Source organism: Tenrec ecaudatus, chromosome 12 (assembly GCF_050624435.1).
Source record: "Tenrec ecaudatus isolate mTenEca1 chromosome 12, mTenEca1.hap1, whole genome shotgun sequence".
Taxonomy (NCBI): domain Eukaryota; kingdom Metazoa; phylum Chordata; class Mammalia; order Afrosoricida; family Tenrecidae; genus Tenrec; species Tenrec ecaudatus.
In genome coordinates this window covers 67,094,834-67,381,884 of record NC_134541.1, presented here as the reverse complement: position 1 = coordinate 67,381,884, position 287,051 = coordinate 67,094,834, and the positions used below count along the sequence as shown (strand labels likewise).

At 45.4% G+C, this 287,051-nt stretch overlaps 7 protein-coding genes, 1 non-coding gene and 3 pseudogenes across 16 annotated transcripts; 5 read left to right on the top strand and 6 right to left on the bottom strand.

Annotated features, from left to right (window-relative positions):
• Positions 1-40,762: 40,762 nt before the first annotated feature.
• LOC142422526 (histone H1.0) lies at positions 40,763-41,347 on the bottom strand. The gene has a single exon (XM_075527893.1). It carries the CDS (start codon positions 41,345-41,347, stop codon positions 40,763-40,765), a length of 585 nt encoding a protein of 194 aa, XP_075384008.1.
• Positions 41,348-86,374: 45,027 nt separating this feature from the next.
• LOC142423693 (U1 spliceosomal RNA) lies at positions 86,375-86,537 on the bottom strand. Its single transcript, XR_012779296.1, has one exon. It is a non-coding gene; the product is annotated as a U1 spliceosomal RNA (small nuclear RNA).
• Positions 86,538-100,054: 13,517 nt separating this feature from the next.
• LOC142422700 (PSME3-interacting protein-like) lies at positions 100,055-101,741 on the bottom strand (annotated as a pseudogene).
• Positions 101,742-107,018: 5,277 nt separating this feature from the next.
• RPUSD4 (RNA pseudouridine synthase D4) lies at positions 107,019-114,926 on the bottom strand. 2 transcript variants are annotated; one of them, XM_075564112.1, is made up of 7 exons: positions 114,742-114,926; positions 114,167-114,332; positions 112,040-112,241; positions 110,672-110,765; positions 110,455-110,599; positions 108,929-109,026; positions 107,019-108,438 (listed from the first exon to the last, which is right to left on the bottom strand). In XM_075564112.1, the coding sequence occupies exons 1-7, from the start codon at positions 114,919-114,921 to the stop codon at positions 108,232-108,234; spliced, it is 1,092 nt and encodes a 363-aa protein (XP_075420227.1). In that variant the 5' UTR covers positions 114,922-114,926; the 3' UTR covers positions 107,019-108,231. The 2 variants fall into 2 exon arrangements, with proteins under 2 accessions (XP_075420227.1, XP_075420228.1); XM_075564113.1 differs by having other exon boundaries at positions 110,455-110,560.
• Positions 114,927-115,065: 139 nt separating this feature from the next.
• On the top strand, positions 115,066-177,729 carry FAM118B (family with sequence similarity 118 member B). Of its 2 annotated transcripts, XM_075564110.1 has the most exons (9): positions 115,070-115,133; positions 127,620-127,826; positions 147,410-147,502; positions 149,040-149,292; positions 164,194-164,421; positions 169,378-169,506; positions 174,329-174,614; positions 176,201-176,257; positions 176,457-177,729. In XM_075564110.1, the coding sequence occupies exons 3-9, from the start codon at positions 147,417-147,419 to the stop codon at positions 176,468-176,470; spliced, it is 1,053 nt and encodes a 350-aa protein (XP_075420225.1). In that variant the 5' UTR covers positions 115,070-115,133; positions 127,620-127,826; positions 147,410-147,416; the 3' UTR covers positions 176,471-177,729. The 2 variants fall into 2 exon arrangements, with proteins under 2 accessions (XP_075420226.1, XP_075420225.1); XM_075564111.1 differs by lacking the exon at positions 127,620-127,826 and having other exon boundaries at positions 115,066-115,133.
• Positions 177,203-182,879, bottom strand: SRPRA (SRP receptor subunit alpha). Its single transcript, XM_075564108.1, has 14 exons — positions 182,659-182,879; positions 181,965-182,048; positions 181,579-181,742; positions 181,254-181,414; positions 180,949-181,111; positions 180,681-180,834; positions 180,217-180,305; positions 180,006-180,124; positions 179,827-179,913; positions 179,429-179,601; positions 179,108-179,321; positions 178,571-178,734; positions 178,385-178,483; positions 177,203-178,248 (listed from the first exon to the last, which is right to left on the bottom strand). Exons 1-14 carry the CDS (start codon positions 182,773-182,775, stop codon positions 178,120-178,122), a joined length of 1,917 nt encoding a protein of 638 aa, XP_075420223.1. The 5' UTR covers positions 182,776-182,879; the 3' UTR covers positions 177,203-178,119.
• A 234-nt stretch (positions 182,880-183,113) lies between these two features.
• FOXRED1 (FAD dependent oxidoreductase domain containing 1) lies at positions 183,114-194,017 on the top strand. Of its 4 annotated transcripts, none has more exons than XM_075564106.1 (12): positions 183,114-183,290; positions 186,070-186,290; positions 188,947-189,057; positions 189,212-189,330; positions 191,251-191,345; positions 191,628-191,729; positions 192,057-192,133; positions 192,303-192,463; positions 192,605-192,734; positions 192,943-193,047; positions 193,247-193,505; positions 193,677-194,017. In XM_075564106.1, the coding sequence occupies exons 1-11, from the start codon at positions 183,206-183,208 to the stop codon at positions 193,499-193,501; spliced, it is 1,461 nt and encodes a 486-aa protein (XP_075420221.1). In that variant the 5' UTR covers positions 183,114-183,205; the 3' UTR covers positions 193,502-193,505; positions 193,677-194,017. The 4 variants fall into 4 exon arrangements, with proteins under 4 accessions (XP_075420221.1, XP_075420220.1, XP_075420219.1 ...); XM_075564105.1 differs by having other exon boundaries at positions 193,613-194,017; XM_075564104.1 differs by having other exon boundaries at positions 193,247-194,017.
• Positions 194,018-197,116: 3,099 nt separating this feature from the next.
• On the top strand, positions 197,117-213,229 carry TIRAP (TIR domain containing adaptor protein). 4 transcript variants are annotated; one of them, XM_075564101.1, is made up of 7 exons: positions 197,117-197,430; positions 197,744-198,131; positions 199,900-200,011; positions 205,577-205,635; positions 206,135-206,293; positions 208,078-208,668; positions 211,066-213,229. In XM_075564101.1, exons 5-7 carry the CDS (start codon positions 206,227-206,229, stop codon positions 211,083-211,085), a joined length of 678 nt encoding a protein of 225 aa, XP_075420216.1. In that variant the 5' UTR covers positions 197,117-197,430; positions 197,744-198,131; positions 199,900-200,011; positions 205,577-205,635; positions 206,135-206,226; the 3' UTR covers positions 211,086-213,229. The 4 variants fall into 4 exon arrangements, with proteins under 4 accessions (XP_075420216.1, XP_075420218.1, XP_075420215.1 ...); XM_075564103.1 differs by lacking the exon at positions 197,744-198,131; XM_075564100.1 differs by lacking the exon at positions 197,117-197,430 and having other exon boundaries at positions 197,437-197,867.
• Positions 200,357-203,450, top strand: LOC142462335 (ferritin heavy chain pseudogene; annotated as a pseudogene).
• A 760-nt stretch (positions 213,230-213,989) lies between the features above and the next one.
• On the top strand, positions 213,990-286,838 carry DCPS (decapping enzyme, scavenger). Its single transcript, XM_075564099.1, has 6 exons — positions 213,990-214,208; positions 218,670-218,844; positions 271,829-271,974; positions 277,662-277,775; positions 283,410-283,520; positions 286,427-286,838. Exons 1-6 carry the CDS (start codon positions 214,008-214,010, stop codon positions 286,691-286,693), a joined length of 1,014 nt encoding a protein of 337 aa, XP_075420214.1. The 5' UTR covers positions 213,990-214,007; the 3' UTR covers positions 286,694-286,838.
• LOC142422229 (bromodomain-containing protein 7-like) lies at positions 256,980-259,255 on the bottom strand (annotated as a pseudogene).
• Positions 286,839-287,051: the final 213 nt, after the last annotated feature.

The window sequence follows — 287,051 nt, the reverse complement described above, 5'->3', positions numbered from 1 at the left end:
TGGGCCCCTTCCCATGGAATCCACTGGTCGTATCGTGTCCTCATCATCCTGAAGCTGCTGGCTTGATAGAACGATGGAATGGGCTCCTAAAGACACAATTACTGTGCTTGGTGGCAACAACTTGCGGGGCTTCCTGATCTCCAGGAAGCTGTATATGCTCTAAACCAGCGGCCAATATATGGTGCTGTGTCTCCAAGAGCCAAAATTCATGGGTCCAGGAACCAAGGGGTGGAAGCTGGAGTGGCACCACTCACTATTACTCCTAGTGATCCCCTTGAAGCATGTTTGCTTCCTGTCCCAGCAACCCTGTGTTCCTCAGGCCTGGAGGTCCTGGTCCTGAAGAAAGGAACTCTCCCACCTGGAAACACAGCACGGATTCCACTGAACTGGCAGCTGAGAATGCCCCCTGGCCACTTTGGGCTTCTCATGCCTTTTGATCAACATGTCAGGAAGGGTGTCACTGTACTGAGTGGTGTGATTGATACTGATTACCAAGGAGAAATTGGACTGGTGTTACATAATGGAGGTAAAGAAGAGTATGTCTGGAATCCAGGAGATCCCATAGGCCGACTCTTAGTACTACCATGCCCTGTGATTAAAGTAAATGGTAAGGTACAGCAACCCAATCCTCACAGGATTTATAATGACCCAGACCCCTCAGGAATGAAGGTCTGGGTCACCCCACTAGGCAGAAAACCACAGCCAGCTGAGGTACTTGCTGAGGGCAAAGGTAATACAGAATGGGTAGTAGAAGAAGGTAGTTCTACCTATCAGTTACAAAAGTGAGGTTTGTAATTGGCAATGCATTTTCTTTTTATGTGCTTATTTCATATCTTTCCTTTGTTCAGGTATGATATATCAGATACAATTGAACTCTGTGTTTTCATTTATATATATGATAGATGATTGATCATAAGTATAAGTGTGATTTCATCAATGTCTGGATATTTTTAAGTATATATGGTTAAAGAATTGTGTACAGGTGCTAGGTTGGCAAGGGGTGGATTGAGACAGTTTATTGTGCCAGCCTGGCCGATAAACACTTGTGGGATTAATTGAAGGGCAGAGAGATAAATGACTTGGTGAGCCTCGCCTTTCTTGTCTCTCGCTATTTGATCATTGGACCAGTGTGTGGCTACCTTGCTTGTTCTGTGCCTCAATTTGCAAGCTACACTACCTGTGGGACACCTAACCTGTCGACTGTGTAACTGTAATTTGAGGTCCCTTTAAGACCTGCTTTGCCACACAATTGGAATTTACATCTTTTGAGCTGGGGACTGACTGTTGGTGACCTGCCTTGCTGTTTGCTGCCTGTACTGGGATAGCCTGAATCTCTCTACAGAGGACTACCTGGGGCCCTCAAGACTTGAGGGACTGCCAGTGTCTCACAACTCTCTCTCAGCAGTGAGCTGCACTGAACCATTTGTACTACTTTATAATTTAACTGTTCATTCTTGTATTATATACCCATATATCAGTATATAATTTAACTGTTCATTTCTTGTGTTATATATCTATCTCTATAAATATATATATTTATAGATATATACAGATATATATATATACATATAATTATTAGCAATCTGGTTTTGTCTCTCTAGAGTACCCTGTCTAACATAGTTACATTACCCTTCATCACGCTCTACCAGGCCTTCTACACCCTCTTCACCACCAATTTGGATCACTTGTTCCCTTATCCCTGAGTTTGTTCACACCACTTAACACCACTTCCTTTCCCCCACCTCCCCTTCTCCCACATTCCCCCCTCCCCACTGTCCAGATTGTTTATCCCACCTATCTTATCTAGATAGACTTGCCGAGATAATAATATGCACAAAAAACAAGACAGAGCAAAACAAAGCAACTACAACATCAAAAGAAAAAAACACACAAAACCAGCAACAGAAAAAGAAAAGCCTGTAAATAGTTCAAGGTCTGTTTGTTAACCTTTAAGAGTGCTTTCTGGTCAAGTCTGACAGGGTGCCACACCCTGGCCCCAACATCTATTTTTGGTATGCCCTCGGGACTTCATTGCTGTGTTCCCCTTGCTGTTCTCTTGCACACCCGTAGTGTTTCCCCTCAGAGTGGTGGGTTCAGATTGGGTACAATTCCCGCCCTGTTTCTCCAGAGTTGCTGCTCATAGGGTTATGGGGCAGTGAGGGATGTCAAGCCTCTTAGTGGGGCCGGTCATATGGTCCTCTCTGTGCTTTGAGTGAGAATATTGTCCTCAAGGCTTGGTGGGCCAGGAGTGTTCCTCTCTCTCTTCCTCTCCCTTCATTTGCTCTTGTGTGCTCTGATCAGACATGTCACTCTCCCTGAGCTGTAGCTTCAGTGTTGTCCTCTGAAGTGAATTCTTCTGCGGGGAGGGCGTGCTTTCTACACAGTTGAGATTGGAGCCAGCCCCTCAGACATCTCTATTGGTTCCCTGCTTCATGCCAGTATGTTGCAGTCACATCTTGGAGCACCGGGTTGAAGTCTGGTCCTTCTTTCCCTGGGGAGATATAAACAATACCCTCTCCTTGGGTGGATTAGTGCCCTGTTCCCTGATACCCATGTCTTTTTTTTCCTCTGCCCCCACCCCCCTCCTTTTTAATTGGCTGCCATTTGTATCCTTGGATTTGGTCTGGCCCCTGTCATATTACCTGGACCTTACCCCAAGAATGTTTGTATACAATACCTTTTGCCCTATGCCCCTTTTTCATTTTTAAACTTACCTCAGTGGATTCAGGTTATACTTGTACTTTTGTGCTTGGCTTACTTCACTTAGCATACTTTCCTCCAGTTCTTCCCATGTGGTGATGTGCTTCATACATCCATTATTGCTTTTTAGGAATGCATAGTACTCCATTATATGTATGTATCACCGTTTTTTAATCCATTCATCTGTTGATGGAAATTTGGGTTATTCCTAACTCCTTGCAATTGTGAATTGTGTCGCGATGAACATTGGAGCACAGATGTCTAGCTGTGGTTTGTTTCTTGCCTCATCTGGGTATATGCCCAGTAGGGGGATGCTGGGTCATATGGTAACTCAATTTCCATCTGTTTAGATATTGCCAAATTGATTTCCATAGTGGCTGTACATACCTGCATGTCTACCAGCAGTGAATGAGAGTTCCTATCTCACCACAGCCCCTCCAGCATTTGTTGCTTTCTGATTTTTTGAATTGGGTTAACTTTGAGGGTGTTAGGCGGTATTTCATTGTTGTCTTAATTTGCATTTCTCTTATGGCTAATGCTCCGGAACATTTTCTCATATGTTCATTAGACATTCGGATTTCTGCCCTTATGAAACCTATTATGGTCCTTTGCCCACTTCCTCAGTGGGAAAATTAGATTTTTTCATTTGGAAGATAGCAGAGGATTGTAGATTTTAGTGATAAAGCCTTTGTTTGATGTGTCATTGCTAAAGATATTATCCCAGCCCAGGGACTCTCTTATTACTCTCTTGGTGAATTCTTTCAATGTACACAGGTGTTTTATCTTCAGTATATCCCACTTGTCAATTTGTGACTCCTCTGTATTTGTGTCCTTCCCTATTTCTGATAGCCTATGTATTCCCTGCGCCAAAGTTCTCAAGTTTGTCCCAATTCCCTCATTGATGACCCTAATAGTTTGAGATTTTACCTCGAGGTCTCTGATCCACCTTGAGTTTATTCTTTTGCATAGAGTGAGGTAAGGGTCTTGCTTCATTTTTCTGCAGGTAGATATCCATTGTTTTCCAGCACCACTTGTTGAAGAGGGCATCTGATTCTCATTTGATACTTTTGGAGCTCTTATCAAAGATCAGCTGTCAACATACTGATGATTTTATTTCTGGGTTTTCACTCTTTTCCATTGGTTTGAGTATCTGTCATTATACCAATACCACACTGTTTTGACCTATGTGCTAAAGCAAACCCTCCCACTCTATCCTTCTTTTTGAGGAGTTCTCTGCTAGTTTGGGACTTCTTCCCAAAGTTGGTAATCAGGTTTTCCAATTCTTTGAAGAAAGAAGAGAGTAATTGAATAGGGATTGCATTAAACCAATGTAGTGCCTTGGATAGAACTGACATCTTTACTATATAGACTCTTCCAATCCATGAGTATGGGATATTCTTCCATTTGTTGAGGTCACTCTTGGTTTCTTCTAATAGTGTTCTGTAGTTTTCCTCATACAAATCTTTTGGTTTTTTAGTCGGGTATATCCCTAGATTCTTCAATTAGTGCTTGGCTATTGTGGAGGGTACTACCTCTTTGATCTCCTCTTCTGGGGTCTTGTCCAATGTGTATAGCACTCTGATAGACTTCTGGTTTTTTTATCTTGAATCCTGCCACTCTGCCATATTCCTCTGTTGCTTCCAGTACTCCCCTTGTGGAGCTTTTGGGATTTTCCATATATAAAATCATATGATCTGTGAATAACGATAGTTTCATCTCTTCCTTCCCAGACACATACTTTGATGTCTTTTCTTTGCCTTATGCTGTTAGCTAAGACCTCCAGTACAAGGTTAAATAAGAATGGGCAAAGGGGGCATCCTTGCCTGGTCCCCTTTTTCAGTGGGATGATGTTCTTCTTTTCTCCATTGACTACCCCATTAACTGTTGTTTTTTCATATATAGCTTGTATTATCTTGAGGAATTTTTCTTCCATTTCTATCTTCTTGAGTATCTTAAACAGGAATTGGATTTGCATGTTGTTGATTGCCTTTTCTGCATCTATCGATATTATCATGTGGTTCTTATAGTTTTTCATGTCAATGTGGCAAACCTACTAATTGTCTTTCATATATTGAACATTGCTACATCCCTGGTATGGAATCTCACTTGTACATGGTGAATTATTTGTTTTATATATTTTGTATTCTATTGGCCAGTAGTTTGTTAATGATTTTTGAATCGATGTTCATTAGGGATATTAGTCTGTACTTCTTGATTCTTGTGGGATACTTGCCCAGTGTCAGTATCGTACTTATACTAGCATCATGGAAGGAATTCAGGAGTTTTCCCTCTATTTCTATGTTGAGTGAGAGTTTGTGTAGGATTGGTGTCAGTTCTTCCCTGAATTTTTGGTAGAATTCTTCTGTGAAGCCATCTGGTCCAAGGGATTTTTTTGGTTGGTAATCCCTTGATAACCTTGCCTATATCTTCTGTTGCTATGGGTTTGTTGAGATTTTTGTTGTCCATCAGGGATAGTCTAGGGAGGGATTGTTTTTCCAAGAATTTGTCCATGTCTTCCAAGTTGTTGAATTCATTGACATACAGTCCTTTGTAGTACTGTGTAATTATCCTTTTGATTTATTAAGGTCTATTGTGGTGTCCCCTCTCTCATGACTCATCCTTGCTATTCAAATTTGTTCCCTCCTTTCTTTGGTTAGGTTTGCTAGCAGTCTGTCAATTTGTTAATCTTCTCAAAGAACCAACTTTTAGCAGCAGTAATTTTTTCCAGTTTTCTTATTTCCCTCTCCTGAATCTCAACCCTGGTTTTATTATTTCTTTTCTTTTGCTATTAGTAGGATTGTCCTGTTGACTCTGCTCTAGTTGCTGTACATTTTGTGCCAGCATATCAATTATAAGTCTCTCTTCCTTTTTCGTGTGTAAATGTATTGCTATCAAACTTCCTCTGATAACGGCCTTTGCTGTGTCCCATAAGTTTTGGTACGTCATGTTCTCATTCTCATTGACTTCTAGAAATTTCCTAATTTCATATCTGATCTGGGCCAGGACACACTTCTTTTTCAATAGATCCTCCAATTGTTTGCCCTGATTTTCTTCATCTTCCTATTGTTGATTTCCAGTTTTATGGCACAGTGTTCAGAGAGAGAGGTCTGTATGGTATCATTTATGCTGATTTGACTTATGACCCAGCGTGTGGCCTATCTTTGAGTATGTACCATTTGAAATTGAAAATAATGAGAATGTATTTGTATTTGGATGAAGAGCTCTGTAAATATCTATCAGGTCAAATTGTCTGATTGTAGTGTTTAGATCTCTAGTCTCCGTGTTGAGTTTCTTTCCCTGTTATCTATCTTTCTCAGACAACGGTGTATTGAAGTCACCTACTATAATTGTTGAGACTGTGATTTCCTTTTTCATCTTTTGGTTGATGTATTCAGCAGATCTCTTGTTCGGAGAATAACTGTTAAAATGCTTAGTAGTTTTTTGTCTACCATTCCCTTAAGCATCATATAGTGTCCCTCCTTATCGCTTTTTCTGGTTTGCATTTTGAGGTCAATTTTATCTGAGATTAGGATTGCAACTCCTGCTTTTTTTGAATTGCTGTTTGCTTGGTATGTTTTTCTCCTGCCTTTGATTCTCAGTCTATTTTTGTTTGTAGCCTTGAGATGTGCCTCCTGTAGGCAGCAGATTGATGGGTTGTGTTTTCTAAGCCAGTCTGCTAGCCTCAGTCTTTTAATGCCTGAGTTGAGTCCATTGATATTCAGGGTTATCACATCCATCTGTGGACTCTAGAATGTTATCTTATACCTTTTGTGCTGGGTGTTGTGTGTGTGTGTGTGTGTGTGTGTGTGTGTGTGTATGTTTCATTCTTGACTTCTTTCCACCATTGACCCAGTGCTATCTTGGGGCCTGTTTCTGTTTTGTTGACCTTTGGGTAGAGTTGTTTTATGTGGTGGTCTCTTATTTGTGCTCAGTGAGTGTTGTTCTTCTGCCCATACTGGGTCCACAAGGATCCTTTGTAGGGCTGGGTTTCTTTCAATGTATTCTTTGAGTTTTTCCTGGTCTGGGAAAACTCTTATTTCTCTATCTAGCTGGATAAAATATTCTTGGGTTTGTGTTATTTTCCATCAATTTTTGGAAAATGTTACTCCACTCTCCCCTCTTCTTCATAGTGTCCACTGATAGGTCTGAGCATATTCTTATTTGCAAATCTTTATATGTGATTGCTTGCTTTTCTCTAGCTACTCTCATGATTTTCTCCTTTTTTTCAAAGTTGGATAGTTTAACTATTATGTGCCTTGGTGACTTCTTCTTGGGATTCAGTCTAGCTGTGTTCTTTCAGCCTCCTGAATGGTTGCCTGGCTTTCATTCATTAAGCTGGGAAGTTTTCCTCAAAGAATTCTCTCACAATTGTTGCAGATGACTTCTTTGCTGTGTCTTCCTCCGGTAATCCAATAATTCTGATGTTGTTCCTCTTCATAGCATCAGATATAGCCCTTAGATTTTCTTCAGCTTTTCTGATGATCTTATTAGATATTTTTGTGTGTTTGTTAAAGTCTGCTTGGCTGTCCTCTAGGTCACATGTGCAACTCTCTGCCTCCTCCAGTTGGTTGGCGAAGTCCATAAGCCTACTACTGGTTTTTGCTATCTTGTCTCTAAGCTCTTGTATTTCCCTTTGGTGTATGGCCTTTAACTCCTCTATCATTTCATCCTTTTCCTGTATTTTTTCCTTCACATCCTAAATGACTCCAAGCAACATTATGAAAATTTGTTTCTGTGGCAGTTCAATGTCTGCTTCTTCTATTCATCTCATTAGGTTCAGAACATCTTCTGACATTTCCTTTGTTTCTCTTTTTTTGTTGTTGAGGTCATTGGGGCTAGTTGCTGTTTGTGTTGCATTTTTTAGGGGAGCCAGGTGTCATTTTCTAGAGAGTCGAAGAGCACTGGATTCTTTCTGGGAGACTCGTAGGAATGCTTCTTCGAGCTGCCTACAGCTAATTGTACTATGAAATTGGCCTACCGCTTTATCATCCTGTGCCTTCATTCTTTCCCTAGTCAATCAGTATTCTGTTATTTGGAGGGCAAGTTGGATGGTCCTCTCAAGGAATGCTGGGTTGGTGGTTGTGGACCAACGAGGATGGTGTTTCCCTGGGTGGTCTCCCAAGGAACCATAATGGTGTGGCCCATAGCAGCATGGGGTGCCACAGAGGGTGTGCAGGTGTGCCTACTGCAATGTGAGTGCCCCAGAAGGCAGGAAGAAGGTTGACGGATTTCTGCAGCCATGTGTTAAGCGCTGCAGAGGGCAGGTGGGCTGAAATTCTCACGGAGGAAGGTAAGCAGGCTTTCCCCAGGATGAAGGTGGGCAGGATTTCCCGGGGCGGGGTGGGGGGTTGTGTGCTTTCCCTGACCTCAGGTTATGCTGCAAGGGTGGAGCGCTCCCAGCTGGATGGAGGACAGGTATAAATAACCTAAGCTAAGAGGAGTTGCCTGGAAACTGGCAGTGGCATATGATATAAAAGGGAAGATAAAAAGAAAAACACAGCCCAATGAAACTGTGGGGGGACAGGGAAAAGTAACAATATAGCTGAACCCCAATCCCTGACTGTGGGGCTGGGAGGGTTTAAACCCTTACCTGAGGCAGCAAGAAGTGGCTGTTTTGAGATAAAGCCCTTGGGCTGGCTTCAAATGATCCCAGCTCTGGCCGAGACAGTGGCGGTAGACCCTACCCTGCCTCCACTGTGGTTTTAAGTCAAAAGCCCCATCAACTCAAAGCCTAGTGGATCTGTGCCTACTTATCTTTATGATGCTCCTCTTGTGACCCAGCAGTGTGGAATCTTTTAGTAACTGTCCTGCGCCAATTTCAGCAGAGTCCCTCTGGTATGTGTTACTCAAATGCCATCTTGCTGGAAGTCCCCTGCATTTGTTATTTTCTGCTTTGGACTTTGCTATCAATGATAATGTGAAATTTTCAAAGGGCAGCTCAAGAAGACAAGGTAAAATATAATGGAATGTGCAAAGACTTAGAGTTAGAAACCCCAAAGGAGAAAAAACACTTAGCATACATTAAACTGAAAGAATTAAAGAAAAAATGCAAGTCCCAGTTGAAATATTGAAAGATTCTATGGGCCAAATGCTGGATTATGCAGAAAGCATAAAAAGAAGATGGAAGGAGTACAGGGGGCCACTGTACCAAAAAATTTGACCTTCAAACTTTTCAAGAGTTTGCATACAATCAAGAAACAATGATGCTAAATGAAGAAACTCAAACTACAATGAAAGCATTAGCCAAAATCGAGGCTCCAGGAATTAATGAAACATGCATAGAAATGTTTCAATAAGCTGATGAAGTATTGGAAGCACTCGTTCATCTATACCATGAGATTTTCACACAATTGATGGAATAGATCTATATATGTACTCATCCCAAAAAGGTGACCCAACAAAATGCTCAAATTATAGAACAATATATAAGAGCTGTAAGACCCCACCAATAAAATGATTTTTAAGTACAGATATTTCAGAATATCATCACAATTATATGTTCAAAAAATTATAGAACAATATCATTAATATCACATGCAGGTAAAATTTGACTGAAGATCATCCAACAAAAGTTCCAGCAGCATATTGGGTAGGAAATGCCAAAAGGTCAGGCTGAATTCAGAGGAGTATGTGAAACAAGGGATATTATTGCTGCAGTCAGATTAATCTTGTCTAGCAGCAGAGAATACCAGAAAGATGTTTACTTATGTTTTATTTACTTTGCTTAAATATTCGACTGTGTGGGTCTTAACAAACTAGGAATAGCCTTGAGAAGAATGAGAACCCCAGAACACTGCATTCTGAACAAATAATTAGAGAAGCTGGATTATATGAAGCAGCATAGGGCATCAGGACTGGTGGAAGCCTTATTAACAACCTGTGATATGCAAATGACATAACCTTGCTTGCTGAAAATGAGAAGGACTTGAAGCCCTGGCTGACGAATATCAAGAATTGCAGCCTTCAATATGGATTATGACTCAATATAAAGAAGACCAAAATCCTTACAATTGGACCAATTGGCAACACCAAGGTAAACAGAGAAAGGATGGAGGCTGTCAAGGATTTTGTTTTCCTTGGATCCAAATCAATGGTCCTGGAAGCATCAGTCAAGAGATCAAATGATGTATTGCATTGGGTCAATCTCTGCACAAGATCTATTTAACATGTTCGCAAGCAAGGATGTTACTTTGAGGACTGAGTTGGGCCTGACCTGAACCATGACGTTTTCAATAGGCTCATATGCATGTGAAAGTTGGACACTGAGGAGTGCTGGTGGCTAGAGGGTTATGTGTTAGGCTGCCAGTCACAAGGTCAGCAGTTTGAAACCACCAGCAGCATCTCCTTGGGAGAAAGACAAGACTTTCTACTGCCATGAAGAGTTCTGAAAGAAAAAGAAAAAAATGAAGGAAGGAAGGAAGGGAGGGGGGAGAGAGGGAGGGAGAAAAAGACGGAAGGAAGGAAATTGGACATTCAATAAGGAAGACTGAACAATTGATGCATTTGAATTATGGTGCTGGCAAAGAATATTAAAAAGCCAATGAACTGCCAAAAGAACAAACAAACTTGTCTTGGAAAAAGAACAGATAGAATGCTCTTTAGAGGCAATGATGACAATATTTGGTCTTTAGTATTTTGGACACTGGGTTAGTCCAGGTAGACTAGAGAAACAAATCCATAGACACTCGTATGGATATAAGAAAGAGGTTTCTATACAAGAGCAATTGAATATTGAGAAAATATCCCAGCCCAGTCCAGATCCAATATTAACCCATATGTTGGATACCAATCTATAAAGTCCTCTTCAGACTCATGAAATATAGGCAATGATGCCTAATGCAGGAGGATCATAGGCCAGTGGGTTGGAAGTCTTGTGGGTCCAGCAGTGTTGTAAGCATCTCAGCACTGGCAGGGGTCTCTACATGGCTTCTCCGGCTCCAGAGGTCTGGTTGCATCAGGGTAGGTCCATGTGGCTTCTCCATCTCCCAGGGAATAGTGCCATGAGTTTTGTCAGTGGAGTATCTCTCAGAGAGTGAGCAGAGAAGAAGTGTCTCCCGCCTCCAAAGAGGAAATACAGGTGTTCCCATAATTATCAGGAGAAGGCATGCCCACACAGAGGCCTCATTGGTTATATCTTGATTGACCGGCCAGACTCCACCCCATTCACTCTAATCCTCTCATATTGACACCAGATTATATAACTACCACAGACATATTATCAGGAGAGACTAGTCCCTGGAGAAGGATATCATGCTTGGTAAAGTGTAGGGGCAGCAAAAAGGAGGAAAACTTTTGACAAGATGGATTGGCACAGTTGGTTGCAACAATGAGTTTAAATATAGGAACAATTGTGAAGATAATGCAGAACCAAGCAGTATTGCATTCTGTATATGGGATCACATGGGTTGGAACTGACTTGGTGCCACCTAACAATATCACAAGCATTTCTTTGTGTTTCTTGGGCATCTGGATGTCTTTTTGGTGAATTGTTCATTTCCTCAGCCCATTTTTAAATTTTATTATTTATCTTTTTATTGTTGAAGTATTGAAATTTTCTATAAAATATAGAGAATAGTCCCTTGTCCAAAAAAACATTATCAAAAAATTTTCCCGGTCTGTGGGTGTTTTTTTTAAACTCTTTTAATGAGGTTTTTGATGCACATAAGTCCTTTATTTTTATGAAGTCCCAGCCATCTAGTTTATCTCCTTCTATATGTATGTTTTTCATTATGTCTAATAGCATGCTTATGCCATGTATTATTACCCTTAAGACTGTCCTTATTTTCACATTGATGTTCTTTATATTTCAAGGGTTTATATTTGGGTCTTTAATTTGTGTTGAGTTTGTTTTTTTATATGGAGTGAGGTGTGGGTCCTATTTTATTGTTCTGCAAATGGAAATCCAATTTCTTTTCTGCACCATTTATTAATAAGACTATCTCTTCCCCATTTAATGTATTTCAACCTATTACCAAACATTGTCTATAGGTGGATGGATTTACTTCTGGGTTTTCTATTCTGTTCCATTGGTCTCCAACTATATTGCTATACCAGTATCTGGCTGTTTTGACTACTGTGGTAGTCACATAATCTCCTGTCACCCTGAGTGAAGGGGTGAAGTCTAGCCTATCTATCAGGTCACAGCTAATGAGGCCTCTGTGTGGGCATGGCCTTCTCCTGAGGATTTTGGGAACTCCTGTCTTCCTACCTGGAGCTGGGACACATACTCTCTCTATGCTACACATTCCTATTGACAAGCCACATGGAGATATGCTGATGGCGCCAGAGGCCTGGAGCTGGAGGACCCACGTGGAGACCCACGCCAGTGCTGAGATGCTCCCACTGCAACTGGATCTACAAGACTTTCCATCCACTGGCCTGTGATCTTCCTGTATTTGGCATCATTGCATGTACTGTGTGAGTCTGAAGAGGAATTTATAGACTGGTATCAGACATATGGGCTAATATTGGACTCATGGACTTCATTTGGACTGGGCTGGGATATTCCTTATTATATAATTGCTCTTTGATATAAAGCTCTTTCTTATAAATATATGAGTGTCTCTGGATTTGTTTCTCTAATCAACCCAGATTAACACAACTACCATGGCTGTGTAATAGGTCTTGGGGCCAAGATGAGAGAGCACCTACTTTGTTCTTCTTCTTAAATAGTGCTTCATTTATCCTGTGTCTCTTTCCTATTTAAAGCTGGTGATTTATTTTCCCATTCCTTTGAAGAATAATTCTGGGATCTGGGTTTGAATTTAATTATATTTATAGATTGGTTTGGGTTGTAGTGACATTTTTACAATGTTAAGTCTTCCTATCCATAAACATAGGACATTCTTCCATTTATGTAGGTCTCTTTTGGTTCCTTACAGTAGATTTTTGTAGTTCCCTTTGAACAAGTCTTTTATTTCACTGGCTATGCTTATCAAGAAATATTTTAACTTTTAGATGACTATTGTAAATGGTATTGTTTTCTTGATTTCCTTTTCAGAACTTTCTGTGCTAGTATACAGAAATCCAATGACTTTTGTATGTTAATCTTGTACCCCGCCATGATAGCAAGTCTTTCCATCATTTCCAACAATTTTCTTGTTGAATCTTTGTAGAATCATATCATCTGCAAATAGAGAGAGTTATACTTCTCTGCTAATTTGCATGCCTTGGATTTCTTTATTTTATGTTATAACTCTGATGAAGACTTCCAGAACATTGAGTAAGAGTGGTAATAAAGTGCATCTTTGTTTAGTTCGAACTCACAAAAGGAATCCTTTCAATTTCTCCCCATTTAGCAAGATGCTAGCTTTTGGTTTTGCATATACTACCTTTATTCTGTTGATGAAATTCCCTTCTATTTCTAATTTTGCTGGGTTTTTTCCTCAGAAATGGGTGTTGGATTTTATCAAATACCTTTTCTTCATTGATTGATATGATCATGTATTTCTCTTTTTTTTTAAGCAAAAGGGAAGAAATTGATTGGAGCCCACACGGGAAACCCTAGAGGAACCTAGCATACCCTACTGTGTAGGCATGCCCAGCAAAGAGTCACACCATTCACTGTACCCCCATATCCCAGAGGGACTTCTCTCGATCTGAGCCCCAAAGCCCCAGGACTGACTGGGGGTGGAGGATCATGTATTTCTTATCCTTTGTTTTACTTATACAGTGGGTTACATTGATTGCTTTTCTAATGTTGAACCATCCTTGCATACCTCGTTCATTTGATCATGATATATATTTTTTTAATATTTTGTTGGATTCTATTGCCTAAGATTTTGTTCAGAATTTTTGAATCTATATTTGTAAGAGACATAGTGTACAATTTTCCATTCTGTTATTATCTTTGTCACTTTTGGCATCAGGGTATACTCACTTCATAAAATGTGCCTGGGAATTTGCCCTCCTTTCCTATATTCTGAAATAGCTTGTGTAGAGTTTGTGCCAAATTTTCTCTGAATGCTGGGTAGAATCCTCGGTGATGCAAGCTGGTTCTGGACTTGTTTTTGTTGTTAGAAGTTTTTTTATAAACTGATTGATTTCTTCTTTTGTTATTATGGGTTTGTTGAGGTTAATTTAGGTAGACACTGTGTTTCTAGTAAATTGTCCATTTCTTCTAGGTTTTCAAATTTGAGTACAGTCCTTCATAATGTTACTTTTGTTTTATTTTATTAAATCATTTTATTGGGGGCTCGTATAACTCTTATCATAATCCACACATACATCCATTGTGTTAATCACATTTGTACATTTGTTTCCCTCGTTATTACTCCCCAAACATTTGCTTTCTACTTGAGCCCCTGGTATCCGCTCCTCATTTTTCCCCTCCCTCCCCACTCCCCCATGAACCCTCAATAATTTATAAATTATTATTATTTTGTCATATCTTACACTGTCAGACATCCCCCCTCACCCACTTCTCCACTGTCCGTCCCCAAGGGAGGAGGCCATATGTAAATCCCTGTAATGTTACCCTTTTCTCCCCCCACCTCCCCTCCTCCCTCCGGGCATCGCGACTCTCACCACTGGTCCTGTGGGGTTCGTCTGTCCTGGATTCCCTGTGTTTCCAGTTTTTATATCAATTAGTTCTGTTATGATATTATCCTTTTAATTTCTTACTCGTGATATTTGCTGCTTCTTTTTTTTAAATTTTGCCAGGGGCTTGTCAATTTTGTTAATCCTTTCAAAGAACCAACTTCCTAGCTTGTTGATTTGTCTATTGTTTTTCTATATTTTGGTTCATTTATTTTTGTTCTAATCCTTATTGTTTATTTTCTTCTGGTGGCTGAAGGTTTATTTTGCTGCCCTCGTTCTAAATATTGAAGTTGTTAAGTTAAAGTGTAGATTTTTTATGTGTGTATTTGTTGCTATAAATTGTCCTCTGAGTACTTTTTATACTGTGCCCCAAAAGTTTTGGTACATTGTATTTTCATTGTCAACTGCTCCAAATGATCTTATAATTTAATTCCTGTTTCTTCAATGAATTAGTAATTTTAAAGCAAAGTGCTGTTTTATTTCCATGTATTTGATTTCCCCCCTCAATCTTCCTATTATTGGTTTCTAATTTTATAGTACTGTGATCTGAGAAAATAGTTTGTAATACCGCAATGTTTTTAGGATTATTAAGGTTTGCTTTGTGAACTATGAACTAGAATATGATCTATATTCTAGTTATATATATATATTTATATATATATATCTGTTGGCTAGAGCAACCTGTCTATGTCTAAGTGGTCCAGCTGATTAATTTTGTTATTTAGTTATTCTATATCTTTATTTAATTTCTTTCCAGTTGTTCTGTCCTTCTTGAGAGTAATATATTGAAATCTCCTACTATTGTAGTATTGTAGTATTCTCTCTTTAACTCTAAAATACATGAGGAAATGCACCAGGTAACTAGCCATATGGGAAATTCAAGTCAAAACAACCACGAGATACCATCTAACACCCATAATTGTAGCCAAAAGAAACTGAGAACAACAAATGCTGGAGAGGGTATGGTGAGATTGGAACTGTTATCCACTTGTAAATACCTACAGCCACTGTGGAAGACGATATGGGGATTCCTAAAATAGATGCAACTGAAATATCATACATATGACTCAGCAACACCATTACTGAGCATATACCCAAAAGAAATAAGAAACAGATCATGAACAGATGTATGATCCCCCATGTTCATTGCAACACAGTTCACAATATGCAACACAGTTCACAATAGTAAGGAGATGGAAACAGCCTAAATTCCCATCAGTAGAAGAGTGAATTAAAAAAAACTATTGTATGTACACATAGAACACTACGCATCCATAAAAAACAGCCATGAAATTATGTAACACCTCACGACTTGTTCTAAGGGAGCTGAAAGACATTTTGCTGAGTGACGTTAGTCAATCACGAGAGCAGATGAAGGGGCAGGAGGAGAGAGTGGAGCACAGCCTGGCCCACCATGTCGTGAGGATGATGTTCCTGAGAAGAGCAGCCAGTCCACAGAGAGAACAACATGGCTGGCCCCACTATGAGAAATGATGCCAATCAGTGACTAAGGGCGATACAGGGGACAGCACCGGAGACACAGTGTGGGAATTGCACCTGACCTGATCCCACCACACCGAGGCAAATCACTGGGGGAGTGCAGCAGAACAGCAAGGGAATGGAGTGGCAAGGTCCCCAGGGAATGCTGAAAGTGAACTTTGGGGCCAGGGCGTGGTGCCCCAACAGACTGGACTGGAAAACACTCCTAAGGGCCAGCAAATGATCCCTGAACTAACTACAAGCTTTTCTCTTGTGAACTGTTTTGTTCTGTTCTTTGTCAGTGGTTTGTTTTTGTTGTTTTGTTGTCTGGTTGTATACTGTTGCTTTGTTTTCCTCTGTCTTGTTTTCGTGCATGTTAGTGTCTCCACAGGTCTGTCTGAATAGGACAGGCTGGATGAACTATCTGGAGGAAAAACAATGGGACCGACAGTTCTGGGGGGACTTGGGGTGGGGGGTAGGAGGGGTAAGGAAGTGGTGTTAACAAACACAGGGACAAGGGAACAACATGGGACCCCAAATGGTAGAGAGTGGGGAGTGGCAGGCCTTGTGGGAATTGATCAAGGGTAAGGTTGCATAGAGAATAGGTATACTCTAGCCCAGGTGGCGACGAAGCATGGTAGTAAGGCAGGAGGAAAGTCAAGGGAGATGGAGGAAAGAGCTAGGAGTCAAAGGGCATTTATGGAGGTCTAGACAAAGACATGTACATGCAAATATATATAGGAGGATGGGGAAATAGATCTATGTGTCTATATTTATAGGTTAAGTATTAAGGTGGCGGAAGGACCTTGGGCCTCTACTCAAACACTCCCTCAATGCATGAATACTTTATTTTATCAAATTGGAACTCTATGATGTTCACTCTCCTGACACAACTGCTGGAGCAAAAGTGGGTGAACAAGTAAATGTGGTGAAGAAAGCTGATGGTGCCTGGCTATCAAAAGAGATAGTGACTGGGGTCTTAAAGGCTTGAAGATAAACAAGCGGCCATCTAGCTCAAAAGCAACAAAGTCCACATGGAAGAACACACCAGCCTGTGTGATCGAGTGGTCCCAAAGGGATCAGTTACCAGGCATCAAAGAACAAAAAAATCATATCATTGACTGCACACCTCCATGATAGGATCGCTGAAGACAAATGGGTGCATAAGCAAATGTGGTGAAGAAAGCTGATGGTGCCGGCTATCAAAAGAGATAGTGTCTGAGGTCTTAAAGGCTTGAAGGTGAACAAGCGGCTATCTAGCTCAGAAGCAAAAAAGCCCACATGGAAGAAGCACACCGGCCAGTGCGATCACGAGGTGCCAAGGGACCAGGTATAAGGCATCATGCAAAAAAAAAATGTTATATGTGTGTGTGTATGTATGTGTATATGTGTGGATATGTATATATGTGTGTGTGTGTATATATATATATATATATATATATACCATATTAAATGAAGGGGGATGAGCAGAGTGGAGACCCAAGGCCCAAGTGTCGGCCAATGGAGATCCCCTCATAGAGGGGTTTAGGAGAGGAGATGGGTTAATTAGGGTGCGAGGTAGTACCAATGAAGAACACAGCTTTCCCCCAGATCCTGGATGCTTCCTCCCCCCAACTACCATGATCCGAATTCTACCTTGCAGGGCTGGATAGGGCAGAGGTTGTACACTGATACACATGAGGGCTGGAGGCACAGGGAATCCAGGGTGGATGATACCTTCAGGACCAAGGGTGTGAGGGGCGATGCTGGGAGAGTGGAGGGTGAGTGGGTTGGAAAGGGGGAACTGATTACAAGGATCCACATGTGACCTCTTCCCTGGGAGAGGGACAGCAGAGAAGGGGGGAAGGGAGACTCCGGATAGGGCAAGATATGACAAAATAACAATGTATAAATTACCAAGGGCACATGAGGGAGGGGGGAGAAGGGAGGGAGGGGAAAAAAAAGAGGACCTGATGCAAAGGGCTTAAGTGGAGAGCAAATGCTTTGAGAATGATTGGGGCAGGGAATGTATGGATGTGCTTTATACAATTGATGTATGTATATGTATGAACTGTGGTAAGAGTTGTATGAGCCCCTAATAAATTGTTTAAAAAAACTGTTGTATGTACACATAGAACACTACGCATCCATAAAAAACAGCCATGAAATTATGTAACACCTCACGACTTGTTCTAAGGGAGCTGAAAGACATTATGCTGAGTGACGTTAGTCAATCACAAAAGGACAAATATGGCCTGAGTCCACTGCTGTAGGAATGAGCAGCAGAATGGACAAGAGCTCAGGCTTGTAGGGCATCCAGTCTGCTGGCCAGGAGGGCCAGGGAGCCTGACTGATGCCAACGATCCATACACATCTGCTCTTGGTAAGTATTTTGAAGGTCAATTTGCCAGAGAGCACCTCATTAGCTGGGTCAAGGGAGGGAAAGGGGATGCTGTCTACTAAATGGCTGTCATTTACATCTATGATGAGGTTTCCCCCAGACAGGTACACAGCCCTATCAGAGAGATGAGGGACACCAATGGGAAAAACAAGTCAAGAGGAAAGGGAGCAAATACGTCTGGGGGAACACAAATGCAGGTGTGTTGGTAGGTGAAGAGGGAGGACTGACCTCCAGCTGCGGGGGGTGGGGGAGGAATTAATGACTGAAAATGCTTTGGGGGATTGTAGGGGGGAGTGTCTTTGGTGGTTTGCACCAACTGGGCCACATTCATCCAGGCTTCTGAGTGCAGCCTGGGGACCCAGGCTGGGTGCTGTGGAATGCTCAGACACTGAATCCTGGATCTGCAAGGTGCACAGCATGCTCCAGAGGCTGCATCAGTGAGATTGATGAGGAAACTCCTCTGGGTGAACTGGATTGTACTTCAGACACATTTGTTACCTGAGGACTTTAAGCTAGAATATACATGGTGTCTGAAAAAGCAGAAGACAGCTGTACCAAGAGTTTTGAATTGTTGGTAAGCGGATAAACATGGTCTTGCTACACCAATGCCCAATATGTTGTATTAAGATATAGGTAAACAAGCGGCCATCTAGCTGAGAAGCAACAAAACCCACATGGAAGAAGCACACCAGCCTCTGTGATCACGAGGTTTCTAAGGGATCAGGTATCAGGCATCAAAGAACAAAAAGTCATATCATTGTGAATTAGGGGAGTGCGGAGTAGGGACCCAAAGCCCATCTGTAGGCAACTGGGCATCCCCTTATGGAAGGGTCATGGGGAAGAGACGAGCCAGTCAGGGTGCAGTGTAGCAACAATGAAGCATACAACTTCCCTCTTAGTGGAAAGGGGGAACTGATTACAGGGATCTACGAAAACCTCCTCCCTGGGGGACGGACAACAGAGAAATGGGTGAAAGGAGACAACAGACAAAATAATGATTTATAAATTATCAAGGGTTCATGAGGGAAGGGGGAGCATGGAGGGAGGGGGGAAATGAGGAGGTGATACCAGGAGCTTAAGTGGAGAGCAAATGTTTTGAGAATGATGAGGGTAACAAATGTACGAATGTGCTTTACACAATTGATGTATGTATGGACTGTGATAAGAGTTGTATGAGCCCCCAATAAAATTTTTTTTAAAGATATGTACTATTCCAGCAAACCTGTGGCCGACATTCTCAGTTATTATTATTATAAATTTCCCTAACAACTGGTCCCTTAGTTTGTACAAATAGCATCCAGCCATGAAAGGATTGATTCTGAATAAGGTGAGTAATTCAGGTATTGTGTTATGCAGCTAACCTACATTGGCCCAATATCCCTCTCTCAACAGGGCTTTTTAACTAGTACCAGGGGCTATTCAAAGACAATATTAAAGGAAGATTGTTATGCCCCAGGGGGATAATCAATAAGACTCTGTCTAAATTAACAGGGAAGTTTTGAAAGGGAGCCAAAGGCTGATAAAACAAACACACAAACATAAATCCAGGAATGGGTCTGGGGCTCACACTAAATCCTAGCACCAATTTAAGAACAATTAGTTTTTACATCGTGGACTTGCTCAGGACTTGCCTTCAGGAAGGGAACACCATCCTCAGTCACTGTAGGGCTGTAAATCATGTGATCTGACATCGAAGGTTGGATTAGTATCAGAGCCTAAATTGGGAGAATCCAGTTTGCAGAAGGCTATGGATGACAGTGAGATCCCAAGATACATTTGTGGGGACTACATAGGAAATAAACTTCCAGTGAGCTCCCTCTATCCATAATTGAGGAATGGTACAAAAGTGGTTACTAAACAGAGTGCATTGGAGAGATAAGTATAGCTCAAAGGGATAAACCTGATTTGAACAATTAAAACGTTGTCAGTTGATCCCCCTTCTGATGCATGCTGGACTTGATCTAGATTTCAATATTTTCTGTACTTTCGATTGTTCATATTAGGATTTGTCTCAGAGGTGTTATGTGATTGGGAGTCACCCTCTTGAAGTTGTGTTATATGTCTTTCTGTCTTTCAGTACATGTAACCAAGGACAGAAGAAACTATAGGGGCATGGGTAGGTGGAATACAGTATGTGTGAGGGGGTGGATAAAAGGGAGATGATGTCAATGAGTCCAGGAAGAAAAGGAATGTTTGGAAACTGATTGTGATAGCAATTGTTCAAAACTGCTTGACGTGATTGAACTATGGAATGATATATGTATTAACTCCCAATTAATAATAAATTAAAATGAAAATATTTTAAAGTTTAATGTATTTTGAAGGTCTTTCACTGGCTGCATGGATATGTGTTATGATTATGTCTTCTTGTTCAATTGTCCCTTTAATAACTCTGTATTGCCTTTCTTTATTTTGCATGGTGGATTTTGCTTTGAAGTCTGAATTACCCAGGATCCCTGGTGCCATAGTGGGCTGTGCTGGGAGCTGCTAACCATCAGGTCATTAGTTCAAACTTATCAGTCACTCCACAGGAGAACGATAGGACCATCTACTCCCATAAAGGTGAATCAGAATTGACTCAATGGCTGTAAGAATAGTATCATTACTGGGTTTTTTAATTTGTTTTTTGTACTAATATTAACTCAATGTCATTTCTTCCATCCTTTGATTTTAGTCTATTTTTATCTTTATGTCTAAGATATGTTTGTTGTAAGCAAAAGATTGATAGTCCTGATATATTATCCATTCTATTACTCGATGCCTCTTTTTTATCTTTAATTTTAATTTTTAATCATTTTATTGGGAGCTCTTACAGATATCATAACAATTCATAGTTCAATCACATCAAGAAGTATGTACAATTGCTACCACAATCAGTTTCAAAACATTTTATTTCTTCTTGAACTCCTTGATATCAGCTCCCCTATATCTCCTCCCTTCCCCACCCTACCCCCCAGGAACCCTGATTTTTTTGGACATATCTTACACAATCCAGTATATCCATTCACATACAATTCTGCTGTTTGATCCCATCAAGTGGGGTTATACAGTTATCAATGCTATCAGCTCGGTATTACCCACTTCCCACCCCCCTTCCCACACGCTCAGGGAACCATTACTCCTGTTACTGTTTTCTGAAGGGTTATGCATCTTGACTTTCATGTACTGAACAATCTTAAATACACAAATGAACATACACAAATCTAACATGATAATGAGGTAAAACAAATAAAAACTTTAAAAGTAAGGGGAAGAAATATTAAAGAGGATAGTTATGTCGTTCATCAGTGCTATACTGCACTCTGCATTTATCATCCCTTCTGTGTGGCCCTTCTGAGAGGGACTGGCCAATTATCTTACAGGTAGGTTTTAGGTCTCCACTACATCCATGCCCCTTAACATCGATTTGGTTACTTGTTTTTGAACTTCTGATACCTCTTCCTGTTGACATTTCATGATTACACAGGCTGGTGTGTTTCTTCCATGTGGACTTTGTTGCTTCCCTACAAGATGGCCACTTGTTTAACTACAAGCCTTTAAGACCCCAGACACTATATCTTTTAATAGCCAAGCTTTCTTCACAACAGTTGCACATGCACCCGTTTTGTCTTCAGCGATCTTGTCAGGAAGTTGAGTATCATACAATGCCACATTATGGGAATAAACTGTTCTTGTACTGTACTCTCTGCCACTTGACGCGTGCATGTTAATCCATTTACACTCAGTCCTGTTATTGATAGATATTAATTTATTACTGTCATTGTGCTGTGTGTTGTTGGTTTCTTTGCTCCTCATAATATTATAGGCTGAGTTCTTTTGGTTTGTGGTTTTCTTGTCATTTTTTCCTTTGATGTTATTTTATTATTTACTGTTTGTGTTTTTCTTTCTTATTTTATGAAGTTTTCAGATTTTCTGTGAGCTTAATTTGTTATTTATTATATTCTTCCCAAGTGTATGACAGTCTGCTCTCTCTTGTGTACCACTTGACTTCCTCTCCCTGATTTTGTACCAACACTATCCCTGTATTACTTTATATGTCCTCATAATCTTCACAGCAGAATAGCTCTGGTTCCCATTTTCAGTGTTGCAAATTTGTTTGACTTTGAGTATTGCATTACATTGATTGATTTTTTTGGTGGTGGTATCTTGTATGTGGGTCTCAGGTTGATGATGCTGTTGTTGATTATCTGTCTAAAGAACTCCTTTTAGTAAGTTTTGTCTTGTTTTTACAAAGTTCTTTATTTTCTCTTTATATGAAAATATTCTTATTTCTACTCCATATTGGAGGGGTAATTTTTTTATCATTTTATTAGGGGCTCATACAACTCATCACAATCCATACATACATCAATTGTGTAAAGCACATTTGTACATTCATTGCCCTCATCATTCTCAAAACATTTACTCTCCACCTAAGCCCCTGGCATCAGGTCCTCATTTTTCCCTCCCTCCCCGTTCCCCCCTCATTCATGAACCCTTGATAATTTATAAATTATTATTTTGTCATATCTTGCCATGTCCAACATCTCCCTACACCCACTTTTCTGTTATCCATCCCCCAGGGAGGAGGTCACATGTAGATCCTTGTAATTGGTTCCCCCTTTCCAACACATCCTCCCCCCACCCTCCCAGTATCGCCACTCACACCACTGGTCCTGAAGGGATCATCTGTCCTGGATTCCCTGTGTTTCCAGTTTCTATCTGTACCAGTGTAAATCCTCTGGTCTATCCACATTTGTAAGGTAGAATTGGGATCATGATAGTGGGGGAGGAGGAAGCATTTAGGAACTAGAGGAAAGTTGTATGTTTCATCGTTGCTACATCGTACCCTGACTGGCTCGTCTCCTCCCTGAGACCGTTCTGTAAGTGGGTCCAGTGGCCTACAAATGGGCTTTGGGTCTCCACTCCGAACTCCCCTCCTCATTCACTATGATATGAATTTTTGTTCTGATGATACCTGATCCCTTCAGCATCTCGTGATCGCACAGGCTGATGTGCTTCTTCCATGTGGACTTTGTTGCTTCTGAGCTAGATGGCCACTTATTTATTTACCTTCAATCCTTTAAGACCCCAGATGCTATATCTTTTGATAGCCGGGCACCAGACCTTGAAATTAAACCCCAAACAATTAGGGCCATCTATGAGGGAATTGGGACCAACTTGAGAACTTTGGTGCAGGGAATACACAGGCTATCAGAAATAGGGAAGGACACAAACACAGAGGAGGTACAAATTGACAAATGGGATATACTGAAGATAAAACACCTGTGTACATCGAAAGAATTCACCAAGAGAGTAATAAGAGAGTCCACGGACTGGGAAAACAGCTTTAGCAATGACACATCAGACAAAGGCCTCATTACTAAAATCTAAAATATTCTGCTAGCTTCCAAAAAGGAAAAAACCAATTGTCCCCTGAGGAGGTGGGCAAAGAACCTGAACAGAAATTTCACAGAGGCAGAAATCTGAATGGCCAACAAACATATGAGAAAATGTTCCTGATCTTTAGCCATAAGAGAAATGCAAATGAAAACAACAATGAGGTACCACCTGACACCCTCAAAGATATCCCAATTCAAAAAGTTAGAAAGCAACAAGTGTTGGAGGGGCTGTGGAGAGACAGGCACTCTCATCCACTGCTGGTGGGTCTGTAAGTATGTGCAGCCACTATGGAAATCAATCTGGCGTTACCTAAATAGAAATAGAGTTACCATATGACCCAGCAATCCCCCTACTGGGCATATATCCAGAAGAGGCAAGAAACAAACCAAGGCCAGCTATTTGTGCTCCAATGTTCATTGCAGCCCAGCTCACAATTGCAAGGAGTTGGAAACAACCCAAATTTCCATCAACTGATGAGTGGATTAAAAAGCTGTGGTACATACATACAATGGAGGGATAATTTTGCTGGTTATAAGATTCTTGATCAGAAATTTTTCATTTCATAGTTTTATATATGTCATTGCACTGCCTTCTTGCCAGCATGCTTTCTGCTGAAAATACAAACATTCTTTTTGATTCCTTTTTCTAGGTAACTTTTCTTTTTCCTGAGCTGCCTTCCGGGAAGTTGTCCTTTTCAGAATCTATCCTGTTTGGGGTTCTTTCAGCTTCTTGAATAGGTACTTCTCCTCTTCGTGGTATCAGGGAAGTTTCCTCCCAGCACTTCTTGGACTATTATCCATGTGCATTGTTTGTATGTTCCCATTCTAGGGTGCCTATTATGTGTCCCACATAATTCTTTGACTTCTTGGTGTTTGTTTGTTTGTTTCTCTTTTTATTGATTGTTCTCCTTGCAGAATGGTATTGAGGCTTGTTTTGAAACTCACTAATTTGGCCTTCCATTGCTTCAATTCTATATCTTTGTTCTTTCAAAGTGTCATTTAATTCTATTATCAGTATTAATCTCCTGAGTCTATTTCTTTAATTTTTTTCCATTTATTTTACCAAAGTGTTCTTGTAGTGTTTCCCTGCTCATCTTTTTTTTCCCTTCAGCTCCTACAGTCTGTTGAATGTACCTGAGAATAATTCTTCTGGATCACTTTCCCAATAATTCCGATGCTTTTTGTTCTTCAGAAGAGGCTTTTGGCCTTGTGCATTGGTCCCTCATGTGTACTGTTCTATCTTGCTTCTTCATATGAACAGAAATTGGCTATCATCTCTGAGGCATTGCATTACTGTACTTTTTCTATGTATGATAAAGTGGAAATGAATTGGGTAATGGCCACTAGTTTTAGTTGTTGAAGGTAAAGGGGGCTACATAGTTTCAAAAAGGAGCCTCGGTGGCATAGTGGATTACAGGTTAGGCTGATAGCCGTAAGGTCAGCGGTTCAAACGTACCAGCCACTTCATGGGAGAAAGACATTACTTTCGCCTCCCATAAAGAGTTACAGTCTTGGAAACTCAGGGACAGTTCTACTATATGGTTGCTGTGAGGCAGCACTGATTGATGACATCTTTGTTTGTTTCTTTTCTTTTGGCTAGTTTCAGGACTCTGCAGCTGGAGTGAACAAGAAATGTTAAATAAAAACAAAATCACAAAGGCACACAATAATAATGTGACTGAGCTAATAATCACAACACACAAACACACACCCTGAACCAACAGATGAACAGCTGCTTTCTCTTTCTCAGTCTCTGGCATGTACTTGTCGAAGACTTGCCCAGCACGCACACAGTAGGAGTGCAGTCTCAGATGCACACATGCAGATGTTGGTGATCTCCCTGGTCAATAGAGGATCGTGGGGAGTTAGAGATCATGCACTCCTAGTGTGGCACCAGAGATGGTTCTATGCCTCAGTGTCTGCTTATCTGTTTATCAAGCCAACATTCAAAGGAGTAGGCACACATACAAGAAAAATCTAGAAGAAGGTGGTGGATAGTGACTTTAGCCCCAGACTACTGCCATAAGTCAGAGCCTTCACTGGAAATATGTAGCAAATCTAGAGCCAAGTAGTCGCCTATATCTCTATTCATCTAAGTACAAACTTATAGGCCTGTGTCTCCTTTGGGCTCCAGGGCACTGTGGGAAATGCCCACTAATTCAGCCTCCCTTTTGTTAGGCTCTCATATTATGTGCTGATCCTGTCAGTTCTGCCCTACCTTGAGAGGGTACACACTGTTGCAAGGGCATGGAGGAAGGGGTGCAACTATCCTCTCAGTGAACCAATTTGGATCCCTGGTATTCCTCTGTTAATCTGGCTGGTATAGGGTGTAAGGGGTTAGCCCACCTCTCATGATTGGGTGGGAGGGGCTGTCTAGCCATCTGAGAATTCACAGATTCTCATTCATTTTATGTGAAGCTTCACCCTCAAATTTTCTCTTAGTATTCAGTTTACTTATTTTACATTCCTCAGATACTCTGGTCTCCAGGTTGTTCCTCTGTATATGTCTTTTCCACATCTTCATTAAAAATGGTCATGTAGTATATCTAAGATGTCATCTTTTACTGGAAGTACCTATATATTTTGCCAGGTGTAATATTTTCTTTGCTTTCAATTTCCTGATTCCTCATATATGAGCATCTTGCAGCCAAAGTATGTATCATCCAATTCCCTATATTCCAACCTGCATAATACCTTTCACTTAGTGTTATTGTTGTTAACTGCTTATGTAGTTGACTTTAATTCGTGGTGATTCCAGTCCAGTGTCATCCTCACAATCGCCAGCATGTTTGAGTGTGTTGTTGCTGCTACTTTGGTAATTCATCTCACAAAGGGGCTCTCTCACTGTCCCCGGCCCTTTGCTTCACCAAGTACAATATCCTTTCCTAGCAATTGATCCTTCTTGATACCATTTCCAAAACAAGTGAATTGGATACGTTTCTTTTTATTGATGATATCCTGAGAGTATTGTATTACTGCAAATTGTGACTATTTCCATTCCACTGAGAATCTATGAAAAAAACTAAAAATAATTAGGATGTGAACCCTTGAATCAAGACATGGGTACCTAGTGAGGCAATATTATCTTCTTCCTTGAAATGTTTCAGACAGAAAAGTTTCTCATCTTCTAGGATAATATAGATCTGATCCTCGCTAAGAACAAGAGAATGGACTAAAAGACCTGGCTTCAAGGACTCTCTTGTGTTCAGAGGGGCCCAACAAAAGACAAGAAATCAATTCTGTCAATGATCGATGCTCAGTGAAATCCCTGAGGGCAAGGTCGCCTGCCACTCTTTGGACTGGCTGGGATAGTAGTAGCAAGCACGGTCTGCCTGAGAGTAAACCTTTTTAGCTTGCTGGCCAAGAATTCAATAGGAATCCAATTACATGGAGACTCAAACTGGATTAGAGGTTCCTACTATAAACCATAGCCTTTGCAAACCCAGGGCTCTGAATTTAAGCTCTAATATAGTTCTCTGGTAACATTTTATTTGTATCTCTGTTGTAACCCTTGCCGTGCGGTATTGTAAACTTATAAAGGCGCTGTTTTGATTACATGAGAAAATGTGATCTGAACTTCAAATACAGCTCTCAACGCCTGAAAAAAAATCATGTACTCACACAGAGGCTCTGGTATTTAATAAAGCATCAGCAACGCTATTTTCTTCTGGAAATATGAAGTCCTTTGGTGGCCACTCTTGGAATTCTCCACTAACATGTCCCATTATTCCCTCTCTCAGGACCTCCTCTTTTCCACCCTGACAGGCAATGGATGACACCAAATTCTATCCACTGAAGTCCAAAGGTATTTCTCAAAGGTGACTACTTTTCTCTGTCTCAACTGCCATTGATTCAACTGTCCTCAACCCTGGTGCATGTTGGAAGCACCTGACTCTAGAGGTATGGATTGGTTTTCCTCTGCTTCTGGGTAACAGACCATATTCCTTTCCTTAGTGCCAAGGCTCTCAGGTCTGGCCGTGGTGATAGCCCCTTCATCCTCACCTCTGGCCCTTCTCCTGTGTGCTTTATGGTAATCCTCTGTTCCTCCTATGTACTCTGCCTTTCCTTTTGGGAGGCCTTCTTACTTGCAATTTGCTCTGCCCAAAGGGTGCTTCCCCTTTTCTCTGCCTCAGCAACACTGGTCGTGGTAGTTACATAATTTCATGTCAACTTGATAAATAAGCGTAGGGGTGGAGTCTAACCTGTCAATGGGGTCACAGTCTGATGATGCCTCCTTGTGGGCAAAACCTTTGCATGAGGAGTCTGAGAACTGCCTCTCTCTCTCTGCCTTCGTCTTCTTGTCAACAAGATGGTGAAGCAGTGAGAGAGGCTCTCTGAAGAGAGATTTATGGATTAGTATCCGACTTATGGGCTAACATTAGACTTATGGATTTGATCTAGACTAGGTTGGGATGTTTGCTTGATATACAATTACGCTTTGATGTAAAGCTCTTTCTTATATGAGTGTCTGAATTGTCTCTGTAGTCAACCTGGTCTAACACACTAGTCTATGCAAAAAATCTGGAAGACAGTTACCTAGCCAACCAACTAGAAGAGATCCATATTTGTCTATTCCCAAGAAAGCTGACTCAACAGAATATGTAAATTATAAACCAATAGCATCGATGTCACATTCCAGTAAAATTTGTTGAAGATAATTAAAACACAAGTGCAGCAGCACATTGACAGGCAGCTACCAGAAGTTCCACAAGAACAAACAAATCTGTCTCGGAAGAAGTACAACCAGATCGCTCCTTGGAAGTGAGGATGACAAGATTTCTGCTCAAGTACTGTGGATACATTATCAGGAGAGAACAGTTCCTGGAAATAGGCATCATGCTTGGCAAAGTAGAGGGTCAGTGAAAAAGAGCAAGACATTTGATGAGATGAATTGACATAGCGGCTGTAGCAATGAACTCCAACTTCGCAACAGTTCTGAGGAAGATACACCATCAGGAAATTGTACATAAGGTTGCTATGAATCATTTAACAACAACAAAAGGTAGCAAGTTCTTCTATTTCCAAGCAGACGAAGGAGCTTAAGAACATGAGCCCTAGAGAAAAGCAGAGTACATGCAAATTCCAGGTGCAGGTCTCTGTGAACCAGATTCTTCATCCTAGTGTTGCTGTTTAAGATTGCAAATTCAGAAGCTCTGCAGTCGGGGAATCACCGAAAGGTGATTATTACAGTAATGTATTTTAAATGTCCACCTCCCCTACTTTTTGCTACTACTTATAGAAAAAGAACCATGCCTTATTTACCTGGCATCTGTTGCCTGGCATTTTGTTGAATGGGATTTATCTGCCTGGATCTTTCCCTAATCTTTAAGTATTGGGGGCAATGAATCCACCTCCAGCTTTCCCAAAACAGGACAATTTGTAACTAGGAAAACATGACTTCCTTTCTCTATTCCCCACTGTGTGAGGGGGGGGGGGAGCAGAAAACAAGTTTGGACTTCAAAAGTCTCTTTAAAACCAACAATTTGATGACTTAAGGGTAAATGAATGAAAAACATAAGGCTTACATTTCCTTGACGACACACAAGGGCTCTTTCTGGACTCACTTCCTATGGCTGCCTAACTAACAATGACAGTGAAAGTTGCCCATTTCTCACACCATCAGCAGATGACTCCCCACATTTGGGAATTTTCCATGTGGATGGGAAAGAAACTTCCAGTTCTCCGAGTGAGCTATGTGTACAGAGGCTCCTCTGCTTGCTTCAATGTCTTGTGTCATTCGAAAGGGAAATTCCACTCCTGGGGCCCTGGGGACCCAGGGAGCGCCTTTCTGGGTCCAGCAGAGGGATGTAACAAAACAGCACTGGACCTTCCAAAGATTAGAGTCCAAGATGCTAATCTGAGACTTACATTAGAACAGTCACATAACATCCCTGAACTTTAGTTTTCTCCTTTGGAAAATGAGAATTATCTTATGGTGCCTTTTCTACCTGATTTTACTGAAATTGTAATAGTAGAGGAAATGATATATAATACATTATGTGCTACATAGCAAATGTTCTTTTCTCTTTCTTCTTAGTCTGTCTTTGTCTTGTTTTAGTGGGAAATTTTCCACCAACTTGTAGTAGTGAAGAAGAGACATTTTATTCTGAGTCAGCAGCAAAGAGAAAATAGCAGTGAGAAACAGATAGGCACACCATCAGAATAATACCTGCGCTGAGAAGTAGATTTTTCTGGAGCTATACTAGGTACTATTGATTGTTTTTCAAAAGATCATTTCTACAAATGTGCAATACCAATAGTTTTTATTGGTCTAACTACATAGGAAAGGGAAGGAGATAAAAGTGATAAATGTTCTTCATCTAAATAACTTTGTTCTGGAAAGGACAACCTAAGTCAACTTCTCTAGTCCTTTGGGTGAGCACTAATGAGTCTATCCTTCCTGGGGCTCCACGTTCCTGGATTCATCATGGTAACTGCCTCTCCTGGTTCCCCAGAATTGGCAGAGTCACGTTGGCAGTGCAGTGATGAAAAATGTGCAAAACACTCAAGATGGAGGCTGGACTGATATCAAGCCTCAAGGCAGAGTTAGGTCTCTGGTTGTAGGCCCCAGCCTCTCACAGATCATTTTTTTTAGGTTCTCAGTCTCTGACACCATCTGGAAGTGCCGCTGAAACCTACTCAACATCCTGTGAGTCTCCACTGAGAGACGGATGGTGACTGTGTAGGAGGTGCATTGGCTAGAAATCAAGCCCAGGCCTCCTGAAGGGAAGGCAAAAATTCTACCACTCAACTACCAATGCCCACACATAACAAATAATCAATATTGATTGACTCTGAAAACAAGGTCACCAGGAGTCCTGACATTCTGGTGTATAAATCAGTAATTGGCCTTTGTCCCCTTCTTAGTTAGGGAATTGTAACTGGCTGCTTCAGTGAATGGTTTTATTGTGGTGATTCTAGTGGGGGAGGAATAAATGCTCCCTAATTTATTAGCTCTTGTAACTGTAGGCAAATTAATTAACTTCTCTCCTCTTCAGTTTCTTCATCTGTAAAAGGGGGCTAATAAAACTGTCTGCCTCAGAGATTGTTATCACAACTAAGGGAAGGAAAACCCCATGAAAAGTGATTATATTGCTACAGCAAAAGTCAGCTATGTTGGAGAGAGAGTCGGAAAACAGGAGCCTAAGAACAGTCACAAACTCCTAAGTGAGAAACGCATATCCCTACATCCAAGTCGGACCTCTGGACTAGGTCAGTCAATAGAAAATAAGAACTGATTGCCTCGATGGCAGTGAGTGAGTAAATGAGAATGCAAAGTCCTATATTTAAATTTCACATGCACGCGCACGCACAATTATACCCACAGTGTTATAAGGGTGGGATGAGAAAACCAAAAGAAAATATTTGGAGAGGAAAATGGGTTTTCCTAAATCATGGACACCGCAAACAGTCACCACTCATCTGTCAGCGGAGGCTTGTGTGTCGCTATGGTGATTAACAGATTTCAGCCGAGCTTCCAGACGAAGATAAACTAGGAAGAAAGTTCTGAAAATCTACTTCTGAAATAAGTTGATGGAAATCCTACAGATCACACTGGGATGACTCCGTTGTTTATGGGTGTAACAGCTAACAATAACAACAAAGAACATTAGGAACCCGAGTTTTCTACATCTGCTAAGAATAACAGCAACCTATGATCTCAATATTGATAGACAAGCATTCTTTTGACAAAAGAATGTGATTATGTAGTACCAGTTTAGGAGTCAAACCACCCTGGAGGAGTACAGTGTGCGTGCCACACGGTACAAGGGTAACACACTAGTAAGCAAAAGCTAGGATGGTGTGAGGATGGAAAATCTTATGGAATGACTGAGCGATCTGGCTTCCTAAATCCAGAGAAAAAGAGGTCCCAAATGCTATCTTTCTTTATTCATTCAACTGTTCATCTACTATCTATTAAGTGTCAGGCAGCATGACATGTGTTATATAGAAATTAGAACATCTGTCTTCAAGGTCTTTGGGATGGACAATATGGGGCTCCACCCAGATCCCCTCTTCAAGGCTAACAAACCACTCCCAAATGCTAGGAGTGTAGGTTGCCTGTGGTCACCCCCTGTGCATCACTGGGAATGTTTATCCAAGGATTCACTTCATCTCAGTGGCAGTCCTGATACAGGGAAAGAACACCTGGCCTTCTTACCTCCATATGTAATGACTCTGAAGGATTATCCTAGCTCTAGACATCCTCATTGCACCAGAAAAAGCCTCCATTATAACCACATTGGAGATCAACCTCTCCATTGGTTCCTTCCCACCATTCTTTTTTCTTAAAGCTAAGACTCTCCATCAGAGTGTATCCAGAGGAGAGATTAAAAACAAACAAGCAACACCTAATTACACTGCAATTGATAAATTCTCAGTTTGGAAGATGGGTTCCGGGGTAGTCCAAGAAGTTTTCACGCCACAACTAACCTGAAAGTTGGTTGGTTGAACCTGCCCAGGAGTACCATGAAAGCAAGACTTGGAGATCTGCTTCCATAAAGATCCAAGAAACCCAGTGGAGAAATTCTACTCTGTTACACATGGGCTCACCTTGAGTTGGAATTGACTCGATGGCAGCAGGTTTGGGTTTTACAAATGAAGACAGCAGAGTGCAATGGGAATACAGAACAGAGATGCCTAATCCAGACTTGAGGAGGCTCCCAGGTGAAAATGATGTTTAACTTTCGGCTAGCTCTAAATAGAAAGAAGCTCCAAGCTTTCTTCTGAGCCCAAACACAGTTGACTAGTGGACCAGCGGCTATTTGCGGAGTAACCCTACTCCGTACTGCCCCTCCTAGTTTCTTAGGTCATTGCTTAGAACCTGGATGGAGCAGCGCCTTTGTTTTCAACTGCTAGGTGCAATGAGAGAAGTGGCTCTACATTCGGGGATTCCATTTTCCCACCAGCTCCACACCCCAACCGAAGTGAGATTAAGCCCAGGGATTAAAAACCCATTCCCCTTCAGCAAGCGAAGAACTGGCCAGCGAGCATACAGGAACAAGGTGCCTCCTGTCACTGACAAATTTACAGCTCTTAGTGCCTCCAGGGGAGGTAGAAAGATGGGCCTCTGTCCTAGGCACGCCCATATTTCTTCTCAGCTGGGCCACCCTTCCCCCTTCCCCAGGGTATGGAACTATGGGAAGTCCTGGCTTTGTGGCATCTGCTGCCTTTGAAGGAGCCGAGGTGTGGCGGTGATACAGGAAAGCAATGGGTTCTAGCTCAGCTTTGGAAACCAACTCGCTATGTGAACTTGAGAATATCTGCTTGGCTCTAGAGGTTTTGTTTTCCTGACTTTTAATGTAGGCAATGAAATTGTGGCTTCTGGAATTTGTGTTGGAGTGAAATTATGAGCACTTGGTTTGTGGAAGTTTGCAGTTTACAATGGAACCTTAATTCCACATGGATTCATCTTCTATTGAGTTTTTTATGGCCAGTCAGCAGCAAAGTGAAAAGCTTGGATCTTCAGGCAGTGTGTTTAACAGTGGATGACTACCACTTCCCAAGCCAGCCCACTGAGAGGCAGCTCCACCCTCAGGAATTTGCCTAGGTATGGAAATCTGGTACTAGGGCCACATAGTCATGAGTCATACCCAGGCTCCCTTGCTCAGAGAGCTCTAAACCAAATTTGTAAACTTTTCTAATCTGCATTGGTGCACAGATCCCAATATTGGTGCACAGATCCCAATATTGGTGCACAGATCCCAATGCTGGTCCCATTCCTATTTCTCAAGTCCTCCCTGCACCTGTTGTTACCGCTAATAAGGGTTTTACCCTGGAGAAGGAGAGCCAATTTACTCAAGCCACAGGGAGAAAGAAAAGGTTTATTAGACAGTGACACCAGTGAGAGACTGACAGCCACCTGATTGCCTTAGTCATGTCCTATTTGGGACCAGAATTCATGGAGAACATATACCTTATATTTAGGATTTACACTTTGGAGAGTCACATGTGCATTACATTAACTCAGGTTTCAGGGTTACCATGGGAAACAATTGACTGTGAGCAGCAATCAACAGAACAGTAAGGTTCTCAGGATGTCTTTATTGACTAACTACATAGGAGGTTCTAGCTTTTAATCAGTGACCCTTGGTGGGGTAGTGAGTTATGCATTGAGCTGCAATTGGAAAGGTCAGTAGCTCAAAATCACCAGCCGCTCCATATGGTGTGATTCCAGACAGGGCTTTCCACTCCTGTAAATAATTCAGTCTCTGAAACTCACAGGGTCAGTTCTACCCTGTCCTATAAGTCAACATCAGCTGGCTAGCAGTGAGTGAACTTTTAATCACCGACAGTCAGGTAAATAAGATGACTCTCGAAGGACAGAATGCCAGCAGCAGGAATGTGGGCATGCCCCAACAAAGAGAGCAATCTGAAAACCAGACTTGGGTTACTCTTGAACTAGATTAGATTACTCAAAAGACCCCTCCCCCAAGCCTGGCCTATAAAATGCCCATTGGCTTGTTGCTCAGGGAAGCCAATTTTGATGCACAAGGTCCGCTCTATCCCCCTTGGGTACTCAAACTCAAAACTCACTGACATCCAGTCTGTGCCGACTCATAGTGACCGTATCGGACAAGGTAGAACTGCCCCCTGTGAGTTTCTGAGCGTGTAACTTTTCACAGAAGTAAAATACTCTCGCTCTCCCTTTCAGCCATTCCTGTGAATTGTCTTCCTCGAGAAAAGCCACCCACCCAAATCACCCGCATTGTGTGATCAAACCCTAGCGGCTGGGGTGTCTAATCTGTTGGTCTATGCCTGCTGCCCTTCTTTCAGGTTTGGGGGGGTCCTGGGGGAATCAGTAGAACCTCTTCAAATCATTCTAGGATTTCCCTTGGGCCTTCAGGTCCAAGGTTAATTAAAGCTTTAGACTGAGCAGGTGCATTTTTTCTTTACAGGTTTGGATGCCAATTTGAGTCATCTCCCACCATAGTTCTCTTGCCCGTACTTCTCTCAGCAGCAGGAGCCCTTGTCAAAAATCCAAGATTGCCTCCACCCTTTTGACAGATGACCTGTCCTAAAATTTAGGTCAGAGATGCCCTTGATGCAGGCTAGTACTCCTCCATCAGCCCCACTTCTTCAGGAAAAATGGGATCAACTGGACCAGCAAGCATTTATTGAGTAACTATTGCATTCACGCTTACATTGTGAGCACTGTTTGCAGATGACTATGGACAACAGTAGAAACCCAGAATCCCCTTGCACAGTCCTCTCAAAGATTACGCCTCACCCACCAAGGACGTAGAGAGCCTTGCCCTCAGGCAGAGTGTATTGGAAAGTGGATTACCTCACCCCTCTCCAGCCAGCTCAGCGAGAGGCAGTCTCTCTTAGGGGCTTGCCTAGGTGTGTCCTTGATGGACAGTATTGGGGGGGGGGGCGGTGTTTCATAGTCATGTCCTAACAGCATGGCCCTGATTACCTTGATTGGAAGGCCCTGGACTAATCTTGTAAGTTCTTCTATCATCTAATGTACATGTCCCAACCATAGCCTTTCCACACTGCTGTCGGGAAAGCCCCACCTGTGTCTCTGATATATTGATCCACCACCAATCATGAATTTGTGACACTTTCTTTTGTCCCATGCCTTATGTAACAGCATGCTGACTGAATCCTGGGGCATCACTATGACTGATGCCCATGGCCTCCTTCAGCCAAACGACTGTCTGTGTCTTTGTCCATTTGAAGACTTATTCAATGTTCTCCGTAAGTTATATTGGAGACAGGATCTCTTGTACCCTAACACAAGCGTTATATTAGAACACAGGATTCCAAAGGTGTCTTTCCTGATGAGATCTCTGGAGGGTCTAGGAAACTTGGTGCCAGAGAAAAAGGTCCTTTTCTTTCACATTTTCATGGACCCTCAAACTCTGCAAAGATATGCATTCTTGGAATTATGAACCCATGTCTCAGGGCTTTCAGAAACTTTATTAAGTCTGATTAAGTCTTAGCATGTTTTCTCAGCTGTGAATTGTTTGTTTGTTCTCTCCATTTTACCTTTAGTGCCTAATTTGTTTGCTTTTTAAAATCATTTTATTGAGGGCTCTTACATCTCTTATCACATCCATTGTGTCAAGCACATTTGTGTGTGTGTTGCCATCACCATTTTCAAATCATTTTCTTTCTTCTTGAGTCTTTTTTCCCTCCCTCTCTCATGAACCCTTGATAATTTATAATTTTTTTTCATGTCTTGCACTAGTTTTACACCCAATTTTTTGTTGTTCGTCCCCCTGGGGAGGAGTTATATATCGGTCACTGTGATTGGTTCCCCTTTTGTCCGCCCACCTTCCCCCTACCCTCCTAGTATCGCTATTCATCTGTCCTGGATTTCCTGTGTTTCCAGCTCTTATCTGTACCCATGCACATGCTCTGGTCTAGGTTTTACATGACTCGGGATCTTCTGAAAATTGACACTCTGCTTCGACTATTGACCCAGAAGTAATTCCTAATTTTAGGTTGAAGTGAGGGCAGCGCTGACATCCTGTTGCTTTGTTTTGGGTACATTTGGTGAGAGTGCAAACGAGATCATCTCTATAATATTTATAGGTGGTATAGTGGCTTCTTTTGGTGACTGAGTATAAACCTGGAAAAAATTGCACTTTGTCACTGCTGTTCCCAGGATTTGTGCTCGTGTTTGGGGTGGTTTCACTCAAGAGCAGTGGGAGTGGGGGATAGGATAAGAATTCTCCTCTCTCGACACATGTTACTCCTCGCTAAGCTAGAATGTCTTTTCTCTACCTGTGCAGTGGAAACTGGCATTGTGTTCCGAAGGACCCGATAGACCCAATAGTGGTCACCTTAAAGAACATTTTCAGCAATTAAAAATTGGATTAACCTAACTGAAATAGTTTTAAATTATGTAGCTAGTTTTGAATGTCTGGAGAATGTTGTGCAGTTACTAAGCTTCATAGCAGGAAATGTCAGAAGGGAAAACTCAGGCAGTGGGTGTTAGAAGTTGGGCCTTGTTTGACCTTCACACAAAATGGTGCTTGCCTTGAATGAAAACTTTGCCTCCTGGCTGGGCTAGAAATGGTGATGGGACGCTCTCAACCTTAAGAGCCATCTATATTGACTGTCTTTTTTTGTTTGTCTTCCCTTTCATTAACAAATGGTTTTTTGTAATTTGTGACTAAGCACCCCCTTTTTAAAAAGTACACTATAAAAATTCTATCATGTTTTTTATTGATATAGCATGGCCTTCTAAAGGAAGAAGATGGTGGTGACTATACAATTCCCCTTGATGTGATTGAACAACTGAACAGTTCAATTGAATTATATGAGAATTATGTGCTAATAAAACTGTTGGGGGGGGAAGGAAGATGATTATTTAAAAATATATATAATTTTCACCTCCAGAATTTATAATATAAATTAAGAAAAAAAAGTGTATATTTTCCTTTTTTATGAGCACAAAGGAGCAAATGAAGAGAGATGAAGAGAGAGTGGAACACATCCTGGACCACCAATCCCTGAGGACAATATTACCACTCAGAGTAGCCAAAGCACAGAGAGGGCCATAGGGCTGGCCCCACCACAAGACACGACATTCTTTGCTGACCCATAGTACTACAGGGAACACCACTGGAGACACAGTGCTGGAATTGTGCCCGATCTGACCACACTAAGGAGAAACAATAAGGGTATGCGACAGAACAGCAAGGGAAACTGAACAATGAAGTCCCTGGGGAATACCAAAAATGGACTGTGGCCCAGGGTGTGTTATCCCATCAGACTTGACCAGAAAACACTCCTAAAGGTCAACAAACAGACCTGGAACTATTTACAGGTTGTTGTTGTTGTTTTGTTTGTCATTGCTTTGTTGTTGTTTTGTTTTATTTTGTTGCTTTGTTTTGCTCTGTCATGTTTTTTGTGCATATTATTAACTCTGCAGGTCTATCTAGAAAAGATAGGTGGGATAAACAATCTGGAGGAATGGAGAAAATGACAGTTCCAGGACGACATGGGAGAGGGGAGGCAGGGAAAAGGAAGTGGGTGTTAACAAACCCAGGAACAAGGGAACAACAAGTAATCCAAAATCGATGGCAAGAAGGGTGTATGAGGCCTGATAGGGCTTGATCAAGGGTAATGTAACCAAGAGGAATTACTGAAACCCAAATGAAGGTTGAAAATGATAGTGGGACAAGAGTAAAGTAAAAGGAAATCGAGGAAAGAACTAAAATGCAAAGGGCATTTATTGAGGGCTAAATACAGGCATGTGCATATGTAAACATATTTAAATATGATGATAGGGAAATAGTTCTATGTGTATATATTTACAGGTCTAGTATTAGGTAGCAGATGGCCACTGGGCCTCTACTCAAGTACTTCCTCAATGCAAGAACACTTTGTTCTATTAAACTGGCATTCCATGATACTCACCTTCCCAACATGATCACTGAAGACAAAGCAGGTGCATAAGCTGATGGTGCCCGGCTATCAGAACATAAAGCATCTGAGGTCTTAATGTCTTGAAGATAAACAAGCAGGCATCTAACTGAGAAGCAACAACGCTCACATGGCAGAAGCACAAGAGCTGTGTGATCATGAGGTGTCAAAGGGATCAGGTATCAGGCATCAAAGAACAAAATATTGTATCATTGTAAATGAGTTGGAGTGTGGAGTGGAGACCCAAAGCCTATCTGTAGGCAACTGGACATCCCCTTACAGAAGGGTCATGGGGAGGAGACAAGCTAGTCAGGGTGCAGTATAGCATCAACGAAACATACAACTTTCCTCTAGTTCTTTAATGCTTACATCACCACCCCACCACCCCCACTTTCATAATCCCAATTCTACCTTATAAATACGGCTAGACCAGAGGATGTACACTGGTACAGATAAGAGCTGAAAACACAGGGAATCCAGGCAGATAAACCCCTCAGGACCAATAATGAGAGTAGCGATACCAGGAGGGGAAAGGGAAGATGGCAGAGAAAGGGGAAACCGATCACAAGGATCTACATATAACTCCCTCCCTGGGGGACGGACAACAGAAAAGTGGGTGAAGGGAGACACTGGACAGTGTATGAGATGAAAAAATAATGATGATTTATAAATTATCAAGAGTTTGTGAGGGAGGAAGGGTGGGAGAGGGAGGAGGAAAAAATGAGGAGTTGATACCAAGGGCTCAGGTAGAAAGCACATGTTTTGAGAATGATGATGGCAACAAGTGTACAAATGTGCTTGACACAATGGATGGATGGATGGGTTGTGATAAAAGTTGTAGGAACACCCAATAAAATGATTTTTTTCAAAGATTGTTGTGATTAGAAGTTCATAAGCTTTTCTTAGAAAAAAGTGTATCTATATTCATGTCTGCTAAACGATATGTTCATTCATCCTTTATTTTATTCATTTTTTCTAATTTTAAATGGTTATCATAAGAGATATATAAGAATAATACTAAAGAGCCCATTAAGGATGAATTTATTTGATACAACCAAACTTTATTCATCTAACTGAAAGTTTGATTAGGGTTTTTATTTGGGGGGTTGTATTAATATTAAACAATATTAACAAGTCATTGAGTTTCTTGACATTGGGGGATTTTTTTTAAATCTAGTTTGAAAATATTCATTCTTTGAATAGTTTGCTTCCAGGCAAAAGGTAGATTGAATTTACCAAACTACAGATTGTCAAACAATGGCTGATATTCCAACATTTCCCATATCATTCCTGACAAGTCAAAATTTCTTAGGAAGCCATGTAACCTACATTTACTTCATATTTTATAGTTAGCCTAACTGCCTGCCGTATTTGCTTTGTCCTTTACCCCAGCATTCCTGGGATTTTTTTTCTCCCATGACTTTTACATTGCTGTAGGACAGATATGGTGTCTGGATAATTTGGTCTGGAAGTCCATTTAAGAGACTTCTATTCATAAGGCCATTAAGACATCCAAGAAGATTATTAAATCTTCATAAATGTTACTCCGATTGTCTTATCTGATTGCTACAGTAGATACCTACAACTTGTGATTATCTGATGCCTTTTGAAATTAGTATATGCCTTCCTTAATTTAAAATGTGTGTGTCATATTCAATTAGTAAAAGAGCGTTTTGGCATGGCAAAACCACATTAAAAAACTATTTTCTAGGTACTCTGGTGGTAATGTAGTGGTTCCGTGTTGGGCTGAGATTCACAAGATTAGCAGTGCAAAACTACCAGCAGCTCCTTGTGGGGAAAGACCGGACTTTCTACTCCTGTAAACAGTGAGAGTATTGGATACCCACATATGGCCACTATGAGTCAATGGCAGCAAGAGATGAAAATAACCTTTAAAACTGAGTTAAAAGTTTTAACATGGACTGAAAAATTAGAATGAAGGCAGAATGCCTGACAGTTTCTGTATTACAATATTATTGGAATTTTTTTAACGCAGGTATGAAAGCAGTTTTGTCTTAAAGCAGAACATCTAGTTGTGCCACTTTTTAAAACCACTTTCTAAAAGCTAGTAAAGGCAAACTTGAGGGTGGGTGGAAAGTTGTAGAAGGCTTGAGGGGAAGTGAACTTTGCTTAGTGTAGACAACAGGATACAGTGAAATGTTTTTTCTTAAGCTTTTATGATTTTAGATCGAATTTGGTAATTTATTCTTAAAATGGGTAAAGGCTAGTGAATCACCACAAAATGTTATGTTAATAAGGTAGCAATGGGTTCATAGTTTTTTTATAAGGGTAAAGTCCTATATCAGGGCTAATTTACCCACCAAAAAAAACCAAAAACCAGAATTGTGCTGGGTGGAGCTTTTGGGCATATTACACATTTTTCCCATTAGGCGAGCATCCAGAAACTCTCTCTGCATTAGTGCACCCAGTGGTGTCACCTGGGAATGTTCTCTGTGATCACAGTGAATTTTTTCATAACAGCAGTTTCGCTCAAACCCTGGTTTTTGTGATGCCTACTTAAAAGAACAGCGTGGGGCTGTGAAATTTTTCCTGTTCTAGAAAAATGCCTCAGAAACTGTTGTGATGTTGAACACAGCTTACAAGGAGAGCACTATGGGAAAAACTCAAGTGTGCAAGTGGTTTTCTCGTTTCAAAAAAGGTGAAATGTCAATTTTTTTTTAAGTACACTCTCATCAAGAGAGATGAGATGTATTGTTGCTGGCCTTGCATGATTGGTTCCAGAAAGAAATCAATTTGTCCTCATTTCTGAGGAGTTCGAGCTCTGTCTCTTATCAAGTCAGATAGAACAGGGCAAAGGCTTATAGATGAGAGGGCGAGAGGGTAGTTAGTATTTACAGAGGAAAGAGGTGGGAATTAGTGTCCACAGAAAAAGGCCTCATTGTCACTTCTTCTTGCCGGACCTCTTCACACTGGACTTGGCTTTGGGCTTCCCAGATTTGGCCTTCTTGTGCTTGGATGCCTTCACTGGGTTGGCCTTGACAGTCTTGGGCTTCTTGGCTTTCTTGGGTGTGGCAACCGGCGTCTTCTTGGCCTTCTTGGCCAGAGTGGCTCTGGGTTTCTTACTGGGGGCTTTGGAAGCAGCCTTCTTCGGTTTCGCTGCTTTCTTGGGGGTGGCCACCTTCCTCACTTCCTTTTTGGTCTTCTTGAAGGCCACTAGTCTCTTAGGCTCATTGCTCTTGGCCAGCCGAAAGGAGCCCGAGGCCCCCACCCCTTTGGTCTGCTTAAGGACCCCGGTGGTGACCAGGCGCTTGATGGACAGCTTGATCTGGGAGTCTGAATTCTCACCCACCTTGTAGTGGCTCTTCATGTACTTCTGGATGGACTGGCGCGAGGAGCCGGCTCTGTTCTTCTCTGCCTGGATGGCAGCCACGATCATGTCTGAATACTTGGGGTGGTCTGTGGACTTCTTGGAGGCCTTGGCCTTCTTGGGCTTGGCTGCAGGGGCCAACGTAGAGTTCTCCATCATGGTCGACCACCTGATCCTGCTACTGAAGAAGCGGGGCGGGCTGAAATGGCACAGCTGTCGGCTGAGGCTGAGATGTCAAGTCTGGACTGTCTCAGTCCCTGACCACCAGGTCTGCCTGGAGCCCGCCTCCACGGGACACACTGGCCGAGCGGCTCCTCCGGGGCTCCACGGCTCGCAGGAAGGCTGCTGGGCTGGGTCTGCGTGGCCCAGCGCGGGTGCTCCTTCGCTCGTTCCCAGTGCCTGGCTCTGCCTCCTCCGCTTCCTTTTTTTCCAGCGCCGCGTCTGAAATGTCAATTGATGATAAATCTCCATCTGGAGTCTGTCAACTTCCCAAATAGATGAAAATGTCAACTCATAGTGCGTTTGGAGTTTGTTCCACGAGGTCAGACTGTTAATCAAACTTTGTATTTAGAGGTTCTGAAAAGATTGCATAACAGTGTGTGACAAAAAGACCTGAATTTTTTGGCAGACAGAAGACTGGTTTTGCCACCACAACAATGCACATGCCTCACATAGCCATCTCAGTGCACCAGTTTTGGGCAACAACAAAAAAACCCACCAAAAAACAGCATGTTTCTCTTGGCCCACACACCTTACTCACCTTACCTTGCTCCGTTTGACTTCTTTTTGTTTCCCCAAATGAAGAGGGACATGAAAGGACAGTGATTTGATAGAGGAGGTGAAGAAAAAATGAGGGAGGTGCTGTCTGCCATCCAAAGAGATGAGTTTGAAAAATGTTTCTAAGAATGGAATCACAGATTTGACAAATGTATTAAATATAATGGTGGACTTTTTTTTTAACAATTTATTGGGGCTGATACAATTCTTTTCACAGTTCATACATATACATACATCAATTGTATAAAGCACACCTGTACAGTCTTTGCCCTAATCATTTTTTTCTCTTTTCTTCTTTTACATTTTATTAGGGACTCAAACAACTCTTACCACAATCCATACATATACATACATCAATTGTATAAAGCACATCCATACATTCCCTGCCCCAATCATTCTCAAGGCATTTGCTCTCCACTTAAGCCCCTTGCATCAGGTCCTCTTCCCCCCCCCTCCCTCCCCATTCCCCCCTCCCTCATATGCCCTTGGTAATTTATACATCGTTATTTTGTCATATCTTGCCCTATCCGGAGTCTCCCTTCCCCCCTTCTCTGCTGTCCCTCTCCCAGGGAAGAGGTCACATGTGGATCCTTGTAATCAGTTCCCCCTTTCCAACCCACTCACCCTCCACTCTCCCAGCATCGTCCCTCACACCCTTGGTCCTGAAGGTATCATCCACCCTGGATTCCCTGTACCTCCAACCCTCATATGTACCAGTGTACAGCCTCTGTCCTATCCAGCCCTGCAAGGTAGAATTCGGATCATGGTAGTTGGGGGGAGGAAGCATCCAGGATCTGGGGGAAAGCTGTGTTCTTCATCGATACTACCTCACACCCTAATTAACCCATCTCCTCTCCTAAACCCGTCTATGAGGGGATCTCCATTGGCCGACACTTGGGCCTTGGGTCTCCACTCTGCACTTCCCCCTTCATTTAATATGATATATATATATACATATACACACATACATATATACATATACACATACATACACACACTTATCTTTTTTTTTTTTGCATGATGCCTTATACCTGGTCCCTTGGGCACCTCGTGATCGCACTGGCTGGTGTGCTTCTTCCATGTGGGCTTATTTGCTTCTGAGCTAGATGGCCGCTTGTTCACCTTCAAGCCTTTAAGACCCCAGACACTATCTCTTTTGATAGCCGGGCACCATCAGCTTTCTTCACCACATTTGCTTATGCACCCATTTGTCTTCAGCGATCCTATCATGGAGGTGTGCAGTCAATGATATGATTTTTTGTTCTTTGATGCCTGGTAACTGATCCCTTTGGGACCACTCGATCACACAGGCTGGTGTGTTCTTCCATGTGGACTTTGTTGCTTCTGAGCTAGATGGCCGCTTGTTTATCTTCAAGCCTTTAAGACCCAGGTCACTATCTCTTTTGATAGCCGGGCACCATCAGCTTTCTTCACCACATTTACTTGTTCACACACTTTGGCTCCAGCCGTTGTGTCGGGAGAGTGAGCATCATAGAGTTCCAATTTAATAAAAGAAGGTATTCATGCATTGAGGGAGTGTTTGAGTAGAGGCCCAAGGTCCTTCCGCCAATGGTGGACTTTTTTTTTAAGTACATAGCTTTGAAAAAAAATTCATTTGGGGGGTACCCCTTCATATAAAAATCATCCGCTGAAGGAAACATCATATTATTAGGTACATTTGGCCAGTGGAAGTTAAGTTGAGAAAAGATTCCAAAATAGATTATTACAACAATCTCTCACTTATGCAACTGAGAAATGACAGAAGGTTTAGTAACAGTTTTGACATTTTATTACTACAATCCATACATACATCCACTGTGTCAGGCACATTTGTACGTATGTAGCCGTCATCATTTTCAAAACATTTTTTCTACTTGAGCCTGTGGTATCAGTTCCTCTTTTTTTTTTTGCTCCCTCCCTCATGAACCCTTGATAATTTATAAATTATTATAATTTTTTCATCTCTTACACTGACCAATGTCTTCCTTCACCCAATTTTCTGTTGTCCGTCCCTCTGGGAGGGGGTTATATGTAGATCCTTGTGATCAGTTCCTCCTTTCTCCCCCCACCTTCCCCTTCCCCTCCTGGTATCACTACTTTCAGTACTGGTCCTGAGGGGTTTATCTGTCCTGAATTACCTGTTTCCAGCTATGATCTGTACCAGTGTACATCCTCTGGTCTAGCTGGATTTGTAAGGTAGAATTGTGGTCATGATAGTGGGGATGGAGGGGGCTAAGCATTAAAGAACTAGAGGAAGGTTGTATGATTCACTGGTGCTATACTGCACCCTGACTGGCTTGTCTCTTCCTTGTGACCCTTCTATAAGGGGGTGTTCAATTGTCTAAAGATTGATTTGGGGTCTCTACTCCACACTCCCCTCATTCACATTGGTATGATTTTTTGTTTTGGGTTTTTGATATTTGATACCTGATCCCATCGACAACGCATGATCACACAGGCAGGTGTGATTCTTCCATGGGGGCTTTGTTTCTTCTCAGCTAAATGGCCGCTTGTTTATCTTCAAGCCTTTAAGACCCCAGACACTATACCTTTTTATAGCCTGGCACCATCAGCTTTCTTCACCATATTTGTTATGCACTCACTTTGTCTTCAGTGATTGTGATGGGGAAGGTGAGAATCAGTGAATGCCAAGTTATTAGAACAAAACGTTCTTGCATTGAGGCAGTACTTGAGTTGAGGTCCCATATCCATCTGCTACCTCAGTACCTAACATATAAATATATGTACATAGAACTATTTCCCTATCATTATATATAAACATATTTACTTATGTACATGCCTTTAGACCTCTATAAATATCATTTGCCTCCTAGTTTTTCCTCTATTTCTTTTTACTTTCTTCTTGTCACACTATCATGTTTGGCCTTCATATGGGTTTCAGTAATTCATCTCGGCTACATTGCCCTTGATCAAGCCCCACCAGGAATCCTATTCCCTCCTTGCCATTAATTTTTAGATCACTTCTTGTTCCCTTGTCCCTGGGTTGGTTTGAGACCCCCCCTACTTTTCCCCAACTTCCCCCTTTCTGGTGTCCCCCCAGAACCGTTGGTCTCGTTGTTTTCTCCTCCATATTGTTTATCCTGCCTAACTTATCTACATAGGCATGCAGAGACAATATTAAGCACAAAAACAAGACAGAGCAAAACAAAACAACAAAACAAAACAAGTCCAAAACAACAATAATGACAAAAGAAAAACCTATAAGTAGTTCCAGGTCTGTTCATTGACTTTTAGGAGTGTTTTCTGGTCAAGTTTGATGGGGTGCCATGCCCTAGCCCCAATGTCTATTTTTGGTATTCCCTAGGGACTTTTTTACTTTGCTCCCCTTGCTGCTCTGTTGCAAGCCCGTAGCGTTTCACCCTGGTATAATGGAGTCACATTGGGCACAATTCCTGCATTGTCTCCAGTGTTGTCCCCCATAGCACTATGGGTCCATGAAGGATGTCTTGTCTCATGGTAGGGCTGGCGCTATGGTCCTCTCTGTGTATTGGCTGCTCTGATCAGAAATATCATCCTTGGTTTGCTCCTGTGTGCTCTGATCAGATGCACCTCTCTCTCTGAGATGTAGCTTCAGTGCTGTCCTCTGAAGTGAATTATTCGATGTGGGGGATTTGGGATTGGGGTTGGCCCCTCAGACCTCTCTATTGGTTCCCTGTTTCATGCTTTATGTTGCATTCACATCTTGGTGCACCAGGTTGAAGCCTGATCCCTCTGGGTGAGTTAGTGCCCTGTTCCCCCACTACCCATGTCGTTTTTTTCTTTTCTTTCTTTCTTTCCCCCTCCTTTTTAGTTGACTGCTATATATATTCCTGGATTGGGTCTGGCCCCTGCCATAGTACCTGGACCTCACCCCAGGAATATACGTATACAGTAGCTTTTCTCCTATGCCCGTTTTGCATTTTTAAGCTTACCTCACTGGACTCATGTTGTACTTGTCCTTTTGTGCTTGACTTAATTCGCTAAGCATTATTTCCTCCAATTCTTCCCATGTGCAATGTGCTTCATGTGTTCATCGCTGCCTTTTAGGGATGCATAGTACTCCGTTGTATGTATGTACCACAGTTTTTTAATCCATTCCTCTATTAATGGAAATTTGGGTTGTTTCCAACTCCTTGCGATTGTGAACTGTGGCACGATGAACACTGGAACACAGATGTCTGGTCGTGGTTTGTTTCTTGCCTCTTCTGGGTATATGCCCAGTAGGGGGATTGTTAGGTCATATAGTAGCTCAATTTCCATCTCTTTGAGAAATCGTCAAACCGGTTTCCATAGTGGCAGTGCATACCTACAGGCCCACCAGCAGTGAATGAGAGATCCTATCTCCCCACAGCCCCTCCAACACTTGTTACTTTCTGACTTTTTTAATTGGGCTATCTTTGAGGGTGTTAAGTGGTATCTCAGTTGTTTTAATTTGCATTTTTCTTACAGCTAATGATCAGGAACATTTTCTCAGATGTTTATTGGCCATTCAGATTTCTGCCCTTATGAAACTTCTGTTCAGGTCCTTTGCCTACCTCCTCAGAGGGAAATTCTTTTTTTTTTTTTCTTTTTGTAAGATAGCAAAATACTGTAGATTTTAGTAGAAAGGCCTTTGTGTGATGTATCGTTGCTAAAGATGTTTTCTCAGTCCAGGGGCTGTCTTATTACTCTCTTGGTGAATTCTCTCAATGTACATAGGTGTTTTATCTTTAGTATATCCCACTTGTTAATTTGTGCCTCATCTGTATTTGTGTCCTTCTCTATTTCTGATAGCCTATGTAATCCCTGCACCACAGTTCTCAGGTTTGTCCCAATTCCCTCATAGATGGCCCTAATAATGTGGGGCTATGCCTCAAGGCCTGTGATTCACTTGTGCATGGAGTGAGGTAAGTATCTTGCTTCATTTTTTTGCACATAGATATCCATTTTTCTAGCACCACTTGTTGAAGAGGGCATCCACTTCCCATTTGATATTTTGGGAGGGCTTATCAAAGATCAATTGTCTGTTTGTTGATGGTTTTATTTCTGAGTTTTCAGTTCTTTTACATTAGTGTGAGTAACTGTCATTATACCAATACCACACTGTTTTGAACACTGTGGCTGTATAATAGGTGCTAAAGTCAGGTAAAGTAAGTCCTCCCACTCTGTCCTTCGTGAGGAGATCTCTGCTAATTCTGGGCTTCTTCCCTCTCGATATGAAGTTTGTAATCAGTTTTATCAATTCTTTCAAGGAAGATGATGGTATTTGTATTGGGATAGCATTAAACATATAGTGCTTTGGGCAAAATGGACATCTTTACTATATTGAGTTTTCCAATCCATGAGCATGGGATATTCTTCCATTTGTTGAGGTCACTCAGGTTTCTTATAATAGTGTTTTGCAGTTTTCCTCATAAAAAACTTTTTTTAAAAAACTCAGGTGTATCCCTAGATATTTCAATTTGTGCTTGGCTATTGTGAAGGGTACTATCTTTTTGATCCCCTCTTCCGTGGTTTTATCAGATGTATAGAGCAGTATCATAGACTTCTGTTTGTTGATCTTGTATCCTGCCACTGCCATATTCTTTTATCACTTCCAGTACTCCCCTTGTGGAGCTTTTGGGATTTTCCATATGTAAAATCATATTTTATATGATTTACAGAATAATGATAGTTTCCCGAGGTGAATGCTTTTTATGTCTTTTCTTTGCCTTATCTTAGCTAGGACCTCCAGTACAATATTAAATAAGAGTGGGGACAAGGGGCATGCTGTCTGGTCCCCTTTTTCAGTGGGATTGTTTTCGTCTTTTCTCCATTGACTACCCCATTGGTTGTTGGTTTTTCATATATAGCTTGTATTAGGTTGAGGAATGTTCCTTTCATTCCTGTCTTCTGGAGTGTCTTAAACAGGAATTGGTGTTGGATATTATAAAATACTTTTTCTGCATCTATTGATAATATCATGGAGTTCTTATCACTTTGGTGTGTCAATGTGACAAATAATACTTATTGTCTTTCGTATGTAGAATCATCCTGAATCCCTGGTATGAATCCCACTTGGTCATGGTGAATTATTAGTTTTATATATGTTTGTATTCTATTGGCCAGTATTTTGTTTAAGAATTTTGCATTGATGTTCATTAGGGATATCAGTCTGTAGTTCTCAATTCTTGTGGGATCCTTGCCCGGTTTAGGGATCAAAATTATTCTACCTTCATAGAAAGAGTTCAGGAGTTTTCCCTCTTTGTCTATGTTCAAGAAGAGTTTGTGTAGGATTGGTATCAGTTCTTCCCTGAATGCTTGGTAGAATTCGCTTTTGAAGCCATCTGGTCCAGGGGATTTTTTATGTTGGTAATCCCTTGATAACTTTGTCTATTTCTTCTATTGCTCTGGGTCTGTTGAGATTCTTGACATCCATTTGGGATAGTCCAGGGAGTGATTGTTTCCCAAGTTGTTGAATTCATTGGAGTATAGGCCTTCATAGTACTGTGTAATTATCCTTAGGATGAACTCCATTGTAACGTCCCCTGTTTCATCCCTCATCCTTGCTATTGAAATTTATTCCATCCTTTCTTTGTTTAGGTTTGCCAGCGATCTGTTGATTCTATTAATCATTTCAAAGGACCACCTTTTAGCTACATTTTTTCCATAGTTTTCTCTCTCATAAATTCCCTCACTATTTTGCAATTGTCTTCTTCATCGTGTCTTGTTCAGGTAGTCCAATTGTTCTAATATTGTTCCTCTTCATAGTATCAGACATGGCTCTCAGGTTTTCTTCAGCTTCTCTGATTATCTTATTTGACTGTCTTTCCGGTGTATTGGAGTCTGCCTAGCTACCCTCTAGGTCACTGGTGTGATTCTCTGCCTCCTCAAGTCTGTTGGCAACGTCTGTGGATTTGCTACTGGCTTTTGTTATTTTGTCCCATAGGTCTTGTATTTCCCATTGGTGCATGACCTTTATCTCTTCTATCATTTCTTCCTTCTTCTCATATCCTGTATGACTCCAAGCAGCATTCTGAAGATTGCTTTCTGTGGCAGATCAATGCCTGCTTCTTCTATGCACTTCATTAAGTTCAGGATTTCTCCTGACATTGCCATTTTTTCCTCCTGTTTTTTTTTTTTCATTGAGGTTGTTGGGGGCTGATTGCTTTTGTGTTGTGTTGTTTTACAGGAGCCCAGTGCCATTTTCCAGACAGTCAAAGAGCACTAGGCTCTCTCTTTGGGAGACTCATAGGAATGCTTCTTTGAACTGCCTGCAGCTAATTTCACTGTGGGGTCGGGCAACTGCTTTATCTTCTTGTGGTTTCACTCTTTCCCTAGCCAATAAGTATTCTGTTCTTTGGAAGGCAAGTTGAATGGTCTTCTCAGGGACACTGGTTGGGTTGTTTTTGACCCACAAGATGGCACTTCACTGGATGATCTCGCAGGAAGATGTGGTGGTATGGCCCATGTTAGCTTGGAGCACCTCAGAGGACATGTGGGGGTGTCTGCTACAATGGGAGTCCCTCAAAGGGCAGATCGGTGCCTGCCCACTTTGGTATAGAGCCCTGTGGATGATGGTGGAATGGTCACTATCTAAAACTTTTAAGCATTGTATTTTGATATATTTGCTTTTGGCCTAGCATTCCTATTGATTTTTAACTAATCTTGTTTGAATTTTCATTGTTTCATAAATTTTTCATTCTAGTGTGTCATGCATATACGTGTATACATATATGTATAAGGTTTGTATATACATATGTGATTTATATGTGTGTGCATTTAGGTTTGTATATGTACATATGGGTATGTATATGAATATATGTGTATATATATTTTTATTGATTAGCCGTGGCCATATTAAATTTCATAATCTACCTTTTGTTTTGTTGATCTAAAAAGACATTACATTTGACAAACCATTTCCAATAAGAAATGGACTATAATTGACTTATAATAAAGAACTAATCTCCTGAGTTGGAGCCCACCAGTCTAAATCAAGATTTCCAGAGCTTGATTATTATGGGGTTCATGAATTACAACTGATTCAAAAATCATCAAGAACCTAGATTCACCAATAAAAGAAGAAACATTTCTATCACTTCTCTATGTGAGACTACTGTGGACATTTAAGGGCATCTTATCCATATAAATAACTATTTTTCTCATTTCTCCCAAATTGTTTATCTTATGGGTTTAAAACATGACTCTCAAATTGAAAGCATTTATTATCAAATTTAACAAATTCATAAAAATCATGATTAGAGCTATATGCTACAAAATAAAAGAACAAGAAGATTTCCTACTAAATTCCAAGGAAGCAGTTTTGTGTCTTAATAGATGAATGTTTCATTGTCAATATCTATTTTATGTTTTTGTTTATACATGAATTGAGGTTTTTACAGAATAGAGCCACTACTGGCAGTATTTAGATATAAACCAATACCTCGATATTTATTTACTTATTCTTATATTATTTTTTAAATGTAGCCTAATATTGTTAAACTTTATGTTCTGCCTCTGGGTTTTGTGAAAGTTGGGATAACTTACGTGTGAACCATATGTCCCTAGATGCTCTTTTTTTCTTTAATTTGGGCCTTAAAAACAGATCCAAACAAAGAATTGGTGCCTAAAGTCCTTTTTTAATTTTAATGATGGTCCAGAAAGACCAGTAGACCATTTTGCTATAAGCATTGTGTACTAATGAATAGTTCAGTCTGTTTAAAGAAACTCTGAAAAAAAAAAAAGAGGAAAAAAATCAGCTTCCATAGTGACCCTCCTCTTTGTGTTTCTGAGACTATAAGTGTTTAAGGGAGTAAAAAACCCAATCTCTCTAACTGTTGACCATGTGGATCCCAGGCCACCACAGAACCACTATACCAGCACCTTCACAAGTTGACAGAAGATTATGTAACTGCCACACTACTAATATAGGCCTCCCAACTTTAAAACTCCACCTTGAATAATGTTGCTAATTATGCATCTTTGACTAAGTTTGTTTTCTGTCTTTGTTGCTCCTGGATTTTAGATTTTGTCTTTGTGAGGCATACAGCACCCTTCATTGGTCTCATTAGAAGAGTATGATTTGGAAACCCAACTAAGTGAACTGGACTTTACCTTAAACACAGCTAGTACAGGTCTCTGCTCCATTCATGGGATAGGCAACCGCATCTTCTTGTGTAATCCCAGACCTATTCCTAACACATTAGAGTGAAGGTCTGAGTAAATGTATTGGCCAGCAGGTCACCAGGCTGCTTTCAGCAATAAAAAGTGGACATTATTGCTATTAACGAACCCTTCATTGACCTGAAACACATGGTCTACATGTTCCCATATGAGTCCACGTGGGACAAGTTCAATGGGTTGAACGTGCTAAGAACAGGAAGCTTGTAATCAGTGGGAAATCCATCTCTATTTTCCAGGACCAAGATCCCACCGACATCAAGTTGAATGAAGTTTATGCCAAATATGTCTTGGTGTCACCATAACCATAGAGAAGACTCAGGCCCACTTGAAGGGTGGTACCAAAAGAATGATCATCTCTGCCCTTTCTGCCAATGAAGTGATGGGTGTGGACCATGAGGAGTAGGATGATTCCCTTGAGTTTTTTAGCAATGTCTCCTATACACAAACTAGTTGTCATCTATGACAACTTTGGCATTGAGAAGTCCACAACATCACTGCCACCCAGAAGACTGTGGATGGCCCCTCTGGGAAACTGGACTGATAGCCACAACATCATCCATGACAAAGTCTGGTCCCAGGCTTGTCTTAATGCCTGCGCCCCACATTTAGAGGAGAGGCTTGGACAACTGGTGCCCTCGTGTTCAGTTGTGGTAGGTGCCTCTGCTGGGTTACAAGACTCGTGTAAGAGCCTGCTGTATGGGACGTCATGAAGTACACAGACACAGCCTTCGATGTACACACACAGGCACACATACACAGGGTTTTCAGGCAAGGCTTTGACACAGGTTAGATGAAGGGGTTGGGGTTTGTGTTTTTCCCAAGGTAGGTGCTTAGATGCAAATATAGATGACTGCCTGAGGGTCAGAGGTCAAAGGAGGGCTTTGAAAAATTCCAGTGGACATTTATCAGCAGGGGCGGGGTGGTGGTGGGAATCGAAGGCCTAATTTTCCAGGGAGTCCACACTTTAGGAAAACATTGCATGGACTACTGAAATTCTCCGACCAGGGAGTTCAGAGCGGGAAGTCCTGGGAAAAAAAAGAAAGAAGTACCTGAGCATGGTAGCCTGCAATGGTTAAGAGATGCCAGGCTGTCTGGGGCCAAATCCCAGTTCTTCCGATGGCCAGGTTTAGGGCTTTGAGCCTTATCTGGAGCAGTGGCCACAACACGGCCCACCTTGTAGGGCTGTTCTGTGGTTTAACTGAGTGTGTTCCCTTTAATGTATTGAAGGCAGTGCCAGAGAGAGAGCCCCTTCGGAATAGACGCTGCCTGCAGATGCCTGGATGCGCTCCTGGAGGCCCTGTGGAGCGCAGGCGCAGAGCGGGCCCTGGGCTGCCCTAGAGGCCGTCTGCTGGCTAGCACCTGCACATAGCCAGGACTTCAGCGTCGCGAGTGGAGGCCGAGGCCAGAGAGAGGGGTTGGAGGGGACTTGGGATAGCCATTGTGCGACCCCAGAGACTTTTCTCTTACGGTGAATGCCGCTGAGAGGCTGACCATGACCTTGGCAACCGGGAGGCAGCATTACAAAACTGGCCCACGCAAGGGGCTCCCAAGTTCGCCACGAGCCAGGCGTGGTCACACGTGGGGCCGATAGAAGAGCCTCGTGGCAGCTCGTTGACAGGCCACATCCAGAATGTTGCTCCTTTTTTTCAGGGAGATTCTGGGAGAGGGGTTGTATCAGCCTCCCTTTCCACCCGCCACCAATGTGGCTTCACCCAGGCAGGCAACACCTGACTGAGCGGCAGCCCCTGCTGTCACGTTCCACCCCAGCCCTCAGCCTTCTCTGCCGCCACTTCTGCCGGCTCAGCCTGGAGGTGCAGGGAGGTCTGCTCCCCGCCCCCCCACCCAGGGTAGCCTTCACGCTTGGGGGTTGGGGCCGTCTCCCAGGGGGGACGGTGCTAAGGGGCACTTTGCACCGCTCTCCCGAGCTTTGCCATGGGTTGGGCCCAGCTTGCCCACAGCATACACGAGGCTCTACCAGCCACTTGTTGGGTTGGCTCCCCTACCCCGCTGCACCCTTTTCCTGATTTCCCCTCCTCTGTGTCTTCTTCTCCTTCTCCTTCCTCCTCCTTTCAAAAAACTCACTGCCAATTCTGACTCCCGGCGACCCTATAGCACAGGGTAAAAAGTGCCCCTTGTGGGTTTCTGAGACTGTCGCTCTGTAAGGGAGCAGAAAGCCATAGTAAGTGGCGGGGGCACTCTTGAAAGGACAAACGTAACTCTGCAGAAGGGCACCCTGTGAGACGCAAGATTCACTGCTTTCCTTCTCATCGAAGCCCGTCCAGGAGGTCAGGGTGAGCTCGGATAAGTGAAACTGTTTGAGGTCACCTTTAATAGCGGCAGGAGGTAAACCAGGAGGATTATCTCTTCCTTTATATTCATGAGTCTCCTGGAGGTAACTTTGAACCTCAGATGAGTGAAAATGCTTGAAGCCCCACTGAACTGATGTAAAAGGGTTTCCTGGTGGAAAAGGTGTGGGGAAACACCTGACCTCTCTCGTTAAAGTGTTTTACCGGAAGTCAATTATCCTCTCCTGTCAATCTTGTGGATAGAGTAAAATGTGGAGCTCAAGGCAGTAGAAATGACTAAAGGCATGACTGAAGGGGGGTTCCGCACAGCTATGTGAGTGTGTTCATCTGAAAACTTTAGGCGAACAAATCCACAGAAACTCGTGTATAAAAGAGTTGTAATTAAATGTGAAGTGTACATCAAGAAAGCTTCCCTACCCAGAGCTGCTCAATTTCATAAGTCCAACATTATCCCATATGCCCCCCCACCCCCAATCCACAAAGTCCTCCACCATCTCACAAAAGAGATAGAATGAGTCTGACTCTCAGGAAAAGCCAATTCAGTGAAAGGGAAATAATCTCAGATTTGGCCGGTGTCTCCACACGGCTGTCAAGCACCCAAGGCTGTCTCACGGTCAGGCCTTGTGACTTCTGCTCAGAGATGTCTTGGAGGAAGTGAGCCTTGGAAGCAATAGCAGTTAACTGGCTAAGGCATCTTCACCTGGGACTGACTTTCACAAAGCAAGAGACCCAAGAACCTGAAAAGCTAGGCTGACCAATTCTATTAACGCCCTTCAATTAACACCACCTGTGCTTATTGGACAGTTTGGGATGATAACCTAACAATCTCAGTGAGCATAACTTATTGTGAAAAACAGGAAGATACATAAAGCTCCATTGTTTAATGTAATTAGTATGCAGGGGAACCAGCAGGATACAGCCTACTGTATCCTACATAGCCTACTGATTATGGGAAATGATAATGCTTGTTGACCACAGAAAAAACAATTGCTGGGGGCATTCTAGAAGTGACAAACGTAACTCTGGGTGAGGCAACACAGAAGGGTCGCCGGGGAAAGACAGGATTCACTGTTTTCTTTCACATCCAAGCAAGCTGAGGAGGTAAGGTTTGAGCTGAAAGGAGTGAAACTGTTTGAGGCCACGTTTACTAGAGACAGTTTTCCTTCACATCCAAGCAAGTCGATAATCTAAGGGTTGAGCTGAGAGAAGTATTCATATTCATGAATCTCCTTGAGAAAAATTTGGAGCTGAGATATGTGAAACTGCTTGAAGCACCATTTAAAGGAAATAAAAAGCAATTTCTCATGGGAAAGTTGTTTGGAAACTCTTACCTTTCCCGGTAGTGTTTTAATGCGAGTCAAGTATCCTCACCTGGCAATATTGTGGCTAGAGAAAAATGTGAACCTCAAGGAAGCAATTTGCCTACAGATAGGACTTTAATGCTTCCTCCCTGAGCCTACTCCCACCCCACCCCCCACTGTCATGACCCCAGTTCCACCTTACAAATCTGGCTAGACCGGAGCACGTACACTGGTACAAATAAGAGCTCTCAACACTCAGAATCTAGGACAGATAAATGCTCAGGAACAGTAATGTGAGTAGCAATACCATGAGGGTAGGGGAAGGTGGGGGGAGAATGGGGAGACAGGGGGAACCGATCGCAATGAGAGATGTAGAACAACCCCTTCCCAGGGGTAAGAACAACAGAAACATGGTTGAAGGGAGACAGCAAATACTGTACAATGTGAAAATAAGAAAAACAAAGAATTTATCAAGGGTTCACCAGGTGGGAGGATGGGGAGGGAGGGGAAAAATAGGAGTTGATACCAAATTCTTAAGTAGAAAGAAAATGTTTTGAAAATGATGCTGGCAGGGAACCAGTGGAGAGGTCTGTGGGGCTGGCCCCAGTACCAAATACTAAGTGGACACCTGCCCCTCCCCCCAGAAGAATTTATTTCAAAGGACGGCACTGAATCTGAAACTCCAGGAGAGGGACATATCTGATCTGCCATGGCTGTGGGTAAGGTTATCCCAGAGCTGAGTGGGAAACTCACTGGCATGGCCTTCTGTGTACCCACCTCCAGTGTCTTCAGAAAGCTGCCAAGTACAATGATGTCAAAAAGGTGGTGAAACAGACACAGGATGGACCCTTAATGTGCATCCTGAGCTACACTGAAGACCAGGTTGTCTTCTGTGACTTCAACAGTGATACCTGATACACTTCCACCTTTGATGCTGGGGCTGGAATTGCTCTCAGTTACCATTCTGTCATGCACATTTCACAGGACAATGAATCTGGTTACAACAACAGAATGGTAGACATCCTGACCCACATGGCCTCCCAGGAATAAGAGCTCCCAGGACCACCACCACCACCACCCCCAGCAACTGCACTCAAGGAAGAGAAAGGCCCCAATTTGCTGAGAGTCTTTGCCCCATCTTAATCCCCAAAATACACTGGTAATATCCCACCATAGAATTTCCATCCAGACCTGTAGAAGAAGGGGAGGGGCTTAGAGAACCCAGCCTTGTTATGTACCATCAATAAGCTACATTGTAACTAGCAAACCCCTCCCCACCCAAAAAAGAAAGAAACATCTGTTGCAGATTAAAGGAATTGAAATACTCCTTTAGACTTAAAGCTGAATGCCCTACCTAGTTTGAGAAGAAGCAGAAGACTACTGTCCCAGGGTAGGTCATCATTGGACTTTGGTTCAAATATATATTTCTTTGAGGTTTCCTAATAATTGGTAACCTGAGATTACCATACATTTGCTATTTTCAAAGCTTTTATCCTCTGTTTTTTTTTTACATTTTATTAGGGGCTCATACAACTCATCACAATCCATACATATACATACATCAATTGTATAAAGCACATCCATACATTCCCTGCCCCAATCATTCTCAAAGCATTTGCTCTCTACTTAAGCCCTTTGCATCAGGTCCTCTTTTTTCCCCTCTCTCCCTGCTCCCCCCTCCCTCATGAGCCCTTGATAATTTATAAGATTGTTATTTTGTCATATCTGGCCCTATCTGGAATCTCCCTTCCCACCCTTCTCTGACGTCCGTATCCCAGGGAGGAGGTTACATGTGGATCCTTGTAATCAGTTCCCCCTTTCCAACCCACTCACCCTCTACTCTCCCAGTATCGCCCCTCACACCCCTGGTCCTGAAGATATCATCCACCCTGGATTCCCTGTGCCTCCAGCTCCCATATGCACCAGTGTACAACCTCTGCCCTATCCAGTCCTGCAAGGTAGAATTCGGATCATGGTAGTTGGGGGGAGGAAGCATCCAGGATCTGAGGGAAAGCTGTGTTCTTCATCGGTACTACCTCGCACCCTGACTGACCCATCTCCTCTCTTAAACCCCTCTGTGAGGGAATCTCCAGTGGCCGAAAAATGGGCTTTGGGTCTCCACTCTGCACTTCCCCCTTCATTCACTATGGTATGTATGTATATATATATATATATATATATATATATATATATATATATATATATATATAGAGAGAGAGAGAGAGAGAGAGAGAGAGAGAGAGAGAGAGAGAGAGATCTTCCTGAATTCTACATCATTTCATGTAGATACATGTATCTGAAGAGGTATTAAAGATTAGTATCTGACTTATGGACTTAATCTGGTCTGGGATGTTTTCCTGATATATAACTACTTCTTGATATAAAGCTCTCTCTTACACATATATGAGTGCCTCTGGATTTGTTTTTCTAGCCAATCTGACCAAACACAATATATCCTATATACGAGTCCCGGTGGCATGAAACTCTCTGCCATCAAGTCGATGTAGATGCATATCAACCCTATAGGACAGGATAGAACTCCCCTTGTGAGTAAGTTTCCAATAGTGCAACCCTTTATGAGAACAGAAAGCCTTACACACACCTTTCCTGATTTAAAACCATGCAGAATTCCCTGGTTCTGTTTGTACAACTGGCTCTTGATCCATTTGGAAGTTCCACATGAGAACAACCAAGGAGTTCTGGTGGAATTCCCATTCCTCTTGTGTTATTCCCAGCATAGTAAATCATGATTTCCTGATTCAAAATGACCAATACCAGTCCATTTCAGCTCGCTAATGCCCAAGATATTGATTTTTATGTTACATTTCATTTTTTATGACTTCTGATTTTCCTAGATACATACTTTGCACATTCAAAGTTCTCATCATTAGCAGATTTTTACAAGCATATGTGTAAGAATTAGCTCTGGTCAGAAGTAGAGACACTGGGAGAAAGGTTTATGAGGGGAAGCCAAGGAAGATCATGGCCTAAGGCTAGTAAGGTCAGGAGGACGCTTCACAAAGTACATGGGTTTGCTTGGGGGATATTTAACTTTCCACATGGCCTCCGGGATTCTGGGAATTTCTGTCTGAGCGTGCCCTGTTTGCACGAGATGTCACTGAGTGCAAGGGATTCTGGGAAATGTATCATTCACAGTTAATCTGATGAGGGAATTATATTCACCTCTGCTTCAGGTCAAGCAACCTTCATTTGTGTTCACCTGCCCTATCTCAAAGGAAAATATTTAGTCACGCTTCAAAGCACAGAAAGGAGGCTATTAAGTCTTTTTCCCAGGCAAAACCCATCCTGTCACCGCCCCCTAACAAGAATCAGCCTCACCTGTATCTGCTAGCTACCACGTATCTGTCTGTTATCCTACTACAGTGGATATGCTGCCAACATTTCTAATATTAGCAGTCATCACTGTGGGCAGGTTTCAGCAGAGTTTCCAGGTTAGACAGGAGATGAAGAAAGACCTGGAGATCTACTTCCAAAAACTAACCAAGGAAAATCTTACAGAGTATAACAAAACATTGTCTGAAACTCTTGCTTTAGATACATTATTAGGAGGGAATCCACTGGAGGAGGACATCATGTTTGTTGAAGTGGAGGGTCAATGAGGGCAAGGGAGCTGTTGCTGAGAAGGATTGACACAGTAGCTGCAACGATGGACTCAAACATGCCAGCAATTGCGAAGATGACACAGGATTCACTGGCATGTCTGAACCCCCAGTTCTTTCCATTCACTCTTGAGTGCTTTGATTTCGGCACCATGTGGACTTCTCTCTAAACTACAATATCATGTAGGTGTCTGTACGAAAGAAAAAAAATCAGATAATACAGTGTTGGTGAGAATGTGGACATTCGGTGCTGATGGGACTGTAAAATGGTGTACCTACTTTGGAAAACCATTGGAAGTTCTTCTAAGGCAAAACTGGAACCCTACAATCCATTATATTGTATAAGGGTTTAGCTCAGTCAGTTTTAACTTGATGGCAGCTATCTATATCTGCTGGAATTTTGAGATATAAAACTATCCTGAAGGAGGTATAGGCTAGTGGTGGGGCACTGTGGCCATAATTGGCCTTCTTTCCTCCCCAAATTCACTGTGCACTTTCAATATTCTTCGCCAGCACCATAATTCAAATGCATTGGTTGATTCTTCTTCGATCTTCTTTATTCAATGTCCAACTTTCACATGCATATGAGGCAATGGAAAAAATCCTGACTTGGTAAACAAGCGGCTATCTAGCTCAGAAACAACAAATCCCACATGGAAGAAGCACACCAGCCTCTGTGATCACAAGGTGTTAAGGGATCAGGTATCAGACATCATCAGAACAAAAAATCATACCATTGTGAATGAGGGGGAGTGTGGAGTGGAGACCCAAAGCCCATCTGTAGGCAACTGGACTTCTCCTTACAGAAGGGTCACAGGGAAGAGATGATTCAGTCAGGGTACAGAGTAGCAACAATGAAACATACTACTTTCCTCTTGTTCTTAAATGCTTCCTCTCCCCCCCACCCCCCACACAAAAACACTATCATGATCCCAATTATACCTTACAAATATGGATAGGCCAGAGAATGTACACTGGTACAGATAGGAACTGGAAACACAGGGAACCCAGTGGTGTGAGTGGTGATACTGGGAGGGTGGAGGGAGGATGGGTTGGAAAGGGGGAACCAATTACAAGGATCTACATATGACCTCCTTCCTGGGGGATGGATAACAGGAAAGTGGGTGAAGGGAGATGTTGGACAGAGCAAGATATGACAAAATAATAATTTATAAATTATCAAGGGTTCATGAAGGAGGAGGGAGAAAATGAGGAGCTGATACCAGGGGCTTAGGTGGAGAGCAAATATTTTGAGAAAGATGAGGGCAATGAATGTACAAACGTGCTTTACACAATTGATGTATGGATAGATTGTGACAATAGTTGTATGAGCCCCCAATAAAATTATTTTAAAAAGAAGAATACCCTGGGTTGGGTCAGGCACACCTTAATCCTCAAGGTAACATCCTTGCCTCTCAACACAAAAGGTCTTGTGCAGCAGATTTGCCCAGGGCATCGTGTCTCTGCTGTTTTCCTGAGCACTGAATGCAGACCCAAACAAGAGGAAATCCTTGACCACGCCCATCTGGTCTCCATTTACTATGGGGAAATCCATTGGTCCGGCTGTGCAGGTTTGGGTCTTCTTCACATGGAGTTGTAATCCCTATCGAAGTTTGCAACCCTTGATCTTCAGCAGCAAGAGTTTCAAGTCCATTGTGACTGAAAGCAACCCTCTAGGACAGGGTAGAACTGCCCGTGTGGTTTTCTAAGACTATACATCTTCCTCCTGCAGCAAAGCTGGTGTGTTTGAACCCCAAGTTCTTTCTGTTCACTCTTGAGTGCTTTAACTGCTGCACCATGTGGACTTCTTTCACATCCTCCAAGGTGGCTGTACTAAAAAAAATCAGATCATGCAATGTTGGTGAGAATGTGGAGAAATCAGAGCCTTCATGCAGGGCTGGTGGGAATGTAAAATGGTGCAGCTGTTTCAGGAAACAGTTGGAAGTTCTTCAAAGGCAAACCAGGAGCCATATAATCCAGTCATTTGATTCCTAGATGTGAAGTGAAAGCCTAATATAATAGCAGCATTATTCATCATAGACGAAAAGTAAGAACCTCTACAATGCCCATTCTTTTATGAATGCATGAATAGTTGTCATGTGCAACGAAGAATTCAGCCATAATAAGAGAAGGGAATCTGAGTGAAATAAGTCAGTCACAAAGAACTACATGTTTCATAACTCCATGGATATGAAGTGGACAGAACAGAAAGTAAATTAGTGGTTGCCTAAGGGTGGAGGGTGAGAGGAAGATGAGGCTTTCAACTCCTGAAAAGAGTTAGTTCAGAAACACACAGTCTTATAGGGTTAGTAGGAGGCAGCATCGACTCCACGGCTGTGAGGTTGTTGGGGCTTTATTTTATTTTTCATTTATTTACTTTTTGGAAGGCTGGAGGAGGTGAACTTGGGGGTGGGTAAGGAGTGAGGTGTTGAGACGTCTTTTGGGGGTGATGAAAAATGTTCTCAAATTGATTGTGGTGATGATTGCATAAGTATGTGAATATATGTAAACCCACTAACGGGCAGATTTCAAATGGGCGAATTGTATGTGAGGTGAATTGTAGCCCAGTAAGACTGTGTAAGAGAGAAAGGGATAACCTCATTTTCTAGCATAGACGTTCTGAAGCAGAGTTGCAACTGATACTGCAGATAGTATGGGGGAGGAGATTTATCAGATGCCAAAGGTCCAAAGACAAAAAAAAGAAAAAGGGACCTCTTGCTGTCAGGCTGACTTGAATGTTGGGAAAGACTCCCCAGGAAAGCCCCTTTGACATTTAAAGGCAGCTCCTCCTCCCTCTGCTCCGTGGTGGGATTCCACTTTCAATTCTGTTTATTTAGGGTTTGCTCAGCTGTGGGGAGCTGGGTTAACCACAGCTCACCCAGCAGCCACAGATATTCTGGCCGGTGGCCTGTACCTCCCCACCCACCCACCCTGGTGCCAAGCGCATCAGTCCCTTCCTCTCCCCAAGTGCCTTCGTTTGCTGTCTGCAGCGGCAGAAATAAAGAAGGGACCCCCTGAGACCTTGCATTCATTACTCATTTGATGCCTATTACAGGCCTGTAATAGGCATGAGGTATAATCCAGAACCAGACCGGGGTATCTCTCTGTGCCCACTGAAGTTGGCCCCAGCACTACCCCTAGAATGAGAAGAGGCACTGATTACCTGAGTCCCATACCACCAGCGGTCGTCAAGAGAAAGATGAGACTTTCTGCACCATAAAGATTTACAGCAGTTGAGAGATCATTGCCTTAGGTGAGGCTGCTGCACAAGACCTCTTTAAAGTATTGAAAAGCAAGGATGTTACTTTGAGGGCTAAGGAATACCTGACCCAAGCCATAGTATTTTCCATTGTCTCATATGCATCTGGAAGTAGGATACTGAATAAGGAAGACCAAAGAAGAATTGATGTTTGAATTATGGTCCTGGCAAAGAATATTGAAAGTACCATGGATTGCCGAAAGAACAAACAAATCTGTCGTGGAAGAAGTACAGCCAGAATGTTCCATAGAGGGAAGGACATGTTACATACATCTACGTACATCCTTTGAACATGTCCGGAGAGAGCAGTCCCTGGAGAAGGACCTCATGCCTGGCAAAGGGGAAGTGAATCGAGAAAAAGGAAGGCCCCTGGCGAGATAGATTGACACAGGGGCAGCAACAATGGGCTCAGACAGGACCGGGCACTGTTGCACTCTGTTGTGCACAGGGTCACTATGAGTAGGAACAGGCTCAACGGTGTGTAACCTAAAAGATTTACAGTGTCCCAAAAGCCACGGGGGAGTTCTGCTCTGCTTTAAAGGGCTGCTGTGAGTTGGAATCCCCTTGACAACAGTTTCATTTGGGTTTGTACTCTAGGGAGCACCCTGGGTAGTCAGTGGTGGCATTCTCACCGTCCACGTGGTAGATCAGGTTTGATTCCTAGTCAGTGCATCTTATGCCTAGCCACCTGTCAGGGGAGACTTGTCTGTAGCTCTGATGCTAAACAAGGAGCCCCCAGTGGCATGACCAGTTAAGTGCTTAGCATCTAACCCAAGGGTTGGTGAATAGAACTCACTGAGCCACATCACCACACCGCCACACCAGGCGAAAGTCCTGGTGGCCTGCTGCATAAAGGTCACAGCTAAAAGAACCCTATGGCATAACTCCTCTCTGTCACAAGGGGTCACTACAAGTCAAAATCAGCTCCGGGACACCCAACAACAGTGATGCTGATCAGGTTTCAACTGAAGCTAAAATGGACTAGGAAGAAAGGCCTTGGTGTCAGTGAGATCAGGTACCAGGCATCCAAGAACAAAAAATCATATCATTGTGAATGAGGAGGAGTGTGGAGTGGGGACCCAAAGCCCATTTGTAGGCACCTGGACATCCCCTGGTTGCATGGAGGAGATGAGCCAGTCAGGGTGCAGGGTAGCAACAATGAAACATACAACTTTCCACTAGTTCTTTAATGTTCCCACCGCTCCCTCTATCATGACCCCAATGCTACCTTACAAATCTGGCTAGACCAGAGCATGTACACGGGTACAGATAAGATCTAGGGGAAAAGGGAATCCGGAACAGATGAACCCCTCAGGACCAGTCGTAAGAGTGGCGATATCGAGATGGTGATGGGAAGGTGGGATAGAAAGGGGAAACCCATTACAAGGATCTACATATAACCCCCTCCTGGCAAGACAAACAACAGAAAAGTGAGTGAAAGGAGACATTGGATGACAAAATAATAACAATTTATAAATTATGAAGGGTTCATGAGGAAGGGGGGCAGGGAGAGAGGGGAAAAAATGAGGAACTGAGACCAAGAGCTCAAGTAGAAGGCAAATGTTTTGAGAATGATGATGGCAACAAATGTACAAATATGCTGACACAATGGATGTATGGATGGATTGTGAGAAGCATTGTATGAGCCCCCAATAAAATGATTTTAAAAAGGAAAGAAAGGGCTGGTGATCTACTTCCTAAAATCAGCCGTTGAAACCCTTTGGATCGCAATGGTCAAATCCTCAACTGATCACGAGGTTGACCCAGCATTTCCTTTCATTGTGCACGTGTCGTGGCAGACTCGGTGGAAGTTAGCTATTTTCAAAGCATAGGTAGCGTCATCCACCTTGCAGGTTTGCTTGGAGGGCCCAATGAGAAGCGTCTGGAACACACTTAGCCTGGTGTTTGGCGCTTGAGGACACCTGAGACTGGAGCTGATGCTCACTGAGAGCTGCACTTTCCCACCCCAGGGAACAGCGGACTTCCGTTGTTGGGTGACATTACCTTGTGCTCCAAGACAGTGCTGCTAAACTTGACTTTTTACAAATTCAAATACTCAAGCCTCCACTCAAACCTACCGAACTAGAAACTCCGAGGATGGGGACTGGGAATTTCTATTTTCCATGACCCCAGGTTTACAGTCCATGACTCGAAGTGATACCTTCCAAGTGCCACCCTTTTGTTCCAGAGACCAGGGATGTGTGGGGCTGCTTTCTATACCCTGACACCCTCTCCCTGGCCCTCTGTCTTCTCAGTGCAGCAGAGCATCGCCTGCCCCTCCCTGCTCCAGGTCTGCAGTGGGTTCCTCTGCGTGAAGGAGGCAACTCCTCGTTTAAAGCCAATGAAAGGTAAGGCAGACTGGGGAGGTTAGAATTCACACAAACTGTCCGCCCTCTGTGTCATTTAGAAGAGATGTTTCACCTCATTAAACCCGGTTCCCCCAGTGCCCTCCCTGCATGCCCACGCCCATGCCAGCACTTGGTCAGCTTGGAGTCAATGGCAGAGAGAAAGATGGGCAGCATCCTGAAGACCCTCTCACATGCCTTCTTGGATGAGTACATCCCCCAAAATACCTTCAGGCGTGAGGTAGGTAATGTGCTCAACAACGCTGGTTAAACCTCGGTGTTTATAAATCCCAGGCCGACCCCAACAGCCACACCCCAGCATGCACATGGAAATCAGTATCAGCACAGCAAGCCCCGCCCCGAGCAGGCAGGGGGACCAGAGAAGGAAGCGCATGTTTCAGAGGGAACACCTAGGTTCTAGCAATGCCAGAGAGGTGCCAGGCTGCTTGATCCCCTCTCCAGTCCGGCTTTGCCTTCTCTGACAGAAAGAATGTGGTAGAGGGGACAAAATGGTGTAACAGTTATCAGCTACCTTCACATCAACCACGACTCCTGGCCACCCTGGGTGTGTCAGAGGAGACTCGGGCACCACAGGGTTTCCAGTAGCTGACTTTTCAGAAGGAGATTGTGGTAGTTACAGAATCTGGTGTCAATTTGAGAGGATTCTGAGTGAAGGGGTGGAGTCTAGCCTGTCAATCAAGATATAACCAATGAGGACTCCGTGCGAGTGTGGCCTTCTTCTGAGAATTCTGGGAACTACTTTATTCCTTCTTGGAGGCAGGAGACATTATCTCCTTCTGTACAATGTCTCCCTGGGAGACATTGCTTGCAGCTGACAAGACACATGGCACTACGTTAGTGCCCATGGCTGGCGAAGCCACATGGATCTACCCTTATGCAACCAGACCTCTGAAGCTGGAGAATCCGCATAGAGACGCCTGCCAGCGCTGAGGTGCTAACAATGCCACTGGATCCAAAGACTTTCTACCCACTGGCCTGTGATCTTCCTGCATTCAGCGCCATGGCATGTGTTTCGTGAGTCTGAAGAGGATTTATAGATTGGTATCAGACATATGGGCTAATATCGGACTTATGGACTTAGACTGGACTGGGTTGGGATGCTTCCTTAATGTACAATTGCCCTTAATATAAAACTCTCTCATACACATATGCGTGTTTATGGATTTGTTTTTCTGGTCTACCCGGACTAACACAGAGATCACCAGATCTTTCTTCCAAGTTACCATTTGTTTTTGTTTTTTAAGTTGTTTTATTAGGGGCTCATACAACTCTTATCAGAATCCATACATACATCAATAGTGTAAAGCGCATTTGTACATTCATTGCCCTCATCATTCTCAAAACATTTGCTGTCCACATAAGCTCGTGGCATCAGCTCCTCATTTTTCCTCTACCTCCCCGCTCCCCACTCCCTCATGATCCCCTGATAATTTGTAAATTATTATTTTGTCATATCTTGCCCTATCCAACGTCTCCCTTCCCCCACTTTTGTGTTCTCCATCCCCCAGGGAGGAGGTCACATGTAGATCCTTGTAATTGGTTCCCCCTTTCCAACCCACCCCTCCTCTACCCTCCCAGTATTGCCACTCACACCACTGGACCTGAAGGGATCATCCGCCCTGGATTTCCTGTGTTTCCAGTTCCTATCTGTACCAATGTACATCCTCTGGTCTACCCAGATTTGTAAAGTAGAATTGGGATCATGATGGTGGGGGAGGAGGAAGCATTTAGTAACTAGAGGAAAGTTGTATGTTTCATCATTGCTACATCACACCCTGACTGGCTCATCTCCTCCCCAAGACCCTTCTGTAACGGGATGTCCAGTGGTCTACAAATGGGTTTTGGGTCTCCACTTCGCACTCCCCACCCCATTCACTATGAGATGTTTTTTTGTTCTGATGATGCCTGATACCTGATCCCTTTGACACCTCCTGGTCACACAGGCTGGTGTGCTTCTTCCATGTGGGCTTTGTTGCTTCTGGGCTGGATAGACACTTGTTTACCTTCAAGCCTTTAAGACCCCAGATGCTATATCTTTTGATAGCCAGGCACCATCAGCATTCTTCACCACATTTGCTTGTTCACCTGCTTTGTCTTCAGTGGTTGTGTCAGCAAGGTGAGCACCATAGAATGCCAATTTAATGGAATAAATTATTCTTGTATTGAGGGAGTACTTGAGTGGAGGCCCAATGTCCTTCTGCTACCTTAATACTACACCTATAAATATATGCACATAGATCTATTTCCCCATCCTCATATATAAATATATTTACATATGTACATGCCTTTATTTAGACCTCTATAAATTCCCTTTGCTTCCCAGCTCTTTCCTCTATTTCCTTTGACTTTCCTCTTGGCCCACCATAATGCTCAGTCTTCATTTGGGTTTCAGTAATTCCTCTTGGTTACATTACTCTTGATCATACCCTACCAGGCCTCCTACACCCTCCTCACCAATGATTTGGATCACTTGTTGTTCCCTTGTCCATGGGTTTGTTAACACCACTACCTTTCCCCCACCTCTCCCTCTCCCATGCCCCCCAGAACTGTCAGTCCCGGTGTTTTCTCCTATGAGGCACAACATCCCTCACTGACCCATAGCCCTATAGGGGACAACACCAGAGACACAGTGTGGGAATTGTACCCGATCTGAACCTGCCACAGTGAGGCAAAACATAGGTTGTTCATACAGCCTATCTTATTTAGGTAGACCTGCGGAGATAATAACATGCACAAAAACAAGACAGAGCAAAAGCAAGCAACAATATACAACAAAATAACAACAACAGCAACAGTAAAACACAACAAGAAAGAAAAACTTATAGTTAGTTCAAGGACTATTTGTTGACCTTTAGGAGTGTTTTCCAGTGCAGTCTGTTGGGGCACCACACCCTGGCCCCCAAGTCCACCTTCAGCATTCCCTGGGGACCTCGCCGCTCCATTCCCTTGCTGTTCTGTTGTATACCCCCTTAGTGTCTTGCCTCAGTGTGGCAGGATCAGATAGGGCGTAATTCCCACACTGTGTCTCCGGTATTGTCTCCTGAAGAGCTATGAGTCAGTGAGGGACATCGTGTCTCATAGTGGGACTGACCAAGTGGTCCTGTCTGTGGACTGGCTGCTCTATTTGGGAACATCGTCCTCAAGGCCTGGTGGGTCAGGATGTGCTCCACTCTCTCCTCCTCCCCCTTCATCTTCTCCTGTGTGCTCCCATCAGATATGTCCCTCTCCCAGAGCTACAGATTCAGTGCCGTCCTTTGAAATAAATTCTTCTGGGGGGGAGGGGCAGGTGTCCATGTAGCAGCTGGCCCCTCAGATCTCTCCACTGGTTCCCCACTCCATGCCGGCATGTTGTATTCACATCTTTGAGTACTGGATTGAAGTCTGGTCCCTCTTTCCCTGTGGAGATAGAAATAACACCCTCCCCCAAAGTGCCTTTTGATGGACTCCAAACTCCAACCTTTTGGTTAAAAGCCACAGGTGTTAGCCATGTGCACCATCCAGGGACCCTTTCCAATGGCATAGCCTCTGTAAGCCAACTTAGTGATGGATATATTCAGGAAATGGGCCCTGACCGACTCCAGGGAGGACACAAGTGGGAGACACAAACACACCAAGTTCACTTCAGTAATGACACCAGCAGGAGAGCAAGTTCTGGGCCACTAGGCCACACCAAGGAGGGTAAAGCCTGAAGTCATCCAGAGGGATTAGCGGTGGTTCTCTGAGAGGACCTGAGGCCTGAATGAAGGGGGCGTTGGCCAAGCACAGACCAACAGTGGTGCCAAGAACAAGTCAAATAGGGACAGGGGTGTAGAGAGGCCATGGGTGGATGTAGTCGTTTCCTATGGTGGCTTATAAGAACAGAAATGTATGGCCCCAGGAAGTGAGGCTAGAAGGATGAATTTACAGGGTCAGTGGGGTCGTATTGCCTCTGAAAGCTTGAATGGCAGATCCTTTCATGTCTCTCCTAGCTTCTGGCAGTCCCGGGAGCTTCTTGGTTCATAAATGCATGACTGCCTTCCTTCTATGTGTCTCTGAGTCTCATCTCTTCTTTTATAAAGATGCCAAGCAGATGGAATTTGGATCGCACTTCTCCATATGGGAGTTGATGGATGATGCCAATGGGGAAGTGCTTGACTACCAACTGAATGGCTGTCATTTCAAACACACCCCGAGGTGCCTCAGAAGAGAGGCCTGGTGATCTGCTTCCAAAGGGACACCCCCTGAGAGCCCTATGCAGTTGTTCTATTCTGCAATACCTGGTCTCCTTGAGTCAACTGGTTTGATTTGGGTTCGGTTCTCCAGTATACTCACATTAAGTGATCACACCTTCAAAGACCCTCTTTCTGAAAAAGGTCATATTCTTGGATACCAGCAGCTTAAGACTTGAACAAATGCTTTTGGAGAACATAATTCACAACTTCTTCATTGCAAATACCCCTTCCCAAAAATGCCAGTAGCGACTGTACATGTAGACTTGTCTGGATGGAATACACAGTAATCAAACTGACTGCATCGGCGGGGAGAAGTGATGGGGAAGCTCAGTGTCGGCAGCTAAACTGAGGTCAGGAGCTCACTGTACACTGTGGCCACGGGGTGTGAACATGCTAAACGTCCATCAACACCTGAAGGAATAAGCAAAATAAGCATCCAGAGGAATATTACTCAGCCACCATGATGATGTAGTCCTGATGCTTGCCTCAACAAGGATGGGTCTTGTAAGCATTACTCCGAGAGGAATAGGGCACAAGTGGATAAATATCATATTGTCCCATTTACATGACATCGGCAAGTGTAGAGAGGCCATAGTGCTGCATGGTTACCAAGGGTGGACGGGAGAGGGTCAGGGGCATTCCTTAGAGCGGGCACTGAGTTTCTGTCAATGGGGTGGAATCACTTGGGGAAGGGCTAATGGTAATGACTGCCACACAGCATGGTGAACATCATGTCATTGACTTCTACATGTAAAAACTATTGAATTGATTAATATTTTGTAAGACGTGTGTATTTTTATACCTGTTACCACTGAAGGAGCCATGCTGGCACTGTTGAATAAGTATTGTCCTGCTAACCTCAAAGCTACCAGCGGCTCAACAGGAGAAAGGAGAGGCCATCTGCTCGTGTAGTGATTGACAGCTTCAGAAACACCCTAGACAGGGTCGACATGTGTTGGACTCCACTTGGTGACAGGGGGTGGTAACCATCGAAAAAGAAATGTGCAGAACACAGACAGTTTGTACTTAGATGATATGTTTATTTGGTGGAGATCGAGAGAGGCTAACACTACCTTTCAGCCTGTAGAGCTCTTAGCTGCGTGTAGAGTGTGTCAAGTAGGGACCCTCCAGGGGAGTGGGGTTCCCTGGGGTTAGGACTAGGGGGAGGCAAGTCAGGCCCCTCGCTTGTCCCACTCAAGTCCCAGCCCTGGTGTTTCCACCACGGTGATCTGTGGTGTCCTGCCACATAAGAGCCTCCCTCCCTCTCCTTGACTCTGCCTAACCTCTGCCACCTCATAAGTTTTGTGGGGCTCCAGGGGGTGCACTAACACCTCTCTCCTTCTCTCACATGAAGGGAGCAGGAGGAGGTGGGACAGTGTGCACCTGTCCTCTGACCACCCCTCCCTGGCACGCCTGCATCTTGGAGGGTGCTGCTGAGCCTCGCCTAAGATGGGTGTTCTACCCATTGAAGCTTGACAAAGGGGCGACTAGAGGAAGGTGGGGTGGCAGCGCCGCCCAGAGGAGCGAGAAGAAGCTAACACCAAGGGAAGACACCCAGAGATGGCTGCCCAAAGAGACAGAGAATGAGGGAAGGGAGGCAGAGACAGACACACGGGGAAGCACTAGAGAGATATTGATTGACTTGTGTCTCTCAAAGTATGTGTTGAAGTCTTTTAATGCCTGTGACCTGTAAATATCATCCAGTTTTAAAATACGGAGTTTCTTTTGTTGTGTTTGTGAAGGATCCTAAACCTAATGGTTTCTGCGTTATGAGAGCAGAGGAGGAGGAGATGCCTGCAGAGGAAACAGGGAAGCAGACAAGCGTTCACCAACACCAAGGATTGTTGGCAGCTACTAGAAGCAGAAGTGGACCAGATGACCCTTCCCTCAGAACCATGCCTTGAATTCAAACATCTGGCCTCCTCAACTGTAAGAAAGTACATTTCTACTATGGTACTTTGGCTATGGGATCACTTAGCCAGGCAATGATATTTTGGAGCTTGATCCCCGTCATGTGGATTCTTGACCTGAGTTCTGAAATCAGGGCCTAGGAAACCCGTCGCTCAGTGCTTTTTTCTCAAAGGTTTCCAACTAGAGCTCAAGAGGAAGCAGCAAGATACATCATCCTCTGTGAGATTCTGGCTGCAGCCAAAGACTCCACAGGGCAGTCTATGAGTGGTCTGCCCAGACCAAGCCTTTGAGGGGAGCTGTCCTGTGAGGTACAAAGAGTAAATATCACCTGGGAAGCCCAAGAATCACCCACCGGCCAGTAGACCCTCACAGGCTCTGTTTGGGCGAAGCATGGCCAAAGATAGGGGCTTTGGGGGGTGTTTTAACATTGTGGGAGACGGCTTGCCTGCTGCTGCTGAGTCTAAACGATGAAACAGTAATCCCATGGGCTTGTCCTTTAGACACCAGCTGAGAATATAGTCAAGGACACTCAAGCTTCCTGGTCTCGTCTCCCACAGTTCTCAGCCCGATATAGATTGAATTGTGCCTCCATCCCCGCTGCCCCATCCCTCCCCATCAACACACACATAGTATGTATTTAAAGCCATCCCCCTGTTCCTGTGTACACAGTCCCATTTGAGACTAACTTGTGTTGAGCCTATATTAGTGTGGAGAGCGTCTTAATCCCATCGGCGATGAGATCAAGAAGTGCACAGGAAGAAGAGAAGGAAGCAAGCGTGGATTCAGGAGGTCGATGCCCAGCGGAGATCTCCAAGAAAGCCAAGGAGACGCCGAGGAAAAGATGGGTCCACTGAGTGACCAGAGAGAGCCTTCCCTTTTAGAGAAAATGGGTGCCTGTCTACACTGTGAGAAGATAGACATCCATTTCTTTTCCTTAAATGCACTCACCCCTGGTATTGCTGTTGAAGTAGCACTGAGAAGCCACAGGCTCAGGGCAGGGTTTCACTCTGTTGCTGGCTCAGAACGAACTCCATGGCACCTGGCATCAACAAGAAGAAACCACTTCCAGGTGATGCCCTTTCTCCACTCCTCCCACCCTCACTTGGCCCTTACTTCTACCCTTATGCACCCTTTCCCGAAGGTCTGGGTCCAAGCTCCTCCACCTAGTTCCCAAGGCCCTTACTACCTCTCCAGTGGTGACCCTTCCTGCCGAGACTGCATGCTCCAGTAAGTAATACCAAATTATCTGCAGACCCACCTAAAAACCACTCCATTCTTTCTTCTAGAATGATCTTCCTTTCTCCCTACCTAGTGAACTCTTATGCCATCTAAGACCACCTCTTCCCCCACTGTGTTAGGTTGGCTTCTCTGGAGAAGGAAAGCCAGTGACGCTTGCGTGTGTGAGTATATAGAAAGAGGTTGCTATTATATAGAGCCATGGCTTACACAGTTGTAGAAGCACATGAATCCAATTTGATTCAAGTCAGGCTTCTCCTGACTCCTGTAGCTGTGGAAGCTGATAAAGAGGACGCTGGATGTAGAAGCAGTGGGAGGGTGAGAGGGCCCACAGGCTGGTGGATGCAGAGGTAAATGAATCCCGAGCTCAGTACGATGAATCCCCTGTCAGTAGTCCACTGATGGTTCAGGAGATCAGCAGGCCACACAACAGGAAATCAGTGAACAAGACACAGACTCCAGCCCCAGCAGAAGGCAAAGGGCCAAAGGAAAATCAGCTCTACTCAGTCTTTCTCTTATTTAAGAAGCCACAACCCCTAGGAAGTATCACCAGGCTTCGACTTGATTGATAGCTTAGGTTCCACCCTTACTCTTAGCCAGCAGTGCCCAGTTGACGTAATCCCTAACCACCATACCCACCCAAACCAAATCTGCATTTTCTGCGTGGTCTTCTAGCACCTTGTTCGCCATCTCCTACAAACTTCTTCTCACCTTGTGAGCCTGTGCATCTGAAAACAAGGATCCTTTGCAAAGTGCTCAAGGGACATCTTCATGTTTGTATCCCCACTGCCCATGGTGATGCCTGGGTCCAGTGAGTGCTAGAGGACTGGATGATGGGCGAATGAATCCGATAGGTTGTTGTTATTGTCAGGTGTCATCAAGTCGGTTGCAACCCGTAATGACCCCATGCACAGCAGAACGAGACACTGCCAGTTCCGGGCCAGCCTCGCAGCTGTCCCTGTGCTGGAGCCCATTGTTGCAGCCAGTGTGGGTCAGTCCTTCTCGTTAGGAGTCTTCTGATTTACACTACCCCTCTACGCTACCAATCAGATAGATTCACGATGAAAGGCCACATTTCATCACCGACTCCGGTTGCTTCCCGATCCCATTTTTGTCTTTCCAAATAGACTGCAAATTCCTTAGGTGCAGGAACTGGGTTGCTGCCTCCAAGTGCCTATCTCCAGTTTCAGACAACATCAATAGACAATTGATTGATCAGAAGATGTGCTGGAGTATTGTCCTGTCCCAAGGGACTCACCAGAAGTCTCCAAGGCATCCCCCAGGCCCTGAGATACTGGTGTCAAGGAAGGCACCAGGTCCGCATTAGGCTCTAACAAACACAGAGTCAGAGAAACACCTCCCTCTTCCTAGCACCCCCAACCCTGGCCTGTTGCCCATTCCGGCTGATCTCAGGACAGGTCGGAGGGAGGGGCTGGCTAGAGAAATAGCAATAAGGGCCTTCACTCAGGAAACTAATGAGGCAACCCGAGGAGGCCGAGAGCAGTTCCAGACACGCTGCTTTTCTGCTGAGATAATGCCCTGCGCTGCTCTTAAATGAGCACTCTCGGGAGAGAGTCTGTGTGCAGCTGCTGCAGCTGTCCCCCACCCTGCCTGGCCTCACCAACTGGCCACAGTTACCTGCCTCATGGTCTTGGTATGCGTTGGGCTGGGTCCAGGGCCTAGAAGCTCAGGCCCCCAGAACTTCTGCGCCAGCACAAACTCCATCCAAGGATGGGCCAGACCGGAGGAGGGCTGTCAGACCATGGCACTGAGAGGACCATGGGAGGTGGGGAGAAGGTCTGGGCTCAGGGGTTTTCTGCAGCATTCTGGTTAAGGGCCCAGCTCCTACAAAGGCTAGGATTCTCCCAAGATAAGCAGGCAACCCGTGGGTTCTGGGAGTCACCCAGATGTCCTGTTCACAAGAGTGTGCCCCACCAGCCTCACACACTTGCCAACATGTGCCCTGGATGGGCGGCCATCCAGCAGGAGGCAGAGACAGATGACCAGTGCCAGGCTACCTGCCTCATCACGACTGTCGTGCCTGTCTGCATGGCCAATGATCAGTCCACCACTGGAAGAAACCCCAGGAATCCCCGCCAGGCCTGGCAGAGAGGCTCTCTTCAGGGCCTGGCCTGGGCCTGGGGTGGCCCAGTGCATGGGAAGCCCCCATGTCTAAGTACGGGGAGGCCAAACAGGCTGTGGGTCCCTCTGAGATCTGTCTGCCAGCAGCGCTGGGTGGAAGTGCACACAAAGGTGCCACTGTTCCACTTACCCCTCCCCCCCCACACCCCGAAATCCCTGGATCTCACTCATCCTCAGGTGTCCTGAGCTGCCTGGCCTCTTCAGGAACTGTGCACTGACAGCTCTTGTCACAGAAGTGCCCCGCCCCACCCCCAGGGTTATTACTATTGGGAGTGGGGGGTGAGGACAGCTTAATTCCCTGTCGCAGACACAGGCTGCCTATCAGGGTAAATGGTCAATGCTCTTCCCATCCTAAAAGGCAGCACTGGGGAATGGAGTCCCCGGTTTCCCTGTGCCCCACAGCTCTCCCTCAACTCCTTGCCCAGCTCTGAGCACTCCTGCCTCCTGAATGGCACAGAGATGAAGGAGTGATGGATTCTGGGTGCTGAGAGAGCTTGCTATGGAGAAAGGGAGGGAAAGGAAGCTTGCAGCAGAGCAAAACTCCCCTCTCATCTAGCACAGGGAGAAGAATTGAGGTCAGATCTGGGGACTCCCTTAGCCAAAGTACCTTGAGTTTCTGGATCTTAAAACAGAACCCCCCCAAAAAAACAGAACCCCAAAGCCCTGTGGCTCCATGCCACTTGCCTTCAAACCACCGCACACCCTTCCAGGGGCCCAGATCCCCACACTCCGTAAGGGGATATGCCCTGAGCAGCTTCTGTCCATGCGGTCCTCCCAGCCACCTGCCTGTTTCCAGGCCCTGTTCCAGACCGGCATCACTGCAGGGTGTTAGTCACCATCCTCCCCCAGACTCCTGACTCAGAAGCTTCATTTGTGGTGAACACCTTTCAGGAAACACCTGCCTTCCCCACCCCTCGCGCCCACTCAGCGTAGACCTGTGAGATAGCTTGGGGGATTCATCATCACATGAATTCCTAAAGTCAACTGTCAGGGAAGCAGCAGTCAGGAGATCAAATTATGTTTTGCATTGGGCAAATTTGCCACACAAGACCTCTTTAAAGTGTTGAAGTGTAAAGATGCCACTTGGAGGCCATGGCATTTTGAATGGCCTCGGGCACGCGAACGCTGGGCGGTGACTAAGGAGGACAGCAGGACAATGGATGCATTTGGATTACGGTGTTAGCAAAGTTAGAAAGAATAAATCAATCTGTCTCAGAAAGCGCCTGAGAAATGTGATTAATACAGTCTCATGTCATGTACTTTGGACATGTCATCAGGAGAGACCAGACCCCATGGAAAGACATTATTCTTAATAAAGTAGAGGGTCAGCAAACAAAGAAGACCTTGTGTGGAATGGATTGACACAGTGGGTGCACCAATGGGCTCAAATCTAACTATTATGAGAATGGACAGCGTTTCATTCTGCTGTCCACAAACCAGAAAGCAAACTCACTGCCATCAAGTCAATTCCATTCATAGATGCTCTGGGGGTGTACTGACGATGCACCAGGCAGCTAACTGCAAGGCCACCAGTTTAAACCTAATAGCAGCCATGGGAGAAATACGAGGCTCCAGTTCCCGTAAAGGTTTACAGTCATGGAAGACCACAGAGGCAGTTCCACTCTGACCTTTGAGACTGCTGAACAGAACTGACTCCATGATACCTAATTTCTCCCCCAAACTCCAGCCAGATGAGCATAGTTCTGGTTCTTCTTCATTCTCTTCCCAGCCCTAGACCAGCAGACTATGGTGCCATAGGGAGACCCACCAGTCCACAGAAAAGCTGGTGGAAATCTACGACTGCTTCTGAAATTGTAGGCAATAGAGCCCCACGGATAAGAACAGCTGTCCAAATGGTCCCCTTCTCTCTGCCCAGTTGTGCGCCCCAGGCACTGTCGAGCTCCACCTCCTCATCTATGAAATACCTACGTCTCTTAGTTAGCTGTCTAACGAATCACACAAATGAATAGCTTTAAAGAACAGAAATTAATTTCCTTAGAGTTTTGGATGCTAAATATCCAAATCAGGAACCGGACTCATTCTTTATTGGTAACCCTGGGCATTCCTTGGTTCCTTGGTGAGGTCGATGATCCTCACATGGTGTCTGTCTTCCCTCTGTGGGGGTGTTTGTGTCGCCGGGTCTAGGCTGCTCCTGAGATAACCCAGAAGTGATTACATTTAGAATTCATCCCACACTGCTATGGCCTTAGCCATTAGGTTGTACTACGAAAGGTCAGAACATGCATTAGATCACATGTATGGCTATAGGGATTAAGCATCCAATGCGCATTTGGGGTAGATACAACTCAGTCCTTAGCGCTATGGCATGAGTCGATGGGAGGAGTGCATGAGAACGCCAGCACAGTGCCTTTCAGACTTTAAGTGCTCAGTGAAGCTTGCTGCTGCTACCATACTATTCCTCCTTGGTGGGGAATCACCCTCTGCCCTCTCTCCCCACCGAGGTGCCAGGCAGAATGGTAAGGCCCTGTGCCCACAGCAGCTCTGGGGGGCTTCTCTTCAAAGAGAGATCCACACTGTGTTACAGTGACCTTCTCTTAGACATTGAACTTGAAAGCATCAGGCAAGAGGTTGTGTGTGTTTTTATCTCTCAAACAGGTAATCTCAGCATAATCAAAATGATTTGGATGATTGTTTCATCTGGATCTTGGAGATTATTTTATCTCTATAGAGACTGCAGGATCTTATTTTATTTCTCTAGAGACAGAGATATAGAGAACACAGGATTTGTCTCGTCCCATCCATTATACTAGCAAGAACATTGAGGCCCAGAAAAATTGTGACACAACTGCCTATTGGCAGAATGAAAAAACAGAACCCAAATTTCCCAACCCTCAGTTGAATCCTCTTTCCATTAGAAAAGACTCCTTCTGATGTATGCCTATGTATGGATTGTGGTAAGAGTTGTATGAGCCCCTAATAAAATGTTAAAAAAAGAAGGCTTTGAAGTCAAAAAATAAAACACTTGATACAATTTTCTTTCACCCTTTAAAAGAAAAGAAAAGACTCCTTCGTGTTCCATGCCTGGCCTTGCTCTTTCCTCCAAGCTGTCATCCCTGCCTGCTCGGGGTCTGAGAAAGTGGAAAAGAGGGCTGGTAGGACTTCTCTGTGGTCTCTAAGACACCAGGCTCATCAGACAGATGGAAACAGAACAAACAGAAGGGGAGTAACAGGGATGCAGACACAATATGAAACTTGAAACCAAACACACAGAACTATTCATGTAAAAACTATTAGTGTGAAATCTAATTTGCTGGGTAAAGTTTCACCTAAAACGTAATGAAAAAAAAAAAAAAAGTCAGTTCACTTCCTCATTATTCTCATTTGTAAATGGAAACAAAAAGGGAAAAATAGTACTGTAAAGTCTTCGAGAACCAATTTGTATCAAAGGGGAAGGTATTACTGGTGAGTATAAAGAAGCTACTACATTTTTGAGGCTCTGTGTGGGTAACAAAGGTTGGCTACTGTAGTCACTATCACCATTGGGTCCCTAGGGTGACGCCCCACGCCCCCCTCCCTCTGCATCAGAGAAAGGGCCGGAGCCGGTAGAGCACAGATTCCAACAGACGGATGGCTTTCTTTCCATCTCTAAGCCAGACAAGTAGGAGGACAGGGTGAAACCTGGTTTCTAACTCTGGGAGTAGAGAGGAGGGAGCGAAACAGGGACCGTCTTCTGGAAAAGCCTGTAACGTCAAACAGGGGAAAGTTCAGACTGGCTGGCTGGGTGCCTAAGCAGGCAGCCTTCAGGCCTGGCTCTAAGAGGCCCTGGTGTGAGTCCCGAGGACTGCGAGGCACAGGGGCACCAGGGCTCTTGCTCACCTCTCTCCCCTGGTCGGTCTGTCTGTCTGGACTTATCTGTACTTTTCATTTCCTCTTCCCAAGGCCAAAGTCCTTCCCTGCAGCTGAAAGAATGTAGCGCCAGGCTGGGCCGCCTCATGCTCCTGTAATTGACAGACTTGAGCATCCAGCAGAGAGTGGGCTCTCTTCCAGCCCTTGGGTCCCCTGAGTCTGATGCTCAGAATTAGGTGTTTCATGCATGATGCAATAACATGTGTGCCTTAAATACAACTGTAAATGAAATGGAGGCCCTGATCTTATCCTCACCCCTCCTTTCAGCACTCCTGGTCCTTAGGCCCCTGTCCCCAACCTACTCCGCCTCTCCCACCTCCAGAAACACTGCTCTCCTGGGTCTGGGTGCACATCACTGGGCAGGTGACAAGCTAGCACTTGGGAAGAAAAAAGGCTGAGGTTTGGGACCAAGGAGCCCAAATCCCATCTGCCTGGAGCAACCGCAAGGCCCCAGAAAAGAGAGATGAAAGAGGTGAAGAAGACAGGCTGGCGTCTTCCTTCTCAGAAGCCTGCAGTGGGAGAGAAGATTGTCTCCAGGCCCCTACCCCTGGCCCTCACCTCCTGGCCCTTCTTGACCTCTGGGGCTCACATCAAAGTGGGGAGCCCTTCCCTGCTCAGTGCCCTGAATTCATTCAGGTCATCCTGCCTGCCTCCTTGGAGCTGCTGACGGACAGATGCTGATAGCTCCCAGAGTGCTGAAAGAAGACAGGGCTTTAGATTTCCACAGCCTCGTCCCTCAGCCCCGCACACAGAGGAGGCCTGCGGGCCTCGCTGTGCTTTCCCGGGTGCTTCCGCCCTCCCCGGAAGATCTGTGCTGGGGAAAGGGGTGTTCAGTGAATTCTGGCCCTGGTGTTCAAGGTACACGGGTGAAGAGGGTGGGCAGGGCGAGAAGCCTCAGGGAGAAAGGCCAAGGAAGCAAACTCCACTGTGGTGAGCAAAAGCCGCGGGCCTGCTTGCTTGTCCCTAACAGTCAAGTCAGACTCCTGGCAACTTCCTGTGTGCAGAGTAGAGCTGGGGGGTGGGGGTGGGGGGGGATGGGGTGCAATTGGAACTGACAATATTCAGCCATTAGTTGAACAATTATGCATTTGTGCCCCGTCCCCCCTCCCCCCGCCCCAGCCTCCCAGGTCTGCCTAGGAGAGGCTTTATCATCCAAGAGGCCTGGAGGATGGGAAGGAAGATAAGGCAGGCAAGACACGCAGGCCTTTATGTGGCCAAAAGACAGCATCGAGGCAGAGGCACCCAAACGGCTCACCTGTATCCCCTCTCCTTGACTCAATTACTCTGAAATGATCTGATTTGGTTCATCACAATAATATATAACTATTACTCAAAAGTTCTGCTCAAGAAAGAAATAGCAATTTTCTTTTCTTTTTAAAAAATCATTTTATTGGGGGCTCTTACAGCTCTTATCACAATCCATACACACGTCCAATGTGTCTAACACATTTGTAAGCAATTTTGTTGGTAGGTTGAGTCAAAAATTAAAGCAGCCAAGAGCTAAGGACTCTGACATTTCCTGTAAGTCGTTCAACCATGTGGTAGATGCACACACATTTCTGTTAGACTTTGGAAAGTTGAGGCCAGCTTGATTATACTTTCCACATGTTTATAATGAACAGGCAGCACTTTTATAACTATTTAAGAATTGAACCGTATTTCAAATGTACTAGGGGAGACAGCCATGGTAGATGGTTGTCTAGAGACCAAACCCTGACCGCCCCTCCTACCTCACCCAGCCACCGGAGAATACAAAACTCTGGAATCACACTAGCTATAAAGAAGATTTACGATGCTAAATTAGCTAAGGTAAAGGTTAGCCAGAGACAAAATGGACAAAATAAATGGGACTTAGTTAAGAGTGCTTTCCAAAAAAAAAAATGCTTTCAGGTGAGGTCAAGTATATTTTCAACTCATAGTGGCTATGCGCGGTACAGCGAATCTCTTAGCGGGCCCTTCTAGTCATGTCTCTGTAACTCCCATCAAATGATTGAATGGGACTCTGTGAATAGGGTGTTCGAAACACTAATAGAGGCCATTGGTCCTTTGAGTTGGTTGCCACTCCCTGGTTAGAAGATTTAGCAATCCAACACATGTGTAAGTGTGCTTAATACAATTGAATGGTGCATTGCTATAAGATTTGTAAAAGCTTCTCAATAAATTGATTAATTTTAAAAAAGTGATCGATTCCTGGGAGCATCAAGGAAGAACCACCTGAAGGGCAGGCTGCAAATCCCAAGTGTCAGAGGTCGCAGACGCTATGTCACACAGAGACAAGAGACTGAGGCAAGGAGACCATGAGACAGAGCAGGGAGGCAGCGCCAAGATAGTGAGACTGTGAGGTAGCGCAGCAGGTGGGCTCCCTGGCTCAAGGGGCAGAGGCCAGGAGACCCAGTGGCTGAGAGACTAAGGACAAGGGAGGGCCTTGGCTGCTGGCTGAGGAGAGGCTCTGCTGTGGACCAAAAGGATATTCTTAATGTTTTCTGATCCTGACTTGTGATAACCTGGTAACTTCCCTAGTTATCCACGGTAACTGTGAGCATCGTGCACTGTCTATGAGTTCCCTGTGGCCATTACAACGAACCCAGCAGAGAAGTAGAGTGTCATGGGAGAAGTGGTCAGAATAGTGTGAAAGAAGGATGGTCTGTAGAGGCATGTCTGACCTCGACCTCGTGGCAACAGGTCTTGTACTGGTGAAGAGTTCGATTCTCCTCCCTTCTGTGGCCAGAGTAAGACAGAGATGGCCTCCAGGCCTTCACTCGCCAGCTACCAGAATAGAAGTGCCACAGGGTTTTCTAAGGTTGTAATCTTCGCAGACGGCCAGTTTTCTTCCAGGGAGCTACAGCTTTTGGGATAACAGCCAATTGCTTGCACCACCAGGGATTCTTATCAAGTGGAGAAAGTTTAAAATCTGTTTCCATTTTATGATTCATTAAAACCAGGGAGGGATATAAAGTCTAGGGAGCTAGTAGGGACAACCTCTAAGGAGCTAGTGCCATCTACTGGCAATATCAGAAAATTCACCTATTTCTGGCTTTGCTTCATTTATATCATGGGTGTCAAACTCAATTAAAACGCGGGCCATGAGGGACTGGCCTCAATCCCAACTACTACATAGACACCTGTCCCTCTTCCAAGAAGAATTTATTTCAAAGGACGGCATTGAATCTGCAGCTCCGGGAGAGGGACATATCTGATGGGAGCACACAAGAGAAGATGAACGGGGAGGAGGAGAGAGTGGAGCACATCCTGGCCCACCAGGCCTTGAGGACGATGTTCCCAATTAACCTTTTCACCATTGGGATCTGTTTAAATTAGTGACACTGAGAGTGGCAGATATATCACTTCCAAACGTCGCCGGAACTGAGTCAGCACATTTATACATGTCCACAGGCCTCCAGGAAAGGCACTGGGCCACGTGTATACTCATCTTCAGTAGTTAAGGATTAATGAGGGAATTGTGTGTATGGTGTTGCCCTGATCTCACCTAAGCGCTCTTTTCTTCATAACATTTTTTTTCTATTTTCATTTTATTTCAGAGCATCGCGGGTCACAACAAATTACCTTGGGGGCCCGCAAGCGATCCACAGGCCACCAGTTTGACACCCTGATTTATTTATTTATAACATTTTATTAGGGACTCATACAACTCTTATCACAATCCATACATACATCAATTGTGTAAGGCACATCTGTACATTCTTTGCCCTCATCCTTTTCAAAGCATTTGCTCTCCACTTAAGCCCTTTGCATCAGGTCCTCTTTTTCCCCCTCCCTCCCCGCTCCCTCCTCCCTCATGAGCCCTTGATAATTTATAAATTATTATTTTGTCATATCTTGTCCTGTCTGACATCTCTCTTCACCTCCTTTTCTGTTGTCTGTTTCCCAGGGAGGTCACATGAAGATCCTTGTAATCGGTTCCCTCTTTCCAACCCACTTACCCTCTACCCTCCCAGTATCGCCCCTCACACCCCTGGTCCTGAAGTTATCATCCGCCCTGGATTCCCTGTGCCTCCAGCTCCCATCTGTACCAGTGTACATCCTCTGCTCTATCCAGACTTGCAAGGTAGAATTCGGATCATGATAGTTGAAGCTTTTAAGAACTGGAGGAAAGCTGTACTCTTCGTTGGTGCTACATCGCACCCTGACTGACTCATCTCCTCCCCTAGACTCCTCTGCAGGGGATCTCCAGTGGCTGACAAATGGGCTTTGGATTTTCACTCTGCATTTCCCCCTTCATTCACTATGGTAAGATTTTTTTTTCTGATGATGCCTTATACCTGATCCCTTCGACAACTCGTGATCTCACAGGCTGGTGTGCTTCTTCCATGTGGGCTTTGTTGCTTCTGAGCTAGATGGCCGCTTGTTCACCTTCAAACCTTTAAGACCCCAGACGCTATCTCTTTTGATAGCCAGGCACCATCAGCTTTCTTCGCCACATTTGCTTATGCACCCATTTGTCCTTGGCGATCACATCATGAAGGTGTGCACCCAATGATATGATATTTTGTTCTTTGATGCCTGATATCTGATCCCTTCAGAACCACGTGATCACACAGGCTGGTGTGCTTCTTCCATGTGGGTTTTTTTTTTTTTTTGCTTCTCAGCTAGATGGCCGCTTGTTTATCTTCAAGCCTTTAAGACCCCAGATGCTATATCTTTTTATAGCCGGGCACCGTCAGCTTTCTTCACCACATTTGCTTGTTCACCTGCTTTGGCTTCAGCGGTTGTGTCGGGAGGGTGAGCATCAAAGAATGCCAATTTAATAGAAGTATTCTTGCATTGAGGGAGTGCTTGAGTAGAGGCCCAAGGTCCTTCCACCACCTTTATACTAAACCTATAATTATAGGCACATAGATCTATTTCCCCATCCTCATATATATTTTCATATGTACATGTCATTGTCTAGACCTCTATAAATGCCCTTTGCCTCCTAGCTCTTTCCTCTATTTCCATTGATTTTCCTCCTGTCCCACTATCATGCTCCGTCCCCACCAGGGTTTCAGCTATACCTGTTTGTTACCTTCCCCTTGATCATTCCCTACCAGGCCTACCACACCCACCTCACCACCGATTTAGCATCGCAGGTCACAAACAATTACCTTGGGGGCCACAAGAGGTCCTCAGGCCACCAGTTTAACACCCTGATTTATATTAATCCTATAATAAAATGAAATTATAACCTATGAACTTGCCTATATTCATCCCAGTTTGACTTCCATAAATGAAAACTTACGAAAACAACTGCATGGGTAAAATACTAGTCTTTTCAACAACTGGTACTGAGATAATTAGCTAATTTGCCCCAACCCACCCCCCCAAAAACCCTCTCTAATATCACAAAGGGGAAGGAGAATCAAATTTCCTATCAATCCAAAGCTTATTCCTTTGAGCCAGGGTCCTGAAAACCTTTCACTTTTCTGACATCAACCATCCTTCCCACAGCACTCTCTGCTTCTTTTCTGGCTCAAGAACTCATTGCGATGACCACACAGAATTCACAGGCAATACTCACGGTTATGGGGTTTAATAAAGAAGTTAACAGATTACAATTCAGGATCAGAAACGTTCAGAATACAGTTCTTTGGCCAGGACAGCTCTTCTCGCCATGCCCTCGTGCAGGCCTCTTCCTGGCCCCTGGCTCCTTGAGCTTGCCCTGCTTGGGCAATGTTATAAAGCTCTTTGAGCATTTCCAATAAATGCCCCGAAGGAATTCCATTCCATCATAAGCCTCAGCTAAAAGGTGTTCAACTCTAGCTCCATTAATCAGCAAACCTAGCCCCCTCTATTTAGTTGAAGGCCCCCCAGTCCACAAGCAAGTCTCCCGCCTGAAGTCACTCCACTTTACTCACTCACTGGGCTAGGGAGCCTCCAGCACTTGCTTCTGCTGCTACCAAGCCTTGGCCACTCCGCTGCTCCCTGGTGTCACAGTGTTGCAGCTGCTCTGCTGTGGCCCGGGGCTCTTGGTCTCTCAAACTGAAGAATGGGCTCGCAGACCACAAACGGGCTAGTAGAAAGCAGAGTTTATTTGGAAATGAAAGATAAGCACCTGACATAGCAGGTGGGGACTCTAGTGAGCTGTGGTGGAATGAACTGTCTAGGCCTCTAGGGGCGTATATGAGGTGTGGGGTACTTAGTGTGTCCACATTAACAATGACCCAATCCCAAGTCTGGTTCTATTTCTCATGTTGAATCATAAATCTGATAACACTGTCTCCATTGCTGGTTCTTGGAAGGCGTGGACAGGGAAGCAAGCATGCAGTGGGTCAGCAAATGGAATCCTGGGTTCGCTGACTTTGAAGTTTAGACTCAGCATAGGAATCTGATGCCTGCCGGCTTAAGGTTTGAATGATCCTAAACGGTTACAGTCATCCCTCCAGACAGCCTGCTGCTCTCAAGGCGTCCTGTTGCTGGGCCTCTTGTTCCTCCATAGTTTTCTGTCTCTGAATCAAAAAATACACACTCCACTCAAGCTTCTTTTCTTTTGATGGCAGTGAAATTCTCCATTCCTACGCCTGAGATGGCTCACTTTATACCCAGCAGAATGTCAAAATGGGCAAATCCCCTGTTAGATTCCCAAGTGTTTACCATCACCATTAACCATGTTAGCAATCACTGCAATGGTGTCATATAATTTATCAGCCTTTCTCCCTATCTTCTCCTAGGAAGGAAATGTTGTTTGGGGGAAGTTGCAAAGACCAGGCCTAAACGAGCCATATACAAAAATTAATGTTAAAACAGATCATGGCCAATCGAGTTGTGAGGATTTGGGTCTTCTTGACACCAAGTTGAAGTCATACTGAAGGCTGCAGACCCTGCTCATCAGCAAGTGCTCCCAGGGCTTCTCACTTTGAACAAGCAAGGCCGGGTCATCTGCATCCTGAGGATTGTTCTTAAGCCTTCCTCCAATCCTGATACCACGCTCTTCTCCCAGCATGCAGACGGAATGGTATGGGGGGAGGACAAACCCGGACACATCCCTGTCCGCATTTGAAACGTGTGCTCTGTTGTCACAAGTTCTGCAGGAGCACAATGAAGTGTTCTGGAATTCCCATTCTTGCAAGGCTATCTGTAGTTTGTATGACCCACACAGTCAGATGCCTTGGCATGGACAATAGAACACAAGTAAGCATCTTTCTGGTAATCCTTTGTTCCATGTCCTCTTCTGAATCCGGCTTGAACCTCTGGCAGCTCCATGTCAATGTGCTGCTGTAATCGTTGTGGATGCTCGTCAGCAACATTGTACCTGAATGTGACATGAAGGGGATTGTTCTATAACTGAGCATTCTGTTGGGTCACATTTCCTTGGAATGGGTACAAATATGGATCTCTTCCAGTCAGTTGGCCAAACAGATGTCTTCCAAATGTCCTGGCATAGACACATGAGTGCTTCAAGCAGTGCTTCATCAGCTTGTGGAAGCATTTCTGTGGGTAGTCCATCAACTACTGGAGCCTTGTTTTTGGCTAATGCATTCAGAGTAGTTTGCACTTCTTCCTTCAGCACCATTGATTCTTGCTTATATGTTATCTCCTGAAATGGTGAAATTATATACCTAACAAAACTGTCCCACAAATATGACAGAGATTTGTCATATTTCCAGATAAACAAAAAATTAAGGAATTTTTAAAAACCAAACCAACATTAAAGATAGCACAACTTTTTTGGACAGATAATAAAATAGGTAACATCTTATTAAAAGACTACCTAATTAAACACTTAATAAATAAAAAACACATATAAATACCTTAAATAATTACAGATATAAAGATCAACCATAGTCATAGCTACTGTTTGCTTTGGTAAATGCATCAATTTTTTAGTTTTAATTATCACTTTGGGTTTTTTAAAATCATTTTATTAGGGGCTCATAAAACTCCTATCACAATCCATACATACATTAGTTGCCCTCATCATTCTGAAAACATTTACTCTCCACCCAAGCCCCTGGCATCAGGTCCTCTTTTTTCCCCTCCCTCCCCACTCCCCACTCCCTCCTGAACCCTTGATAATTTATAAATTATTATTTTGTCCACTGTCTCCCTTCCCCCACACAAATGCCTATTTCCTTCATTTTTATCATAGCACCCTGAACCCCGGATGGCATATTTATCTATGTATGATTTCTGTATGAAACTGTCACCACTCATTAGAAATTCCACAAACCCAAGTTATCACATTTCCTAGGTGTAATTTATCACTTTATTAAGTTTTTTGTATTTCAATGACTACCACATGTCAACTACTATGTCATGTTTAAAACAGCGGTTCTCAACCTTCCTGATGCCGCAACCCTTTAATACGGTTCCTCGTGTTGTGGTGACACCCCCAACCATAAAATTATTTTTGTTGCTACTTCATAACATAATTTTGCTACTGTTATGAATCGGGCGACTCCTGTGAAAGGATCATTCGATCCCCAAAGGGTCGGGACCCACCAATTTGGAACCACTGGTTTAAAGTCTCCTGTTGATTTCCCCCCACTTGTCCGTTTTCAATACTGTGGTGGCTCGCATATTGCTGCAGTCCTGAAAGCTATGTCACCAGAGTTGAAAAGGCCAGCAAGGTGGCACAAAGAGATCAGGTTTCAGCAGAACTTCCAGACAAAGAACGGACTGCACAGCAAGAAAATGACGTCCATGGAAAACCTCTTGGACAGCAGTGGACCCTTGTTAGCTAGAGTGCCAGGTCATGAGCCTCTCGGTCAGACGGCACCCAAAATACTTCGGAGGAAGAGCTGCCTTCTGAATGCAGTCCTCATTCAGGACACATAGCACAACTTTTGAGACGTTCAGTATCGGCTGATGGCAAGAGAAGAGACCGCTGCAAACACCTGTCAATCATCATAATATGGAATGCATGAAGTTTGAAGCAAGGACAATTAGAAGTCGACAAAAATTAAATGGAGCGCATAAAGACCGATACCTGAAACAAACTGGTATTGACCACTTTTAATCACACATTCATATGACTTACTATGCCAGGAATGACAAGTCCAAGAGGAATGGTGTCGCTGTCATTGTCACACAGAATATTTCTTTTTTTTTTAAGGGGAGAGCGCGAATGCAGTCCCCACAAACACAAATTACGCAGTCGAGTTTCCCACATTTGGGGAAATCGCAGGGGTAAGCACATCCGGAGTGCCATGGATAAGCCTCATCCTGGGAAAACCACCTTCATGATCATGGTATCTCCCCTGCCAGGTAAGTATACAAAGAATATTTCAACATCTGTCTTAAAATACCATGCTGTCTGTGATAATATCCATATGCATACAAGGAAACCCAGTTCATACCATTACTACTGAAACTTATGTACCAACCAGTAAAGTTAGTGATAAAGAAATAGAATTTTACCAACTTCTTCAGCCTGAAATTGATCAAATAAGTAACCAAGATGCACTGATAATTATTGATGATTGGAATGCAAAGGTTGTAAACAAAGAGCAAGAAACAGAAGAGGGAAAATATGGCTTTCATAACAAACAAAACTAGACATTACATGAATTTTGAAAGACCAACAACTTCCTCACTACAGACACCTTATTCATTTAATCATTTTATTGGTGGGGCTCTTACAAATCTTTTTTTTTTTTTTTGGTTAATAGGAGTCACCTATGAGAATGCCATTTTTTTTCACTTTTGTTTGTTTGTTTATTTATTTTTAATCACTTTATGGGAGCTCATACAACTCTTAGCACAATCCATACACACATCAATTGTATAAAGCACATTTTCACATTCATTACCCTCATCATTCCCTAAACATTTGCTCTCCATGTTAGCCTCTGGCATCAGCTCCTCATTTTCTCCCCTCCCTTCCCACTCCCCCCCCCATGAACCTTTGATAATTTATAAATTATTATTTTGTCATATCTTACACTGTCTGACGTCTCCCCTATACCCACTTTTCTGTTGTTGCCCCCATATGTAGATCCTTATAAGCGGTTCCCCCTCTCTACCCCACCCTCCCTTCACCCTCCTGGTATCACCACTCGCACCACTGGTCCTGAAGGGATCATCTGTCCTGAGTTCCCTGTGTTTCTAGTTCCTATCTGTACCAATATACATCCTCTGGTCTAGTCATATTTGTAAGGTAGAATTGGGATCATGAAAGTGGGTGGGGAGGAAGCTTTTAGGACTAGAGGAAAGTTGTATGCTTCATTGTTGCTACACTGCACCCTGACTGGCTCATCTTTTCCCTGACACCCTTCTGTAAGGGGATGTCCACTGACCTACAAATGGGCTTTGGGTTTCCCCTCCGCATTCCCCCTTATTCATAATGATATGACTTTTTGTTCTGATGATGCCTGGTACCTGATCCCTTTGACAACTTGTGAACACACAGGCTGATGTGCTTCTTCCTTGTGGGCTTTGTTGCTTCTGAGCTAGATGGCCTCTTGCTTACCTTCAAGATTGAAGACCCTAGATGCTATATCTTCGGATAGCTGGGCACAATTAGCTTTCTTCAGCACATTTACTTATGCAGCCATCTGTCTTCAGTAATTCTATCTGGGAGGTGAGCACACTATGATAGGCTTTTTTGTTCTTGGATGCCTGATAACTGATCCCTTCGGCACCTCATGATCATACAGGCTGGTGTGCTTCTTCCATGTGGGCTTTGTTGCTTCAGAGCTAGATGGCCGCTTGTTTACCTTCAAGCTTTTAAGACCCCAGACGCTATATCTTTTGATAACCAGGCACCATCAGCTTTCTTCATCACATTTGCTTATTCACCCACTTTGTCTTCAGCGATCGTGTCAGGAAGGTGAACAACATAGAATGCCAGATTACTAGAAAAAAGTGTTCTTTCATTGAGGGAGTACTTGAGTGGAGGCCCAATGTCCTTCTGCTACCTTAACACTAAGCCTACAAATATATGCACATAAATCTATTTCCCCATCCTCATAAATATATTTGCATATGTACATGCATTAATTTAGACCTCTATAAATGCCCATTGCCTCCTAGCTCTTTCCTCCATTTCCTTTGACTTTCCTCTTGTCCCACTATCATGCTCAGTCTTCATGTGGGTTTCAGTAATTCCTCTCTGTTACATTACCCTTGATCATGCCCTACCAGGCCTCCTACAGCCTCCTCACCACTGATTTAGATCACTTGTTATTCCCTTGCCCCTGGGTTTATTAGTACTGCCTTTCCCCCCACCTCCCCCTCTCCCATTTCCCCCAAGAACTGTTGGTCCCATTGTTTTCTCCTCCAGATTGTTCATCCAGCCTATCTTATTTAGACAGACCTACTCTAAGTAGCATTCTAGCCGTACTTCTTCCAAGACAGATTTGTTTATCCTTTTAATAGTTTATGTACTCTCTCTCCAGTACCACAACTCAAATATATCTATTCTTTTCGCTCTTCCTTATGCAATGTCCAACTTTCACATGCATTTGAGGTGATTCAAAATACCATGGCTTGGGTCAAGCACACCTTAGTCCTCAAAGTAACATCTTTGTTATATAAGACTTTCTTTATCCAAGAGGTCCTGTACACCAGATTTTCCCAAGGCAACATGTCTTTTGATCCCTTGACTGCTGCTTGCATGAGCATTGATTGTGGATTCCAGCTAGACAAGATCCCCAACTTCAATCTCTTTTCTGCTTATCATGATGTTCTCTGTGGGTCCAGTGTGAGGATTTTGGTCTTCTTTACACTGAGTTGTCATCCATACTCAAGGCTGCAATTTTTGTCCATCAGAAAGTGTTTCTTCTCATTTCAGCAAGCAAGGCTGTTTCATCTGCATTTCAAAGGTTTAGTAAGCCTTCTTCCAAGTCCTACTGCTGCATTCTTCTTCATATAATCCAGATTCCCTGATTATTTGGTCAGCATACAAATAGAATAGCTTAGGTGACCCTGATACACATATTTTCTGATTTTATTGTATTTATTGTTATTTACCTTTTTTAATTTTAAACCATGCAATATTCCTTTGATCTGTTCACACAACTGCTTCTTGATCTATGTACAAGTTCAGTGTAAGCATAATGAAGTGTTCAGGAATTAGCATTCTTATCAAAGATATCCATAGTTTGCTCTGATTCACACAGTTGAATGCCTTGGCATGGACAATAAACCACAAGTGAACATCTTTCTGGTATTCTCCAATTTCAGTAAAGATCCATATGATATCAGCAATGATACCCTTTGTCCCAAGTCCTCTTCTGAATCTGACCTGACCCTCCAACAACTGTGTCAATGTACTGCTGCAATCGTTGTTGGATGATCTTAAAGCAAATTTTTTTTTTGCATGTGATAGCGATATTGTTCTATACTTTGCACATTCTGTAGGGTCACTTTTCTGTGGAATGGGTACAAACGTGGATCTCTTCCAGTCAGTTGGCCAAGTAGCTGTCTCCCTGGCATAGACGAGTAAGTGCTTCCAGTGCTTCATCAGCCTATTGAAACATTTCAGTTGGTATGCTATCAATTCCTGGAGCCTTGTTCTTGGTTAATGCTTTTAGTTAAGCTTGAACTTCTTCCTTGAACACCATTGGCTCTTGTTCTTATACTACCTCCTGAAATGGTTGAATGGCAACAATTTCTTTTTGGTACAGAGATTTTGTGCATTCTTTCCATCTTCTTTTGATGTTTCCTGAATCATTTAATATTTTCCCCATAGAATCTTTCAATATTGCAACTGGAGGCTTGAATTTTTTCTTGAGTTCTTTCTGTTTAAGATACACTTGTTTTTCTCTTTTGGTTTTCTAACTCTAGATCTTTACACATTTCATTATAATATTTGACTTTGTCTTCTCTATTCAGTTCTTCGGCTTCATCATTTGCCATTGCAAATGACTATGATTATGATTAAAAGCAAGTTTCAGAGTCTCTTCTTACATACACTTGGATCTTTTTTTAAATCGTTTTATTAGGGGCTCATACAACTCTTATTTCTATACATACATACATCAATTGTGTAAAGCACATTTGTGCATTCATTGCCCTCATAATTCTCAAAACATTTGCTCTCCACGTAAGCCCTTTGCATCGTCCTCTTTCCCCCCCTCCCTCCCTGCTCCCCTCTCTCTCATGAACCCTTAATAATTTATAAATTATTATTTTGTCATATCCTGCCCTGTCTGACATCTCCCTTCACTCACTTTTCTGTTGTCCGTCCCCCAGGGAGGAGGTCACATGTAGATCCTTGTCATTGATCCCTCTTTTCCACCCCCCTCTCCCTCTGCCCTCCCAGTATCACCACTCACACCACTGGTCCTGAAGGAATCATCCATCCTGGATTCTCCGTGTTTCTAGTTTCTATCTGTACCAGTGTACATCCTTGTAATCAGTTCCCTCTTTCCAACCCACTCTCCCTCTGCCCTCTCAGTATCGCCACTCACACCACTGGTCCTGAGGGGATCGTCCACCCTGGATTCTCTGTGTTTCCAGTTTCTATCTGTAGCAGTGTACATCCTCTGATCTAGCCAGACTTGCAAGGGAGAATTTGGATCATGATAGCGAGGTGGGGTGGAGGGAGGGGAAGAAGCATTTAGGAACTAGAGGAAAGTTGTATTTTTCATCATTGCTATATCGCACCCTGACTGGCTTGTCTCCTCCCCGATACCCCTCTGCGAGGGGATCTCCAATGGCCTACAACTGGGCTTTGAGTCTCCACTCCGCACACGCCCCCCTCGTTCACTATGGTAACATTTTTGTTCTTATGATGCCTGATACCTGATCCCTTTGACACCTCGTGATTGCACAGGCTTGTGTGCTTCTTCCTTGTGGGCTTTGTTGCTTCTGAGCTAGATGGCCTCTTGCTTACCTTCAAGCCTTGAAGACCCTAGATGCTATATCTTTTGATAGCTGGGCACCATCAACTTTCTTCAGCACATTTGCTTATGCACCCATTTGTCTTCAGTGATCCTATCTGGGAAGTGAGCACATAATGATAAGATTTTTCTTTCTTTGAAGCCTGATAACTGATCCCTTTGGCAGCTCGTGATCACACAGGCTGGTGTGCTTCTTCCTTGTGGGCTTTATTGCTTCTGATCTAGATGGCCGCCTGTTTACCTTCAAGCTTTTAAGACCCCAGATGCTATCTCTTTTGATAGTTGGGCACCATCAGCTTTCTTCACCACATTTGCTTATGCACCCGCTTTGTCTTCAGCAGTCATGTCAGGAAGGTGATCATCATAGAATGCCAATTTAACAGAAGAACGTATTCTTGCATTGAGGGAGTACTTGAGTGGAGGCCAATGTCCATCTGCTACCTTAATGCTAAATGTATACATATATGCACATAGATCTATTTCCCCATCCGCATACATAAATACATTTGCATATGTACATGTCTTTATCTAGACCTCTATAAATGCCCCTTGCCTTTCAGCTCTTTCCTCTCTTTCTCTTGATCTTGCTCCTGTCCCACTATCATGCTCAGTCTTCATTTGGGTTTCAGTAATTCCTCTTGGTTACATTACTCTTGATCATGCCCTACCAGGCCTCCCACACCCTCCTCACCACCAATTTCTTGACAAGAGAGCTAAGATTTCCAGTGCAATGATAAATAAGAGCTATGATTAAGAATATCCTGGTTCTAGTTCACAAGGAGAATCCTTTAGTGTCTCTGTTGGCTCCTGGTTTTGCACATAAGCCCTTTATTATGTTGCAGAAATTCCCTTCTAATCCAACTTTGTTGAGTACGTTTATCAGGAATGGGTATTGGATTTTGTCGAAAGCGTTTTCTACATCAATGAATATGATTATATCATTCTTTTTGTATTAAATATGTGGCAGATTACAGTGATTATTATTCTAATGTTAAATTACTCCTGTATGTTTGTTATAAATTCCATTTGTTCATGATGTATTATTATTATGTTATTGGATTATATTTTGTTGAGAATATTCACATCTATATTAATGGTCTATAATACTGGTCTGTAATTTCCTTTTTTAGTGATGTCTTTACCTGGTTTTTGTGTTAGATATATATTCACTTTATAAAATTAACTTGGGAATATTTCATTCTTTTCTATACTCTAGAGCAGTTTAAGTAGAATTAGCATTAACTGATCTCTGAATATTTGGAGGCATTCACCAGTGAATCCATTTGGGCCCAGACATTTCCTTTTTTTGGAGATGTTTTAATGACTTGGTAATTATCTTCGTTATGGGTCTGTTCAAATTCTATACTTTAGTCTGCCTTGGTTTGGGTAGGTAGTGTTTTTCTATAAATTTATTTAGTCCTTCTAGTTTTCCAAATTTTTTGGAGTACAGCCCTTCATAGTATTCTGTTGTTAACCTTTTAATTTCAATTAATTCTGTTGTCATGTTGCCTATTTCATTTCTCATTCATATTATTTGCATAGCTTCTCTTCTTACATTTGTCAGTAGTTCCTATATTGTAATCATCTTTTCAAAGAATTAATTTATAGTCATGTTCTTTCTTTTTTGCTTGTTTCATTCATTTATACTATCATCTTTCCTATTTCTTTTTCTTCTGGTGACCATAAGCTTATTTTTGATGTTCTTTTTCTAATTAAAAAATTTTTTCGTTTTTCTAATAGTTTGTCTTCAGTCTCACTAATTTCGTCTTCCATTGATTTTATTCTGTTCTTTTGCACCTTAAATGCATTATCTATTTCTGAAAATTTAGTACTAACCTGGATTTCAATTTGGTGTTTTGGTATGATATCTAATTTTTCATTTATTTTGTCAGTTTGTTCTTGCAGTATTTTCCTGAATTCTTCTAAAGTTTTGTCAGTGCTTTCCTTGATTTCGTGTATAGTTCTCTCTTTCTCTCAAGCCACTGAAAGTACCTAAATTTCATCCTTTTGGATTATTTTCCAGTGCCATTGTTCCTCAAAGGGTTTCAGGCTATTTTGATCACTTGTTTAAGCCATTATATCTCATTTCTTCATGTCAAATGTTGTTGCCTCTGAGACATGGTGGTATTGCTGTATTTGTTAACTGGTGACTGTATGTGGTCTGCTGGCCACTATCATTGATCAGATGGTACAGAAGCACATAGTGGTCCTTATCTAGTAAGTGAGCTGCCAGAAACTGAGCTGTGTGGGCACAATTGTTGCCTCCCACTGGGTGGGATAATAAAAAAAAGGAGAGAGAGAAACAAAAGTGAACTAAATTATAATCTTACCAATCTAGCTAGACCAGAACATATATACTGGTACAGGTAAGAGCTCAAAACAGGAAATCCAGAACAGATAACCCCCTCAGGACCAATAAAGGAAGCAGCGATACTAGGAGGATAAGAGGGGGGTGGGGAGTAAGTGGCAACTGATCACAGTGATTGACATATGACCCCCATCCCTGGGGGACAAACAGCAGAAAAGTGGGTGAAATGAGACAGTCAGTGTAAGACATAAAAAAAATATTATAAATTATCAAGGGGTATGGTGGAGGCAGGGAGGGTAGAGAAGGAAGTGGGGGCAATGAAGAGCTGATGCTAGGGGCTCAAGTAGAAAGAAAATGTTTTGAAAAAGATATGACAACATATGTAAAGATGTGTTTGACAAAATGGATATACGATATGTATGGATTGTGACAAGAGCTATAAGAGCCCCTAATTTTATATATATATATATAACTAAACAATGGTGAAAAATATAAAAAGCACTCCAGAGGTAGGGAACCAGTGGAGAGGTCTGAAGGGCCAGCCCCAATCCCAACTATGTGGACACCTGCCCCTCCCCAAGAAGAATTTTTTTACAGGCCAGCACTAAACCTGCAGCTCCAGGAGAGGGACATGTCTGATCAGAGCACACGAGAGCAATGAAAGGGGAGGAAAAGAGAATGGAGCCCATCCTGGCCCACCAAGCCTTGATGAAGAGATTCCCACTCAGAGCAGCCAATTCACAGAGAAGATAACATGGCCGGCCCCACTATGAGACACGACATCCCTCACTGACCCATAGGCCTACAGGTGACAACACTGGAGACACAGTGTGGGAATTTCACCTGATCTGATCCCACCACACAGCGGCAAAACACTAAGGGCGTGGAACAGAACAAGGGGAACAGAGCAACAAAGTCCCCAGGGAATACCAAAAATAGACTTTGGGGCCAGGACTTAGTGCCCCATCAGACTCGACAGGAAAACACTCCTAAAGGCCAACAAATTGTCCTTGAACTAACTACAAGCTTTTTTTCCTCGTTGTTTTGCTTTGTTTTGTTTTTGGTCATTGGCTTGTTGTTGTTGTTGTTTTATTTTGTTGCTTGGTTTTTCTCTGTCTTATTTTTGTGCATGTTATTATCTCTGCAGGTCTGTCTAAATAAAACAGGCTGGATGAAAAATCTGGAGAAGAAAACAATGGGACCGACAGTTCCGGGGTGACATGGGAGAGGAGGAAGTGGGGGGAAGGTAGTGGTGTTAACAAACCCAGGGACATGGAAACAACAAGTGATCCAAATAGGTGGTTAGGAGGGTGTAGGAGGCCTGGTAGGGCATGATCAAGGGTAATATAACCAAGAAGAATTGCTGAAACCCTGGTGGGGACTGAGCATGATAGTGGGACAGGAAGAAGGTCAAGGGAAATAGAGGAAAGAGCTGAGAGGCAAAGGGCATTTATAGAGGTCTAGATAAAGACACGTACATATGTAAATATATTTATATATGAGGATGAGGAAATAGATCTATGTGATATATGTATACATTTAGCATTAAGGTAGCAGATGGGTATTAGCCTCCACTCAAGTACTCCCTCAATGCAAGAACACTTTGTTCTATTTAACTGGCATTCCATGATGCTCACCTTCTGAACACAATCGCTGAAGACAAAGTGGGTGCATAAGAAAATATGGTGAAGAAAGCTGATGGTGCCCACCTATCAAGAGTTATAGCATCAAGGGTCTTAAAGACTTGAAGGTAAAAAAGCAGCCATCTAGCTCAGAAGCAACAAAGCCCACACGGAAGAAGCACAGCAGTCTGTGAGATCACAAGGTGTCAAAGGGATGAGGTATCAGGCATCATTGGAACAAAAAAATCCTATCGTTGTGAATGAGGGGAAGTGTGGAGTGGACACCCAAAGCCCATCTATAAGAAATTGGACAACCCCTTGTGGAAGAGTCTACTGAAGGAGACGAGCAAGTCAGGGTGCAGTGTAGCAATGAACAAACATAGAACTTTCCTCTAGTTCCTAAATGCTTCCTCCCTTGCCCACTATCATGATCCCAATTCTACCCTACAAATCTGGCTAGTCCTGAGAATGGACACTAGTACAGATGGGAACTGGAAGCACAAGGAATCCAGGGCAGACGATCCCTTCAGGACCAGTGGTGAGAGTGGCAATACCGGGAGGGTGGAGCGAAGGTCAGGTGGGAAGGAAAAACCGATTACAAGAATATGTATGTGACCTCCTCCCTGGGGGATGGACAACAGAAAAGTGGATGAGGGAAGACGTTGGACCGTGCAAGATATGACAAAATAATAAATTATCAAGGGTTTTTGAGGGAGGGGAAAAGTGAGGAGCTGATGCCAGGAGCTTAGGTGGAGAGCAAATGTTTTGAGAATGATGAGGGCAATGCATGTACAAATGTGCTTTACACAATTATGTATGTATGGGTTGTGATAAGAGTTGTATGAGCCCCTAATAAAATGATTTAAATAAATTACTAAGTACAATTGACATATGGTCAAAAAGAAGTAGAAAAAAGTGCTCCAGAGAGCCATCAGCATACAGCAAGACTCTTCTATTGATGTAGCTCTGCTGGGTCACTTGGGGAGAGCGAGTGAAAAGGGAGCAATCAGCATGCAAAGATGGAGTTCTGGAGAACACCAACATTGGAGGAGCCTAGAAGGAAATCAAATGCAGAAAGGTAGTTCATGGAATTCATGGGGGTGAGGAGCCAGAAGTGGGAGTGATCAGGTAATTAAAGTAAAGATAACATGTGATACAAAGACTGAGAAAATGCTTTGTGGGCCCAGATTAGAAAAAAACTGAATCAGTTACCTGCAGAGGGTGGGACGGGGCTTGACACCTCATCAGATTTGATCAGAAAACCTACATAAGGATCAGCAGACAAACCTGGAACTCTTGTTTGTTGGGCTTCTTTTTCTTCTCTTGTACTCTTTGTTTATTATGTTTTGTTTTTGTTCTTCTTTTGCCTTGTGTCTATCTATATAAGATAGGCAGGACAAACAATCCTGAGGAGAAAACTATGGGACCGGCAGTTCTGGAGGGACATGTGAGAGAAGGTGGCGGGGAGGGGGAGTGGGGAGCCAACAAACTCAGAGATCAGGAACAACAAGAAATCTAAAATTGATGGTGAGGAGGCCATATAATTCCAGGTGGGGTGTGATCAAGAGCAATGTATCCAAAAGGAAATACTAAGAGCCCGAATGGAGGGTGAGCATGATAATGGGAGAGAAGGAAGATGAAAGGAAATAGAGGAAAGAAATAGAAGGCAAAAGCTATTTATAGAGGTATAGTTAGTTATAGACATGTATATATGTAAATATATTAATTTATAATGAAAGGGATAGCGGCCACTGTATATATATTTATATTTTAAATATTAAGATGCAGATGGACTTTGGGTCTCTACTCAATACCTTCCTTAACACAAGAATGTTTTTTTGTTGTTGTTCTGAAAACCTGGTACTCTTTGATACTCACTTTCCCAACACAAATCACTGAAAACAGAATGGGTGCATAAGCAAATGTGGTGAAGAGAGTGGATGGTGCCTGGCTATCAGGAGATATATCATCTGGGGTCTTAAAGGCTTGAAGTCAAATAAGTGGCCATTTAGCAGGGAAGCAAATAAGCCTACATGGAAGAAGCACACCAGCCTGTGTGATCATGGGATGTCAGTGGGATCAGGCATCAGGCATCAAAAGATCCAAAACAACCATATTGATGCAAAAGAGGGGGGTTGGAGTGGAGACCCAAAGCCCATGTGTGGACAATGGGAATTCCCCCCCATAGAAGTAGTTTAAGGAAGGGATGATTCAACCAAGGTGTAGTATAGCACTGACAAATCATACATCATTTCTCTAGTTCCTGAATACTTCAACTCACCTACTACCATGACCCAGTTCTACCTTACAAATCAGGCTAGACTGGAGAACACACATTGGTACAGATAAGAGTTCTCGACACATGGAATTCAGGAAAGATAAACCCCTCAGGAACAGCAATTGGAGTAGCGATATCATGAGGGTAGAAGGATGGTCAGGGAGGGGGAAGGGTAAGAAAGGGGGAACCCCTCACAAGATTGGACATATCCCCCCCACCCCAAAGGGGACAAATAACAGAAATGTGGGTGAAAGGAGACTATGAAAAATGTAAGATACAAAATAATAATAATATATAATTGAAGGATTCATGAGGGTGGAAGGGTGGGGAGGAGCTTATACAAAGGACTCAAGTAGAAAATGTTTGGGAAACAATGATGGCAACCTATGTACAAATTTGCTTGTTGCAATTGCATGGAATGTTGTAAGAGCTGTAAGAGCCCCCAATAACATGATTTTTAAAAAAGGAAAACATGATGCCTTATACCTGGTCCCTTTGGCACCTCGTGATCAAAAAAATATATGTATATATATGTGTGTGTGTATGTATGTATATATGTATATATATACCATATTGAATGAAGGGGGATGAGCAGAGTGGAGATCCAAGGCTCAAGTGTCGGCCACTGGAGATCCCCTCATAGAGGGGTTTAGGAGAGGAGATGGGTCAGTCAGGGTGCGAGGTAGTACCGACGAAGAGCACAGCTTTCCCCCAGATCCTGGATGCTTCCTCCCCCCAACTACCATGATCCAAATTCTACCTTGCAGGGCTGGATAGGGCAGAGGTTGTATACTGGTGCATATGGGGGCTGGAGGCACAGGGAATCCAGGGCGGATGATACCTTCAGGACCAAGGGTGTGAGGGGTGATGCTGGGAAAGTGGAGGGTGAGTGGGTTGGAAAGGGGGAACCGATTACAAGGATCCACAAGTGACCTCCCTGGGAGATGGACGGCAGAGAAGGGGGGGAAGGGAGACCCCGGATAGGGCAAGATATGACAAAATAACAATGTATAAATTACCAAGGGCACATGAGGGAAGGGGGAGCGGGGAGGGAGGGGGGAAAAAAAAGAGGACCTGATGCAAAGGGCTTAAGTGGAGAGCAAATGCTTTGAGAATGATTGGGGCGGGGAATGTGCGGATGTGCTTTATACAATTGATGTATGTATATGTATGGATTGTGATAAGAGTTGTATGAACCCCTAATAAAATGTAAAAAAAGAAAAGGAAAAAAAAGAGAAAATGATTAGGGCAAAGAATGTACAGGTGTGCTTTATATAATTGATGTATGTATATGTATGGATTGTGATGAGTTGTATGAGCCCCTAATGTTTAAAAAACACACAAAAAAAGTCTATTCATGGGCATTTTACATATATGTAAATATAAAGACTAACATGTGACATATCTGTGTTCAATATAGATTCAGTTACAAAGAATATACATTATGTAATAGAATAATTACTGGACATATGAAAAGACTATGCATTAGTGATTGCAGTCATTTTTATATGTATAGCATATATTTTTGATAGTAACCAAATTCAATGTTTAATTCACAAAATCAAGAAGATGAAAATTAAAATTCAATTTAAAAAAAAAGAGGAAAACAGATGTGTTGCAAGAGTGGTGGTGCTGCCCCCTAGAGGTGGATGCGGGGGTGAGTCTGCCCTCCAAAGCCCCTAATAAAAATGCACCTCCTATGGTACCATACTTTGGACATGCTGTCAACAAGACATGTCTTTCCATTCTCTGGAGGACATCATGCTTGGTGGATGGACAGTGAAAAGGAGAAAGGTCCTCTAGAAGACAGATGGACACAGTGGCTGCAACAATGGGCTCTGTGGAGTTAGATAATCTCCGGCAACTTGCAAAGGGGTGGGGTCTAGCCTGTCAATCAGGTCATAGCCTAATTGGCCTTCTCCTGAGGATTCTGAGAACTTCTGTGTTCCTCCCTGGAGGCAGGACACACGCTTTCTCTCTGCTATACATTCCTGTTGACAAGCCACATGGAGCTATGCTGGTGGAGCCACGTGGAGACCCACACTAGCACTGAGATGCTTCCACTGCCACTGGATACACAAGACTTTCCCCCCCACTGGCCTGTGACTTTCCTGTATTCGGTGTCATTGCATGTGTTGCGTGAGTCTGAAGAGTAGTCTGAGAGTCTGGTATCGGACAGATGGGCTAGTATCGGACTTATGGACTTGATCTGGACTGGGATATTAATATCCAATTATTCTTTCATCTAAAGTTCGTTCCTATACATGAGTCTCCCTAGAGTTGTTTCTCTAGTCAACCTGGACTAACGTGGGCTCAAACATAGGAACAATTGTGAGGGTGGTGCAAGACTAGCTTTGTTATGCTCCATTAAGGAGTCACTGCACCGAAGGACAAGGGTTGGCATCAACTTGATGGCCGTGCGTTTTGTTGACATAACAGCCACATAAAAGACGCCCTGATACCGTCACAGGTTAGGCCTTGGGCTAACCACAGGTCAACAGCCCTGCCCCCTTCGAGATGCACAGCCTCAGCAACCCTCCACAGGGCAGGGGCAGAATCAAGACGCTGCCGATGGGCTTGGATTTTGTTTGGACAGACTGTAAAAGGAGCTCTGTTGTTTCTTTGGCATGATTTCCTTTTCTTTCTTTTCCACAGAGTTCCGGCACATGTTTAGACTAGGTCAGCTATGCCACTGCACAGGAAGCAAGCGAGGAGAGGTAATGCCTGCGGGCAGCTGTCATCCAATCAATTCGTGGGGAGGAGCCCCCAACCAGTCAGGCTGGGGAGCCAGGGGTCCTCGAGGAAAAGTGCTGGTTTGGAAGATGGTGGAGACAATTTTCCCCATGGCGTGGATGGGGCCTTTGCTGTTCTGGTTAGATTGAGTCGCTCCTCCCCAAGGGGGTACCCAGGCCTGGGAGGATGCTGATGCAGAAGGCCACTGAGGAGCAGTGGAGGGGGCGCTCAAGGAAGGGCTTCCGGGGGACAGTCAGGACTGGGCTTCTCGATTCTTGTCATCCAGGTCAGGGTTTGACTTCAGTCTTTTCACGCTGTTGCCACTCTCTGCACTCTTGTGCTTCACAGCTCCTGCCAGCAACCTTGCCTGGGAGAACTTGCTCGTGGTTTTGTTTGTGTGGGGTTCACAGCCAGTTTCTTCCCCACTTTTCTTTTGTTCTGGAGAAATTCCGACTTTGTTGAGGTGCCTTCTGTATTATTTCAGTTCTTGAAGTTCTCCATTGCTTTTGTATGAGCTCATCAAGAAAGTTGGTCCCATCTTCAGCTAAGCCTCTTACATAGTTTTGAATTTGAACTGTTTTTCATACTCCTCCTGCTTCCTGTCCTTCTGCTCCTGTAGCCTCTCATTCAGACTGAGGGGCACACACACATCTTCTCGGCATTCTGCATTGTATGAAATCCAGAACAGCTATCGAGCCAGGAACAAGATGAATTGTTTCGAGGGGTTATGGAGCCTTAGGGGCATAGTGAGCTACAACCTGAGCTAGTAACCACAAGGGGCAACAGTTTGAACCCACCAGCTGCTCTTAGGAGACAGATGAGGTTCTCCACTCCCCTAAAGATTTAAAGTCTCAGACACCCCAAAAAAGGCAGTCCTACCCTGTCGTATAGGGTTGCTATGAGTCAGAATTGACTTGATGGCAATGAATAGGATTGTGGCAGAGGAGCTGGGGGGAAATGGGGTGGTAACAAATACAAAAATGAAGAAAATGGAAAAATGTGTTGTGGTCATTGTATAACTCTTCTTGATTTAAATCACTGAGTTGTATGGTACATGAATTTTATGTCAATAAAACCTTTTAAAAACAAAAGGGAACCGTGCGGGTGGTGTTGGGCCAGCCTGGATGGCTAACTGTGAGGTTGGCAGGTCAAACTCAGTAGCTGCTCTGTGGGGGAAATGATGCGGCTCTCTGTTCCATAAAGATCGTCTCAGAAACCCAAAGGTGTCTACCGTGTTCTACAGGGCCAGTACACAGCAGCAGTGACTCGACCACAGTGGGTGGATCTCAGAGACAGATACTAAGGAGCCCTGGGGGTGCTGTGCTTAACGTGCCTGGCTATGAACTGAAAGAACGGCCATTCAAACCCCCCAGCTGCTCCTTTGAAGATAAGCCCGGGTGTTCCTGTAAGGGTTTAGTGACTCGGAAACCCCAGAAAGGGGTTGTTATGAGTTGGTGTCAACTCAACGGCTGTGGTTTGTAGGCGCGCTGGAGACCTGGTAGCTCCGAGGCCAGAGCACTCAGTTGCCCTCTGAAGGACTGGCAGTGCAAGCCTCCTGGGAGGCCCACAGGGGATGTGGCAGTGTGCTTGGAAGATTTACAGCTGCATTGTGTCGCATAGGGTCACCGTTTCAAGCCTTTTCGTTGGTCTTTAAATCATACTATAAACATACCTTGTTTATTATGCTTCATTGATACTGGGGCTTGTAACAATGGGAGGTCTGTGGCAACTCTGCATTGAGAAAGTCTATTGGCGCCCTTTGTCCAAAGCCATGCGCTTACTTTACGTTTTTCTAGTTTTTTCATGATGCTATTGCACAGACGACAGTGCAGTATAGACACTTTGGGAAACAGAATGCCTATGACTTGGTTTAATATTAGCTGTTCTGTGGCGGCAGCTCTAACCTGGTTTTAATTCTGACTTAATACTAATCTTTTAACTGGCTGGTTCTTAGATGGTGCAAACAGTTATATCTTAAACAGCTTGATTTTCAGGCTCCTTTGAGTCAACACAATCACTATTTCACAATGGCTGATGTTTTAGGCCTGTCCCAACTTCCCAGGCCACCCTAACCTGGGAGGAAATTACTTCTAATTTTCAGAGATTAGAAACAGTCAGTGACAGCCCATTAAGGATGAGAGAAACATCTGATCTTTGTTTTAAGCCTAAGAGAAAGCAGAAAGTCAAAGGAAGTGCTTCTCCATCCTTTGACCCTTGCCCCAAGGATTCCTAGAGTCCTGAATGGTAGGCTTCTGCAGACGGCTGTGACCTAGCCCAGCAGAGGGCGACTGGCCTTACCACCTTCCAACCCCAGCCTACTAGCTAACATTAAAGCAGCCAAGCAACAAGTTAACCAGCATGGGATGCAGACTACTTACTACCTGGGCCTCTTGAAGGTGGTTTGAGATGCCTGAATATTCGCTCAAGAGACCTAAAGACCAAGGGTTGTAGAACAGCAGCTCTTGGGCCAAATCCACCTGTTTTTGTAATACCCTGTGAGCCGAGAACAGTTTTTACATTTTGGTGGGGGTGGGATGGGGGAGGGGGGGCACATCAAAAGTTGAATATATGGTACTTAGTGACATGAAAAGCACACATTCAGATTTTAGCCCATGATCAAAATGTTACAGGAACAGTCTTACTGGTTTATCACATATCATCTATGGCAGTGTTCAAGGGGTAGCATCAGAAGTAAGTGGATGCAACAGGGATCTTATGACGTACAAAGGCCTAAAATATTTACTCTCTAGAAATGCTTTGCTGACTGCTGCCGGGCTACAACCCTAAGGGATTGTGTTCTCAACTCTGCTGCCAATACCTTATCCCAAAGGAACTCTGGGAATGGATGAGCAGCCCCTGCCGCCTCCCCTTCTGCATGTTCCTAGAACCCATGTCCCTGACACCAGATCTCGATACAGACAAGCCTGCACAACTCCTCCTGCAGTCTGCTCCTTCGTGAGGGCCGTTCCTCCCTCCTCGCGAGCCCTTGCTGGCTCCTACTTCACTGCATCCGAAGCCCACAGGGCAACGAGCTGCCATTTCTTCTCCCATCATCTCAGTGGGCAACTCATTGCAATGAGGGAACTACATCCCAGAATAGTTGAAGTTTTGTGGTGTGCTTAAATTTTTACAAGGACATTTCACATTTCAAATAAATATTTCCAATGTAAAACTTTCAAAATCATGGTTTTTTTATAGTTGAACAAACAATATATTCTTTTAGTTCATTTTAATTAATGAAAATCAAACAGCTTCCTCTGTTACCTCCCCACCCTTTCAGGTGGCTGGCTGTTCCACATCTTTGCCAACTGCTGTCGTTGGCATCCAGAGTAGAGACCGTGTCCAGGGCAGATTAGGAATTTTCAAAAATCTGTGACTAGCTTGGTAGCTTAGATCTCAGCAACCAACATAATGCCTAGCATGAAGAGCTAAAAATGCATTTAGAACGGCCACACATGAAGAGGCTGGGCAACATGAACAGGACACACCCAGTCCTGAAAGGTCACCACTGTCGGGCCAGCCTAGGGAGTGGCATTTCTGGCCCACATTCATTTCCTTCATCCTATTAGCCCCAGCTAATGACAAGCTCCTCGAGAAGTCCAGCACCTCCACACTTCCACCACATACCAATCGCTGTGCAGCAGATTACAATACATAGATCCACATCAGAGACCAGAGGATACAAATCCAAGGGCACGTTTCTAAACGCGCTCCGACATGCTCCTTTTCAAAAATTTCCAGCCAAAACTTGTATTGCAATAGCCCCTGCTCTCTCCAGTTTCCCTGACTCAAAGCCGGTGATGACTAGTTTCTGTCAGCTTACGGAATCTTATCTTGATAAACATGCTTTACTAGAAATGGCAGTGAGAGCATGAGAAAGATGGGCCTTTCTAATCCCAGTTAGTCTCAGAATCCCACAAGGACAGTTCAACCCTGTCCTACAGGGTCACTGAATCAGAAATGATTTGAAGGCAGTGAGCTGAAAGCTATCACTGTGATCTCCCAATCAGGTCGCACCCTGGTGACATCACCTTGGCATGTGGCCTTTTTTGGGGCTCATACAACTCTTGTCAGTCCATACATTCATTGTGTGAAGTACATTTGTACATTCAGTGCCCTCATCATTCTCAAAACATTTGCTCTCCACTTAAGCCCCTGGCATCAGCTCATTTTTTCCTCCTCCTTCCTCATGAACCTGATAATTTATAAATTATTTTGTCATATCTTTCCCTGTCTGATGTCTCCCATCACCTACTTTTCTATTGTCTGTCGCCCAGGTCATATGCAGATCCTTGTAATCGGTTCCTCCTTTCCAATCCACCCTCCCTCTGCCCACCCAGTATCACCACTCACACCACTGGTCCTGAAGGGATCATCCACCCTGGATTCCGTATTTCCAGTTCCTATCTGTACCAGTGTACATCCTCTGGTCTGGCCAGATTTGTAATGTAGAATTGGGATCATGATAGTAGGGGAGGAGGAAGCATTTAGGAACTAGAGGAAAGTTGTATTTTTCATCATTGCTACATTGCACCCTGACTGGCTCGCCTCATCCCTGAGACCTTTCTGTAAGGGGTGACCAGTGGCCTACAAATGGGCTTTGGGTCTCCACTCCGCACTTCCCTCATTTACTATGGTAAGATTTTTTGTTCTGATGCCTGATACCTGATCCCTTCAACACCTCATGATTGCACAGGCTGGTGTGGTTCTTCCATGTTTTTGTTGCTTTTGAGCTAGATGGCCGCTTGGTTACCTTCAAGTCTTTAAGACCCCAAACGCTTTATCTTTGGCTAGCCGGGCACCATCAGCTTTCTTCACATTTGCTTATGCACCCATTTGTCTTCAGCAACCATATCATGGAGATGAGTACACAATGATAGGATTTTTTGTTCTTTGATGTCTGATAACCGATCCCTTGGGCACCTCGTGATCACACAGGCTGGTATGCTTCTTCCATGTGGGCTTTGTTGCTTCTGAGCTAGATGGCCGTTTGTTTACCTTCAAGCCTTTAAGACCCCAGACGTATCTTTTGATGGCCAGACACCATCAGCTTTCTTCACATTTGCTTATTCACGCGCTTTGTCTTTAGCAGTTGTGTCGGGAAGGTGAGCATCATAGAATGCCAATTTAATAGAAAGTATTCTTGCATTGAAGGAGTACATGAGTGGTGGCCCAATGTCCTTCTGCTACCTTAATACTAAACCTATATATATGCACATAAATCTATTTCCCCATCCTTATAAATATGTTTACATATGTACATCTTTATCTAGACCTCTATAAATGATGTGGCCCTTTTCTAAGAGACCTGGCTTGCTGCTCTCTGCCGGGATGGATTCTGTACCTGGCTCCAGTGGCAGCCCATGACCTGGTTCAGGGACCTGTCGGCACTATGCCACATTCCTGCAGCCTTGGATCCTCACAATTCTGCACTTGCGAGCCTGTGATCTCCGTTTCCCACTTCTGCTTACTACATTGGCCTGCCGCTGTGAGTCTAGAAAGGGCTTCTGATGACTCATGGACTTGAGTTGAACTGGGCCAGGTTGCTTCCTTGATATGAAGTTCTTAATACATTTATATTACTGGTTTTGCTTTTCTAGAGAACCCAGCCCAACAGTCTGGTTGTCTGGATTCAAGGCAATGGCCTCCCACACTGCCTGTCATCAGTGGCCTATCACCTGACTTGGCTGCCTGTGTTAGTCTGGGTAGACTAGAGAAAAAAAATCCACACTCATATGTATTTAAGCAAGAGGTTTATATACAAGAGCAATCGAACATTGAGAACATCCCAGTCCAGTCCAGATCAAATCTATAACTCTGATATTAGCCCATATGTCTGACACCAATTTATAAAGTCCTCTTCAGACTCACAAAACTCATGCAATGATGCTGAATGCAGGAAGATCACAAGCCAGTGGGTTGGAAGTTTAAAGATCCAGTGGCATTGCAAGCAACTCAGCGCTGCTGGCAGGGCTTTCCATGTGGCTTCTCCGGCTGGAGGTCTGGCTCCATCAGCCTCTCTCCATGTGTCTTCGCCACAGGGATGTCTCGCATGGAGTGAGCCGAGAGAGAGAAGTGTCTACAGCCTCCAAGGAGAAAAATACAGGAGACCCCAGAAATCTCAGATCATGCCTGCAGAGGCCTCATTGGTTATATCTTGATTGACATGCCAGACTCCACCCCTTCACTCGTAATCCTCTCACCCTGACACCAGGTTTTATAACTACCATACTGCCATTGGGTCTGTTCACCTTTGCAGTCACCAGTCTGTTGTCTCCCTGCTCCTCTTGGGTTCCCCAGACCCTAAGCTACTCAACTCAGGAGATGCCTCCAGGCTAATATCTGACACCCCCACCAACCCATTCCCACTACAGACCTGGAAGCTGCTCAACCTGGACTTGGCCAACCTATAACTGTGAATCACTTTCTCATTATAAATGTAGAGAACCCAGGCCTGAGGTCAACAGGTATAGTTATTGCACTTGTGCTTCAACCATTACGCTCTGAGAGTAACAGGGCAGGGGCTAGGGAAAATGTTACCACTTTCGAAAACCAGACCCATTGCTATCAATGAATGTCCCACTCACTGTCACCCTTTCAATAGGGTAGGACTGCCTCGTCGGGTTTCCAAAGCTGGGAATCTTTAGAGGCAGACTCACATCTTTTCGCTACAAAGCTCATCACGGGTTTGAACCACTGAGCTACCAGTTAACAGTTATGTCCTTAACCACTGTCCCATCAGAGGTCCTTGCTGTCAATGCAGACAGCATACAAGGAAGTGTCAAAAGGTTTGTAGAAAATTTCCTTATCTTTGAATTGCATTTTTCCATGAACTTTTTGGAGCCCTAGTGCAGAGGCTGGCGTCGAGCTTCGCTGATGCTGCGCCAGTCCAACTTCCTTCACTCTGTGCAAAGGCAAGGGACGCAGATCTGTTCCCAGGAAACAAGACGGGGCGTGCTGGCTCAATGAGCAGTAAACCCAGAGTCAGGAACCTTGTTCCCAAAAAAGATCAAGACAGTAGCAACAGCCAGTTGAAAGGGTAAATGTTTTGTCATATACATACTTACAATCCAACAAACAGAGGCAAAATCCTTAAAATCACACAATTGCATTTACTGGCCATCCCTGCCCTACAAAGGGCAGATGACGACAGGTGGATGAAAACGCCAATTTCTAATCTAGAACTTTTAATGATGGCATCTTTTCCAAAACATCAGTGTACCATCTGGGTCTACCATCTCCTTAGTTGACAAAAGCTTTTTTTTTTGTTTAATTTGACTTTATCTGGCATATATGTACTGGGAGATTTCACACGTGTCTCAGTTCCCTAACTTTCTGGAGACACATGACAACTACCAGCTGGAGCTAACAATCACTCTTTTTAGACTACATGAGCTCTGGTTTCTGTGCCCAACAACGGTTTTACGTCTGGCTATTTAGTTTTACGCCTGGCTATTTACATACGTTTTCCTTGCTTATCCAAATTCCACAGATCAAACACCCCCTCCATAGGCTGCGTAACAAGCAGTGCCTCATGCTATAGCTATACAAAATCCCTGGGTTCCATGATGTGTTCTCATATGTTCTCTCCAACAGAGAGACCCTTCCTGAAAAGAAAAAAGCTTGACCAGTGGATGAAAAGTTTGCCCCCATAGATTGTTTTAGTTCTCCAGTTGTGGTGCCATATGCCTAGTTCTGTTCTCTTTGTCAATATCCCGCCAGGCAAAAGAACAACAAAGTCTAGGGGATTATGAGTTGGGCTGCTAATCAAAGGATCAGCAGTTTACGCCCACAAACCACTCTGGGAAGAAAAGATGAAGCTTTTTGTTCCCGTAAAGGTTTACAGCCTCAGAAACCCAAAGGGGCAGCTCTCTCTACACTCTAGGGTAGCTATGAGGCAGAACTGACCTGATGGCAAAGTGTTTCTGTAGTTTTTTTAAAGGCAGGGACATGTCTTAGGAACTCCCATAGCTTGGCCAAACGATTGGTAAGTGGGCTTTATTTTCCACTGTATGCCCTAAAGTGAGCTCCTTCAACGTATCACAGTTGATTTTTCTAGCCTGTTCCCCATGCGAAGCTATCAGTCACCAAGGCCAACTTCATTCTCCACTATGCAAAGTGTCGCGCTCTGGGTCCAAACTGGCCAACACACTTCGCCACACTCCTAAGTGCCCTGCTTTGTCAACTCTGATCCTTGCTGGGCACCTCTAAGCCCAGGCGACTCAGGGAACGCACAAAGAAGCGAGGAAGCTTGCAGACCAAGTTGAGGTCCTCGTTCCTGGACCCCAGGGCAGGAATGATCAGTTGCCGGGCGTGCAAGTGAAGAGGGATGTGGCGGGCCTTTGACTGCTTCAGCCCCAGCTTCTTTAGGGTGCCGGCACACAGCTTCTACACAGAGAAAAAATAGATCCTTAAGAGCAATGCCAAGGGTTCATTCTGTCTAGTATGCAGGGTGAGAAGAATTCCACCCATAGGAAACCATCTAAGCTCCCTGGGAAATACAGCCATGACATCCCTCTTTAGGGCACGCCAAAGAAGGAAAACCACACCCCCAGGGAGCCTCTTACAGAAGAACAGGCGACAACAAAGCAATGAAAGAAACAGATTCCACCTTGGTTCATTAGCAGAAGCATAAAAGGCTGACTTTAGCTTTTAGAATGATTTCTCTCTCCTACCCATTGTTCCTTAACTAATGAAGCGGTGAGGTTTTCCTAGCAGAACCTGCAGCTCCAGGGTAACAGTAACTCCTTCTGTATTTCTCCAAAAGCCAGATAACCAATGAGTTGTCATATCTGCAGATCTATTTCTGATTTTAAAAAAAATAAGCCCTGAAACTCTTCCTCATATTTTGTTACACAAGGGGTTAAAGCAGGATTACCTGCGGGGCCAATTTATTCCAGTCTGAGTACTTGTGATCACCAAGGATTGGACAATCTAGTCCAAAAGACAGGTGAACTCGAAGCTGATGTTTTACACCTAAAACAAACAAGGAAGAAGAAAAAGGAAATTTATGAGAAGTCATGGAAACAATACCACTTCTGCTACCAACTTCAAATCAAATTCAATCAAACCTGAGAGCAGATGTTTTCCAGCCCACAGATCCAAAGCAGAGGAAAGTGTACCAGTGTTCATATATATTAGACATTATATTTCCTCAAGGAAACTCCCTTTATAGCAAAGTACGAGCTGATTTGAGTCTGTCTTTTTGTAAGACTGACTCGAAATACCACAGTAACCCTGCCACATATATATGCACTCATGCATTTGCATTATATTATGCCTACTGTAATAGAGGTTGTAATTCATAATCTGTTAAACAGAGAATGACTACGTCAAATCACAATAATGGAGGACAACTACACAATACCAGGAACCATGGCCTTGCCAAGTTTAACAAGTAAGATTAACCATCACAACTAGGGAGTAAAATAATTATTTTTAAACCATGGCAATAACAAGAGAACAAGTTTAGGGTAATAGTTACCATAATGGAAAAGAAGGGGGACTGTGTTGGGAGGTGATGCTATATAGCTTATTGCTTGTAATGTTATTCTTTATACTTTGTTGTATTTGGGGTTTTTCCAGTTTTACTATACTTGAGTATACATGGCACGCCACTGGCTTTGCTTCTAATGATAAGTAATACTGCTTTGCACATTTTAAAATGTAATCAAACTGTACAGAGGCTCCAAAAAGTTGGATTACAATATAATGAAATTTAAAAAGAGAAACAATGAAAATATTTAAGAAGATCATGAAACCTCCCCATAAACTTTTTGAAGCCTCCCAATATCATTTTGCTGTCTACTGAGGAGCTCTAGTGTGTAGTGGGTTATGCACCGGGCTGTGACTCAAAGCACATCTTGGGAGAAAGAGGAGGTAGCTTGCAACTTGGAAACCCAATACGAGTCCTGGTAGCTCAGTGGTTATGCGCTGGGCTACCAACAGCAAGATGAGTGGTTCAAAACCACCTGCAGCTACTTGAAAGAAAGACGAGGCTTTCTACCCTTGTGAAGAGTCACGGTTGAAAAAAAAAGTTACTGTTTCGGAAACCCACAGGGGCGATTCCATCCTGTCCTATAGGGTTGTTATGAGTCAGAACTTACTTGATTGCAGTGAGTTTTGGGAGTTTGCAAACCCCTAAGGAGCAGTTCTACTCTGTACTTTATAGTAGATATGGAATCGACTTGTCGGTGGGTTGGCTATTGATTGTTTTTAATAGTCATCACTACAGGAGCTCCCAGCCTTGGGTGACCATCAGAAACCTTGTCAAACAAGTCAACTGCAATCCCAGCCCATCCAAATACCAGTATTCCAGACCAGAGAACACCCGACATAGGCCCTGGACAACGCTCAAATGCACTGGGCATTTGCTCTCTTACTGCAGACTGGCAGCCCCCTTACCGGTCACAGGCTGGAGCTCCAAAAGGGAGGAGGAGAGAGTGCTGCTTAGCACCTGGTACTGAGTCACAGCGACATGTGCGTTCCGGCTGGTCCGCGTCTTCACCATCTTCCCATTGTTCATGTGGTAGCACGGAGAGAGCGTCATCTGAGGCCAGAGACATCAGCTATTTCAAAGGAGGACCAGAAAACCCACCCTGCCAGAGAGCAGCTCACCCACCTTATGATGGTGTTTCTGGCCTTGCACCTCCTTCTCGATGATGGGGATGTCGACAACTCCTGCCGAGGGCACGGGGACACGCACGGTGATGGCCCTGAGGGTGATACCAACCCATGCTTTAGCCACAGCAGGTTGGCTTTGGCGGTGCAAAGGATCAAACACAGAACTATAGGATCAATGGGTCCCAAATGATTCCTCAGCCTACGAGCTTATGACTATTTTTTTTGCGGGGGAGGGGAGGGGAAGGGCCCAGCGTCGGGGTGGGTCTCTTATGACTATTTTCACAAACAAATCTTTTTGCTACAAAGATGCAAAAATTGATTGCCAAGCAATTAGTGGGGGGAGTCCAGGAAAACAACAAAAAAGTTATATTCATAAGTTGGTCTTTCATTCTAGCCTTCAAAAATGGATGCTTATATTTTGGGATAAACATAGGATTCTTTTGTATCCTGGATTTTTCCCTCCCAATACTACCCAGGATGGGTCCTAGTTGCATACTAAATCAATGAATTCGTGAATACGTAAAGGAATGACCAAGTAAAAAACTTTGAGGACCACTCCTGGTGTTTTCCCTAAAGACGTCTCAAGAATAAAAGACCTTGTTCTGAATCACTTTTGATGGAAGTTCCCTGTCATTCCAGCAGACAGGTAAGACTTGTTTACCCTTTCCTTAGGTTTACGCCTCCTTCAGGGGAGCTCATGGTACTGGCAGGTAAGCACTGGACTAGTAATCACAAGGCAGGCGGTTTCAAACCCATCCCCTGCTCCGTAGGTGAAAGATGAAGCTATCCTGCTCCCACAAAGATGTGCAATCTAAGACACCCTATACTGATTGCAATTTATTTCTTGCCCGTGTTTCCTACTTTAAAACCTGAGGCAGATCTATGTGCACTGACATAGAAAGATCCTTCACATATAGTTGTAGGAAAATAAAGTACAATGTACATTGTACAATGTGCTATCTGTACACAAATAGAGATTTGCTGTATATGATAGTCACAAATGTAACTGCACTATCGATCAGAATAAGTACTAAATAAGTACTAATAAGTACTAAATAATTAATAGCGGGTGCTACCTTAAAGAAAGGCGTTAGAATGGGGAGTAGGGGCCTTTTACATACAATTTTTACCACAGGAATAAAATCCTATCACTTGTATAATTAATTTTTATCATTTTGATGTACAGTCAGAAGACCCATGAACCATGATTCAATCAGCCTATCTTCCAAGTGCCAAAATTGTTTCGCACACTTATATCCCAACAGGTTCTAGCCTTCTATGACTAAGAGTTCCTGATATATGAGTGGATGTTTGAAGGGGATGCCTTTGTTCATGCCATCTCTACCATCACCGCTGGGTCTCATACCAGTACTTCTTGGCCACCTGGCGGGTTTTAAACAACTGCTGTACTTGATGTGCCACTTCCTTCTCCCAAGCCAACACCATCACACCCGTAGTTTCCTTGTCCAGCCGGTGACAGAGATGCAAGGGCTCTGCCTTGTGGCCACGCAGCATCTTCGCAAGGACCGGGAGGACATCGCTGATGCAGAGCTGGATGCCAGGACCACCTAAGATGGGACAAGCCGGAAGTCTGAGTGCCCAAGACAAGATCCCAACAAAGTCGTCTACTTTGGGGCAATACACCGTTCTTGATGCTTAAAGTTTTCTACAGCCTTGCTACTTGAAGTGTGCTCCAGGGAACTAGTAGCCTCACTCTGCTCAGGGAGCTTATTAGACCCAAGAGGACCTCAAAACTTTCTTGGAAAAAAACTAATTAAAACATAATGGGATCTGTCCAGAAACATTTTGAAATCTCCTGGCATAGAGTTTAAGGGAGTCCTAGCGGCATAGTGGAGTAAATGCCTGGGGGAGGAGGAGCGGGGAGGGAGGGGGGTTAAGGAAACTACAAGGTCAGCAGTTTGAACCTAACAGCTGCTCCAAGGGAGATGTGGTTTTCTGCTCCTAGGAAGATTCATAGCCTCAAAAACCTTATGAAACAGCTCTACTCCAGCCTCTGGGAATGCTATGAGTTGTAATCGACTTGACGGCAGTGAGTTTGGTTGGTTTCTGGTATGCAACCTCAGGACCCCCAACCTCAAGTACTAAATTACAGTCAGCATTTAATAAGATGCTGTCATAAGTACATTGAAGCCTGAGAAGCACAGCCTTAAGACAACCTATGTACTCATTCAGAAACCATCCACCCAAATGGAGGGAGACCTGATAGTTTACTATATAAGCGGAAGTTTGAGAATTTGCAAGTAAATTTGGGTGAATAATGTAAAATCACAGGGCTCTCCTAAGGCATTAGGGAAGAGTGGATAAAAGGATAGCTTTGGTGTTACGCATTTCTGGATTCTATTCTGTGTGCTCCCAACTAGCCATTTGATTTTGGACGGATTACTTAACCTTTCCCATCTTTAGTTTTCTCACCTATAAAATGTAAATATCTGGATAGTAACTGCCTAATATCATATGGAAAAACAAGAAGTTGCTGTGGAGAATAAGAGAAAGAAAAATCATACAAAGCACTTGGTAACAACAGATTTAATTCCTTACCTTCATGCCTAACCTTCTCCACACCTCCAAGAGGCAGTCCCTTCATCTACCTCAACTATGCCTTGTTATTCTGAAGAACCCTTTTACAAATGCATTTTAAGCATATCTTTCTCCAACTCATCCCACCAGTCTCTGACAAGTACAGTTACCACTTATGTAAAAACATCTAAGTGTCCATTAAGTTCCAGGCACTGGGGTTTTGTGGCATATATTCGACATGGATGAGAGCGTATAAAAATTATGGAAAAATTCCTTTCACTTTGCATTCCATTTTCCTCCAACTTTTTGAAGTCCCCTTGTGTTTTTAATTATTATTCTCTCTCTCTACCTCAACAGTTCTCAACCTGTGGGTCGCAACCCCTTTGGGAGTCAAATGACCCTTTCACAAGAATCACCCGATTCATAACAGTAGCAAAATGACAGTAGCAAAATGACAGTTATGAGGAACTGTATGAAAGGGTTGCGGCACTAGGAAGGTTGAAAACCGTTGCCCTACCTCAAGACAAGGATGAGCGTTTGCAGTACCCAAGAGCTAGCTCTGGTGGTGAACTGGGTTACAAGTTGGGCTGCTAATTGCAACCTCAGCAGTTTGAAACCAGCAGATGAGACTTACTATTCTATAGAGATGTCTGGGCTCAGAAACAAGCAGCAGCTCCGTTCTGTCCAGTGGGGTCACTGGGGACCGTGTCCACAAGACGGTAGTGAGCATAGTAGTAGTATAGCACTCACTGCAGCCTCCTCTACACACAGATTCAAGTTAGAACTGATTTGGGAAAATGGATTCGGTCTTATCTTTGTGGCCCCAAAGAGCTTTAGGTAGAATATTGCTCTATACAAGTTGGACCAATTTTGAATCTAAGGGGCAGGAGCGCCCCACAAGGAACCGGCCAGCAAAGCAGCAGGAGTCCCCCGCCCTCTCCCACGAGGTCCTCACCATGCACAGGCACGCCGTAGGGCTTATTGATGACCACGAGGTCCTTGTCCTGGTGCAGAATCCCTCGGCTCAGCGCCTTAGCAAGCACGTTGGGGTGGACTCGCTGCAGCTGCTGTGTGAAGCGCAGCAGTTCTTGCACCCTCCGTTGGACAGGGCTGGTGGGTACCTGGCGGGGAGGGAGAGAGGGAACGCTGGTGGGGGAGGGTAGGCGTCAACTGCTCACAGGGTGGCGGGAAAGAGAAGGCTTTCTACTCCGTAGAAATGTACAGCCTCGGATACTCTAAGGAGCGGTTTTACTCGGTCTCAAAGGGTCGCTGTAACTTGGAAACTACTCGACAGCAGTTCGGGGGTTTTTTAGAGTAGGGGAATGAAGTAGGGGAAGCCTTCCGTGAAGTGTGTGGGGAACTAATGACTGTTAATTTCCTATTGAACTCGTCCCTTTCTAGAGCCATTTGAGGACGGACGCGTGACGGTCTCTCCGGGATATCGATGTGGGGAGTTACCTTGCCGCCTAGCTCTCCCCTTTCCCTCCACGGGTCTACATTACTGGAAAGTGGGGTCCCTTCTCAACTCACCGACTCCTTCTTTTGCTCCTGTTTCTGGGCTCGGAGCCTCTCCGCCAGTCGCTGCGCATCCAGGGGCCTAGAAGCAGCCGCGGCGGAGGAGAACCGCTGAGAGGCCCGGAGGCCGAGATTCGCCCAACGGCGGCCCGCGTCGCAGGCACGCAGGGCCGGAAGACACCTGCGCGCCGCCATCTTCGCCGGGGGCGGGGCGGAAACGGCGGGGCGGGGAGGGCGCGCGTGAAGGAGCGGTTAGGAGAGGGCGGGGCGAGCGAGAAGGGAATCGATAGGCTCCGCGAGTCACGTGGGGCGCGGGGCGGGGCGCGGGAGTCACGTGGTGCGCGCGCTAAGTGCGCCTGCGCGGGCCGGTAGCTTCAGCTGGAACGGCGCTGTGTAGAGGAGACGCGGTGAGTGTGCGGGGAGATCCGGGCAGATCCGGGCTAGGACTGGGGAATGCCGGCACCTTGACGCTGTAGTATTTTCGACGCGCCTAAGGTTTTCTTGTCCCGAGAGCACTTGCCTGCGAGAGAATCTTATTCAGAAACCCCTCCTCGCCCCCGTAGATTGAAGCAGTGCCTCAGAAACGTTCACCCCTGAGCTTTCCTAAGACGCCTACCTCGTCCCTCCTGGCAACCGCATCCCGGCGTTCGCCTCCTGTCCTAAAGGACGTGCCGTGCGCCCTTCGTGCCTTACCTCTCGATCCTCGGAGATGCCAGGATCTTCATAACCTCGCCCCGTCTGGCTCCCAGTCTCTTTGTTTCACGTGGAACCTGCCCTCTCCTGCAAATGATGGGCGACACTTCCGTTATCTCGGGGCCCCCTCCTGAATTCCCTTCCTAGGAGCACTTTGGCCTGTCCGTAGAGAATCCTTTTCTTCACCCATCTTCACCTTGCTCCTAAAGAAAATCCTCCGAAGTACGCTACCCGGGCGTTCCCTTCTCGCCCTCGCTCCTCTCAATTTCCCCCCCTTTAGGTTGCAGTCGTCCAAATCCTCTGCCCTATCCTCAAAGAACAGCGACTTCTGCTTTAAGGGGTGACTGGGAAAGTGAACCTCGGGTTGAGACGGCAGTGTTCAAATACCTTGGACCATACTTGCCATTTGTTGAGCTAATACCAAGTTCTGGAGGGATGTCTTGAAATCTAAGGGAGATCTGTAAGCTGATAGCGAAGAAACCTTTTTGTTATTGTTGTATTGAGGCTGCCTGAGGAGTTCCGAGCTGAATTGGAAGGTGTGGTCCCTTCAAAAGGGATTGGCCAGGGAGAGCGTGAGCTTGAAATAAAGTTGAGCACTAAATGGAGCTAGCCCAAAGAAGACTTAAATGCAAGAGTTTCAACTAGATGTGATGTAATGAGGATTTTGTGTACTTTTCTTGAGCGGATGGGAGACTCTCTGAAGTTGCAAGTTTATATAAATAAATCTGGTATGTGAGTGCAGGACAGGTTGAATTTTGGGTGTACCAGAGATTTTGGGGGGAACGGTGCTAATGAATGATTGTATATGGAAAACGCAGGTGATTGGGATATTAATGAAAAGAATTCCAGGGAATATTGGGGAACATCTGCTGTCTCTCTTTTTTGTTTTTCTGGAATTTCCCACTCACTTCCATTATGTCGATGTCAACTCATAGTGACCCTATAGGACAGGGTAGAAAACTGCCCCTGCCGGTTTCTGGGACTAACTCTTCCCATGAGAGTGGAACAGCCTGTCTTTCTCCTGCTGTGCGGGTTGGTGATTTTGAACTGCTGACCTTTTGGATTACAGTCCAACTCATAACCATTGTACCACCAGGGATCCTTTTCTGGATTTTGGCAGGTACGTTGTATATCTATCCAAGTTGAGAGATTCTTCCCTCCATTAATAGCTTTGTGATATACTCCAGACCTTGGTTCAACTTTAACTTAACAGTTAAGTAAATGATGCCCACTTATCCAAGGGCTGCACTTGTTCTATCCTAGTGGGAGAGAGGTGAGGGGGGAGGGATGCAGAATATATATACATACACAGTGATACCTTGCTTGTCCAGTGATTCCAAGCTCGAACTTCCCACTACTTAAACAGCAAAATTCGGGGAGAAAAAAAAATTCCAAATCAGTGTTCATAACTTTGCTGATAGTTCAACATAAAAATCCAGCTTGAAAAACCTGTACGTGCTGAGAGTGAATCATACATTAAGTCTCGCTGCAGATACAAAGGGTGAGGACCTTTCAGGCTCAGTGTCACGCCCCCTCAAACAATATACAATCTTGTATTGGTGTGTGAAAACATTTGACATTGTTTTTTTTTCTTTTACGCATATTTGTGTCAAATATCCTAACTGTGTTTCAAAGAAAGTTAGTGATACCAGCAGTAAGGCTAAGAAGAAAACCGTGAGATCCATGATAAAGAAATCATTGTGAAATTTGAATTATGTATTGAGGGGTGTGAAATCCGTTAATCGTGAAACAAAAAAACCCAGACCATCAAAGAGGTTGAAAGGTTACTGCTGATTTGGGTAAATCAGAAACAACTCCGTCACCATGTATCCGAGATGATGGTGATATGCCAGAAGGTTGAAAGCTTCCATAGTGATTTAGTGAGAAATATTTCAGTAGCGAGTGCTGAGCCAGTCTGGAGTGTTCAAAGCCAGCTGTGGCTGGTTTGAAAAATTCAAAAAGAGAACAGGGTACACGGTATAGCAAGGCATGGGGGAGGGGGCGTTCAAATATACAGGAAGTCAATAAATTTGTGGCTGAATTTGTTGAAAACGTAGGTTTTGTTCCCCAGCAAGTGTACAGCTGTGATGAAACTAGACTTTTCTGGGAGAAAATGCCTCATAGGACCTTCATTACTAAAGAGGAAAAGGCATTGCTAGGCCACAAGCCTATGAAAGACAGGCTCGCTCGGTTGTTGTGTGGGAATGCTAGTGGGGATTTTAATGTGAACATCCCATGATACTGTACCATTTCCAAAACCCACAGGCTTTTTAAACAACAAAACAAAACAATGAAAACGGAATTAATTTTGTTACTGTATGATATTTTTAAAATTAATGTATTGCATTTAATATGTTTAGATGTTTTAGGAGGTAGTTCCACAACTTAGGGCTGTTTAAGTCTCAGAAAAATTAATTTACAATTGGAATTTTTGGCCCACAGAACCAATTATTTAGTTTTCTATTATTTCTTATGGGAAAAATATGTTCAGTTCTTGAATTTTTTGGTCTTCGAACACAAAGTTGAGTTCAACCACTGAGCTATCATTGTATTTCTCAAATACTAGACCATGAAATTTGAGTGTATGGACTTAAATTCACAACAGTTTAAAAAAATCCTCCCCAAAATTCACAACAATTACATTAGTCACAAACTTGTTTTGGGTCTAGGACTTTTATAGTTTTATATGGGGGCTGGAAGAACCTGTTTCTGCCTGAATCTGCCCTTCACAGGATTCGAGAAATAGCACCTTTCTTGAAGAACTGAACTTGTATTCTGGAAACAGATGAAGAAACATCTCAGATGTCATTGCTGGGTCAAAGAGCTTGTCTGCTTGGGTTTCGGGTTCACGCAAAGCATGCTCTATGGTGCCTAAGGATGAAAACATTGGTTATCTATTTCCTTGAGACGATCGTTTGCGATTGTCTGGGTTGAAACTGTGTTTGAATCTGAAGAGGAATTTGAGCAATTCTCTGTTTTTGTTTGTTTGTGATCCCAGCATAGCATTAACCGATTTGAGGGAAAGTTGCAAGCAAAAGGGGAAAAATTCATTGGAGCCCATATGGGAAACCCTAGAGGGGCCCAGCATACCCTACTGTGTAGGAATGCCCAGCAAAGGGTCACACCATTCACTGTCCCCCCATGTCCCAGAGGGACTCCCCTTGAGCTGAGCCCCAAAGCCCCAAGACTGGCTGGAGGTGGGGACGAAGTTACAAGTTCTTAATGTTTCTTACATGCATCTGGTGGAGTTGCATTCTGAGCATCCAAATGTCTTTGTCTGCTCTTTAAAATCTCCGTATTGCCTCCTTTCCCATGTTCATGCAGTTAATCCTATTTTAGGATGCTTAATTTTTTAGCTTCTGTACTGATCTCACTCTCTTTTTTTGGTTGAGGGCTCCTTTGGTGTGGAGTCCTGGTTCAGAGGAGGAAACTTCGTTAGTGGTGTATTCGTTTGTGTGCAACACAGCGCTGTTGATACACAGCTTACTTACATGATTTTAAAATATGTAATCCCCACATGAGCTATGTAAAGAAGAACTCGATGACCAGTTTCAAAGAATATTTCTCATATGCAAGAATAAAAGAGCTGCCTTGAACTCTCACAAATATTTTTAAAGGACTGATTAATAAAGGGACTCGTGTTTAAGTACCTTACATTTAAGATTAATTAGTAGCATATGGCTCAATTCTGCCTCCTCAAACAAAGATTTCCTAGTTGTAAATTAACCAGAGATTTCATTTCCTTGCGGATCAGGAAGTACTTGGATATTGTTTTCTGGTTTTAGAGAGATTAAAAGAACTTCCAGGAGTGCCTGTCAAGTCCAGGAGGTAGGAACCAGGGGATGTGGGGCCTTTAAACAGTTCTGCTGTGCGTGGCTGTAAGCAAGTAATTGGGGTTTCAGTTTTTTGTCTTTTGAAAGCTATCTACAGCTTGAAGCTTCTATTCTATGAAGATTATCCACTAACATCTAAATACATCTCTTTTGGGCTTCATGGATGCATTTATCATTTCTAGCACATTCTTTCAGACTTATCCCCAATACATTTACTACTGCTAGAGATAATCAAGTTTGCTCTTGTATTCAGAGTTTAACCGTTTGCTACATGAACTAGAGGTTACCTGAGCGATGTTAGGATATACCTTGAATCAGAATCAACTTGATAGCAGTTACTTCAGATTATACCTTTACATAGCCTAAGTGTGCACCATGGGGGTGGGGTACAGATAGAAAAAAGTATATGCATATATGTACACATATAAGAAAACAAGTAGACACACTTGTAGCATGAGTGTTAGTTCTTTTTTCGTTTCCATACCAACATTTGAAAGAAATTCCATTGTACTTTTGCCCTTTTTTTAGCCTTTATGTAATGATCAAGCCTGGTCTATTTTAAATAAGTGCTTCCCAAACTTTTCCATATGATGGGCACTTGCAGATAATTCTTGTGGCCTGGGAAATAGGACGTGGCTTACAGAAGGCAACTTGGGAGCTCTGGCAGCACCAAAGACTGAGGAAATCCTGTCCAGTGGCGCCCCTGCCATTAGGAAGGTCAGCGGTACACATTCTGGATCTTTGACCCAAAACTCTGCCTAAGAATCCGGAGGAACTGTGGCATTGACTGCTCTTTTACATTTGTCTCTAATCTGCTCTTATTTATATTTAAAGAACCTATCTCCCTGTCCTTATAAAACGGCCTTTCTGAAAATGTGTCAATGTTAGGTGCTGCCTAGTTGGTTCTGACTTATAATGACCCTGCACAACAGAGTGAAACACTGCCCAATCTTGTGCAGCTACTGTATCAATCCCTTCTTGTCGAGGGTCTTTCTTTTTTTACTTCCCATACACTTTCCCAAGCCTGAGAGCCTTTTCCAGGGATTGGTCTCTCCGGATAACATGTGCAGAGTATGTGAAACAAAGTTTCAACCATCCTTGCTACTAAGGAATATTCTGGCCGTACTTCTTCCAGTACTTAAGGTATTTGCTTGTTCTTTGGGCAGTCCATGGTACTTTCAGAATTCTTTGCTGGCACTATAATTTGAATGCATCACTTTTCTGGTCTTCATTGGATGTCAACAAAGATAGCCCTTGCCTCTTCTAAATCCAGTTTGAATTTACAAAGCTAATGGTGAGGAAATATGAGCTATTCCCAGATCACAGGATAGGACACCTGCATAAGTGTCTTAGCATAAGAGTCAAGGGTACAGATTTTAGTGTAATTTTGCTACTCACAGGTTTGAGGATTTGAGACCGTAAGTTGCTTCTCCAGAGAAACAGTTTGGGGGAGCAACTAGATAGATGATCTCTAAAATTCCCTGAAGATCTCTCCATTTCCTATGCTTGTTGGAAGCGAGGCAGTTCATTTTTCCAAAGTGCATGAAGTTTGAAACAAGATTGATCTTTGCATTGGGCTTTGCCATTTGTAACTAAGTGTTGATTGCCCTTGAGCCCCTCACTCTTTTCATAAAGTGTACTGAATAATACCTATCTAATAAGATTATTGGTGGTGAAGTGGTTATGTATTGGGCTGCTGTCTGCAAGGTCAGCAGTTCAAAACCACCAGCTGCTCCACAGGAGAAATGTGAGGCGTTTTGCTCCCATGGAGCGTTATGGTCTTGGAAACTCATAGGGGTCAGTTCTACCCTGTCCTATAAAGTTGCTATGCATTGACACTGACTCAGTGGCATACAGTTTGGTGTTTTTTTTAATAACATTACTGTGCATTGAGAAATGAGTAGTGAGAAGGGTGTGTATGTTGACTTAAGTGTAATTCCTGGGTGGTGCAAATGGTCAAGCCCTCAGCCCCTGACAAAAGACTGACAGTTTGACCCCATCTAGTAGGGTCTCAGAAGAAATGCTTGCCACATTCCAGAAAAATGGAATCAGATCCATCCCTCATACTACACATAAATTTCAACTGAAGGAAGGACCTCAAAGTGAAAGCCAAAACCAGGAAATGCACAGAGTAAAATACATAGACAACACTCGTAAGCTTAGCTTTTTACAATAGAGTATCAAAAGGTTCCCCCGCAATGTTTTAAAAGATAAGTTACCGATTAAGAGAATATATAGCAAGATTGTATATTGATTAAAAACTTAGTAACCAAAATATATCCTTTTCACCACCAACAAAAAGACAACCCATTCATAAAATGGACAGAAGACTTAAATATACATTTCACCAATGAAGGCATTCAAATGAGGTCACCAAACATGGTTAATAAAAGATGCTCAACATCTTGAGCCATTAAAGAGATGCAAATCTAAACCACAATGAGATACTATTTCCCTTCCCATTAGGGTAGCTAAAATTAAAAGTTTCTTTTAAAAGCTAGCATAAAGATAACAAATATTGGGAAGTAAGATCATTATCCACTCTAGTGGAAATGCAAAATGGTGCATTTGTGGTATAAACTGCATTGATTCCTCAAATAAAATATTGTGAAAAAAATATTGTGTACACACAATGCAAAGTAATGAAAATTTCATAGACACACTCAAACACCTGGAAGAAATGAGTTGCTTGACCTAGAACACAACAGTCAAATGCCTGCCCTGGTCCACAATGACAATGTTCTCCATCCTACTTTGATAAGTAGCACCTGGGATCTTAAGCTTGTGAGCAGCCAACGAGGGTGTGGACTATTAGGTGGAAAGCTGGTTTGCTGTGTAAACCTTCACCCAATTCCCAACAAAAAGTTTTAAGAACACTAAAAATAGAATTATATAGCCTAGCAATTCATTTCTGGCTACACTCAAGAGACTTGGAAACTACTCCAACAAACGTAGACACCAATGTGCCCTGCTGCACTTTGTCTTTAACAGCTGTGTTAGCATTTTATCACATGTCACATAACTCAGTAGTCCACTCGTAGTAAGAAGAGTTGTACAACTGTCATATTCAATTCTAGGACATTTTCTACCATGTAATTAATCATTGTTATTCATGTAATTATTATTTTTCTAGTATATGTGCTGCCGAAGCTAGCATTATTATCTTTTTCTAATCGTGGCCAAAATGTACACAACGGAACATTCTCCAGTTCCACAACCCTTTCCCCTTCACCTATGGTAACCATTGGCCCATATTGGTTTCTTTTTGTGGTTTCCTTGACCTAGTATTGACCTATCATATACTCCCATGTTTAAGTTGCTTTTAAAATGAGTTGTGTAATCACAATCAGTTGTAATGCTCCCTCCCCCCTCCTGCATTCATTGTTTGCTCCCCAAGTCCCCTCACCCTCCCTATCTCCCACCCCTTACCTCTGCATCCCCTGTAAACCCTTGCTTCAGTTATTATCTCTATACATCTACTACTTCTATGCTTCAAAAAGTGGGAAACCCAACAGAAACAATAAAAACTCCAAAATAATGTGGTAAGGATAAAAGAATAATAACATAAAGATACAAATAATGAGTAAGAAAGAAAAAAACCACCATCAATATTTTAAAAGCCAGGGAAGAAGTTTTTATCATGAAACAAGCAAGAAATACTTGTACCTAGAACAAATTCAGGTTGGATCAAGAGGGAGGTTGACTGACCCAGATCCAGCAAAATCAACTTTACAATGATCTCCGTCTGATGTAACGCTAGCTGCTCCAGAACCTTGTCTGTGGCTAGAGGGGATCTGCCATCAGCTTAATCTGACTTGATACTCTGTAGATGGGTTTGGGCTCCCACTGCCCTCCGTGGCCTTCTGCAAATTGGGCGTTCACAATTTAAGCTCTGACACTTTTTCCTTTGTCATATTTGGATTTTGTTATTGTCATCTTTGGATCACACAAGCTAGTGTGCTTCCGTATAACTTAGTTGACTCATCACTTAGATGGCTACTTGTCTGAATATAAGCCTTTTAGACCCCATAAACTATTCCATTTGATTGCCCATCTTCATCCTCACCGTACTTTGCTGTAACACCCATATTTTCAGTGATCGTTTCATGAAGGGGAGTATCAAGCAGAGCCATATTATCAGAACTGTTCTTGAATTGGGGCTAGAGATAGTGGGAGCCCAGAATCCATCTGCTTGTCCACGGGATATGCACTACTCAGATTTACATTGGTGAGCATATTATAACAAAACCCCATAAGCAACAAACCAACCTGCAAGCAACAAAAAAGCAAACAAAAGGCAGTTAAATAAAAACCCATAGAAATAAAAAAGTAAAACATTGTCATTCATCCCCCTGGGGTATAAGGCAATTACATTGATGACATCAACAATTTTTCCAATGACGGAGCCCTCCAGACTCTGTCAGTATGAGGAGTCTAAGCAAGTACAGTTTTACCCTGAGCCAAAGCTCATGTTGCTTCCCTATACAGTTCAATCTCCCATTAGGTTGAGCTCTGTTTACCCGAAGGCAGGGCATTAGGGCCAGCGGAAAACTTCCTTGATCAGTTCTTACAAGTCTGCAATACTTTTTACAATGGCCAAAAGGTCAAAACAAAGCATAAATACACATCAAAGGGTGCATGGGTTCAAAAAGAATGTACGTGCATGCAATGGAATACTACTTAGCCAGTCCCAGAAATGGAGTCTTGATGTATGCTACCTAATGGATCGAGCGGAGAGATGTTGAATGAACTTAGTAAACCAGAAAATCTCCAAATGTTGTAGGACCTCACTTATATAAAAATACAAGAACATGAGTTGCTGATACCTAGGGCTCAAGTAGAAAGCAGATGTTTTGAGAACAATGATGGCAACAAATGTACAAATGTGCTTGACTCAATGGATGTACGTGTGGATTGTGAGAAGAGTCCCCCAAAATATGACTTAAAAAAAAGAGTGGAGGGGTAGTTAAAAATACCTTGTCTTCAAACAAACCGTCATCTAAATGAGTTATCAACTGTCCACATGGAAGAACCACACCAGCCTATATGATCCAAGGATTGCAAATAATAAAATCCAAATCCAGAGGCGCGGGGTGGGGGAGAGCAAGAACCGGCATGGGTATAGAGACCAAAGCTTATTCGTGGTTAGCAAGTGAGAAGAAGCGCAGAGTGGAGCTCCTGCATATAGAGTATTGAGTTTATTTGTGATGATGGAAAACTTCCGTGGAGTAAAGGTTATGTTGCTCAGCCACGTAATGTAATTGATGTCAATACGTTGTACAACTGTAAACAGCTGAATTGGTAAAAGTTTTGTAATAGGTACAATGAAACCTGTGAGAACGGGATTTGACAGGACTGACTTTTCTGGGTGGGTCTTTCCTATGGCTCTCTATTAGGTTGCATTTTTATTTTAAAACTTTTATTGGCACATAGCCCACATATACAATTCATCCATATCAAGAGGAGTTGTACAATCATTGTCACAATCAATTTGAGAACATTTTCTTCTTTCTCATGTTCATTGTTATCAGCTATTTCCCCCCAACCTCTTTTGCCACATACCCTAAAGAAATCATTGGTCCATGTATTTATAGATCTACCTCTCCTGGATTTCACATACGGAAACATACACGCAATAACGAAGTAAAACAGGAGAACCTCAAATGAAAATTAATTAGACCGTATTAAAAGTTAAACAGCTTGAAAATGAGTCCATTGAGAAATCAACAATAAGGTATTAAGTTTTAACGTAGCTACAGCTGCTGGAATCGCTTTCTCTGCACTCTGCATTAATCCACATGCATGTCCCCTTCCTCCTTTTTTTTTTTTGACTGGGTCAAACGGAGTTCAAATAAGATATTTCATTTGAACCTAACTATAGCTACTATATAGCAAGGTCTGGTGGTTAGTGGTTACGTGTTGGGTGATCTGCATGACTGGCAGTTTGAAACCACCACCAGCAGCTCTGAGGGAGAAAGATTGGGCTTTCTACTCCCGTAAACTATTAAAGTCTCAGAAACTCACAGGGGGTTGTTATGCCTCAGTGTTGACTCGATGGCATTGAGTTTGGGTTATCTCTACCATAATTTACAGTGCTCTCTGTCTGGTAACAAGGCTGCTCACATACTTTGACTACGGTCAGAGATTTCACTGGAAGCAAAATCCTGCAAATGGATTTTGGGCTTCTGTCGTCCATAGCCTTCTGAAAACCACGTGTTCACAGTTTAAACTCTGATACCATTCCCTCCTTTGGGTTTGGATTTTATTGTTTACAATCCTTGACTGGTCTGCTTCTGCCATGTGGTCTTAGTTGACACCTCATTAGATGGCAGCTTGTTTGAAGCTAAGCCTTTAAGACTCCCAGATGCTGTTCTTCCTGATAGCCAGGGACCATCTAGTGTCTTCAGCACACTTCACTGTAGCACACATATCATCAGTGATCTCCTCATGAGATGAGCATCAGGCAGACTCAAGTCATAGACCCAATTATTCTTAGATTGGGGCTAGAAATCCACTCATAGAACTATGCTTTATATATGTTTCTGGTTCACTTTAGAGACATCATTGTCATATTGGAGGATATTATCAGTTTTCTCCCTAGGGCATAAGGTAATGCTGTTGATAGTGTCATTAATTTAACAAATGGTATCGAATTTAAAACATAGTTGGGAAGAGGGAATTAGACAAGGATAGGCCAGCTATGAACTACAATACATATATTCTTGATTTGTACAGATTCAACTCTGAGTGACTGGACACTATTTACACAGACAATATGAGTTGGAGATAAAGCAAACCTTTCATTAACATTCATTGTCATTACAGAACCACACCTACTAGATTATGTAATACATATCATAATAAAGCAAGGAGGGCATTAAAATGGGAAGTATATGGTATTTCTGGCTCACTATTCATTGGGCAACTTCAAGGCAAGAGATCTGAACCAAAATTCAATGACTGCCAGCTCTGTGCCTTTGGGATAGCAGTTATCTGCTTCTCACACTAGGGAATGTCAGCCTAAGTCCAAGGGTTACATAGGAGTTTGAGGTAGGGCCCTTAGCACTTATTGAGGTTTCTATATTAAGTCCTTCTGGTGTGGTCTGTGAAAGATGTTGTATACCCAAGAACAGAGTCTTAAGCCCCAGTAGTCTGTAGTGCACAGCCTGCGTCACCAAAGGCTGGATAGAAACTAGGACAAAAGTGTCCAATTATGAACTTGGTACCAGGCAATTTCTCCTAAGTTCTATATAGGTACTGTTAGGTGTTTTCCCCTGCCTCCATGGGAAGTTGCCTCCCCCCCAATTCTTCTACCAATAAACATATACTAGCCTTCCTTCTCCTGATATGCATATTCCCCTCCCAAATCTTGACTTGAATTTCCGATAAGGTTGGCTTATCACTGTGGTAGGGAGTGTGTGTTGATTTGGGATAACTTTAGCACAGTTTTGTATGGTCCTTTTCTGATGAGTTTTAGCCTTACATAGTTTCCAGCTTTCTCAGATTTTACTGTATCATTGATAGCAAAGACAAAAAATGTATAGGAAATGTGGCTTCTGAGACTGCTTATGTACTGCCAAATATCTCATGGGAATTGGTTCTTTAGTGTGAAGGTTAGGGTCATAGTTTCATGTACATCACAGTTAACTGTTCCAGCAATGGATTCAGTGCTTTGATTACACCTTCTAGTTCACTTTAGTAGTTTCTTGACCATTCAAGGTGCAGCAGAAGAAGAAACAAACCAACTGCTATCTAGTCATTGCTAACTCATAGTGACTCTATAGCTCCTTGGAGTTTCTGAGGCTGTGAATCTTTATGGGAGTAAAAAGCCTCAACTATCTTCCATGGAGCAGCTGGTGGTTTTGAACTGCTGACCTATATGGTTAGCAGCCCAATGTGTAACCCACTACCCCACCAGAGAGCAACCTACTGAGGAAGGAGAGTCAAGAATAGGAGGAAATGGGATGTGTGACTAATTGTCTCCGTGAATCATTGCGTCCTTTGCCATGACACCAATAGAGCTAAGTGCTGCCCAGCTACATTAATGAATATTTTGATCAAAAATTCAATACCAGAATCCTGATCAAAAAGGAGGAGGAACAGAATTCCACGTAGTCACTTAATCCAGATGATGTGACATCTTGGAGGCTCAATGAGCCCCTGAAACTATTTGTAATAGTTAAGATTTTGTGTTAGGATTATCAGTAATGAGATCTGCTATATGCAATTGAAAGGCAGTTTTCTGGGGGTGGGTGTGGCCTGCTTTTAATATCATCAAATACTGTGGAAAAACATGTTTATTTGTACTGGGTCTGAGTCCTGTATCTGGCATGTCATCTGATCTCCAATTCTTTGGGCTTGAGCCAGAGGCCTGCTGTGTTGCCTGCCGTTCCTGGGAGTCAGCAACCTGCCACCTTACCTGACAACTTTGGATTTGTTTGCCTCTGCAACCAGAAGTCTCCCATTGGGTCTGCCGATCTGGATTTGTCAGTGCCTGCAGTTATATGAGTCAAGAGAAGCGTCCAGTCTGACATCTGACCCACGGACTTGGAACTTGCCTTCCTCTACAACTCTGTGAGCCTTTTCCTTTGATGTAAACATTGTTCTCACTCTTTCCGCACACTCACTCTCCTTGTGTATGTGTGTACACATATATAGGTGTATTTGTGGATGTGCATCTATATAGAGAGGTAGATAAGTCTAACTGGTTTTGCCTCCCAGAGACCCCTAACCTAAATAAGATACTCACTAAAACCAAACCATACCCACTTCCATAAAGTCTATGCAATTCATAGGACCCCATAGGACAGGATAGACCTGCCCTTGAGGATTTCTAAGACTGTAACTCTTTATGGGAGTAGAAAGCCTCATCTTTCTCCCACAGAACATCTGGTGGTTTCAAATTGCTGACCTTGCAGGTAGCAGCCCAATACTTAATCATTATACCACCAGGGACTGCTGTTCTGAAATAACATTAAACTTTAAACCAAAAATATCTCCAACATCTTAAAACCAAGCAATAGATAAACCCCTCAGGAACAGTAATGGGAGTAGCAGTATCATGAGGGTAGGGAGATGGTCGGGGAGCAGGATGGGTGGGAAAAGGAGAATCCATCCCAAGATTGGATCTATAGCCCCTCACCCTGTAAAGGGAAATGTGGGTGAATGGAGACAAAGGACAGTGTAAGATATGAATAACAATGTACAATTGATCAAGGATAGAGGAGGGTGGGGGAGAGGAACAAAGAGGCGCTTACATCCAGGTCTCAAGCAGAAAATGTCTTGGAAACGATGATGGCAGCATATGTACAAGTGTGCTTGACACAGTTGATGTATGGATGCTATAAGAGCTGTAAGAGCCCCCGATAAAATTATGGGGGCGGGGAACAAACAATAGTTTAGCTTAACTGATAAATATTATCTGCCCTGAGCATTATGCTCTTTTTAGATCCTAGATGATATCAAGCTTAGAAGACAGCAACAACTTGAAAGATTAGATGTGTGGTGAGATTATGTTAGGGGATAAGAGCGGCTGCATAACTCAACTTAATGTCAGTGCATGGAGAAACTTGAGTTGGTATATGTTCAGCTGTGTGTATTCTCAATCACAATAACAAAAATTAATTCTGAAAAAAAAAAAAAAAAAAAAGCCCTGGCCATCTCCTTCAGAAAACCCAGCCATTGAATTGCAGTTCAACTCTGCAACATATGGGGTCCCTGTGAGTTAGAATTGACATGCTGCTAAGTGCGACCAGTCCATCCTGGTAAGAACTTGAACTATTGTTGAGTAGCTTTCCATGACTGTGAGTTAAAATAAGATTATATGAGTATTCTAAACTCTGAAGACTTATGTAGTTTCTAAGACTGCATAAATGAAATGATTAAGGTAATCACCGTGAGCGTGGGAAAAGGAATGTTCCCTAGGAGGAGAGTGAGCATGGGTACCAACCAGAACATGAGTGGAAAATGTAGCATGTGATGGAATAAGAGCCAGAGGAAATCAGAATCCTCAGAGAAATCCAAGAAGGTAGTATTTACCAAGACAGTTGCTGAGGTAAAACAAACCTGCTTTCTCTTATTGAAAACTTGTGCAAGGAAAAGTAAGCTGTGTTGATTTGTGGTGGTTGTATGTTTGCATTTAAATCATTAGTGATTAAGACAGCAGCGCTACAATAACATTGTGGTTTATTGAAAAGAAAACCCAGTCCCTTTGTGCTGGTCAGCATCCTGACCCCACCCTCCCACACTTGCATATACACTCACTTGCTTGATAAGAATTACATGAGGCTCTTTTAAATCTTACCAATTTGCTCCTCTAGATATTTTGTTTCCCTAGGGCCCAGCAATCAACCTTCCTCCTGCTCAGCAACAAACACTCTGGGATTTCTTCGGAATGCTTTGGGGGACACTGGTAGGAGGGTGGTTAAAACCACCCAAGTATGATTTGGCCAAAATTTTTTTTTTATTTCTGAATATGCCAGACAAAAAGAAAGGCTTTTTAAAAGATGTAGAGAGAAAAAAAGTGTCAAAATTTTAAGGTTACATTTTCTTTATCAAATAATTCATATATATGGTTTTAAAAGTCAAATACTTATCATTTTAAAAAGGTAAAACAAACTTCACTCAGCCCTCCCTATTTCACTCTTTAAAGGCAGCCACTCAACCTGTTTCTCTCCTGTATTATCTTTAGATTTGTAAATGTTTCGATACGATATTTCTTTCTTTTGCGCCATACCAGTTTTGGGCCTGTTGACTGATATCCTATTGTGATTAGGACTTCGTTTTTCCATCCCACCCTTCTCTGCCTCTTTATACTTGCCATCTCTTACCCTAGTTGCATTGTAATTTTTAGTTAATATGGTCAGGTTTTATATATTTATACCTCTGCCAAATATTGATCATTGTTGAATCAGGTGAACTGTCACAGCTACCCTCCTACTCAAGTTTAAATTGACCTTTGTTTTTTCTATGTCTCTCTGTTTGCACCATTGTTTCAACATTCTTGGTCATATTTTTATTAATAATATTTTCGATTAGTTCGCACTTATCACTCTCTTTTAGAGGAGCCCTTCATCTTCTTCCTCCTGGCGTTATGGCATCCCTAAGGTGCCATGGTGTTACCAGAGTGTAGCATAGCAGCACCGGGCTGCTGCCCCAAGGACACCTGTTCAAACCGACCAGCCATACTGTGTTAGCGAAGCTAGGCGTTTAGTCCCGCAGGGAGTTGCAATCTTGGGAGGCCACAGGGGCAGTTCAACTCTGTCCTAGGGTGTGGCCGTGAGTCAGAGTTGACTCACTGCAGTGAGTGTGGAGTTGGTTTGTTTTATTGCTTTCCAGATACCATCCTGGAGCCGTCCTTCACTCTTCTGTGCTGGAAGCCACCTCTTCCTACTTATCTTCTCGTAATACGTACTCCAAGAATGTCCTAAGAAGTCTGGGAATGACTTTATTTTGCCCACACACTGATTTGATGTTTTAGGACCTAGGTTGGAACTAATTTTTGATCAGAATTTTTCAAGCATTTCTGTCCTGGCTTCTGGTTTTCTGAAATTGCTCGGAGGGCATACTGAGTCAAATCTGTTTTATGTGACCTTTTTTTTTGTCTGGATATTTCAGGGTTTGGTTTGGGCATGTGGCTAGTCTGTCTGTCCATGGTGTTCTGGGATCTCACAGTGAGCTACCATGTTCAGGTCTTTCTCCAGCCCTTCTGTTGCATATCTGAGGATGTAAATGCTGCCCTTTGGACTGTAAATGGGTGATTATTCTAACGTGGGTGAATTCAGTTCCAGGTCTGAAGGATGATGAAGGCTCATAGTTTTGGGGATCCCATTGCCTCTATCCACGTTTTTCTTTTTCTTTTTGAAGCTTTCTTGGGCATTTTTATTAAAGCTTCAGTTAACTATCTCAAAACACTTTCATAAGCAGATGTTACCATTCTTTGTCCCTCCAGAAATTCATCAAGTAAAATACCTTGAACATCCCAAAAGATTGTTAGCAATCTTTGCTATCCACGTTTTTCTAATGTGATCCTTTTCCAAGCAGTTGGTAGCAGTAGCCGGGCATCACCTAGTTCTTGTGGCCTCAGGGTTGTGGAAACTGATGGTTCTCATTGCCAGGCCCAGCAAACTCATTCCACAAGGATATGATTATTCCTAAGAACTTTGATAACGTTGACCCCATAGGCTCCACCACATTCATAAGTGTATGTGCCAAAGGTAAACACACATAAACGAATGACCTCTGTCAACGCTACGTCTATTGCTGGGTATACAAACTCTCTTCCCACAGTGTATTGAAAGGGGCAAGGAGACGTTTTCAAGATTTAGCTTAGAAATCCCTGCCAAATATCCAAGTTTATCACTTACAAGTTCCACCTTGCCCAAAACATTCAGACAAGTTCTTTGCACTGTAGCTCTATTGCTCAGTCACATGTCTATCATTTTCTTTCAAAGCCTCACTAGGAGCATGCTTAATGCCCACATTTCTGGCAAGATCCCTTTCAGTACTATAGAAGTTCCTCACAGCTCTGAATCCTTTTTTCATCGGAATCTCTTAATGTCCATGATTCTACCAACAATCTTGTCAAGACAATTTAGACTCTTAGTATGAAGCACATCAAAATTCCTCCAGCCTCCGCCCCTCCAAGACTTCATTCCAATGTCCTTTCCACGTTTTTGGTATTTGTTACAGTTACACCCTCGCTTCTCACTCCCAAATTCTTACTTTGCTAGTGCTGCTGTTAGAGATAAGGTAAATTTAGCAAGCAGACATCTCATTGTCTCACAGTTTAAGAAGTCAGAAGTCCAAATACAGGGTATTGGTGTTTAGAGAAGGCTCTCTGCCCCCTCTGGGGGAAAATTCTTGTTTCAATGTCTGTAACCGCATATTCTTTGGTGACCTTCAGGTGGTAGCTCTTTCTCCCCCATTTGTGTTTACTTGGCTCTGTGTTAACCCCATTTTCTTTTTATAGCTCAAAGGTAATTAGTTTTAAAACATACCCTTAGTTGATATGACATCAACATAACCACATTGCAGATGTGCTTAGGATTCTAACACATTTCGGTGGGGGGACAATTCGAATCATAATTGTATGTGTGCAGTGTGTGTCTATGTAGTTTCGGTCTCTTCATCTGAGAGGATTTCGCCTACTTTAGATGGGGATACATGTCATTATGCATTTGGGGGGGACATAATTGTTATTTTCAGTCCTGTAGTTTTGCCTGATATTCTTGACTCTGGAACCATTCCAGATCATTTTTCTCTGAACCTCCGGGTTTCAAGGTAAAGATTGGGATGATGATACAGTTCTCTTACTCTGCAAGGAATGAGGGAGAGAATTTGTGTGTTAGTTGCATAGGCTTTAAGCCAGTTCACATTTTCAGCTCTTGTGCCTTACTCCTGCTTTCCATCTGGAAAAATTTGTTGACAAATCCCTCATTTTCTTAAGTTTTCTGTCTTGTTTTCTTCATTCTTGGTTTTACACTTAAAAATTACTTTCCTCTGTATTGTCATTTCAACAGGGTAATTGGAAAGAGGGAGAGACAAATGTACAGAGATGTCACTTGTTACATATTTTAAGTGTGGGAAATAACACAGAGATATGTATGCATCAAACCATGGGGAATCTAAATTACTCATGTTGCTCGTTGCTGTTGAGTCTGCTCCAACTCATAGCAAGCAGCCTCGCAGACACAGAACAAAACATTTGCTGCCCAGCCTGTGCTGTTCTTACAGTGGTTGGTGTGTTTGGGTTTGCTGAGTGCTACCACTGTGTATTTTGAGTGCCTTTCAACCTAGGGGCCTCATTTTCCATCACAGTATTATTCTGCTGTAATCTAGAGTCTTCATTCTTAGTCCGAGAGCTCTTCTGAAACCAAGCCACCATGGGTCACCCTGTTGGTATTTGAAATGCCAGTGGCATAGCTTCTAACATCACAACAACACACAAGTAATCGCAGAATGACAAACTGACTGAAAGAAGCATATAAGCTCTTGCTTATCTTCAGGTACCTTTATCCATTTAAGGGTCAACCCTATCTAAGAGCTCTGTTTATTGCCTTATGAAGGAGCTGGCTTGAGATATATTGCCAAGACCAATAAACCAAAAACTGCCATCAAGTTGATTCCAACTCATAGTAACCCTGTAGGGCAGTGGTTCTCAACCATCCTAATGCCGTGACCCTTTCATACAGTTCCTCATGTTGTGGTGACCCCCCAACCATAACATTATTTTCATTGCTACTTCATCACTGTAATTTTGCTACTGTTATGAATCAGGTGACCCCTGTGTGAGGGTTGTTTCTCACACATGCACGCACCCAGGGGGTCGCGACCCACATGTTGAGAACCGCTGCTATAGGGCAAAGTAAACCCTTTTGGGTTTCCAAGGTTGTACATCTTTATAGGAGCAATCGGCACCTGTCATGTTTATGCACAGCAGAATGAAATGTTGCTCGTCCCTGTGCCATCATCACAACTGTCACTGCTACTGTGTCAGTCCTTCTCCTTTAGCGCCTCCCTGTTTTCTCTCTTCCTCTACTTTACCAAGCATGAAGTCCCTCTCCAGGGACCTGTCTCTTCTGACAACATGTCCAATGTTTGTAAGATGAAATTGTGCTACCCTTGCCTCTAAGAAGCGCTCTGGCCGTACTTCTCCCAAGACAGATTTGTTTGTCCTCTGAGCAGCAGTCCATGGTACTTTCAGTATTCTTCTCCAGCTCCACAAATCAAGTGTATTGGTTCGTCTTTGGTCTTCCTTACTCGGTATCCCAACTTTCACATGCCTATGAAGCAATGAACACTTCTGTGGCGTGGGGCAGGCACCCCTTAGTCCTCAAAGTAACACCCTTGCTTTTCAACGCTCTCATGAGGTCTCGTGCAGCAGATTCACCTAATGCAACACATCTTATAATCTCTCACCTGCTGCTTCCATGAATATTCATTGTGGATCCAAGCAAGACAAAATCCTTGACCACTTGAATGCCCACTCTTCTCAAGGTTATCCATAGTTTCTATGATCCACACAGTTGAATCCCTTGGCATAGTTAATAAAACACAAGTAAATATCTTTCTGGTATCTGCTTTGAACCAAGATCCATCTGGCATCAGTAATGATATCCCTTGTTCCAAATCTTCTGAACCTGGCCTTAACCTCTGACAGTTTGTTGTCAGTGTACTGCTGCAACTGTTGTTGGATGATCTTAATAAAGACACATTTTACTTGTATGTGATATCACTGATATTGTTCTATCATTTAAGCATTCTGTTGGGTCACCTTTCTTTGGAATGGGTACAATATGAATCTCTTCCAACTACCTGTTTTCCAAATTTTCTGGCATAGGTAGTGAGTGCTTCTAATGCTTCATCAGCCTTTTGAAATATTTCAGTTGGTATTCCGTCACTCTCTGGTTCCTTGTTCTTGGCCAAGGCCTTCAGTGCAACTTGGACTTCAGCACCAGTGGTTCTTGCTCAAATGCTGCCTCCTGAAATAGTGGAATATTGACTAGTTATTTTTGGTACTGGGAATGTGTATTCTTCTGATCTGTTGATGCTTCCTGTATCATTCAATATTTTTCACATAGACTTTCAATATTGCAGATTTAGAATTGAATTTTTTTCTTGAGTGTAAGCTATGCTGAACATGTTCTCCCTTTTTGGTTTTCTGACTCTAGGTCTCTGCACATTTGAAATCTTTACAGCTCATTGACTTCATGATTCCTTACATTTTCTTTAGGTACTATACAGTTACGAGCAAGTTTCAGAATCTTTTCTGACATCCACTTTGATCTTTTTTTCCCCGTCTTGTTAATGATTATTTTACTTTCTTTCATGACTTGTTCTTGATGCCCTCCCACAGCTCATCGGGTCTTTTATCATTATTGTTCAATGCAGCTTATCTGTACTTGAGATGTTCTCAAAATTTGGGTGGGATACTATAGGTTGTATTTTGTTCTCCCGTGAACTTGTTTTAATTTCCTTCAGCTTCAACCTGCACTTCCAGATGAGCAACTGATGGTCTGTTCCACAGTCAGCCCCTGGTCTGGTTTTACCTATTGATATTGAGCTGTTCCACCTTCCTGTTCCACAGATGTAGTCAGTTTGGATTCTGTGTATTCCATCTGGAGAAGTCCACATGTGTAGCGTCACCTTTTGTGTCTTTGAAAGAAAGTATTTACTATGAACAAATGGGTGGTCTTGCAAAATTCTCACATGTGCTCTTCAGTTTTGTGTCTATTACCCAGATTTTTTGCCAATTACAGTCCCTTCCTCTTTGTTTCCAACCTTGCGTTCCAAACACCAATAATTATGAGTGCATCTTGATTGCACATTTGTTCAATTTCAGACTATAGTCATCAGTAGAATTCTCCCATTGCTGCATCACTAACTTTTATGGTTGGTGCTTGAATTTTAATAATAGTTGCATTGATTGGATTTCCCTGATGGCTGGCCAGGATGGGATAATATATCACAGACTGTGTTGTACTTCAAGATTGATTTTGCAGTATCGTTTTGGAAAATGAATGCAATGCCATTCCTCCTGATTTTTTTTAATTTCCAGCATAGTAAATCACATGATTTTCTGCTTCAAAAGGGCCAGTCCCAGTCAACTTCAGTTCACTAATGCCTATGATCTATCAGTTCATTTCATTTAGACGACTTCCAATTTTCCTAGATTCATATTTCACACATTGCAGGTTCTGGTCATTAGTAGATTTCGCAGTTGTTCCTTACTTCTAGTCATGCTCCCTCAGCAGACGAAGACCCTGATGGCTCCACTGTCAGACGTTCCCAGACTCTAGTCTCCATAGCCAACTCCACTCAGAGAAAGGAGGTGCTCCTGCGGCACTAGGCCCGACAGTGTCTGCTTCTAGTCAGGAAGCTCTCAGTATCTGGCAGTGGTTCAAAGCTGTATAGAAGATTTTCAGAGGCAACTTCCTGTGTAGTGAGGATCCAATTCCTTCTCTGTCTGTTCCTAGTCTGGAAGCACCACTGAAACCAGTTCACTTTGGATGACCCTGCTGGCATTTGACATATCAGTGACATAGCTTCCAGCATCACAGCAACACACAGTCCACCCCTCAGTAGGACAGCCTGATAGACAAGTGGTGACTTACATATTTAGAGGTGTCTAAATCATTCCATAACACATAGGCACACATTTAGCTTCACTTTTGTTTTAGGTATACAGAAAGCTAAAAGACGTCAAGTCTGCTATCATGAAATGAACACCTACTTAGAGCAACCTTGTGATGCACAGAACTGCTCCATAAGGCTCTCTTGGCTGTAATTTGAAGACATGGGTTGCCAGGCCCTTCTGTCAAAGTCCTGTTGGCTGTATTTGAACCATAGACCTTTTTAAGTTTTAGTCAAGTGCAGGCTGTGTATACTACCTCAGGACCTAGGTACACAGTACTCTCACTCAAGAGCCATGCTTGTCCAGTGAGGTAGCTACAGCCACTCTAGCCAGACTAGCTTCTACTATTCTAGTTCATCTTTCTCATTGTTTGAGGATTTCTTTTATCATTAATAGTAAAAGGTCGTCTTATGTTCTGAAGCAATTTTTTACTTCAATTCCCTTTCTTATTTGTCACAGTTGAAACTTATTCTGTGAGGTACTGATGGTTGTTTCTAGCTTAGCTTCTCAGGAGACCAAAACTGAGGTAGGTTCCTAAAGAAGCTGTTCAGAAGCTTGGAGCTTGAAGTTTTGAGCCGAGTCATTCCATGTTCTTCTCAGAGTAAGAAAGGAAAATAGTGCATGTTCTTAGAACTGTGGAATGGAAGGAACCTTGAGTAATTTACTAGGCCTTTTCTTTCCTTCCTCTAGGCAGGACCATTTCCCCAAATTTAGTAACAGTCTTTCTCTTTAAAAGTAAGCTACCTTTTTTCCCCGTCCTTCCTTGCTGTGCTAAGGAAGGTCAATTGCCCATCACTTGTAGCCATTTAATACCTATTGAATGATTAAAATGAAAAGAAATTGTGATCTAAAAGAAGCTTATTCGTAAATCCCTCTTTACTTACTATTCTGATAGCTGGACTTTCAACACATTTGGAACCAAACTCTGATAGCTGCCTATTCTTTGGCTCCCCTACTATGGCTTAGTGGGCTACAAGTTGGGCTGTGAACAGAAACATCAATTCAAACTCAACAGCCGCTCCCAGGGAGAAAAATCAAGGTTTCTGCTCCCATAAAGATTCATAGGCTTAGAAACCCACAGGAATCGTGCTGCAGTGTCCTTGGGTCTCATGCATCAGAGTCTACTTGATGGCAGTGAGATTTTTATTTGTAATCAGTTTGAAATATTATATATAGCTACTTAGACATAGATACATGATCATAATGTATGAAATCTACCTGGTGTTGACAGTGAATTCACATAGTCACTGTTAACATATACTTGGAAGCTTTTAATTTAAAAAATTTGCCGAGCTTCCATATCCTCAGTATAACTACCACCACCACCCACTCCTAAACTCAATACTGTTTGAGGCAGAACTCTTAAAAGAAGCAAAAGAGGGTTGAAGTTCGGTAGAATTTTTTGGTCATGATTTTCTTTACTAAGAAGAGTTTCCTTGTCAAATTCCCACACACATATACTTTTTTCTGTAATGCTAACACGTGCTGGGGTCGCTCAGACTTAGGTAAGTCTGCTCACATACGTACACATGCTGTGTGCGCTACATTGGCCTGGAAGTATTGCCGTACATGTTTTTAGATGCTGCCAAGATGGTTTCGACTTAACCTTCTGTGCAGCAGAAGGAGACACCGCTTGGCCCCACACCGTCCTCACATCCACATCCTTATGTTTGAGCCCATCGTTGCGGCGCTGTAAAGGCCCTCTCTCATTGAGGGCCTTCTCCACTGCCCTCCTATTTTACCAAGCATGGTGGCCTTCTTCTCCACTGCCCTCCTATTTTACCAAGCATGGTGGCCTTCTTCTCCACTGCCCTCCTATTTTACCAAGCATGATGGCCTTCTCCAGGGACGGGCCTCCCCGATGGTGTGCCATACATACCTCATACTAATAACAGACATTTAATTTTTAAAGACTCATACCCTTTAAAATTTAATAAGTGTCACTGTGAAAGAATTGGTTGTGTAATCATACTTTGGATAATATAAAAAATTATTACATCAAATATCTTTAAAGTCCTCTTTCTTAGCAACATGTGTCATTGCTTTCAGGATATACATGGGTAAGTCAAAAAATATTGCTGCTAAAAGCCCAGTTCATACACAAGTTTATTGTAAACATACCCTGTATCACCATGAATCGGTTATTGAGGAATGTCTGTGGGCAAATTCTCTCAGTAATAAAATTGGCCCAGTCTCATTAGGACAACCTGAAAATAAAGATCCAGTCAAAACAGTGGCTTCTGAAAACAGGGAAATTGAAGGCAGAGAGGTCAGCTTAGAAGGTAATGGTAGCTGTTATTTTTGTTGGGGATGGGGATGATTCCCACCTGGGAATCTTAGTAGGTTTTCTTGAAGGTCACAGGACAATCATGGGGCCTTATGGTGGAGAAGTTGTAAGAAAATTGAAACCTGCATTGGTGAGAGAAAGGCCAGTGACGTTGTGCCCAAGAATTGTTTCCATCAAGACAATGTACCTGCTCGCTCTTCAAGGGTAGCAAGGGCTGTTACACAAGAACTTCATTGAAGAACCCTATCCAGTCCTCCTTTAGTCCTGATCTTGCTCCTTCGGGTCTTAGCACTTGTTTCCAAAACGCAAACAACATTTAAAATGTACATTACTTGAGTGTTTTGAAGAGTAGGTTAGAAGAGAGATGGAAACACTGCTTTTAGAAACGTATAGATCTAGAGAGAAGGTAAGTTGAGAAATGATAGCTTCACATTTTGATATTTTTATTCAATAATGGTTTCTATAATTTTGTTTGTAGTAATACTTCTTTCTTTCTTTCCTTTTAACTTAACCTTGTGCCTTCTCAGAACTTCACAGGAAGAAAGTAGAGGCAGAGAGGAGGCATTACCATTCTGTGCATGGTAAAATCAACTTCAGTCCTTAACTTCTAAATCAAATCAGGTTTTGAAATATTTCATTTTAACTTCTTGAATGTTTTTTTCCTTGCTCATGATGTCTTCCATATGCTTTATAATGGAAAATAGCCAATACGCCCAATATATGAGCCTCTTGAACGTGCAATACTAGTAAGGCATAACTTGCATTCACGGGTTTTCTAGAATTGGGTATTTTACCTCTCCAACCTTAAAGTCTTTCAGAAACCCTGCAAAACTCTAATGATGTTATTCTCCTCAAATTGATCAGATTTGGGTCTTTGTGCTGCCATGCCAAGAGTAAGTGGTGCAGCCTGCCCTTTTCTTTATGAGTGAGTTTGTTCAAGCAAAATTTACAGATATTGTCAAACCGAAGGAAGGGGTATCCAGCACATAAGATTAAGGGATTCTAGTCCAAGCTGAATCAGCTAACCATTGGCAGAAGGAATGCTTCAAGATTGGGGAATGCTGTGGACTCAGATCCTGGCATGTTGAAACATAATTCTCATGCACCAGTTCTGTCTATTGTGTGTGTTTTAAAAGGAGGAAAACGGAACATTGTTTTATACACTTAGAGAAAAGGCTGCAATGTAAGACATTGTAAAATTGAATTCATCAATTACCTAAGCAAAATATTTTCTTTGATGGGATCATTATAACAGACTTGCTGGGTACTTATTTGTAGTACCTTATACTAGATGTCTTCTTCCCCATGCCCCCCCCGCCCCCCGCTGCCCTTTGTTGCTCAAAAACAGATGTGTTGGAAAAAATCCAAAAGCCATAAGAAAAGGGGTTTGGTTTCTTCCCAAGTCTCTTTAAAAATGAAGTTAACCCCTTTCTGTGTTTATACTTTAAAAGATAGCTTATTATAAACATGACTGATTCTTTTAACACAGAAATATATCACCAGCTCAAACTACTACTACCATCATTTGTAGATCTTTTATTCTCAGGCAGAATGCGATCAGAACTTTTCTTTTCCTGTGATTTGTCAGGTTGTCAGTGTACATGGATGTGAGCCTGAGCTGCTTCAGGCTAAACGTGCACACTGTAACGACACTTTGGGGTTCAAGACTGTCTGTTGGAGGCCCAGGGAGACTCCCGGGCTCAGAATGGGGAAGGCCTGCAGGGCTTCACTTGTTCCTGCATGGAGCGAGGGGCCATTTGCTGTTTCTTTGCTAGCTCTACAATGCTAAGAAAGCCAAACTCCAGGGGCTCTTGGATGTTTTCAAAGCCACAGGCCCTCTAATTTGCTTTTTTCTGAATATGTCTCTGTTTTTCTTGTGGATTTTTTTTCTAAAACCTTTCTCCTTATTTTTCCCATAAACTGAAGACCATGTGACTTGAGTCAAACCCTTCTATACATTGTACACTCAACTTGATGACACCTGACAACAGCAGTCTGGTCTCATTAGCATAATAGATGCCTCATTCCAAATGGGATTACAACCACTGATATAGAGACTAATAAATCATAAAATGGAGGTGTGTGGCTAGATGTAGCATATCAACAAAGTAACTACACTACTGTGGGCTTCAAGACTCATGGAAAAATTGAATTTTCCCATGAATTCTTTGAAGCCCCCTTGTGCATACCCATAACATACGCGTGTGTTCCCATTGACATCTAGTCCATTCCAACTCACAGTGACCCTATATAGGGTTTTTGAGGCTATGAATCATTCATTACAGGAGCAAGCAGCCTCATCATTCTCCCCCAGAGCAGCTGGTGGTTTTGAACCACCACCTTTGTGATTAGCAATCCAGTGCTTACATGACAGCATCACCAGACACTTCTATTCTGTACTTTACCCAATGTCCTTTTATCTGACATATATTTATAGAGGCATTATTTACCTTAGTCATTATACTGTGTTCACTTATCCACCATCCATTGCCAAAGATGATACGTATATACCATTTACTTTCTTAAGAGTCCTGGTGGCATTGTGGGTTGTGGGCTGCTAACCACATGGTCAGTAGTTCAAACCACTTGTCATTCCACAGGAGGAAGATGAGGTTTTCTGCTTCTGTAAAGATTTGCAAACTCAAAAACCCACAGGACACTTCTACCCCATCCTAGAGGGTCACTAAGAGTCAAAATCAGCTTGATGGCAGTGAGTTTGGGTTTTTTGTCTTGGACTCTATAGACAATGATTTATCTTCTCCTGCCCATCCCTGGTAACCACCAATCAGGATTAATTTCTTTAAAAATACTGTATATACTCATGTATAAGCCGAGTTTTTCAGCACACAAAAAATGTGCTGAAAAACTGGGGTTCAGCTTATACACGGGTTAGTGGTACCTCAACGAGATATAACATCTCGCTGCCCGGCCCCCAGGTAATGGGAGGAACGCCCATTATCTCGTGGGTGATTGCCCTTTCTCCGCTGTTCATTCAAAGCCCCACTGACACTACAGGGCTTTGAATGTTTGGTACTCACATCTAACCAATCACAGCCGTCCTATGATGTAGACGACTCCAATTCGCAGAAGCACCCGTAGTGATTCACTTAGGCTGGTAGCTGAACTGGTAAGAATGTGTCTGTGGCTGTGCTCCATCTCTCCCCTCTGGTCTCTGTATTAATTCACATCCTGCATCCCTCGCCCACACGGACTCCCCACCCACCCTCCTCCAGGCTAACACATCGCGGGGGTGATGGTGGGGACAAAGTCTTGTTTTTTTATCCTATTAGAAATGGATACTCTTGAACCAAAACAAAAACACCGGTCATATGAGGCTGGTTTCAAAATGAAGGTTGTGTCAAGAGCAGAAGAAAGCAATAACAGTTTTGCAAGTAGGGAATTCTGTGTTGACGAAAAACAAGTGAGGGAGTGGCGGAAAATGAAGGCTGACTTGGAACAGATTCCAAAAGCTGAAAAAGCTCGTTGTGGTTTTACGTCTTTTTATGGGGCTCTAGAGAGTGAATTTCATAAATGGGTTATGGAGTGTCATCAAAATGGTTACTGCGTAACACGCATGGAAATCCACATACGTGCTCTACAAATGGCTAAGGATGACAAATATAAAGCACCAGGCATTGAAAAATTTGCTGCATCAGCAGGATGGTGTACCCACTTCATGAATAGGTTTGGCTATGCTTGAGACAAAGAACAAAGATTTCCCAGAAATTGCCACAAGACCTTGAAGAAAAAAATTACCATATGTCATTCCAGTCATTTATTATAAAACAAAGAAGGATTTATAATTATGACCTGTCAGATATTGGGAATATGGATGAAACTGCCATGACTTTGGATCTTCCAAGCAACAGAACTGTGGCAAGTTTAGGAGAAAAACTGTTTTTCTCAAAACCACAGGAAATTAAAAAAAAACACTTTACAATTGTTCTGTCATGTTTAGCTAATGGAACTAAGCTGCGTCCTGTCATTATTTTTAAAAGAAAGACCTTGCCTAAAAGGATCGATTTCCCACCAAAAATTACTGTGCATGCACATGTTAAAGGCTGAATGGAACCAAAAAATGTCTGGAAGAAATTTGGATCCGACGACCAGGAGCAGCCTTAAAGAAAAAACCATCGTTACTTGTTTGGGATATGTTCAGAGCCCACCTATCAGATGGCAAAAAAAAATTGGCAAAATCTAGTAAAGTTACTTTAGCCGTTATTCTAGGTGGGTACTGCAGCCTCTGGATATATCTTTGAATAAGCCTTTTAAAGACCATGTGCAAAGGATGTGGCATGAATGGATGTCATCTGGTTAAGCCCGACTAACAAAAGGAGGAAATCTCATGAAGCCTGACATAGAGTTAATAGCAAAGTGGGTTCGAGATGCATGGGAAGACATTCCAGAGGACATGGTATTTTCATTTTCATTTGTTTTGATTATTGAAACTTACCAATAGCTTCTGCATTTTCCACCCTAGGCTTATATTCGAGTCAATCAGTTTTTCTGGTTTCCCAGGTAATAATTAGGTACCTTGGTTTATATTCAGGTCAGCTTATATTCAAGTATATACGGTAATTATTATTATTTTTGTTTGCCTTTTGGTGAGTTATTTATTTCCTTTATCATAATCTCGATTCATCTACTTCATATTTCTGTTGAAGACCTCATTTATACATCCTAGGAGAATGCACTACAGAGGGCAGCACTGACAATACAGCCTGGGGAGAGGGCCGGTCTGCTCAGACCACACACAAGGAGCAAACTAAGAGGGAAGGGGAGAGAGAGAGAACTGAATTCTGACCCACCAAACCCCTGAGGCACAGAGAGGACTGTAGGGCCAGCCCCACCACAAGACACATCGTCCCCTCACTGACCCATAGCACTAAGGGGGACAGCACTGGAGACACAGTGTGGGAATTGTGCCCAGTCTGACCCACCCACAACAGAAACACGAAGGGAGTACAACAGAGCAGCAAGGGCAGCAAAACAGTGGAGTCCCCGAGGAATCCCAAAAATGGACTTTGGGGGCAAGACGTGGCACTTCATCAGGCGTTATTGGAAAACGTTCATAAGGGTCAACAGACAGACCTGTAGCTACTTATAGGCTTTTGGTGGGATTTAGTTTTCATGTCTATCCTTATAAGACAGGTGGGATAAACAATCCTGAGGAGAAAACAATGGGACTGATGGTTCCAGTGGGGAGAGGGAACATAGGAAGGAGGGAGGTGAGGGGAAGGAGGCAGGAAGCCAACAAACTCAGGGACAAGGGAATAGCAAGTGGTCTAAAATAGATGTTAAGGAGGACATAGGATGTCTGATAGGGTTTGATCAAGTGCAGTGTAGCTGAGAGGAATGGCAGAGCCACTAACATGATAGTGGGACAGGAGGAAAGTCAAGGGAAATAGAGGGAAGAACTAAGAGGCAAAGGACATTTATAGAGGCCTTAATACGGGCATTATATATATGTACATACATATATAACGATAGGATATAGGCCTATGTACATACATTTATATGTTACGTATTAAGGTAGCAGATGGACATTGGGCCTCTACTCAAGTACTCCTTCAATGCAAAAACACTTTGTTCTAATAGTCTGGCATTCTATAATGCATACCTTCATGACAAGATCATTGAAGACAAAATGGATGTATACGCAAATGTGAAGAAAGCTGATGGTGTCGGGCTATCTAAAGATATAGTATCTGGGGTCTTAAAGGCTTGAAAAGAAACAAGTGGCCATATAGCTCAGAAGCAACAAAGCCCACATGGAAGAAGCACACCAGTCTGTGATCATAAGTTGTCGATGGGATCAGGTATCAGGCATCAAAGAACCAGAACAAAAAAAGCATATCAATGTGAATGTATGAAGTGGAGACCCAAAGCCCATCTGTAGACAATTGGATATCCCCTTACAGAAGGGTCACAAGGCAGTGACGAGCCAGTCAGGGTACAGTATAGCACCAATGAAACATACAACTTTCCTCTAGTTCTTTAATGCTCCCCCCACCTCATTATCATGACCCCAATTCTACCTTACAAATCTGACTAGACCAGAGCGTGTACACTGGTACAGATCAGAGCTGGAAATGGGGGGAATCCAGGACAGATAAACCCCTCTGAAATAATGATGGGAGAAGCGATACCATGAGGATAAGGGGAAGGTGGGGTGGTGGGGAGAAAGGGGGAACCTATCACAATGATCAAAGTGTAACAACCCCCCCCCCAGGGTGATGAACAACAGAAACCTGGGGTAAGGGAGACTGGATGGTGTAAGATATGAAAATAACAAGTTATAATTTATCAAGAGTTCAGGGGTGGATAGTGGGAAATGAGCTGATACTAAGAGGTCAGGTAGAAAGAGAATATTTTGAAAAGGATGATGGCAGCATAGGTACAAATGTGCTTGACACAATGGATGTATGGATTGTTATAAGAGCTGTAAGAGCCCCCAATAAAGTGATTTTTCAAAATTGAAACAAAAACTCATTTACAGCAGTACTGTTTCAGTCAAGTTGTTTCTACTCAGCGACCATAGATGCCGCAGAGCAAATGCTGCCCAGTGCTTCGCCATCCCCAGTTATGTGTGAGCTTATTTTAGCCGATGTGTCAGTTCATCTCATCGCACACTTTCTTTTTGTTATTGACCCTCTACTGTACCAGGCATAATGTGTTTCTCCATGACTGGTCTCCTTATAACATGTCCAAAAGCAAATGAGATGAATGAAGTCTTGTAATCCTCACTTCTAAAGAGACTTCTGGCTCTACTTCTTTTCATCCCCCCCCACCCCCCGCCCATTTCTTGTGAATTGGGTGACGTGACGTGGACCATTAGTTTACATTCAGCAATTGATAAACCTTTTGTTGCACCGCAGCCCATTTTAGCTTCTTCTGATGCTTCCTCTGTCATTTAGTACTTTGCCCATGGAATCTGTCAGAATTTCAACTTGAGACCTGAAGTTTTCTGCTTTTTTCTTTAGTCCTTTCAGCTTGAGAAACACCAGTGTCCTTTCCTTTTGATTCTTGAACTCCAGATCGTTGTGATGTCATATATACTCGAGTATAAGCTGACCCGAGTATCTACCGAGACACCTACGTTTACCATAGAAACTGCATTAAAAATGTGCTGAAAAGCTCAGCTTTTACTGTAGTATCTACATTACTTTGCTAGTTTCAGAGCCTCTTCTGATACCTAAATTTGGCCTTTTCATTTTTTTTCCTGTCTTTTTTATGAGTTTTGCTTTCTTCGTGTATTAATTATGTTCTTGATGTCATAGGAGCCCTGGGGCATAGGTCAGCAGTTTGAAACCACCAGCCGCTCCAAAGGAGCTTTCTACTCCTGTAAAGGATTGAAATCTCGGAAGCCCACAGGGGCAGTTCTACCCTGTCATCCCGGGTTGCTATGATTCAGAATTGACTCAGTGGAAGCGAGTTTTTTTTCCCTTTTCTTCTGTCATCTCACAGCTCTTTGGTTATTAGTGTTTGTTGTGTCAATTCTATTCTTGAAATGGTGTGTGCTTTCAGGTGGGATATACTCAAGAATATTTTGGCTGTTAACGACCTGTTTTAATTTCCTTCAGCTTCAACTTGAACTTGCTTATGCATAATTGATCATCTGTTCCACAGCACCCCCTAGTCTTGTTCTGACCACATTTATTGATTGTCTCCATGCTCTCTTTCCACAGATATTGTCAATTTGTTTCCTATGCATTTCATCTGACAAGGCACACATGCACAGTTACCATTTATGTTGTGGAAATGTATTTCCAATGAAGAAGTCACTGGTTTTGCAAATGTCTGTCGTGCAATCTGGTGTCATGTCTAGCACCAAAGTCGTGCTTCCTAACTGCTCATCCTTCTGTGCCTCCAGCATTTGCATTCCACTTACCAGTAATCATCATGCATGTTGATTATATTTTGATCCATTTTAGACTGCAGAAGTTGGTAGTAATCTTCAGTTTCATCATCTTTGTTTGGCTTTGGTAGTTGATGCCTACATTGAAATAATGGTTATATTAAGTGGTCTTTCTTGTAGGAGTATGGAGATTATCACTGACAGCATTGTGTTTCAGAATAGAGATCTTGGGGGGAATTTTTTTTTAACACTAAATATAACCCCATTCCTCTTCAATTTGTCATGCCCAGCATAACAAACTATATGACTGTCTGATTCAAAATTGCCAATACCAGTCCATTTCAGCTCAGTAACGACTGGAATATTGATCTTTATGCAGACCGTTTTTGATAACATACAATTTTTCTAAATCCCTGGTGTCATAATAGGTTATAATTGGGCTGCACACTGCAAGGTCAGCAGTTTCAAAGCACCAGCCACTTCTTGGGAGAAAGATGAGGCTATCTATTCCCATAAAGAGCTACAGTCTTAAATATGCCTGATACAGTTGATGTATGGATTGTTATAAGAGCTGTAAGAACCCCCAAGAAAATGATCTTTAAATTAAAAAATTTTAAAGTTACACTCTTAGAGACCCACAGAGGTAGTTCTGCCCTTTCCAATAGTGGCTATGAGTCGGAACCAAATACGCATTTGGCTAGATACCTTATTTCTGCTAAAGTGGGGAATAGCTCCCGAACGTCTTTTGAATGTGCAAGTTATTAAAATTATTAACTTACTAAAAATGAAAATTAACAGAGATATTTACTGTATATGCTATTTTGAATGGTATGCTTTAAAGGTCTAATTATCATCCATGGTGTTTAATCTTATTTTAGAAACTGGATGGCTTCTACAGGGAGCCAGGCCTCTGATATAGACGAAATTTTAGGATTCTTCAGTGATGGCGCACCCCCTACCAAAAAGCCCAGGTAAACAGGGGAAGGGAATCCGAGGGACATAGTAAAATAGCATGAATGTTCGATACAGAAAAATAACATGCTCTCCATTCCAATTATTTTCACTAATTAATATTGACCTTTACTTCACACATTAAATGTTTTTTCAGATTTTGTTATCTTTCATCAAAGTAACAAAGGTGCCTAATTCTAAATCAGTGCCTCAAGACTCAGAATTTGTTTTTTAGATTTCATTTTTATCTTTCATCAAAGTAACAACGGTGCCTAATTCTAAATCAGTGCTTCAAGACTCAGAATGCCTTCTCAGCCTCCTCTGAGTGTATCACCTTCAACTTGTCTAGCGGGTGGTTTTTGCCTCTGTGCCGCTACATTTTAGTTTTTTGATTTCTTGACTGGAAGTCTTAAATTAAAATTATAACTCAAATCTAGACATACATAGGCTAAGAAATTCCAAGAATGGAGCAATATAATGTGAAAGTGCTTTATCCCTCCAGCCTCACTTCCCAGAGTGAGCCTCCATTTGCAGTGCTTACACAGCTTTCTAGAAGAAACCTTTTGTTTCCTGTACAGTCCTGGTTTGTTGAACAACTGCAGTCATTGAAGAGAAGGAAGCTGATTCTAGAAGTGTACCCCAAACCAGTTTCCCATGATCCAGAGTTAGCACCTTTTAAAAAATTATACCAGCATGCTGATGCCATTTTTATTTGTCTTATTATCATCTGGACACAAGATTGGGAAAGGTGATTTCTTCTCTAAAAGCATACCATCAGCGGTAATTAAAGTAAAGAAACGTTCAAACAGGGACTTTGCTATATACCTTTAGGTAGGGGGTGGACAGACCCAAAACACACAACAATGTAAAGCATTCCATCTCACACAAAAGCTTTAGGACAGAAGTCTGTCTTTACTCGGCACGCATGGTGAGAGAACAATGTTTGCACTTTCTAACGGGGCCCTTAAATAGACTTTTTGGTTGTTGTTTATTTAGGTTCCTGTGTTTTCAGAATCCTGATGACCAGTTTATGTTCCTTTGTGAGAGGACGTGAAGGGCACCAAGGGGCAAATTCCCATATTGACTATTTCTGGATCATTTTTATTGTGTTCACAAAACTTGGTTTAAAATTTTGAATGATATTTTATATTTTACATGTCTCATGATGTTCTTTTTCTCTCTTCCTAGAATACAGATCATACATACTTCTTTGAAATTTAATATCAGTTCAGAGTTTAATTGTCAGAACTGTGAGCTGTAATGTAGTCGAATCTTTTCCGAGCAGTAGTAGGTTTTCTTAGATGAGAGAAATAGAAAGGAAAGCATTGATTTCGCGATTACCTTTCAGGAGTCCGAGATCAGTTTACTTTTATCGAGCGCTAGCGCAGCAATCTTCCCTTTGCTTCAGCTCATTTGGGAGAAATGTCAGGAACTGACCCTTGTCATTTTTGTGACTCTGAAAGCTGTAACAAAACCCCTGACTTCAGTCAGAGTGTCTTTCCATTGACATCATATATGTTGGAAATTCTCACTTCCTTGCTCATTTTACTTTTTCAGGAAACTGCTTCCAAGCTTGAAGACGAAGAAGCCTCGGGAGCTTGTGCTGGTGATTGGAACAGGCATCAGTGCTGCGGTTGCCCCTCAAGTTCCAGCCCTAAAATCCTGGAAGGGGTTGATTCAGGCCTTACTGGATGCCGCCATTGATTTTGATCTTCTAGAAGATGAGGAGAGCAAAAAATTTCAGAAGTGTCTCCATGAAGACAAGAACCTTGTCCATGTTGCCCATGACCTCATCCAGAAACTGTCTCCTGTGAGTAGCCCTCTGTGTGCAGGACATTTGAAATGTCACAGTCATGACTCGCATGCCGAGTGTAGCGGGGATGTGCTTTCCTAGACTGTGGCTTTGCATCACATTTGACTCTTAGCAAAATATCTGTTTATGAAGCCTACTTTTTCCCTACTTATGAACCGATCTCTCTCTCTCTCTCTCTCTCTCTCTCTCTCTCTCTCTCTCTCTCTCTCTTTCTCTCTCTGTGTGTGTGCGTGTGAAAGAGAGAGAAGAAATGTCGACTTCTTTATATGTATACAAATGAGACTATTGGCCTATTTTTGCACTCGGAGTTATTTTTGTTGGTGGTAATTAAGTTGCATTTACCTTGGACGTACTGTTATAAAAACTTTGTCTCTGACATCTATCACTTTTAGGGAACCTCAGAAGATTGAGATATTCCTACCATTTTATGAATTAAACAGACCAGTTTTTAATGTCTTTTTTTTTCCTCCTCTAGATCTAGATTTTTTTTCAATTCAGTCATTTTATTGGGGGCTTGTACAACTCTTAGCACAATCCATACATATTAATGTCTTTTTTAAATGAAAATATTTTACTTTGTTTGTTGTGAAAGTTCACATAACAATTAGGTTCCAGTTTAGCAATTTCTATCCCACCATTTATTCAGTGACTTTGGTTACATTTTCATTATTTCCATTCTGGTTGTTCCGTTTCCAGTAATCTACTCTCCCTGCCCCTTTGCCATATATTTGCTTTTGAAGATCTGGTCTCTTATAGATGATTTTTCTAAAGGAGCACCGAGCTCACAGATGGTATTATTTGATGTTAGCCACTTTGATGTTTAGGAAATAGTTTGGTTTGTAGTTTTAAAGATTTCTCAGTGATAATCTCAGAGAGTCCTCTGATCATAAACAATCCAGTAAATCTGGGCTTTTTAAGAATTTGACTTCTGTCTCTGAGAAGGCAAGTGTGTTTCTGTTGGTAGGCGTGGGGAGGTCCAAACTCCCAATGCAAAAAAACACGTAGCACTTACATGGAACCAAAGGGGAGAACATGCCTGGTGCTGTCGTCCTCATTGGGCATATTAGACCTGGTTTCTGTTCAGACCTGATGACCCAGGCCAGGTGCTATCCACTAATGATACTTTAGACCCTGTGTTTTGAGGTGCACAACATCCTTCATAGGCCACAGCAGTACACAATGTGGAAATCCCAGTAGGTGAACTGGGCTCTACTTCAAACTCACCTGTAGCTTTTGAACTTAGGGCTGAAACTGCGCGGTATGAGAAGTAACAGAAGAGAGGTATACTAAGGGTATAAAACTGACAGCCATCAGACTGCCATCTCCCTACCACTTCAATGCCCATCTTGTTTTATTAAGACGTGTTCATCTGGCAGGCCGGGTGCTGCTACTGTCAACGAATGTTACTGAAAGGTTTGTCTTACCGCCAACCTCATTGTGTAAACAGTACCCAGTCACTTTAAGATTTAATCTGTTCATGTCTTGCGGTTTATAACCAGCCTGTGCTTGTATAATCTTCTTTTCTCAACTGTGTTTTAAATTCTTTACCATTGACTGAATTAATGACACAATCAACAGAATGACCTTATCCAGGGAGATGATTGATGATGCTTAACATGAAAGGGTAATGAAGTCTCAAAGGTGAAACCGAGGCATATATAAACCATGGATACATGAGTAGATTGGGGGCTTGTACTTCATTTTAGCCTCAATCTAAGAACAGTTAGTAACTCGTTATTAAGAAATGTCCCTGCTTGATACATACCCTCATGAAGAGATCACTGAAGATACAGGTGCTAGAGCAAAATGTGATGATGTAACTAGATGGTGCCTTTCTGACAGTAAGAATAGCGGTCTGGGGTCTTAATGTTTGTCTTCAAACAAGCGGCCGTCTAAGGGAGGTGTCAACTAAGTCCAAATGAAAGAAGCATACCAATCTGTGGGACCCAAGGATTATAAATACTATAGTCCTAATCGGAAGGAGAGACTATCAGAGTTGAAATTATGAACTCCTGATTTGCAGAGGGCTATGGATGAGAGTGGAAGTCCAAAATGAATGTGCAGGATCTACACAGAGATCAGACCTCCAGTGACTTCCCTCGGACCATAGTTGAGAGATGTGAACAGTCCAGTCATCAGGCAGAAATTGTTGTAGAGAGGATTTGTACAATGTAACATCTGATTGAATGGTTAAAATGTAACATCTGCTGTGATCCCCTGTTTTTCACATCTAGAAATTCTAGCAGTTTTTAAAAAGAAAAAAATGTGAAGGGGAAATACACGTGGATGAAGCCTCTGGTGAATCCCCCCCCCCCTTTGAAACCGTAGACCAAGGACATAAACCGCCTTGCTGTCAGACAGAGTGCATTGGAAAGTGGATTATGACAGATATAACTAGGTTAAAATCTAACACCTTATCATTAGATCTCCCATTTGACTCATTTTATTGTTGCTCTAGTTTTTAATATTTTCTGTTTCTTTCCCTAACTAATTTTGTTATTGTTAGCTTTTTTCACTCTTTGTTTTGTATTTTTATGTATTTTCTACATGAAATCCAGGATGGGTGAATCTATAGACACAGTAACTGGATTAATGGCTCTTTGGGGCATGGCAGGGGAGGTTGAGGGGAACTGGGAGCGAGTTACCAGGAATACAAGAAAAAAGAAAATGATCTAAAATTGATTATACCCTTCTCGATATGATATGATGATTTGTATGATATTTGTGTGATGTCCCAATAAAACCGTTTATTAAACAAATGAAAAGTAACAGAACCCACAGGGGCTGTTCTACGCTGTCCCACAGGGCCGCTATGAGTTGTAATTGACATGCTGGCAGTGATGGAGAGGGTAAAAGAATTAGCCTGCTGATTATCAAATACTAGAAATATAACGTCAGTTAACATTTTGTTTGTTAGAAAGCCAAAATGTACCAGCCTTACAGTAAGAATTCCTTTTAAGCTTGAACAATAAGACTGTTTCCAGCTCTTCCTTCACTTAGGAAACAGTGAGTGGCACATGAAGGCCTCAGGGGATGGAGGGCTGGTAACCCTGGTAGAAATGTGGGTATTAATTACCTCCTGTGAATATTGTAAAACTTGCTTTTTTTGTCATATTGATTGGGGTATCGCTTGTTTGTTTTTCACGTTTTTTTGTCACAGATTTTAGGGAATATAACTTGCTTGATTCTCACTGGAATTTTTAAAGCAGTTTGTAGGTGACCCAAACCCACCGTTTCTTTTTGTCTTGTGTTTGCAGAAATAAACTTGAGTTTCTTGAACCAAAAGAAAAAGAATTTGAGTTCTTGTCTATGTTTTGTTGCCATCTTATTAAGAATCGTCTACAAGAGGGCTTCAAAACATTCTTGGAAACATGGAAGTAAAGCTATTGTGAAACCGGCAAGGCTTTGGCCTTTAGTCACCCTTCAGATTGAAAACAAACTCTTCCCAGAGCTCGATTGTGAGTCAAACAATAAGCAGGTCTGCAAGGGAAATAATGACTTGCTTTAGCAAAATGACTCTTCTGCCATCTAACGGGCAGCATTTTACCCAAAGACACGCTTCCTTCAGAAAGGTTCAGGAAGGGGAGCAATGGTAAAGGAGGCAGAGGGAAACCTTCACCCAATTCACAAGAACAGGTTTTTCTGTTTGTTTGTTTTAACTTTTCATTGTGAATTAAGTGGGCATTTACATTATGATCATCATTTTTGTATTCAGCAATTTAAACAACTTATCACAACTGCCAGTTGCTTCCCCCCATTTCTCCCTCACACACCTTTTATGTTCTCTCTCCTGTGGAATATTAGCCTCGCCTTCACCTTAGTGAACACCTGTCCCACCATTAGCCCATTGCTTCCTTCCCCGGTCCTTCTTTTCCCTCTCTTCCCAAAATAATAGTCAATCATTTTTTTTGATGTGAAAAACCTTCATCTTAATTATTTTTTCTTTGATTCAATGGTCCCATGATATTTGTTCTTTTTAAAAAATCATTTTATTGGGACTCGTACAGCTCTTATCACAGTCTATACACTTATCCATTGTGTCAAGCACATTTGTACATAAGTTGCCATCATCATTTTCAAAACATTTTCTTTCTACTTAAGTCCTAGGTTTCAGCCCCTCATTTTTTCACAACCCTCCCTCATGAACCCTTGATAATGTATAAGTTTGGTTTTTTTTTTCATGTCTTAACACTGACTGATGTCTCCCTTCACTCACTTTTCTGTTGTCCATCCCCCTGGGAGGGGGCTTATAAGTAAATCATTGTGATCAGCTTCCCCTTTCTCCCCCCATCTTCCCCTTCTCCTGGTATCACTACTCGTCATTGGTCCTGAGGGGTTTATCTGCCCTGGATCCCCTGTGTTTGCAGCTCTTATCTGTACCCAGGTGCATGCTCTGGTCTAGCTGAATTGGGGTCATGATAGTGGGGGGATGGGGAGCATTAAAGAGCTAGAGGAAAGTTGTAAGTTTCATTGGTGCTATACTGCACCCTGAATGCCTCGTCTTTTCCTTGTGTCCCTCCTGTAAGGGCATGTTCAATTGTTTACAAATGGACTTTGGGTCTCCACTCCGCACTCCCCCTAGCTCACATTGATATGATGTTTTGTTCTGGGTGACATTTGTTCTTGTGTGATTGACTAATATCACTCAGCATAGTGTGCTGATCCATTCATGTGCTGAGGTGTTTCATGGTTATTCTTTTTGATACATAATCTTCCATTGTGTGTATGAATCAAAATGTATCCATTCTTCCACCAGTGAGTATTTGTTATTTCCATCTTCTTGCTGTACCTTAACAAGGGCTTGTTATTGCTCTTAAATAATGGAATTCCCACCCCCCCATAAAGTTTCTACAGCTTCTTTGTGTTGTGTTCCTGAGCCGAATGGTCAACAGCAGTAGCTGAACACCATCTGGTTCTGGTTTCAGAGTAAAATAAGGCCGTTGTTTGTGTAGACCATTCGTCATGTGGTCTAGGGTCTTCTCTGAGTAGTTGGTTTCTTTCTCTTTTAATTCAGATGCATAGAGGCACAAGTTTTATCTTAGATGGTCACATGTAAGCTTTTGAGTTAATGGGACAACTGATGCTACTCACCAGACTAGGATATAGAATGTAAACGTTACGTGTAGATATTATGTCAGTTGACTGATTTGCCTCACAAACTACAGTCCTAAGCCTTCAAGCCCATGAGGTGTTCTGATGAAGTACAAGAAGTAGCCATGTTTGTGCCACCTATGCGCTGTATTGTATCTATGAGTTTATGTGGATACAGATACGTGTGCATTGTTGCTATGTGCAGAGTTGGTTCCAACCCATAGCAACCTATGTGCAACAGAAACACTACCCAGACCTGCACTGTCCTCAGAATTGTTGTGTTTGAGCCAATTGTTGCAACCACTGTATCAATTCGTCTCCTTGAGAGTCTTCTTTATTCCTGATCTTCTATTTTACTAAGCATGATGCCCTTCTCCAGGGACTGGTCTCTCCTAACAACATGAAAAGTTCATTCATTTTAACTATGATCTTGGCAAAAAAATATTGAAAGTACCGTAGGTTGCCAAAAGAATAAACAAATCTATTATAGAAGTATAACCAGAATGCTCCTTAGAAGCAAGTGTGGTGGGATTTTTTTCTCGTGTACTTTAGACATGTTGTCAGGAGAGAGCAATCTCCGGCAAGGATGCCATGCATGGTAAAATAACAGGGCAGTGAAAAGGGTGAGAACCTTGGACAAGATGGGCTGGAACAGTGGCTGCATGGATGGGCTCACACTGATGAGCAATTGTGAGGGTGGCACTAGACCAGGCAGCCTTTGTTTTGTTGTCCCTAGGGTAGATATGAGTCGAACCGACTCAACGGTACTGAGATAGCTTATTGTGCCAGGCTGGGCGATAAACGCAAGTGGGATTAATTGAAGGGAGGAGAGAGAAATGGCTCAGTGAGCCTCGCCTTTCTTGTCTCTCGCTCTTTAATCATTGGACCAGTGTGCGGCTGCCTTGTTTGATCTGTGCCTCAGTTTAAAGGGCACACTACCTGTGGGACGCCTAGCTTGCGGACTGTGTCGCTGTAAGTTGAGGTCCCTTTAAGACCACACGATTGAAATTTACATCTCTGGAGCTGAGGACTGACAGTTGTGACCTGACTGACAGTTGGTGACCCTGCCTTGCTGTTTTGCTGCCTGTGCTGGGATAGCCTAGCTCTTTCTCTACAGAGGACTACCTGGCAGCTCTCAAGACTTGAAGGACTGCCAGTGTCTCACAACTCTCTCACGGGAGTGAGTTGCACTGAGCCGTTTGTACTGCTTTATAATTTAACTGTTCACTTCTTGTATTATATATCTATCTGAATATAATTTAACAGTTCATTTCTTGTGTTATATATCTATCTTTATAACGATATATATAAAATTATCAGCAATCTGGTTTTATATCTCTAGAAAACCCTGTCTAATACAGGTACTTAGCAACAACAATGTGATGGCTGTAACTGCTTTTTGGTGAGGCATGTGATATTAGCTGGTCTGAATTATTTCAGGCCTTATACCGACGTTCCCCACCATTTAAAAGAGTTTATTGGTGGGGCAGGAAAGGGAGAACCCATCACAAGGTTGGATATAAACCCCCACCACCACCACCGAGGGGGACGAATATCAGAAATGTGGATGAAGGAAGACAACAGAGACCATAAGATACGAAATAACAATAATAATCAAGGATTCACGAGGGTGGGAGGGGAGGGGAAAAAAGAGGAGCTGATACCAAGGGTTCAAGTAGAAAGAAAATATTTTGGGAGTGTTGATGGCAACATATGTACAAGTGTGCTTTACTACAATTGAATGATGGATTGTTATAAGATATGTAAGAGCCCCCCCCAATAAAATTATTAATTAAATGAAAGAGCTAATAGGACACTCTCCCAACTCACACAATACAAAAAATTAACTTAAAATGGATCTAAGATACAAATGTAATATTAAATTTAAAAAGATTCAACGCTATAAAGCCTTTAAAAGAAGGCGTATACCTAAATATTTACCACCTCAAAGTTTGCAAAGGATTTGTTGGTATAATGCTAAAAACATAAGCAGTAAAAGTGGACAAAAACAAGATAATTGGGACTTGGTTAAAATAAAAACATTTGTGCTCAAGAAAGTAAAAGGACAACCTACAAATCACATATCTGTTAAGGCCCTGGTGTCCAAAATGAAGAACACTTATAGCTCGATAATGCAGACAAAATAATCATGAGCAAGGAATTGAAATAGACATTCTCCCAAGAAAGACCATGCGGTCAACTGCTTGATTATATCATGCTATATCCTCCCATCGTGGAGTTGATTACATTGGTTAGATCACATCCCTGAGGGTTGCTTAGAAATTCCCAAGAACCCTGGCCCAGCCAAGGTGACACAAAACCTCCGTATTGCGAGTGCCTTATGCACACTTCTCTTTGATTTCCCAAAAGAGTAAAAGGCCTGCAAGGGTGAGGATTGAAGACAATGATTTGTGCTGCTTCACTGAAGACATTGTTAAGTGAACTTGGCACTTTTTCCCTCTAACGCGCCCTTGTTGGTGGAGTGTAGAATGTTTACTGCCAAGGTTTGGTTGCACTGCCTCAATTCATGCCAAGGCACCGAAGATTCCCCAACATTTCCCTTCCTCGTGCCATCAGCGCATCTTTCAACACAATGAAAAAAGGCAAATGTAGTCTTGTGGTATTTTTTTGCAAGTAAGTTTTATTTTGCAGATTGCTTGAAGGGGTCTTCAGGATCCCTGTGGATTACTTTATATTTTTTATGTTTAAACATTCCATGGTGAATTAGGTGGAGATTTGCACAGCAGATCTTAGGTTTACATTCAACAGTTCACACACATTCTGTTTCAACTCATGTTTATGGTTCTCTCAACTTATCACTCTTGCCCTCTGTTCCTACTTTCAATAAGCCTCCTCCTTTCCTAACCCTCTGTCTTTTGTCCTTGGGTCACTGGTACCTTTTGATCGTAAACATCGGAGGTGAGTCAGTGCCAGACATGACAGTGACTCAGACCTCTTCTTGGAGGCGGGTCCCACCAGTCTTCTCATGATTTGCATTTTGTACCACATTTTCACCCATCCTTCCTGAGACCTTCAAATGTGACCCTATTCTTGTAGTCTCAGGGTCGTGGAAACTGATTACATGATACACTAGTCCATTAGATTGATTTTTCCATATGACTTGATTTTCATCCCTCTGGGGCATGGGTATGGTACAGGGATTTGGGGTTAAATGAGACTTGCCGTATATGATATTGTAGCAGTAGGAAAGAGATGTTGTGGCTTCAGTGTAATGTGCTCGGGTTTCAGAATTTGGACGACTATCATTTAAATGTCCTGTAACCTTGAGCATATTCCTCAACCTCTCAGAATCTGTTTGTTTGTTTGTTTGTTTGTTTTTAACCCCTGTAAGACTGGGAGCATAGTTCTTAATTCATGGATTTTTGTGCCAAATAAGTGAGATATTGTATATGAAATGTCTGACAAATGGCAGTTTCATTATAAATGCTAACCTTGGGGAGGGGAGGACTCAAGAGTGTTTGCTTTTTTTTCACTGTTTATGGAGAGTTTGTTTTCGTTGTGTATGGAGTTAGGCTGCAAACCACCAGGTTGTCAGTTTGAACACAGCAGCCAGTCTCCCCATGGGAGACAGACAGCCGTTTCCTCCTATAAGGATTATCTGACATCTGATGGGGCAGTTCTTCACTGTCTTGTAGGGTCACACTGTGTGTTGAAATCGACTTGATGGCAGTGGGTGATGGTGTGGATGGAAGCAGAAAGAAAGGAGCTGCAATGTAGAAGGAAGTGAAGTCACAGTAGATTCAGCTTATCATTTAAAATGAATTGGAAAATGACTTAGGTTGTGCAAGGGAATTTGGTTCCTTTGATCTGTGAATTTGCCCATGTCTGCTTTCACCCCTTTGTCTATTCTTACAGAGGCCACTGGTGGGTAGTTTACCGCTCATTTTAAATCCGAGGAACGTAATGGAGTTAGAAGCCACTCTCCTTCCTCTCTATGTTCCTAGTCAAGATTAAATAACGTAAACAGATGAGACTAAAAAAAAATCGATGAATAAGTGGCTTAGAGAATGCATTTGCAGGTTGTAGCTCTTGAGTTTTTTACCCCCTTAGAATCAGGAAATTATATTCCACATCCATGATGACCTAACTACCCGCCCAGGCCCCTTTTTATTATCTGTGTGCGTAATAATTCTGTTTGGGATCGAAACAGTGTCTCTGAATAGATTATGTATGCACAGTGCAGAAATCAGAAAGCTTCTAAGACCTCCCCTTGCTACCTGTGTCCCTGTCTGCTTCCTCCCTGCACACCACCAGCACTGCGTTGCTTCACCTTCTCCACCCCAACTCAGGGATAGCCTGGTCGCACGCTGTCCTGTGCCTTGTTTAGCTCACTGAGCAGTGTGTCCTGGAGGTCTTTTCATTCCCATCTTCGCATGCAGCTACTGGCTTCCAGCCATGTGCTAACACAGATAACCGCCAAGCAGTCATTTGGCATTTCATTTGTGGGACATATTCTTGGAAGTGAAGTGGATGGATCACAGAATAATGAATGATTGTGTAATTTCGATAGACTTTTGGGGGGCAGCATGTAAGAACTTTTTTAAGTGTCCGGCATTCAGTAGTTGTTGACTCTTATATGTAGTGCAAATTCACTAGAGTTATAAGGCCCTCCTGTTTCTAATTGGATTCTTCCATATGATTAAGTCATATTCATTGCCTATTGTATTGGACAGGGTTCTCTAGAGAGACAAACCAGATTGCTAGTAATTATATATAAATATATTTATAAAGATAGATATATAATTCAAGAAATAAACCATTAAATAATATACAGATAGATAATATAAGAAATTAACAATTAAATTATAAAGCAGTGAGACACTAGCAGTCCTTCAAGTTTTGAGAGCTGCCAGTTGCCAGTCCCCTTCTGTAGAGAGAGCTGGGCTATATATACCCAGGCAGGAAACAGCAAGGCAGGTCCCCAACTGTCATCAACTGTCAGTCCCCAGCTCCAGAGATGAACATTCCAATCGTGTGGGCTTAAAGGGACCTCAACCTACAGTGACACAGTCCACAGGCTAGGCATCCCACAGGTAGTGTACCCCTTTAAACTGAGGCACAGAACAACCAAGGCGAGGCTCACCGAGCCATTTATCCCTCTGCCCTTCAGTTAATCCTACTTGTGTTTATCGGCCAGGCTGGCACAATAAACTGTAGCACCTATGAACTGTTAATACTTGATAATTGAAGCATTGAACTCACTGGCTGCAGTATACAATAAGGGGCTGTCGCCTGGTAGACACGCATGGAACAGTGATTGACGAAACCCAGGTGAAGTGCAGGGACTCTCACCACTGGGCAGAGGCCAGGGGTCATCTCTGGGCCACCCCACCATTGCCACGGAGTCACTGACTCCCCATAGGGTTGGTTTCTGAGGCTGTAACCTTTACAGCGTAAGGGAGCTGCAGCTTTTTGCTGTCGAGCAGTGTGTGGGTTTGAACTACAGTGCCTTTGTGGTCAGCAACTAGCGCTTACATGACATTGCCACCAGTGCTCCTTATTTTAACACGTAGTTTGAGAATATAGAAAACTGGCCAATTTAAAGGGTGTTTTGTTTGTGTTTTTCATCTGCTCAGATGTGTGCTAGAGGAACTACTTTAGGGAAAAATAGAAGAGCTAAATGTCTATCACTTAGAGCAAAATTGGTTCATCCCCCTGGTGACACAGAGGAATTAAGTCAGGCAAACTGTTTCCATAAAGATTATCGCTGGGACAGGGGGAAACAGCCTATGAAGCAACTACTGTGATTCTGTGACTCACGGGGTACCATGAGTTAGAATTGACTCAAGTGGAACACGTTTGCGTTTAGGGTTTGATAGCAAGTAATTACTTGTAGTGAAAATGAGAAATATTGAGACCTTTAAAAGCCATTCTTCCTCTGAGAGTGTCTATTAGAATGGGCTTTGGGGGAGAGTGTTCTGATGCACTGTGGAATCAATTTCAACTCAATGACAAACCCCGGTGGCAGAGTAGACTGGCACTGGGTTTCCTTGGCTGTGATCTTTACAGGAGCCAGGTCCCCAGATCTTTCCCTGCAGAGCTGTTAGGTTCGAACTGCCAACATTTTGACTAGCAGCCAAGCTATTTGATAGACCACATTACCTATTTACTTTCCCATTTCAAATCCCGCTGCTTGTCTGTGAACAGGTTCCAGTGAGTCTTCCAGATGAAGAACAGACTTTGAAGAAGGGATAGACTGCCCACGACTGAGAAATTAGCCACTGAAAACCTTACTAATCGGAGGGGAACGCTGTCAGATAGAGTGCCCTGGCACTAATCCCACAGTGAAGAATTAGACCCAGAAAATCTTAACTCCAGCTGGGGAAATTAGCAGGTATGGTGCCACTGGAGTTGAAAGGCACTTGAAATACAAATGGAGGAACTGCCTTCTCAAAGGCAGCCAACAGGGGGCAGATGGGGCGTGTCTCAACATGAGAAGAAACAGCTGCAGGATCCATTAGTCATCCGAAAGTAGAATGTACGAAGCATAAATCTAGGAAAATCGAAGTTGTTAAAAATTCAGTGGACTACAGAAAGATCGCTGTCTTAGGCATTAACTGAAAAAAAAGACTTATATTGCCATTTTTAACCAGACAACCATATGGTTTAACTGTGGTGGGAATAACCAATTGAAATGAGATGGCATTGCTTTCGTTATCAACAAGGACATTTTAAGATTTATCTTGAAATACAAACCTGTCTGTGATAGGCTAACATCTGTGTGTATACAAGGAAGTCCAGTTAATACAACTAGTAGCCAAATTTATGCAGCAACCGCTAGAACTAGTGATAAAGCAATTGAAGATTCTATAAACATCTTCAATTTTAAATTAATCAAACATACAGTCAAGGTGCATTAATAATTGGTAGTTGGAATACAAAAATTGGAAACAGAAGGAACAGTGGCTGGAGAATACCACCTTAGTGGTAGAAATGTAACGAGCTTGCACGGTAAGAGTTTTGTAAGGGCAATGATTTCTTCATTGTAAATAACTTTTCAGCAACATATCATATATACTCAAGTATAAGCCGAGTTTTTTATCAGCACATTTTTTGTGGTAAAATTAGGTGCCTCAGTGGATATTTGGATCAGCTTATACTCAAGTATGTATGATAAATGGTGACTGTACACTTGAACCTTGCCAAGTAAACTAGGTAGGAACAAATGGGACTGCATCTGTGGGAAGAGACGATGGAGATCAATATCATCTGTCAAATGAGGCTGACCGTTGGAACAAAACATCACTTTCTCTTATGCAAGTTCAGGCTGAAGTTGAAGAAAATTAAGATAAATCCAATTAGAGCCAAAATACCACATTGACTTTATCCTCCCTACATTTCAAAAACATTTTAAGATCCGATTTGGTGCATTCGACACTGTTGACCGAGAGTTGTGTGATGACGATCAAAACACCTTACACGAAGAAAGTCGTTAAAAAGACACGAGAGAAAAGATCAAAGTGCATGTCAGAATGGACTCTGAAACGGGCTCTTCAAAGAAAATAACTAAAAGCAAATGGAAGAAATGATGAAGTAAAAGAGCTGAACAGAAAATTTCAAAGGGCAATTGGAGAAAACAAAGTAAAGTAGTGTGATGATAGATACAAAGACCTGGAGTTGGAAACCCAATAGGGAATGACGCATGGAGTTACAATGTGGAAAGGTTATATGGGCAAAAGGTTGAACGCTGCAGGAAACATCAAAAGAAGCTGGAAGGAACTAGCACATCCACTCGTAACAAAAATACCTAACTGATCTTCAGCCATTTCAAGAGGTCGCATATGAGCAAGAACCAGTGGTACTGAAGGAAGAGGTCCAAGCTGCACTGAAGGCTGTAGTGGAAAACAAGGCTCCAGGGATTGATGGAACACCAATTGAATAATTCAGCATGCTGATGAAATACTGGAAGCACTCATTCACATGTGCCAAGAAATTTGGAAGACAGCTAGCTACCTGTACAGCATCACATTATTGACAGCTGCCAGAAATTCAAGGCAGATTCAGAAGAGGGCACAGAACAAGGAATAACATTGCATCAGATGGATCTTGGCTGAAAGCAGACTACCAGGAAGGAATTTACTTGTGTTTTATTGACTATTCAAAGGCTGTTTGTATCATAACAAACTATGGATAACCTTCAGAAGAAAGAGAATTCCAGAATACTTCATTGTGCTCATGTGGAACCTACACAGGAACCAAGAGGCAGTTGTTTGAACAAAGGAATGGTAAAATCATGGGTGAAATCAGGAACTGGGTCCATTAAGTGGTATCTTCTCACTGCCCTTATTTCATCTATGCTAAGCAGATAATCCAAGATGCTGAACCATATGTAGACTAGCTCTGTATCAGGATGGGAGGAAGGCTCACTGACAACCTGTGGTATACAGATGACACAGCCTTGCTTACTGAGAACAAGGAGGACCTGAAGCATTTACTGATGCAGATCAGGAACTGCAGTCTTCAGTATGGATTGCAACTCAGTGTAAAGAAAACTAAAGTCCTCAGAGCTGAGCCAGTGGATAACATCATGATAAATGGAAAAAAGATGGAAGTTTTCAAGGATTTCATCATGCTTGGATCCATAGCCAGTGCTCATGAAGGTAACAGTTAAGAAATTGCATTACATTGGGAAAATCTGCCAAAGAATTTTTTAAAATATTGCAGAAAAGTGTGTCGCTTTGAGGAGTAAGGTGCACCTGGCCCAAGCCGTGGCATTCCCATCATCTCAAATGCATGTGAAAGTTAGACGTTGAAAAAGGAAGAGCGAAGAAGACTTGATGCATTTAAATTGTGGTGCTAGTGAAGAATACGAAATCACCCTGGACGGCCAAAAGAACAAACACATCTGTCTTGGAAGAGTACAGCCAGAATGCCCCTGGGAAGCAAGCATGGTCACAACATTTCATCTTATGCACCTTAGACATGTGATCAGGAGAGACCAATCCCTAGAAAAGGACATCCCATTTGGTAAAGTAGAAGGGCAGTGAAAAAGAGGAAGACACTCAACAAGACGATTGACATCATGGCTGCAACAGTGGATTCACACCAACAACAGTTGTGAAGATGGTGCAGGACCAGGAAGTGTTTCATACTGTGTACAGTGGGGTAGCTTTGTGTTGGAACTGACTCAACAGCGCCTACCAACCACCACCTTGTCCCTTTGTGTTACAAACGGTGAAGCGGTTAGTCAAACCCACTAGGTGCCTAGGAAGAAAGACCTGGGGGTTTGTTTCTGAGAGGGCCAGTCATTGAACACCTGAGGTGCAGACTTCTGTAGTAAGCAGCCTGACGGCACTAGCAGCACCTTTGCTCTTCACCCCGCTGCCTTGTTTGTTGTCCTGGCACTAATTCACCTGATCTTTGCCATATCTGTTTTCCTTTACTTTATAAATATGCCTATTTGGAGAGTTTATGCTTGTGTGCAGATGTATGATGTGACACTCTGCTTAGAACGTCACATGTATCATTACCATTTTTCCTATTACAACGCTAATATTTTACCCCTAATATTATCTCCAATGCTAATATATATTTTATTTAATAGCCACATGCTTAATTTTTGTTCATTTTTTAGGTCATTTCCTTGATAGTAGCTACTGCAACTTGCCATTTTATTCTTATCTATTGTGTGTTTTGACTGTCAGCTTTTCTTACCTTTGTTATCACTACTGTCTAAAATATATACTTTAAATATATATTCTTTAAGAATTTATTATTACTATTATTAAAACAAATAACCTAGCAAGACATATTAAATTAATTTTCCTCTTTCAAATTCCTTTCCAGCGTACCAGTAATGTTCGATCCACATTTTTCAAGGACTGTTTATATGAAGTATTTGATGACTTGGAGTCAAAGATGGAAGATTCTGGAAAACAGCTACTTCAGTCAGTCCTTCACCTCATGGAAAATGGAGCGCTAGTACTAACTACAAATTTTGATAATCTCCTGGAACTCTATGCAGCAGATCAGGGAAAACAGCTTGAATCCCTAGACCTTACTGATGAGAAAAAGGTAAAAGGAAAAAACAAGAGCATCAGTCTCCTCAGGGAAATGAGCTCTATCTTCATCAGAAAATCTGTTTTCTACTTGGTATACTGTATAGTATTTTTGTGGAGCTCTAAAAAGGAAGATTCATATATCTGTATGTGGTAGTTTTATTTGTTTTTTTAAAAAAAGATTATTGATATGCAGTAAAATGACCATATCTTAAAAACGTTCAGTTCTATGACTTCTGATAACTGCACCTGGCATAAAGGAAGATTACAAGAAATCATTTGAGCTATAAAATCTCTGTAACATGTGATAGTCATCAGGTGAGTGTAGTATGATTTATAGTTCTTGCCTACTATGTGTGTGTGTGTGATATATCATCTATTAGAAATGTATGAAAGCTACTTGATACTGCCTGAAAAGCAGCTTTCTAGGATTTCAAGGCCAACTGCATGCTAAATTGAGGTCAATATGCAGTGGAAGCATCAGCAGACTTTTTGGTTTTCAGATGTGGCCCAGATCTAAGATCTGCTGTGCTACTGAATTATGGATATAGGTGAATGCAAGAACTAACTGGACGGATATTTAAGATGTTATTTCTCATGCTCTCTGCCTTTTGTAAAGGAGCCACAGTACATAGTGGTTACCCGTTGGACTTTCAATCTCAAGGTCAGCAGTTCAAAACCACCAATTTCTCTAAGGGAGAAAGATGGGAGACTCTACTCCTGTAAAGAGTTCCTGTCTCAGACACCCACAGGGGGAGGCTGTCCGATAGGGTCGCCATGAGTCGGAATCTACTTGATGACAGTGAGATTTTGTTTGGTGATTTTTGTAATATTCCCTAGGTACTTTGCTTTTCTCCAGAAATTATCTTTATGTCCAATTTATAAAGCACAACTAAATAGCGTTTGAATAGGGAGGTGGTTAGCACTGACATTCATTACCACAGAGCAGTAGATGTGATACCAATCCCCTGGCTTTGCTGACTTAGATACCAGGATTTTAAATGGAGGAAAATCAAATTTGAATAAATGGTTTTCGCTGGTTGGAATGTTTCCTGTCATTCCCCTCCTGTGCTCTGTGACTGCTCCTTCTCACCCTGGAAGTCTCAGCTGAAACCGTATCTCTTTCACTCCTCTAAGAGGTCATTTAAAGAATAGACAAGTGCTGAATTTTTATTCCTTCCTTTGCCCAGTTCTTTAACAATAGTTACTACAGCTTGCATTTTATTCTCATCTATTTGTGTTTTGACCTTCAGCCTTTCTTACCTGTGTTGTCATAGATGTCTTAAATAGTACCTGCTGTAGAAGGATAAGTTAATAATTTTTGCCACAGAATCCATGTAACTTTTATAAACAGTATATCCAAACATGAAATTCTTGGTTCTTAACATATCTGCCACCAGATCTATACACTTCTGAAGACATCGTTCATCTTTCCATCCCTCCCCAAAGCATTCTACCCAGTTCCATTTACAGTCCATCAAACTGCAGTTTTGATATCCTCTGGAATCTGTTTGTTTTCACATGTTCTTTGAGGAACAAACAAGTCGCAAGGGGAAAAATCAGTGCTGCAGGTTGGAAGGGATAAGGTTTCCCGAGGAAATTCTCTTGAGACATCTCGTGCAAATCTTGAAGAATGAGCAGGTGCAGCATCACGATGGAAGAAAATACCTCTCTAACTTTCCTGGCCTTTTTCTCACCAATACAGTTTTCCATTTTCTTACAACTTTCATAATAAGCTCCTTTGATCATCCTGAGACCTTCAAGAAAATCTATCCAAAAATTACCCCTTTACAATAAAAACCCTATAACCTATTGCGTTGAACTCTCTAACTTGAATGTAGCTGGCCTGGCAGACAGGTGTACTACTGAGAACTTGTCTGCAGCCGTCCCCTTACTGCAGAGACTTGTCTGTAGCTGTGCATGGATCGCAGACACGCATGGTTTGGAGGAAGGAAGCCCATGCTCGTATCTACTGGAACCCTAGCAGCAGTGCTTTTTAACTCACTTATAATAGGTGCACAGTAAATATTTCTTGAATTAGCAAATCATTAAATGAAGTTCAAAAATGAGTAGCTAGAACAGTTTGTATGCATGTATGTTGGAATTTCCAACGGTCACCAGTGAGTATCCATGATCTTAAGAACCTTTTCAGCACTAAGAATCTCTCTCAAACTACATGTATTTCTTCTCCCCCTTTAGTCTCAAGATTGCCTTTGTAGTTTAGCCCAGAGTATGGATAGTATTTAAAGTCACCAACTAGTAGTTAGAAGGGGACCTACTAATTCTCAAGTTCTAAATGTTTCTCATTCCATATTTCTTCAGGGCATTATAAGAGTAAATTTGTACTTACATTAACTTTTTGGAAAAATGGATCCAGATGGATTCCTGATGGCTAGTTTTGCCACTGTCATCTAAAGGGTTGTTCATTGGGTAACTCTATAGGTAACTCGAAGGTGACTGAAGGATTTATTTTATCCATCTGTCACTGGACACTTCTGTGTTGCTATGACACTGAACAGGTTTCAGCAGAGCTTCCTGATTAAAGAGGAATTGAGAAAGAAGGGCCTAAGATCTATTTCAAAAAATCAGCCAGTGAAAACTCTCTTGTGGTTCACAGTTGTGAACCACAATTCATGGGGCTGGTGCAGGCCTGGACAGGCTCTTGCTCTGTTTTAGACAGGGTTGCCATGAGTCAGACCTGTTCTATGCCAACAAACAACAGCATTGCTGCAATGTGAAGTTACCCAGAAACATAACAGTGTAAAACAGCAGACATTGTATTTGCTCCTGATAATGTGAACTGGCCGTTTGAGTTGGATTTGGTGGGCAGTTTTACTCTGGCTACAATCGGCTGCTGGACCAGGTGTAGGTGATATAAAATGGTCTCACCCACATGTTTGTTTGTAGAGGTGTTTGGCTAGGACATGGGTCTCTAGCACACTCAGTGAAGGCTGCTGGTTGGTTTTTTTTTTAATCATTTTATTGGGGTTCGCACAACTCTTATCACAATCCATACATCCATTCATTGTAAGGCTGCTGTTTTTGCTGTGTTTACTACTGTTGCACTGACTATGATGAGTCCTGTGGCCAGACTCAGAGTCCTTAGAGAGATACTAAACTTCCTGTAATGGAAGCTTGGATCACTTCGGTTTTTTTGTATGTTGGTTGATATTATGAAGTCAGGGAGTTAGGGCAAAAGACTAGTTTTACCCCCCCACTGTTGTCCAGGCACGTAAGAGTTAATCTGTACAAGTCAACAATTCATGTACTGCTATCTGACCTATACTTTTATAGTTTCCTTTTTTCAACACTTTTCTAGAAATTCTATATTATTGGCTAAATTAAAACTCTATCAATAGAGTTTATCTTATGCCCAAGGGGATTTCTAATGTTCTTTATTATAAATGATGTTTCCAAAGTGAACCAGGAGACATATAAACCGTAGATCTAGGAATGGATTTCTAGCCCCAATCTAAGAACAATTCGTTCCTATGACCTGGTCCTGCTCGCCCTTATGAAGAGACCACTGAAGATAAGGGCGCTAAAGCAAAGGGTGGGGAAGAAAGCTGTCAGGGGAAGCCAGCCCCTAACACATCATTACGGTCCGGTAGGCGCAATTGTACAGCGATAATAAGTAAAGATCATAGTAAAGTTATAGAGAACATGAGATAGAAGAGAAGTATTGAAATAAATGGAGTCAGACACGATTCATGGTAGCATGCTCACCTCAGCCTCACCTGATGGTCCACGTGGAGGGAGAGAGAGATGTTTAATGCTAGTCCAGGCTTTTTATCTTCTCCGGGGACAGCAAGCCCTCTAATTACAGGTGAGGACATACGCCACAGGAAGGGGCTTTGCCATAGGTAATACAGTAATGAGAGGGGGTGGTCTAGGGACATACACCAATAGGAAGAGGAGGGATTGGGGATATACCTGTGACAAGATGGGCGGATCCTAGATTTAGGACCTTGACCTATTCTCTAGATCTCCATAGGAACCATTATCAGTAGGGTGGTAAGCCCCACCTACTGGAACCAAATAGATGACTGCAGGCGTCCATGGAATTTAACAGCAGGGAGTGGACCTACTGCAGTCTGGCAACTGATCACCCTCGGGGAGGATGCCTGTGAGCATCTGACCTCCCTCCTTCCACAGAAAGCAAATGGTGCTTAGCAGCTGATAGAAAGAATAGAGTCTGGAGTCTGAAGTGCTTGCGTTCAAACACCCATCTAAGTAAGGTGTCAGTGAAGTCCACATGGAAGAAGCACAGTAGCCTATGTAATCCCAGGATTGTAAATTATAAAACCCAGATCCAAAGGAGGGAATAGTGCCAGAGTTTCAATTGTGAATACCAGTTTGCAGAATGCTAGGATCCCCACATGAATCAAGCTTTTGGTGAATTGCCTCTCCCATAGGCAAGGGTTATGAATAGCTTAGAAATGTGAATTTTTTTATGAATAGTTTGAAATGATAGAGAGCATTGTAGTCGATGATTGCAGATGTCATTAGGTTAAAATCTAATACCCTGTCATATGACCTACTTTAATATTGTATCAGTTTTTAATATTTTCCACTTCCTCTTCGATTGAGGTTTTTGTATGCTTTATCTAGTCATTGTTGGGATTTTGCTGCTTTGTATGATTTAGTATGATTGTGTTTGGTTTGTATGATTTTCTGTATATGAAATCCAGGATGGGGAGCTCTATGGAGACAGTGACTGGATAGGGGGCAGCACGGATTGATGGGGGGAAATGGGGCGCTAACAACAATGAGTATGAGAAGAAAATGTCCTGAAATTGATTGTGGTGAAGATTGCACAAATCTTCTTAATATGATTTAATAATTAAATGATATGATATGTGAAGTATATGCGAATAAAACTATTTTTTTAAAAAGACTATTTCTCCAAAGTAGCCTCTTGTCCCTTGTGACCTTGAAGTCAAGGATGGTGAGCTGTGTTTGTGTCATGCAGGTCCTCGAGTGGGCTCAGGAGAAGCGGAAGCTGAGCGTGTTACACATCCATGGAGTCTACACCAACCCTAGCGGCATTGTTCTGCACCCAGCTGGATATCAGAATGTGCTCAGGAACACCGAGGTTATGGTGAGTGGTCTCGAGAAGTCTTTCCTGGGAACCCCCTTTAAAGGTCATAGGGCTTAAAGGGGAAAGACATTCGTACATTAATTAAAAATGGGAAGCTCACACTTTCTTTGTTGCCTGTGGATATCCATACCATCATAGAAAACGCAAGAGTGTCTCAAGGTTTCCAGCCTTATGGTTTAACTTATACTTGACTGACAAGCAGCAGGTGGCAGGCTTACCACCAGTGTGGTCATCACATACCAAGAGCACATTACCACTTGTCCTCCTTGTTTGCTGAATTCATGGCTAGGCACTTGGTGAGCTATTTAAACCCCCCCGGAGGGCTCTGCTGGAGAAGAGAGATGGCCACCTGCTCCTGACAGGAGTCCAGTCTGGGGAAGTCTGGGCTGCACCTCTTCTTGGTTCTAACAGGAGGATGCGAGTCAGAGTCAACTCAAATGGCACACAATAGCCTGTAAATTATTTGAGCATCTTTTTACTGATCAACCATTACTAAAACACACATTCAAAAGTGGTATCTTGTAAATGAAAATGGGATTTTATTAACAAACATTTATTGCTCAAGGGAATTTTTTTATTCAGACTGTTCATAATAGACTTCATAAAATAAAAGTTCTTTTTGAAAAAAATTCATAGATCTTTTAGATGGACATGCATATGCACATACTGACCTGACTCAGAATAGTGTGTCTACTGATTGTTTTCAGCACCGAGCCATGTAATGTATAGCATTTTTTTCTTATCTTAAATTTTTTAAAACATTTTATTAGGGACTCATACAACTCTTATCACAATCCATACAGACATCAATTGTATAAAGCACATCGGCACATTCTTTTCCCTCATCATTTTTCAAAGCATTTGCTCTCCACTTAAGCCCTTTGCATCCAGTTCTCTTTTTTCCCCCTCCCTCTCTACTCCTCCCTCTCTCATGAGCCCTTGATAATTTATAAATTATTATTTTTTCATATCTTGCCCTGTCCCGCGTCTCCCTTCACCTTCTTTTCTGTTGTCCATTCCCCAGGGAGGAGGTCACATGTAGATCCTTGTGATCGGTTCCCTCTTTCCAACCCACTCACCCTCTACCCTCCCAGTATCACCCCTCACATTCCTGGTCCTGAAGGTATTATCCACCCTGGATTCCCTGTGCCTCCAGGTCCCATCTGCACCAGTGTACAACCGCTGCTCTATCTAGACTTGCAAGGTAGAATTCGGATCATGGTAGGTGGGGAGGGGGTAGGGGAGGAAGCATTTAGGAACTGGAGGAAAGCTGTATTCTTCATCGGTGCTACATCGTACCTTGGCTGACTCTTCTCCTCCCCGAGACCCCTCTGTGAGGGGATCTCCAGTGGCCGACAAATGGGCTTTGGGTCTCCAATCTGCACTTCCCCCTTCATTCACTATGATTTTTATTGACATGTCTTACTCATTAGTTTTTCGTATCTTTACATGGTATGGCAGAAAAAAATTAAGAGAATGTGATACTCTATCAAGTGTAGAGGTTTTTCTGTTACTACACTCATCACTTACATTCATGGATCCCTCAAGCAAGATCACATCTAAAGTTTTTAACAATGAGAATACAGTCCATTGCCATTATTTGTGATAATTTGGAACCCTAAAGCCACCATGCATAGTTAATTAGTGAGCACTGGACCATTAACCACTACTCCAAGGGAAATTCAGGATTGGGTCCCTGCAGGTCTCTGGTCTATTCATCAACCGAGCATTATATAACCTTGTTTTCGTGTACTTTGCTTAAATACACCTTTCTACTATATAATGTTAATTGATTCCCATTGAACTCTCAGGCAACAGCACTGTAAGTCAAACGTGAACAAAGGTTATCTAACACATTTCCCCTTGTGGAAAGCACAGGTCTCATGGACTCAGTACTAGATGGCACTTGGACACTGTTTGGGGATCATTCTAAACAGTCACATACTACTACCACGCCCACATCACAAAAATCCAAAAACATGGTAATTATAAATCATTAAAGGGACACTTGTTTGCAGTGTGAAAGCTGAAAGCAGAAGGTAGAACATCACTAGCAACCTGAGCAGTGCTGGTAACAGCTCTGTGTATAGCCACAAATAACCAGGAAACTGCCATGATTGACTTAATGATCACAAGTAAATTTTTAGCAAGAAAGTAAACTCAATGATATGGAACACACAAATCATGATTTACTGTATCTATGTGGGTGAGTCCGAAAGTGTTTGCTACTAGGGTTCCAGTTGATAGGTGCCTTGGTTAGTCCATGCTTAACCATTCCTCTGTGATCTGTGGATAGCTGCAGACAAATTATCTCAGTAACACACATGTCTCATTAGGGTTCCAGTTACATGTAAGCACAGAGATCAGAAGGTTATGGCAACTATGTCTTGAGATTCCAAAAGTGATAGATTTGTGAAAATCTTGATGGATTTTCTTGAAAAACAAAAGCAATCACAGGGTCTTCATATAAAGAAGTTTTAAGAGACTGAAAAACTGCACTGATGAGAAAAGGCAGGAAGTTACAGCAGGCTATTTTCCCCACGATGACAATGCACCTGCTCGTTTTTCAAAAGTAGGAGGGACTGTCCAACAAGGATCTCCATGGGAAACCTTATTCCATTCACCCGACAGCCCTAATTTTGTCTCTTGAGGCTTCTTTTACCAAATCCAACATTTCAAAGGAACCCAATTTGAGCCTCTCGAGGGATGCTGAAGTTACTCTTTTGATGTAGTGTAATTGAAAAAGTGCAGAATTCACAGAAGGGTTAGAGAGATGGAAACTTGTTTCAGAAATGTATAGACTTAAAGGAGGATATGTTGAGAAGCAATAGCTTAGCATCTTGGTATTTTTGTTTAATAAAGGTTTATTATTTTGTTGCAAAGCTTATTGACTTTAACCCTGTTAGGTACACACATTGGTGATTTAAGTTTTGGACTTTCTTGAGCAAATATGGTAGATCTGTTATCTGTAGTGGCACATGATTCATTCGGTTTGTAAGGTATAAAAGGCATACATGACCCAGAAAATGGAAACAATAAGATCTATTATAAGACTTATTAAGGTAAGCAAGTGGCCATCTAGCTCAGAAGCCACAAAGCCCACATGGAAGAAGCACACCAGCCTGTGTGATCACGAGGTGCCGAAGGGAGCAGTTATGAAGCATCAAAGAACAAGAAATTCTATCATTGTATGCTCATTTCCATGATACGATCGCTGAAGACAAATGGGTGCATGAGCAAATGTGGCAAAGAAAGCTGATGATGCCTGGCTATCAAAAGGTATAGCTTCTGGGGTCTTAAAGGTTTGAAGGTAAACAAGCGGCCATCTAGCTCAGAAACAACAAAGCCTACATGGAAGAAGCACACCAGCCTGTGTGATCACGAGATGTCGAAGGGATCAGGTATCAGGCATCATCAGAAAAAAATCTTATAGCGAATGAGGGGAAGTGAGGAGTGGAGACTCAAAGCCCATTTGTAGGCCACTGAACATCCCCTTACAGAAGGATCTTGGGAGACGAGCCAGTCAGAGTGCAATGTAGCAACGATGAAAAATACAACTTTCCTCTAGTTCCTAAATGCTTTCTCCCCGCCATGATGATCCCAATTCTACTTTGCAAGTCAGGAACTGGGAACACAGGGAATCCAGGGCGGATGATCCTTTCAGGACCAGTGCTGTGAGAGGTGATACTGGAAGGGTAGAGGGAGGGTGGGTTTGAAAGGGGGAACCGATTACAAGGATCTACGTGTGACCTCCTCCCTGGGGGACGGACAACAGAAAAGTGAGTGAAGGGAGACATCAGACAGGTCAAGATATGACAAAATAATTTATAAATTTTCAAGGGTTCATGAGGGATGGGGTAGCGGGGAGGGACGGGAAAAAATGAGGACCTGATGCCAGGGGCTTAAGTGGAGAGCAAATGTTTTGAGAATAATGAGGGCAATGAATGTACAGAAGTGCTTTACACAATGGATATATATATGGATTGTGATTAGAGTTGTATGAGCCCCTAATAAAACGACTAAAATAAAAAGACCTATTAAGTGTCTAAAGGCCTTTTGTGTGTGTGGACATATATACACACAATATACCTATCTCTATTGTATAAGATCAGCAGACCAGGTTAATATGGATGAGACCCTGATTAGAGAACCTACAACAGAATCCAAAATAAAGGTGTAGACCAGTTAATAGGTTATAGTAATTAGCAAGCAGATCAAGATACGACTTTCAAAGAATATAGCTACTCAAATGGACTTTGAACTTCAACTCAAATCTTCAGTACAAAAATGGTTCCAATAATGTGGCACTTCAGCAAATAGATAACCCTTCAGAAATAGTAGTGGGAGTAATGATTCCCTAAGGGTATGGGAAGTGGGGAGGTAAGAGGAAACAGATAACAATGACTATGTAACCACACAATGCAGGGGAACAAACAACAGAATTGCAGGTGAGTGAATACATTGGGTGATGTAAGGTATAGAAATAATAACAGTAATTTAGAGTAAGGGTTCCTGGGGTAGGGTTGGGGAGGGAGGGGTTAAAGGGAAGCTGATATAAAGTTCAAGAGGGAAAAGTGCAGCAATTGTACAATTGTGCTTGATCTAATTGAATTAGGAATTGTTACAATATCTGTAAGGGCTCCCAATAAATTGGGGGGAAACATAGCTACAATTTTAACTCTATGGGATTCTGTCTTGGTTAATTGGGCTTCACAATCTAAGTGTGGCAGTTAAATCCTCTTGAGGTTGAGGTTATAATGTTTCAGACATCTCTTCAGTGTGTCACAGTGTCATTCATATGTTGTTTGTTTTTTCCTTTAAGAGAGAGATTCAGAAACTCTACGAAAATAAGTCATTTCTTTTCCTGGGTTGTGGCTGGACGGTAGATGACACCACTTTCCAAGCCCTTTTCCTGGAGGCGGTCAAACATAAATCGGACTTAGAACATTTTATGCTGGTTCGGAGAGGAGATGTGGATGAGTTCAAGAAGCTTCGGGAGAACATGCTGGATAAAGGGATTAAGGTTATCTCCTATGGAAATGACTATGCTGATCTTCCAGAGTATTTTAAGCGGTTAACCTGTGAGATCTCTACAAGGGGTAGATCAGGTAAGATGTATTTTGAGTTTAAGGGATCAGAGAGCAACAGCTCTTGAGCTGTTTGTCCTGTGATGGGTAATGTCACTATCATAACTGTGTGATTCTTTTAATCTCATTTGGTTCTCATATCCATTTTTTTCTTATTCATAGAATTTATTTTTATTTTCTTTTGTTAAGTTTCCCAATTGTTTCTCAATTTTGCTAATCTTTCCAAATAGCCTATTTTCTTGTCTTATTGATCTGTTCACGTTTATTTTCAGATTCATTCATTTCTGCCCTAATTTTTTATTTCAGCACCTGATGGTTTGTTTTGCTGTACTCTTTCCACTTGTAACAGGAGTTGGGTTAAGGTGATTAGTTCTTTCTGCCTTACTGGATGTGCAGCTGTTGCTATAAACTGCCCTGAGTGCTGGTTTTGCTGGGTCCTAAGCTTTTGATAAGTTGTATTTGTGTTCATTTGTTTCAAGGAATTTTTTATTATTTCTTCAATTACCCAATGGTTCTTAAGTGTCTATGTATTTGATTTTTTTGGTGTTTTGTTTGATGGTGATTTCTAATTTTACGGCATTATGATCTGAAAAGATGACTTGTATTATCCCATTTTTTACATTTTTTGTTGCTTGCTTTATGCCCTAAAATATCTATTCCAGAGCAGCTACTGGGTGCTAAAGGGCAAAGTGAAATGCATTTTTGTTGGGTGACGTGTTCTATATACACCTGTGAGATCAAGTTGAGTATTTTTTGTGTCTTTGTTTTCATTCTAGTTGATCAAGTTTTAGTAGAAAGTGGGTCTAGTATTATGTCGTGATCTGTCTTGTTTCTGAAAGAATTTGATTGATGTATTTTGGTGCATGTAATTGTCCACATTTCTCATTACTCTTTTCTTGGATTGTTCTTTTATGCATTCCTTATGTCATCATGTATCCCAATAGGATCTTCTGTGGTGACCGAAGTACTCCATCATCTTCACTGTCCAGTGAAGACCCATAGCTAGAAGTTATATATGGCCGGGGAGCCCTTTGAAGGGTGACCAGTGTGATTAAGAAATTGAGTTTTTAATATTTAAAATTAGCCACATGCAGTTCGAGTAGTGCTAATCAAGCCCATTTGACTTAGTTGATTAACCTAAACCTGACCTTTGAGCCTGGTTAGAAACAGCAAACACAGCCCATGTAAAATTATCAGTGTACAGGCAGTCAGTACGTTAGGAGACCTTACTGCTTCCCTGTTAACACAACACTCTGAAAGCTAATCTGTTCCACCCTTTGTAAGCCATGCCACTGGTGGCATAATGGGTGGGTTGTGTTGAGCTCCTAACCACAAGGTGAGTGGTTTGAAACCACTAGCCCCTCCTCAAAGGTGAGGCTCTCTACTGCCGTTAATGTTGGAAATCCACAGGGGCATTACTACTCTATGATACAAGGTCAGAGTCAGAAACAATTCTGTGGCCATATTACCCCTTACTCTCTCCTAGAATGCAAAGTAATGCCATCCTAGCCATACCACATGTTGCCTTCCTTTAATTGGTTGCTTTTCTGTTAATACCTGTCGCTTATCTGTTTAATCCTTATCCTGATCTACCCTTTTTTGGGCAGGAATGGTGAGAGAGGGTCAGCTAAATGGCTCATCGGCAGCGCACAGTGACATAAGAGGTATACTGTTTCCTACTCTACTCATAATTCACACACGTCTTCATGACTGTGGAGCTGACTGTCAAGGTTTCTGTACTTTTCCTATTGAGTGTATTAAAAATGCCTAGTTTCATTTTTAATTTAAAGATCTCAGCCTTGGCTAGCTTAATCCATTTTGTGAAGTTTCATTTCATCCTCTACCTTTTCTCTTCCTCCACAGGTAATAGTACTTGAGAGGGCTACCGAGATCACCAGTAGACCAAGCTGTGAGGCCCCACTGTGGACAGTGTTTAACAAGTAAACTTACAAGAGCCCACCAAGGAAGTACCAAAACCCAGAAGTTGAAGGTTGTGGGTAGAGCAGCAGGGAGGGGGGTGGGGGGAATGTTCCAACTTAATCTTTTGTGCTGGCTGGTTCTGGATATTCTGCTGCCTGCTCCGGGTCAAGAAGGCCTGAGATCGCAGGCCCTCGCAGGAAGATGTGCTTGCGCCCATGCAGCTGGCCAGTGTGATGCTCCATTGCTGTGGCCGCAGCTCTGCATGAAGGACCTGGGGACCTAGGAGCCACGGAGTCTCTGTGGCCCTCACTGCAATTTTATACTCCATACTTGGTTTTTCAATTAAGCTTAATGGCTTTTTTAAAACATGACTTGAAACTCTAGTTTTCTAGGTCTTTTACAGTATTTTACATAACTGAGCAGTATTAAAAGCCTGTTCATTTACATTCCAGGGTCATGGCTCCACTTTTAAAGTTACTTTAGAAAAATCATAATTTGCCTAACGATCCTGATTCTCATCTTGGGCGATCTCACTTTCAGGACAGTTGTGAACTTTTATATGACTTCTAGGCGCGTTAGCAACTTTTTCATCGTACTTCCTTTCTTACCAACTGCCCTGGAACAGAGTAGTGTGATGTGAGATTTCCTTTTGAAAACTATGTAAAATAATTCCAAGACCTAAAAGGCAATTTATTTATGAAATTTATTTTCCTATATAAATTATGTATTTCTCTGGGCAGACAGCCTTCACCCTATTGCACTAATAGCACATCTGTAATACCAAGCTGTAAGTCTGAACAAGTGGGTCGTGGTCTTCAACTTAGCACTTGTCTACCAGGCACTGTAGAGTAGTGAGGAAAAGCCAGGATCTACTCAGGAGATGAAGAGTGGGGCAGGAAAGTTGGGGCAACGGATACCTTTCTGACAGTTTTCTTCCAGGAAGGGGAACATGCAAAGCTTACATGTGTATTTTCGAAGTGGGAGAGAGTGGGGCTGAGAAGCCCAATGCAACACTGCAATTTGGCTCCCTTTATTTCTGCGGGAAGCGGGGACTCATCTTTCTCTCATTTGCAACACATCACCCTGGCCTAACTGATGGTTTGGGGGAACAGTGGGGTGGCATTCATCAGAATTAGCAGCAATTAAGAACAGGCCATACACTGCCAGTGGAGGTGGCTGTCATCCTGGCCCCAGGGACCTGAAAGCTATGTATTCTAGACCCAGAGCCGGCTCCCCAAATCCATGAGGCGTCACTCACACTGCAGAACTGGTGTTGGGTCTTCTATAACAATTGGTCAAAGCTGTAAAGAAACTGAGTCTGGAGGCGGTGGAAGGGAGGCCTGAGTAGGAAGTTGGAGTACCGGGGGGGGTGGGGGGGGGGGTGTTATCAGTGGGCAGTGATTGTAACATGATTAGGTTCTCCCTCCTTGCAGTTGGACGCAGGCAGGAAGTGGGGTTAGAAGGAGCTGCAAGCCCCTGGAGCTCTTCCTTTGTCTTTACCGCACTGAAGACAAGTTGCTCACAGACTCCAAAGCACATTTTTGATAACAGCAATAGGGGTTTGGTGGGGTGGAAAGCGGCAATTTGGTATTGGGCAAGAGCCACACTAAGCCTTCATGAGAGCAGCCACCACAGCCTTGGCGTTGAGACTGCGTAGGTCACAGTAAGTCTGGCCAGTACCCACAAAGACGATGGGTTTGCTTGTGATGTACGTCATAGAAATAGCAGCTCCCACCTAAGTACAGAAATGAGACACCCAGTCAGCTCGCTTCCCTGGGATGCTTTGGCACAAACACAGCTTCCCTGTGAAGGGCTAACACTGGCATCCCCTCCCCGGCTCACTTTGTCCTGAGCCCTTTTCCCACATTTACCTTGTCATCAATGGTATCAAATTTGGTAAGGACAATGCCATCGATGAGACGAGGTGTTTGAGCCATGGAATGGTCAGCCAAGGCTCTGTTGAACTTGACCTGGAAAGGAGGAAAAGGTTATTTAAGAGCCACCCAACGTTAGCACTATAGCTGAGCTTGGCACGGGAACTAGGCCCTACCCCTCACCAGCTGATCCACAGCCTCATTGCCTACTAAGGCCTCCCCAACAAACAGCACCAAGTCAGGCGTATTGACGGTAATCAGTTTGGCCAGGGCAGTCATCAGGGGAGCATTGTCTTGCATGCGGCCAGCTGTGTCCACCAGCACCACATCAAAGCCTTGGTTACGTGCTAGGAGGAGGGGGGAAAAAGACAGAACCTGTTAGCTCAACACTGGAGCTGTCAATCACACACACAGTCCTGTTTCCTAGCCTGGCCAAACTAAAAGCCTGTCTGCCACTTCTGGGTTCTGGATTTGGCTACAAGGTAATGTAAAGTAAAACACAAAATAAACCTATCCACCAAACATAGTAAGAAAAAGTTGAAAATAGGGTCAGTAAAAGTCAGCAAATTCAGGCTTCTCTGGTGGAATGACATGAACGTACATAATACCTACAAGCAGAACAGGCTAAGTGCAGAGGTATGGTAACCTTGACCCCCTGCAAATCCAAGGGAACCCAGGCCCAGAAAAGCCCCCATGCCTTTGTGCTTCCCTGCACTGTACCAAAGGCAATAGCTTCCATGGCAATGCCGGCAGCATCCTTGCCGTAGCCCTTTTCAAACAACTGCACCATCGTGCGGCCGTTGTGCTGCTCAGGGGGGTGCAGGGCGCTCAGGCGGCGAGTGTGTGTACGCAGCTGTTCCACAGCCCCAGCACGAAATGTGTCGCAGGCAGCAATGAGGACGCTGAAGCCATTCTCTAACAACCAGAAAGAAATCTGCAAAAGGGGGGGGGGGGGGGGGAAACCGTCACACGGAACCAGGGTGACTCAGACACTGGGAGTGAAGGAGTAATAACAAAGGCAGGCTGGGGACCTGCACCGACCTTGGCAAGATTAGTAGATTTCCCTACTCCATTAACACCACAGAAGGTGACAACATATGGGCGATGGCGACGCTGAGCATCCATGATGTCCCGAAGCATGTCCACCCGACGCTGTGGCTGCAAAATCTGCACCAGGGACTCCTGGAGAGCTTGCTTTACTGTAGACGTGACAGCTGTGGGGAGGGGCACCCATGAATCCAAAGGAAGGTGCTCCAAGAATGCCCAACACCCTTCTGAGCAGGGGAAGACAGGACCCGGGGGGTGCTAGGATTTTGGTCCTTGAAATCTAGACCATGGCTGATATTGTTCTTAACACTTGAACACCGAATGGAGGCTTATGCTCTTACCCTCTCAGAATGCATCACCCCCTAAGAGCTGTCCAATTTAGGGAGACTTACTACTGAAGGTCCCCATCACCTTCCCTTCCAACTTGTTGGCAACAGATTCACAGAGCTGGACTGCAATGTCAGCCGCCACATTCTTAGCTGAGACAGAGGAGACAGGTTTGTGAGTGCCTTGTCAACCCTGCAAACTACTGCCCCAATAAACGGCTGCATCCCAGTACCTCAAAACTTACCAATGAGATGATCGCGCATCTTTTCCAGCACAGATTCCATGTCTTCACGACTCAAGCTCTTGGAACCCACAAGGCCCTTCAGCATTCCAAACATGCCACCCAGAGTTCCCTTTGTAGTACTGCAGGTGCACACACAACCAGCAGGTGGGGTCAGATAACATCACCTCTGGGGCCACACATCCCACCCCACCCTCATCTAAAATACCCCTACCTAGGTTTAGTGGTGGTTTGAGCGGCTTCATCATCATCTGAGCTGCAGTCCAGATCTTGAAGCTGCCCCCCAGGCCCAGTCCCTCGAATCTGGAGGGATTTGGGGCCAGGAATAGTAAGAGCTCTGAGGACAAAAGGCCCAGGATTTACCCACCCACACGTCTTTGGCTCTTGACCTGAGGGACCTGCTTGATGGATCTCACCCAGTCATGCAATTACTGTCAACTGTGACACACAGGGACCCCGTGTGAAAGAGCACAGCTGCCCCACAGGGTTTACAGGAGGCAGATAACCATGTCTTTCTCCCACAGAAAGACTGAGTAGTTGAAAACCACTCATCCTCCAGTTAGCTGCCAACAGCCTTAAACACCACAGTAGGACTTCTTTGTTACTGCCGCACCGGTCTCTAGTTACTCATCAATTTCTCAGTACTGGTAGCCTTCACTCTGCCCTGTTCCTCCTTACCAAGTTGATGTCCTCGGTAAGGGCCACCTCAGGAGTTCCATTGGTGGTGGGAGTGCTATAATCCAGGACTTCCTCATTGGCAGAGCCACCCAATGGCCACACCCGGGGCGCCTTTTTGCCTTTCTCCTTTGAAGCATCCGACTTCAAGGACTTGCTGCAAAGGGTTATGATAGAAGTGAGACCTCTATCCATGAACCAGACACAAGAACGATGTTCCCGAGTGGCTACAAGCAACAGGAGGTTGTGAAGAAAGGCCGAACGTGCTCACCTGGACTTCTCTGTCCCTTTCCCATGCTTCTGCATGAACTCCTCTCGCTTCCTGCGAACCAGTTCTTCTTTGGAAAGTTCCACCCCGTTCTCAGCACCCACTGGGGGACCTGACTTTTCCGCAGAGACAGCTTTGTTGGGAGCCACAGTGTTGCTATCAGAACCTGTTGGGCAAAAACGAACCAACCCCCCAACAAAATAGACGATGGGAAAAAGTGTCCAAACCCTCTAAGTAGAAACTCAGAGTAAAGCCTTAGCACTGACTACCTTTCCAAATCCTATTGTCTCCAAGGAATCTACACTCACCTTCCTTCTTAGCCCCCCTTTTTTTGCTGTTCTTTGCTTTTTCTTTCTGCTTTTCCACACGGTTCTCAATCATGGACTTCACGGGTTTCTTGGCCTTTTCAGAATCTTCAAATTTCTTCATGGTAGTAGGAGCACGGAACTTACTGCTCTCCTCAGCTTCCCTGAAGAGAAATAGAGATTCACTGGTTTTTCTACCCTATGCAAGTACAAACATCAAAGCCCAAAGAAGGGACCCTTCTACCAAAAATTGTTGGTGCACAGCAGCACATTTAGGAGTATCTTTCACAGAATTACAACCCTTTAAAAGAAGGGGGAGATTCCTCACCGAAGAAGCCGCAGGAAGTCATTTTGAAAGTCAAAGGTGCCATTTAGTAGACTTAAAGCACTCTGCTGTTGGATCTCTGTGCGGTACTTGTCCCGAAACAGCCGGTGCACATCATCTATCAATTTGTCCACGTAGGTCAGTGTGAGGATCTTCTGGAAGCCAACCTGTTTGGGGAAGAAGCAGAGCCAGCAGATGTGCTTAAAGCAAGGACAGAAGCCAGCTCTAGCCAGGCCTCGGGATGGCTCAGCCACCTGGCAGGATTCCCGGGGGTGAGGAGCAGCCAAACTCTGACTAAGCCTAGAGTTTCTCCCCCCTCTACCTTGGTGTTCTCAGTTATTTCACAATATATCCCTAGTACAATTAACCCAGGTTCTTTTCCCACTTACCACAAACACCAGCTCAAATTGGTTGTCCAGCTTATACTTGAGCGTGAGTGCCTCATGGGTGAAGGAGTTGTTACCTCCCCGTTCCTGGAAAAAAATGATGCCCCAGAGTTCACATTATCCCTAGAAGACCCAGACCTGGGCTCCTCTAGTGTCGCCTTTGGGAAAGAACCAGAGATTTTCCCCCTAAGTCAAACCTGTCCAAAAGACAAGGGAGATGCCGGAGTTCTCCATACCATTCCACTGGAGTGGAAATGAGACAACAAATTAGAGGGAAGGGATAGAGGTTAAGTCCAGATAGGTGGGAGCCATGAGGGAAAGAGGTCTTCATATGATCATATGAACTAGCAGCGGTTTACGTTTACACTTTTTAAAAAGTTTCCATTCCCTCCACCCTTCCAAACAAAACTAAGATGCTGAGGGTACGAGGAAATGAGCGGGGGTAGGGGTGGGGAGACGGGAGGGGCGGAAATCAGGCTGAGTCTGGAGTCCCAGAAACTGGAGGGGTGTGGGCATCCCGATGGTAGGAACAGTCTGAAGTACAGAGACAGGAGTGGCTGGAGTCCCGAACATCGGTGAGTGGTCAGTGTGAGATGGGTAAAGAGGGTGGGAATGAGGTGCGGCTTGGTCGTAGGGGACGAAGGAGAGGGGGCTCTGAGAGGGAGAGCCCAGAATTCTGATTCCGCGGGGGCAGTACCTGCAGCAGCACGGAACGAATCAGCGCGTTAACGGGCCCGGTGCATGAATCACTCACGCCCTGGAAGCACCAGAGCACAAGCCCCCCTTTGGAGAAAATGGTGAAAAAGTCGAGCATGGCGGCGGTGGCGGCAGCAGGAGAGCCGGCGCCGCAAACTCAGGCCAGGATCACCACGGCTTCCTGCTGCGCCAAGCGCGGGACACGTCACACCAGCGGTCCCGGAAACCAGCTCAGCCGCACTTCCGCCCAGAGCCAAGGGCTCCGTCCCGCCCAGCTGGTTCCCTCTCGGAAGCCTCTAGGAGCCACGCAAGTCTGCCGTAAGCGCGAGTCCAGCCAATGGGAAGTGAGGGCGGGGCCTGGGCGGACGTCGGCTCCATCGCGAGAACGCGGAGGCCAATAGCGCTGCGGGGCGTGGGCAGGGGCAACAAACGAGAAACGGTACCGCCGCCGGCCAATCAGCGCGCTTTCGCGCACAGCCCTCGGCGCGCGGCAGTGACCTCGCCGGAGCTAGGTTCTTCGCGCAAGGGTTCCACTGCACGCGAGGGCCATGCCTCTGCGGGCGCTGCGGTCCGGCTTGTGCCGGGGTCCCTGGGCCCGCTGGTTCGGCACGCGCAGAGGAGGCGCCACTCTGGGTAAAGTTGAGAGCTGCAGTGGGCAGCATGACCTGGGGCAGGGACCTCGGCCCGCGACGATGGGAAGCCCAGAAGGGTCAGCCGGGAGAGAAGGGTGAGGATTGAGCTACTGGAGCATGTAGGTGGGGCCTGGGCCTGCTGAAGAATGCTGCCCTTCGCAGGTGACAAATCCACCTCATTTTATGATTCCGTTTACTGCAGAATAACGGGGCGTAGGGAGAGGCACTTTGATTAGTTGCAAAATGTACCTTACGCCCTGCTTTTGTGTCAACTCGTGCTCAGTGTAGTGGCCACGAACGAGGGAAGCCTAGAAGAGTCTGTGAATACTGAAGGTGCTGTAGTGTATCTACTGGATAGAGACTTCTCTATGTAAGTGAGACCAGCCCTAAAAATAAAGTTGACCTGTTAAAGGATGGTGTGTATTCCAGACAGTGGAGAACGGAGCAGTGTTGAAGGGGAGACATAATTGTTCTTTGGCAGAAAGTTAGCACAAACCACCCACCTGCCAGAGTATGAGCAGTCATAGGAAAACTCGTGTGAACAGGTGAGGTAAGAGCAGGTCACGGAAAGATTCACAGGCTGCTGAGAAGAGTCTGGGCAGTATGTTGGAGATAGAGGCCTTGGAGATTATCAAGTGAGGTGTGACATACAAAGAGATTAATTTGTTCCAGACACTTACTGAGCCCTGTGGTGTCACACGAGGCTTTCTGCTCTCAGAGAGTTCCTCTGGGAAACCCCCAGGGGTATTTACCCTGGCCTCTAGGGTCACTATGAATTAGAATCAACTCAGTGGTTTGGGTTTGGAGGGTGTTACGAATGATTCACAGGCTTGTAAGCTAACCAGCAAGTTGGTGATTTAAATCTATCCCAAGGCATCTCAAAAGCAAGGTGTAAACTTGTGGTTGCAGGGACAGCTGAGCTCAAATGTTGCAGGGAGGGCATGAGGATCGTCAGCACCTTCTATCAGACTGACTCCCCTGACACACCGGTCCCTCTGCTCATCGGCCATTGTAACTGCCCCTTCTACACACACGCTCCTTTTCTGCTGAGTCCGACAATTGTAATGGCCACAGAATGCACAGACCATACTTGGGGTCATGGGTTTTATTAGGGAAATAACCAGTTGCAATTCAGGGTGCAGGGTCACGACGTACATTTTTCAGTTGTGCCTGTAGTCATGCCTCTCTGGCCCTTGACTTCTCAGCTCTGCACACCACAACCTCTGCTTCCACAATAAGTGCCCACAAGCACCCAACTGTCAGCTAGTTTTCTGCCTGAAGCCATTCAGCTCTCACTTCACGGACCCAGAAAGGACAGCAAGCCAGGTTATACTGATCTCCTGCTTCTGCTGCCACCACTTTCCTGCTGTGGCTGTTTGTCGCCGTCCTTGATATTAATGAGCCTGTCTCCTCAGTCTAGGGGTGTCTAGGAGTGTCTCAGTGCAGGAACCCTGGGTCCAGCGGCCGTCCGTACTGCTCTCCTGACCCACTCTTGATGGTCAGCAAGGTCCCTGTTTCTGCTTCTGGGATGCCAGAACTGACCAGTCAGAATGGCAAGTGGGATGGCAAAATTGACCAATCCCCATGTTCAGGTTGCATATACCTTATTCGCGTGGCCCCACCCATTCCTTTGGTTGGAGTTCTAAGACTAAAGTTAGAAAGAACCTATAAAAAGGAATCTACCACCCCAAACTCAGCCAGGGAAAATCTTATGAAATGCACTTCTCTGACACACATGGGGTCCCTGAGTTGGAATGGACTTCACAGCAATTAACTTCGTTTGAGTTTGTATTAATCACGTAGCATGTGGCAGGTACTGTGCTAGGCTGGGGGTTCAGTGTTGCAAAAGGTAGCCATAATCTCTGCCCCTGTGGACCTTACAATATGAGGCAATTTCAAATTAACTCAAAAGTCAGCAGGAAAGTTCTAAAGGAAAATTGGCAGAACTGTGAGACTGTGATAGAGTTTGATGGAGTCCAGGGTTCAGGAAAGGCTTCTCTGAGGAAATGATAACTGAGCTGACCACACCATTAACAAAGAAGGGAGCCAGTAGGCAGCAGAGAAGAAATGTGTGGTGGTTTTCCTGGCAAAAATAAGAATAGCAGAACCCAGTGCAGAGTGGACAGAAGCCAGTTTGTGTGGGGTTTGGGGATCTTCATGGAATGGAAAGTCGTTGGGAGTTTTTAAGCAAAGGGGTATGTGATTAAATCGGGTATGTGAGAAAAGCTCGTTCTAGTTGTGAGGCTCGAGATTAGGAAGGAAGACGGGGTAGACAAGAGGAGTCAGTGAGAACCTTTAGGAGGCTTTTGCACAGGAGGTCAGAGGAGAGATTTGGGAGACTTACCGAATGAAGCATGGCCATGGCAGAGATTGGGGTGATGCTAGGAGGCACGCCCAAACAGGAGGCAGAGTCATCTGGACTGGATGGGAGACGGACGTGTGTGTAGGTGTGGTGGTGGCGTGTGCTGCAGTTTGGGCCAGGCCAGAGCTGCTTGATCCAGGGGTCGGGCTCATCCAAGTGATGATGACAAGCCAGTTGAGTATATACAGGTGGACTGGAGCCAGAGGAATGCTCAGTCCCCTGGCCTTTGGAGAGAGTATAGAGTTCGGAAGTTGTGCTTGCAGTGCTGTGTGGGACGCGTGAAAGCAGAGAAGGATGAACAGGCTGAGCAGGATGACGGGGAGGACTGCCAGCGCTCTCTTTCCTCTGTGCGGAGCCGCCGCCAGGGCCCCACCACAGGGAGAGGTGTGGCACCTTTGACCGTTACTCCTGTCCACAGATTGGGATGGAAAGATGTCTGAGATGAAGAAGAAGATCCAGTCAATCCTGCCTGGAGGGACCTGGGATCAGCTGAATGACACCCGCCACTTGCCCCCCGAACAGGCAGACGTGGTGATTGTGGGAGGTGGAGTGCTTGGCCTGTCTGTGGCCTATTGGCTGAAGAGATTGGAGAAGCAACGGGGTTCCATTCGGGTGCTGGTGGTGGAACGAGATCACACGGTGAGGTATGGGGTAGGACAGAGGCATGAGCTGGACAAGAAAGACGACTTGTTTTAACAAGGGCTGCGGGACTGAGAAAAGGGAGGCCACAGTAGACTTCAGTCAGGGAATCCTAAGGACAGACTGCTTCGGATCTTATTAAAACATAGTCTCAGGACCCAAGAGTTTTTGACACGAAACCGATACTTTGTACAAATCCAATTTCACAACGTTAGACTGGAGATCCCACCCACTTAGCCAACCAAGCCTGTCTTCTCCCTATAAGCAAGGCAAAGAGTGATCTTAAGCTCCTTGTGGGGTCCTTTACTTCTGAGGCGTGTGCGCTTGGCTGTTCTTACTTGGTACAGCCAAAATGCCACGCAGTTTGCTACTTAGATCCTTGTTTTGCAATTGGTAGAGTCAGTATTAAAATCCTGCCCTTGGACTTGTGGGCCATTATCATTCTGCACCACCAAGCCCAACTTGTTTTTTTTAATTTTTTTTTATTTTAACAATTTATTGGGGCTCATACAATTCTTTTCACAGTTCATACATATACATACATCAATTGTATAAAGCACATCTGTACAGTCTTTGCCCTAATCATTTTTTTCTCTTTTCTTCTTTTACATTTTATTAGGGACTCATACAACTCTTACCACAATCCATACATATACATACATCAATTGTATAAAGCACATCCATACATTCCCTGCCCCAATCATTCTCAAGGCATTTGCTCTCCACTTAAGCCCCTTGCATCAGGTCCTCTTTTTTTTTTCCCCCCTCCCTCCCCATTCCCCCCTCCCTCATATGCCCTTGGTAATTTATACATCGTTGTTTTGTCATATCTTGCCCTATCCGGAGTCTCCCTTCCCCCCTTCTCTGCTGTCCCTCTCCCAGGGAAGAGGTCACATGTGGATCCTTGTAATCAGTTCCCCCTTTCCAACCCACTCACCCTCCACTCTCCCAGCATCGTCCCTCACACCCTTGGTCCTGAAGGTATCATCCACCCTGGATTCCCTGTACCTCCAACCCTCATATGTACCAGTGTACAGCCTCTGTCCTATCCAGCCCTGCAAGGTAGAATTCGGATCATGGTAGTTGGGGGGAGGAAGCATCCAGGATCCGGGGGAAAGCTGTGTTCTTCATCGATACTACCTCACACCCTAATTAACCCATCTCCTCTCCTAAACCCCTCTATGAGGGGATCTCCATTGGCCGACACTTGGGCCTTGGGTCTCCACTCTGCACTTCCCCCTTCATTTAATATGATATATATATACATATACATATATACATATACACATATATACACATACATACACACACTTATATCTTTTTTTTTTTTTTGCATGATGCCTTAAAACTGGTCCCTTTGGCACCTCGTGATCGCACTGGCCGGTGTGCTTCTTCCATGTGGGCTTATTTGCTTCTGAGCTAGATGGCCGCTTGTTCACCTTCAAGCCTTTAAGACCCCAGACACTATCTCTTTTGATAGCCGGGCACCATCAGCTTTCTTCACCACATTTGCTTATGCACCCATTTGTCTTCAGCGATCCTATCATGGAGGTGTGCAGTCAATGATATGATTTTTTGTTCTTTGATGCCTGATAACTGATCCCTTTGGGACCACTCGATCACACTGGCCGGTGTGCTTCTTCCATGTGGACTTTGTTGCTTCTGAGGTAGATGGCCGCTTGTTTATCTTCAAGCCTTTAAGACCCCAGTCACTATCTCTTTTGATAGCCGCAAGCCCAACTTTTTGAGAGAGCTCATCTCTGCCCTGCATGGCTGCCGTAAAGGATTTTGATAAACCCTGTTCTTTTCAGGCTGCTGGCTGCCTTGCATAAGGGCTTGTCCCCTTCAACTTCTCTTAGTTTGTAGGATTCTTGTGAGTAGGACCCCCTTTAAATTAAGTTATTCAACTTACAATTTCCATCATCCTGTTCACCTCTAACACTGGTTCTCAACCTTCCTAATGCCGTGGCCCATTAATGCAGTTCCTCATGTTGTGGTGAGCCCCCAACTATAAATTTTTTTTTTAACGTTTGTTGGCCTTTAGGAGTGTTTTCCAGTCCAGTCTGTTGGGGCACCACCCCCTGGCCCAAAAGTCCACCTTCAGCATTCCCTGGGGACCTTGCCACTCCATTCCCTTGCTGTTCCGCTGCACTCCCCCAGTGCTTTGCCTCGGTGTGGTGGGATCAGGTCGGACGCAATTCCCACACTGTGTCTCCGGTGCTGCCCCCCGTAGGGTCATGGGTCAGTGAGGGACGTCATGTCTCATAGTGGGGCTGGCTATGTGGTCCTTTCTGTGGACTGGCTGCTCTAGTTGGGATCATCGTCCTCAGGGCCTGGTGGGCCAGGATGTGCTCCACTCTCTCCAACTCCCCCTTCACCTGCTCCCGTGTTCTCTGATCAGATATGTCCCTCTCCCAGAACTGCAGATTCAAGGCGTCCACTTAGTATTTGGTACTGGGGCCAGCCCCCCAGACCTCTCCACTGGTTCCCTACTCCACACTGGAATGTTGCATTCACATATAAAGTTACTTTCGTTGCTACTTCATAACTGTAATTTTGCTACTGTTAAGAATCGGCGACCCCTGTGAAAGGGTCGTTGGAACCGCTGACCTATAACAAGGTTGTGGTCCGCCTTGACTTTCTCCTCTTCTCCTAGTATTCACAGGCCTCTTCGGGGCTTTCTGTGGGAGGAATTCGGCAGCAGTTCTCATTGCCAGAGAACATCCAGCTCTCCCTCTTCTCGGTCAACTTTCTACGAAATATCAACGTATGTGAAGTCAAGTTGTCGGGGCTGGGGTGGTGGCCCCTCCTCTAGCCCAAAGAAAGCAGTTCATCTGGCTAGGGGGCCCCAGGAACAGCAGTGGAATCGGGGGCCTGTGGTTGTTTCTTAGCTTCTTTGATGAACTGATCTTCCTACACAGGAGTACTTGGCTGTAGTTGACAGCCCTCCCCTGGACCTCCAGTTCAACCCCTCGGGCTATCTCTTGCTATCTTCAGAGAAGGGCGCTGCCGTCATGGAGAGCAATGTGAAGGTGCAGAGGTGGGTGTCAGGCTCAGCCTTCTACACAGCAAACTCCTGCAGCATGTCAGAGTTGACAGACTACGGTCCTATGATCGAGGAGCCCAGTCTACCAGGAAAATCCGGCACGTGTTATTGTTTGGTGTCATTGAATCGGTCTGACTCAGGGCGACTCTACAGGAAGAAAAAGAAACGCTGCGCAGTCCTCGCCCCTCCCCACCACTGCTGTTCTGCTGCAGCCCATTGGTACAGCCACCGCATCGATCCATCTCGTTGGAGGTCTTTCTTATTTATGGTCCGACTTTCACACGCATGTGAGGCCACTGAAAATCGGGGTTGCGTTATGTACCCCTTTGTCCTCAAAGGGACATCTTTTTTCTCTGACGTTTTAAAGAGCCTACAGAGTCATGCTGCTGTCATGAGCACTGCTTGTGGATCCAAGCAAACTGACATCTTTGATAACTTTAATCTCTTTTCCATTTATCACGATGTTATGTATCGGTCCAGTGGTGAGGATTTTTGTGTTTTGTACATTGCATTATAACCCATACTAGCAACCACGGTGCTGATGCAGACCCATATAGTCCCCTAGCGTAGGTGCTCTGGGACAGATGTGAACAGATTGCCACGCAGGTGTTCTAGAAGGTACTAGAGCATAAGGATTGTCTCTGGCATATTGCAGACCTCGGAAACTAAAATTGCTAGGGAGGAGGAGTCCAGCCAGAGTGTTCCTTGGTCTCCTAACATGCCATCAGGAAGCACCAGCCCCTGGAGAAGGGCATCATACTTGGTAGAGGAGTCTTCAAAAAGTGGAAGACCCTAAATGAGAGGGGTTGGTACGCAGGGGCTGCAGCCATGAGCTCAAACAGAGGGAAGGTCAAGTGGATGGCACGGGACCAGGCAGGGCTGGGTGCTCTTCTCCACGTGAGTCACTGCGTCTGAACCAACTGAAAACAAAAGAGAATGCTCTAGAAATCTGATTTTTTTTTTTTAAAACAGGATCCTAAGTTGGGAGTCACACTTATTCTGTAGAGCAAATATTTTCAATTTTGTAGACCTCCCTTAAGTCCCCAGCCCAGCCCCTCAACTCTGCCTGTTGCCGCCTCACAAAAGCAGCCATAAGACATAAACAAATGAATGGAGTGGTGTTCCAACAAAAGGCTACAAAAGCAGGTGGGGGCTGGATTTGGTTCACCAACCCCTGGCCTGAGATTCTTCTAATAAGTCAGGGTGGGCATCTTTGCGCTGGATTGTAATGGTGGTAGACTTAGTCACAGGCGACCTCAGGAATGTTCTTGGGACAAAGATGGTTTGTACATGACTGCCAAAAGGCTACTTCATGTTCAAACCCACCCAGCAGCGCTACGGAAGAAAAGCCTGGCAACCTGCTTCCATAGAGATGACAGTCAAGAAAACCTCATGAAACAGTTTATTTCTTTGACGTACGCAGTGGCCATCAGCCAGAATTGACTGGCTGGCCATGGGTAGTAATGCCACATGTTACCCTGAATGCTTTATAGATGTTAACTCATTGAGTGATTAGAACATCCCCATTTTACATGTGAAAATGAGGCACCAGGAGCTTGGAGGTGGTGGTGCTGGGATTTGAACCCGACAGTCTGGGGACAGTGTCAGAGAGAGGTGTGTGCTGGTGTACAGGATTGTAGTACAGGTGGAGGGAGAAGGCTGTCCCAGGCAGGAAGAGTGAGGGACAAAGTCACCTACCTTGTGAAAGGTCATGAGTATTTAGAGGACAAGGAGTGTGGCAAGGGAGTCATGCACTGAAGAACCTGAACTCGGGCTTGGTCTTTCCCCGCTCAGCAGTGAGGAGAATGGCTAGGGAAATAGGTCAAGGTGTGGCACGAATGCGCTGGAACCAGTGCTCTCCCTGGACAGCCTCACCCTCGGTGACACACATACACACACGACTCATTCTCTTAGGGAGGAAGGCGCCAAAGTTTGTCTGATGTCTCCTGAGCAGCTTCGGTACAAGTTTCCCTGGATAAACACAGAGGGAGTAGCTCTGGCTTCTTACGGTGAGGCTTCCTTGGAGCGGGGATGGTGGTTTTACTGAAGATGAAGGGTTGCCGGGCCCCTCGACTTAGACATCAGCACCCCGCAGCCAACTGCATGAGGGGCGCTTCCTCCTGGGTCCCCCGCTGGGCCAAGCTGGCTCTCTGTCCTTCCACAGGTTTGACTGATCTGCATGACCTTCCCCTGGTTACGAGCCCTAAGGAGGAGTTAGGGGTGGGGGTGAAAGGCCGGAAATACAGAAAGGGGTTGCTCCTCCTCCCTCACAAGTCCTCTTGTCATCACAGGGATGGAGAATGAAGGCTGGTTTGATCCCTGGTGTCTGCTGCAGGGGCTTCGGCAAAAGGTCCAGTCCATGGGCGTCCTTTTCTGCCAGGGAGAGGTCACACGTGAGTCTAAGACCCCTCGTCCAAGCAAGGGCATGGATGGGGTTAGGTGTGAATTCCTCAATCATGGGCCCAGCAAGGGTTGCAGGGATGAGTGAATTCATCCCTGAAAGGCAGTCCTAGGGATCCTGACTTCAGCTCCTGACTTGTCCTTTTTGGGAAACAAACATTTTAGCACGCCCCTGGCCTGTGTGTACCCATGTTCATCTAGCTCCGCTTCTCCACCTGTGGGGAAACTTCCCTCCCCCGTGCTTTCCTTCTCTAGGAAACGAATGGGCTCTACCTCCCGTGCCTGTGGCCTCGGGCTCATTCTGATGTTCTCGGCTGCAGGCTTCATCTCGTCATCAGACCACATGGAGACAGTAAATGGGGAGAAGGTCACTTTGAAAAGGATTCATGAGGTCCACGTAAGTACCTTCCTTACCAAAGTGGGTGGACAGTGAAGCGTGTGGCTCTCCTTGTCTTGGTGTCTCGTCCGCTTTCCTGAATGGGGTGCTGGGACTCCAGAGAAATGTACCTCTGTGGTAACCAGCGTCTGGCCAAGGCCCTCGCACCCATGCCTTCTGATCCCTGCAGGTAAAGATGGACCACAGCCTGGAGTACCAACCTGTGGAGTGTGCTGTCGTGATTAACGCAGCAGGAGCCTGGTCTGGGCAGGTTGCAGAGCTGGCTGGTATTGGGACGGGGGCCCCCGGCACCATGCAAGGCATCAGGCTCCCTGTGGAGCCAAGGAAAAGGTGACTTTGCTCAGGGCATCTGGAGACAGGACAGAAAAGACCCTAAAGTTGTATGTGTGGTATGCATGTGCCTAAACGCTACATAGGGTGGAGCCTTTGATTGTACTACCTTCTCGTTCCTGACCCCGCTGGTTACAACAGGTATGTGTACATATGGCACTGCCCGCAGGGACCAGGCCTGGAGTCCCCACTTGTCACAGACACCAGTGGAGCCTACTTTCGCCGGGAAGGACTGGGCAACAACTACCTAGGTGGCCGTAGCCCCTCCGAGGTAACCTCAGTGGGCGCAGGTGCTCGGAAAGGGTCTTTGTCCTTAAAGAATCCAATTATCTGCAGGGCTCCAGGTTGTGTTCTTGAGGGAAAATTGGGGTCTTTTCTCCCACCCTCCACCTACTGGGGGATTGATAAAGTAGTCTGTGAAGTCTGGGTATACCACTAAGTCCCAGGCCAAACAAGCCTCCTCCCACCTCTCACCCCAGGAAGAGGAGCCAGACTCGGGGAACCTGGACGTGGACCATGATTTCTTCCAAGAAAAGGTGTGGCCCCCTTTGGCCCAGAGGGTACCAGCATTTGAGACTCTGAAGGTAACTGACATGGGGGAGGACAGGTGACACTGGAGAACCTCAGTCTCTTGGGAATTCCTGCCCACCGTCATACTCCCGCCACCTCACATCTCTTGGCCCATCCCGCAGCCCCCCTCAGACTGGAGGGGCTGTGGGATTCTCAGCCCTGGCTGAGCGTGAGCCTGCAGCCTTCCTCAGAAACAAGCTTGTGTTTCTGCAGGTTCAGAGCGCTTGGGCTGGCTATTATGACTACAACACCTTTGACCAGAATGGGGTAGTGGGTCCCCACCCACTGGTTGTCAACATGTACTTCGCCACGGGCTTCAGTGGTCACGGGCTCCAACAAGCCCCTGCTGTGGGGCGGGCTGTGGCCGAGTTGGTGTTGGAGGGCCGCTTCCAGACCATCGACCTGAGCTCCTTCCTCTTCAGTCGTTTTTACTTGGGGGAGAAGGTCCAGGAGTCCAATGTCATCTGAGCTGGTAAGCTCTGCCCTTGACCCCAGGTCCCCATCCATGACCTTGGGTCCACATTACTCCCCTGCCCTGTTCCCCAGCAGCTACGTGCCAGGGTCCCCATCCTCCCACAGGTGGGTAGAACAGCTGTGCCTCACCACTCAACTCACTTCCTCACCGTTCTCCCTTTGGAGCCAGACCATTCTACCCCGTATGACTGGCATGTGGCCGACTACAGACGCTGCAGTTTCTTGCACCTCGGGCCCAAGCTGACAGAGGCTGATGGGTGGGGCCCGAAGACTAATCTCGGGTCCAGGCTGATGCTGCCTCCCAAGGCAATCCTGTTGAACAGAACTCTCGGGAGTCTGGAAAAACATGGGCCAGGACTGGTTCCTTTTGGGTACTGGGTGAGAAAGATTGCCACTGACTCTCCTGGCAGGCCTAGCTGAACCCAGATAAGCATGCTGGGGCAGCCTGGGCCTGGAGTATTGACTCATCTGTGTACTTTGTCATCAGTCAATAAATATGGTTAACTCCTAGTCTTCTGTCCCTCCCACTTCATCTCATGGGAGTTGCCTCTGAAGCACTCTACTAGCATAGCTTCCTCCTTTTCCTCCCCCTCCTCCTCTTCTTCCTCCTCCCAGGAGCTTGAGGTATTGAGCCAGGAGCCCTGGTGGTGTAGTGGCTACCAGTTGGGCTGCTAACCACAAAGTCAGCAGTTAAAAGCCACCAGCTGCTCTGAGAAAGAGACCATGCTTTCTACCCCCCTAATACAGACTCGGAAACCCACAGGAGTCATTTCACGCTGTCCTTTGGGTTGCTGTTGAGTCGTGTAGACTGGATGGCAGTGAGTGTGGTTTCTGTTTTGTTTGTTTTGGTGCAGGTATTGAGCATGTTTGAAGCTAGTATCTCACCTTCCTGGGTTCCTGCAGTATTGCTGTTAGAGAGAAGGGATGGGGTCATTATCTATTCAAGCAACATTTCCCCGCCCCCCCCCATGCTCGGTAATGTCCAGACCTAGACATTAGAGATACACCAGCAAGTGAAGCATTGTCTGTGTCAACTAAAGTGCCAAGGGTCAGCACAGAACACAGACCCCTCGTTGAAGGAGTTACTGAAGCTCCCCACTACAGCTGCCCTCGGCCGTTGAACAAGATAAACAGTGGTGGCAGGAAAGAGTAGATCTAGCCTGAATGAAAACCATGTATGAGGGCCCAGAGGTAAGAAATGGCAAAATCCCAGGGCCTACACGTGATTTGTTCTGGCTGGAGGGTGGAATAAGAGAAGGGTGAGGTAAGAAATAAAATAGGAAATGGGTGCTAGAGAGCTTGGGGTTTCTTTTCTCCCATAGGTTAGAAGTAACTTGATTAGATTTCTCTCATGAAAAGTCCCTCTGACTAATATATCACGGCCAGGGGCAGCAAGGCCAGGTAGGAGGCTGGCAGAGAGAACTGGGTGCCTGGACAAGTAAAACTGGGATCAGATCAACCCAAGAGGGAAGGTTAAGGAGAAGGTAGTGGTGACATTAATAAAAAGTAGGTTCAAAATAAAATAAAATTAAAAGTATGTTCAGCCCTCCAGTTGCTGGCCCAGAGCATCTGTCGGACATCCGGTGGAGATGTGTATGGTGGCAACCCCTGGGGAAGGTGGGCTAGGCTGTCCATGGAGACGTGGGCCTGATGGAAGGTGGCAGCACTCAGGAGAATAGAAGAGTAGGATCCAAGAAAGGAACCTGGAGGGATCCCACCAACATTCATGGGACAAAGCAAAGAAGAGGCCATTGAAGAGCTGAGCAAAGGAGAGAGCAGTTGAAGGAGGGAGTGGGAAGAGGTAGAAAATAAAAATCTGGAAAGTAGGTTAGTAGAGTTGGCACTGGAGTAGTTTCCATTTCCATGGAGTCGGGGGTGTGGAGGGGGAGGGGAATGAAGGAGGGGACGGGAGCCGGGTCATAGAGATAGCTCCTAATGCCATGCCCTTATGAAGAAGGATGGCATGAGAAAGGTGGAAGTGGGACTCCCGATTACCCTTTTTAGGGAAAGGAGAGGTGAAATGCTCCCAGTAAGGTCACCTAGAAGCAGCCCTGTGTCCATGGGCGAGGCTGGCTAAGGGAAGAACCAGGACTGAGTGGTGAGGGCAGGAGAAATGCAGACTAACAGCACTTACCAGGGGTGTGCGGGTATCCGTGAGTCAGGCCTGCACAGTGGCGAGACCTACCTGCAGGATGTCAAGAAACGATAGCTTCACATTTTGGTATTTTCACTAAAATTTCTATGATTTTTGTAACAATGTTTTTTCACCTGCCCTGGTTTTTTGCCAAATCACCGAGTTATTCCAGGTGCTATGTCCCATGCTTTCAAATGTGGAAAGTCGAAAGGTATTAACCCCATAGTTTTCAAGGGGTAATTTTTCCAGGATCGGTCACCAGGCCTTCTACCACACACCGCTGGGCGCACTTGAACTGACAGCCTTTGGTTAGCAGCCAACCTGTTGACTTAAGAGTGGGACTTCTTAAGGCACTTAGTTGTGCTCACATAGAACTTGTACATGGAGCAAGAGGCTTGTGAATGAAACAGGCATAGTGCATGGTTTAAAATCAGGAATGCCACAAAATAAAAGTAATACATAATTGATCAAGAATTCACAAGGGTGGGAGGGAGCGGGGAAAATCCGAGCCCAAAGGCTGAGTAAAGTAGAAAGAAAATGATTTGGAAATGCAGATGGCAACATATGTAAAAGTGTTTAATACAATTGAATAATGGATTGTTGTAAGATTAAGAGCCCCCCAATAAAATGATACAATCTGGAGAGGTATGCCACAGGCTTGTGTCCTCTCTCCATATTTTTCAATCTATAATGGGCACATCAGAGAAGTTGGATTATACGAAGGAGAATGTGGTTTCAGGATTGGAGGAAGTCTTCGTGGTCTGCAGGTCATACAGCCTTGCTCACTGAAGTATTCTGCGCTCTGAATTGACACCACGGCAATATCCACAGCACTTTTGGCATCCACGAGAGACTTTGAAATATTTTAAGTTTGAGGAACAAAAGCAAGTTTGAAGGGCAGAATTGGGACTGTGCGGTGGACGCGACAGTTTCCCAATGAAATTTTCCTGGGACAATCTTTGCTGCCCTGGGAGCATGAGCAGGTGCGTCGTGGTGGACGATAATCCAGGGCATAACTTTTCTGGCCCTTTTCTCACCAGTGCATTTCAACGTTTTCTGAAGACTTCTTCACGATAGGCCTCTGGGGTCATCCTGTGCCCTTGGAAGAAAGTGATGTGCGTATCCCCTTGAGAGTCCCCCAAGTCGCCATAACAAGAGTTCACCTCTGTCTGGAGTTCAACTGCCCAGATCAACTCCGAAGCCCCACCTGACTTGATCGCGCCTTCCTCTCTGGAATTAGATTGCTGAACTCAAGATGGGCCCACAGTTACCACGGGCTCCGTAAAAGAGCTCGCTTAGCGTGAGGGAAAATCAGTTCTTTGAGCTAGCTAATCGTGCAATGCGTTTGGCGCTCGGTGTGTGAAAAGCTTGCGGAAACACGGTCACTTTGCTGGAGAAAACCTGAATCACCGTCTGGGAATCGGGCGGGGCGTGGGGGCGGGGCCAGCTCTGCCACGCCCTCCGCGCGGACGGCCACGTCGACTGTCGGCTCGACGGCTGTGAATCGAGTCCCGGAACTGGGGAGCCGGGGTTCCTCTCCAAGGGTTCGCCACTCAGTGGCTCGCTGGACGCACATCTCGGGGTTGCCTGGCCATCTTCCACCTTCCGAAGGCGCCCTGCCCTGGCTTGGCCGGGGCCCGAGCGGGGCGGAAGCAGCCGGCCTTCCCGGCGGGAGCGCTCGGGGGCGGGGCCTCCCGCTGCGGCTTCCGGGGCGGGGCTTGCGGGGAGGCGCCCCTTCCCCTCGGCTGGGCTGCGGCTGCTGCGGGCCGGCTCTGAGCGGCGCTCCCAGGTGAGCCCCCGGCGTCGGGGCGGGCGCGGGCCGCGGTGTGTGGAACCCGGACTGGATCTCTCCAGGGCCTTTCCCTCGGCCCTCAGTCCGGGATCTGGTCCTCCGCCGCCCAGCCCCCGGCACATCCTCCCTCTGGAGTCGAGAGCCTCTTCCGTGTACGGGCCGCCCTCTTGCACCCATAACCTGGCCCCAGGGGTGACGAAACCTCCCGAGAACACTGAGACCTGAGCTTCCCCTTTACTGTCGACCGAAGACCCTCGTTCTGGCTACACGCGTCTTTAACTGTGGGTCCTGTTTCTCGTCAAACCACCAGCCCAGTGCCAGCGAATCCGGTCCGACGGCAGCGACCCCACCAGACTGACTCGGACTGCCCTGCGGGGTTTCCTCGGCTCGGTCTCCATGGAAGCCCAGACTTTCTCTCCTGCAGTGACTGTCAGGTGGGAGCGCTTAGCCCCTGAGCCACCAAGGACTTTGTTTTTCACCGGCTCGGTAGATCCCTCGCCAGTAAGCCCACAGTCGCTCTCCCTCTGCTTTTGTGAAGCTCTTCGCCACCTGTTGACCAGAAGCATCTCTGGTTAAGGTTACAGACCTGTGGAGGTGTCTGTCTTGCAATCGCTTTAACAGAGTCTTCGGGCATCAAGCTTCCAGGGGAGTGGAGCACTGAGCCCCACGGGGGCCAGGTTGGAAACCAGAATCCACTGGTAAATGAAACTAGCAGAGGAAATAAGGGACTCTTGGAGGCACTGAGGATCGGATGAGTTTCAAAGGAGGGACCAGCTAGGCGTGTGTGCTTTCACAGGTTCTGGGGGCTAAGGCACAGACACTTTCCCTCGCTGCCTTCGAGTCAATGCTGACTAAGCGAGACTGTGGGTTTCCGAGACTGAAACTTTACAGGAGTAGAAAGCCCACTCTTTCTCCTGCCCCTCGTGGTTTTGAAATGCCGACTATGCTGATCCCAACCCAATGCACCACTACACCACCAGGGTTCCATAGACATCTTTGGGGAATTATTATTCAAGGTACCACAAATAGTGATTTTAGCTTAATAGAAATGAGTGAATGGTAAAACATATATGCATTCTAATCATATGCCTTTATAGATTTCAGTTCTCTGTGTGATAACAATTGGAAGGACAATACTAAAACTAATTAATACTTCATATTTCCCACTCATACTGAGTTTCTACATTGGGAAAGCATTCCAGAAAAACCCTAAAAATACCATGCTGTTGCATTTTTGGACAAGTTCTTTACAAATTTCTATCAAGTGAGTACCCAAATTCGAAAAACCCATGAGTTGATACCATGATGTCTATGGGACATGGGGCTTCCCCATAAGGACTTGCAAGCTGTAATCATTGTGGAAGCTGGCTGCCACACCTTTCTCTTGTTGAGTGGCTGGTCTGTGCCAACCACCGACCTGACCTTTACAGCCATGTCCTTAACCACTGTGATAGCAGGGCTTCTTACCCACTGGTATTTAAGTATTCATGGACAAGTTTTTAATAAGCATAAGGCCACATGGCAAACCAAAGAGGATAGAGTTATTGAATATTTGACTTCTTTATTTCTGTATCAGCTTGATAACTACATCTCAATATATGACCACTCTTCTGCGAGGCTAATTGTCTTACATGTTTTGTAGAGGATATTTTTATAGTTTGACAATAAGGATGAAGGAAATGGTATGTCCAGGGAGGAAGTGGGAATAGTACTATTATATTGTGGGGATTGCCATCAGTGTCGCAAAACAAACTTTATATGAATTTTTGAATGGAAAACCTGTTTGTTCCTAAACTTTCACCCAAATCACAATTTAAAAATTAAAGTAGGAAAATGTAAATACATATTATACATAAATCTACCCCCCCCAAAAAAAATTAATGTAGCATGTTTGAAAAAAATACCTGAGTGGGGGGCATGATTGGCAAGCAAACAGAAGACAAGTGTTCCTTTGCAAGGAAGGAGGAGGAAATACCAAGTCTGAGGAGCCTGGATGGGATGGAGTTTGATTGCTAACCAAAAGGTTAGAGGTTTGAATCCACCAGGCCATCTACAGGAGAAAGACTTGGCAGTCTGCTTCCAGGTGCTGTCGTGTAAGCATCCGGCTACCAACAAGGCAGACAAATCATACCTAGCAGTCACTCCTCAGGAGAAACATGAGGCTCCTGTAAAGATGGGCAGTTTCAGAAACCCTGTATAAGGTAGTGTTGAGTCCACACAGACTCCATGGCAGTGGGTGTGGGGTCCCCACTAATTGGAATGGACCCAACTGGTAACAAAGGTTACAAAGTCTAAATATCTTATGTTTGCCAGCCCCACAACCTAGCGACATCAGAACTGAAAAGTTACAAGGAGGGTGGAGTAGGGCTATGACTAATGAGCTTGATCTGCCACCTTGCTCTCGTATCCTTTAGCAAAGATGCTATGGTGTCCTGTGTTTAAACTTTTCCATTATGCCTTTCACAGGGGCTTATACCATCTGTTTCTGGTGACATATGCTGTTGGACAACTGGATTTCTTAACCACGCAATGAAGACGACAGCTGCTTCAAACTAGCATCCATTGTGTCATCAAAAAGGCAAGTCCTTGCATAAAATGTGAAACTTACAGGTGGGAACTTGTCAACCTGTATCTGTTAAGTGGATAAAAATGTCAATATTTAATTTTAACCTTTGGATAATTAAACCAAATGATTCCACTTTTTGAAGTATTTAAAGGCCCAAATAATGAATTTTTAAACAGAAAAAAAAAAGTAAGAACTTAAAAACCAAATGGCATTAACGTCTACAATGGGGTGGCAAAAAACCATTTTGAAAGGCTGAAAAGAAGATGTAGGAAGCCAGTGAGTGATCCTGACCAAGAAAAGGGCTTCAAAACCCACCACAGTGGCATGAGACACTGCCCTGACTGAGGTAACCCCTCGGTGTTCTGAAATCCAAAGAAGGTCGAGTAGGGGGGACCATAAGCACAGTCATGGCCAACTTTTCATGTCCCTTGGGCTGGCTGCACTCATTCTGACTCTGCCTTCTGCTGTCTTCATTATCCTTTAAGTGCTTTAAAAATTCTTGTGACTTTGATGGCGTATTTTCTATTTGTCAACATGGTACAGCAGTGTTTAGCTTCAGTGAACACAGCCGTAATGTCTCTGATGATGTATTTTCTATTTGTCAACATGGTATAGTAGTATTTAGCTTCAGTGAACACAACCGTGGTGTCTCTAAAGATCCATTGCAGGGCATTTACTTCTCTGACAGTAACTAAATTGAAGTAATTCAATTCCAGTTCACTGCACATGCAGCACTTCTTCCTCTGCCCTTAACCCCAGAGAGCTAAGTGAGATCTCATAAGTCTGCCCAACATTTCAGGTGCCACCCTCAAGTTTAGGGGTCCATGCAACACGCTAGCTTCCGACCCGCTGGCTATGTATTCTGGGTTCTCACACTACCCCTTACGGATGTCAGTTGTGAGTTGGATGCCCCCTTAGCTGACCTGCAGGCTCCCGCGCACATTCCTCAGGGAAGTGTTCTGCTTATGATTATAGTTTTATTATCGCAAAAGGAATACAAATGAAGAGTCATATGAAGCAAGGTCTAGGGGTCTAGGACTGCAAAGAGGGACATGCTACCCCCATGTGAGGAGGACTTGAAGCACTTGCTGACAGACATCAAGGATTCAGTATGGATGACGACTCCATGTAAAGGAGACCAACATCCTCACAGCTGGCTCATGGGTAACATGATAAGCGCGAAAAGGTTGAGGTTGTTGAGGAATTTGTCTTGCTTGGATCCACAATTGATGCCCATGGAAGCAGCAGTCAAGAGAGGAAAAGAAAAAATTAATTAGTTATTTAAAGAGAGAGAGAGAGAGAGATCAAAAGACATGTATTTGGTAAATCTGCAGCATAAGAGCGTTAGAGAGCATTGAAAAGCAAGGCTGTCCCTCTGAGGACTACGGTGCCCCTGACTCGGCCATGGAGTTTCAGTTGCCTCATCTGCATGTGGAAGTTGGACACTGGGTAAGGAAGAGTGGAGAAGAGTCGATGCACTGAGGGCGGTGCTGGAGAAGACTAGTGAAATTGCCATGGACTGCCAGAAGGACTAACCAGTCTGTGTGGGTGAAGGATGGCCAGAGTGCTCCTTAGGTGCTCCTGATATACTTCGGACATATTGTCACAAGAAGCCAATTCCTGGAGAAGGGCATCTTGCTTAGTAAAGTAGAGGGGAAGGCCTTCAAGGAGCTGGACTGACCCCGTGGCTCTAGCCTAGGAACCGTCGTGAGAATGGCGCAGGACCGGGCAGCGTGTCATTCTGTTGTGCATGGGGTCACTTGGGCCGGAAGTGACTTGATGGCACATAACAACACCACCTTCCATTTGCAGTAATGTCTGTCACCAACCAGGAAGTTCATAAGCTGCCATGATCAAAGCCTTTATTGGGTCCTCAGTACAAAGGCATGATTGGCTGAATCCGCCCACCCTTCACTGAGATATGTAATGTATCTTTCTGGCCAGACCAGAAAGGGGTACCTCATAGCATAAGCCAACAAGTGTGGTCTGGAGGCCTCGCCATACACGTCAAGGACTGAGAAAACCCCAAGGTGCTAAAGGTTATCGCTTAGGAACAAAGGATGAAGACCAAATTCTTTGCATCAGAGTTCATTTTAAGTCTCACGATCCCAACATAGACTGGCATTCCTTTTTCTAACCTGTTTTCTTGGCACGTAATGTACACACCATATACTAGTTCAGTCATTCGGAAGGGTAATGCAATCATTCCCACAATCGGGTTAGAACATTTTCTTTACTCTTGTAATCATTCTTGTTAGCTCCCCATTTCCCACGGCCTCCCTGACTTGTTCTCAAAAACTCATGCCATGGAGTCAATACTGACTCTAGCACCTGTGGAGTCGGGGGAGAAGAAGGTAGGGCATAATTGCCCCTAGGTTTCCGAGACCATAACTCTTTACAGGAGTAGAAAGCCTCATCTTTCTCTCTTGGAGTGGCTGGTGGTTTCAAACTACTGACCTTTCTGTTAGCCCAGTGCATAACCACTATGACACCACGACACCTTTGCCATGCCACTAGGTAATTATTAATCTAGTTACTATCTCTATCAATTTACTAGCCTGGATTTCATATACAGAAGAACATGCAAAACAAAAATGAGACCAAAAAACCTCAACCACCATGACAAAATATGCCAGACGTTCTTCGCAGAGCCCCGAGGTCTCCTGCTTCAACAGTGCTGGAACAGAACCAGCGCTCAGCCCGCCCTCCATCAGCACCTCTCAGCCGCACTCTTGACGCCCCCAGGCCTCCACTGTCACCATGACCGCGTCTCCCTCGCAGGTGCACCAGAACTACAACCAGGACTCGGAGGCCGCCATCAACTGCCAGATCAACCTGGAGCTCTGAGCCTCCTACATCTATCGGTCCACGTCTTACTACTTTGACTGGGATGGCGTGGCTCTGAAGAACTTTGCCAAATACGTTGTGCACCAGTCTCACGAGGAGAGAGAGCACTCCGAGAGACGAATGAAGTTGCGGAACCAACGAGGGGGCCGGATCTTCCTCCAGGATATCAAGAAACCAGACCGTGAGGACTGGGAGAGCGGGCTCAGTGCCACGGAGTGTGTGCTGCACCTGGAGAAGAGTGTCAACCAGTCCCTGCTGTAGCTGCACACACTGGCCACGGACAAGAACGACCCCCATCTCTGTGACTTCACTGAGACACATTACCTGGATGAGCTGGAGAAATGCATCAAAGTGCTGGGCGACTACATCACCATCCTGCACAAGAAGGGGCCCCAGATTTCTGGCCTGACCGAGTATCTCTTTGACAAGCATACCCTGGGAGACAATGATGGAGAAAGCTAAGCGGCAGCCTGGGCTTCCCCAAGCCACCAAGACAGCGCATGCATGTTGGGTAGATCTGCCCCTTTTTTGAAATTGTACCCAAGCATCCACTTCCGTTCTTCCATTTGTACCTTTCCTTCAGATAAAGTCTAAAGTCCTTTGATACCCAGCTTTTGTCTCAGAGACCTTGGCAGGGAGGGGCTGAGAACTGCCCTGTGCCCAGGCGGTCAAGTTTTTTAAGTGCCCCAGTTCCACTGAAATATCCCACTTAATAAAATGGAGCTTGCGCAGGTGGGGGGAAAGGCAAAATAGAGAAAAACCTTAATTGAAAAGAAAGCAGAGAGTATTTATAACTAAAATGTATTTAAAATGGGTCAAAAGGGAGATGAATTAGTAAGATAATACATTTTAACCTAACTTCTTCTGCCATAGTTGACTTTATAATGCTCTCTGCATGACTGTGGTCAGAGGATCTCTGGAGGCTTAGTGCACATGGCACCGTGCAAATGGAGTTTAGGATTTGGGGCTTCCACTTTGTCCATAGCCCTCTGCACACCACATGCTCATAACTTAAGCTCTGATGGTGTTCCCTCCTCTGGATTTAATTTTCCTATTTGCATTCATTGGATCACACAGGCCGGTGTGTTTCTTTTGTGTGGACTTAGCACTTCACTTAGATGGCTGCTTGTTTGAAGACAATCCTTTAAGGCCCCAGATGATATTTTACCTGATAGCCAGGCACCATCTGGTTCTTCACAATTTGCTGTGACGCCCAGGTCTTCAGTGAGCCCTTCCTGAGGGCAGGTATTGAGTAGGGCCATGTTGTAGGAACTAATGGTTTAGGGCTATGACTGAGTGTGAGCCCCGAGTCCTACAGTGGCCTTCCCTAAACACTGCACCGTATTGTAATGTCTAGGACTGTTAGTCGGAAGGGCTCTGGCGGCACGTGGGGTATGCACTGGGCTGTTAAACCACCCGGTCAGCAGTGGGAACCACTAGCTGGCTCTTCCTTGGGGGATGACGAGGCTTTCTGTTCCTATCACGATGTAAGGCTTCTGAAACCCAGAAGGCAGGCAGTTGTACTCTTTCCTTCGGAGTCACTGAGTCAGAATTGACTTGATGCCAGGGAGACTGTGTTTTGGGTTAATAGCCCTCTGTGTGAACTCCTGGAGGATTGCCTTGTTCTCCGCAGATCTGGCAAACAGTGAGAAAGCAGCCCTTCTGCCAGCTGCTCCTCAGCTCTGTCCTCTACAGCCACGTTCCCTGCCAGCCTGTCACCTGGAGAAGTGTCACGTGAATTCGACAGCTTCATCTTGAATAGGGGGCTAGCTCTGTTCAAACTGTCTCCTTCCAGGGGCCTAGGCTGAAGGCCACTACCATCAGAAACAGTTGTCACTGTGTTGGGAAGGAAAGCATGCCAAGTCTCACAACAATTTTTAAAGATCTTTGACCAGAGTTAATTAAAGGCATTCTTGGTTGCTTGCATTTCCATATAAACTTAGAAGTCATCTGGCAACCCCACCACAGAGGCACACATTCTCTCTCTCTCTTTTGGAATGTGGGACAGCAATGATCTGCAGATCAGTTTAGGGAAACAGGACGTTACAATTCTGGGTCTACTCATCCTTGAGCGTCTCTCCAATATCTAGATTTTTCTGGGCATATATGATACACCAGGCCTCATTGGAACTTGACATAAATTATTTCCTGGAAACTTTTTAAAAATATCACTTTTTTAAAACTTGTTGAGAATACACACAGCAAAATTATACACCAGTTCAGTGACACTGGTTACTTTCTTTGCGTTGGACCGCCATTCTCACCCGCCTCTTCTGTGCTGTGAGCTCACTGCCTCCTAACGTTCTTCTCTCATCTTTTCAGTTATGGCTGTCAGTTAGATCCTATTTCGATATAGATCCCCGAAAAGCATCATGCCCAAGACAGACATTCTGCACTAGCTACGTTACTGTCTGACCTTGAGGATTTCTGGAGGCTATTTTTGGTTTAAGTTGCAAAGATTATCTCAGAGCAGTAGTTTCTGGAATTCATTCGGCCTCTGGAATGGAGGAAATCTGGAGTCTATGAGAATTTGAAATTCTGTTTGGAATTTTCCTCCTTTTAATCAGTATTCTTCAGTAGAATTTGGATCAAAATGTTCAATAATGGTAGCCAGGTACCATTAAGTTCTTCTGGTCTCATGGAAAAAGAGGCACATGTTCAATGGAGGTTTTCATGTATTCTTCATAACAAGGCTAAGAAACTGCGTCTGGTACACCTCCTGTTTTTCAGATGGAGATGCTGAAGCTTAGCCAGACTGGTCGCTTGCCAAAGGCCGTGATGCATAAGAGGTGAGAGTCCCAGTGGTCTGACTGCAGAGTGTGCAGTCTTTCTCACACCTCTCCAAGCTGAGTCCATGAACAGATGGTTGGGTGGAATTATTCACATTTCGGGAAAAGTCTTCCAAAGTCTACTATTCAGCATCACTCATGCTCGTAACAGAATTAATTGTCCAAATAAAAAAATGACCTTTCGTTTCAGTATTTATAGAAGATGTCCTCGAAAGGAGTTGCCTGCCAGCTGCCCTTCAGATTGTCCCCTTGGGCGGGTGGAACAGAGAGCAGTCACTCTGCAGAGTCATGCTGAGCTCACACTCTATAAGCCTGACCACATTCCAAAGATCTGGCTGTATCTAAAAACCAGCTCCAATCACATTAGGGTCTGGGTCTAACTCCACAAGGTCCCCATTTGAAGAATGAGCCCCAGAAACAGCCTGTAGGCGCTTACCTAGAGCCGAGAACAGGGTAGGAACAGCTCTTGTGACTTGTTCTGTGTGTGTGTCCCTTCAAGGATGGCTGCTTCATGAAGCCAAGACTGGGTTGGCTCCTCTCTGCCACTTTACCAATGCCTGGCCTCATGGGGTTTCTTTTGGCTCAAACACCATGGCATCACCAACCTCCCTGCCAGATCCTCGTTCCCGGTCTAAGAAGCCTATGGACAAGATGGCTGGTGAGTGGACCCAGATCTGCTCTTGCTCTTGTGAGTGCAGCCCTCAATGTCCATTTCGATGAGGCAGGAGATGCAAGGAGGCAGATGTTGGGGATGATGCTCCTGACTTGCGTCTGGATGCTTTAGAGATGGGGAGGAAGGCAGGCAGAGGACTCACCTGTTCCCTTGCCTCACAAGTTTTCCAGGTCTGTCCAGCTACTCCTAAGCTGGAAACCATTGCCCTGAGTGTTCAACATTGTGTCCCTTACTATTAAAATCTTTGTTCTGGAACCACGCTGAGAGAGGGAGAACCACTCACTCTGCAGATCAGCGGTTCTCAACCTGTGAGTCACGACGCCTATGGGGGCCGAATGACCCTTTCACAGGGGGTGCCTAATACATCCTGCATATCAGATACTTATATTATGATTCATAACGGTAGCAAAGTAACAGTTATGAAGTGGCAACGAGAATAATGTTATGGTTGGGGGTCACCACCACATGAGGAACTGTATGAAAGGGTCGCAGCATGAGGAAGGTTGAGAACCACTGCTCCAGAATGTTAAACTTTATCTGCTCTTCTCAAAAGCGGGCCCAGCTGAGTTCATTTCATTACAAAGTACTGACAGTACAGCAGACACTGCCAGCTCAGCTCAGCTCCCTGACAACTAATACAAAGCTTTTGTATAGATGAAGAAATGGGACGAGGGATTAACTTGCTGAAGTTCCTACAGAGAGCAAGCAGCAGATCTGCATGTGCGTGTCTGACTCGGTGTCGGTTTGGGTCCACGAAGTTTGTGCTCTTCCCAAGCTCTGAGCTGTAGCCCCTTCCTAAGCTTTCCCTGTACCCTTTTGGCAGCAATCTAGGGCAGCTCAGTGAGAGGTGTCAGTGCCCCGTGTGGGACCTTCCATAATGGATGTTGTTGGGTGCCATTGAGGTGGTTCGGCCCGATGTACAAGAGTGAAATGCCACCGCTGTCTGGTCCTGTGCCATCCTCACAACTGTGGTGTTGGAGCCCCTAGATGCAGCCACTGTGTGGTCTTTCTCGTTTTAGGTACCCCCCCCCACTTTACCAAGCAGGATGCCCTTCTCCTGGGCCTTCTCTAGCCTGATAACATGCCCGAAGCACTTGAGACAAAGCCTCGCCATCCTCGTCTCTAAGGAGCATTCTGGCTGTACTTCTTCCAAGACCCATCTGTTTGTTCTTTTGACAATCCATGGTGCTTTCAAAGTTCTTCCCCAGCACCCTAGTTCAAGTCCGTCTTAATTTGATCCACCTCCCTGCAATACCCTAAGTGGTCTTTGGAACCCATTCTTACGAGCACAGCACAGTTCTTACAGCGCTGCGCGATGGCTGGATAGTCAGGTCTAGTGGGAAGATCAGAGAGCCTAAAGAAGCACAAGGAGCCCTGCCTGGTGGCCTAGTGGGCACCAATTGGTCTGTTACCAGCAGGGTCAGCAGGACGAAGAGGAAGGCTTTTACTCCCTAACTAGTTACAGTCTGAAACACCCACTAGGGCAGTTCCATCCTGTCCTACGGGGCAGCAACTCGATGCCACGAGAGGAGCACCAGGCCATTTTTCTTAGGCTGATAACCCCCATGTTTGGAATCCAACGTTCTTGTGTATTTCTGGGATCTTTAAAGATAGAGGGAATGATTAGGCATGTCCTGAAGAATACACCAAAGTCGACTGATCATTTGCCTCTGAGAATAAGGCAAGGTTTCCCATGTGCAGGAGGTTCATGCCCCAGCTGGGGCTCTGCTCTGTGAGAACTGGCAGTCTGAACTGTGTTTCTCCCACAGACTGGTTCAGGCAGGCCCTGCTGAAGAAGCCCAAGAAGCTGCCTGGCGCTTCAGAAAGCGCCCCCAGTGATATGTCACAGGCAACATCACAGGACAGCCACCCACCCTCCAGCCTCAGCTCTGCCAAGACTCCCACCACCCCACCAACATCCAGGGAGGCCAGCAGCAGCGGCAGTGGCAGCGGCCGCTGGAGCAAAGACTATGACATCTGCGTGTGCCACAGTGAGGAGGACCTGGCAGCTGCTCAGGAACTGGTCTCCTACCTGGAGGGCAGCCCCGCCAGCCTGCGCTGCTTCCTGCAGCTTCGGGACGCCACCCCAGGTGGCGCCATTGTGTCGGAGTTGTGCCAGGCGCTGAGCAGCAGTCACTGCCGGGTGCTGCTCATCACTCCTGGCTTCCTCCGAGACCCGTGGTGCAAGTACCAGATGCTGCAGGCACTGACAGAGGCCCCTGCGGCAGAGGGCTGCACCATCCCACTCCTCTCTGGCTTAACCCGAGCCTCCTACCCTCCTGAGCTCCGCTTCATGTACTATGTGGACGGCAAGGGCCCTGACCGCGGCTTTCACCAGGTCAAGGAAGCGGTCACACGTTGTAAGCCATGAGAGGGGTGGGGACAGGGAAGGGAGGCAGCCACAGCATGGCATGTGCTTCCGCTTTAGGATCGAGTCGCTATGGCCCAGTAGCTCAGTGCAGGCTCAGGACAACTTTGGGTTTAGATCTTGCTTTCTTCACTATGAATAGGTGAGAAGTTACTTGAACTAATTAGCATCCCTCTGTACCTCAATTTCCTCATTTGTAAAATGAGAGCACTAGTGTATACCCTAAATAACACTATGTTTATATAGTCGACATAAGTATCCAGAGCCTGGCCTGGCGTACAGAGTCCTGAGCCAGTGTTCCTTGTTGTTAATGCCAGCGAGCCAGCTCTGACTCAGCAGCACGACTGAACTCACCATCGCCTGGTCCTGTACCTTCCTCATCGCTGTGCCGGAACCCATTGTCGCAGCCACTGTGTCAGTCCACCTCCTTGAGGGCCTTCCTCTTTCGCACTGACTGACTTCACCAAGAATGTCCTCCAGAAACTGCTGTCTCCGGATCACATTTCCAGGGTACAGCGTCCTTGCTTCGAAGGAGCATTCTGCTACACTTCCTCTAGGACAGATTTGTCAGTCTTCTGGCAGTCCGTGGTCTGGTCACCATTCTCTGCCAACACATAATCCAAAGACATCGGTCTTCCGCAGTCTTCTTTGTTCCTCATCCACCTTGCATATATCTGTGAGGTGACTGAAAAGACCATGGATTGGCTCAGGCACACATTAGTCTTCAAAGTGACATCTGTGATCTCTAATGCTTCAAATAGGTCGTTTCCCAATTGTTGATTTCTTGACTGCTGCTTCCATGAGCATTTGGATCGAAGCAAAATTGAACCCTTGACAATGTCAGTCTGATCGTGATTCACCATGAAGTCTGTGGGTTCACTTGTGAAGATTTCTGTTTTCTTTACATTGAGTTGCAATCCATATTGAAGGCTGTGATTCTTGTCAAAGCTCTTCGTGAGATGGTCTCTAAATTCAGGCGGGATGTACTTGGGTTGTATTTGGGCTTTCATGGACTCGTTTTAATTTTCTTAGCTTCAACATACTTCTCTATAAGCACTTACTGGTATGTTCCACAGTCGGCTCCTAGCCTTGTTCCGCCTGATGCTCTGGAGACTATCCCTGGTCTCTTCCCACAGTGGTCCATTTGATACCTGTATATTCTGTCTCATGACGTTAGATGCATAGTGGCCATGTCTGTGGTTGAAGAAAAGCATTTGCAATGAAGTCATTGGTCTTGCAAAATTCTATGATGCAATTGTCAGCTCCATTTCTGTCCCAAGGCAATATTTTCCAACTACTTAGCCTTCCTCTCTGCTTCTCACTTGTGCCAATCACTAGTAATTATCAGTGCATTTTGATTGCATGTTTGATCAATTTCAGACTGAAGAATTTAGTAGAAATCTTCAGTTCCTTCACCTCTGGCTCTAGTGGTTGGTGTATGAATTTGGATAATAGTTGTATTAACATGGTGTCTACATGTTCTTGTGACCCAGTCAGGATTTTTGACAAACAATGGAAAACAAATTCCTCTTGAATTTGTCACTTCTGGACAGTAAACCATATAATAATTGTCTTCATTCAAAATGGCCATTATCAGTCTATTTCGGCTCACTGCCTAGGCTATCGATCTGTGTGTTCTATTTCATTTTTGACAGCTTTCAATCTATCTAGATTCATACATCATAATTGCATGGTCTGATTCCAGCTGTTTCTTCTTCTGCCTTTGAGTCATGCCAATCAATAGATGACGGTCCTAAAGGCTCTGTTCCATTCATGTCGTTAAGGTTGACTGCTTTGAGGAGGCAGCTCCTCCTCAGGCATTTTTTTGAGTGCCTTCCAACCTGAGGGGCTCAACTTCATATCTGACAATGTTGTGCTGCTCTTCATGAGGTTTTCAGTGACTCATCCTTCAGTTAGGCATTAGGAACAGGCAGACATTACTTCGTATTGTATATTATATCAGAGTCTTTGGGTGGTACAAATGGCTTAGTGCTTGACGACTTAGGTTGTCAGCTAAAACCTGCCCAGTAGGGCCTCGGAAGAAATACCTGGCAATCTGCTTCTCAAAAGTCACATCCATTAAAAACCTGTGGGTTCTGTTCTGACATATACAGGGTTGCCATGCGCTAGAACCAACTTGACATAACTGGCACATATGTTTTCTCCAAGATCGAGGTGGGTCTGTCAGCCAAGAGCTGCGAAGATGCCAGGAAGGGCACTGGCACAGGAAGGGCAGAATCGGAGAGAACGGCTTATGGTACCTGTAGTCGGGAGAGGGCATTCTGTTACAGTGGGTTTGAAACAAGCAGAATGGATGAACAAGATGGAAAGAAAAGGCAGGGACCTGGGCAGAATGACAAGTGTTGTGATTCCATTTGGTCTCTTTCAGATCTGAAGACACTCCATTGAGCATCCTTATGTCACTGGACAGCCCAGTGAAGTTGAAGAAAGCTGGGAAGAGAGAGCCCTTCAAAGGCCTCAAGTTCCAGCAGAAGATGCAACAGGAAAGGAAGGTGTGAGACTCTGCAGTACTTTGTGTGTGACCCTGTGATCATATTGCTACTCAGGTTTCTATCACTGAGGCCCCTGGAAAGGTCACGAGGAAGTCAGAGTTCCCCAGGAACGACTTGGGAAAGCCGCAGAAGGGAGGTGCCAGGAGGTAGTGTTGATGCCCGATGACCACCAGGTGTTTTGCCTCCTGCCTAATGGAAAGCCTGGTGGTTACTTGTTTACCTCCTTTGCAGTCAGCGCTGAGTCAGCTCCTAAGGAAGTGACTCCTCTGTTGCTTGGGGTGGCCCTGGAACAGGGTCAGAAGAAAGCAGCATCAAGTTCTCCAGTCAGCACGGCTGTTCTCTCTCCAGTTCGTTCACCTCAAGAAGCTACTGGAAAGATGCATTCAGCATTGTAATGTACTGTACGTTCACTGCGTGAGTGTCACGAACGACTCAAACCCAGAAGCCATTCTGGCTGCACAGGATGGGGGTCGGGGGAAGAGCAGGTGAGGCAAAAGACGAGTAAAACCGAGGCCGAGAGCCTTCAGTTGGGGTGACCAGAAGGCTATGCAGCCGCAACAGACCCAGCCAAACTCGCTGCCATGCAGCCCTGCTGCCTCACAGGGGCTCCTGTGGGCTGCCGAGATTGCAGCTGTGAAGGCAGTTGGAAGCCCAGGCTTTCTCCCGAGGAGCTGCTGCTCGTGCGGATTACAGCCCCACTTGTCCCACTACGCCACCAGTAAGAACAGAAGGCAAAACAAATTGAAATGAGCACATACATATATATTTTTAATAAGAATATTATAACTTTTTTTAATGGCCACTTTTGCTAACACAGGGACCTCATTAAGGGTCGGAGCATCAGAATCAAAGCATCAGGGGCCAGAATGGATGCTTTCATAGTCACTGCCTTCACCTCTGCAAGGAGAGGAACCAGCCTTTCTCCTGGGGGAGGACTGAGGCTTTCCCCTGAGCTCAGTTTTCCTGAGTGAGCACTTCTTAGGAGAAGACGTCTCACATCATGTACATTCTAAACAGAATTATACCTGAGTTCATAAATCCGCCCTGAACAAACATTTCTAAAGTTTCATTCCTTGTCCCCTCCCCCTCCCCCTTGCTCTCTCTAGTTCAACCACACTAGTCATTCCTGTTTCTAAATCAGGCTCGTTTCTGCTTCAGGTCTTTCACATCCCATTTTCACGATGCCCGCATTACACTTCCTGGTCTCACCTGGCTGCTTCCTCCTCCTCAGTCAAGTCAGAGCTCACATGTCGACCCCTGAGCAGGCCTTCCCTGACCACCTCATCTAAAGTGCCTTATCCCTTCTGCTAGGTTTTATCACATCATTTTATTCCACCCATTGTATTTAATCGCCATCGAAAGTTCTCTTATTTGTTGGCCTTGCCCCACTGCCTCTAGGATATGACAGTAAGACACCTCGTCTGTCTCGTGCAGACAGTACTACTGACAGTGCCTGGCAGGCAGAAAGCAGGCCCAGGGAGGGTAAGTGACTTACCCAAAGTTGCACAGCGCGTTAGTTTGTCCGAGGAAAACTGACTAGCCTAAAGTAATAGCAAAACACACACACACCAACCTCACTGCCGTCGAGTCACTGCTGACTCCTAGTGACCCCATAAGACAGGGTAGAGCTTCCCTGTGGGTTTCCCAGACTAACAATAAAGGAGCAGCTGGTGGCTTTGACAGGCCTTGCAGACCCCAGGAGACCACTACGCCAGAAGGCTTCTTACCCAGAATAGACACACACATCCGTCTTCATATGGCAGAAACTATAAGTGAAAGTCTTACCTAAGGGTAAGCATAGTTCATGCAACGCACATTTCTGGGTCGTAAAGTGGGCACGGTGGCAGAACTCCTCAGGCCCTAATCAGAGGCGCCGGCATTATCATGGGGTCTGCCCCTGTCCTCCCCCCTTTCTCTGACTACAGTACAAAAGGCTGTCTGTCAAGAAAGCAATTGCGTTGAAGTTTCAAATGGACACGGTTAGCGGGTTCTGTATAAAAAGTGACCAAGAAATAAAACTGGTTCTATAGATTTGTTTCAGGAGTACTCCTTTCACAGTCAAGGATGAAAATGTTGGTATGGCTAGTAGGTTTCATGCAAACGCGGAAAAGCGCTCACAGGGTCCAGGTGCTGGGGCGGCTGGGGTGTCCTCTGCCGGCTAGGAGAGGTGCTGGGGTATTTCTAATGACTCTTCAGCTGTCATGCTTCGCCTTTCTTTTTACCCTCAGCACTGAACTCGGATCCAGGTAGGAAAGCACTTGAATAAACTGCGAATTCCAGTTGGCTCACTAAACCTCAAGCCAGTATCATCAAAATCAATTTCATAAGGACCCTACTTGGGACTTACGAGGCTGTAACTAAAACTCCCAGAGTGGCTGGTGGGTTTGAACTACCAACCTGCTGGAATGCACTCCAACAGACAGTGCCACTAGGGCTTCCCTAAATAATTAAAAACAAAACACTCATTTCTCTTTCATAGTGACCCTAGAGGGCAGGTTAAAACTGCCCCTGTGGGTTTCCGAGACTATAAATGTTTGCGGGAATAGAAAGCCAGAGCAACGTTTAGTGGTTTCAAACCGCTGTCCTTTCGATGCGCAGCTTAGGGTAGCATTAGAAAGCGTACCCCACGATGCCACTGGGCTCCTACAAAGCCCAATACCCAGGCTTTGGCGGGCTTTGGCGGGGCGCCTTTGAATCTGCGGAGTCCGAGCCCGGAGCATGCCGGGAGTTGTAGTCTGAGCTCGGCCCGCCCCCGCTCGGGGAGCCGGCCGGGGCGGTGCTCGCCGTGTGCGCAGGCGTACTTCGTCTCTCCGGCGGCATGGCGGACACTGCGGCTCAGCCCACCAAGAGGAAGCGCGAAAGGGATGCCGAGGAGGGCACGGGCCCCGGCTCAGAGGAAAAGGAAGCAGGCGTTGGAAATGGGACAGCAGCTCTTGACCGCTTACCCTTCTCCGGCTTTAGAGTGCAAAAAGTGCTGAGAGAGTCCGCGCGGGACAAACTCATTTTCCTGCACGGGAAGGTACGACGGAGTCTTCCGAGGGCGGGCACGGGGGAGGAATGAACCAATCCTCTCTCCGCAGGCCGGCTTCTTTTCCTTCCGGGTTTCCGGCGGAAAGAGTCTGATCTGTTGCCCGAGGGAGGGGAAGTACACCACTCAGGTGCTGGGCGGAGGTGGCCTGAGGAAAAGATGACCGGGAGGGAATTCATACACGTGGGTCTAGTTCCTAGCAATCCTCAGCCCTTCCGATCTAGAGGGTATAACTTGTGCATTCCCAGGAACTCAGTAAATGCGCTGCACCATGTTGCTCATCCCAGCCCTTCTACCGACTTCAACTCAAAGCCCACAGCCATTGAGTCATAGGGACTCAAAACAAAAACCGCGAAACTGCCATCATTTCCAACCCAGCGACCCGATAAGGCAGAATAGAATTTCCCCTGTGGAGTTTTGATTACGGGAGTAGAAAGCCTACGCTTGCTTCCGCAGAGCTGCTGGTGATTTTTGAACTGTTGATCTTGGGATTGACATCCCATTTCGGAACCACTAGCCACCCGGATATAGAGAGTAGGAGGTAAGTCAGGGAGCTAAGATCCTTGCTCTTCGGGCCCTCAGCAGCCTGCTGTGGTAGTAACCTGTCCACTGGGCAGCAGTGGTTCAGTGAGAGAATTTCTCTCACTTGGTGGCATAGTGGTTATGATTTGGGCCGCTAACTGCAGAGTTAGCAGTTTGAAAACACCTCTCGGTGCGAGAAAGAAGGGACTTTGTGCTCTGGTAAACAGTTACAGGCTAGGAAAGGCACAGCAGCTGCAGTTCTAACCTGCCCTAGTGAGTTGCTATGAGTTGGCATGGACTCCCTGGCAGTGAGTTTTCCCTACAGGAGACCTGGGTTTGATTCCTAGACTGTGTACCTGATGGGCAGCCACCACCCACCTGTTTGTGCAGGTTTAAGTATTACTTTATTTTTTAAGAAGTTTATTAGCTAGCTCAAGCTAGGGCTTCCTCCCTCCGCTGCCCGGCATAGCGGGGACCCAGTGTCCAAAGGGAATCGGCCGGCTTAAGTATTACTTTGATGCTGAACAAGTTTCCAACAGAGCTTCCAGGCTAAGAACAGGAAGAAAGGCCTGGTGTTAGGCTTCTGAGGACCAGTCATTAAAAACGCTGCTGGTCTCCAGTGGCCCCATCAACAGCATTGGTGCAACGGGGGATGGTGCAGCACTGGGCAGCATTGGATGTCATTATGCCAAAATTGTCTCAACAGCTGAGTTGGGAGCTGATTCAACAGCAGCTAACGAGTCAATTCCATGCTCTAGGCACTGAGTTAGGTGGTGGGCCTTTACGGTCGACAGATTCCTGCCGTTGCTCTGCAAAAGTGCTGGAATGAGTCTGGGAAGACATCGCATACATGACTGGATCTCTGTAGCACAGTGGGCTGAGGCCTGGAGTAGGGTCTGAGAGAGGTGGTCACCCTGGGAGTCAGGGACAGTGAGGCGGGCAGGTGTCAAGATTCCCCAAAACATCTGAGTAGTGGTCCTCACTTTTTTTACAACAGGACCAGGGCCTAGTTTTCCATGACTCTCCCTGTGTCCCTTTGTGTGTGTGTGTGTGTGTGTGTGTGTGTTTGTTTTTTATGTGTAAGAGAGAGCTTTATATCAAAGAGCAATTGTATATTGAGAAAGCATCACAGCCCAGTCCAGAAGAAGTCCATACATCTGATATTATCCTTTAAGTCCAATACTAGTCCATAAATCCCTCTTCAGACTTAAGCAGTCACAAGCAATGATGCAAAATGCAGGAAGATCACAGGCCGGTGGGTGCAACGTCTTGTGGATCCAATGGCAGTGGCGGCATCTCAGCGCTGGCACTGGTCCCCATGTGGCTCTTCCAGCTCTCTGACTGTGGCTCTTCAAGAGGAAGGTGAAGCAGAGAGAGGGGCTTTTGTGGGTCTCAACAAGTCTTCGAGTGGCCTGCCTCCAGGGAGAAAGAAAGGAAGTTCCCAGAATCCTCCTTAGAAGGCTTTGCCCACAAGAAGGCATCATCAGGCTGTGATGTGACCCGATTGACAGGTTAAACTCCACCCCTGCACTTGCTTATCAAGTTGACATGAAATTATGTAACTCCCACAATAGGTGCCAGTCGTCTAGTTTGTGTTTCACCGTGTGGGCTTCCTTTATTATGCTTCATAGCCTATATATGCCTTACAATGGGGCCTTTGTCCCAATTTTCTTTTTTCTTTTAATCGTTTTATTGGGGGATCATACAACTCTTATCACAATCCATACATACATTAATTGTGTAAAGCATATTTGTACATTCATTGCCCTCATCATTCTCAAAACATCCGCTTGCCACCCAAGCCCTTGGCATCAGCTCCTCATTTTTCCTTTCCCTCCCTGCTCTCCACTCCCTCCTGAACCCTTCATAATTTACAAATTATTATTTTGTCATATCTTGCCCTGTCCGACATCTCCCTCCACCCACTTTTCTGCTGTTCGTCCCCCAGGGAGGAGGTCACATGTAGATCCTTGTAATCGATTGCCCCTTTCCAATCCATCCTCCCGCCACCCTCCCAGTATCGCCACACATACCCCTTTTCCTGAAAGGATCATCCACCCTGGATTCCCTGCATTTCCCGTTTCTATCTGCACCTGTGTATATTCTCTGGTCTGGCTAGATTTGTAAGGTAGAATTGGGATCTTGATAGTAAGGGGGAGGAAGCATTTAGGAACTAGAGGAAAGTTACATGTTTCATCGTTGCTACATCGCACCCTGACTGGCTCGTTTTCTCTCTGAGACCCTTCTTTCTGTAAGGGGATGTCCAGTGGCCCACAAATGGGCTTTGGGTCTCCACTCCACATTCCCCCTTATTCACAATGATAGGATTTTTTTGTTCTGATGATGCCTGATACCTGATCCCTTCGACACCTCGTGATCACACAGGCTGGTGTGCTTCTTCCGTGTGGGCTTGGTTGCTTCTGAGCTAGATGGCCGTGTCCCATTTTCTTATTGATGACCCTGAGTGCTCTGGGGTTTACATTTAAATCTTTTATTTTTAATTAAATCATTTGATTGGGGACTCATACAACTCTTATCACAATCCATACATATATCAATTGTGTAAAGCACATCTGTACATTCTTTGCCCTCATCATTCTCAAAACATTTGCTTTCCACTTAAGCCCCTGACATCAGCTCCTCATTTCCCCCCTCCCTCATGAACCCTTGATAATTTATAAATTATTTTGTCATATCTTACACCGTCCGACGTCCCCCTTCACCCACTTCTCTGCTGTCCGTCCCCCAGGGAGGAGGTTATTTGTTTTTGTTTTATAAGGTTCTGTGTGGTGTTCTAAGGAGCCCTGGTGGCAGAGTGGTTAGTCACTGGACCACTAACTTCAGGGTCAGCAGTTCAAAATCACCAGCTGGTCCTAGAGAGAAAGATGGGGGTTGTCTGCCCCTGTAAAGAGCTGTAGACGGGTTATCTGGCTGTAAGATGGGGAGGATTTGGTTGAGGCCTTTTATGTCTAAATGAAGACTGCGTCTGAGAAACTTTGCATTTGGGGAAGGAAGATGTGAGCGGTGTCAGGTAAACCAGTCATTAAGGTAAGCACATGCTAGCGTGTACTTACATATTCATCTATAGTGAATGGTTCCACACGTTTTCACCACAACAAAGATTTTGCTTCTTGCTATGCTAGTGTCTGTCTTCCCACCCCGGACCACCTTTCGAAACATGAGTCGGCAAATTTTTGAGGTGGAAAAGCCTATCCTGTCCTTCACAGCCATTTCAAAATGATTCGAGAGCCAGAAGTGTAGTTTTGCAAACAAATGAAATCACCACTATTTGAATCATTTCTTTTAAAGTTTTCACTTTTAATTCAGAGCCACATGTATGTACCAAAAGAGCCACGTGTGGCCCAGAACCACGATTTGCCGTCCTCAGTTCCTGTGGAAGCAAAGCCTCTTCAAATGTGCGGTCCCTGACAGGCACAGAGGACCCAGCCAGCAAAAGAAGAATATGTTCACCTGTGCTTACTTAGTCTCCGTGGTGAACAGTTAGTTTCACCACCTCCCTTATGTGATCACACACACACACACACACACACACCAAGCCCACTTCCATTGGGTCGAGTCCAGCTCTTAGTGACTCTATGAAGCAGAGTAGAACCGTCCTTTAAGGTTTCCCAAGTAATAGATATTTATAAGAGCAGACAGCCCCATCTTCCACTGGAGCCGCTGGTGGGTTTGAACTGCCAACCTTGCAGTCAGAAGCCCCACACTTAACTCACGATGCCCCAGTATTCCATTGAGAATCCTTCCTGGGTGTGAGAGCCGCTGCAAGAATTCGAATTAGGAGGCTCCTGGGGGAACTGCAAGGAAGGAAATCTCAAGTGTGGGGACTCACAGACCCAGAGAATGTCTGCTTCTATCCTCCTGGTTTCCCATGGCCCGCCCCACCCCCACCCAACATGTCTCTGTCCATAGGTGAATGAGGCTTCCGGGGATGGGGCCGGAGAGGATGCCGTGGTGATCTTAGAGAAGACGCCGTTTCAAGTGGAGCAAGTCTCGGAACTCCTGCGGGGCAGCCCTGACCTCCAGCTGCAGTTCTGTAATGACATCTACAGCACCTATCACCTGTTCCCGCCAAGGCAACTGAGTGGTGAGCACGGGGCGGAGGCGGCTGCACGCAAAGAGGGCGATGGTGGAAAAGAGGGGTGGTGACCAGGCCATACCTTGTCAGTGGAAGGGAGACTTGGGCTCTCCCCTCCCCACGCCCAGGGCCACTTGGCAATGTCTTGAGACCATTTTGGTGGCCACAGCCAGGGATGGATAGTACTCTGGGCATCTAGTGCACAGAGGCCAGGAAGGCAGCTACACCAGCCACAGAATAGCCCACCACCAAGAACATCCCCCAAGATCGCAATAGTGCTGATGTCGAGGGAGCCTATTCTGCTGTAGTGTGTTTTACCCACTTATGGAGTAATCATAATTCTCAACACTTTGTTTCTGAGTCGATTCTGACTCTCTCGGACCCGATGGGACAGAGAAGAACAGCCCCTGTGGGTCTCAGAGACTGCCACTCTCTGCAGGGGCACACGGCCTCCTCATCTGTGCTGGCCACCATGCTAAGTATTTTCCATGCATTCTTTTGCTTAATCCTTGAAACAGCCCCATGTGACAGGACTTCATAGGTGATGTCTGGGGAAGTTAAATAGCCAGTTGTCAATCACAGTTACCAGTAGGGGGCAGACAAACTAAGGTCTTTCTGTCCATTGCGCTGGACACTAAAGGTCGATTGCTTCCTGAAAGAGCTCACTCTTTGCTAGAAGACAGAAATAGTGTGATCAAGGAAGATGGGCTCAAGAAAGGTGGGAAGTCAGGGGTTACATAAAGAGATTTGGTGTGCATCAAATGTATAGTAATATAAATCACTTGTTTCAACAATCTTCACCTGTACAGCCCAGTGACATTCATTTTATTCATCATGCTCAGCCATTAATATGGAACATTCCCAAACGTGTCCATCATCCTTCACAGAAGCCCTGTGTCCCCTAAGCAGTGTGCCTATCTACTTTTCCTCTTCTCTCCCACCCACTCGTTGTAGCCGTTAGTAACCAATAAAAAAGAACTTTGAGCTCTAGACACTTCCTTAGTGAAAATATTTCCCGTAAGTAGGACTGTGTATTCACCTGTCTTTTATAACTGACCTCTTCCACTCCACATAAGGTTCACCTATGTTGTAGCATGTGTCAGAAAAGACGATTCCCACCCCCAGTTACTGTTTTCAATGTATTGTTGTTCTTTTGAGACTCTACACAGCAGAACATAGAGCAATTCAACAATTTTTTAACAATTAAAAAATCATTTTAATGGGGGTTTGTACAGCCCTTATCACAATCCATACATCCATCCATTGTGTCAGGCACATTTGTACATTTGTTGCCATCATCAGTTTCAAAATATTTTCTTTCTACTTGAGCCCTTGGTGTCAGCTCCTCATTTTTCCCTTCCCTCCTTCCCCCTTGTTAATTTATAAGTCATTATTTTTCATGTCTTACACTGTACAGTATCTCCCTTCACACACTTTTCTGTTGTCCGTCCTCCAGGGAGGGGGTTATATGTAGATCATTGTGATCAGTTCCCTCTTTCTTCCCCACCTTCCCCTTACCCTCCTGGTATCGCTTCTCTCATTATTGGTCCTGAGGGGCTTATCTGTCCTGGATTCCCTGTTTCCGCTTCCTATCTATACCAGTGTACATCCTCTTGTCTAGCTGGTTTGTAAGGTAGAATTGGGATCATGGTAATAGGGAGGAAGCATTAAAGAACTAAAGGAAAATTGTATGTTTCACCAGTGCTATGCATTTCAGCAATTTCCACATGTACGCTTCAGTGAAATTACACTCCAGTGATATTATGCTCCGGTGATGTTACACTCTTCAGTGAAATTGCATTTTCCAACTTTTGCAACCTTTGTCACCCTCCTTTTCCAAGTTTTCCTTCCTATTAACATCAGTTTGTTGTCTTCAAAGTTTTATAACCTTTCGATTTGCTGTTGTCAGTTTGGTTCCATATAGATAGTTGTGAAGAGAAGGAAAGAGATTTGTGTTTGCTTGCATTTTTGTGCCCCCCGCACAAGATTTTATTGACTAGTTGGGGGGTTTTATATCAGATCATCATTTTTGCATTCAAGAACTTATCAAAGCTACAATCGCCGAAGACAAGCGGGTGCATAAGCAAATGTGGTAAAGATAGCTGATGGTGCCCGGCTATTAAAAGAGATAGTGTCTGGGGTCTTAAAGGCTTGAAGATAAACAAGTGGCTATCTAGCTCAGAAGCAATAAAGCCCACATGGAAGAAGCACACCAGCCTGTGCGATCATGAGGTGCCAAAGGGACCGGGTATAAGGCATCATGCAAAATATACATACATACACACACACATATACACACACACACACACATACCATAGTGAATGAAGGGGAAGTGCAGAGTGGAGACTCAAAGCCCATTTGTCGGCCACTGGAGATCCCCTCATAGAGGGGTTTAGAAGAGGAGATGGGTCAGTCAGGGTGCGAGGTAGTACCGATGAAGAACACAGCTTTCCCCCAGATCCTGGATGCTTCCTCCCCCCAACTACCATGATCTGAATTCTACCTTGCAGGGCTGGATAGGGCAGAGGTTGTACAGTGGTACATATGAGGGCTGGAGGCACAGGGAATCCAGGGTGGATGATACCTTCAGGACCAAGGGTGTGAGGGGCGATGCTGGGAGAGTGGAGGGTGAGTGGGTTGGAAAGGGGGAACTGATTACAAGGATCCACATGTGACCTCTTCCCTGGGAGAGGGACAGCAGAGAAGGGGGGAAGGGAGACTCCGGATAGGGCAAGATATGACAAAATAGCGATGTATAAATTACCAAGGGCACATGAGGGAGGGGAGAGAGGGGAGGGAGGGGGTAAAAAAAAGAGGACCTGATGCAAAGGGCTTAAGTGGAGAGCAAATGCTTTGAGAATGATTGGGGCGGGGAATGTATGCATGTGCTTTACACAATTGATGTATGTATATGTATGGACTGTGGTAAGAGTTGTATGAGCCCCTAATAAACTGTACAGAAAAGAAAAGGATTCTCCACTCTTAAATAAATAAATAAATGGGGGGGGAGCTTATCAAGCTCCCATGGGCTTACCCTGTTCCCCTGTAACATTTTATCTCCCTTCACCAACGCTCAAACTTGTCTACCCTGTGGTGTAGTGCTCCCCATTGCCTTCCTGCCCGTGGTAAGCATCAGAGTTGATTTCTTTTGGTAGAAACAACCTTTCTTGCTTATTTTTTAAATGAAAGTCGTTTTAATTTATGAAAAAGAAGATGACTCCATGCCTGAAGCCAAACATGGCACTTTGTTTTTTCTTCCGTGAGTGGTGAGATTTTGCAGGCAGCTTTGTTTTTGGGGTTTTTTTTTTTATTGTTTGCAGGCAGCTTTGTTGTTTATTTTAAATCATTTACAACTCTTATCACAATCCATACCTACATCAATTGTGTAAAGCACATTTGTACATTCATTGCCCTCATCAGTCTCAAAACATTTGCTCTCCACCTAAGCCCCTCGCATCAGGTCCTCATTTCCCCCCTCCCTCATGAACCCTTGATAATTTATTAATTATTATTTTGTCATATCTTGCCCTGTCCAACATGTCCCTTCACCACTTTTCTGTTGTCCGTCCCCCAGGGAGGAGGTCAGATGTAGATCCTGGCAGGCGGCTTTGTTGAAAGCATGATGGGGGCTGGTTGCGTGAAAATTCGGGGATCAGTTTGGGAGCACCTGGGAGCTCTGTACTACCCTTCTCCTCCAATTTGCCCGTCCGCCAGCACTCTAGAAACAGTTTGGCACCACCGATACCCGTCACAAACTGTTCTGATAGATTGGGCTTTTCCACCCCTTCCAGAAAGACCGCTGTTATTGTCCTTCATGTGCTTGTCTGATGTCAGACACACAGACCTTTCACAACCCGAAGGAAGACCGTCTGAGCCCCCTTTGAAAGAGAGCCAGATGAATTGGTTCAAGTTGACGGAAGTGGGCAGCTGTGTTTACTTCCTCAGAGGCTAACATCTAAAACACATGTGCCCCTCAGCACGGGGTGGGGGTGGGTGCCCACTGTGGCCGAATATGGCTGGGGACAGCCACTGAACTTCGGACCCTGCGGCCATTTCCTGCTGCCTCTCCTTTCCCCAACCTTCCTCAGTCCCTGCACCCCACTCCCCACACAAGCCAAGGTCCAGCGGATTCTTCCCAGAGAGTTTACCTGTGGAGTACACGGCCACCTCTATTTATTCCTTCTTTGTTCATTACTCACTCACTGGCATCGAGTCCGTCCGTGCTGACTCATCGCCACCCTCGAGGGGTTTCTGAGACTAACCGCTTACGGGAGTAGAAAGCCCAGTCTTTCTCCCAAGAAGCTGCTGATGGTTTTGAACTGGCAACCTGGTGGACTGACGCCCTACACATAACCACTGTGCCACCGTTTTGTCCCCTAGGTGTTTTATTTGTGTGCATCCCCTCAAAAGGGAAGTCCAGGACTTCGTCCTGCTTATCTTTGCCTTGCCGCCTCCTGGTCCCTAACGCCGCCAGAGGTCGGCGGGAGCAGATAGATGATTCTGCCGCTCTCCTGTAGCTGAGCTGCACGTCAGACCAAGGTCTCTTCCCCGCACACCTGCTGAACCTGCTGTGAGGGTGCCATGCTTCATCATCCCAGTTAGAAGCGCACGGCCTGCTGAGCAGCGGGTGCTTGCCTTTCCTCAGCACCACCGAGCATCTCCAGGACGTCCGTGTGCACCACGGAGACCCGCCTTCTCCGTGTCCCTGTGGTTGAGTTCTCCTTTTCAGTACCTCTGTGACTGGGCATCGTGGACTGCGGTCACTGCCACGTTTTGCGTTTTCCACATTGCATTCCGATATGAGAACTGAAAGCATTAGTTCCCGGCTCCCCACAGTTCCTCTTCCCAGTGCGAAACCCCAAAGGCCTCCAGTCCTTTACCCCTCGCCCCCCCTGGCTCCTCTGTTTCAGCACTCACGATCTTCTGGGGAAGAGGGTGCAGTGTTTTGAACTGAGCCTGGATACAGTGTTTAGGACACTGATTGCTCCTTCCCAAGATAGGCGTGGTGATTTAGACTCGCTGATCCATCCCGACGCACAGCCACCCCATGTGCAGAGAAGAAGCGTGCTCCGTGGTGTTTGCAAGGCCTGACCTCTGGGATCGGAGTGTCGGGTCTTTCCTTCCAACCTACCTTCTGCATGAGTTTGATTCCCAGCCTTTCCATTAGTAGCCAAGCACCTGCCTGCGCTTCCTCGGGACGCCGAGAATTGTTGGCCGGTTAATCACTTGCTTTCGGGTCCAGGCCCTAGTCTCCTTTCTGGAGCTACATAGACTTGTTTTAGTTCAGGAGGCCCAGCTCCTTCTTTAAAGGTCCAGAGAGGAAAGGTTTAAGGCTTTGCAGGCTGCATAAGCCTTCCTGCATCATCTTTCTTCCCCTTTAAATAGCTGTTTTTTAAAACGGGGAAGACTCTTATTTGGGGTTTGTACACACACACTGACCTGCTGGCCATTGTATGCCAAGCCCTGTCCCAGGTTTTTCCCACTCAGAGTGTGCTCATGAAGTCTGTTAGAAACGTGGACTCCCGGGCCCTGTCCAGAGTCAGAATCTGCATCTTACTAAAATCCCCAGGTGATTTCTTTCTTTTTTTTTTTTTCAAGAAAGAAAAGCTTGTAGTTAGTTCAAGGATCGTTTGTTGACCTTTAGTAGTGTTTTCCAGTCCGTTCTGTTGGGGCACCACGCCCTGGCCCCAAAGTCCACTTTTAGCTTTCCTTGGGGACCTTGAAGCTCCATCCCCTTGCTGTTCCGCTGCACTTCCTCAGTGCTTTGCATCGGTGTGGTGGGATCAGGTCGGGCGCAGTTCCCACACTGTGTCTCTGGTGCTGTCCCCCGCAGGGTCATGGGTCAGTGAGTGACGTCATGTCCATAGTGGGGCTGGCCATGTGGTCCTCTCTGTGGACTGGCTACTCTAAATGGGGTCATTGTCCTCAGGGCCTGGTGGGCCAGGATGTGCTCCACTCTCTCCAACTCCCCCTTCACCTGCTCCCATGTGCTCTGATCAGATATGTCCCTCTCCCGGAGCTGCAGATTCAATGCCGTCCTTTGAGACAAATTCTTCTGGGGGGAGGGGCAGGCATCCACTTAATATTTGGTACTGGGACCAGCCTCCCAGACCTCTCCACTGGTTCCCTACTCCACGCCGGAATGTTGCATTCACACCTTGTGACACTGGGTTGAAGTCTGATCCCACTTTCCCTGTGGAGATATAAACAATACCCTCCCCTTGGGTGGGTTAGTGCCCCATGCCCCTGCTCCCCTTTTCTTCCTTATATTCATCCTTTTGTTTTCCTTTCCCTACCTCCTCCACCGTTGTCTACCATGTGCATCCCCAGGTGATTTTAAGGCAAGTTAGACCCTGGCAACAATGATCTTTAGACACCTTGGTGCCATGTTTATTCCTCCATCCCCAGCCATTTGGTTTCCTGGGTACTTGCAACTTCACATGGCTCGGACAGAACTCGACTGGCCCTGCTGTCCTGAAACTCCACTTCCCAGTCATTCGCATGTTAGCCAGCGCAGCCACCCAGGTGCTCCACTTAAAACCTGGAACTCAGCTCCTCAGCAGGTTCTCTTGGCCCAGGTGTTTGGTGGTGTGGTTCCATGTGGGAAACTTGGTCCGGTTCCTGGCCAGTACGTCTCACGCAGTCTGTCAGTGAGGGCTTGCAGAGCTGCTAGGACGAAGGACGGTATCTGCCTTACTCACCAATACACACCTACAGCTAGTCTCTGCGTGGTGCAAACGGCCGGCACTCAACTGCTAACCTCGAGGTTGACCGTCCCAGCCCGCCCAGGAACGGGGCCTGGTGATCTGCCTCTGTTACGATTACCTTCAAGACCAAAAGGGTTGCCTCAGCCCAAAGCGCAGGAAAGGCAGGCTGGTGGAATGCTGACAGAATATGGACGTTGCGGCAAACGTCATAGAACAATCTGTGTATGAACTGCTGCTTGGGAAACTAATTTGCTATGTAAGCTTTCACCTAAACCATGCTAAAATAGTAGATGAATGAATGGGATCCACAGTTATTCCTGTGGCTTGCTCGGCCTGCCGCAAACACTTCTTTACCCCTCAGGACCAGTGCTGAGAGCGGCGATACCGGGAGGATGGAGGGAGGGTAGGGTGGAAAGGGGGAACCCATCACAAGGATCTACATGTAACCCCCTTCCTGGGGGATGGCAACATAAAAGTAGGTGAAGGGAGACGTCGAACAGTGTAAGACATGACAAAATACTAATAATTTAGAAATTATCAAGGGCTTGTGAGGGGGGGTGCGGTGAGGGAGGGGAAAATGAGGGGCTGATACCAAGGGCTCAAGTAGAAAAAATATTTTGAGAATGATTATGGCAACATATGTACTTGACACAATGGATGCATGTATGGATTGTGATAAGAGCAGTACAAGCCCCAATAAAATGATTTTAAAAAGAAAATGTGATCGTCTAAAACAACAACCCAAAAGACCGCTTCTTTATTCACTCAACAAACTCGTGGGTGGGTTGGAACCGTCAACCTTGAGGTTAGCAGTTGAGTAAAACAAAGACCGTGTCTGTCTGTGGAGTTAGATTCTGTCTGGGACGGGGCAGCACGTGAATACGCAAGCTCTGAGGAGGGCCACCGGCTGCTCTGCCCAGTGGCCCAGGAAGGCTGGGCGGTGCTGGTCTAAAATGCCATCTGAAGGAGGGCAAGCAACCGCCATGCCAACAGCTGGCGAGGGGCGTGGGAGCGTTGTTCTCTGCGTTGAGGAACTGCAGGTGCTGTGGGGCCAAAAGAAGAACAGAAAGGAAGCCGTTGTGTCAGGGATGTAGTGCAGGAGGCCGGACAGTGGGCCGGGCGTGGGGTGGGGGAAGGGGTGGGGGGTGGTGGTTGGGGAAGTATCTTTTGTTCTTTCAACCTCTGTTAAATTTGATCAGTAACTGATCATGTCTCAAAGGCTAGCCATGAACTCACTGAAATAAGGAAGTAGTCCCTGCCCTCTGACAGTTAAAAGTTAACATCGTGCCGAATGCATTTAACTCTTAGTGAAGCAATGTTTCTGCAAAGCCATATTTCTTTCTGTTTTACATGCCAGGATTTTCCGTTCAATTTCAAAATTTCAATCTTGTCCATTTCATTTTTTAATATGTTGGTCTTTCAAAAAACCAAAAACACAGGTGTTTTTAGGCATTTCAGGCAGCCTTTTGGAAGTAAGCCAATTCTATACTCCATACTGAAGGACAGTTTTTAAAATCTTAATAAATGCTTCAGGCCCTCTTATCTTTTAGCAAACAAGATTGTTAATGATTCTCCCTGTTAGGACTTGATACTCTTCGTATCCACTTTCTTAGAATGTTTGTTGAGCATACAGATGTAATGGTGCGATGAAAGCGTAGGGCCCTGAAGCATATGTAAAAAATGAGCCACAATTTCTTTGGGGAGGAGTCGAGGTGATGTCCAGGTAGAATCACCTGCCCGGTGCTCCTGTTGTTACACCAGAAAATGAAGAGCTAGGCACGGGAAACAAGCCTGAGGAGAAAGCAACGGACCGACAGTTCTCAAGGGACTTGGGGAGGAGGTTGAGGAAGGGAATGGTGAACAAACAACGCCCTAGACAGGGGAACAACTAGGGAATTAAAATCAACAAGGAGGATGTAGAGACGCTGGGTGTGTTGGAGCAACAGCAACCTAGCTGAGAGGAATTACTAAGAGACAGAAGAAGGGCGAGCGTGATGGGAGGGCAGGATGAAGGTAGAAAGAAAACAGGAAAGATCTAGGAAGCAAAGCTATGGATACAGTGTAAACATAGGGGTGCAATTATGTAAATATATTAATTCATAAAAATAAAGGTATTGACCTATGTACATTTATTTATAGCACAATACATTGAGGAAGTGGACAGACTTTGGGCCTCTGCTCAAGCCCTCCGTCGATGCAAGAACACTTTGTTCTAACAACCTGGCATTCTGTGATGCTCACCTTCCCAACACGATTGCTGAAGACAAAATGGGTGCATAATCCAATGTGGTGAAGAAAGCAGATAGTGCCCAGCTATCAAAAGATATAACGTCTGGGGTCTTAAAAGCTTGAAGGTAAACAAATGGCCATCTAGCTGAGAAGCAACAAGCCCACATGGAAGAAGTACACCAACCTGTGTGATCTATGGGTATTGACGGGATCAGGTAACAGGCATCAGAAGACCAAAAACTAAACATATAGTTGAGAATGAGGGGCATCAGAGCAGAGACCCAAAACCTATCTGTAGACAGACAATAGGACGTCCCCTCACAGAAGGGTCACGAGGAAGGGATGAGTCAACCAGAGTACAGTAAAGCACCAATGGAACACAATATTCCTCTGGTTCCTTGAGGATTCCTCACCCCACACTGCCATGACCTCAGTCCTGCCTTTCAGTTCTGGATAGACCAGAGCATGTACACTGGTACAATTAAGAGCTCATGACACGTGAAATCCAGATGAAATAAGTCCCTCAGGAGCAGAAATGGGAGTAGCGATACCAGGAAGGTAAGGGGAAAGCGGGGGGGGGGGGGGGGGGGGGCAACTGATGGCAATGATTGACACATAACCCTCCCCTCGAGGGGAATAAACATAAGAAACGTGGGTGAAGGGAGACAGTGGTCAGTGTAAGATATGAAAACAATTTATAATTTATTAAGGGGTCACGAGGGTGGGGGGAGCTGATACCAAGGACTCAAATAGAAAGTAAATGTTTAGAAAATGATGTTGACAACATGTACAAATATGCTTGATATAATTGATGTATGGAGATGTGCTTTATATAATTGATGTATGTATGGATTGTCATAAGAGCTATATGAGTACCCAATAAAATGATTTTTTTTAAAGGAAGCAACCCAATCATTTATGTAAATCAAAGGCAAATAAGGGCTTTTTACTTTAAAAAAAGAGAATTGATGTATGGATTTTTATAGGAGCTGTAAGAGCCCCCAAATAAAATGATCTTTAAAAAAAAATTAAGCCATGCAGTAGCTCCTTGTTCTGTTTGTCTATGGACAGATTCTGCATGAACACAATAAACTATTCAGGAATTCCTATTCTTTGAAATGTTATATTTGTTATGATCCAAACAGTTGAATGACTTTACAGAGTCAATAAGATGATTTATTTGATCAATTCTGTCAGACTTTGTTTTATGTATCTTGGAGTGCCATCAGTAGTTTTATAAATATTTAAATATTTATTATTTAAATTCTCCAGGAGGATTGATAATTAACTCATGTATTCCTGTGTGTGTGTGTGTGTGTGTGTGTTTCTCTCTTTTAATGGAACTTGACTTAGTCTCTTATCTGAGATTCTTACTGTCACTCCTGCCGTGTTTTAGTTACTACTTTCTTGATAGAGTTTCCTAGACTTTGATCTTTAACACGTTCATGTTCTTGTATACAAGGGTGATAATGGCTACAGCCCCAACTGTGCCCTCTCAGACAGCTCTTTGTTTCCCCACACTCACAGAATATTTTAGGAGAGCGTGATTTGTGTCCCGCAAGAACTAGAACTGCCATTTTCAAGAGGTAGATTTCCATTGGAAGATTTGGAGGGGTTTTTAAAAATCATTTTATTAGGGGCTCATACAACTCCATCGATTGTGTAAAGCACATTTATGCATTCATTGCCCTCATCATTCTCAAAACATTTGCTCTCCACTTAAGCCCTTGGCATCAGTTCCTCATTTTTCCCCTCCCTCCCTGCTCCCCCATCCCTCTTGAACCCTTGATAATTTATAAATTATTATTTTGTCATATCCTGCCCTGTCCGACATCTCCCTTCAACCAATTTTCTGTTGTCCATCCCCCAGGGAGGAGGTCACATGTAGATCCTTGTAATCAGTTCCCCCTTTCCATCCCACCCTCCTTTTGCCCTCCCAGTATTGCCACTCTGCACTAGTCCTGAAGGGATCATCTGTCCTGGATTCCCTGTGTTTCCAGTTCCTATCTGTACCAGTGTCCATCCTCTGGCCTAGCCAGACTTGCAAGGGAGAATTGGGATCATGATAGTGGGGAGGAGGAAGCATTTAGGAACTAGAGGAAATTGTATGTTTCATCATTGCCACATCGTACCCTGAGACCCTTCTGTAAGGGGATGTCCAGTGGTCTACAAATGGGCTTTGGGTCTCCACTCTGCACTCCCCACTCATTCACTATGATAAGATTTTTTTGTTCTTTGATGTTTGATAACTGATCCCTTCGGCAGCTCGTGATCACACAGACTGGTGTGCTTCCTCCATGTGGGCTTTGTTGCTTCTGAGCTAGATGACTGCTTGTTTACCTTCAAGCATTTAAGACCTCAGACGCTATATCTTTTGATAGCCAGGCACCATCAGCTTTCTTCACCACATTTGCTTATGCACCCACTGTGTCTTCAGTGGTTGTGTCGGGAAGGTGAGCATCATATAATGGCAATTTAATAGAAGAAAGTATTCTTGCATTGAGGGAATACTTGAGTGAAGCCCAGTGTCCTTCTGCTACCTTAATACTAAACCTATAAATATAGGCACATAGACCTATTTCCTCATCCTCATTGTGTTAGACAGGGTTCTCTAGAGAGAGATATAAATATATTTGCGTATGTACATGCCTTTATCTAGACCTCTATAAATGCCCTTTGCCTCCCAACTCTTTCCTCTTATTTCATTAGACTTTCCTCCTGTCCCACTACCATGCTCAGTCCCCACCAGGGTTTCAGCAATTCCTCTTTGTTACATTACCCTTGATCATGCCCTATCAGGCCTCCTATACCCTCCTCACCACCAATTTGGATCACTTGTTGTTTCCTTATCCCTGGGTTTGTTAACACCACTACCTTTCCCCACACCTCCTCCTCTCCCATATCCCCCCGGAACTGTTGGTCCTGTTGTTTTCTCCTCCAGATTGTTCATCCAGCCTATGTTAGTTAGACAAACCTGGGGAGATAATAACATGCACAAAAACAGGACACAGCAAAACCAAGCAACAAGATACAACAAAGCAACAACAAACCACTGACAAAAAACAACAAGAAAGAAAAGCTTGTAGTTAGTTCAAGGACTGTTTGTTGGCCTTTAGGAGTATTTTCCAGTCCAGTCTGTTGGAGCACCATGCCCTGGCCCCAAAGTCCACCATCAGCATTCCCTGGGGACCTCGCCGCTCCATTCCCTTGCTGTTCGGTTGAACCCCCTTAGTGTTTTCCCTCAGTGTGGTGGGATCAGATCGGGTACATTTCCCACACTGTCTCCTGTGTTTTCTCCTGTAGGGCTATGGGTCAGTGAGGGCCGTCATGTCTCATAGTGGGGCCAGCCATGTGGTCCTCTTTGTGGACTGGCTGCTCTAATTAGGAACATTGTCCTCAAGGCCTAGTGGGCCATAATGTGCTCCACTCTCTCCTCCTCCCCCTTCATCTGCTCCCATGTGCTCCGATCACATATGTCCCTCTCTCAGAGCTGCAGATTCAATTCCGTCCTTTGAAATAACTTCTTCAGGGGGAGGGGGCTTTGGAGTTCTTTTGGGAGGGACTAAAGAACTGGAAATACCACTTTCAGAAGTTTATAGAGATAGAGAGAAGATGTGTTGGGAATCATTAACTTCACATTTTTATATTTTTGCTTAAAGATTTCTGTAATTCTGTAACAGTGAAGAGGGAAAACAAGAAGTAAGAGGAGCCAAAGGGAGAGCAGGCGTACCTCTTGAATACCAGTATTCACGGGGACAGTGGATCCGCCCGCCTGACCCAAGGGAAGAGGGGTTTTCACAAGCAAGGAGCGGGGAGACTTTCAGGACAGCATATGAATGAGAAGCGGGTCCTCTTGGTGAAGGGCTGTCTTTGTTACAGTCAACAACTCTGTGGTCAGGCTTGATATCTGCCGTCTGCTTCTCGGATTGTTCTCTTTACTTTGAGGGCTGTGTCCACCTTTTAGCTGTAAAATATTGTTAGCTGGTTCTGCCCTTTATAGACAGCTGGGTTAATTTCTAACTTCTAAAGGGAAGCAACAAGGGTGTTTGCCAGTTTATCATGGATTCTGACAGAACTGCAAGGTTAAGAGAAAGCCAAAGTTCCTGAAGCCCCAGCACGAAGTCCTCTCTTTTTGTCTTGAGGAGCTTCAGTCTTGAAGCCAACAGGGCATCATAATCTCCCAGCTCCTTCCTGCTGTGTTGGGGGTGCCAAAGGGGGTTGTTTGAGAACCCCCAATTAGAATAGACAGGACCACAATTTCCTGGATGGAAATCTGCAACCTCCTGACAAGTTAGAACAGCGAACATCCTTAGTCCCAGAAGGTGCCTTTGTGTTTGCTGTTTTTGTATTTTGTGTTGCTTCCCGAATAATCATTTAAACTAAGCTTGGAACACAAGTACAAATCTAAAGGGCATTTACCGTATAGTGATTAAGGGGTCAACCATGGCCTTTTTTTAAAAATCATTTTATTGGGGGCTCATACAACTCTTAGCACAATCCATACATACATCCATTGTGTAAAGCACATTTGTACATTCGTTACTTTCATCATTCTCAAAACATTTGCTCTCCACAGGAAACCATGGCCTTTTTGTGGTGAAAAGGGCACTAAACCAACTTCATCCTTTGGCCATCCTTGGCTTGTGATCAAGGCTGAGTCTACCAAGACACTTGGCAAGTGGCCACCGAGCCTAACCATCTCGCTGCAGGCATTTGTAGCCAGGTGCAGCAGACCCCATGGGTGCCGGTGCAGAAATCTCCAGATTTGGCTAGGAAAAGGTCCAGAGAAAATCAATTGTCAACAGAAACTTCCACTTGGGAATTTAGAGTGTTGTTCCGGTGATGAAAATGGAAACGATCATAAGCCTGGCCTAGTGTGATCAGCCGGAGGAATGATTCTCAGAGGGAGGACCATCCGGAACTCTATAAACGCCTGACTGGAAGCCAGGGGTCCTCTGTACTGCCCAGATGCCGGGCCCACAGGCCAGGCCTTAGGTACCACACGGGGCAAAGTTGGGGTGTCTGTCATCTTGGGTGAGGTGCCTCCTGATTGCAAAGTAGACAGAGCTTGGCCGGCGCTTTTGGGAACAGTTAACCCTGAGAGGGAAAACACAGTAACTGTCCTCTCATGTTTGATCTCTCCTACACAGAGACCTGGGATGCTGCATCCGGCTCCTGGACTAGGATGGGGTGGGGTGTTGTAGCAGCGGACTTCTGCTAGGGGAGCCCTCTTCATGTAGGTGTAATGGATGTGCTCTCTCTGCCATGAAGTCGAGTCCGACCTTCCGGAGAGAATAGCCCCACCCCGCTCGCTTTCTTTCTGAGCTGTTCCGTCTGTGCTGGTCTCTTGGAGCAGCAGGCCGCGCAGGCTCCACTGTGGCTAGCAGCCCAACCCATAGCCCACTGTGTCGCCAGAGCTTCCGACTAACTTCACAGAGACCGTCAAAGGGACAATCTCCGCTGCTGGCTTTGCCAGGTCTTTTAGGGGACTTGGTCTCCTGGCTCAGAGCTGTGCAGAGGGTTCTCTAGGAAATAACAACCGCCTGGAAACCTAATGGTTAATGAGGCAAAGAACTTTCTCACGGGGCCAAACGCACCCCTGCTGTTGTAATGTAATTGAAATTCCTGGCTAACAGTCCCTTACCCCATCCTCTCACATAAGGAATGGTCTCGTACATGCTTCTCACAGGAGCGCAGGCTGAGCAGGGGAAGGGAAGGCCACCGCACTCATGGTCGTTTTCACAGCGTGGTTCTCCTGTGCTGTCTCTCCACTTGACTGGTGTCTTTGAATGGAAATGGGTTTTCCATTCTTGGTCCTAGTATTTAGCCCGTGTGCTAAGTAACTTTTGCAGACAGACACACTCTTTCGATCACTCTGGATAAATAAAGGACACCAAACTTGAGAATGTTCTCTTGAGAGACGCTTTTGACGTTTTCCTTGGCGTTCTTCAGTTGTACGGGGCTGCTGTTGGCAACGCTGTGAAGTTCACTTGCCAATCCTTACTCACCCTTATCCCTCTCTGTTGGATCCTGCGTTTTAAAAGATGTGTGATCTTTGGGTTATTCTAGAGCAGTGGTTCTCACCCTTCTTAACGCCGCGACCCTTTCATACAATTTCTCAGGTTGTGGTGACCCCCAACCATAAAATTATTTTTGTTGCTACTTCATAACTACTATTTTGCTACTGTCATGAATTGGGCAACCCCTGTGAAAGAGTCATGACCCACAGGTTAAGAACTGCTGTTCTACAGAGAAAGGGGGCTACTGTCGGGGTGAGGGGGTCCTCAACACTCAAGCAGGTCCTCAGGAGCGGCTTTGCGGTTGTGGAAAATATTACAGACAGACCGAACAGACAGTGATGCACAGGGGCTTCCCCGTCCCATGTCAGGACTGAGTGAGAATGTGATTTCCAATGGGCATCTAGGATGTGGCTTACAGAACTTTCATAAGGCATGCACATCATACAGCTAACAAATGACACAGTTAACATAAGTGGGTAACATAATAAAGCAGCAGTGAGTTGAGTCATTGTCTTGACTTAGTGCTGGTTGCCCTCCTCAGGGGTAGCTAGCTGTCTCTAATCAGGATCAGCAAGACATCTTATCTGCAGATAACCTTTAGGCATAGTGAAGTAGCCAGACACGGAAATGAGTCATCTTATATTATGGTAGCTTCTTTATGACAGTTCCTTTGGGGGGGGTTATTGGAGGGACTGCCCAGTTGTGCGCATGTATATTAAGATTTATTTATATCTCATAGCTGTGAGAATCTTCCCCCACTGGAGTCGGCTTTCCAGGCCCGTCATGATGAGCTGCATGACAGTCTCATCCCGTCCCTTAGTCTACCACAGGGCACCTTCTGGTTCAGCTCGAGTCTACATGCTCCTGGTCACGTTGGGTCAGGGGGATACGTTCTGAGCTGGGCAGGGGGGGCATCCCGTCCGTAATGGGTGTTTTGATGGAAAGTCGAGACCTTATCTGTCTTCTGGTGTTGGGGAATGTCCATGCCGGGAATCATTTACTATGACTCTTCGAGCCACAGCGTGGGTTACTCACACCAAACTGAGCGGGGCTGGGGAAGAAGGTGGGGCAAAATCCTGACTGGACTGTATGATTCTCTTGTGAGTGAGTGCTAGCCAGGGGTCAGTTGTGACGGTCCTCCTGCTGGGTAGCAAAGGAGCCTTCTCAGCAGCAGGGACATCCCACTCCCTGCAAGAGAGAGGAGCTATCAGTGGAATGTGTCCTTGGGAGTCTGAGATCCCTGCATATTGAACCTTTTTGATCCGAGAGATTTGGTATCAAAGCAGGGGCAGAGCTGCAGAACCAGGAGCCAGAGGGTGGCCTTCACAGCCCACCGAGCAAGTAAAGCCGAGCGCTCTGAGGCAGGAGGCAGGACTGTGGAGTGAGGGGCCTGTGGGGAAGCTGGGTTTGCTGACCCACAGAGCTGGAGCGGAGTCCCCGCAGGCTGAGGTTTACAGAGCAGGGGCATGCCCCTTGGTGTTCATTGGCAGCCCCAGAAGAGCTTTTTAACAGTGCCTGAGCAGGGCAGAGGCCGGGCTGAGAGGCTGAGGGCCAGAGACCTCCCTGTGGGCAGCCTGGCAGAGAAGAGACTGGCCAGACTGAACCACTGGGCATTTCTCACTTGGATTGTACTCTGTGAACTTCCCTATCAAATGCCAGTGAGTTCTGTGTGGGGACTGCATGAAGTTACTGAACCCAGCCATACAAGAGCGCCGTGGGAGACGCTGCTGGGACTGCATGAGGTAAAAAGGGGCTCGAGGGTGGTGGCCTGTGTGCCCGTGCCTTGGGCAGGCAGCCTTGGCAGCCAGAGGAGGTCAGTTGTGGCGCCCACACCATCCATGGATCTCCTCCGGGGTGCAGTGACCCCTGCAGGTGCTGGGTTCATCTGCCCGAGTTTGAAGAAGGTCGTCCTTGTTCCTCTGTTAGACACTCAGCCGCTTTCGCGGCGCCCTCAGGCGTGCGTTCAGGTTTAGAAGAGTTTAATTCCAAATTCAGGATCCGCGGTCAAGGTTCGGAAACTAGAAAATCTGGTGGTTGCCTTCACTGCCAAATTGGCTGTGTTGCCCTTGGCTTTTTGGTGCGCTGGACAGTAAAAAGCAGGTCAAACTGGTTTGTTTGTGGTTCCATTTTATTCTCCAAAATATGCGGCTGCATGTTTTTTCCTTGTTTGCTAGTTTCTTATTTTTCAATTTTCAGGGCTACATTTTTTTTCTAAAGTTCCTGGTTCTGCTACAGCAACATGAAAGCCTGAACTAAAGGAATCACATCCTACTTTTCTTGACTTACAGGGAACAAGTCTAATTATGAAATGACGGTGTCATTTTAAGGTCTTTTACAGGCTATCTCTCTCTTGACTTTAAATCAGGGCTAAACTTTATTATAAAATTCCCGCCTCCCCCGCCCCGCAATGTGCGTGCCATCTTAAAAGTTTCTCAGGTCTCAAGATAGCACCCCGAAGGGGATCTACTGAGTGTGCTGGCTTGCTTTCCCATGGCTGCTATGCTTTTTATTTTCTTCTTAGTGTTGCCCACGTGGGCATGCCTCAACTTCTGTGATTAAGAGCCAAACCCAACTGCTTGAAACTCCCCTAAAGTTGATCGTTTTTATTTCTTGAAAATGCTGAAGCTGAGCAAAGAAGGAAAAGTAGAGAAAGCTAGACCAGAGACGGAGGTGAGGGTGGTTCCTGTGTATTACTTAGAGGGACCAAGGCTCAGAGAAACTCCGCGAATCGGATCTCTCTCTCTAACTGAACCTTTTTTTTTTTTTAACATTTTATTAGGGGCTCATACAACTCTTATCACAATCCATACTGAACCTTTACACTGAGACTCAGCACCCACCAGCTGGTGACTACATTTGTGCTCTTAGAACTACATTCCCCAGAATCCTTTGCATCCAACACCATTTAGTGGGAACAGAATAAGCCTGGACTGAAATTCCCAGATTCCCTCATTCCCCGCAGGATCCTTTCAAAGCTCCAAACACATGTGTTCAGGGAAGAAACTATTGCTTTTCCTTCTGTTTTAAAAGACACCATGGCCAGAGTCAGGTGTACCTCAAAGTAAGATCTGGTGTGTGCTTTTCAACACTTTAAAGAGGTTTTGTTGAACTGTTGTGCTGTGGCTGTTGAGTGTTTTACATCTTGAACTATAATACGTGCATTTCAAACCATGTATGATTACTGTCGTCAGTGATGATACAGCCTTCCCTACTCATGTATCCATTTTGTTGGCGCTTGTGCGCACCTCTCCAGACTTCCACATGGATTCTGTTTTACTCCACACGTACTCTTCATGTGGGTCCAGAAGCCTAAGTTGGCAGTTACTTCCTCTCTTCCCTGAAGATCACACTCCCTTATCTCCTGGAAGAAGCCATGTTCTTGACCTCACTCGTCATACCCTTCCCTCCTAAGAGCCTCTAATAAAATTCTCCAGTGTTGTCCCCCTGACCAGAGTAGTTCTTTCTCTTGGGCAAGACAAGATGGTAACAGTGCCCATCCAGTTCTTGGAACACAAGCAATCCTGGATGACTGCCCACAGTAGGGGCCGTTACAGTTGACCTACAAGTACCCTTCCGTTTTGTCCGGCCCCAGCCAAGCTGACTCCTTTTCCTCATCTCCCCTCTTTTCTATCTTTAGTGTTTCCTAAGAAGTTCGTTAGGGTGGCAAGAGCTTTTTCTGTACGCCTCTCAGCTTCTCTCCAGCTTGCCCCAAATCAAATCTTTAAATTCAAAATAAATTTGAGGTAAAAGTCTGGAGTCCCCATCATGGGCAAAAACACACACACAAAAACTTTTAAGCGCCTATAAAAATACACTAAAATATGTTAACACCAAAACACTTTCCACAGTGCATTGGAAACTCAAAAGAAGGGGCGGATTTGGAAATGACAGTGACAACATATGTACAGCTGTGCTTGATACAATTGATGTATGGAATGTTACTAGAGCTGTACGACCCCCCAATGAAATGATTAAGAAACAATAGAGAGTGAAAAAAAGTAAAGTACAAATGAAGGGGGAAGCATAAAAAAGGGGGGAGGAGGAAATTTCACAGATGGTACACAACATGTACAATGCAACATACAGCACAAATAAATAATAAATTTCTAGTGACTAAGTATGCACCTCAAGCTGACTCAAAACCTCTAAACTCATGGCCATTGGGTCACTGCTGGCTCATAGCAACCCAGTAGGACAGGGAACTACCCCTTTGAGTTTCTGAGGCTGTAAATCTTTAGGTGGGCAGAAAACAGCCTCTGTCTCCCCTGGAGTGACTGTTGGATTCGAACAGCTGACCTGGTGGGAGAAACCACACAAATCTTTGCACCAAAAGCCTCCTGCCTGCCAATTTGACTGTTTAACATAACACAAAACAAATGTCTTCCAATAGCTCACCCCAGATCGCTCTCACTCACCACACTCAGAAGTTTTTCAAAATCTCCTGACCCTGTGTGCTGGGTTGGTCGCCAGAGGGCCCAGCTCTCCCTCCCCCTGTGTCTTTTGATTTGACTGAATTGAGACACGCCTCCTGAATCGCTTTGTATTTCCTGAACACTGTTAGGCTCCTAAATGGTTATCCTGACCATCATAATGGGCTCTGGCTCATTGAGATGAAATGTCTAAAGCTCTCAGCACCGCACTGGCATATGGCATGCATTCGCTTACATGAAAGGCTGTTGCGTCGTTTCCATCTCATGATGGCCCCATGGGTGTCAGAGCAGAGCCCCATTGGCTCTTTAGTTGCTGGGTTTTTGGAGGTAGATTGCCAGGCTTTTCTTCCAGGGTCCATCTGGGTGGACAGGGTCCTTCTGGTTAGCGACTAAGCATAGTAGCTGCTTGTACCATCCAGGGACCCCTGCGTTCAGGTAGTGTCAGCCGTTACCTATTACCTGATGGTCCACCTTGAAAGCAGTAGTACATGGAACATATGGGTAAGTGCCGGTCCCTGGGGAAAAGCGAGCGTTTCTTTCCTCCTGGTTGCTCTGTAGTCGACCTGATGAACTGCTGGGCGTCATGGCTGGTGCCTCTGCGCTGCTGCTCCCATGGCAGCCGTCAAGCAGGGCAGCGCCCGGGTTGCTCTCATCCAGCTGCTGCTGCAGCTCCCAGGAAGGCCCATCAGTGGTGCCCTCTCAGCCTCTCAGCTGGCGTGATGGGAGGAAGAGGGGTGTGGCACAGAGATCCAGACCATCTCTCTGAAGGAAGACGGCACATGTCTGTGAGTGAGCCTGAGGGCCAGGACAAGGCAGGGAGCAGAGAAAGACTGGGACTCCTCGCCTCTGCCTGCAGAGGGGCTGCCAGCTGGTTGGGAGGAGGAGTTTGAAAGAGAGCCAGGCCCCTAGGCCAGTGGTTCTCAACCTGTGGGTCATGACCACCTTGGGTACCAAAGGACCCTTTCACAGGGGTCTCCCGATTCATAACAGTAGCAAAATTACAGTTATGAAGTAGCAACAAAAATAATTTTCTGGTGGGGGGGTCACCACCACATGAGGAACTATATTAAAGGGTCTCGGCATTAGGAAGGTTGAGAACCACTGATCTAGGCATTTTGCTGGCAGCGTAGTACTTAATAGAAAACACCAGAAACCACCCAAATGTTATGGAATAGTAGAATAGGGAATGTAATTGAGAGATTCCTCAAGTGGGCTTTGTCTCTGTGGCAGGGACTGACCTCACAATATCAAGCAAGAAAAGCAAGACCCAGACTGCTGGCACTGTGGTTTCAGTTACAAAAATCCAGCAGATGGGTGGGGGTGGGGGGGGCATCACAAGGTGGGGTGTACAGCCTCCCCCCCAGGGGAGAGAATAGCAGGTGGGTGAAGGGAGAATGTAAGGCACAAAATAATAATAATAATATATAATTGATAAAGGGTTCATGAGAGTGGGAGTGTGGGGGAGGGAGGGGAAAAAAAGAGGAGCTGATACCAAGGATTCAAGTAGAAAGCAAATGTGGAAATGTTGATGGCAACAGATGTACAAGTGCGCATCATTCAGTTGAATGATGGATTGTTACAAGATATGTAAGAACCCCCGAATAAAATGGTTTCATTAAAAATAAATAAATAAACTAGAAATAAAAATAAAGGTTAACTTTTACAAACCAAGAAGAACTAAACAATATTCTTTGTAAGGGTGCTTGTCCCCAGATCAAACGGTAGCCTTCCAGAGTCAGTTCTGGCGTGGGCCTGTGCGTTTCCAAGTAGAACTGCCTGGGCTTTTTGTGGCTGTGGCCTTTCAGAAGCAAATGATCATGCCTGTTAGAGGCCTGAGGGGCGGGCCCCAACCCCTACAAGGACAGCCGCCCCTCCCCCCAGAAGAATGTAGTTCAAAGGACAGCACTGAAGCTGCAGCTCAGGGAGAGGGACATGTCTGATCAGAGCATATGGGAGCAAATGAAGGGGGAGGAAGAGAGAGTGGAGCACATCCTGGCCCACCAAGCCTGGAGGACGATATCCCCGCTCAGAGCAGCCAAAGCACAGAGGGGACCATATGGCTGGACCCACTATGAGACATGACATCCCTCACTGACCTACAGGGGACCTGATGCAAAGGGCTTAAGTGGAGAGCAAATGCTTTGAAAATAATGAGGGCAAAGAATGTACAGATGTGCTTTATACAATTGATGTATGTGTGGACTGTGATAAGAGTTATATGAGCCCCTAATAAAATGTTTTTTTTTTTTAAAGAGGAAAGTGGAAGGAAATAGAGGAGAGAACTAGGAGGCAATGGGCATTTATAGAGGTCTAAATAAAGGCATGTACATATGTAAATATATATATGAGGATGGGGAAATAGATCTATGTGCATATATTTATAGGTTTAGTGTTAAGGTGGCAAATGGACATTGGACCTCTACTCAAGTACTCCCTCAATGCAAGAATACTTCGTTCTATTAAACTGGCATTCCTGACAAAATAATAATTTATAAATTATCAAGGGCTCATGAGAGAGGGGGGAGCGGAGAGGAAGGGGGAAAAAAGAGGACGTGATGCAAAGGGCTTAAGTGGAGAGCAGATGTTTTGAGAATGATGAGGACAATGAATGTACAGATGTGCTTTACACAATTGATGTAAGTATGGATTTTGATAAGAGTTATATGAGCCCCTAATAAAACGTTTTAAATAAATAAATAAAATAAACTGGCATTCCATGATGCTCAACTTCCTGACACGATCGCTGAAAACAAAGCGGGTGCATAAGCAGATGTGAAGAAAGCTGATGGTGCCCGGGTATCAAAAGATACAGCATCTGGGGTCGTAAAGGTGTGAAGGTAAACAGGTGGTCATCTAGCTCAGACGCAACCAAGCCCACATGGAAGAAGCACACCAGCCTGTGTGACCACGAGGTGTCGAAGGGATCAGGTACCAAACATCAAAGAACAAAAATCATACCATTGTGAATGAGGGTGAGTGCAGAGTGGGAACCCAAAGCCCACCTGTAGGCAACTGGACAGCCCCTTACAGAAGGGTCAGGGGGAGAAGATGAGCAGGGTGCAGTGTAACAACGATGAAACATACAACTTTCTTCTAGTTCCTAAATGCTTCCTCCCCTACCCCTCACCCCGACATACACTATCATGAACCCAATTCTACCTTACAAATCTGGCTAGACCAGAGTATGTACACTGACAGATAGGAACTGGAAACACAGGGAATCCAGGGCAGATGATCCCTTCAGGACCAGTGGTGAGAGTGGCAATAACAGGAGGGTAGAGGGAGAGTGGGGTAGAAAGGGGGAACCGATTACAGTGATCTACATATACCCTCCTCCCTGGGGACAGAGAACAGAAAAGTAGATGAAGGGCGATGTTGGACAGTGGAAGATATGACAAAATTGATAAATTATCCAGGGTTCATGAGGGAGTGGGGAGGGAGGGGGAAGTTAGGAGCTGATACCAAGGGCTTAAGTGGAGAGCAAATGTTTTGAGAATGATGAGGTCAATGAATGTACAAATGTGCTTTATGTAATTGATGTATGTATGGATTGTGATAAGAGTTGTATGAGTCCCCAATAAAATTATTTTTAAAAATAATTTTATTGGGGGCTCTTATAGCCCTTATCACAACCCATACATGCATCCATTGTGTCAAGCACTTTTGTACACATGTTGCCATCATCATTTTCAAAATATTTTCTTTCTACTTGAGCCCTTGCATGCCTTTTTTCCAGGTGAATTTGAGTGGGTTTGAGTTGCCAATATTTTGATTAATAGCTCAACACTTGACCATTTATGCCACCCACAGATAAACAAAAATCCACAAATCTGTTGTCATGGAGTTGATTCTGGCTCATGGTAGCTCCATCTGCTGAGCAGAACTGCTCCATGGGTTTTTCTTGACTGTAATCTTCATGGAAGCAGATTGGCACCTCCTTCTTAGGAGACTCCACTAGTTGGGTTGGGATTGCTCACCTTTAGGTTACTAGGTGAGCCCAAACCCAAACTATTAAGAGAAAAAAGACACGATCAGCCCCAAATCATAGAACAATTTTGGAGCCGAGAGGACATAAACCGTTTGGGTAATGTTTTGTTTCTTAGATTGTGTTTCTTAGATAACATTCAGTGCAGGACTGTTCTTTTGTGTTCAGTTTTGGTCGTTAAACATGCATCTTTATTATATACACACCTAAATATGTGCAGTAGATTTCCCAAGTAAATGTTGGGGGAAACGAGCTGCTCTATAAAATTGCTGTTGCAGAAAGTCGGTGTGCTTGGTTAGGGCCTCTTCCTTTGGGTTGCAGGCGTTGGTTGGCTTTCAGTTTTGCCTCCTCTTCTGTGGGGCGGAGGAGAGAGGAGTGAGCCCTGTGCTTAGGTCATCTGGCTATTGTTGACAGGCCCAGCAGAATGGGGCAGTGTGGATGGGACCTCCCACCACCTTGAGTAGAGCCAGGTTCCAAGCACCCCAGACTCTGCCTCAGCCTATCTGGGCCTGAGCCTCTCTCCCTCCGCCTTGGGGGTATCCCTGTCAGCCCTCCCATTGCAGCTGAGCCAAAGGACCAGAGTCATCCCAACAATAGCCCACAGGGAACACGTGGCCAAAATATCTCAGCCATGCCACCACTGGAGAGGGGTGTTCAAGAACAGTGCCCTTATGGAACGTGAGAAATGCCTTACACACATGACAGTGTAAGTCAGTGAATCACTCAGACTTGGTTTCTCTGAAAGAAAAATGAGCTGTCAGCTGTCTAACCTGCATTGCGGGGGTTTCTGTATCCTATCAGATTAGAAAAAGAGGAAGACCCTTGACGAGCTAAATTGACACAGTGGCTGCAACAATGGGCTCAAACAAAAGAATGATTTTTTTAAGTATATCATTTTATTGGGGTCTCTTACAGCTCTTAGAACAATCCATACATCCTCCACTTTCCCCTTCCCTCCCCCACAAAGGAAGAATCTTCAGGGTGGCACAGGACTGGGCGGTGTTTCCTTCAGTTGTACATAGGGTACAGAGGGCTTGTGATTGGCGTTTTGGTGCCAGCATGGCATCCATAAGAAGGTCTGAGTGGAGTCTAGCCTGTCAATCAGGTCCCAGCCTGCTGGTGCCTCCTGATGGGCATGGCCTTACTCTCTCTGCCTTCACCTTCCGGTTACTGAGCCATTCTGAGACCTGCAAGCCCTGTGACGCTTCCACCGCCATTGAATCTGCAAGACTGCACCCACCGGCCGGTGACCTGTGTTCTGCAGCTTGCATGTCCCTTCATGAGTCTGAAGGAAGGACTTGTGGGCTAGTATCGGACTTATGGACTTGATCTGCACTGGGCTGGGATGTGTTATTGATGCATAAGTACTTCTTGATGTAAATTCTCTCACACATATAGGAGTGTCTCTGGATTTGTTTCTCTGGTCAACCTGGCCTAACCCAGGGCTGCTGTGAGCTGGAACCAACTGAACAGCACCTAACAACAACAGATTATCGTATCATAGCAACTAACATTTTTAAACAAGAACAATTCATCAGAACCACCTAAGGAGCTTTTTTTAAAAAAAATCATTTTATTGAGGGCTCTTACAGCTCTTAATAGCAATCCATATATCCATTGCGTCAAGCACATTTGTACATAAGTTGCCATCATCCTTTTCAAAACATTTTCTTTCTACTTGAGCCCTTGGTAACAACTCCTCATTTTTTCCCCTCCCTCTCATGAACCTGGGTGGGGGTGGGGCTTAATATGTCAATCATTGCTGTCGGTTCCCTCTTTCTCCCCCAACTTGCCCCACCCTCATAGTATTGCTACTTCCATCTCTGTTCCTGAGGGGTTATCTGTCCTGGGTTTCCTGTGTCGAGGCTCTTATTTGTACCAGTATACATGTTCTGGTCTAGCTAGATTTGGAAGGTAGAGCTGGGGTATGATAATGGTGGGGAGGAAACATTAAATAACTAGAGGAATGTTGTGTGTTTTGTTGGTGCTCTACTGCACCCTGTCTGGCTCGTCCCTTCCTTGTGACCCTTCTATGAAGAAATGTCCAGTTCTCTACAGATGGGGGGTCTCCACTCCACCTCACTTTGTTCGAGTCGAAATATTGTTTGTTTTGGGTCTTCTGATGCCTGATAGCTGATCCTATCAATACCTTGTGATCACACAAACTGGTGTGCTTCTTCCATTGTGGGCTTTGTTGCTTCTCTGCTAGATGTTTATCTTGTTTATCTTTAAGCCTTTAAGATCCCAGAGACTATATATTTTAATAGCTGAGAACCATCGGCTTTCTTCACCACATTTGGTTATGCGATCCTGTCGAGAAGGTGAGCATCACAGAATGCCAGGTTATTAGAACAAGTGTTCTTGTATTGAGAGGTTTTTTTTAATCGTTTTATTAGGGGCTCATACAACTCTTATCACAATCCATACATACATCAATTGTGTAAAGCACATCTGTATATTCACTGCCCTCATCATTCTCAAAACATTTGCTCTCCACTTAAGCCCTTGGCATCAGAGGTCCTCATTTTTCCCCACCCTCCCTGCTCCCCACTCCCTCATGAGTCCTTGGTAATTTATAAATTATTATTTTGTAATATCTTGCCCTGTCCGACATCTCCCTTCACCCACTTTTTTGCTGTCCGTCCCCCAGGGAGGAGGTCACATGTAGATCTTGTAATCGGTTCCCCCTTTCCAACTCACTCTCCCTCTACCCTCCCAGGATCGCCACTCACACCCCTGGTCCTGGAGGGATCATCGCCCTGGATTCCCTGTGTTTCCAGTTTCTGTCTGTACCAGTGTACATCCTCTGGTCTAACCAGATTTGTAAGGTAGAATTGGGATCATGATAGTGGGGGTGGAGGAAGCATTTAGGAACTAGAGGAAAGTTGTATTTTTCATCGTTGCTACATCGCACCTTGACTGGCTCGTCTCCTCCCTTAGAGAGCCTCTGCAAGGGGATGTCCAGTGGCCTACAAATCGGCTTTGGGTCTCTACTCTGCACTCCCCCCTCATTCAGTATGGTAAGATTTTTTTGTTCTGATGATGCCTGATACCTGATCCCTTCGATACCTTGTGATCGCACCAGCTAGTGTGCTTCTTCCATGTGGGCTTTGTTGCTTCTATATTGAGGGAGTTTTGAGTAGAGGCCATTGTCGATCTGCTACCTTAATATTTAACGTAGAAATATATGTGGGGGGGAAATGAGGAACTGATGCCAGGGGCTTATGTGGAGAGCAAATGTTTTTAGAATGAGGGTAACAAATGTACAAATGTGCTTATACAATTGATTTATGTATGAATTATGATGAGAGTTGTATGAGCCCCCAATAAAATGATTTTTTAAAATATAAGAATATGCACATAGATATATGTCCTTATCATCTACAAATATATTTACATATATACATACCTGTATTTATACCTCTATAAATGTCCTTTGCCTCCTAGCTCTTTCCTTTATTTCCTTTTACTTTCCTCTTGTCCCTCTATCCTGTTCGACTTCATTTGACTTTCAATAATTCCCCTCTGCTCCATTGCAATTGGTCAAACCGTACCAGGCATTCTATACCCCCCTCACCATCGATTTCAGATCACGTGTTGTTCCCTTGTCCTTGGGTTTGTTTGCACTCCCCTTCCTTTCCCTCACCTCCCCCTCTTCATGTCCCCTGGAACTGTCAGTCCCATTGTTCTCGCCAGGAGCTTTTTTCCTTTTAAGTAGAGATTTACTCCATGTAGCATATAATTCCATATTTCAATCATATAAAGTAGACTTGTACAATTGTTACCACAATAAGTTTCCAACCATTCTTTTTCTACACTAAGGAACTTTATTAAATTACAAAATTCGAACCTGCTGAATAAGGATTTCTGGCATAGGGTGGGGGCGCCTGCCAGAATGATTCAATCACATGGTGAACCCCTCCTGTAGGACAGGAAGGAAGGAAGGCTTGTGACAGAAAGAAACAGACTTGTACCACTCTGCTATGACCGCTCTGGCTTCTTAGAAGCAGCCACTGCTTAGAGAATTTCTGGAGTTAATGTTGCTAGAAGTTACTGAATAATATGCTATGTAACTCTCTTGATTCATCACATTTTGATGTCATCAACTGTACCCACGATGCAAGTTGTAAAGTTTGGCTCCCTCATCTTTTCCGCCTACATTACTTGTGAGGCCTACATTACTCCTTTTTTGTCTTTCATTGACTGTCTTGAGAATCCGGCATGATTAACAACCTGTAGTCTTTACTGCAACCACTTTAACTCTTTATCATTTGAATCCTCACCTCTGCCTCTACCCCTCCCGCCAGGTTCCTTTGGGGGGAGAGGGATGGGTAGGCCATTTGCACTGGACTACTAAACTCAAAGGTTGCCTGGGTGAACCCACCCAGTGGTCCTGGGGGGAGAAAAGGCCCGCTGACCTGTGCCCATAAGGAGGGGATTGCAGTGGATGAGCTGAGACAAAGAGAGTTGTTGAATGTTACACTGATGAGCTCTTCTGGAAACTGTAACATAGTTTGCAGTACCCTGTCCACTGCCTTTGAGGTGATGTACTAATTGCTAATGGGAGATTTTCCTGTCATTCCTGATAGGAGAAAAAGAAAACCTACCTGCCCCGTGCCCTCAGAACGTGCGTGGTGGTGTAATGGCGTAGTGGTTACTCGGGCTGCTAGCTACAAGCCCTGCAGTTAGACAACTGCTCCCGGGGAGAAAGACGAGGCTTTCTGGTCCCATACAAATATAAGTCTTGGAAACATACGGACAGTGAGGTTGGGGTTTTGTTCTTGGTTTGGAGTTTTTACCAGCGGTGGTTAAGGAGTCTTGATGGTTAGGCTTCGGGCTCCTGACCACAAGGCTGGCAGCTGAGGCTGTCTGCTCCCCTAAAGAGGCGCAGTCTCAGGCTCCCTGGGTAAGATTTGTTGGAATCAATAGCAGTATGGCTTTGTTCTGAGAGTGGTTTGATAAAGTATTACTAGCTCCAGAGTCTCTCCTGACTCTCGGTGGGCCCCCCGTGTTGCAGACCAGAATGGCTACAAGCTACCAAAGCAGATCACCAGGCCCCTGGGTGGATTCAAATCATCACCCTTTGCTTAGTAGCCGAGTACAGAGGGTGTTGCTGTTGGGCGTCAGCGGCCCTTTCTGACCCCTAGTGACCTTAATTCATGGCTGACAGAATGCAGTATCACCCGGTCTTGCGCCACGCACACAGTTGCTACTGTGTTGGAGCCGATTGTTGCACCCGCTGTCCGTCCCTTTCTGTGAGGCTTTCCTCTTTGCCACTTCCCTCTTCTTTACCAAGCGTGATGCCTTCTGCTAAGACTGCTCTTTCTGGACCACGCGGCCAAAGCACAGAAGACAAGGTCTCGCCATCCCTGCCTCTCAGGAGCGCTCCGCGGTGCTTTGAATACTGGTCAGCAGCACAGTTCAGAGGCATGGACTCTGCAGCCTCTGCTGTTTAAAGCCCCTCTTTCACATGCGCATGAGGCGATTGAAAACACCATGGCTTCTGTCAGGCACACCTGAGTCCCTAAAGCACCATCCCTGCTCTTCTGTACCTCTAAAGAGGTCTTGTGCAGCACACTTAATTAATGCAGTGCATCTTCTGATTTCTTGACTGCTGTTTCCATGGGCGTTGAGTGTGGATCCAAGCAAGACAAAACTCTTGACAACTTCAACCTTTTCTCCATTTATCAGGATATTTATTACCTATGGGTTCAGTTGTGAGAATTTGAGTCTTCTTTACATCGAGTCTTAATCCGTACTGAAGGCTGCAGTCCTTGCTCTTCATCAGCAAGTGCTTCGAGTCTTCCTCACTTTAGCAAGCAAATTGAGTCATCTACGTAGTGACGCTTCTGAATAAGCTTTCCTCTGATCCCGATGCCGCACTCTTCTTCACATAAGCTTACAGATTGAACAAGTAGGGTGAGAGGGCTCGCTCTGGTGCACACCTTTCCTGATGGTAGGCCATGCGACATTCCCTTGTTCTGTTTGCACAACTGCCTCCTGATCCATGTACAAGTTCCGAATGAGCACAATGAATGGAAGTCCCATTCTTCTCAGAGCTATCCATAGTTTGTTATGATCCACACAGCTGAATGCCTTGACATAGTCAATAAAACACAAACATCTTTCTGATATTGTCTGCTTTCAGCCAAGATCCATCTGACACCAGCAATGATGTCCCTTGCTCTACGTCTTCTTCTGAACTGGCCTGAACCTCTGGCAGCTCCCTGTTAACCTATTAGTACAGCTGTTGTTGGATGATCTTTAGTAGACTTTTACTTGCAGGACCTGTCAGTGATCTTGTTCTATAATTTGAGCCTTCTGTTGGGTCACCTTTCTTTGGAATAGCTATAAATATGGATCTCTTCCAGTCAGTTGGCTGAGTAACTGTCTTCCACATGTCCTGGCATAGATGAGCGAGTGCACCCAGTGCTCCAGCAGCGTGTTGAACCATTTCAACTGGTATTCCATCATTCCTGGAGCCTTGCTTTTAGCTGATGCTTTCTGTGCCACTTGAACTTCTGTCTTCAGCACCACTGATTCTTACTCAGGATGCTACCTCCTAAAATGTTGGAATGGCGATTAGTTCTCTTTGGTATAGTGACTACTGTGACTGTGTATTCTTAACATCTTATTTTTATGTTTCCTGCCTTATTCAATATTTTGCCCATAGAATATTTCAATCTTGCCATTTGAGGTTTGAGTTTTTAAAATCATTTTATGAGTTTTTTCTTAAGTTCTTTCAGTTTAAGATATGCTGAGTGGGTCCTTTTGGTTTTCTAAGTCTTTGTACATTTTGTTATTATATTTTGCTTTGTCTTCTCAAGCTGCCCTTAGAAATTTCTAGTCAGTCCTTTGACTTTATCATTTCTTCCATTTCCTTTAGCTATTGTACAATTAAGAGCAAGTGCCAGAGTCTCTTCTGAGATTCATGCTGATCTTTCTTTCCTGTCTTTTTAATGACCTTTGACTGTTTTCATGACCGATGTCCTTGATGTCCTCCCATAACTCATCGGGTCTTCCGTCCTTAACGCCCAGTCACTTCCAACTGTTCTCAAGATTCAGGTGGGATAGACTGAAGGTCATATTTTGGGTCTCTGGACTTGCTTTAATTGTTTTCAGCTTTGTCCTGCATTTACATATTGATAGTCTGTTCCAGAGACAGCCCCTGGCCTGGTTTTAGTTGCTGATAATGAGCTTCTCCATCTTATCTTCCCACACATGTAGTCAATTTGATTTCTGTGTATTCCATCTGGAGAAGTCTCTGTGTATATATTTGCCTTTTGTGTTGTTGAAAAAGGGATTTGCTATGAATAGTTACTGGTTTTGCAAAATTCTCCTATTACAATCTCCAGCTTTGTTTCTGTCACCAAATCCATGTTTTCCAACTATTGTCCCCTCCTCTGTTTCCAGCTTTTGCATTACACACACCAATAAATATCAACGCATCTTGACTTCGTGTTTCATCAATTTCTGACGAGGTATTGGTAGAATTATTTGGTTTCTTCATCACTAGTATTTTTTGCATTTGGTTCATAAATTTGAGTAACAGTTGTGTTGACTGGATTTCCTTGAAGTCAGATAGACAGAATCCTATCACAGGCAGCATTGTGCTTCATGATAAGTTTTCCATTGCCCTCTTTGACAGTGACTGCCATGCCATTCCTTCTGGTTGTGTTATTCCCAGCATCGTAAGTCATACGGTTTTCTGATTCATAGTGCTGAATACCAGTCCATTTCAGCTCACGAATGCCGAAGATACTGATCTTTATGTGTTCCGTTTCAATTTTGATGACTTCCAACTTACCTAGTTTCATACTTTGCACTGTCCAACCTCCGATCATTAGCAGATTTGTGTAGCTGTTTCTCCATCAGCAGATGATCCAGAGGGTCCACCCCCGCAGGCTCTATCTGACTCGGGTCCCCATGGTCGACTCCACTGAGAGAGCAGCTCCTCCTCAGTCTCTTTTCGAGTGCCTTCTATTTTCTTCAGGTGCATTGTCTCCAACAATGTCTGCTTCTAGTTATTAAGCTTTCCGTATCTGACAGTGTTTTGAAGCCATGCATATGGTTTTCAACAACTCTTCCCACCACAGTGCAGAGCCGATGATTCCTTCTTTGGTGTCTGTTCTTAGTCTGGAAACTGCTGAAGCCCCTTTATTTTGGGCAACCTCGCTGGCATGTGCCACACCAGTGACCTAACTTCCAGCATCACAGCAACACACAAGCCGCTACAGGAGGACAAACTGACAGGCAGTGGTGGCAGATAAGCTATGGTGTGTGCGTATCTGGGTTCCTGCACAATTAAATGGAGCGAAGAAGACTGAGCTCAGTGGATCATTTGCGGCCTGAGAGGCCATATGATACCTAAAGGCCGAGCTCACATGTGCCTGTAAAACAGAGCTTTATTTGTAAATGTTCATGGGCCTTTTCATTTTTATGTAGACCCCTTTTAAAACGGCTAGAATAATCACCACCAAACGATTTGATCAGAGTTTAACCAAGTGAAAAGGCTTGGGCCTGGGAGAGAAGGGGGCCGAACCTCACTCTGCGATCTGTACTTCTGAGTCACTTCAAAGTTATTTATGAGATGAATAGATAGGTAGGCATTTTTAGGAGTTAACCTCTTCACTAAGCAAACAATACAAAACGAAGGGGCAAACGGATTCCCCTGAAAAGGAGCCCTGGTCACTTTCTTACCTCTCAACTTGAATCAGCCCCCTCCTGTGGAGCCTGTGGCTTCCTCCCTCCCCCTCCAGGCCCAGGCTGGGGGCATGCAGACTGTGTTGTGAGGATGGCGCCCCCCCCCCCCCGTGTGTGACCTGGAGTGAGGAGAGCTCACTGGAGTGAGTGGGCGGGTGTGAGAGAGGCTCCTCTCACCCGGAGGTAGGCCGGGCTCTGGGCACTGGCTCAATGCGGTGGTGTGTCTGTCGGGCAGGGGATGGGAACAGGCTTCCAGGTGAGGTCCATAGTGCAGAGAAGGCTGTGAGTGGGCTCATGGCCTGCTCTCAGGGGGAGCGCGTTAGTCAGACTTTGAAATGAGGCTTCTTCATTACGGGGTAGGGGAAAGAAGGGAGAGAGGTCACACGACTCTCGTACTTGAGAGGCCGTGTTTTGAGGTTCTTGAGTCTTCCGCCGAAAGCTGCTGGGTTTTGTGGGGCTCATTGTCACGTCCGAGCGCCGCTGTCACAGAAGCTCTGCAGCTGGAGGGCTTCAACAAGCAGACCTTTCTTCTCTCCCAGTTCAGAGAGTCCAAACGCAGGGTGTGTGGGCCCGAGGGGAAGCACAGAGCTCTGGGGGAAAACCCTAGGCTGAGCAGCCCAGCAGTCCTTGCGCTCCGCTCTCCTGCCCATTTGTCCTGGTTTCGGTGGCTGCTGGGCTGGCCCTCCGCAGTGTTTGAGCTATCTTTAATACCGTAAAGAAAACGTATTCCAAAATGGGCTAAAGATTTAGAAAACACATTTTGGGAGGATACAGTTCAATCCATAACAGGGCTCAACCCCAGAATAGTTTCTTCCTACGTGGGTGGGGGGCGGGGAGGGGAGGGGCAGAGCGCAAGTCTTGTGGTCCAAAGCTGGGTGTGTCTCCTCCGGAGCTTCGATTTCAGTTCTGGATCCTTCTACTCAAGTGGAACTTTGCTGAATGACGTAAGCCCGGCACCGCCATCCCACAACAGCCAACGATCTTCTGACCAAAACCTTGGTCTACCTCCCCAGCGGCCCCTGGGGCTCCTTCAGGGGACAGGATACCCTGGCCCCTTGCCATCTGTCACCACCACTCTCCCCTTCCTCCTGGACTTTGGAGGTGAAGGAGGAGGGAGGGAGCTGAGGTCTGGTACCAGGAGTGTGCAGACCTGGGGTCTTGCTAAAATCAGCATCTGCCTCCCCTCCAATAACACCACCATGCTGCGGCTACAGCGGGTCATTAGCAGTGGGTCTGTTGCTGACTGGGTGGAATTTCCAGGGGAGTTGTGACCACACCCTCAGCCCTGTGCATCCTGGAGGGGAGACTCCTCAGGTCTCCCCTTGAGGGCCCCCAGCAGCCCCACAGTCCAGACAGGGAACACCCTGGCTGACCAGGGCTCACCCACAGGGAGGGCGGCTTGAGATCGGGAGCAGGCGGTCCCCTCCTCCCTGTGGCCTGATCTCACTGAAGGAAAGTGGCCTAGACTTGGGAGATCCCAAAGTGGAGGGGGCAGGAAATGTGAGTTCACTCACCTCCCTTCTCTCCAGCCTGCCTTTGGTAGGGTGCCTGGCCTTCCGGGGAAGCCATCCCCAGGGGGGCTCTGCACACTTTTTAGGGGGAAAATGGGGACACAGCTTCACATTCAGATCATGCTTTGCTGCTGCTTCCCCGCTGCTTCTCCTGGGCCAGCACATCTGGGTCAAATAAGTTGAAACCAGCTCCTCATAACGAAGGGAGAGCATAAACCACCGCCGGAGCCATGGGCGTGAGCTCATCGCACCGGAGTCCTCAGCAGGGGCTGGAGAGCAGTCTGTTGGAACATGTGTACGGGAAGGAGGGCAGACCGGCTGTGGTTTGCATTTTCATGTTCCATGTGCAGCAGCATTTTCCTGGGGATTTGGCTAAAGCTACCTTTGGCAACTAGCAGGAGAGGCAGCTGCTCTTAACTTTCCACTAGCTGGCTCTGCCTCCCTCCTCTAAAAGCACATGGGCTGGGGTGTCCAGGCAAGGGCAAGGGCAAGGGCTAGGGCTGACTATGCAGAAGACCAGAAGAGGCACATTGGCCTGCTTGTGTGAGCAGCAGAGGGAAGGAGGACTGTGTGGACAGGGCCGCTGTTCAGCTTAGATGTCTTGGGTGTAACCATTCTGGCTGATTAAACCCGCACAAATAATTCAAAACAGCCATTGTTCCCTGTTGTGAGCCATTGGCTGGGTGTGGTCAGAGGAAGAGTCCCTGCAGGACTGCCTCCCCATGAAGCCTGTCTTTGCACACACTAGGACGGCAGCTTTCCTGCGCCTGCCCTTCCGCCCACATTCCTCTAGAGCTGCAGGGGATAGGGCATCTGCTCCATGCACCCTCGCATGCATATGGTGACAGTGGTAGGCTCTCTCTGCTCTGGCATCCTGCCAGGTCTCCCACAGCTGCAGCCTCAGTTACCCTGGCACCTCATTGTGCCCCTTGTTTGTATTGGGGTTAGAACTACACCACTTCTCACTTACTGTCACCTCTTCTGACATTTCGCCTTTGTGACACGGTTAAAAAAACCTGCTGCCCCACGGTTTGACACATTGATGGTGTACATCTGGGCAATAACAAATCTCAAGGTGCAAGGCGAGCGTAACGCTGCTGTGGTAGTGGGGGTGCATGTTGGCTGGGCCGCAGTGCTCGGTGGCTTGGCAGTTAGGCACGGATGTAATTTGGCAGTTCTATGATGATGTAGTGATCCTCCATTTGTGGTCTGACACAGTCCTGCTCCACTCCAGCATCGGACTGATGTGCACCTCTGCACCCTGCCCTCTGGAAGGCAACGGTGTTGACGGTGAAGAGTAGGCTTGTTCAGGCTTCACCTGAGGGCACCGCTGTGAAGGAACAGGATTCTAATTCAGATTTCTTAGGAAAAGTGTTGATGTGTGACCTCAGTCATAGGACTTTATCTCTGAAGAATCGTGCAGGGGCACGCCTGACCTCCTCTGGCTACATGACGGAGAAGTGGAATCCAACTGGACATTTGCCTACGATGATCCCTGTAAGGCAGGACTCAGACATGCCCACACTTCTTTTTGCCCTATCTTGTCACCAGCCCTCTCTCCCACGGCACTCTGCTTCTCTGCTGGCCTCAGTAATGCATTCCAGTGGCCGCACAGCACTAACTCACAGGCAGTGCGCACGAGCGTGGGAGTTTATTGGGAAAGTTAGTGATTGTAGCCGATCAAGTCCAGACATTAAGGACACACTTCTGTTGCCGCAGTGACTCTTTTCTGTCATGCTGGCAGCCAGGTCTCTCTGGTTCTCAGCCTCTCAGCCGTGCCACCCCTTGGCCTCTGTCCTATTCTAGCATGTACTACAGAGCTGTTAGCGATGAGAAATGTCCCAAGGGCACCCTACTCAGCAAGCCAGCTGCCTGCTCTACGGCACCCAGCTTGACGTCTTCCTGTGGGCTGGTCACCTGGTCTCCACACAAGGTCTCTGCTTTTCCTCATGGCCCAGGCCATCAGCCTCTGCTGCTTCAGCCACTTCAGAGAGAGATCTTGTATACGCTCTTCTGGGGGCTCTTTTTCCTTGGTGGCGGCAGGGTTCCTGTTCTTGCTTCTGACCTGCCTTAACTTTACATCCAGCAGAATGGCAAAACTGACCAATCCCTGAGTTAAGGTCCGCTCCACCTTATTTGCACGACCCCCGCCAATGCTTTGGTGAGCGTTCCAAAGGCTCCGGCAAGATGAGCCAATACCAAATAATTGCACTTCCCTCTGGGGGGCTCCGTGAAAGGAGTGGCTCATTGCTCTTTCTTAATATATTGGTTACCTAAGTGATTCACATTCGTTTTAGAAAAATTCAGAAAAACAATGTCTAGAGTGACCGGCAGTTAGTGGTCGCTGTTAGGGGTGATGAAAATGTTTTGGCAATCACGGTAAAGACCACACAAAGAAGACAGCCGATTGCACACGCAAAGATGCTCAGTATCATCAGCCATTGTCGTTAGGTGCCAGCAGAACCAATGTCCGCCAGGCCCTGCCCCGTCCTTGTGGTCCTTGCTCTGGTTGGGCCCATTGTGGCCGCCACTGTCGCCTGTCTCATGGCAGATCATCTTCTTGGCTGACTCTCCACTTTCTCCAGCATGTTGTCATTTTTCCAGGGACTGAGCCCTCCCGACAGCATGCCTGAAATACGTGAGAGGAACGTCTTTCCGTCCTCGCTGCTAGCGAGCATTGTAGCTGTGCTCCTACCGAAACAGGTTTGTTTCCTCGTGAATTACAAGTCAAAAGCACAGTGAGAGATCACTGCCGGCCCACGACGATGACTATGACGTGCAACTTGTGTGCCTGCGATTCTGAGCGACCATGCTCCGATGCATTGCTGGGGGGTGGGGGGGTGATAAATGGCACAGCCACTCTGGACAGTAGGACTTCCTCAGAATAGTCAACGTGGAACTGTCAGATGACCAGCCACCTCAGTCCTAGAAATGTACCGACGAGGGTGAAAAGTATACACCCATATTCACTGTAACAGAATTTACAGTGGCTAAAACGGTAGACGTGATCTCAATGTTCACACCAGGTGACTGGATGAACAAACCAGGACATGTCCATAGAGTGAAATATGGTTCAGCCATAAAGAGAAAGGAAGTCCTGATGCATAACCCAACACGGATAAACCTTAAAAGCATCATTGTGTTGAGTGACAAGTCAATCACAAAAGGATAGCTATTATAAGAGTCTACTTATATGCAGTTTCTAGAATAGGCAGCTGTGTAGTGACCAAGTTTTATTGGTGGCATAGATATATTGAAAACTTGACCCCTGGTACCTATCAATTTGACTTGTTTTGGAAATAGTATCTGTAGACTTTAGTTGACTGGCAGTCTTACTGTAGTACGACAGGTCCTAATGAAACGACCAGTGTCCTTATAAAGAGAAGAAACACAAAGACGCATGGAGGGAAGACAGGAGAGAAGCTATAAGATTGGAGTGACAAAAAATCAAGGGACTAAGGATTTCCAGGAACCTTCGAAACTCGGAAGAAGTAAGTAAGGGCTCCTCCTCCTGCCAATCGTGAACCTTAGGATGGCCACACCTACGTCCACAGAGCTTCTGATTGGCTCTCCAGGGCTCACCTCTTAAATATGAGTGTGGACCAGGCAAGAGTGAGTGCCCATTGACCCAAAGCTTCCATCAAAAGAAGACAAGGAGAGGAAAGGAAAGAAGTGAAAGACACGAGATCCCCCAAATCAAACCCTCTAATGTTTGTTTTAAATCATTTCATTGGGGGCTCGTACAACTCTTACCACAATCCATACATCCATCCATTGTGTCAAGCACATTTGTACATCTGTTGCCATCATCTTTCTCAAAACATTTGCTTTCTACTTGAGCCCTTGGCATCAGCTCCTCATTTTTCCCTCTCCCTCCCCATCCCCCCTCCCTCATGAACCCTTGATAAATTATTTATGATTATTATTTTGTCATGTCTTAGACTATCTGACATCTCCCTTCACCTACACCGGGAGGAGGTTATATGTAGATCCTTGTAATCAGTTCCCCCTTTCTACCCCACCTTCCCTCCACCCTCCCGGTATCGCCACTCTCAGCACTGGTCCTGAAGGGATCATGTGTAGTTGAGGGGATTCAGTGACGCCCACAGAACTGTCCTTGCAGGGTCCCAAGGCTGTAGTCTTGATGGAAGCAGACCGCCATGGCTTTCTCTCATGGAACAGCCGTCAGATGCTAACTGCAGGCCTTTCGCTTGGAAGCCGAGCGCTTTAGCCGCTGTGCCACAAAAGTTCCTTCATGAGAAGAAATCATCAGAACTATCAAACATCGCTCAGAAAAATTATAGGCAGGCTATTACCAATAAATTGGTTTTGTTTTTTTAAGCTCTTGGAAATTGAAAATATGATAGCATAAATGAAAAGTTCAATAAAATAGTCACAGGTGACCCTGATGAAAACATTCTTTTTTATTAACATTGAAATTGTTCCAGAGTTTAATTAAAAAACACAATTTATAAATATTTAATATCTTCTGAAAAGCATTCCCAAGTCAAGAGTGAAAAATATGTACATTATATATAGCCAGTTTGCTTCAAATTCCATCAAGTATAGTCAGTAGCATCAGTCTTGTTTGATTCTTCAAAATCTTCTGTTAAATCTACAAAGCTGTTTTCTCTGATGGAGGAAGGATTAGAAATCCTCATTGCTTTTCGAACTCCATACACGCTTACAATATCTCTGGGAGTAACTTGCTGTGCACGTTCTTTAAGATTATTGGTCACTTGTTCATTTCCCTGTATGAAGGACCCAAAAGGCAGATCACGTTGGGAGGGGCCGGGTGCTCAGACGTTCATTCTGGGCTTCCTGGAGCTCCCTAAGGAATTTGTTGGTCTCATCAAGTTTCCTCTGGAATATTTCAGCTTCTTCTCTGTCAAACACTTCAGCCGGCATGCCAAAGTTTGCGACTGCTTTCAGTGCTGGTAGCCTGTCGTGGTTGCTGCAGTCCAAATGTTCGGCTGGCTCTATTTCTGTAACCTCCTTCTCTTTCGATATGTCAAGTGTCCTAGTTTGGCTTCCTCTTCAGGTGACATCTCGAATTCTTTTTTTTTTTTTTTAACAATTTATTGGGGCTGATACAATTCTTTTCACAGTTCATACATATACATACATCAATTTTATAAAGCACATCTGTACAGTCTTTGCCCTAATCATTTTTTTTCTCTTTTCTTCTTTTACATTTTATTAGGGACTCAAACAACTCTTACCACAATCCATACATATACATACATCAATTGTATAAAGCACATCCATACATTCCCTGCCCCAATCATTCTCAAGGCATTTGCTCTCCACTTAAGCCCCTTGCATCAGGTCCTCTTTTTTTTTTTTTCCTCCCCCTCCCTCCCCTGACATCTCTAATTCTTGTAGGGTCCTAGAATATCCTCCTTTTGTTAAAGCATCCAGTAAACTATCAGCCATAACATATGGATAATCATGACATGCAGCCAAAAACTCGTGAACACTGAAATCATTTGGAAATTCAGAATCTTCCCCATCGGCTGAATAGTTTAAATCAGAATCTTCTTTGCTGATATTTGCAAATGTAGAATCATAATGTGGTGCATACGAACTATAGGGTCCATAGTTCAAGTATAACACTGGAGTTGCTTTGTTCCTTTTGTCCTCTTTGAACCCCGGCAAAGTGTTCACTCCAGAATGAAGTCTTCTAGGGGCCATTCCCAGTTTTACAGGACAGCAGCCTGGTTCTCCGACAACAGGATCCACAGGATGAAGAAGTCCCAGTGTTGTTGTCCCATCTGGCTTTCTTCTTTCAGATTCACGCCGACTATTAACATGGCGCCTGGTCGGTTTTCCTCCAGACTCCTTCCTTCACGATCCCGTCAGTCTGCTCTTGTTCTCTTTCTAAGCTGCTGCTTTTACATTTATCCTCAAAGATAGATCTGTCTTTCTTTTCATTTTCCTTGTTGGGGCTTCTGATGGCCTGTGGCTCTGCTGTGCTCGCCACTCTGAGAGGTGTCCGTGTGATCTTTCAGCTTTTGAGTTTTCTGCATGTCTGCCATGAATGCTATGCTCTGCTTCAGGCTCTGAGTTCTTTCCTGGCTAAAAATTTTCATGCCTGAGTGTAATAGATTCTTTGCAGCTTTACAGTGAATGGTCGGTTTCTGGCTTGTTGTGAATCGTAGCAAGTGCGCATTAGTTTGAAATTTTCCTTTAGTTCTTCTGTGGACTGGCAGTCATTGTTCTTGGTCCTTTCTTTCATAGTGCTAAAATCCATCGGGTGTTTAATGATCGGAGTAGCCAGGAGCAATGAAATCAGTCACAGGAAATGAAAAGAAAGCACTTGGGTCTTGTCTTTGCAACTGTCTCCTCAGTTGATTCAAAGCTTCTTGAAGGGGTGTCTGTTCTACTTCTTGCCTGGCTGGAGAACTTGTGAGCGGCTTCTCAGGAGGCAGGCCTAGTCTTGTAGGCGCCTGACACTGGAACTCATTTCCTCCCTTATCCTCCACACGGTCTCGATCTCCTTTCCTTTTGTCCTCCACTCGCCTCTGTTTTCCCCCTTCCTCTTCCCCAGGAACCACCTTCTCTCCTTTCTTACGATTTTTCCGCTTTCTGTCCTTGTGTTTGTCATGATGTTTCTGTCTTTGAAGAGGCTGGAGTCGTGCCCTGAGCTGCCCGTGGAGAGTTCGGTGAGGTGTTTGTCGGACTTGTGCTTTTTGTGCCTCTTGCCCACTTCCGACCGGGCCCGGTGCCACCCACCCCCACCCCCCGTGCCAGGGCCAGGCCCAGGCCGTGCGGCGCCCGCGGAGGGCTGGAGCAGAGCCCGCGAGCCCCTGCACTGCGAGACCACTGACAACATTCTTTAAAGTAGAGCAAGAGGTCAAAGAAATGGAAAGTGGGGGAGAAAAGATTACAAAAAAACGGGAGGATGAATTCTAGAGGCCAAATATTTAAATCCCAGGGCTCCCAGGGGAAGGAGAGAGAGACTGGGAGTTAAGGAAGGAAGGAATCATCCAAGCCAGAACTGAAGGCTGTTTCCCAGAGCGGAAGGATTGAAGACCTGACCGGCTACCTGGGCGTAGCTCCATGCAAAGGGCTGGCAATCCCAGTGTGCTCAGACTTCTCAGACGCAGCATTGCATTTAGAGAATCACAGAGCAGGGCTCTATTTAAATGTTGACTCATTGCTTTCCAGCCTCACATTCTTTAGACAAGCTCCTAATTAAGTTTGACAGTAGAATACAGGCCTTAACATACATGCCAGTCTCATAATTCATCACCCATGCATCCTTCCCAACCAGGTGATCCCTAAGCATGCTAAGTTTGAGACTCACTGCTGTAACGAAATAAGGACACAAGCCACAAAGAAGAAAAGAACGCGTCTAGGAAACAAGGTGCCCATCGAGAGAGCAAGGTGAAAGGAGTCCGTCCCTACAGATGAGAGTGCTTGGAGGTCTGAGAGGACGGCCAGGCACCCGGCTCCAGGGAGACCCATTTGCTAGTGGTCCCAGTGCATTATATTGAGAGAGTTACATGCATAGAGAGACCCCCATGTACCCGAAACGGTGCTGAGAAGAAAACGGCATCAGTCTGTCTTCATCAGTGAACAGCACTTACAGTATCTGAACTCAGTTAGTGCAGATTGTCACCTGGTTGTGTTATGAGGCTGGAGTTTTTAGGAAGATTGAATGGACATGTATGCACATTCCCGGAAACTCTTGGTGGAGTATCCACAAAACAAGAACTGAAATTCTTATCTTCCATAATGGAATGTTAATAAACAATGATTACACCGAAATTTAAGGAGCCACAGTATATAAACAATATTTCTAATTTAGAACTGTGAAAATATGCTGTCAAAGAACTGGCAAGAAGAATCAAAGATGGTATTTTTGAGATGCAGGAAGCGATGGATGAACAAGCCTCCTCTTTGCCCAGCTGAGCAGTGTGTGGTTTCGAACTCCTGACCTTGCGGTAAGCAGCCCAAAGTGTCACCCACTACGCCACCAGGGCTCCTTTCTTAGATACTGAGTGCTGCTCTAGAAGACATAAGGAACACTGGTGGTGCTGTGAGGTTGGACTGCTAACTGCAAGGTTGGCAGTTCAAATCTGCAGGCCAATCCGAAGGAGAAAGTTGAAGCTGTCTGCTCCCGTGAAGATGTACAGCCTTGAGAACCCTGCAGAGGGTAATGATGCCACAGAATTGGCTTGGGGGCCCTGGTGTGGGCGTAGCAGGCATACTACAAGTGGACGGCATTGATTCTCTCGCATCATCAGCATTCCGAACACCGGTTTCAGGGGAGGCGCTCCTCTGTGTTAGCTCTCCTTGTCAACTTTCTCCTGGATCTAGTTTCTCAGGGCAGGGATACTGAGTCCAAAGGACACACTCTGCTTCTGGCTCTTGCTTGGTGATAAGAGGTGTACTCACCCCGCCTCCCCAGCTCAAGATAAAAGGTGATAGAGGCCATAGCCCAGGAAAATTCCCCCACCCACAGGGACTCCCAAGACAGACCTGAGTAAGGCTGCTGCGTCCCACCCTTGATCTGCTCCACTCAGAGCTGAGGGGCTGAGCACAGCCTGACGCAGCCGCCAAGCCACGGAGAATCCTGGCTCTTGAGGGACCCGGTTCAATCCATGACTTAGACTAAGCACGTAGGAAGAAAGGCCCCTGGCCATCTACTTCCAAAACATAGTCCATGAAAACCGTGATGACAGCAGCATGTTCCACTGCTGACCACGGTGCAGGGCTGGCCAGCATGTTGTTCGGTTGTGTGTGAGCTCACCGAGAGTCTCGGGGCAACCCAATAGCCGCAGTTCAATAAAGATGTGTCAAGCCCTACAGAGAAATTGGAAGGATGGTAGAGAAAGCCCTTTTATAAAACTCTTCACCTACATGTCTTATTTGTTTTCTCTCTTTCCACATAAGGCACATGATAATAATTATGATTTATTTGTATTTAGAAGTAAGCTGTAGATACCATGCCTCTTCTTCCAAAGCATTTCCACATGTGTTTCCTGGGAATAAGGAAGAACCAGGGTAAGGCAGTGAACTTCAGGAACTAGATAGACTTGATTAGTACAATTCACTCATTATTCCAGGTCATTTTAAGACAGGTCTCCTCTCCTCCCCAATCCAGGATCCAATTTGGGGTGATTTAGCGATCATATCTCCTTCATTCCACCTCCATCAATGCATCGATGTGGAGTCTACTCCCGCTCATGGTGCTTCTGTGTGCCATGTATCCCATGGGGTTTCAGGAGCTGAGTTGGGTTTTACCTCCGGGTGGACTCGAACCTCCATCCTTGGGTTAGTAGCTCAGCATGGTAACTGTTTGCATTACCCAGGGACAGCCATGTCTCCCTGTGTGGCTATTAGGTGCTGTCCAGCCCGGTTCTGCACCATCCCCACCGGCATTGCCCTGTTTCAGCCCATTGTGGCAGCCCCGGCGCCAATCCACCTTGTTGACGGGCTTCCTATTCAGTTTCCTTTCATCTGGAAGAGTCCCTCAGCCTTATTTTGAAAAACGTCCCAGGATGTTCATTTGCTAGTGTGTCCTCAGGGCCAGAATGCCACAGCACATCCCACGTGGAGGCCCCTGACACCGCTCTGGCCTGTTAGTGGCCATGTGAGTGCTGACCGCTGGGTCGCCTCGAGTTCTCGCTGGACCGGTGCTTGTTTTCCCTGGAGGGGCGGGGGAGTTTTGAGACTGCAGGCGTACCCTGCTTCCCAGTGTGTTTTCACCCAACATTTGAGCATTTATTGGACATTGACTCGTGACCAGACCCCTCCTGAAGTTCAGATGCAGGTGAGCATCTTGATTGGCATTTAGGCAAACACCACAGCTCCCTTTGGCTGCCAAGGAGAAAGATTACTGAGAAGGGCGTTGATTTTTATCCGAGTGGTTTTAGTCCATTGACAGCAAAAGTGCCCTCGCTGGGATCTAGTGTGGAAAGACCAGCTTCCTTTATTCTCTTGTTCAGAACGAAGTGGCTGAGTGCTTCGTGCATGCCAGGCACTCCTCCAGATGCTGGGGATGAACTATTGCCAGGAACCGACAAAATGCCTGCCTTCCTGGAACTTACATTCTGGTGAGCGAAGCGGACAAGAAAGACACTCAAATAAGAGTTGAGGTGTTGATGGAGATGGAAGACTTGGCGCAGATGCAGGGGACGGCTAGTGTCGTCATTTTAAATGAAGTAGGTAAGCCTGCGCTCAACTGTTAGCTTTGGAAGAACAAAGCAAGCCAGTAGAGAAAATAGTGGTGTGGCTCAAAAAGCCATTGAGTCGATTCTGACTCGCAGAGACCCTGTAGGTTATAGAGAACTGCGCTCCAGGCGGTTTTCCTGGCTTCCTCTGTAGGAAGAGGCACCAGGCCTTTTCCCTTGGTACTGAAGTGGGGCTTCAAACTGCCCACCTCTAGGTTACTCGCTGAGAGCACAGTTGCTGTCACGACCCAGGGACTAACAGATTTTTTTTTCCAGCCAGGCTGTGGGAGAGCTCTGAGGAGCTGAGCCTCAAGCAGAGCCCTAAGTACATGTGGCAGCAGCCCTGTGGGTCTTGGGTGAAGAGAAGGATGACAAGAAAGGGGCACTTGGGAAATGCGTTCTTCCTTCTCCCCCAGTGCTCTTCTGCTAAGGGTGGGAGGTGGGTGAGGGGGCTGTTTTCCCCAGCACCCTGGGTGGCTAGAGCAGGCCTCTGACAAGCCTTGGCAGGTGCCGAGTGCATGGAGGCCCACTGGCTTTCTGATCTGGAGCAGCCAGCCGCCCGAGGCTTCACGCCTTAGTCTGTGTCTCTCTCCGCAGCCAGCGGGGTTCGGCTGTTCTCCAACATCAACGCTGCCTTTGTTCCCAGCCCTCCTGCCCAACTCCCAGGGAATTCCACTGCTCGCGGCTCCTCTCCCCATCTGCCCGGCGCAGGCAGCTGCAGCGACAGTAATAACAAGAATAAGAGCTAGCATTATGAGCACATTTCTTCGTGTGAGGTACTTTCTAAGTGATTTCTATCTCCTAGGGAGCACTGGGTAGGAGCCCTGGACGTGCAGTGGTTACGAGTTGGGCTGCAATCCCACCAGCAGCTCTGCGGGGGAAAGACGGGATTTTCTACTCCCTCCACAGTTAGCAGTCTCGGAAACCCGCAGGGGTCGCTCTGAGTCAGTATTGACTCGATGGCAGTGAGTTTGGTTTGGTGTTAGGGCACTGGTGGAGGCGCAGTGTTTAAAGCACTCACCTTGCATCCCAGCGCTTGGTTCTTCAAACCACAGCGGCTCGCCAGGGGGAAGATGTGGCAGCTTCTGTAGAGACTGCCATCTCGGCAAGCCCTTGGGGCAAGTCTACTCTGCCTTGTAGTGGTGTGGGAACTGACTGGTCAACTCTGCAGTCTTGGGCTTGGGTGTGTGTTTGCTTTCACTTGGGTGAAAGTTGACAGGACATGGCGTTCTCAACAATTCATGCACATTGTGTTTCATCACATTAATTGTAGGCCCTACAGTGGAGCAGCACAGTCCCCACTTCCTCCCTGTCTTTCCTAATTCCTCTTCCTGCTTCCCTGACCCTTCCCGTCCTCTGCGCTTTATCTCTGGGGCAGGGGTGGGGGCGGGGGTTCCGCCCTTTTCGTCCCTGTCCCTGTGGCCCCTTGCTCCGAGCCTTGTGTGCCTGTCCCCCCATACCTCCCAGGGGCCAGAGGGTGTTGACCTTGTAGACCTGTCTGGCGGAAAGTGGAGGCACCTCAGAGTAACTTCATTCCAGTCCTGAAGGGTGACAAGGGCCTTGGTCTTGGGGGCTCCCACCAGCCTCTCTTTGAGCAGTATCCAGGGTCTCTCTTTAGGATTTCCAGGTTGTGTTTTTGTTTTTTACTCTGAACTGGGGGGAAGGTTTATAGAGCAGATGATCAGTTTTGTTTTTGTTTTTTAAATCATTTTATTGGGGGCTTGTACAACTCACCATCCAACCATCCATCCATTGGGTCAAGCATATTTGTACATTTGTTAGCTTCATCATTCTCAAAACATTTGCGTTCTACTTGAGCCCCTTGGTATCAGCTCCTTATTTCCCCCTCCCTCCCGAACCCTTGATAATTTATTAAATATTATTATTTTTTCATACCTTACACTGTCCGATGTCTCCTTTCACCCACTTTTCTGTTGTCTGTCCCCAGGAAGGGGGTTATATGTAGATCACTGTGATGTGTTCCCCTTTCCCCCCTCCCCCACACCTTCCCCTTATCCCCTGGTATCGCTACTCTCATTATTGGCCCTGAGATGACCAGTTTTACACTCAAGAATTTGTGCGCCTTTTGTTTGAATTCATGCATTAAAACTCCCTCCCTGTCCCATCATCACTTACTGCTCTTCCCGCCTGGCTTTCCTAGTCTCCTCCCTCCCACTTTCCTACCTCTCTGTACTTCATCCTTGGGGAAATCCGGCCCCTTTCCTCTTAAGGTTGGCTATCCTGTCCCTGGGGTGGGGCCGTTCCAGAGCTGAAGGGGAGCTAGAGGATAGTCTTAGGGTTCCACCAGCCTCTATCCAACCAATATTCCAAGTCGCTCTCGTGATTGGGTTAGTTTTTGTTTGTTTTTGTCATTTATTGGGGGCTCTTACAGCTCAACACAATCCATGCATCCATTGTGTCAGGCACATTTGTACATCTGTTGCCGTCACCATTCTCTGCTTTCAACTGCAGCCCTTGCTATCAGCTCATTTTCCTCCTCCCCGACCTTCCTTCCCTCATGATCGCTTGATAATCATGTTATTACTTTTCTCGTGTCTTACACCGACCGACGGTTCCCTTCGCCCACTTTTCTGTTGTCCATCCCCCTGGGAGGGGGTTATATTGTTGATCATTATGATTGATTCCCCTTTTCTCCCCCAACTTTCCCCCTACTCTCCTGGTATCACTACTCTCATTATTGGTCCTGAGGGTTCATCTGTCCTGGACTCCCTGTGTTTTCAGCCCTTATCTGTACCAGTGTACATGCTCCGGTCTAGCTGTATGTGTAAGGTAGAATTGGAGTCATTGTAGTTGGGGGAGAGGGAGAGCATTAAAAACTAGAGGCAAAAATAAACCCACTAGAGGCAAGTTTTGTGTTTCATCAGTGCTATACTGCACCCTGACTGGCTCGTCTCTTCCTTGTGACCCTACTGTAAGAGCATGTCCAGTTGTCTATAGATGGATTTGGGTCTCCACTCTGCCCTCCCCCTCATTCACATCAATATGATTTTTTGTTTTGAGTCAGTGATACCTGATCCCATTGATACCTCATGATCTCACAGGCTGGTGTGCTTCTTCCATGTGGGCTTTGTTGCTTCTGAGCTAGATGGCCGCTTGTTCACCTTCAAGCTTTTAAGACCCCAGACGCTATGTCTTTTGATAGTCAGACACCATCAGCTTTCTTCACGACATTTGCTTATCTACCCATTTTGTCTTCAGAGATCATGTCAGGGACGGTGAGCATCACAGAATTTCCAGGTTATTAGAACTAAGTGTTCTTATGTTAAGGGAGTACTTGAGTGGAGACCCAATGTCTGTCTGCTGCCTTAATGCTTAACAAATAAATATATGTACATAGATCTATTTCTGTATTGTTATATATAAGTGTATTTACATACGTACATGCCTGTATTTAGACCTCTATAAATGTCCTTTGCCGCCCAGTTCTTTATTTCCTTTTACTGTCCTCTTGTCCCACATTCATGTTCGGCCTTCATTCAGGTTTTGGTAATTCCTCTCCGCTACATTGCCCTTGCTGAAGCCCCACCAGGCATCCTATGCCCTCTTTACCCTTAATTTTAGATCACTTGTTGTTCTCTTGTCCCTGGGTTTGTTGGCAACCCCCCTTCCTAATCCCCCCCCCCCATCTCCCCCTCTCCCATGTCCCCCTGAACCAACTGTCAGTCCTGTTTTCCCCTCCGGATTGTTTATCTTGCCTATCTTATCTAGATAGATGTGCAGAGACAATAATAAGCACAAAAACAAGACAAAGCAAAAACAACAAAAGAAAACAAAAACCAACAGCAAAAAACAAAGAAGAGCCTATAAATAGTTCCAGGTCTGTCTGTTGACTTTTATGCGTGTTTTCCAGTCGAGTCTGATGGGGTGCCACGTCTTGGCCCCAAAGTCTATTTTTGGTATTCCTTGGGGACTTCGTTGCTTTGCTCCCCTTGCTGCTCTGTTGCAGGCCCTGAGTGTTTTACCCTGGTGTGAATTGGGGCATGGTTCCATGTTTTTCTCCCACTCTGTCTCGAACCACCTTACCGGAAGTCAGCACTGACAGCTGGGCAAGATGTGTTTCTCCTCGTCTCAGAGTGGGGAGGCTAGGCTGCTGTGACTCCTTAGTCCTTTGGGCTCCTTGTTTCCATGAGCCTTCGTTTCTCTTTATCCTTTCTTTGCTCCAGATGGGGAGAGAGCAACAACTTTACCTTAGAGGGCAGCTCACAAGCTGGTACAACCCCAGCTGCTATTCATCAAAGTAGAATGTAGAACATTATCTTTGTGGACTGTGTTATAGTTGACCTTGGTGACCCCCAGACCACAGTGCTGGGCCCCCAAGTGCAGTAACTCATGCTTTGAAAGTGCTTGCTTGTGGCTGAACAATTGTCATAGCTTTGCCTCCACTAATGGGCACGTACTATTACTCCCAGCTTATAGGTGAAAAAGATGAAGCAACGGAAAGGCGTGGTCACTTACTTAAGGTCACAAAGTAGTGCCAAACCAGGCCTTGAGCCTGGGTTGACTCACTCTAGTATCTTGTTCTTATCCAGCCAGCTACAAATGCAAATACCATGGGACTTTCCAAAAGTCCACTGCTGGGTTATGATGGTGCCATCCCGTCTCTTTCAGGCCTCTTGTAATCTTGGGGAACTTGACCTCTGTCCTGTGGCCTATGACCCTGGATTGATAGAAAGCAACAGGAGTAAGAAGCAAGGAGCTGCTTTTTGCTGATGGGGTATGAGTAAGCATGCATGCCTTTTTACCAGATGACAGACCCAGGGATTCCCGGGGCTTGGTGTTATACGTCCCGCACCTCTGTTGGTTTGGTCCACCATAACTCGCTGGGGCAGCTCTGACTGTGCATCCGAACGGCGGAGCAAACGGAAACTCTAAAGACAGCCGCTAGTCAGGGGGGACTGTGGGTCCAGCTCCGTCTGATGTGTGCTGCTAACTCTGGAGGTGGCATTTACATTGAGCTGCTGTGCTTCGCAGGCAGGAGGAACCGGGAGCGTTTGCTGCTCCACAGGGGAGAGAGAGAGAGAGAGAGAGAGTGTGTGTGTGTGTGTGTGTCAGTCAGCCTCCTCAGTAGCCACAGGCCAGCGCTTTGCATGTCCCCCTTGTCAACCACCGAAAAAAGGTGTTGGGCTTCCAGGGAGGCAGCTGTGTGGAAGGAGCCCTGAGTTCCAGGTAAGAAGACCTAGATCCCACAGTGTGACATTGGGCAAGTGGGGGGGGGGGGGTCCCTGTTTCCTGGTGCTGCTACAACAGAACTTCCATAAGTGGGCTCCCTTACTGGGCAGAAATGTGCTTTGTCTCGGGTTAAGAGAGCAGCAGGGAAGAATTCAGGGCAGTTGCTCTAGGGCAGTGGTTCTCAACCTGTGGGTCACAAACGACCCTTTCACAGGAGTCTCCTGATTCATAAGAGTAGCAAAACTACAGTTATGAAGGAGCAATGAAAATAATGTTATGATTGGGGGGTCACCACAACATGAGGACCTGTATTAAAAGGTTGCGGCATCCGGAAGCTTGAGAACCACTGTTCTAGGGTAAGTTGCCTTCTCTGCCGGCCCTGGAGAAAGATCCTTGGCTTGACAGGTGGCTTGGTCTTGGTGACCCTCATGCTGGCTTCTGCTTCCCTAGTGCGTGTTTGCTCTTTCCTGTGTCGAATCTGTCGCCCCCCCCCCCATTTATTTCTTTTATTGTTGTGAAAAATACATATATAAACATAACATTTGCCAACCCAGCCTGTCACAGGGGTCCAACTTATTTAGTGAAATTGGTCTCATTAATCATGCTCTACAACTGCTGTCTGTCACTGGGGATCTTCCTCCCACCTGCTACATAAACTCACTGCTCCGTATCCCGCTCAACCAGGTGCAAGAGGGAAAGGTGGCTGGCAGTGTTGCTCTTCATGAAAGCGAAAGCATACACTATTTGTTCATTGATGCTGACGTGTTCCACTCCGCCTCGTGTTCTCCTGGTCATCCGTGCTTTCCTGATGCCGGAGTAGTGCCCCTGTGTCTGCTCCATCCTGTGTAGCCACGACATCTTGCCCAGAGATTCATCCAGGTGCATGTAGCTTCCTTCGACTTTTTGCCTATCCTGGATAGTGCTCAAGGAGCCTTGGTTGTGCCTTGGGTGCGTTGCCAACCAAAAGATCGGTGGTCCCAACCCACTGAGCACTTCACAGGAGAAAGATATGAGTCTGCCTCCGTAAAGACTTGCCGCCGTGGAAACCTAGGGAGCAGCCCTTCCCTGAGCTGTAAGCTTTCAGGAAAACAGAACCAACTCACTGGCAGTGGATTTGGGCTTCCTTCCTTTCTTACACGCTGTCTACTCTTCAAGTATCTTAACGCTGATGAGACTGAAGACACACCTTACACCAGGGGTCCGCAAACTACGGCCCGCAGGCCACATGAACATTTATCCAGCCCGCCGGGTGTTTTTGCCCCATTTGTTTTTCTTTACTTCAAAATAGATGTGTGCAGTGTGCATAGGAATTTGTTCATAATTTAAAAAAACCAACTATAGTCTGGCCCTCCAACGGTCTGAGGGACAGTGAACTGGCCCCGTTCACAAAGTTTGAGGAGCACTGCCTTACCCTGATACAGCCTCATTAAGATAACACAAAACCCTATTCGCAAATGAGATTGCGCCCACATTCGTTCCTGGAGTGGAGGAGGGGGGCTCACAATTCCGTTCAGAACACCTGTGAACTTCTGTGACTGTGTTGTGAGATGAGGGTTACAACCACCCCCGTCCTCAGTCCGAATACGGGGGGCATAGATTGGTGGTTCTGAGCTGACTCCTGAGATACCTAGGCAAGTGTGAGCATTCCTGGGTGTTCAGAAGAACCTGCTGAGCTTCGGATCCTTGAGTTTCCTTGAAGAACATGACCAAGTCTGTGGTTAGTGGGCCAGAGAGGAGTAGGTCGTTTGCAAAACTTCCCCCATGGATTTCGAAATGCCATTTTCCTTTCCTGGTGCTGAGCGCTATGTTGAAACATGACATAAACGTGTTAGAGTGGTGAGGACAGTTATTAGAGGTAGCGATAACGACTCAAACAAGTGGTTGTAGACGATGGCAGCACGCGTAGGCCCTCTCAGAGCAGGGAAATGAGGCGGTTGGGTTCTGCAGGAGCCCTGTGCCACAGTGAGGCACGAGTTGGGCTGCTAAGGTCAGCAGTTGGAAGCCACTTGCTGCTCCGAAGGAGGAAGATGAGGCTTTCTTCCCTGAAAGATTTACGGCTCAGACACCCATAGGGCGGTCCTACCCTGTCATAATCGGCTTGATGGCAGTGAGTTTGGTTTTTATGACTTGGTGTGCTCCTGTAAAGATGTACAAAGCCTCAGAAGCCTTGTATAGGGTCACTGTGAGCCGAGAGTCACCTGGACGGCCGTGGCTTTTATCCAATTTCTTTCTGATGAGAACAACTGCAATGCATGATTTACAGCTAAATATGTATGGATTGTTGGATATAAAACTGATGATCAGTTCTGTAAACCTTCACCCAATTCCCAATAAAAGATTTTTAAAAACAGTAACCCTGGTTCAGATTTTACCATCACCATATCCACCCTCCCCACACGCTGCCCCCGCAAAGGATTTTTGACATTGTGTAGAGATGTTTTTGGTGGTTCTTCCCCCAGAGTGGGGGGGGGGGGGGGTGGCCCTGGGATCTGGTGTGCAGAGGAGGCTGCAAAGCATTTTGCAGTCAGTTCACAGGCTCACACTCAAAGAGTTATGTGACCCAAGACTGTGATGGTGCAGAGGTTCAGAGACCCTGCCTTCCAAACAGCCAGCTCTTAGGTATTATTTATTGTGTGTCAGACAGTGTTCGAAGACAGTGGTTCTCAACCTGTGGGGCGTGTAGATCGGCCCACATCTGAGTACCTGGCATGAAGACTGTTACCCATGCTACACCATGCTTCAAGACAAAATTTCATTTATGTGTAATGAGAAATCAATATTTCACAATATATATATATTGTTTTGTGATTAATCACTGTGCTTTAATTATGTTCAATTTGTAACAATGGAAATACATCCTGCATATGAGATGGTTACATTATGATTCATAACAGGAGCAAAATTAAAGTTATGAAGTAGCAAGGAAAATAACTTTATGGTTGGGGGTCACCACACCAGGAGGGTTGCAGCATTCAGAAGGTTGAGAACCACTGATCTAAGAGGTTGTTAGATTTCCCAGGTGGGGAATACGTTGGTCCTTAACTTTGCACAAGAAGGAACTCACGCTGGCCGTGCTGAACTATGTAGGAGCTGCCGAGAGAGAACGAGAGAGCGAGCTTCTGGCTGTTCAGGTACTGGTTTGACCCCATTGGCTGATTTAACTCACCTGGCCTAAGTGGGGCTAATGCAGGTATACCATCCACATAGATGCACCACCCCTTCCTGTCTCGGAGCCCATGCCCAGTGGGACACTCTGGTCCCTGTTCTGACTTCCTAACGAAGTGTACAGGTGTTAAGTGGTTTCATCCTCCCAACTTTTTGAAATCAGAGCTAGTATTACCCTCATCTGGCAGAGGGGAGAGTAGAAGCACAACAAAGCTCAATAACTCCTGGATCTGCTCGTCCTTGAGACCTGCCAGGCCTTGGATGCTGGCCCGCAGATGCAGTACTCGTGCATTTAGCCACTGTGCTAGGTGGCCCTGCTGCTTGCTAAGGCTTAAAAATACAAACACCACTTGCTAGTGATTAGACTGTGACTCTTGGTGAACACACATGGCTCAGAGCAGAGCTGTGGGTATTCTGTGGCTGTGACCTTTCTCGAGGGGCACCCCTGGATGGGCTGGAACTACCAACTTTTGGTTAGCAGCCAAGTGCATCAGTCTACAACAACAGTACCTCCTCATTAAGGCTAGCTGGCTTTCAATCCGTTGTTCTGTCTTGTGTGCAGAAAACCACATTGCTAAAAATTTGGAGGAAGGCTCTCGAAGGGTTGGGAACTCATTTGTCTTTATTGAAAAGACTGAAATGGGAAAGAGGGTGATGAGGGGCCCAGGGACCCATCGGTGAAACCTTGTGTTTTCCAGGTTGTGAATGAGACTCTGCTCACCTCCAGTGACACCCGGTGTCTCATGAGAGTGGATTGTGGGCAAATAATCTCTGGTTCTTTGCTCTTCAAGCTGGGCCAGCTGTGGGTGAGGAGAGCCAATGTGGGGAATGAATGGCACGTACCAGGAACGGACTGCTTTGCTTCCTTACAGACGTGAAGACCACCGTGGTGTACCCTGCCACAGAGAAACACCTGCAGAAGTACCTGCGCCAGGACCTCCGGCTGATCCGAGAGACCGGAGACAATTACAGAAACGTCACGCTGCCCCACCTGGAGTCCCAGAGCCTCAGTATTCAGGTACCTGGCCGCCCCATGGGTACCAGCACTGAGGAGCGGTGACTGCCTGCGGTCAGCTTCTCCTTGAACGAGTTTTCTCTGAGGAAGGCTTAAGAAACCCTGGCGACAGTGTGACGTCTTGGGCTGCTGTTCGAAAGATCAGCCATTTGATTCCGCCAGCTGCTCCTTGGGAGAAAAAGGAGGCAGTCAACTTCCGTAAAAATGTGCTGCTTGGAAACCCTGAGGAGCCGTTTGTTCTACTGTGCCTTTTAGGGTCGCGATGAGTAGTCAGCTGGGTGGCATGGGGTTTGGTTTGGCCTTGTGGAGGCTTACCCAGGGCCAGTCTCTGTGGCAGACGTGGGTGCTGTAGCAGAAAACAAGTGGACAAGGGCCTGCCTTGTGTGCATGCGTCCTTGTGCCGGATCAGAGAATACACAAGTGTGTAAAGGAACTATATCGGGAGCCCTGCTTATGCCGATGGGCTGCTAACAGGAAGATTAGCAGTTCCAAACCACCAGTCACTCTGTTGCTTTCTGGAGTGGGTTATACCTCGGTTGTTGGCCGAAGCCTGTTTTGTAATCCACGTGAGTTTTTAGGAAGGCTGGGAAGTTTCAGGTTTTACCATCTCAAAGCGGTACACGCTCTTCCTGGAAAATGTGCCAAGCTGCATGGGGTTGCGCTGGGGTTCACAACTGGGCAGGAAGAACTACGTGGAAAAGAACATCCACATGTGCAGAACTGGGGAGTCCCCGGAGACTCATAGGCCAAGAGCCCAAGGGCATCGGGCCCAAGTAGGCCCGGAGCACATACCTGCATACCACCACGGGGAGAGACCCCACCCACGCCTTGTGGAAGCTCAGGAGCACAGTGAGAGAGCTGGCCTTTCCCCAGCTGGGTTATTGAACATCTCTGGCTGGGGAGGTGTGGTTGAAGGGATTGGTTGGCCCCCTTGTCTGCGTTCAGGCCCATCTGTGGGTGGGTGTACCCAATGTATTTAACTGGGCCTAGTGTCCTAGCCTATGCATGCTCAGTTTGGGTTTTCCCATATGTATCCAAAGGCTACCTGATTTCTTTCCAACCCTGTATGTGACCCTGCCAGGCATTGGAGAGACAACCTTACTTGTCCCTAAAACTAGCTACCTTTCAACTCCTCTGGAGAAAGACGGGGCTTTCTACACCCATAAAGAGTTACAGTCTCGGAAACCCATAGGAGCAGTTCTGCCCTGTCACCTGCCCTGGGTCACCACAAATGGGCAAGGCCAATGGTAGTGTATATAGAGTTTATTTTAAATATCAGTGCTGTGGAGAAATGTAAATGAGATAAGAGGATGATAAAGTCCTGCCTGAGAGTTGGCTTCATTGATTTGGTGGAAGTGACTTTGGTCTGGGCCCCCACCCAGGGTGCTTAGGCTTGCCACTGAGGCTCTTTGGAGGATCCCAAAGCAATCCGGGTAACAGCAAGAAGCTGCGTCTGTGAATTTAGTGTTTGTTGTTAGCAGGCAAGCCGATGCACAGTGGAGCTGCCCAGAGCAGGTCCTTGTGATCCGTGCATCCCCAGTGGCTGGCTTTCAGAAGGGGTCCCGTGGGTCCCCAGTGGCTGGCTTTCAGAAGGGGACCCGTGGGTCCCCAATGGCTGGTTCTCAGGCCTTTCTTCTTACTTCGTCTTAGTGATCATAGCCCTATGTGGACTCCACAGGCAGTCGCGGTGGCCAACGTGACCTGCATATCTAGGCTCTGGATGACTTTGACCTTGCTACGGTCAGAGTAAAGACTGATGCTGAGGTAGGTCCACCCAGCCCAGACTGCAGTCAACCCGCCTCCAGGAGCTGAGGCTCCCAGTCACTCTGCCACTCGTTCTGCAGAGAGCTGGACCTCACTGCCCCTGAAGTGGGCAGCGGGGAGGGGCAGGGCCGGGGGAGGCGTATCCTCCTCTCCCAGCAGCCAGGGAGTGACCCAGTTGGCAGACGCTGGGTCTTCAGAGTGTTTTTAGCCTTAGGCCAGATGCTAGGCCATTTAGCCAAGAGATCCCAATTCTCTGTGGGCCCAGAATCTCTGCTTGGAAACTGGCCCAGTGGGCATACTCAGAAGTAAATCTGATTGATAGTTATTGATGAGCCTTGTTCTTATTGCCTTGCTGGCTCTCACTGCCTCCCTCTCCTTGGAGGAGCTCTGGTGCTGTGGTGAGTCGTGGTGCCTTGTGCAGTGGGCGCAGCTCCTCCAGTTTCAGGGCCCGTGGATGTTCCATGGTGGAATTCTGAGCTGCCGTGTGGAGAGACCTGAGTTCCAGCCTGGCTAACAAACCTCATGCATGCCACCCCTCCTCTGTCAATGGAGACTTGTGTGTGACTGACACTGAACAGGTTTCAGCAGAACTTCCAGACTAAGATGGACTAGGAAGAAAGGCCTTGTCTGCTGCTGAAACTCAGCCAATGGAAACCCAAGGGATCACCACCCTCCAATTCGTAAGCAATCTTAGGGCTGGTGCAGGAGTAGCAACATTGTCTCTGTGATGCTGGGCTCACCTTCCGTCAAGGCAGCCAGCAGCCACCACCACCACAGGTTTATTTGTTGTTTATTTTAAGTCTCAGCACTTGTTCTTTCTGTGACATGGCCAGAGGAAATTGGGCCCTGTCTTCCTAAAGAGCATCTGCTGTTCAGAGTCTCAGAGAAGTCCCCTGGGATGTAGACTGTTGCTCTGGTATGTGGGCTACGTGAGAGAAAGCCTTTAACAGAAGGGCGGTGAGTGGTGCACGGACTGTATTACACAGGAGGAGCAGGGGCTGTGCTGTGAAGAGAGGCGTGGGGGCTGGGTTCAGGAAACTAGGGGCTCCTGAGCATTACTGGGTGAGAGTTTGAAAAACAGACCATGGCATGCCTTCCTCATCTGCCGAGCAAGCCTTCAGGGTACACCCTCCCTGCCCTTCCCAGCACCCTCCAGGGTTCAGCCCGTATCAGCAGGCCTGCCGCCCCGCCCCGCCACCCCCCCTCCCCGCAGGTTCTCCCAGGTTTGCTTTCAAACTCTCCCCTCCTATGGCTTGTCTGAAGAACACCCGGTCCTTGTTTTCCCTCCTTTATCTGGGCTTCTGACCCTGAGGCTTCCATGTGGATCAGGTCCTTCTCCCTGACCCTGTCCCAGAGAGCTCTCCTTCCCAGCAGGCAAGACTCAGCTATGTCTCTGGAGCCAGGCTCGCTCTCCCCAGCTCCCGCTTTTCCCTCACCTGCAAAATGAGGGCTCTAGCATGCGCAGTACTCTGAAGAGCGGCTGGTCCCATCGTCACCATCCCCTTCCTAGTGGTCCCTCGACTCCCGGACTAGCACCACCTCCTGCTTCCCTTTGCCCAGCCGCGCTAGCATTGTCCCCCAGACATCTCCCCCAAACTGTCCTCCTGGAGCTCTCCAAGCACCCTCCTCTGCCCTCAGTGCCCGCCTCATGCTGGGCTCTGTGCCAGGCACCTATGCTCCCCTGAAGGCCTCGCCACAACCCTGACACATAAATACTGATGGCCACCTTTTCCAAAGGAAGAAACCAAGGCCGAGAGGTTGAAGAATGTCACCAGGGGACAGCAAGTGAGTGGCAGATGAAACTGGGTCTCGTTGGATTCTGTCTTAGCCGTGGTTCTCTAGAGAAACAAAACCCGTGTGAGATTTGAGGAGGGAGGGAGGGGTTCAAAAAGTTCATGGAAACAGAATGAAAAGCTCATTGGGACGTGTCTATGAAGTGTTCGAAGCCCCGTTCCTATACAGAGATTGATTGGCTGCATTAAGGAATTGCTTCAGGCGATGCATGGTGAGGTGTCATTGGGAGCTCAAACTGTGGGTCAGGTGATAGGCTCGAGACAGCTAGCTGCAGGGCTGTGGGAGTCCCTAAGCCGGGCAGCTGGCAGACTGGAGAGGGGGCATTCTGGGGACATGGCTGCCCACCATCTACGGCAGCACACCCCCGAGGCAGGCTCCCTTTGTGCTCAGGCCCGGACTCCATCCCAACATGATGGCAGGCTAAACAGACTTCACTTAAGGCCGACGGTTTAAGAACAAGCTGCCCTAATAGTCCAGAGTAGCATTGTACCAAGTGGGCACACAAACTTCCCCATCACGGGCCCCACCACTCGTGCTCTCGGGAAGGCCCGTGCCCCTTACCTCCTTGGCACACCAGGGCTGCGGGAGAAGAGTCGGCCCTCTACCTCCTGCCTTTTCTTTTGCGGAAGTTTCAGGTCTAGTTCCTGCGGGCTGAATGTGCTTGCCCTGGTCCCCTCGGAGTGGGAGGAAGCAGCAGTTCCGAGCTCTTCTTAGAAAGCCCTTTGGGGGTGAGTGAGTTACTTTACGCCTGGCCTGGGGGGTCTCACCAGGCAGTCTGTGAGGCCCCACTATCAGAAATGCCTCCCTTGAATAGCTAAAGGGAATCCCAGGTTCCTGTTTGTGCTGGAGGCCCAGCTATTCCCAGGCAGGGGGCCTCTGTGCCCTCCCTCTCCGCCTCTAATGGGGCCTGTGCTTTGTCTTGGCTGTGCTGGCCTGGAGCTAAGAAGCAAGCAGTGCTCAGCCCTCGAGCCTCAGGGTGTAAGGTGTGCAGGCTCTAAGCCAGTTTCCCCACCTGTCGCTGCTGTGCCCACAGATCTGGGTGGAGGGATAGGGGCTTTCCATGGGGTGCGTCAGTTCGCGCCCTCCTTTCTCTTCTCACTCAGGTTTGTAGCTTTCTTCGGCCTCCACCCCAACTCCATGTGAGCTTGGAAGCCCTTCAGGACAAAGAAGAGGACACAGGCAGCTGTTGGGGAAGTCAGAACTGAGCTCCCTCCATTCACTAGGTTTAGGGAAGAGTGTACTGCTTTGGGAGTATTCTAGATCTGCAGACGACTGTCAGCCAGTATTCAGGAGAAGCAGAGAAAAGACAGGGCTAGCAGAGTGCTTAGTTGACCGTGTTTTAACTGGGCTAGGGAGTAGGGGTGGGTTCGTTTGCCAATACGTGGCTCTTCCATGTCTATCATAATAGAACAGCGCTCCATGGGGTTTTCCGTGAGTGATTTGGGGCACCTCTGTATAGATGTGAAACTCTGGCTTTGGGGTTAGCAGCTCAGCCCAGCACTTAACCATGAGCAGCACCCAGGAGCTGTTGCTCGGGGGTCATGTTCTACCCCTGCCTCTTGTCCCTCGGGCTTCCCCAGCAAGGAAGTGACCTCCGAGATCACGCGGTGCTGGAGAAGGGGTCCGCTAAAGACCACTGAGGACAGCTGCCTTCTCTCTGTGGGGCCCAGGAAGCCTGCCATACAGCGAGCCGGGCACCCTCCCTCATAGCCCTGCCGCTGCTTCTTTTGCCTGCAGGGAACAGTGCGCTCAGCCTCGCTCCCCCAGACAGCCTCCCTTGCGCCCTGGGGGCAGTGGAGGGGTTGCTGCTTTGGACGTAACTGTGCTGGGGAGGTTCCAGCCAGGAGGTGTGCAGAGTTGCCCAGGAAACGCTTACAGCGTGGGCCCAGGATGCATGTTTACTGGCAGTGAGAGGAGGGGCAGGATCCCTGAAGGACCCCAGAAACAGTCTACTCGATAGCCAGGGTGGGGTTCCTTGAGCTTGGCGGGCTTTTAAGGCCTGGCTCTTGGGATGGGTGAGGCTGGGGGGCGGGGGGTGGAATGGGCAGAGTGCTTATCTAACTAAGCACAAGGTGCCTCCCAAGGAACAATGATTGGAAACATGAACCATCTCTCTGCCTTCCCCCTCCCAGTGGGTATATAACATTCTTGAGAAGAAGGCCGAAGCCAACCGGATTGTTTTCGAGAACCCAGATCCTTTCGACGGCTTTGTCCTCATTCCTGACCTCAAATGGAACCAGCAGCAGGTAAGGGCTCTCTTGCCTAGCACCTCGGTGGGGACCTGCCCTTCTCACGTTGGCCTCTTGCAGCAGGTTGTGGTGAGCCTGCTCAGCAACTCTGAGCCTCTGCTGGCCGAGTGCGTGCCAGTTACGCACAAGTGCGTGCGTTCACGCATCACCCTATCAACGCCCTTTCCAGCTCGCCTCTCACCCAAGGGTGAAGGATTGCAGTCGAGGCCGCCTTCCCTCGATGCACAGACAGACAAGCAAGGTCTAAGTCCATGGGTGACACATCAGCCTCGAGGCTTCCGAGCCTGATGAACCCAAGATCAGCAGGTGAGATGGCAGTCTGCTCACAAGTCCCGGCAGACAAGGTGGCAGGCCAGTGGCTCAAATGCCAAGCCAGATGCAGGGTCCGAGCTCGGCAAAGGATCGGCAGGCTCCGCCCCAAAGGAAATCTTTGCAGTGGAGTGGCTGTTCTTCCGTCGGGTTAGAAACTCTCACTGTGGCTTACTGTAGCATAACACCAGACCACCGAGGATCCTGGCCCTGTCAGCTTGACACACACCTGTCCCTGCGTCCAGGAGGAGGCATGAGCCCAAGTGTTTAGACTCTCACCCTCCTCTTCGATACCAGTAGACGGGAGCTCCGGGGACCCTTACCAGGGGTCCCAGGACAGCAGAGCAGGTCCTCTAGGACACCCACCCAGGCTCCTCGGGGCTCGGTCCCCAGGCTTCTCCCAGCCTCCCCAGATGCCACAGTCTAGCCAATCCCTCTTCACTGACAAGAACCCCTCTCTGATTCTTTGTCACCACTCCCCCACCTCCCTTCTTCTTCCTCTCTCGACCACAAAGGTAATGTCTCCCCCTCCCCTGGAGGACACTTACACCATAGCAGCCGTGGGAGCTGGCAGGGCCATCCGTCCCTGGGGGCCCTGCTCACCCCAGGACTCGGGGCAGCAACTGCAAGGGCAGAGGAGCAGGTCAAAGGCAGAGGTGGCAGAGAGGGACCACAGCGAATCATGCAAGGAAAAGTGTTCCAAGTGGTGGGCCTCCTGCTTTGCGCCTGGCTTCTGTCCATCCCCCGCCCTGCGGAGTTCTTCTCCCTTGCCCTCTTCCCTCTTGCTTTCGCAGGTGTTGTCCACCCTCAGGCCTTGTGAGCACACCTAAAGTTTGCTGAGTAAATCGTGCTGAGAGAGGCTGAGGGAACACCTGCTTCTGCCCGCTGCATTTCCCTCCCTGCCCCCCAGCAGACCTTGAAGGATGAAGCCAGCCCTGGGGCTGGAGATAGTTACGGAGCCTGGAGTGAAGCCACGGAAGCAGGAAGGTCGGTGGCCGCTCTGGGCGGGCAGTGCCCTCATCCGGCTGCATGCCCCTTTGTCTCTTCAAACGGCCATGTGCCTGGAGCATTTGGATCCCAGACTTGGCCGTGGGAGCCAGGGCGGCTGGGAGAGCTTATGACTCACCCGAGCCCCGCAGATTGAAGAACTCATGATTTCTGGGGAAACTGTGGTCTGAGAAGGAGGCGGGGGTGGGGGACAACCAAAGATTGTGTTATCCATTTCAGTTCACAAAATTCACGAAGACCAGGATACATTGCAGCCCGTGATCCTGGACACTGAACCCTATCATTCCTTTGGCAGCGCCACCTGGCACCCTGCCTAGTTTGCCGGTACAAGTACCCTCTCTGAGACCCCTTTAAGACAGGAAGGGTTTCCAGAACTCTACTGGCCTCTCAGCCATGTGGCTTGAGTGCCTCGCCTTTGGGAAACCAGGCTAAATGTCAGCTTGCCTTAACGGTGATACAGGTGGGACTGGGCCTAACCTTTGCTTAACCCCCTTTGTCTCTTCATCACACCGTATTTCAGTTTCTCAAACGCCTGCCTTGTGATTGAGCACTGAAATCAACAGCTCCTTTAGAACGGAGCAGCTGTGTCCAGTAGAGAGACACGCCTTGCCTGCCTGGGTTTTTATCCTTTGTCCTGGGACAAGAGAATGAGTGATGAGGAAGGTGCTCTGGTGTTTTCCTGGAGGGTGGAAGGTACTTCCTAGCCAGCTCTGTCGTCTCTTGCCACTTCTCCCAGAAGTGTACCTTTACTCCCAGAAGAGCTGGTGGCCCTGCGTGAGCAACGCTCTGCCTGCTCGTCTGGCTAGCTATCCCTCCACTCACCCACTCAGCAGGTGCTCATCGAGTGTCTTGCTCTTGCTTGAGACTCTTCCTTCCAAGAGAGTGCCTGGCTGGTGCAGACCGTTCTCTGCTTTCATGTTACCTGAAAGATTGCCGCTTAGGACCCAGCCCAGAGTGCCCTGGAAGAGATGAGCCAGTGAAAACTCAACCCTGTCAAGAACACTTGTACCCTGACTCACGGTCACCCCACCCCACCCCCACCTCTACCACTCACCACCACTCAGTGGCATCTGGTCTGCTTTATGAGTCCTCCCTAGAGGTTAGAAGATCTCCTCCCTTGCCCTCTTATATCACTTTTCCTTTTTACTTATTTTGACATATGTTTTGGCTTCTTTTCGACTTGGTTTAGTAGCTCTAGTTAATGTATACACATGATAAAATGCGCTCATCAGCTCTGGAGGGGAGTGTCAGTCCCCTCACCCACATCCTCAGCCCCTCCTGGAGATTGACTGTATATTAGACAATGCACGTGCATGTTCAGCGCGTCATTCCAAATGGAGACAGCCAGCAGAGGCAAGCAAGGCGAGACTTCAGCGTACATACTTGGGACATGTCAGGAGAGACGAGTCCCCAGAAAAGGACATCCTGCTTGGTAAAGGAGGGGGGCAGCAAAAAGGAGGCAGGCCCTCGAGGCGTTGGACGGACACCGTGGCTGCAACGACGGACTCAAGCAGAGAAACAACTGGGAGGCTGGTGCCGGACCAGGCGTGCTTCGTTCTGTGGTGCACAGCGTGGCTGTGGGTCAGAACCGACTCGTGGCACCAACAATAACAGCAGCATTTTAAGTGACTTTGTTCTGAGGTCTCAGATTGAAGAGTGTTTGAAACCCATCCTTGGAGTCGCTCCTGAGCTGGAGCTCCGGCCCTTCCTGTCCTGGTCCCTTGCCAGAAAGCTTATGTTGTCCAGCCTTGTCAAAAGGACTTGGGCAGTGAGGGGTGGGCCACCTGGGCCTGCTTCCTGCTTGGCTCTCTGCAGACTCTTCCTGGGGGCTGGAGCATCTTCTGGCTGTGCCTGAGAGCAGAGCACGAGCCCCAGACCACGCCTCTCCCCTGCCTGCTAGCCCCGGGATCCGTGGCCGTCCAGCCCATGCCAGTGAAGCAGAAAGGCGTGAGCAGTGTCACGTCTGGGACTTGTCAGTTGTCATCTGAAGCAAATATCGCTATTGTGAGAGGGTCCTGTGACGATGGCACACAGAGAGACAAGGAACACACTCGTCCATCCACAGGCACACGTACACACACCACCACCCCTCCGCTCTGCACCCTGAGGCAAGGGCTGCTCTTATTTCCGGACTTCTGCCTGGACCCCACACAGTAAGCTTGGAACTGCCCCAGCACAGGCTGTGTGTGAGAAGGGGGTGTCCAACTCAGCCCTGGGTCGGGAGGTTCCCAGTGGGCTCATTGGCAGCAGACTGGGGCAGAGAGCCCAGCCTCTTAAACCCTGGCAGGAAAGAATGCCGTGGCATGCCGAGGCTCGGGCACAGTTGGACATCAGGGAATCCGATGGAAACGCTCATTACCATCAGTTTAAAACCAGGCCCCTGGATTGGTCGGGTGACTCATGGTCCCCAAGTTACTTACATGAAGAAGCTGGCTGCTGGCTGTCTGGGGCCTCCCTGCTGGCACAAGCTCCTGGGCTGCAGGCAGGGTGTTGCTGGAGCCCTGCTTGAGACCTGCCTCCCGTATGGACGTGGCAACTCCAGCAAGGCCAGGGGAGAGTATCTCATGGGCCGAGGACGACTCGTTTGCTCTCCAGCACACTAGCTTGTTGACTCTGGCTCTTTGCACTGTTGTGACCTCCAGGTTCTCAGCCAGGCTGTTTGCAGAAAGGGCAGCCTGTGAACCCATTGGAATAGCTGCGAGAGAGGTGGGTTCCACCCTGGTGTGTTCAGTGCTGAGCGGGCCCCAGCGGCCTTTCCATGCTCAGTCCTAACCCACCCCACAGGCCTTTACTGCAGGCTCCAGAGCCACCTGCTCTCGCTCTTGATGGGCTACCTTCCTTGTCCGGTGCGGCTAGAATGCCGGAAGTGGGTGACGTGAAAACAGGAATTTATTTTCTTCCTCTGCTGCTGGCTGTCAGTCCACACCAGGGTTGGGGTCCTCTCGGTAGCCCTGGGAATTCCTTGGTTCCTTGTAGGGATTCCTGGCGGCTCACAAGCGTTGGGCTACTGCCTGCATCTGCATGAGGCCCCCTCACTGGTTACTCGGTAGGAGAGTCTAGTGTCCTGAGGACCCTAAGGAGCAGCTCTGCCGCATCTCAACAGGGTCACTCTGTCATCATCGTTAACAACAAAGAACCCAGGTTACCGAGTTTCTGACTCAAATCACACACATCTCTGTTTGTCTGTCAGTCACTCTCGCCCCTTCCCCCAGGTATTTTCATAAGTGCCTTTGCTGGTGCCTTTTTTTTTTAACATGTTGTCAAAAAAGTTCACCTTGCACAGTTGTAAAAACAGGGACAGTGCTGACAAACAAAAGTAGAAGTCATGTGCTACCCACACAAACAGGGTGCACCCACAGGGATAAGGGCCAGGATTCCGGCACATGCTTCGGGGCTCACAGTCTGTGCTTTCTTGCCTCTGAACCTTGCGTTCAGCGCCCCCCTACAGCCCTTTGCCCTCTCTCCAAACCCAGGCCCTGCCTTCTCTTCTGAGCCCCTTTCCTGGACCGCCCGAGACGGGTAGTGTTTTCTCCCCCCTCCTCTATGTCGTTTGCATGCCTACCATTGTGGACCTTGAAGCACGTTTCCCACTCTGCATAGAGTTGCCCTCAGCTCGTTCTTGGGCCTCTGTGTTAGTCCGGGTAGACTAGAGAACCAAATCCAGGGAGACTCATTTGTGTATAAGAAAGAGCTTTATATAAAAGCAATTTTATATTGAGAAACGTCCAGACCAAGTCCACAAGTCCAATATTGGCCCATATGTCCAATACTAGTCCATAAATTCCTCTTTAAACTCACACAGCCATGCAGTAATGCTGAATGCAGGAAGATCACAGGCCAGTGGGTGGAAAGGCTTGTGGATCGATCCAGTGGTGGTAGAGGCATGTCAGTGCTGACGTGGGTCTCCCCTGGGCTCCTCCAGCTCCATGGCTCTGGCTGCATCAGTGGAGCTCCCTCAGGCTCATTGTTGTCAGCAATGTCTAGCAGGGAGTGAGTGTCCCGCCTCCAGGGAGCGCTTTATCTCCTTAGCGTCTCTAAATGAGGTCATCAAACTACAAACTAACCCTTCACTCTGAATCTCAAATTGACAACCGGTTGTGTAACTACCACAACTTTTGCCCAGAAGTCTCCACCACCTGCCGTTAAGTGCAGGAAGAATAAGCAGAAGTTCTAGCTCTGTGAGTTAGCCTAGCCGTCTTGCCTTGGGATGGGTGCTGCTGTCAGCCATCTTGGGGGCTCTGGCATGGGGGCCTCTGCAGTGCTGTGCTCTATAGGTTGCCGAGCCTGACCCTCCCTCCCGGTTTCTCTACATAGCTCGATGACCTGTACCTGATTGCCATCTGCCACCGCCGGGGAATCAAGTCGCTGCGAGACCTCACTGCAGAGCACCTGCCTCTGCTTAGGAACATCCTCCGGGAGGGTCAGGTGAGTGACCTGGGTGGGACCCAGGCCTGGGGAATTGCACTCAGGTTCCAGGATGTTCCCTGGGCCACTTTCTCCATCCTTCTCTGACGTCATCCTGAGGAAGGCTGCTCTCTGCAAGTGCCGGTTACGGGGACCCTCCACGAAGGCCCTTCCGGTTGACGAGCAAGGCCCTTTGTCGTCTGGCCTGCACGACCCCCCAGCCACTTCCTTCAGTTGCCTTTCCTCACACATGCCATCGCCATGTGGGCGATGAGTTTGCCTCCCTGCCTTTCCCTGGAAGCCCCCTCTTCTTCCCACCCCCCACCCCTTCTCGCTGTCTCCTCCATCCCACAGTCCAGTGCCCTGGCCCCTCCCTGCGACTCTCAGGATGGATTCCTCGCTGGATTCTAACCATAGGCTACCTGTCCCTCTCATCACAACCACACCTGTCTTCTGTTAATGTGCGCACCGCCTGAAGGGAGGATTCCATTCTCTGAGTGTCCCTGTGTTTCATGGCCCTTGTGAAGTCCCCCGGTATACCTGTGGTGTCTCATCACCTTACCTAGACTGAGGGTCGAGACCAGATTCTTGGGTACCTGGAGTTCTGCGGTACTTGCTCACTGGGTGACATCAGGGGAGTTAAACGGAGCCTTGGGTGGAAAAGTATAGAAGGAGTCTTGGGATGTGGTCCTGCTCTGACCTTTCAACCCTAGCTAGCTAATTGTCCTTGGGCCAGCCCCTCGCCCCTCTGGGTCTCGGTGTCTGTGTCCGTCTCACTGCTGACCCTGCTCGTCTGTGGGCTTGAGTCACAGCCCCTTTTCTCACCCTGGAACCTTTTGAGATGCTGCCTCTGAGAGACCAGGGCCAGCTGCCACAGGGATGCCCCACAAGAGGGGAGGTGAACCTCTCCCTCTTGACAGCTGCTGGGCCAGGGCGTTACTGCAGACCCAGGGAACGGGCATGGGAGGGAGGGCCTTGCTTCCCACCCTGAGCCTGGGCCCTCCCCCACCCTCCTCCCTGCAGCCATCCACGCCCCCTGCGTGCCACACCATCCATTGTCTCTCTGGCTGCCTCTGTCTTTTACATGTAGCTTTTTTCTTTCTTTTTAATCATGACACGGGCCCTAGATACCATGGAGGGCAGAAAACCCTGTCACCCCTCTCGGGAGAGGTGGGCCAATCCTGGCAGCTCAGGCATCTTCACCCTGTAGCAGACAGCCCTGTGGGGTGCTTCTGTGGAGAACATGCTTCTAGGGCGAATTCTGAGCTTCCCGAGCCTCTTGGCTCTTTTCTCCTGGCCTCGGGGAATTGCTCGCAACAGAAACCAGCGGCTGCCTTCCCTTTGTGCCAGGCCTGGGGCACCAGGGCCCGAGGAAATGCTTTCCTCCTGATTCTGCCTCCCGACATCTGTCTGGCAGTCCTGGGTGGTACAAACAGGAACACACTTGCTTTTAACCAAAAGGTTGAAGATTTTAATCCACCCAGAGGCACCTCAGAAGTAAGGTCTGGTGATCTGCTTCCCAAAGGTCACACAGCCCCTGAACATCCTGTGGACTTCAGTTCAAGGCACCCTCCTCTCCTTCTCCACGGCCCTGGCACAGCCCCTTTGCCAGTGTCTCCAAGCTCCACCCGGTTCCCACCTGCTTGGTGACGCCTGGTGGAGCAGTGAGCCCAGTGCTGGGCTGCGAACCACAAAACTGACGCCAAACTGAAACACCAGAAGGGGTCTCAGAAACCCAACAGCATGGCTGAGTCAGCATCCAAGCGATGGCAGCGGTGTCGGCCCAGGTTTCCATCCAGGGGAAGGATAGTGCCCGCGGGGCTCCTAGTCAAGGACCGCATGCTGCGGCCTGCGCTTGTCGACCTCAAGTGGAAGACAGGGCCCAAGCCCAGTGGACACAGTGCCTGGGCCCTCCTAACAGGTGTCCATTCAAATCCATGGCAACCCATGTGTGCCAAGGACGGCTCCACATGATTTCCGTCTCTGGGTAAGCAGAAACTGCCAGCTGTTTGCCATGGGAGCCACACAGCGTCCTGGTGCCATGCCCATCCAGGATGCGCCGGGAGGGCGTGGCCCTGCACAATCATCCTTTAACTTTTTTTCCAGTGTCACTGGAGCATAGGAGTAACTCGCACCTCGCACAGTAGTTCAGTCACATCAAGGAGTTATGCAATCAGTTCTAGAACGTTTGTTTCATTCTTGTACTCATCTTTGTTAGCTCTCCATTTCCCCCTCCTCCCCTGCCACACCCCATGGAATCATTAATCCAGCTATTGTCTCTAGATTTACCCATCCGGGATTTCATATCTAGGAAAACAGTGCTGGGGGTGGTAAAAGGGAGCTGATGTCAAGGAGTTCAAGAAGAAAAGGAATTTCTTGAATCCGATAGTGGTAGCAATTGTACACTAGTCCTTGACCTGATGGAACGACATCGTGTCTGTATTAGCTCCCAAGAAAATGGCTTGCAGGGGTGGGGGGACATTCAAAAAAACAAAGCACTAACAACAGCAACAAAGTAGAACAGAGAAGAAACCTCCATCAAAAAGGCAGCAGCAAGTACTAAAAACCAGGACAAGTTTAAAAGGGGTCGGCACTCTCAAACTCACTGTCACCGAGTCGGTGCTGACTGCCAGCAACCCCTGTGGGTTTCTGAGGCTGTCGCTGTTCAGGGGAGTAGAAAGCCCAGGGCTTCTTCCAAGGAGCTGCTGGTGGTTCCGACCTACCGACCATGAGGATTGCAGCCCAACTCGTACCACTCTGCCACCAGGGCTCCTAACGTGAACCCTAAGGGATATCACGTGATATTAGGAGTGAAATTCTCACCTAACTGCATCTGTAGTGATGTACTTTGCAATGCACTCTGCGTGGAGTGAGGCTGTTCTCAGCTCTACACTGACCCTTTTCTGTGCCCATCCCTTCCTCCCTAGGAAGCCATCCTACAGCGCTACCAGGTGGCCGGGGACCGCCTCCGGGTGTACTTGCACTACCTGCCCTCCTACTACCACCTGCACGTGCACTTCACTGCCCTGGGCTTTGAGGCCCCCGGCTCGGGGGTGGAGAGGGCACATCTGCTGGCAGAAGTGATTGAAAACCTGGAATGTGACCCAAAGCACTATCAGGAACGCACGCTTACCTTTGCCCTCCGGACCGAGGACCCCCTGCTGCAGCTGTTGCAGGCGGCCCAGGAAAACTGAGTGGACTCAGGAGTTGTCCAGGGAGCTCTGAGAAGGGGGCTGGGGTGGGGGCAGGGAAGCCGCCTTTGTTTCACTTTGTGAAAATTTTAAAAAATGTGTTTTGTACTAGCTTATTCCTACGATTCAAATAAAGCACTGGAGCTACCAGGTATGGACTGACTCTTCCAGGGAAGCGAATGGTGCGGGCAGGCCCGGAGGGAAGCCTTCATGGAGGAGCGGAAGGCCTGCGTGGTTTCGCTGACGTGGGAATGACTGCTCGCAGAGAGCGCGGGTTCAGAATCCCTAAGGTCACGCTGTCCTTTGCTGATTTCGTTTCCCTTCATGACTGCGCCTCTTCTTGTTTGCATGCCTTCCTGTT

What these genes read in the sequence shown, in the direction of transcription:
- DCPS (XM_075564099.1), top strand. Translation starts at nt 214,008, where the DNA reads ATGGCGGACACTGCGGCTCAGCCCACCAAGAGGAAGCGCGAAAGGGAT. An exon ending in CCCGCCAAGGCAACTGAGTG is followed by an intron (nt 218,845 to 271,828) that starts GTGAGCACGGGG and finishes GCTTCCTTACAG; the next exon opens with ACGTGAAGACCACCGTGGTG. An exon ending in CCCAGAGCCTCAGTATTCAG is followed by an intron (nt 271,975 to 277,661) that starts GTACCTGGCCGC and finishes TCCCCCTCCCAG; the next exon opens with TGGGTATATAACATTCTTGA.
- TIRAP (XM_075564103.1), top strand. Translation starts at nt 206,227, where the DNA reads ATGGCATCACCAACCTCCCTGCCAGATCCTCGTTCCCGGTCTAAGAAG. An exon ending in GCCTATGGACAAGATGGCTG is followed by an intron (nt 206,294 to 208,077) that starts GTGAGTGGACCC and finishes TTTCTCCCACAG; the next exon opens with ACTGGTTCAGGCAGGCCCTG. An exon ending in CAAGGAAGCGGTCACACGTT is followed by an intron (nt 208,669 to 211,065) that starts GTAAGCCATGAG and finishes GGTCTCTTTCAG; the next exon opens with ATCTGAAGACACTCCATTGA.
- RPUSD4 (XM_075564112.1), bottom strand. Translation starts at nt 114,921, where the DNA reads ATGGCGGCGCGCAGGTGTCTTCCGGCCCTGCGTGCCTGCGACGCGGGC. An exon ending in CAGGTGGCCAAGAAGTACTG is followed by an intron (nt 110,766 to 112,039) that starts GTATGAGACCCA and finishes TATCACCCTCAG; the next exon opens with GGCCATCACCGTGCGTGTCC. An exon ending in GGAATAAATTGGCCCCGCAG is followed by an intron (nt 108,439 to 108,928) that starts GTAATCCTGCTT and finishes TTCTCTGTGTAG; the next exon opens with AAGCTGTGTGCCGGCACCCT.
- LOC142422526 (XM_075527893.1), bottom strand. Translation starts at nt 41,347, where the DNA reads ATGATGGAGAACTCTACGTTGGCCCCTGCAGCCAAGCCCAAGAAGGCC.
- FAM118B (XM_075564111.1), top strand. Translation starts at nt 147,417, where the DNA reads ATGGCTTCTACAGGGAGCCAGGCCTCTGATATAGACGAAATTTTAGGA. An exon ending in ACCTTACTGATGAGAAAAAG is followed by an intron (nt 164,422 to 169,377) that starts GTAAAAGGAAAA and finishes TGTGTCATGCAG; the next exon opens with GTCCTCGAGTGGGCTCAGGA. An exon ending in CTCTACAAGGGGTAGATCAG is followed by an intron (nt 174,615 to 176,200) that starts GTAAGATGTATT and finishes TTTTTTGGGCAG; the next exon opens with GAATGGTGAGAGAGGGTCAG.
- FOXRED1 (XM_075564106.1), top strand. Translation starts at nt 183,206, where the DNA reads ATGCCTCTGCGGGCGCTGCGGTCCGGCTTGTGCCGGGGTCCCTGGGCC. An exon ending in AGTAGCTCTGGCTTCTTACG is followed by an intron (nt 191,346 to 191,627) that starts GTGAGGCTTCCT and finishes TTGTCATCACAG; the next exon opens with GGATGGAGAATGAAGGCTGG. An exon ending in CTGCCAGGGAGAGGTCACAC is followed by an intron (nt 191,730 to 192,056) that starts GTGAGTCTAAGA and finishes TCTCGGCTGCAG; the next exon opens with GCTTCATCTCGTCATCAGAC.
- SRPRA (XM_075564108.1), bottom strand. Translation starts at nt 182,775, where the DNA reads ATGCTCGACTTTTTCACCATTTTCTCCAAAGGGGGGCTTGTGCTCTGG. An exon ending in GGTGATGGGGACCTTCAGTA is followed by an intron (nt 179,602 to 179,826) that starts GTAAGTCTCCCT and finishes CCCTCCCCACAG; the next exon opens with CTGTCACGTCTACAGTAAAG. An exon ending in AATCTACTAATCTTGCCAAG is followed by an intron (nt 179,322 to 179,428) that starts GTCGGTGCAGGT and finishes CCCCTTTTGCAG; the next exon opens with ATTTCTTTCTGGTTGTTAGA.